This window comes from Aricia agestis, chromosome 16 (assembly GCF_905147365.1).
Source record: "Aricia agestis chromosome 16, ilAriAges1.1, whole genome shotgun sequence".
Classification (NCBI taxonomy): Eukaryota; Metazoa; Arthropoda; class Insecta; order Lepidoptera; family Lycaenidae; genus Aricia; species Aricia agestis.
The window spans coordinates 1,986,742-2,256,982 of record NC_056421.1 but is presented as its reverse complement, the minus strand read 5'-3'; the positions used below and the strand labels follow the sequence as shown (position 1 = coordinate 2,256,982).

At 36.6% G+C, this 270,241-nt stretch overlaps 17 protein-coding genes and 1 non-coding gene across 28 annotated transcripts; 10 read left to right on the top strand and 8 right to left on the bottom strand.

The window, feature by feature from the left end:
- Positions 1 to 7,646: 7,646 nt before the first annotated feature.
- Positions 7,647 to 23,409, bottom strand: LOC121734806. Its single transcript, XM_042125423.1, has 4 exons — positions 22,790 to 23,409; positions 20,961 to 21,137; positions 16,106 to 16,235; positions 7,647 to 7,844 (listed from the first exon to the last, which is right to left on the bottom strand). The coding sequence occupies exons 1-4, from the start codon at positions 22,868 to 22,870 to the stop codon at positions 7,732 to 7,734; spliced, it is 501 nt and encodes a 166-aa protein (XP_041981357.1). The 5' UTR covers positions 22,871 to 23,409; the 3' UTR covers positions 7,647 to 7,731.
- A 1,644-nt stretch (positions 23,410 to 25,053) lies between these two features.
- On the bottom strand, positions 25,054 to 35,695 carry LOC121734864. 3 transcript variants are annotated; one of them, XM_042125504.1, is made up of 4 exons: positions 35,310 to 35,516; positions 33,021 to 33,200; positions 25,654 to 25,804; positions 25,054 to 25,279 (listed from the first exon to the last, which is right to left on the bottom strand). In XM_042125504.1, the coding sequence occupies exons 1-4, from the start codon at positions 35,394 to 35,396 to the stop codon at positions 25,143 to 25,145; spliced, it is 555 nt and encodes a 184-aa protein (XP_041981438.1). In that variant the 5' UTR covers positions 35,397 to 35,516; the 3' UTR covers positions 25,054 to 25,142. The 3 variants fall into 3 exon arrangements, with proteins under 3 accessions (XP_041981438.1, XP_041981436.1, XP_041981437.1); XM_042125502.1 differs by lacking the exons at positions 33,021 to 33,200; positions 35,310 to 35,516 and adding exons at positions 27,922 to 28,104; positions 28,364 to 28,789; XM_042125503.1 differs by lacking the exons at positions 25,054 to 25,279; positions 25,654 to 25,804 and adding exons at positions 30,551 to 30,877; positions 31,352 to 31,514 and having other exon boundaries at positions 35,310 to 35,695.
- Positions 35,696 to 38,479: 2,784 nt separating this feature from the next.
- Positions 38,480 to 46,661, bottom strand: LOC121734900. Its single transcript, XM_042125533.1, has 4 exons — positions 46,470 to 46,661; positions 40,910 to 41,080; positions 39,954 to 40,092; positions 38,480 to 38,908 (listed from the first exon to the last, which is right to left on the bottom strand). Exons 1-4 carry the CDS (start codon positions 46,554 to 46,556, stop codon positions 38,739 to 38,741), a joined length of 567 nt encoding a protein of 188 aa, XP_041981467.1. The 5' UTR covers positions 46,557 to 46,661; the 3' UTR covers positions 38,480 to 38,738.
- A 12,116-nt stretch (positions 46,662 to 58,777) lies between these two features.
- LOC121734732 lies at positions 58,778 to 65,652 on the bottom strand. Its single transcript, XM_042125333.1, has 5 exons — positions 65,455 to 65,652; positions 61,135 to 61,234; positions 59,816 to 60,058; positions 59,457 to 59,586; positions 58,778 to 59,382 (listed from the first exon to the last, which is right to left on the bottom strand). Exons 1-5 carry the CDS (start codon positions 65,493 to 65,495, stop codon positions 58,802 to 58,804), a joined length of 1,095 nt encoding a protein of 364 aa, XP_041981267.1. The 5' UTR covers positions 65,496 to 65,652; the 3' UTR covers positions 58,778 to 58,801.
- A 2,448-nt stretch (positions 65,653 to 68,100) lies between these two features.
- On the top strand, positions 68,101 to 72,573 carry LOC121734697. Its single transcript, XM_042125296.1, has 4 exons — positions 68,101 to 68,315; positions 69,093 to 69,305; positions 70,547 to 70,676; positions 72,424 to 72,573. Exons 1-4 carry the CDS (start codon positions 68,229 to 68,231, stop codon positions 72,552 to 72,554), a joined length of 561 nt encoding a protein of 186 aa, XP_041981230.1. The 5' UTR covers positions 68,101 to 68,228; the 3' UTR covers positions 72,555 to 72,573.
- A 2,971-nt stretch (positions 72,574 to 75,544) lies between these two features.
- LOC121734696 (symplekin) lies at positions 75,545 to 87,766 on the top strand. 2 transcript variants are annotated; one of them, XM_042125294.1, is made up of 14 exons: positions 75,545 to 75,711; positions 75,850 to 76,043; positions 76,296 to 76,491; positions 77,356 to 77,537; positions 79,024 to 80,552; positions 80,932 to 81,165; positions 81,574 to 81,777; positions 82,303 to 82,409; positions 82,758 to 82,863; positions 83,274 to 83,288; positions 84,221 to 84,339; positions 85,277 to 85,420; positions 86,189 to 86,320; positions 87,647 to 87,766. In XM_042125294.1, the coding sequence occupies exons 1-14, from the start codon at positions 75,667 to 75,669 to the stop codon at positions 87,710 to 87,712; spliced, it is 3,273 nt and encodes a 1,090-aa protein (XP_041981228.1). In that variant the 5' UTR covers positions 75,545 to 75,666; the 3' UTR covers positions 87,713 to 87,766. The 2 variants fall into 2 exon arrangements, with proteins under 2 accessions (XP_041981228.1, XP_041981229.1); XM_042125295.1 differs by lacking the exon at positions 83,274 to 83,288 and having other exon boundaries at positions 75,546 to 75,711.
- Positions 87,767 to 89,000: 1,234 nt separating this feature from the next.
- On the bottom strand, positions 89,001 to 111,613 carry LOC121734826 (xanthine dehydrogenase 1-like). The gene is made up of 21 exons (XM_042125449.1): positions 111,510 to 111,613; positions 109,988 to 110,157; positions 106,405 to 106,556; positions 105,743 to 105,884; positions 100,182 to 100,340; positions 99,328 to 99,385; positions 97,834 to 98,057; positions 96,717 to 96,819; positions 96,509 to 96,636; positions 96,083 to 96,370; positions 95,642 to 95,797; positions 95,006 to 95,128; positions 94,449 to 94,724; positions 93,953 to 94,173; positions 93,255 to 93,438; positions 92,811 to 93,006; positions 92,063 to 92,647; positions 91,304 to 91,485; positions 89,795 to 89,984; positions 89,471 to 89,584; positions 89,001 to 89,087 (listed from the first exon to the last, which is right to left on the bottom strand). Exons 1-21 carry the CDS (start codon positions 111,553 to 111,555, stop codon positions 89,017 to 89,019), a joined length of 3,768 nt encoding a protein of 1,255 aa, XP_041981383.1. The 5' UTR covers positions 111,556 to 111,613; the 3' UTR covers positions 89,001 to 89,016.
- Positions 111,614 to 118,777: 7,164 nt separating this feature from the next.
- LOC121734805 lies at positions 118,778 to 122,074 on the top strand. The gene is made up of 4 exons (XM_042125422.1): positions 118,778 to 118,909; positions 119,501 to 119,683; positions 120,502 to 120,631; positions 121,248 to 122,074. Exons 1-4 carry the CDS (start codon positions 118,850 to 118,852, stop codon positions 121,361 to 121,363), a joined length of 489 nt encoding a protein of 162 aa, XP_041981356.1. The 5' UTR covers positions 118,778 to 118,849; the 3' UTR covers positions 121,364 to 122,074.
- A 2,069-nt stretch (positions 122,075 to 124,143) lies between these two features.
- Positions 124,144 to 129,611, bottom strand: LOC121734784. Of its 2 annotated transcripts, none has more exons than XM_042125399.1 (5): positions 129,538 to 129,611; positions 127,188 to 127,274; positions 125,419 to 125,616; positions 124,896 to 125,025; positions 124,144 to 124,498 (listed from the first exon to the last, which is right to left on the bottom strand). In XM_042125399.1, exons 2-5 carry the CDS (start codon positions 127,266 to 127,268, stop codon positions 124,428 to 124,430), a joined length of 480 nt encoding a protein of 159 aa, XP_041981333.1. In that variant the 5' UTR covers positions 127,269 to 127,274; positions 129,538 to 129,611; the 3' UTR covers positions 124,144 to 124,427. The 2 variants fall into 2 exon arrangements, with proteins under 2 accessions (XP_041981333.1, XP_041981334.1); XM_042125400.1 differs by lacking the exon at positions 129,538 to 129,611 and adding an exon at positions 128,824 to 128,840.
- Positions 129,612 to 140,148: 10,537 nt separating this feature from the next.
- LOC121734583 lies at positions 140,149 to 148,116 on the top strand. Of its 4 annotated transcripts, none has more exons than XM_042125162.1 (6): positions 140,149 to 140,675; positions 144,618 to 144,672; positions 145,032 to 145,116; positions 145,696 to 145,844; positions 147,078 to 147,243; positions 147,385 to 148,116. In XM_042125162.1, the coding sequence occupies exons 3-6, from the start codon at positions 145,059 to 145,061 to the stop codon at positions 147,465 to 147,467; spliced, it is 456 nt and encodes a 151-aa protein (XP_041981096.1). In that variant the 5' UTR covers positions 140,149 to 140,675; positions 144,618 to 144,672; positions 145,032 to 145,058; the 3' UTR covers positions 147,468 to 148,116. The 4 variants fall into 4 exon arrangements, with proteins under 4 accessions (XP_041981096.1, XP_041981094.1, XP_041981095.1 ...); XM_042125160.1 differs by having other exon boundaries at positions 145,692 to 145,844; XM_042125161.1 differs by lacking the exon at positions 144,618 to 144,672 and having other exon boundaries at positions 145,033 to 145,116; positions 145,692 to 145,844.
- A 2,681-nt stretch (positions 148,117 to 150,797) lies between these two features.
- On the top strand, positions 150,798 to 153,139 carry LOC121734999 (piggyBac transposable element-derived protein 4-like). Its single transcript, XM_042125667.1, has 2 exons — positions 150,798 to 150,983; positions 151,065 to 153,139. The coding sequence occupies exon 2, from the start codon at positions 151,070 to 151,072 to the stop codon at positions 153,137 to 153,139; it is 2,070 nt and encodes a 689-aa protein (XP_041981601.1). The 5' UTR covers positions 150,798 to 150,983; positions 151,065 to 151,069.
- Positions 153,140 to 155,897: 2,758 nt separating this feature from the next.
- LOC121734584 lies at positions 155,898 to 163,522 on the bottom strand. 2 transcript variants are annotated; one of them, XM_042125165.1, is made up of 7 exons: positions 163,464 to 163,520; positions 162,361 to 162,430; positions 161,601 to 161,687; positions 160,834 to 161,004; positions 159,913 to 160,042; positions 158,202 to 158,528; positions 155,898 to 156,240 (listed from the first exon to the last, which is right to left on the bottom strand). In XM_042125165.1, the coding sequence occupies exons 3-6, from the start codon at positions 161,679 to 161,681 to the stop codon at positions 158,458 to 158,460; spliced, it is 453 nt and encodes a 150-aa protein (XP_041981099.1). In that variant the 5' UTR covers positions 161,682 to 161,687; positions 162,361 to 162,430; positions 163,464 to 163,520; the 3' UTR covers positions 155,898 to 156,240; positions 158,202 to 158,457. The 2 variants fall into 2 exon arrangements, with proteins under 2 accessions (XP_041981099.1, XP_041981098.1); XM_042125164.1 differs by lacking the exon at positions 162,361 to 162,430 and having other exon boundaries at positions 163,464 to 163,522.
- A 2,175-nt stretch (positions 163,523 to 165,697) lies between these two features.
- LOC121734582 (alkaline phosphatase, tissue-nonspecific isozyme) lies at positions 165,698 to 172,900 on the top strand. 2 transcript variants are annotated; one of them, XM_042125157.1, is made up of 9 exons: positions 165,698 to 165,764; positions 166,833 to 167,035; positions 167,682 to 167,874; positions 168,264 to 168,424; positions 169,589 to 169,802; positions 170,377 to 170,510; positions 170,731 to 170,926; positions 171,483 to 171,701; positions 172,117 to 172,900. In XM_042125157.1, the coding sequence occupies exons 1-9, from the start codon at positions 165,698 to 165,700 to the stop codon at positions 172,275 to 172,277; spliced, it is 1,548 nt and encodes a 515-aa protein (XP_041981091.1). In that variant the 3' UTR covers positions 172,278 to 172,900. The 2 variants fall into 2 exon arrangements, with proteins under 2 accessions (XP_041981091.1, XP_041981092.1); XM_042125158.1 differs by lacking the exon at positions 166,833 to 167,035 and having other exon boundaries at positions 165,703 to 165,764.
- Positions 170,011 to 170,082, top strand: Trnae-cuc. Its single transcript has one exon. It is a non-coding gene; the product is annotated as a tRNA-Glu (tRNA).
- Positions 172,901 to 173,809: 909 nt separating the features above from the next.
- On the bottom strand, positions 173,810 to 192,674 carry LOC121734586 (cytochrome b5-like). The gene is made up of 4 exons (XM_042125166.1): positions 192,351 to 192,674; positions 191,772 to 191,860; positions 190,755 to 190,841; positions 173,810 to 174,081 (listed from the first exon to the last, which is right to left on the bottom strand). The coding sequence occupies exons 1-4, from the start codon at positions 192,456 to 192,458 to the stop codon at positions 173,988 to 173,990; spliced, it is 378 nt and encodes a 125-aa protein (XP_041981100.1). The 5' UTR covers positions 192,459 to 192,674; the 3' UTR covers positions 173,810 to 173,987.
- Positions 181,469 to 185,709, top strand: LOC121734581. Its single transcript, XM_042125156.1, has 2 exons — positions 181,469 to 185,265; positions 185,341 to 185,709. The coding sequence occupies exons 1-2, from the start codon at positions 181,833 to 181,835 to the stop codon at positions 185,415 to 185,417; spliced, it is 3,510 nt and encodes a 1,169-aa protein (XP_041981090.1). The 5' UTR covers positions 181,469 to 181,832; the 3' UTR covers positions 185,418 to 185,709.
- Positions 192,675 to 195,870: 3,196 nt separating the features above from the next.
- LOC121734770 (methyltransferase-like protein 25) lies at positions 195,871 to 205,362 on the top strand. Of its 2 annotated transcripts, none has more exons than XM_042125387.1 (8): positions 195,871 to 196,141; positions 197,218 to 197,445; positions 199,864 to 200,042; positions 201,609 to 201,797; positions 202,665 to 202,842; positions 203,077 to 203,277; positions 204,293 to 204,402; positions 204,917 to 205,362. In XM_042125387.1, exons 1-8 carry the CDS (start codon positions 195,973 to 195,975, stop codon positions 205,277 to 205,279), a joined length of 1,617 nt encoding a protein of 538 aa, XP_041981321.1. In that variant the 5' UTR covers positions 195,871 to 195,972; the 3' UTR covers positions 205,280 to 205,362. The 2 variants fall into 2 exon arrangements, with proteins under 2 accessions (XP_041981321.1, XP_041981322.1); XM_042125388.1 differs by lacking the exon at positions 195,871 to 196,141 and adding an exon at positions 196,892 to 197,043.
- Positions 205,363 to 215,297: 9,935 nt separating this feature from the next.
- LOC121734772 lies at positions 215,298 to 262,461 on the top strand. The gene is made up of 7 exons (XM_042125389.1): positions 215,298 to 215,313; positions 233,029 to 233,147; positions 253,823 to 253,982; positions 255,043 to 255,122; positions 256,783 to 256,914; positions 260,835 to 260,907; positions 262,026 to 262,461. The coding sequence occupies exons 2-7, from the start codon at positions 233,108 to 233,110 to the stop codon at positions 262,117 to 262,119; spliced, it is 579 nt and encodes a 192-aa protein (XP_041981323.1). The 5' UTR covers positions 215,298 to 215,313; positions 233,029 to 233,107; the 3' UTR covers positions 262,120 to 262,461.
- The last annotated feature ends 7,780 nt before the right edge of the window (positions 262,462 to 270,241 follow it).

The window sequence follows — 270,241 nt, the reverse complement described above, 5'->3', positions numbered from 1 at the left end:
TAATTGAGCAAAATGAAATTCAATAGAAAAGTAAGAACTAAGAAGGAATGACATTGAGGAATGACAGGATACTACGCAGAAAAATAAAAACGCCTGTTAAATAAAAATAGCAATCCTGCGGATTCTCGACGTCCTCAAATCCAGCTAGGCATAATAATTGTAGGCCTGAACATTTGTCATATACAGAAGTGATGGCAATCCCAGTTTGCGGCTATCGTGCAACTGGCAACCATGGATATTCATGTACAAATTGAGTAAAACTTTAATTTTGTACCAAAATTATTAAAAAAATCGATGCTTCAATTTTGATGAAGAACTAAGTCTGTTTACGGGCTGGCAACCATTTATACCTTATTTTGTCACGTCATTTTCTTTCAAATGATGTAAAATTTACTGAAAAAAAAGATACATGCAAATTTATGCATTTATCTCATGAACATTAAACTTAATTAAAGGTACTTGCGGCTACTTTTGACAAGGCAACCCAACATTAATCCATTCTATACGTTCTAAAGATTATTTTAAAATATATTTGATCGAAAAAAACGATTCCTGCAGGATTTTACGGTCGGATCCAATACTAGTAGGGACATTTTAAAATATAAAAAAATAAAGCTTCATATTTTCTTAACTAAGCTTCGCAGATATTTTATTTTGCTCTAAACTAAATGATTTAGTCCTCGTTGTCTAAATATATTTATAATTTACCTAAATAAGCAATTTCCTGAAGTAAGATATTGGACAAACGAAAAGTATTTGTCGCAGCAGCGTGGCTGTAAACGCGTCTTGCGTCGTTTTTTGTTAATTTTTCTTTTATAAGACCTTTGTGTTTACTAGTTTCATGATAGTTTCGTGAACATTCTTCACAATATAACAACCCCTTCCGTTATAAAAAATATTATCTATACTTATAATATTATAAAGCGGAAGAGTTTGTTAGTTTGTTTTGTTTGAACGCGCTAATCTCAGGAACTACTGGTCCGATTTGAAAAATTCTTTCAGCGTTAGCTAGCCCATTCATCGAGGAAGGCTGTTCAGCATTGAACATGTGAACTAGTTCGCGAAGTCGCACACTCATCACATTCTTAAACTACTGAAAGTGATGAATAGCATAATTGTACATATATGTGTTGTGTTTAGGAGACTTGTAAATATTTGTGTGCGTAAAAGTGAAGAAGTATTGTAAGAATTAGTTACAATAAATCAGATATCAACTTCTAGTTGTGTCTCACTCATCTCCCATTTCCTACCCTTAAACAATCGTCCAGGGCTACTCTCTGGAAGTGTTCCGACCGACTCCCAAATCCCATATATTATAGAATATATTTTATCATGCTGAGACTAATAGGAGCGAAGAAATAGAGGAATATGTGCGGGGGGAAATTATTTAGAAGGGCATATTAGAAAGCGCTAATCTCAGGAACTACCTAGGTCCGATTTGAAAAATATTTTCAGTGTTAGATAGTGCATTTATAGAGGAAGGCTATATATATATTATATTTTATCACGCTAAGACTAATAGGAGAATGTGGAAAAAACGAGGGGAAATCAGATATCAACTTCTAGTTGTGTCTCACTCATCTCCCATTTCCTACCCTTAAACACTCGTCCAGGGCTACTCTCTGGAAGTGTTCCGACCGACTCCCAAATCCCATATATTATAGAATATATTTTATCATGCTGAGACTAATAAAAGCGAAGAACTAGAGGAAAGTGTGGAGAAAACGGGGGAAATTATTTGAAAGGGCTTATTTGAACGCGCTAATCTCAGGAACTACTGGTCCGATTTGAAATACTCTTTCAGTATTAGATAAACCATTTATCTAGAAAGCAAATGGCAGCGAAGAAATAGTGGAAAATGTGGAAAAAATGGGGGAATTATTCGAAAGGGCTTATTTGAACGCGCTAATATCAGGAACTACTGGTCTGATTTGAAAAATTATTTCAGTGTTAGATAGCCCATTTATTGAGGAAGGCTATAGGCTATATTTTATCACGCTAAGACTAATAGGAGAATGTGGAAAAAACGAGGGGAAATTATTTGAAAGAGCTTATCTCGTCTACTGGAGTATTTTTTATGTTATTTGGCACAGATAAAAATTAGTAGACCACGTGAAGGATCATAGGCTATCGATTCTGATAATTTTTTTAGTGGCTATATATTTTATACCCGTGCGTTGCCGGGGCGGGTCGCTAATAAAACAATAATTAAAATGTACTTACGTGGTGGTTTATCTCCGAAACATAGTTATTTCTGGGAGCACTTACTATTTTCGTTATATTCTTCTTGTCACTGTAGTAAATACGCGTAATTGCTTCTAACTTCCGGCCTCCTACTGTTCCGCGGTATTGTTTCGATGGCAAAATGTACGTTTATAATTGGATAATTTAAAGTCTGTGAAGCCTAATATATGCCAATATGCGTTTCGAATCGACTGGCACAATATATTAATTTTGCGCATTTTGCTGTTACGACGTGGTGTTTACTATACTGTACTCGGCGAAACAGGCGGTAGCGTTCATTGACTCCCTGTCAAAAACTTGTCATTTTCTATACAATGTCGCGATTGACAACATCTGACAATTCACTGTCAATCGCGGTCTATATAAAAAATGACAAGTTTTTGACAGGGAGTCAATGACTGCTACCCCCATGTTTCGCCGTGTACAGTATAGTTGCGCTTACTCGGAATTGCACGCGCAGCGGATTAACCTGAATACCTAATTCACCTTCAATGAATCATTATCATTTATCACACTTCGGTATTTAGCGCCACTAGCCGCTGCACTCAGAGACATTATAATCCCACCAAAAACATTTTCATGTAAAAATGTTGCCAAGACTAGAACATATAGTTCGTGGTGTCAATAACAGAAAATTAAAACCGACTTCCAAGGTAAAAACAAAAGTAATATTCTTAAACATAATCTAAAAAGAATCAAATAATTCTTATTCCTTATTATAGTGCCGTCTTCAGACTTCGCCTAAGCCTCAACTATTTCTGTACTCAATCTTCATGCTTTTGAAGTCGGTACCAGCTTACCTCAGCGTAAGTTCTATGTCAAGGATCTCAGAACTTTTCCGGGCTGGTAGCGACTTCAAAAGTACGAAGATTGAGTACAGAAATAGTTGAGGTTTAGGCGAAGTCTGAAGACGGCACTATAATAAGGAATAAGAATTATTTGATTCTTTTTTGATTATTTTTAAGAATATTACTTTTGTTTTTACCTTGGAAGTCGGTTTTAATTTTTTGTTAAAAAATAATAATTTTACCCTTTTTAGTTACCTATGAGACCACAAGGCTATATTACTTATAGCTTGTTGTCTTAGAGTTGTACATAATATTATTACTAGCGGTCGCCCGCGGCTCCGCCCGCGTGGATGTCGATTACGGCTGCAAAAAGCCTACCCAGGAAAGACTCGGTCAGCAAAATGATTCCCAGGTCGATTCACAGACTCCAACACTGACATCGACGACGCGGACGCAGTCATTATCCGAAGGGATGCATATTGCATAGTGCACACTGCACAGAATATTGTCTTCCTCCCGCACGCGCACCCCCGCTTGGTGACGCCCACTATCGTTATATTTTAATTTCGCCATAATTTCAAAACTAAACGTCCAATTTTAATCATTCAAAGACCAAATGTTATCTACATAAACTGTACTTAGTGATGAAATAATTTATTTTCATAAGATTAACAGCATAAGTAAAATAAACGCGTTTAAATGTAGTCCAAAAAAATTCAAGATTTTTAAATAAAAAAATGGTTATTGTGCCTCACTCGACATAGATAAGTATAGTGTGTCGCGGACTTTTTTGTAGATATTTATAAGATCTACAATCACTTAGAACATTTTATGGTTCTATCTTTTATAGTTTCGGCAGCGTACGCAAAATAAGTAACTTTTCTGGTTGATTTTACACCTGGCGTCCGAAAAACCCAAATATCTTACGAAACACAATTTTTTCCAAGATAAAATTTAGCCTATGTTCAGCAGAAATATTGTAGAATTCGTTGGCTTTTGCTTGGATTAGTATAAATAAAGCCAAAATCCTCGAACTTGTATCTATAAGGAATCAAAAGTTCTGTTGGGTACCTTCGGAACCAGGGTACATCCTGGTGCAAAATCTTACTTTTTGGTAGTATGTGCCTGAAACACTTCAGAAAAAATTAAATCACTATATGTTTCCATATAAATTTTGAGGAGTTCCCTCGATTACTCATGGATCCCATCATCAAGTCACCACTTTTATGAACATGGTACCAAATTCGAATCAAACCGTATACAACACAAAAAAATTTTTGTAAATCGGACCACAAACGGCTGAGTGATCGTTGAACATACATAAAAAAACCGGCCAAGTGCGAGTCGGACTCGCGCACCGAGGGTTCCGTACAAACCTGCAAGGTTTACAAAGTTCGTTCATTACGACAATCGAGTCATAACTATGGTATTTTTATTGCAAAATGAAATTCATAACATTACAATGGGGAAAGATGGAGGAGCATAAATTTAAGACAAAGATCTCTTTATCGTTTAAGTAATCCTTTATTTTATATTAACACATATCATTTATCTATAATATAACTGAAACACTTATACTAGCCTTGCAGCAGACTTGCGAAAGTTCTTTTATTAAAGTTATTTATACAGCTACATTCACCAAAACATCGGGATTGAATGACGATGAGTGAGGTCGTCTTTGCCGTTTGAAAAATGTTGCCCTCCCCATACATACTCGTAGTATAATAACTCGCGGTCATTGCTGTAACTACAATTATGTTTACAATCACAATTTTTTGGTGGTATAACTACTTAAAATTTTAAGCTTTTCGGAATTTTTCTGTTACCTGTGCTGTAAGCTATTGCTTCTTACCAAATTTCGAGATTCTATGTCAACGGGAAGTGGTCTTTAGGTTTTAATTCCCTTGCGTGTAGTTGCGAGTTTCAAAATATGCGGTATCAATGGTTGTACTTTTGCGTTTTGCGTTTTTGCGTTGACTTAGAATTTTTTTTTTTTTTTTCACGGGTTAAAGGCAATTAGATCTAAGTATTTGATATGAATTTCAACTTGATAGCTCTACGCGTTCATGAGGAAAAAAGTAATAAGTTTATATTTATTAAAAAATATATATTTTGTAATGTAACTAAAAATTTAAGGTTTTCGGAATTTTTCCTTTATGTGTGCTATAAAACGTTGCTTCATGCCAAATTTCAAGATTCTAGGTCGACTGGAAGTACCCTTTAGGTTTTGATTCCCTTGCGAGTACTTGCGAGTTTCAAAATATGCAGCTTAAATTGCTGTTTCTTTTGATTGCGTTGACATAGAAGTTTGATTTTGTTACAGCTTAAAGGTATTATAGACCTGAGTATTTGGTATGAATTTCAATTTAATACCTCTACGCGTTTATGAGGAAATGGGTAGTAAGTTTAAAATTATTAAAAAAAAATATATTATGTGATGTAACTAAAAATTTATGGTTTTCGTAATTTTTCCTTTATCTATGCTATAAGACGTTGCTTCGTACCAAATTTCAAGATTCTGAGTTCACGGGAAGCACCCTGTAGGTTTTGATTCCCTTGCAAGTGTCGAAAATTTGCGGCATAAACGGCTGTATCTTTTGATTGCGTTGGCTTAGAAGTTTGATTTTTTCACAGCTTCAAGGGACAGTAGACCTGAGTAATTGATATAAATTTCAGCTTCATACCTCCACGCGTTCCTGAGAAAAAGGGTCTTGACAGACGGACGGACGGACAGACGGACAACAAAGTGATCCTATAAGGGTTCCGTTTTTTCCTTTTGAGGTACGGAACCCTAAAAATACATACAGCCGAACGTATTACCTCCTCCTTTTTGGAAGTCGGTCAAAAAGTAGTGAGATTTCATGTAGAGTCAAGTTTCTAACCTTACATACTCAGCCCTAAATCTCAAAACCTTATTTTTTCACATAAGTCGCGGCAAAATACTTGATATAATGTGTCAGCCGCACGAGAAGAATCTAAAAACTCTACACATTAGTCAAAATCGGTGGCCTTTCCATTTTGTTGCAGTTAATATGAAAGTTATTAAGAACAACGGAAAAGTAATTTATATTAAGTTCAAAGCCCATAGCATGACAAATAACAAAATGGCCAAGCCACCCATTTTGTTTAATGTGTAGAGTTTTTAGATTCTTCTCGTGCGGTTGACACATTATATCAAGTTTTTTGCCGCAACTTATATGAAAAATTAAGGTTTTTACTTTTTAGATTGAGGGCTGAGTATGTAAGGTTAGAAACTTGGCTCTACATGAGATCTCACTACTTTTTGACACCGCAACTATATGTTCTAGTCTTGGCAACATTTTTACATGAAAATGTTTTTCGTGAGATTTCATTTCTTTTTGTGAGTTTTACCACACACATTTTTATGAAATTAAGGGGCATACGAGCATGTGCACTCGCAATATTAAAAAAGTTGCAAGTGATTTGCCAGCCTTTAAGAGGGGATCGGTTATATAAAATTAGGTGATAAATGAGCAAACAGATCACCTAATAGAAAGTACTACCGTCGCCGAGTTGCCAGCCTATCAGAGAGAAAAGGCTTGATTGAGGGGATAGAAAACCCTGTTCTCTTTCCCTTTTTTATGAAATTAGGGGGCAAACAAGCAGACGGGTCACCTGACGGAAAGCAACTGCCATCGCCCATGGACTCTGTATAGTAACATCAGAAGAGTTGCAAGTATGTCCCAGCCTTTTTATGAACGAATAAGCAGAAGAGAATAGGGATAGGGAATCATGTATTGGTATAGAGTGCAGTTGGGCCTCCGCTAAACTCACTCACCAGATGAAACACAGCGCAGGCGCTGTTTCATCTGGTTTTCTGTGAGTCTGTGGTCTCTCAAGGATAACACGTATTTTTTAGGGTTCCGTAACCAAAGAGTAAAAGCGGGACCCTATTACTAAGACTTCGTTGTCTTTCCATCTGTCCGTCTGTCAGTCTGTCTGTCTGTCTTCAGGCTGTAACTCAAGAAGCGTAATATCTAGAGAATTGAAATTTTCACAGATTATGTATATATGTTGCCGCTATAACAACAAATACTAAAAACAAAATAAAATTTATATTAATTAAGAGGGGCTCCCATACAACAAACGTGATTTTTTTGGCCATTTTTGCTCTATATTAATAATGGCAACAGGTATGCCCTATATTGATTTTTTCTCAAAGTCCTTAGTTATATGTCTACTTTAATATTTAAAAATAATATTATAATAAAAAATTAAGGGGGGCTCCCATACAAAAACCACAATTTTGGCCTAATTTTGCTCTATAATGGTACGGATATAGGTTAGGTTGGGTTTGATATTTTTTTGTCGTTTCTGTACTAATAGTATGTTACATACCAAATTTCAGCTTTCTAAGACTTCATGATGATCGGTGAGTCAATGCCAAAATTGGGGGTTTTTGGACACCTATAAAATCTAAAGTATAATAGTAACAATATTCAAACTTTGCGCATTTAATTCTTTTAGTCATGTCGTTTCATCTTAACAATTTTGACTAGACTACTATTTTGCCAACAGAGGAAAGTGATTTAAGCTTCCAAATTTGTACATAAATTGGTTCAAGCATACACTTTAATTTGCCCATAGCTTATATGAAATATATTTATGGTTTTTAAATTACGCGACAAAAACCATTTTGTTAACGCGTCGTCACCTTAAGTACATTATAGGCTTACATCTAAACATATAGGTTGGTGTTTGGGGTGTGGTTGGTGAACTGCATCCCAGCTGCCGGCTCCTCAGCTGTGTATATCAGTTGGTATACAAGGAAGAGCAGATAGTAGTTTAAACCTGAAAAAAAAAGAGGTTTAGGTAAGGGTTTAATTATTATTTTTAACAAAAAATTAAAACGGACTCCCAAGGTAAAAACAATAATAACATCCTTATAATCCTCTTCTTTGTCCACCCCATGTTCCCAGTTCATCTGGGGTCGGGTCTCCCTGTAAGTTTGCGCCAGAATTTTCTGTTCTGGGTTGGCTCAGTAGTTAGGCTTTCCTGGTCCATCTCTCTCTTGATGTTGTTCCACCAGGTTGCGGGTGGTCTTCCTGGTCTCTTGTACACGTTTGGTATATTGAGGACTTTCTTTACGGCGTAGGCATCGTCTCTTCTTTGTATGTGACCGTACCATCTCAGCCTGGACTCTTTGACTTTTTCCACAACAGAAGCTACCCCGAACGAGCTCCTTATGTACTCATTGCGGACTTTATCTATGCAGGTTACACCAGCCGCCCATCTGAGCATCTTCATCTCATTCACGTGCAGTTGTTGTTCGTGAGCTTTTTTCATAGTCCAACCTTCCGCACCATAGGTAAGAGTGGGCCTTACCACGGACTTATAAACTTTACCCTTGATTTTGATGGGCATTCTAGGGTCACATAGAACACCAGTTAAAGACCTCCACTTGAGCCATGCTGAATTTATACGGTGTTGGACATCTTTGTCGGCGTTTGCATCTGATGTTAGGATGGATCCAAGATACTTAAAGCTCTCTACCTTCGGGAGTGCTATGCCGTCTATGAACACATTATTGCCTGCATTTTCCGTTCCTTCGTAATTACATTCCATGTATTCTGTCTTGCTGCGGCTGATGCGTAGTCCATATTTCTCTATTCTATCTACCCAACGATTAAACGTTTCTTGTAGGTCAGTGACTCAGTGACGGTTTTGCTTATGAGTGCTATGTCATCCGCATAGAGCATGCACCATGGTGTAGGTTGCTGTATGTCACGTGTTATGTAATCCATGCATAGGTTAAATAGAAGTGGGCTTAAGGTGGGGATTAATCTCAATCAAAAACGATAACCTTGCACACAACTAAAGAAGTTTTAATATAGATTTACTAACAATTTATTCAAATAAAATGTATAATTATCCTAGTTAATACTTATATTTCGATGAAATAGAGTTTTTTCGGAGGTGAGTTTGTAAATTAATTACAGCCAAAGAATTACGTTTTATTAAAATGTTTATGGTTTAAGGTATTTTAAATATTGTGCTTTATATCTCATATTTTTTAACACTTCGTTATTATATTGGAACTAAGTAAACCGGGAGTCACGGAATAACAAATTGGGGTTTATCCTCGCCTTAAGGCTGAGTCTTGGTGTACACCCACGTTCACCTGAAATGAACCACTAAGGCCAGCAGGGCTTTTAACGGTGGTTGTAGTATAAGTGTACATGTCCTGAACTATCAGTGAATATTGCTCCGGGATGCCATGTGCTCTTAAGGACTGCCAAACCAGATTTCGTGGTACCCTGTCAAAAGCCTTTTCAAGGCCTATGAAGAGGAGATGTAGGTTTTCTTTATTAGCGCGGTGCTTTTCCATTAAAATTCGAATTGTCTGTATTGTAACCTCTTACAATACAGACAATTCGAATATAAATAAGAGAGGTCGCTACTGTGCTCGAGTTAACTTCGGCTCCGTGTTATTCCTCAATTTAATAATATATAGTGTCTCTTAAAATCAAAAAGTGCGAAAAATTTAAACTTTGTCCCTTAAATCAAGTGATAAGTGATTAATTTCAAAATACCAGTGCATAAATTAAAAGAAATAGTGACTACAAAGTGCCAAAGAACAAAACAGTTTTTACCGTTCAATAAAAGCGAGAACTACAGTGTAAAATCAAAAACGTTATCCAAAAATAAAATCAGTGAAATAGCAGTGCAAATAAAAAGACAATAAACAGAAAAGTGTTAAAGTAAACAAACATAACCTCAAAGGATTTTTTTTGCCGATCATCTAGATAGTTAATTACATATTTAAAGAACTAGCGGCGCCATCTAGCGGTGTTGTGGAGAACTACTTCCTAAACCAGCGGCGCAAGAGTCGCAGTTCTATCAAACGTAAACAAGCAAACTAACCCACCAAGCAGTACCACCTTTTATCAACAGAGGGCAATACTAGTAAGATGGATAATGTGTTAAAAATTCTAAAACAAATCCAAAAGGATCTAATGACTCAAAAACACGAGATTAGAAATATGCAAGAAAATATTACTGAAACAATAATTAATAATATGAATTAAAATTTTACAAAATTAGAAAGAAAAACTGATATTTTAGAAACAGAAATTGGCCGACAACAGAACATAATAAATAATTTATCAAAACAGTTAAGGAAGAAAAACCTAATATTTTACGGAGTAGAAGAAACTGAACACGGATATCATGAACTTCAATCAAATTTCCTATGCTGCATTAACAATAACATGAATATTGAAATTCAACCAACGGAAATAGAATCGATCAGAAGACTTGGCAAAAAAACAGGGAGTATGTCTAGACCTATACTTGTAACCTTCACAACCATGGGACGAAAAATTGAGCTCTTGAAGAAAAAACGAACACTGGAAGGCTCCCCTATTAATATAAAAGAAGACTTCCCCCATGAAGTATTGGTAAAGCGTAAAGAATTACAAAAACAAGTAGAAGAAGAGCGCCAACTTGGAAGAAATGCTGTACTAAGATATGATAAACTAGTGATACTGCCAGGCGCCCCGAAAAACTGGAAACCATCTAACGACACGCAAAAAAAACGAAATCTGTCAATGTCTCTTATTGAAAAAAATATACCGTCAAATGAGAGCACTTCCAGTCAATTAAATAAAAGAAATAGAACAAACAATATAACATCTTATATATGCACGAAAACAAATAACAAAAAATCCGAGCACAAGTCTACTGAAAATATTACAACATCAAAAAACTAATTTCTACGCCTCTCTCCATACCTTCTCCAATACAGCTGGTCCCTGTGGAAGAAGTAGACCGCAACCCTCCATACACTACAAATACAGATAATATACTCTACATCTGCACTTACAATGCCAGATCTCTCTTATCGTATGAAAGATTATTGGATTTTAAACTAGCAATTTCAAAAATAAACTACGATATCGAAGAAGACGATGAACATATATTTTGCTACTATGGAGAGACCAAAGGGCAATATAGAGTTGGCTTCATTATTAAGAAAAAATTTAAGCAGAACATACAAATCTTTATTGCAATATCAGAACGAATATGCATTCTAAACCTACACTTTAGCAACAAGTCACTTTCATTAGTACAAGTCCATGCACCCACTGTAGAATCTAGCGAACAAGAAATATGTAGCTTCTATAATAATCTCCAAACAGCTCGGCACCAATGTTATCAACACCTTATTATAATGGGAGATTTCAACGCAAGAGTTGGATAACGCCTAGCGGGAGAAGAAAAATCCTTAGGAAACTATTGCTATGGAAAAAGAGATAATAGAGGTGAACTTCTTCTTCAATTCTGCTGGGAACATAAACTTTTCATCATAAATAGTATTTCAAAAAGAACCCAAAAAATTTGTGGACCTGGATGTCTCCGAAAAACAAGCGAAGCCAAATTGATTACATATTATCCAACCATAAAGAGAATATTGAAAATATAGAGATACTGAATAATTTTCAATTTCCAAGTGACCATAGATTTATCCGAAGCACAGTATATTTGTCGAAAATTAAAAAAAGCAGAGCAAGTTACAAACATGTAACAACTCAATTAATAACACTAACAAATCAAGAAAACTTCATAAAAACTTTAAAACAAAAAATTGGCACAGCTAACTTGTACGAATGCGAAGATGTAAAGTACTTAAATGATACATTGAAAAACTGTATCCTAGAAAGCTTACATTGCAACACATACATATCTGGGAAGAAACATGCTATTATTACAGAATATATAAAAAATCTTATACAAAGAAGGCATGAACTCAAGATCAAAAAAAAACTTAACAAAGAAGAAAAATTTGAACGCAGCTATTTATATAAAAATATACCTAAACTTATTAAAAAAGAACATAGAAAGTATAGAATAAAAACAATAGCTGTTGAATACAAAAAATGGATACCCTGTTTAAAAGAAAAGGACAGCAACACCAAGACTTTTTCAAGAGCGAACATAATAGAGACAGCAACATCTTTTTACACAAAACTCTACTCAGCACAAACCGATGAACAACAGGAAATCGAAACGGTCAACCGCAACTCTACCACCCTGGACAGGTTCTCATGTACTGAAATTATTAAAAAAATAGACAAGCTAAAATGTGACAAAAGTATTGGACCAGATGGCATCCCGAATCAAGCAATAAAAATTGGTAAAGTACTTTTAGCACCTTTAATAACCAACCAGTTCAATATGATTTTAAATGCAAAAATAATTCCTTCTGACTAAATCAGATATAATATTACTTTACAAGAAAGGAGATCCGGCAAATATAAATAACTACAGACCAATCAGCTTACAACCCAATATGTACAAACTCTTCGCAACCTGTCTGGCAGAACGTATACAAAAATATATTGATGAGCACCAACCACCAGAACAAGCAGGTTTTAGGAAAAATTTCTCCACAACTGATCATATTCACGTATTAGACCAAATAATTGAGAAATACGAAGAACACCAGCGTCCACTCTATCTGGCTTTTATTGATTACGCAAAAGCGTTCGATTCAATATCCCATAATAGTATGTGGACAGCTCTATATGAATGTGACATCCCAACAGAAACTGTAGATCTTATAAAAGATATTTATAGCAAAAGCACATCCCGAGTAAAAATGGAAACAAAAGGCTCACAGATAAAAATTTGCAGAGGAGCTCGTCAAGGTGCCCCCTCTCGCCTGGAATATTTATCAGTGTCCTGGAAAATATAATGAAAAAACTTAAGTGGGGCAAAAGGGGTATAAATATTAAAGGAGAATATCTGAGCAATTTGAGGTTTGCAGACGACATTATCATCTTCGCAGAATCTGCTGTCCAACTGGAAAAAATGATTTGCGAATTGCACACTGTAAGTCAGCAAATTGGGTTAGAGCTAAATACTATTAAAACTAAAATTATGACCAACTCTACCTTATTGCCGATAAGAGTAAATGATACCCCTCTGGACTACGTACAAGAATATGTCTATCTAGGAAAACAAATATCTTTCTCTAAGTCTCGACAGCTAGATGAAGTAACAAGAAGAATCAACATCACATGGAACAAGTTTTGGAGCTACAAAAAGGTACTAAAATCAAATATGCCTATATCTCAAGAAGAAAGTACTAGACTCCTGCTTACTTCCATGTCTCTCGTACGGTAGCCAAACCTGGATATATAATAATTCTATAAAAATAAAATACAAATTTGCCAAAGATCCATGGAACGCAGTATTTTAAATATAAAAAGAAGGGACAGAAAACGAAACTCAGATATTAGAGAAATAACAAACGTTATTGATGCTTTAGAACATTGTCAAAAACTAAAATGGAAATGGGCAGGACATATAGCGCGGATGAATAAACAGAAATGGACATACAAAGTAACTAACTGGACGGGACCACAATACAAACGAAAAAAAGGAAGACCAAGAACAAGATGGATGGACGATATAATAAAAATAGCCGGAAAAGACTGGATGATTAAGGCAAATGATAGAGATGCATGGCAAAGTATGGAGGAGGCCTATACTCGTAGAAAGGTCCTTAACAACTAATAATCTAATAATTTAATAATTGATAAAGGATAATATTAATAATGTTACTAAATTTTTTTTTGCTAATAATATTTGAATAGTTCATAAATACTTAATTAATAATTAGAAAATGTATTAAAACAAATAAAACACTGTAATTTTATAATATTATCATGTATGCATATTGTAATAATTAAGGAATAAACGAGGCTTAATAATAATAATTATCCGTTCCCAGATCTTAAGGGTGTGCGAAGTCAATTTTATACCTCTATAGGGAAGACATTAAAGACATTCCAAGGGAGACATTGCATTGTGCAATGTCTCCCTTGTTCTTAAAAATTGGCCACAGTGTGCTCTTACGCCACGAATCAGGTATAGTGCCTTCACTTAGGATGTTATTGAAGAGCTTTGTTAGCCACGGTACTGCGTCTCCAATTTTCTTCCAGATATCAGCTGGTACCTGGTCTGCGCCTACAGCCTTACGATATTTCATTTTGGCTATTGCAGTTTTGGTTTCATCTAGAGATATAGCATTAATAGGTCCTTCAGTTGGTGCTATATGAGGTAAAGGTTTGCTAGGAAATTCTTCGTTCATGAGATGTTCGTAGTACTCCTTCCACCTTTCTGTAATATCTTTGTTTGATGTTAGTAGTGCCCCTTGGACATCCTTAATGTATTTGTTACGTTTGACATCAAGAGTTTGCCTTTGTCGCTGACCTGCAACCTTATATATGGTGTTTGTATATTTTGCCTCTTCCAACCCTTCATAAAATTTCGCATTTGCCGCAGCTCGGGCCTGTGCCACTGCCGACTTCACGATATTCTTAAGTGTTGTATACGTGGTGCGGTCCTCATCCAGATTTGTTTTTTGCCAGATCTTGATAGCATTTTTCTTAGATTTTATTAATTCCTTAATACTATCATTCCACCAGGAGGGTTCTTTGGCATTTTGAAGGACTCCTTTGGAGACGCTAAGTATCTCTTTTTCTTTGCTCAGGCAGAATTGTTCGAAGTCGGACCACATTTTATTTGTAGTTTTGTTCATCTTTAGGTCTTCGTTAAGGTATTGGGCTAGTTGATCTAGAAGCAAGCGTCCCTTAGGGCCATGCAGTTCTCTCCATTTTATGTGCTCTGTCCTATATACGTTTGTTTTAAGAGGTTTGAGAGTTGGAGAATTGAAACCAGCAGTCTATGCTGTGATGTGAGAGCATTGCCTGGTATAACTTTGCAGTCTTTATATAGTTTAAGCATGTTGCTATTTGCCATTATGTAGTCCACTTGAGTAGTATGATTTGCACATTTGTAAGTAATCAGGTGTTCTATCTTTTTCTTAAAGTATGATGATCTTTAGATCAGCATTTATTGCAAAGTTTGTAATGCTTGTTCCTTGCTGGTTAATTTTTCCGTACCCATATCCACCATGGACCTTTGCGTGCTCTCCCGCCTTTTCGCCGATATGTCCGTTTAAATCTCCTCCCACGTGAACATATTCTCCATGGGGGATGGATTGTATTAGCTCTGCAAAGTCTTCCCAGAACTCAGATTTTTCTTGTTCTGTGCATCCAGATTGTGGTGCGTAAGATGAGATAATATTAAATGGCGGCTGGTCGTCGATGGCAAGCTTAACTGTCATGAGACGGTCACTCTTCCTTTCAACATTGATAATGCGCTGTTTCAGGTTTTTGTCCAGAACGAATCCTACTCCGTTTCACTTATTTGTGGTACCATAATATAAGAGTTGGTAATTTTTTCCAATGTCCCTTGATTTAGAGCCCTTCCACTTGGTTTCTTGGACGCAGCAGGCGTTTATCTTTCTTTTTTGTAGTATGTCGCTAAGCTCTTTACTGCGTCCCGTCATAGTGCCGATGTTCCAGGTCGCCAGTCTTAATTTATGATGACTTAAAATGGTAGATTGCGAACACAAGTTCTTGTCAAAATCGTCGCTTGGGGGGGACGCCCTAGCATGTTTCTTCTTTTTCGCATTCTGTGTCGCATCTACGTCGCTTCGGGGGTACGCCTTGGCATTAGACTCCCATATATTATTCTTACTTTTCATCATGTACAGGGAGGAGAGTTTTGGCTTTAATTTTACGGCCGGTTGCCACCTGACACCAAGTTTCTAACCTTACATACTCATTACTCAGCCCTAAATCTAAAAACCTTAATTTCACACTAAAGTGCGACAAAATACTTGATAATAATATGTGTCAGCCGCACGAGAAGAATCTAAAAACTCTACACATTAGTCAAAATCGGCCATTTTTTATTAGTTACGGTAAATACAAAAGTTAGAGAAAAGTAAGTTCAAAGCCCATAGCGTGACGAATAACAAAATGGCCAAGCTACCGATTTTGACTATTGTGTATAGTTTTTAGATTCTCTAAAGTCTAAACACACTATGGCGAAATTCCGCGGCGGAAGTTCGGCTTGATTCCACCTGCAATGTATTTTAAATTACCGATGACACACCATGCCGAAATTCCGTCGCGTTATATTGTATGCGTTTGACATTGCTGAACTTCGGCCTAGTGTGTTTGTTAGACACTTACCCATCGCAAAGAAGTATGCGAAATTCTCCAAAGCTGTGTTGGCCTCGAAGAAGATGACATCAATGAAGAACGGCAGAGTCTGTAGAACCAGCCCCGTGTAGAAGTATACCTTCAGTATATTCTTCTTTTTCTGCAAAAACATACACAAAGCGTACATTTTTTACTTGCCAGTTATTTAATTTTTATGTGTAAGTATCCGCACAAGACACCTAAATTATTTTAGCGATGATGTTTTTAAAATAATCGGCCAAGTGCGAGTCGGACTCGCACACGAAGGGTACCGTTATAGAGGAAAAATAGGCGAAAAATTGTGTTTTTGTATGGGAGCCCCCCTTAATTTTTTATTTTATTTTAATATTTTTCTTAAATATTGAAGTAGATACATATAATTAAGGCCTTTGTGAAAATATCAAGTGCCTACCTGTTGCCATTATTGATATCGAGCAAAAAAGGCCAAAAAATCATGTTTGTTGTATGGAAGCCCCCTTTAAATATTAATTTTATTTTGTTTTTAGTATTTGTTGTTATAGCGGCAACAGATATACACAATCTGTGAAAATTTCAGAATTCTAGCTATAGCAGTTTTTGAGATACAGGCTGGAGACAGACAGACGGACAGACAGATATCGAAGTCTCATGAATAGGGTCCCTTTTTCACCCTTTGGGTACGGAACCCTAAATATTAATACAATTTAATAAGCGACAGCTCCTTATACACTTTTTCTATGCTCGCCTGGAAGAAATGTCCAATAGTTTTCAATTCTTTCTTTGTATTTCGACGGTCCCTACGTATAAAGCGACATGTCAAAAGTAGTGGTTTTCAGGAGAGCGTTTTTAAGATTCAAACTGTTACTGTAGATCACCATAAAACATAAACACAATTATTTTTATTGATCTGTAAAGCTTAATGTAGGCCGTTTGTCATTATATAACACAATTTTAAATATTTACAATATTTTCGCCAAAATTGCAAGGTGACCGTTTTTACGGTAACAATTCAAGACTGCCCATAACGGTTAAGTCATACATGTCCGTTTTTACTTTGGAAGAATTAAAATATTATATTAGGTCCTAAATTCATTAAGCACTATATAAAATGGTTCGTATTGTCATAATTTATAAGTTTATCATGTATAATAATACAAATTCTGCCTCTTCAGTAAGAAAAACTAAAAAACACAGACATATCTTTTTATACGCTGCTAATTTAAGAAGTTTTTTCTATGTTATAATGAACGAACAAAAGGACATGTCATCAATAACTATAAGGTCCATAATGAAAAATTGTAATAAAATGTTATTATTTGATAAGTTAAACTGTTTAATTTTCCAAAGTCTAAAAATTTAAGTATAAATGTATTAACTAATTCTGTTTTCAGTAAACAAAAGCATCATAATGTTGAAGATGAAGATGATGAGAATGATGAACTGATTTTATTTACAAAATGCATCGGTGCTATGATTTAGATTTTTTTTATAATATTTTTGCAAATTTGTCAATGATACCTACTGTAAAAAAAATTAACATATTTACATCTTGAAGATAACAAATGCCCAGATCATTTGCCTTTTTCTTCTTCTTGGTCTTTTCGTATACTTGAGCAAGGTCAATACCTTTTCCAATTTTGAGACCTAGGTGACCAATATTGACGACCTCAGACTTTTATTGCATCTTAATATGAATAAATTCTTTGAGGCTTCATTATAACTTCTACGGTGGAGAAGTTTGGACTGTAAAATATAATTCTGAGTCTATTATTATATTCAGCTTTTTCTTGAGAATTTATGAAGGTCGTAATTTTCACCATTACTATTGAATACAGAGCTGCAGCATGATGCATCTTACATGTTCCTCGCAGGAACAAAATAGTATTTCATCCCAATTTGCGACTACCAAATTGACAGAACACCTTATCTTATTAAGCTGAAGAGTTTGTTTGTTTGAACGCCCTAATCTCAGGAACTGCTGGTCCGATTTAGAAAATTCTGTTAGTGTTTGATAGCTCATTTATTGAGAAAGGTTATAGGCTATAAATTATAACGCTAAGATAAATAGGAGAAAGGAAATAGGAAAATGGAAAAACGGGGAAGATTATTTGATAGGGTTTCTTTTCCCGTCGTAAGTCCATCTATCGAGCAAATAAGGAGTGTTCTTTATAGTTTTTAATTAATGTTACATTATTTATTAACTGTGTTGTATAAAATAAATAGCAGTTAATTAAACACATAGCCAGTTTAACGCCTTTTGTTCGCAAAACAAATATGCAGTCGAAACTCATACTCAATGTTCTTGCAAAGCCGCAAACATAAAAATATTTTATTTACTTTCTTTAAATAAAATAATACAATAGTATATTTTCAAGCATTTAGGTTTCCGTGCTTAATAATTGAAAACGGAAACCTATCAGACTTCGCTTTCTATATGTCGTCCGCCCGTCTATCACCAAGTTTCATCTCAAGAACCGCAATAGTAGAAATTTACACAAATTACGTTTTTTTGTTGGCGCTATAAGAAATTGATTAGAATAAAAATAAAATTTATTGATTATTGTGGACCTCAAACAACAAACGCGATTTTTTTGCTCTATATCCATAACAGTAAAGCACTGATGGTTGTTCATGATGAAAAGAAGCCTCAGCCTCCGTTACAGCAATTATTTCACATCGCTGATTATTTATAACACTTAAATACTCATATTGGTTTGAATTTGATTGAATGTGTGGCACTAGACCCAATAAAAACGAACAAAAATCTCATAATAGCTGAACGTAAATGATAACAAGTCTAAAAATAATTCGCTACCTTAGAGGTAGAAACGGACATGTACGACATGACGCGGGACAGCGCGTAATTTTCAACGCGGTACAAGACGGTAAGTATAGATGTCCGCATTTACCACACTAAAAGCTAATACAACCTCCGATTTGTCGTCATTTACGTCTTTTTATCTTTGGAATTACTTGTGAATTGTGATAGAAAAATCACGGACGTAAAAAAAATACGGACGTAACCTTCTCTAATCACGAGTGAAGCCTAGTTATGGCCGCCCGTGTAGGACGTGTGCGTGATATGAGGGTTGCCATATAAATCATAAATTTCCCTACTTTTTAAATTTTGTAAACTCAGACAAGTTAAATGTATTTTTTATATTTAAACATATTTTTATGTTTTTTTCGCTTCAGAAATGTAAGCGGTTGTAAATAATGGCTTGTTAAATCAGTTAACGGCCTGTTAGAGCTATCGAGAGTTCTACCATGCGCTAACGTCAAATCAAATCACCTAACATGGTGTTAAATTTATTCCTGGTCTAGAGGTCCATTCAATATTTTCATTCCTACTCTCAATGACGCTCGGGTGACTACACCAATAGCACCTTCCCTCCCCTACTACTGAAGGAAATCTAAGACAACAATTTTATCTATGGACGCTTCACACCACGTCAGTCTGACCCCGTGCTAAGTACCTGAAGTTTGTGTTACGGGTACCAGACAACGGAAATATATTTAATACTGTTATACTATACATATATTTAAGATTTTTATTATATGATACACATATTTAATACACACCCATGACCCAGGAACTTTGAAAACTTTTTGTTCCGTCGGCAGGATTCGAACCCGCGACCCCCGGCTTGAGCTACCGACAGCCCACCCACTGAGCCACAGAGGTCGTCAAACAACAATTATATCCACTTTTGTAAATTAAGAAATTAATAGGGGTGTAGACTATTTTTAGGAAATATATTTATTTTACAGATGTACCATCAAGAAGTTGATTCCTATGCAATTGACAGACCAACGTTATTTGGTCGAATACTTATGTCAATTCAATGTTAATTGTGATCTGTCGGCTGGGTTTGACGTAACGCAACCAAACTACTTATGTCCCCGATTTGCATAGGAATCAACTTCTCTGTTAGTACATAAGTATTTTGTTACACCTAAAAATATAAAAAATAAATACACTCTTATTTCAATTTAAAAAATCACTTATTAAATATAAAAAAATATTATAAAGTTATTAAGTAAAATATGTCCACAAACATACAAACTCTCAAAAAAACAATAATTTGTATTAGATTTCGTTTACTGTCTACACCCCTATTATTGTATTCCTGCCTAATTACTGGTCAATAGTATGCTAAATACTTACATGACACTAATAAAAGACAATAAAATTAATTATTTGATTATTAAAAAATAATTTAAAATTTTCCCCGGTTTGGGGAAAATTTCCCCACTTTGTTATGGACATTACTGACCTGTTGAAGTTGAATTAATATTTACATTATTTTATCAAAATACTTAAAAAATATGTTATCTTACCTATGAAAGGTTATTCCTTGATGTTTTTTGTGTAAGGTTGTATTGTTTTTGCACCATTTTACAACACAAGATGGCATATTTATTTTTATTTATGAATGACAAAGACGTGTCACCGCGATGCAGTCTAATTGCGTAATGGCGGTACGCTCGGCTTATTACAGTGCGAGTGTGTGTGAAAAGATGTGTACGTATGATCGCCTGGGCTTATTACTCATTTCTTAATGGCGATCCGTCCGTATTTTTTTTACGTCCGTGAGAAAAATAATAATAATATAGGAATATGCGTCTCATTATATGGAAGGGCATGATGCAATAAAAAAAAATTGCTATTTTGGACATGACCTTTTATACGTAGGGACCGTCGATTTTTTATGTGTTCAAATATTATTATTATCTATATATTTTATTATTATTATCTTAAGCTACAATACCAAGTATCTTTGGCGGTAGTGTGAAAAACATAACATCTTCATCTTCCAAATACTTTCATATATCAAATACTAGAAAGCTTAGCTTCAGCTTTTACCTTGTGTACACCAAACAACAGAATGCTGGTCATGAGGACGTCCAGTGCCGTGAAGGCGATGGTCAAGTTGAGGTGGACCTTGGCTCCCTCCTCATGCACCTTCTCAAAGATGTCATGTGTGGTAATCCCTTCTACCGTCATGAAGATCAGGATGGGGAGGCATAGCAGAGAGATTATCTGGAAAAGTATAGTAATACCATTAAGGAGTGAGTACACTCAGACGGGCCGTGCCGGGGCTCAGCGTGCCGGGGCGCATCGCAAAAATCCGCCTCCATATAATTTGTATGGAAGCGGATGCGCGTATCGCGCACTGTGCCGGGAGCCGGGGCGCATCGGCGCGGATTTTTGATCCGCGGATCTGTCAATGCGACACGGCCCGACAAGACCCGCTGCGCCCCGGCAACAGTGTGCTATAGCAAGCGGCCTGGCAAGCCTCGGCTCAAAATCCGCCAATGCATTGCGCGCCGACCCGCCCCGGCACGCCGGCACAGTGAGCGTTAAAATCCGTCAATGCGATGCGGCCCGACCCGGCTATAGTGTGCTATAGCGCATTTTGCGCTGCGCTGCGCCCTGAGCCCCTGACCCGCCCCGGGACGCCCCGGCACGCACCGACAAAGTGAGCGCGAAAGAGTACTAGATGATGCCTACAACTCCGTTGCGCCAAAATTCAGGATAAAAGTATCCTATGTCCTTTCCCGGGACACAAAGTATCTCCATACCAAAGATAGACAGACGGACAGACAGACACACTTTCGCATTTATAATATTACAAGCATGAATAATGAAAGTATGGTTGGTGTAATAACACTCTTACAAAACACAGCAGGCCTTACAGTATTGCATGGAAGATGCTATCATTGTTCTAGACATGGGCGTATCCAGGTTCTGGGCCAGGGGGGGGCAAATCAGATTTTTCATAAGCTAGGTGTTTATAAAGAATAAAAAATTAATAATTTTTAGTTGTAAAAATATTGTATTGCAAACAAATGGCAAAAATTCGTTCTTAATTTTTTATTTTTATAGATAAAAGTACTAGATAATATACTTAGTAGGGACGTCAACATGATCCAGGGGGGGGCAGCTGCCCCCCACTGCCCCCCCCTGCCCCCCTCGGTACGCCCATGGTTCTAGAGGTCTAGATTTCAAAATTTTAAGAACCAAGATTCAGACATTTAAGATCTTAGAAGAAACGTACCTCGTGTGAGCAATTAACATTTCGATAATGTTTTATGCATCTAGCAGTAATTTTATCTAATAGCTTTAAAACACAAATAAAACCTCTACTTTTCAAGTATAATATACTTTTTGGAAAGTGAAGCAAAACGAGCGTAATTTTGTAAGTATGTAACGTAGCAAGTCGTAGAACGGCTTGCTACGTTACATACATACATTTTTTTTTAATGAAATAAGGGGGCAAACGAGCAAACGGGTCACCTGATGGAAAGCAACTACCGTCGCCCATGGACACTCACAGCATTAGAAGAGCTGCAGGTGCGTTGCCGGCCTCTTAAGAGGGAATAGGGTAATAGGGAAGGGAATAGGGTAATAGGGAAGGGAATAGGGTAGGGGATTGGGCCTCCGGTAAACTCACTCACTCGGTTAAACACAGCGCAAGCGCTGTTTCACGCCGGTTTTCTGTGAGCCCGTGGTATTTCTCCGGTCGAGCCGGCCCATTCGTGCCGAAGCATGGCTCTCCCACGTTAGATTTCCATATTAATTACCTATAAGTAACTCACACATTAATTCTACCCTAATATTTAAATACCCTGATTTCAGAATTTATGCCGACACCACTTCTACATGACTTAAAAATTTAAGATGAACCTTACCAGGTTGATATAACCAAAAATCAGCACTCCTTTGCGCAGCGGCACGCAGAAGCAACACTTCGTAACCACGGGACACTTCATGACTCCTGACTGACTTCTCTTCTAACTAACTGCTCTCTCCTCTCTCCTGACTTGTTATTTCTCCTGACTAGCGTCTTCTCTCCTGACTAGCGACAGACTGGACGAAGGCGTCAAGTGACTGCTCACTAAACTAATGAGCCACTTCCTTATTTCGTAGCGCACATTTTGTTACATTATACATTGCTGGCAGGTTGAGCTTAATTTACCAGGCATGTTGAATTAAAACACGAAGAAGGTTTTGTTGATTTGAACTGAGATAGAGATATCCTGTGTTATTCTGACTCTAAACTACGACAAATAAACTAATGCATAATATTTGTAGAATTCGCTAATGTGTGGTACACACGAAAAGTGTTTGTCGCAGCAGAGTATGCAAGCGTGATTTGCAGGTTTTTTTTAGTTTATTTTTTTAGACACAAAATTCTTGACCAGTTTACTAGTTCCGGAGCTATTAAGTGCACATTCTTCACAAAATATAAAAACCCCTTTAGTAATAAAAGTATTTAGTTGAGTTTGAGTTTATTTACTAGATACGTTTTATCTTTGTCTGATACGTTGGAATGACGTTTAAACTAGGCAAAACATTATAAACATTTTTAACATTTTTACATTTAAAAATACTATTGACAGTGCATAAGTATAATATACTTAGAATACTTTTTTTGGTAAGTGGCCGATTATTATTCAGTAAATCAGTAACCATTAAGTTGTCTGCAGCATGCTGCATAGCTGATAATACAATATAGAGATCCGCAGCATGCTGCGGCATGTATATTGCGTGTGTGAACTCAGCCTAAAATCAGCAGTTATAGGTTAATTTCAATAAATTAATTATAATTATTATCATCCATCGATAACAAATATCATTGCGTCTCAAGTAAAATACGCAAGTGTATGTGCTATCAAGGAAATCTGTTCATAGACAGATGTCGGACCTACGCAACTCAGACGGGTTATGCCCAAACGGACCACGAATAATAATATTGAGTTGACTTAGCCCGAATAAATAACAAAGGTCTTTAATCTGCTTATAAATAAGTTTACCGCCAAGTACATAATATAATTTATTTATTTATTTGGGAACTTAAATTAAATGACATTATTAGGGGTTTAAATTCGTTTTTAACTGATGTTATTAAGAGCTCACCTGACTCTAAAAATCAAACATCGTCCTTCTCTCTTCACACTCACGCCCGTCTTTCATATGCCAGGTGAAAAAGGACGGCGCGGAATCATCGCCGAGTTGGTTTTACTTGAATAAAAGACGAACTATAATGATTATGAAAAAAGTGTTTTGAGCAAATTTAGGTTTTATCAATACCTTTTTAGATATTAAAAAATATTAAAGAAAAGACAGCAAACTTCGAAGATCCAAGCAAAAATGTGTCTAAAACAAGGTTTTTTGTAAAAACGAAACTATCGAGCATTTTTTGAGTAATCGTGTTTTCGTCTTGAGCATTTAATCTTTATGAACTGAAGTTACTTGTGTCAAAAAATCAGTTTTCTAGACCTTACAGATTTTGAGATCTAGGTTAAAGTATTTAGTCAAGTTAGGGTCATATGGGCTCTTAATTCTTTTTTTCCAAGCGCTTATAAGTAAAGCATAAGTAAGCTAAGTAAGGTAAGCTAAGTCTTGAGAAGGTTTGGAGAAGTTTTGACAAGGTTGTGATAAAAAAGAACGAACATACAATAAATAAAACAAAAAATAATTTATTTACTTACTTACATGAAACTTAATAATAATATTTTTTTACATGAAATGCATTTTTATTAAATTCACAAATAAAAATCCACTCTTCAAGTCCCTGTATACCTTTAACAACATAATATAAATTTACACTTTTGTCCTTGTTCGATATGTAAGAAAAGGGCCTTGACCGATTAAGACAAACATTGTATCATCAGAGAAATTGATTCAGACGCAGACGGACCTACTTAATTTAGAGGGGTTATGTCAACTCAAGATCTCTCGGCTGGGCTTGATGTAGCCCGACCAAATTACATAGGTCCACAATCGTCGTATGAATAAAATTGATTTCTGTAGTATATCTGCGGGGCTAAAATGGTCGCTTTGAAGAATCATGATATGAATCATCACATGATTCATTTTTCTAAAATCGCAAAATGCAATTACTCTGCTTGCAATTCATTTTTGTACTGATTTGACATTTGTCAGTTTGACAGTTTTGACAATTCATTTTCTGAATTGATTGAGAGGAATTGCTAAATGTGATCATTTTAGGCCCGCTGCTGTATACGTATAGCTGCTACTTTAGAACGGATTATGTCCGTTTCCTGTAGGAATATCTACACACACTTCAGCCGCGTGGTTGACGAAACGATGTCCAGTATTCTCCTTCAACTTCTTGATTTCACTTCTGACAAGCAGCAGAATAAATATTTGGAGACCTGCAACGAAAAAATACTGTTAATTTTGTGAATAAGAAGATCATATATTTTTATCCGACTCGGTGAAAAATAGTGATTTTGATAGTCTATGTTTGTGGATGTTTGTTTTCTTAACCCATCAATCTCCAAGCGGCACCCGGCTGTCGCATAACAATTGAAAATCTATTGTGTCTGCGATGTGGTCGGCCACTAGTTCGCTTGTGGTTGCGATGTGGTCGGTATCACACAAGTAGTCGACAACGACTGCAAAATGTTATAGTCCAGTTCATATATGTAATAGTCCAGTTCATTTACAACACGAAATATACGCCCGACCACGTGGTGTGGTTTTGGTACGTGTGGGCTAGCCCTTACCAGAATTTAAAAGAACTTACCAAAACAGAACACAGCGAAGAACATCTCCGCTATGTGTATGTATAGTAGAGACTCATGTACGTTGCCTCTCGTGATCAGAAACAGCAGGAAGCTAGCCGCCAGCGTGGTAACACTGTAGTAGAAGAATACGCGCATCAGACGGGTGTTTTTCTGAAAAAAGAAAATGGTTTTTTTTTTATTTATGAACAACCCCGATTCGAAATTCAAAGGAGTTAAGGCGAAGTTTAGGCGCCACAATTTAAAGGATGTTGTACTCTCATGAAATAGATAATCTCAAATTTTCTAGTATCGAGAGGGCTGATGATGACGATGATTGATGACTATTAATTAAGAACACTTAATTCTATTATGTCAAGTAAAAAGTTCAAAATCGTTTGCTAATTGCTATGATGGCACGGACAGACACAAACACACAGAAACTCGTAAGCAATCGCTCTAGTAGGGGAGGGGGAGGGGGCAGCTGCCCCCTCGCTACCCCCATGGCCCTCAGCAATAGTCCCTTTTTACCCCCTGGCGTTGTTATAAGATTGACATGTCTGTCTGTCGGTCTGACTGTGTGTTTGTGTCTGTCCGTGCCATCATAGCAATTAGGAGAGAGTTGTGGGGTGAGAGGGGAGGCATTCAATCCCAGTTCGCTCGCTCATATTTTGTTTTTAATCACCTTCAATATTATTGTGAGATATACTCATGTTAAAAATCACGAATTCGAAGTCTAGGATTTTCTTAATCCTTCCCCCCCTCCATAAGACCTATGCCCATGTAGAATCCTAGCTACGCCCAGCTGAGGGCTTAGCATGGTGTACCAAAACTAAGTGATAACACTATAAGGTGTGTATGTGTCCCTTGTATAGAATAATAAATATTATTATTATTCTATACAAGGGAAGGTCACCGAAACCGGTGTGGGAGCTATTGCTCCCACACCGGTTTCGGTGACGGTGGCCGGTTTCATTGAAACCAGGCCAACTACGCACGAGTAATTTCATAGTGCCCAAGTGTGTGCGCAGTATACTAAAGCACTCTCTATTCCTTTACTCTCATAACCCAGTGAGACGGAAGACCGACACGACCGGCGAGAGATCAGGCGCAGGACCGACTTTTTACATGCCCATCCGATGCATGGATCATCTTACTTGTCAGACAATCAGGTGATCAGCCTGCATTGTCCTAACCAAACTTGGAAATAACATGTTTCCAACGCAGGAATCGAACTCTTGTACTCTATACAATTTCTTTATTCTATATTCACTGTAAAAGTAGCAGCGCTGAAAGAGCAACTTCTTTTTAACTTTTGTATGGGAAAACTCATGACGCTGCTGCTCATGCTCATACAAACCACAAAAAATTAGCTCTTTTAGCTCTGCTACTTTCACAACGAACTCTACTTAATATAAGGGACACATACACACCGCAATAGTTGGGGAAGGGATGAGGGGATTTCGGGATAAGCTCGAGCGTGTCAGATTAAGCTTGTATAGGCTTCCACATGTGTCTAGTTATCATGGTATAGAAATCAGATTTCTCACATGGTGTCTTAAAAAAATCTGATAGGGGTTGATGATGTTTAGTGTACTTACCCCAAAAAAGCTTCTATATAAAGCACTGACGATTCAAAGGTTAGGTAAGCCTGTAGGGACATTTTAAAATATAAAAAAATAAAACTTCATATTTTCCTAACTAAGCTTCGCAGATATTTTATTTTGCACTAAACTATATAAATGATTTAGTCCTTGTTGTCTAAAATATATTTATAATTAACCTAAATAAGCAATTTTCTGGAAATATTTTATTTTTCAAAACTTTAAAATGGCTGCAGTTTCTGAACCCACCGCTAAAATAAAAAACGCTCTTATTTTTTTTATCAGTTTTACCTCATGTAAAAAACCTAATAGGTCTCCATGACGCTCGAGTGACAACAAAATTAGCACCTTCCCCTCCCCTACTATAAAAAATTAACACTTAGTTTTGTTATACTTACATTGTAGACTACAGTATGACCACTAACTATAAGCACAGTCAACGGTGATAGCAGAGCACATAGCATGAATCCATACTAATATTATAAATGAGAAAGTGTGTCTGTCTGTCTGTTACTTCTTCACGCACAAACCACTAAACCGATTTGCTTTTTGGCATGAAGATTCTTTGAGACCCGGGAAAGGACATAGGATACTTTTTGTCCCGGAAAAATATACAGTTCCCGCGCGATAAACGAGTTTTGGCCGTTGCGCCAATTGCGAGCATCATCTAGTATTATAATAATATACCTTATGAGCACCAACAATGAGAACCGTATAAAAGGCTATATCAGTGGCGTGGAGGACCAACGCGACCCACGTCTCCACCAGATAGCTGACTCCTTTGTGCAGCGTGATGGTGTAGTCCCGAAGATCCATCCCGGTGAAGTAGCACTGGACAGCCTCCACAAAAAACCAGAAGATGGAGAATAACTGGAGGAAAAGGATGGTTATTACATTACAAGTGATGATGATTTTGTCGAAACCGGTCGTGTAAAACATTAAAAGTGTATATAATACTGTGAACTCTCTACAAGGAACACAAACGCGCTCTAAACTATTACCTATCACTTAGTTTTGATACACCCTGTATAAAGCACAAACTGCAATGTCTGCGAGTTAGAAAGTGTTTCTACGCAATTTTTTAGAACCTAAATGGATTTTTTCCTTTTATTTAAATAAAAATGCTTACCAGGCTCAAATATCCGAAAATTAGAAGACCATACCGTAGTGGCACACACATACAACATCTTTTGAACTCCGGTATTTCTACGTACATTATAGCAACACTTAAAACTAGCACTTTTTAACAAAACTGCTATAATATCTTAAATTCAAAATTTATTTTGTTTTAAATTAAAGTTGCACTAGTTTTTACTGGCAAGTGCCAGTGTTTTAGAATTCTAAATTAAAAAAATAGGATTCTTATTTTTTTATTTATGGACAGTATTTTGTGACTTTAACAATGTTCGAATTTCGAAGCACTGTTCTTTATGCTCCTCACTCGATTTGATAACTGGTACTGAATGCTGCGGACCATTATCTCGTTTATAAGATGGCCACATTGTGTTTGTTTACGTCCAGGGTCACGGGTTCATAGCGAGTTTGCTCGGATAATCTGAATATGAAATGCGTTTGATAAATATGGAAAATACATAGGAATTGAAGATGAGCGTCATAAAAAATACATGCTTATGAATAATATTTTGATTTCATGGAATTTTTCTACTTTATCGGCAAAAAACTAGAACACTTACCTACATCATTCGAGGAAGAATAATGTTTATTTTATTTATGAATTTAAAGAATATTATGATCATTGATCAAACAATATTTATTTTTAGTTCTAACAAAATTAAATAATTATATTTTAACTTCATTTGTTATTTACAATTTGATTTAAAATTTTGATTTATAGCGTTTTCGGCATCTGCACTGCCCCGGGGCAGGGTGGGCTGACAAGATACGGAAACATCCGAAGCTTAAATTAAGAACATAAACTACGTCAATAGCCAGCTTCTTCGATACTTGGACGGCCAGGGATTGCTAAGCGACAAACAATACGGGTTCCGTAAGGGTCGCTCGGCTGGTGATCTCTTGGCATACCTGACTCATCGTTGGGCTCAGGCAATTGAGTCGAAGGGAGAGGCATTGGCTGTTTGTTTGGACATTGCGAAGGCCTTCGATCGGGTTTGGCATAAAGCGCTGCTATCAAAGCTTCCATCATACGGGCTGCCCGAGAAATTATGTAAGTGGGTCACTAGTTTCTTAGCAGACAGAAGCATAAAGGTCGTAGTTGACGGCGAATGCTCGGAAACTCAGTCTGTTAATGCTGGTGTCCCTCAGGGCTGTGTGCTATCGCCTACTCTATTCATACTGCATATCAATGACATGTTACAAACCAAAGGCATTCATTGCTATGCGGATGATAGTACAGGTGATGCTTTATATACCGGCTCCCCTAATATTTCTCGGCAAAATGTCACTGAGAGTCGAAACAAACTTGTGTCTAAGGTGGAGAATTCATTGGAGAAGGTCTCTGAATGGGGTAGACGTAACTTAGTCCAATTCAACCCCGCCAAGACACAAGTCTGCGCGTTCACCACTAAAAAGTCACCAATGGTCGTTTATCCTCGTTTCGAGGGCACATCTTTAACCATCTCCCCTAGCATTGAGATACTTGGCGTCAACATATCGAGCGAAGTTCAGTTCCGATATCATCTTGAGGGTAAGGCCAAATTAGCCTCGAAGAAGCTTGGCGTTCTTAACAGAGCGAGACAGTACTTCAGTCCGGACCAACGCCTACAACTCTACAAGGCGCAGGTTCGGCCTCATATGGAATATTGTTCTCATCTCTGGGCAGGGGCGCCAAAATACCTACTGCTCCCTCTGGATCGTATCCAACGAAGGGCTGCTCGAATTGTTGACTGCCATAGTGTTTCAAACAGCTTGGACCCCCTGGAATTACGCCGGGATGTTGCTTCACTCTGCATCCTCTATCGGTTGTATCACGGGGAGTGCTCTGAGGAATTGTTCGGAATCATACCACCTGCAACTTTTCGCTATCGTCCCACGCGAAAAACATACCATCCTCATCACCTTGATGAGTGGCAGTCTTCCACAGTGCGTTTTTCGCGTAACTTTCTGCCGCGCACTGTAAAACTCTGGAATGAACTGTCACCAGCAGTATTTCCGGACCGATACGACCTGCAAACCTTCAAGAAAAGAGCGTATACCCTCTTAAAAGGCCGGCAACGCACCTGCAGCTCTTCTGATGTTGCGAGTGTCCATGGGCGACGGTAGTTGCTTACCATCAGGTGACCCGTTTGCTCGTTTGCCCCCTTATTTAATAAAAAAAAAAAAAAAACGTATTGATTATCACTAGTGCAATACGTAGTTTATATTCTTAATTTAAATTTCGGCTGTTTCCGTATCCTGTCGGCCCACCCTGTCCCGGGGCAGTTCAGATGCCGTACATTACTAAAATTGTGTTTGTCACTAATTAACAATAAATTAAGCTTACTACTAAAGCTAACTAAATAAAGCTTGTAATTTTTATAACATTACTAGGGTTACTCTTTAAGGGTTAGTAGTCAAATTTAAAATGGGTTTCCTTCTTCTGTCTTCATAGAGAAGCGTAGCTCGCAGTTTTGCTCCAACTTCTTTATTTCACTTCGAATCAACAACAGTAAGTAGATTTTGATAACTGCAAAAAGAAATGACAATTACTGATTCATTTTTTTAATTCTAGGTCAGGGCTTCCCAAACTTATTTTACGCCTTTGGGACTTTGCCATTTCTTTACGACGCCCCTCAACCCAGCCTCCAAAAATACTTTCTAATTTTAGAACCAGCCTACATAGGTTATCATATAAACACTATTTGGATGTATTTTATATAATGACCAAATCAAAAAATAAAAATTAAAAGAGATATTTATGAAAGATATTAAAGCCAGCAAGGCTGGCTAATGTGAAGGCTGCGCTTGATTTTCTGAGCACAGCTTCTGGAACCGGGGATTTATAAGCTATGCTCAGAAAACCAATCGATATAATCCAGATAGAACTACACAAATAGCATCTTCCCCTCCCCTACTAATAAGACTCGTTGCTTCCATTATTTTGAAAAGTTTCCTTGGAATAATACAGTATTAACCCACGGGAACCTTAAGTGTAACTTACTTAGAGCTGCAGCGGCGAGGCTAGTTTCGGTGATCGTCGTATACACGATGAGATACGGCTCATCCTCCTCCATCTGACACCTCATGATGATGAAGAGGACCAAACTGGAGCAGCAGGTCGCGATAGCATAGTACGCGTACACCTTGAGAAGTTGGGTTCGTTTCTAAAATTGTAATTAAATGTTGTAAAAAAAAAAATAGGGATTGAAACTGTATAGTACTGTTTATGTTAACTGCTGAATTTATTTTATTGAGCTAAGGTGATAAATCAGATCTCATCGATTTATTAGGGTTCCGTACCCAAAGGGTAAAAACGGGGCCCTATTACTAAGACTTCGTTGTCTGTCCATCTGTCCATCTGTCTGTCTGTCTGTCTGTCCATCTGTATGTCTGTATGTCGCCAGGCTGTATCTCAAGAACCGCTATAGCTGGACTTCTGAAATTTTTATAGATTGTGTTATTTTTGTCGCTATAACAACAAATACTAAAAACAAAATAATATTAATATTTAAGGGGCTCACATATTAAAAAATACTATTTTTGGACGAAAAATAAATAGTTTTTATTATTCTTAGATTTTTGACCTATTTTTGCTCCATAACGGTACGGAACCCTCCGTGCGCGAGTCCGACTAGCACTTGGCCGATTATTAATCATGTTATTCATTGTATAATTTTAATGCAATTAACAAGATTATTACTAAAAATAACATCAGTCAAAAACTAACAATGGAAACTGTTCATTTTAAAATTCGTAGAGGCGCGTAGACGCTCTACGCGCTTCTACGAAAAATCAATAATTGCAAGAATATCTGTTATTTTTGCTATTTTTTATTTTAGAGATAAAAATTATTGAAGTCACAGTCTACTTTTTGAGCTCAATAGGAATTAAGCCTAGAAAAAGAGACTAATAAAGTAAAATGTTATTTACATAGAAAAGATTTTCATTACGAAACTTAACTAGCTACAGCATTTTTTGCAGTATACGTCTTAACTCTTAACATTCATACGCAGATTGTACTGCAACAAATCGCGCAGTACAATAGGCATCATGACTATTTTTTTTTCTTATAGGTAATTGAAAGACCCTTAAAAAGAAGAAACATCGCTGAAAGAATGACTCTGATAGCTTGAAATTCACCAAGATTATATGACAATTCAAACATCTCATAAAGTAGACCTACCCGAAACGATCCATACAAAGTGCTACGAAAGTATGACGTCACTCTTTCGTAGTTTGTACGCATCGGGAGACAACTTTGTTCGATAGGTATATTAAATATTGCGTTTATGAAAGTGGTTTCATAACAAAAGACGTTGCTTTTAATTGCATAAGTTATCGAATGGTATACAAATATTAAGAAATTTAATTGAAAAAAAAAATCGACTTGAATATCCAACTTTGAAGGCGCATAGCAAAAAAAATACAAATGCTATCAAGCTGAAATTTTGGGAACACTTATTTTTTACCGTGATTTCTTTATTTTATTAACAAAATTTGCTAATCTTTGACCTTGTCATCATCCCTATTGACGTGTGAATGGTTCTATATACATTGTATGCGCCACTATTTATTCGGTAAGACGTAAACTGCAAGAAAACGTGCAGGAAACGTGCAGGATTGGGCCGTGTGAACCTCGCCTTCAACAAGAAACCCTCGGCCCAACTTACCCTATGTGCCCCAACCAGCAGCACCACAGTGAAGACGATATCAACAGCATACAGCACGAACACCACCCACACCTGAACCATAAACCCAACTCCGTTGAAGACGGTCGGCGCTGGTTTCGAGGCGTCGTAACCTTTAGTGAGTAACCAGCTTTCTAGGGATATCATTAGACAGGCGATCACCTGGAAAAATAGGCTTTTAATGTTGTAAGTTCAGATAATAATAGACGAATAACTATTGTAAGCTCTTACATAGCTTTAAGCACAGCGACCGAATGAAAAAAATCCGTAACGAAAAACTCGACATTCCGGTCGGTGCGACGTTCCGGACTTCGGCACGGTGTTTGTGTGCGTGCGGTTAGACGTATGTTAATAATTACATAATAAGTTGATAAAAAATGCTATGCTTTGCAATAGCTTTACCGCGGCAGCCCCCGAGTGTACACGTATTTTTTACAATCGTGCAGGATTCGTACTTTTTTTCGGGAAAAAAAATGTCTCGAATGTTCTTCCTCGGGATTTAAAGTAATATATTAGTATCGAGATATTTTTTAATCCTAGAAAAGGTGTTTAGCTGTTTCAGCGTGAAGAGGTAACGGACATACAGACAGTTTGACAAACATATAGACAGAACCTTCATTCGGGTATTCCAATGGTATAAAGAGTGGTAAATAAGTTTTGAGTCTTCTGGTGTTCCAAACGAAATTCACTTACTATCTGCAGGCTTAGCATGTTCACCATAGAAGTGATTTCTTTCTACGGAAGAATATACAAAGTGACAGATTGACAAAGGTAATCTACCATTTTTACCACTAAAACCTGGTAGTATGTCCATATCTTTCCCGTTTCTAATGATGTTATGCTAAGCCTACAGGAAATTCGTCATTACTACTTACTAACAAGTAAGTCTTCAATAAAAAATGGTAGAGTCTAGACAATAATTACTTTCAATCAACAATAAGAGATGCACTTGATATCAATTATGCGGCCGACCCTCATAAGTATTAAATCCTGATCGTTACACAATAGGACTAAGGAGCAGACAATTTGTAAAATAAAATATGGAGATTGAAGAGTACATTCCAGATCACGACATGTTCAGGAATATCATTGAATCGGTTGCAAGAGTAAATTGGTTTATAATTATATTAGAAAGTTTCTATTATTTACCGGTCTTTTGAGTTTCTTGGAAACTTTTTGACGATATATGGTTTTGTTATTGTTACTGCCATGTTTGTTTTTATTCAAAATGGCGTCGTTTGTTTAATAACAATGGAAACAGATCGTGAGCATTCCGTTGCGCCAAAATTAGTTTGTCGCGCGAGAGCCACATGATCCCGGGAAATATCCTATGTCCTTTCCCAGGACTCAGAGCATCTCCATACCTAATTTCAGCAAGATCGGTTCAGTGGTTCGAGCGTGAAGAGGTAACAGACAGACAGACACACTTTCGCATTTATTATATATTAATACTAGCTAAAAGCCGAGCTTTGTGAGGGCTCGCGTCGTTTATCTACGTGGTAATAAATAATAATCTTTAAGGATTTTTTTAATATTTTAAAAGTAACCAAACCTTGACTTGATGATAACACGGCATCTACATATAAATAAAAATTACTATGGAGGATTCCACACCGCCATTTTTTCCATACAAACGTTGTCCCCTGTTTCCTCCTTGGATAATGCTAGTAGAGTTATAATTTTTTTCCTGAATATCTACGGCCACTAATACAATGTCCCTATGTTTTCTTTTTTTTTTCATAATTTAATTATTAAATAAGATATGATTGTTCAAAAACCTAAAAAAATGGCCAGATTTTCCGCTGTGTTCAAACGTCCAGAAAACAGATTTGGCTAGATTATACAAAAAAAGCAAAACATAGGAACACAGCTCAAGCCTTTTTTTAATCTTTAATGAAAAAAGTACTTAAATCGGTTAAGTTTTGGAGAAGGAATCAGGGGACAACGAATCGTTGATTTTCTGGATTTTCTGCAGTTGTCTCTATCGCGTTCTGCGGTATAGGCTTGAGGTAAGGGAGACAGCTATAGATATTACACGTACTTTTTTTTTATTTCTCTAGCCCCTGGTGTATCCTCTTAAAGCACAAATCAATAGGCGTGATAGTTTTTCCGTAAAGTGTACCACAAAAAAATATATCCACAGCCGAACATATAACCTCCTCGTTTTTTGGAAGTCGGTTAAAAATGTACAGGTTGTGGTATATTACTACGTTAATGATGATTATTACAATTACGATATATTAAGTCACCATTTATTCAAATATTCCTTACCATGTGAAAATAGCCGAATGCAATAATGCCATGTCGCACTGGCAAACAACAGCAGCAACGGCGGAATACTGGCAAATCTAAGTACATTTTTCTTTTTTTACTTATGTTGTATCTTATGTAAATTTGGAACTATTGTTTTGGAACTTTTATTAAAGTTTTTGAAGTTAAGGAACGAACACCAGACTTTGCGTATAAAATTTTATCTGTTATTGATGTTGTATGTTATATTATATTATATTTGTGATTATAATAATATTTATGTTTATATGACCTGTCGGCCAGCACTGGCGTTATACACTGAGTTCACAATTATCTCGTTTAGCTCACGGAAATGTGCACAACTGATAACTCGTCCTACGCGTTTGATGACAGTGAAGTCACCGGAAAAAATACATACTTGCTAGGAAACTGAAATTCGCTTCACGAAACCCGTCTGGAATACCCGAAGTTATATCCTACCATCCTACATGATTTTGCTAATGAACCAATTACAAGATTCATACGTTACAATTGTTTCATACAAAAAATTAAGGCGAAGCTTTTAATAAATATACTCGTAGCCACTTTCTACCAACGATATCAAAATACTGTGTGTTATACCGTAAGGCAGGGGTTCTCAATCTTTTTCAGCTTGCGGCGTACTTACAAGTCAATATTTTGTCAAGGCGCGGCGCCCTTCTCTACCTAGATATTACAAAAAGATACATAAATATAAATAAACACATTTAATGATTATAGTTAGGTGAAGCAAGTAAATAATAATAAACAAATATTTTATCATCTGCCTGTTTTGTATACTTAATTGATAATTATAATATTATAATTTTATTTTATAATATTTGTGGTTATGGATACTGATGGAAGATCGACTCGGCGGCAGAGTCGTCGGCGGCGGCGTCCCTTTTGCCTTTGCACGGCGCACCAGGGCACCGCGGCTCACAGTTTGGGAACCCCTGCCGTAAGGCGTAATCAAACAGCAAGGCGCAGACCTCATCCTAAGCTTCTGAGACCCCTGTCTTCACTTTTTTATGACACAAATTTAAAGGTATTAAAAGTGCAGCATACCTTCTGCATTTAACTAGAGCGAGCGGTTTCTTCGCGCAAGTCAAATGATCTCGCGCCGAAGCTAACGTGGTGCTTATTACATTCACGCTTGATGACTCTGCGACTAAAGTACTTTCCTTAGTCACCCGGAATCATTAATGTCGCTATGAAAGATATACTTAAATCATAGTATGACACAATGGTAGTTCCGTTCTGTGAATAACTAAAATTGGTTTCTTCGGAGCGGACTCAGGCAAAATTAAACTTTAAAAGATGAATCATAACTGCTATGGTCCTGTTCTGAGAGCAGTAATCCTTTGAATAATATGCTTACAATATAAACGGGTAATATTTAACGGTATAATACGGGTACAGAATAATATTTCTACAGCCCATATTCTGCATATTATTAACCAACTTTATTAGAGGAGAATTTATTATTTGTTTGTAAACCGATCTTAATGATTCATTTTTGTGGGAAAGAGGTGGTCCTATGATAAATACTGTTTGAAGTCGGTTTCTTTACAATAATTATCATTCTAAAATCTATGATCAACTTAAAAAGTTGTTTGCCCAAAAACTCCGCCTTAACATATTAGTTATCGAGACCAGCAAGAGTTAGGGCCTTTCCACACGACGTATTTTTTGCGCACTGACGGTGCGTTTCTGATGCGCTCGTCTCCTGCGCGTTTTGGCTGATAGTTATAAAGTTTTAAACTTTAGGCTTTCTTGCGTTTGCTGAACGTTCAACTTGCGTTTGTACGAGTATCGATAAAAACGAGCGTAAAAAATACTTCGTGTGGACGGGCCCTAAATTAAATTTTTGCATTTTTTTTGGATTTAAATTTACGGTAGGTATTTAGGAATAAAACTAAAAATTTAGTGTCATAAATGTACGAAATCACTATTTTCCTAGGGTGAATAAAAAAAATATTAAAGTAAGAATATTTTATTAAAATACGAAAATATACAAAGTCATAGTGCTTAGCTCTCCTATAAAATAGGACACAGCCATTCTCTATTGTACAGGGTGCAAAAAAAAAATAAGTGATAATACTTTAGGGTGTGTACATGTTCCTTGTAGAAAGTTCACTGTGAAAGTAGCAGCGCTGAAAGACCAAAATTTTTTTTCACTTTTGTATGGGGAAACTCGTGACGCTCGGGCCCTAGCCCATACAAAAATGAAAAAAATTTTTCGTCTTTCTTCTTTCAAGGAACACGTACACACCCTAAAGTATTATCACTTATTTTTGTTACACCCTGTATATTATATTAGTTACTTTACATAAGTACCTTACTTATAACTATAATAAATACATAATTAAATCCTAAATTCTAGGTTACAAAATTGTTGCGACTGTAACTTTGGTATTTTGTGAGATGTCTAATTTATAAAACGTTTATTATGCTTAAATAATAACTAGCTATTTGACCGAGCTTTGCTCGGTATTCGATAAAACACGAATAAAATGATATTTTCTAAAAATGATTCCTAGCTAGATCGATTTATCGCCCCCAAAACCCCCTATATACTAAATTTCATGAAAATCGTTGGAGCCGATTCCGAGATTCCAATTATATATATACAAGAATTGCTCGTTTAAAGATATAAGATAGAATACAGTGTAAACCCCGTTATCCTTGAAACCATCTAATGAGCCCGTCAAAATGAACAACTTTTTCTACGAGAACAATGCTGGGAGCTCAAAAAAATTCGTCTTCGTACCCATACAAATTGCCGATCCGAGCATCCGCATGGGTATGAAGACGGCATTTTTTTTTTTGGTTTCGAGGATAACGGTGTTTATACTAACATCACTAACACGTGTTTACATGTTTCTTAGAAACAATGTTTCAATATCATGAATAACAGACAATTTTTCAAAGACTGGTATGTACACTTTTTACAATAGGATTTCAAGCAAAGAAATGTCCAGGGCCCATAATTTCTATCGTTGTAAACTTTGATAAGAACCAAAAAAAAATAAGCTTTAAAATGCTAATAATTTATAAACAAAAATTACAAATGTGGGTAGTTACAAGATATTACAAGATAGTACACAATAGAGTATATTCATTCATTCATTCATTCATTCATTCATTCATTCATTCATTCATTCATTCATTCATTCATTCATTCATTCATTCATTCATATTATTGGAGGTCAACATTGTTGTTGCATACACCTGAGCCCCAGTTTTTTTGTTATTGGGTACACCGTTCATCTCAAACAAAGTATACACAACAAACGACATTATTAGGTACGACAAAGTTTTTATTGTTTGTTACAACTCAGACGAGGTTCTTTGTTGTTCTTAACACCTAAAACCAATTTTTTATGATGTTGGCTACAACTGAGACAAAATTTTGTTGTTGGGCACATCTCAAACGTCATTGTTAGGTACGACTGTTGTTGGGTACACCTCAGTACCCTCTGGTCTGACTGGTGTCTCTCCATTGATAAACTGATGTAGTTCGTTCTCAAATCTCATTCCAGAAGTCTCCATTTTCTTGATCAAACTGCCCACTAGGAAGATCAAGTATACGTGGATACCTGGAGACGAAATGCAATTATTAAAATCTGTAGTTTACCCAGGTTACAACATTAAAGGAGCTATAATTCCTAAATTAAGCACGTTGATATACATATTTTCGTATTATGCTTATGTAATTAGATGTTTGCACAACTTTATTGCAAAGCACTATATTGTTGAGGCATAAACCGTTGAGTTTTCGTAATAGTTTTATAACTATTCTCGGGACTAAGTACAGTCAGAGTAGACAGAATTATAGAGTATACCGACTTAGAACTGATGTTGAAATTTTTAAATTTGACGTATTATGACGAAAATCGTCGCTAGGGTTGTTAACTTGTTACCTACAAATTTAAAACTATGACATATTCGCTGGACGTGTTCCTCTTTGGCCGTATTGTTGTTTGTGTTTTGGCACATGCGATTAAAATTGTCAGAATCCAATTTTGAAATCTTTATTTTAAATATTTAAAAATAAATTATATCAGCCAGCCCGAGTCACATTCCGTTTATAATCCTAGTGAAACCCGACGAATTTGACAGATATTGAAACATGTCCATTGTCCGTCTCTTTGCAGTCGAACTACTGGTCGTTATGTCTATTGTGGTACAGTCTCTACAGTCTACACGCCATGATCTAAATCATTTTAGTGTAAAGACTCAATAGAAAGCCACACTTGTATTTATAATAACTAGCTTAAAGCCGAGCTTTGTGAGGGCTCGCGTCGTCACACCTTGACTGACTTATGATAACACATCTATATTCTACATAATATAAATAAAAATTACTATGTTAAAGCACAAGTCAATAGACGTGATAGTTTTTCCCTAAAGTGTACCACAAAATGTACAGGTTGTGGGATACAGAAGGGCTCGCTACGCTAACCCTGATTAGTGTATTTAGCAATTAATTACAACTGCATATCATCAGCCGATCCGTAGGCTCATTTCCTGCGTTTAGAATTTCCTCCGTAATTCTTCACAATATTCAGCTATTCGAAATGTTTGTTAGGAGAGCGCTTACAGCTCCTTGTAGTATGTGTATAAAGTTAAAAGTATACTCACACAATCCCACCATGAAGAGAGGGAACAGATCCAGGTCTCGTGCCCCATTACTGATGAGGCTCAGTATTTCCAGGAGCACCGTCGCCACACACGTGCATAGCGCATAGTAGTAGAACGTCTTCAGGTAGATTAGGTGTTTCTAAAAGAATATTTTTCGAATGAAAGAGGGAAACAAGAAGAAGAAAGTAATAATAAATAGCGATAAAAATGACAAAACATTCAAAACTCTAGTAAAGTTTTTGGCATCAGATTTCGAAATATGGAAAGGATCAAATCATTTACAGTAGCTAAGCACCTTTCATGATAAGCCGAATTTTCCAGCAATGAGCGAGCGAGCAAACTAGATCAAAGTTGCTCCACCACATAGACAGAGAGACAGGCACGTCAAACTTATAACACCCCTCTTTTTTAAACAAGAGTCAAAAGCCTTATTAAAGTCGGTAACTATATTAAACTAGATGATGCTCCGTTGCGACAAAATTAGTTAATCGCGTATATCACCTGTGTCCTTTCCCGGAACTCAAACTATCTCCATCATTGGCCTTTACGTCTGTGCCAGACGATTTACGGCGAATTAGTCTGTGTTACAGCTCTTTTCATGGCTGTGCAAGCTGATACGTGAGCGATATAGACGACCACAGTAACGAAAGGAGAAATTAGTGGTTGATGGTACAGAACACTGACTTTGACTTTTCCCTTTTTTGGCCTTAAGAGTTTGGAACCAGGCATCATCGCAAGCTACCCTCCATTAACCGTTTGCGCCAATCTGTTCTGTTTTCCGCGAGCCTCTCCCAGTTACGATGGTCAATTACGAAAGTCATCATGTCGCGCTTTGCTCCATACCAAACAGCAAAATCGGTTCAGCGGCTTAGGCGTAAAGAGGTAATAGACAGACAGACAGATACACTTTCGCATTTATAATATTAAAAAATATGGAAGTACTGAAGATCACTCACCATATGAGCACCATACAGCAGCACGATAGTGAAGAGTATCTCTATGACGTACATGGCAATGGAAAACTCGTCTTCAAACATGTATGACACTGCGCCATGGTAGAGCAAGCTGGTTCCGTACACGCGGTTTATCGAGTAGCTGTATATAGCCACCATTAGAGAGTCGATTAGCTGAAAGAGAGAAAATTCAATTGAAATAGGGATCTTCTATAACAATCTATATGAATTGCTTATGTAATAATTTGTCAGAATTTGGAAATTTGCTCCAAAAATATTCTCATATATTTGGAGCAAATTTCCAAATTCTGACAATTGATGGATGTTTTTTTTTTATGAAATAAGGGGGCAAACGAGGAAACGGGTCACCTGATGGAAAGCTACTTCCGTCGCCCATGGACACTCGCAGCATCAGAAGAGCTGCAAGTGCGTTGCCGGCCTTTTCAGAGGGAACAGGGTAAGTATAGGGGAGGGTAAGGAAGGAAAGGGAAGGGAATAGGGGAGGGTAGAGAAGGGAAGGGAATAGGGGAGGGTAGGGAAGGCAAAATAGGGTAGGGGATTGGGCCTCCGGTAAACTTACTCACTCGGCGAAACACTGCGCAAGCGCTGTTTCACGCCGGTTTTCTGTGAGAACGTGGTATTTCTCCGGTCGAGCCGGCCCATTCGTGCCGGAGCATGGCTCTCCAACGTAAAATGCCAATACGAGAATAAGGCTGCGTTTCCACCAGAGCTGAGCGGAGCTGTGTTGTGAGGAATGTGTTTTTGACAACCAATAGCATCGCCGCGCTGAGCGATGTCATGACAAAGTCGTGTCAATGGAGCGATTCTATTGGTTTTCAAGAACACATTCCACGCAACACAGCTCCGCTCAGCTCTGGTGGAAAGGCAGCCTAACTGCGACTAGAGAAATAAAGTACGATCTACGAGAATGCAGCATAACTCTTTTCTGCCTTTATAATTATGAATAGAATAGTTATTTATTTACAGGAAATTTACGTTCAAATGTATGGCGTTTATGTCAAATCTTCATTTAAATACAGTAATTAAGGCCATCTCCTGAGCAAACGACCTTGACCATAGATTTGCCGCGTTGCCGAGATCGCACCAAAATCCTATTTTGTTAACGAGTATCTTAGTTCAAAATTGACCTAAAAAATTCAAACGGCAAATATATAATATGTATTATAATTTATTTAAATTCAAGCATACATTCAGTATCTCCCTAGTATTTACAAATTACCTATATATATTTATACTAGCTGTTGCCCGCGACTTCGTCCGCGTGGACTTCAGTTTATAGCGCGCGATGTCAACAAAATTGGTGTCAAAAGCTTTTATAAAAAACCCTGATACCCCTTAAATCAATACAGCTGTGCAGTGTGCACACAATAAGTATTTCATTTTTTTATATTAAACTTTATATTTTATGCCAAATTTTAAAGCTTATTTAGCCCCCCAATTACACAACTTTACCCATAAACTATTTATCATTGATAGGTTTAAGGTTACGTCACTACACAGATAAAGTACTGAGTTATTTAATACCGTAGAATAGATATAACAATCGAAACTTATATGTAAGATGATACCACCTCTTATAGAAAGACTTTTGAGCAAGCGTCAGCGCGATGTAGAAGACGCACGGCGCCATCTATTATGAATTTTTGGAACTAAAATCCCACGTGCCTACCGCAATGGCTTCTACTCAAATCATATCAGCCTATAGTCGTCCACTGCTGGACATAGGCCTCTCTCAATGAACGCCAAGATGACCGATCTCCTGCTGCTCGCATCCAACATGGGCAAATGCCTCTACTCAAAACGAAGAATATTTTCGACTGGAACGCGAAGATCAAGGTGACAATATGGCGGGCCCCTCAACATCGGAGAACAAAGGAAATACGGTCCCTTCACCTGAAAACTGGGCGGTGTTCTTCCAAAATATGATGGCGGGCTTCCAAAACTCCAAATCGTCTCCAACAAGCGCCGTAGAATATAGAAAACTAAAAGCTAGCGAAATTTATCTACCCTCTTTTGATCCGGACGAGTGTCAATTTACTGCGGCACAATGGTGCGACGAGATCGAGAACCACAAACAGCGCAACTCGTGGACGGACTACGAAACCAGGAATGCGGCTTTTATTCGCCTGCAGGGCCGTGCCAAGAAATGGGCAGCACGTTCATACCCGCTGTGCAAGACTTGGGAAGAATTAAGGGAGCGGCTTACACAGCAGTTTATTTCGACAAGGAGATTCTACGACTTGTTCGGCGACATGGTGGAGTACACGAGCGACCAGGCGGCGACGTACATCGAGTATTCAACTAACAAAATGGCGCTAATAGACCGGTTGGATACCGGTTGGGGTGAGTCTAACAAAATTAAGGTGGTGATCTCCGGCATCACAGACGTTCAGGTACGCACTGATTTACTTAAAAACACGCCTACCAATTTTGTGGCATTTGATAGACATTTAAATACGTACCCTAAAATTAAAAATTTAAAGTGTGAATATGTTATGACGCGAACTGATAATGAAACTCCCAAGCGTCCCAGACTAGACGAGGCACTTACCGAGCGTCGTTGTCATTATCGTAATAAGACCGGCCATTTGAAGCGGCATTGTTTACAGTTGCATAGTAAAGATAAGCGTGAGGAACCCGATTCTTGCATTCCAGTCGATAAGTCTAGTAATAAGCAAAATGTTACTCAATGTTCTTATTGTCATAAGACTGGATATTCTGAATCTACTTGCTTTACTAAACAGCGCGATGAAAAATCGAAAAATTTTAAAGATTCTAAATTACAGACTAAATCGGTTAACATTTGTTCATCTTCCAATTAAATTACTCTTTCATTTAAATGGGCAGGTAGAGCGTCTAATGTCCGTTTTAACTAATTGTTTTACTGTTGCTGAGAATCATGAAAACAAACCATGGAAATCTTTTATCGGTGAAGTTCAACAAGCTTTACATAGTACTAAATATTTCTAAAAGCACTGTCAAGTTATTTGGATATAATAAATCGTAGAGTCCCATGATATAAACGAAAATTATTTATCTGGAATAAGACAAACGGCTTAGTGTAGGATGGACGAGCAAGCGTCTAAAGATAAAAAGCGTTATGACTCTAGTAAAGCTGTTATTTATCCTTTTGTTTTTGATGATCTAGTTTTAGTTAAGAGAAACCCCGAATAATTAATAAGCTAAGTGAAAAATTTAGCGCCCCATGTAAAATTACTAAGGTTTGTCCAAATGAGTGCTACACGGTTGAACCATTATCTGGAGGACGGGCACAATACGCGTGCCATGAACGATTGTCAGAATGTCTTGATCTCGTAGAACTCATAGCAGATTAGTTTTGTTTTTGTTATTGTATTTTAATCCTTTCTGTTTATTTAACATTATGAATTGTAACGGTGATCCCTTAATAAAAGACGTAAGTCCGTTGCTGATTTATAAAATGTTTTATTTAAACTGAAAGCGTAGTAGCTTTGCAGTGAAATTGATAGTTGGGGTTGAAAGCTACAACGCTTTACAGAAAAGTGGACTGAAAGCTCTTATCTGACGATTTGAGTAGAAGCCATTGCGGTAGGCACGTGGGATTAATTAAAAGTACAATTAAGGAACACGTACACACCATAAAGTATTATCACTTATTTTTGTTACACACTGTATATATATATATATATATATATATATATATATATATATATATATATATATATATATATATATATATATATATATATATATAGGTAATAAATATTTATTTAAGTAAATACTACTAACTGATTTTCTCAATGATAGCACACCTTGGGAAAAATAAGCTGACTGACCATAGGTCGCTTCTATATAATACTAAGTACTTGCATACTTAACGTAAATTAGTTTAAACTATCTTTGTTATTTTCCACCTTTTTGGTAAAAGGTGGCCCCGTGCGAGTTTCTTACGCCGGTTCTTCTCGTCGGGATAGGTGGTAGGCCTCATGTAGACACGACGTTCTAAAAGAGTTAACTTTGTTATGCATAGTTTTATCACTTTATACTTTACTAGATGACGCCCGCAACTCCGTTGCGCCAAAATGAGTTTATTTCGCGGGAACCGTACATTTTTCCATGTGATAAAAAGTATCCTATGTCCTTTCCCGGGACCCAAACTATCTACATACCAAATTTCAGCAAAATCGGTTGAGTGGTTTGCACGTGAGACACACTGTCGCATTTATAATATTAGTATGGATTTTTCATTCATAATTTTATAATATTTTGAAATAAAAAGTATCAATGCAAGTGATTTTGAAAAATTATGTACGGCCTACGTCTTGAAGACCGTTATTTGTGAGTTAGGGTTTAGTTAAAACGAAAGTGCTTTTATTGGCAAAATTGTAGGTATCAATCTTGGAAGATTAAATCTTCAAATATATTTTTACTAGTTTTTTAACCCCCGGCAAAAATGAGGGGTGTTATAAGTTTGACATGTCTGTCTGTCTGTCTGTCTGTGGCATCGTAGCATCCAAACGGGTGGACCGATTTTGATCTAGTTTTTTTTGTTTGAAAGCTGACATAATCGAGAGTGAGTTCTTAGCTATAATTCACCATCATCAGCCTGCTCAGTGCTGGAAAATCACGGTTCATCTGGTTCGTGAAGGGCCAATTAGCAATTGCAGTCGTTTGGTACTCTCCTTACCAACTTAGAAATGATTTCGTGTTTGGGCTCATTTTAATTGCGACAACCAGTAAGACGTTGGTAAACAGTAAATATTTGCATGCTGCTGCTGCAGCATCACCTGGATTCTATAGGAGGCCAGCTCCATACGAACCCAAAGTGGAGGTATTTATGTTTGGACTCATATTGACAACCACATCCAAGAGGACATTCTAGATGGTATTCATTGGGATATACTCCTGTTGATAGGAATTTTTCTGCACTATAACCAACACAAGCTTAAAAAGCATGAAATAAAATTAAATTAAGAAATTTAAAAAACTTTAAAAAGTAATGAAATCATATTATTTACTGACTTTTGGTGTTGGCGATACAAAATGCAAGTCGCTGTTGGCGGTCCCCCGACACACCGTGACAATTATGGATTAAAATACTACGAATAATAAAAACTAAGGAATCGTAACTCCCATACTATTTTATGTCTATTGTGCTATTACCGTTTTAAATTTGGTTCCTTTTGATCTGTCATGTAACGTCAGCCTAGTACCGCTCAAGGTCATCTCAATATTGCAAATGTATTGAAATGTGTACCTTAAAGGTACACTTTTTTGGCAAGTATTGTGGAGCATGTTTTTTGACGGAGTTACTTTTCCTTAGTTTTTATTATTCGTAGTTAAAATATCACTTTATACGGAATTATTTAAACTTATAATGTCAGTAAATATTATTTCATTACTTTTTAAAGTTGTTTTGGCGGGGGTTTTTTAAATTTCTTAATTTCGTACTACACGTAGGTGTTATATAAACAAATTATTTTCACTGTTGTATAGTTTAATGATCCCATCACGTTAAGCTATCTTAAATTGATTCAGAATGGCTTGAAAAGATCATACTCACAATATTCAAGTATCCGAACGTCAAAATCCCTTGCCGTAGAGGCAGGCAGAAGCAGCATCTTGCGAACTTCGGTATTTCACAGAACATGGTCACAACAGCAACAAAACAATGAAACAACAGATACGACGGAAAGAACAGACACAACAAATACGACAGACTCTGGCTAGCAGATAGCGGTCACTGATAGTTGTCGGCCCACCACTTATCTTATATAGTACAATAGCAACGACAGGGTTTTTTTCGGGAAGAGCTGTTGACGTAAATATATTTGTTGCAGTTGGACTTTTGCATGTTATCGGAAGATGTAATTGTTGCAGATTATGTGGATGGGAAAGCGCAGGCCTAAAGTTCATATGGAGGAATTACAATTTTGTAAGTAATAAAAGTTTGGGACTAAGTTCTATCTAAGGTCTATCAGGTTTAGGATAAAAATTGTTTATCAGCGGTGTCGAATTGTCTACGCTTGCTGTGTAAAAGTAGAGGTTGCATACTGCAGCTCCAAATTTTGTCGATATTGCAAGCCAAATAGGAAAGAGAGTAGATATTGTATACTAGATGTTGCTCGAAACTTTATTTGCGAAGCAATTAGTTTTAGAACCGTACATTTTGCTGCAATTAAGCTATTCTATGTCCTTATGCCGGACATTGTATTTACATACCAAATATCATCAAAATCAGACCAGCGAAAAGCGTGAGTTCTCAAACAAACAGACAAACACATTTCGCGTTTAAAGAATATAGTAGGGGAGGGGACAGTGCTGTTTGTGTAATCACTCGAGCGTCATGGAGACCTAGTAGGTTTTTTACATTAGGTAAAACTGATAAAAATAATAAGAGCGTTTTTTATTTTAGCGGTGCGTTCGGAATCTGTAGCCATTTTAAAGTTTTAAAAAGAAAATATATTCAGAAAATTGCTTATTTAGGAAAATTATAAATATATTTGAGACAACAAGGACTAAATCATTTAGTTTAGTGCAAAATAAAATATCTGCGTAGCTTATTTAGGAAAATAATATGAAGCTTTATTTTTTATATTTTTAACCGACTTCCAAAAAGGAGGAGGTTATATGTTCGGCTGTGGATTTTTTTTTAATTTGTGTATGTTCAACGATTACTCCGCCGTTTGTGAACCGATTTTCAAAATTTTTGTTTTGTTCTATTAGGTTTCACTCCAATTTGGTACCATGTTCACAAAAATGGTGACTAATCGAGGGAACTCCTCTAAATTTATCTGGAAACATATAGTGATTTTGGTTTTATAAGAAGCATCCTAAGCATATGCTACCAAAACGCAAGATTTTGCACCGAGGTATATTATGGTTCCGAAGATACTAAGAGAACTCCGGATTCCTTATAAATACAAGTTTGGGGGTTTAGGCGCTGGTTTAAGAACTGAAAGCATGCATGCTACTATGCAAACTACATTCATCATCATCATCATCATTACCACGTCAGGGTCTCCAATGTCACCAAAATTGAACATAACAAATTCAGCCTTAACTCCAGAGCGTAAGGCACACATTTGGTGTGTATTTCATCATCAGGTGTGTATTTTTTCGAAACCGGTCGTGTATTTAACAATTTTGTAATAAATATCTTAAAATAAAGTGGAATAAGTAGTATCTCTCAATTAAATAATTATACACTTTCTTTGCACTTATTCTTTAATAATTAATGTTACTTGTATTATTATTATTTAATTAATGTTACTTGTATTATCGAAGCAGCTTACTTCTCAGAAGTAATGTCAAATGTGTGCCTTACGCTCTTATTTTAGTTAATAATTATGATATTTTCGCGCGGTCTGGTCATCCAAGTACTAACCGCGCCCGACGTTGCTTAACTTCGGTGACGCGTCGTGCACGTTAACGCGGTGCCAGTTACAAAAGTTTCAAATATTCTGGCAGACTGAAGATTCAGCTATATCTGGTACCGACTTCAAAATGATGAAGATTGAGTACAGAAATAGTTGAGGTTTAGCTGAATTCGGAAAAAGGCACTATTAGATAGCAAAAATTATTTAATACTTTTTAGTTCATATTATAAGGATGTTATTATTGTTTTTACCTTGGAAGTCGGTTTTAATAAAATGTCCCTACAGGCTTACCTAACCTTTGAATCGTCAGTGCTTTATATGGAAGCTTCTTTGGGGTATACTAAACATCCAATAAATTATTAATCCACCACGTGAGAAATCTGATTTCTATACCATGATAACTAGACACAATATGTCGGAAAACTATACAAGCGCTCGAGCTTGTCCCGAAATCCCCTCTTCCCCTCCCCAACTAATAGTGATTAATGTATTATTCTATTAACTATTTGAAGAGTTTTTTTATAAATCTTCACTTACGAAAACCTAAATTATAGATGGAAGCTGGGTAAAAATAATAATATCATAATTGGGATACAAAAATACAAAAACAAGGGGCGTTTTTCGTAACTTGTTTATTTACGACACATTTTAGACTTTGGTCGGATGCAAATTCCCATGCGATAAGAGTAGTGCGTAATATAATTTAACTTCCCGTCTGCGCCCGCGCCGCCTACTAGTATCTATGGGTAGTTTTGATGACGTTGCGTTGTATTGATATAATTACATAAAAACAGTAAACATTGTCGTCTAAATAATGTGGACATATTTTGCACTTTGTCCTGATTAATTGTAGCTTTAATGAAAACAAAATTTATTTAAATATGGGTGACATTAAGAGGATACACCAGGGGCGAGAGAAATTGAAAATCACTCACCAATCTCAAGTCTCCCACCGCAGAGCGCGATAGAGACAACACGACAAAAGTTCTAATAAAAGAACAGAAAATCTTCGATTCTTTGTCCGCTGATTTCTTCTCCAAAACTTAACCGATTTAAGTACTTTTTTCATTAAGAATTAAAGCAAGGCTTGAGCTGTGTTCCTATGTTTTACTTTTTGGTATATTTTAGCCAGTTTTGTTTTCTGGGTGTTTGAACACAGAGGAAAATCTGGCCATTTTTTGGGTTTTTGGACGTTCTTATCTTTTTTAATAATAAAATTATGAAAAAAAAAAGAAATAGTGGCCATAGATATTCAGGAAAAAAATCATAACTCTACCAGCATTGTTCAGGGAGGAAACAGGGGACAACGTTTGTATGGAAAAACGGTGGTGTGGACTCCTCTTAATGTTATAAGTACCTAATACTTTGTTAAATTTTCTATTTAATCAGATTAGGTAGCGTAGGCATCTAGAACTGCCCCGGGGCAGGGCGTGCCGAATAACATTTCCATTTATAAGAAAAATAAGAAACGCTCTCTTTCTTCATACATTTTCGCCGTATTCAAGAACGCGGCGAGCGTCGTAACCGCCACTATAATACAAGGCGCGATGATATTAATGTTTTTTTAACGTCGATATTCGTACTGACAGACATCAACCAGCTAATTTTTGTGTAGCGTCAGCCTTTATACCGCTCAAGGCCACCTAAATATTGCAAATGTATTGAAATGTGTACCTAAGCACTGTGCTTAAGTACACATTTCAATACATTTACACTGTGTAAGCACAGAATATATATTAGTAGTACCAAACCTAAGGTACACTTTTTTGACAAGTTTTGTGGAGCATGTTTTTTGGCGGAGTTACTTTTCCTTAGTTTTTATTATTCGTAGGTAGCGTCCGTTAAAATGCTTAAGGAGAAGGAGAAGATTATTTTTTTCTGTTTAGAGATTTGAAATTAAATATTTTTTCAAAAAGTTTTTTGAATAATTATAATTTATTCTATTATAGGAGTTAACCTGTCAATTCTGAATTTTAAAATGTTTATTGGAGTACTTTTAAATAAACATTCGTATACCATGCTGTTCTGTCCTGTTCTGAGTTAGGAAATTTTCATGCTTTAGTTGTGATTCGTCAAATATTACAGTTTCTTCTATGAAATTTAATTTTTTAACTCCACAATCCTCGTTGGAGAGACTTGGCGATTCTGCAACTGCTGTGTTATTATATCGACATTCCTCTGCATCGTTTTCATATTGAAGTTGTGTTGCATCAAAAATTACAACTTCATCAGCAAAATTTAATTTTTTTGCTTCTTCCGATGGACTGGGAGATTCGACTACTGCTGTATTGTGATATATATTTTCTACTGAGCCATTTTCATGTAGTTGTGACTCGTCAAAAATCACAGTATTTTCTTGGAAATTTAACTTTTTTACTCGACCTTCATTATTATTTAAATTGTTTTCATTCGTGCTGTTACTTGCAATCATTACGTTTGTAGTTGCCTCATGTGTACCTGGTGTAGGTGGCACGGGTATTCTATTCTCTCCCTCATCATTTTCTTGAGCGAATGAACGCGTCTTAAAAGTTACGTTATTAACATTACTCGGGATATCTGTCTTGCCTATAAATTTTTTGTAGATACTGTATACTCCCAAAAGTCTATATCCCTCGGGCACTGAAATAAATATAAACAATATATATTTTTTTTATGAAATAAGGGGACAAACGAGCAAACGGGTCACCTGATGGAAAGCAACTCCCGTCGCCCATGGACACTCGCAACATCAGAAGAGCTGCAGGTGCGTTGCCGGCCTTTTAAGAGGGAATAGGTGAGGGTAAGGAAGGGAATAGGGAAGGGTAGGGAAGGGAATAGGGTAGGGGATTGGGCCTCCGGTAAACTCACTCACTCGACGAAACACAGCGCAAGCGCTGTTTCACGCCGTTTTCCTGTGAGCCCGTGGTATTTCTCCGGTCGAGCCGGCCCATTCGTGCCGAAGCATGGCTCTACCACGTAATATATAATAATTAATACATAATTAATTATGTATTAATAATTAATTTTGTGCAAAGATGTACTTATGAATAAATCTACTAATATTACAATTTATGAATTTAAATGATACAAAATACGTCCTCAGTTTTTAAAATAAAAACATTATTTAAAACCAAAAACAAATGTTCAATAATATTTAAAAAAATATATACTTACAAAACCATACATAAATGATTCCGAATATCCAATAATAAAATAAGAAGCTTCCAGTAAACGTCACCAGAAAGTCCAAAGTCAGGCAGATGACGTTGTATTTAAAAAGTGCTCTCGTAACATTCGAGATTTTTTCTGAAAATAATAATTTTCACCATTACTTTTGTAGGTAGGTTATTTCAGATTTTTCCTCATCATTTTGTCGTTTCTGTGCCGATTTAGATTTTTTTTTAATTAATTTAAGGGCTATAATTTGTATTTGATGCTATGGTTGTAAAGGTGGTGGTGGAGTAAATTTCTAAAGTACTTTTTATTCGTAATTAAGAAGTTGTAATTTTTCTATTCTTTTGATAATTTTTACATGTGTATCAATTAATTTCATTCTAAACATACCTACATCCTTTAATACATTTTGACGGTCCAGTCCTAAGCCCGTCAAAGTATGAAGGGAAAATTCGCAACTTATGATAATAACACTATTGTTATCAATGAAATACGTTGCGATAAGGCGGAACGGCGCATGGCGTATAGTATCACATAATAAAGTGTCGATATTTTGTAGGATAACTTTCGAAAGCCTCACCATTTTAGTACTGAGTGGTTATAAAAGGAACAAATACGTGTATTTTTATTTTTAAACAAGGATCAATATATTATCTAAAATTGGCCGGAAGGTTTAATTGCACCCTGTAATTAAAAAACCGGCCAAGTGCGTGTCGGGCCACGCACAATATAGGGTTCCGTAGTACCACTAGTTTTTGATAATTTTTGTATGGTCAATGAGTGTACATTTACATTTATAACGTATTTAACACTACTAACAACATCATCTCAGTTATGTTCAAAGGAATTTGAACAAAAAGTTCCTTTATACTTCGCCGAATACATTTTTTTTTGTGAATCGACTAAAACTCAAAAACCTATGAAGTCTTCCTAGCCGGGATATCCTTCCTTCCATGATTCCTTTTCCAAACTGACAGACGGACAAACAGACAGACAGACGGATGGACAAACCGAAACTATAAGGGTTCCTTGTTGACTACGGAACCTTAAAAAACAACCCTATTCTTTGGCTCAAACTTACCTTTACAATACTGTATGTAGTTAACATGATTATAGTGGCATATACAAAGTGAAAAATAATCCAGAGTTGGATCACAAATATGTGTGACGTGTCTTCGTCATCGTTTAAAGAATCTACTCCTCCAAAAAAATTCAAAAGAAGCAATCCGCTGAATACAGCTCTCACAAATATTACAACCTGGAATAATAACCTGCAATGTAAAGATAATATGTTTCAAGTAACTCAAATATTATATAAAGTTTAAAATATCAGTAGATAAATTTTAAGAAAACTACGATATTCAAGTTACTATCAATATTTTAAGGACGCTATCACATTTTTTCACAAATATCAGCGATTTTCAGGTACCATTTTAAAGAATTACCAGTCACACTGCGAGGATATTTTGGTTTCAAATGAAAGATAATATATTCATCTCCACGTCTATACTATAAAAATGTTATAGCCGCATACAAAATTTTCACATAAATACGTTTTAACCATCATAATAATCGCAAAAGATTAAAAAAAATGGGGTTTGATTAAGTACCGTTATAGCTAAATACACTGAATTAAGGAAAATAAATATACAAAAAAAAAGTTGCATAATTAGTCCCTATACGTACGAATAGCTAAATATTTTATATAAAAATAAATAACATTTCCATTTATAAAAAAAATAAGAAACGCTCTCAAATTTCTTCATACATTTTCGCCCTATCAAGAACGCGGCGAGCGTCGTAACCGCCACTGTACAAGGCGCGCTGATATTGAATGTTATTTTAATGTACTTAACGTCGATATTCGTACTGACCTGCTAATTTTTGTAATAATTTTTGTGATAGCGTCCTTAATATGTAACAAGTCTTTGCCAGATATTATCGATAACGTAGTAGATAAAATTTAATTTGTTTTAGCAATAAATGGAATAGCACCTATACGTGAATTCAAATTAACAGTAATAACAAGTTTGATAAATGATTTCAGGTTGCATGTTGCATTCGCGTGTAATGTAACATTATACAGGGTGTAATAAGACCACTTCCGATAACTTTGGGGTATGATTATACTACATTTTCTGATTACGAATATGTATTTTTTTTTTATTTTTTTTTATTTTTTTTTAATTTTTTATCTTTATTTTTTTATAATTAAAACCCTTTAAACATGATAATAAACCACATAGAAAAATATTTTAAAATATTTTTTTTAATTTTATTATTTTTACCCCAATAAGCATTTGCAAGCGCGCGGTAAACGTTCTCGTGTTCCGAGTACAAACCCGAGAACGTTGACCGCGTTAATCAGCTGTTAGCTCCGGCCTACGCACGCTAAGTCGAAAGGTCGTATGCGACGAATGACGATACACTACGAGTTACGACAGAACACACAGAAACCCTAATGTATGTGGTGTCTTTTCAATTTCAAACCCATGAAGGTCACCATGACGTGGAACTTAGAACTCTGACCTCTGAACTCTCATCTAAGCTACTTGCAGTGTTAAGAGTTTAATGGTAGCTCATGTAGAAAACTGTAAGTAACTGTCTGTGCATGTGTCACAACTTACGACAGTATGGCAAACTTCTAAGATTATTAGACTAGTTAAAAAGTTCATCGTAAGTAACGAAACCTATGCGGATGAACTGTTTATCCGCAATCGTCACTTATCAATCGAAATAACAGATGATACACGAAAAAACCTCATACATAAAACTGGCAATTAACTTACGTGAAAAATGTTGAGTTCAAGTGTTCTTACTTCTTTATGCATTTTGAAAATAGTCCTTAACACCAAGCAATAAGACCAGTCACCAACAAGAACGTCAAAAACACTTCTCGTTAACAAAATGTATCACACCACAAAGTATTTTATTACAACTGAAATAATAATCAATTATTAACACTTTACACAATACTACCACGTTTTGATACTTGAAGTAATTGTTAAAAAATCAAACTTATCTCCTAACAACTCTAACAACCTATTACCTCAATGTTCAAATGGCTACTAAATTAAAAAATCTATTTTAATTTTTGAAATAATGTTCGTCGTGTATCGACTTTCGGAAGTAGTCAAAAGACACCGAACGGCGGCGGCTTGCTTTGATCGCGGCGCCGACAAAGCGCGCCGCTCTGCACTGTGCACGACGCACGTGTCGCTAATCCATTTCAAGGACAATCTAAGTGTTGTACCGTATAAATTCAATACTATTTAGTCGATATTTAAATTACCATTAAATAATAAAAATTATAACTATTATTTAGTAGATCTCATCTCATTTTTTAAATTCGATACCTACATTACCGTGATAAAGTGATTGTTATACCGTGGTACGCGTTATGCGCGTCTACGTATGCGCGTATAAGCGTCTACGTACCAATGAAAATACTTTAATAATACTTACCTAATTAATTAAATAACTTTTAATTATTGTCGCTTTTCTTAATATTGAGTAGGTATTTGTTTATTTTTCGTTTGACAGTAATCAATACGTACTCGTATGTAAAACAATTAATACGATTTATCGATAAAAAAATTATCGATTACTCAAAATATTCACATTGCACAGGGATACATCCCTATTATTTTACAAAGTTTTTTCTTCAATTTTGTTCAGTCGGCTGTCTAACACGCGCCGTGCTGGTGTAGGTACTGTGACGTTTTTGTTTAAGTTTTGTAATTTTACGTTTAGATGTTGTCATATTGCTTGTTTTGTGTATTGTTAACTATTTTTTTTATGTTTGTAATTAATAACGGGCCGTGACAAGATACGTCCGATGAATGTGCGATGCTTTAAGGAACAGGTGAACATCGTCGTCGATAGACGATAGTGCGGTTTAAACAGTGCAATAAAAAGTGTTTAAAGAATTGGAATGTCTCCTGTAATTACTTTTGTTAAGTGTTGAATAACTCTGCAATCTACATCGAGTTAGATGGATCATGGAGCACAGTTCGAACTGCATTTCATAAAAGCAGACAGCTGATCACAGGTCAGTGAACATGTTATCACGTATGTTTTCCATTGATAGGTATTGATAGGTGCAGTAGGTAACTGTGTATGTATTTTTACAGATGTGTAAATCGGATGATGATCAGATGTGAATTATGATTTCTTTTCCTTTTTGGCCGGAAGTAAAAACTGAGTATTTTTTAGTAAAAACCTGAGAAACGGTAATTAATAAATTGTAACATTTTGTTAAATCGTGAAACTATTGTAATTTAATAATCATTACAATATGATGGTTTATTCACTACCTACGGGCTAGGGTATAGGGCACACCACGATCAGCTGTTTTGCCTTAACTCATGACTAGCGCAGAGCCGCGCGCGCGGTATTCCGCGCGGGCGGCGCGGGGGGGCCGGCGCGGGCGGCGCGGGGGGGCCGGCGCGGGCGGCGCGGGGGGGCCGGCTCGGCCCGGGGTTTCATTCATCGGCGGCGGGCGATATTATCGCGCATTAACTGCACGCATTATACATTGCGTGTTGAAAATTTTGACTATTTTAAAAACTGGCGATTACATGAAAATTTCTTGCACCAATGGATATATCTCATGCCCTATAATAACCCCACGAAGTTATCGGAAGCGGTCTTTTGACACCCTGTATATACGTGGGAGAGCCACACTTCAGCACGAATGGGCCGGCTCGACCGGATAAATACCACGTTCTCACAGAAAACCGGCGTGAAACAGCGCTTGCGCTGTGTTTCGCCGAGTGAGTGAGTTTACCGCAGGCCCAATCCCCTAACCCCTACCCTATTCCCTTCCCTACCCTCAACTATTCCCTTCCCTTCCCTTCCCTACCCTCCCCTATTACCCTATTCCCTCTTAAAAGGCCGGAAACGCACTTGCAGCTCTTCTGATGCTGCGAGTGTCCATGGGCGACGGAAGTTGCTTTCCATCAGGTGACCCGTTTGCTCGTTTGCCCCCTTATTTCATAAAAAAAAAATATATATATATATTCGAGTCCTGTTCATTACAAGGTGCGCATTGTAATGCTCGGTTCTCCTCCCTCACTGATATGTAATGCTCGACTCTGTAACATTACATTACAAGCGAATGCATTTAGCTATTTTAGGTATAATAACAAATCTGTATGATGGGTATGAGTACAGCAAACAACCATAAGAGCAGGTAATACTTACGGTTGATATAAGAGAACTTATGTATATTCCTTTTTCAAGATCACAGCAGCAATAGGAGCCAATCACGGGCCAAATACAGGTCCCCATCGCTGAAAATAGTACTATAATAATGTAAATATAGATTAAAACTTAAAAAAAAGAACGGGCAAAAAATGGCGCTGAAACTTTTAGTCATTTTAATAAATATTATCCTGATGACCTTATTGATAATAATGAAGCGTTTTAGAAAATATTAACCCATCAATCACCAAGCAGCACCCGGCTGTCGCATATAATAATAAAAGGTCCAATGGGACCAAAATAGAATAAGCGTCCCACAGGGATCCATTTTAGGTACATTTATTTTTCTCATCTACATAAATGACTTACCTTATCTTGTTAAGGATAATGAGATAGTACTTTTTGCTGATGACACTTCACTTATTTTTAAAGTGAAGCGACAACAGTCAATTACGACGAGGTAAATAGTGCTCTCTCAAAAATAGTACATTGGTTTAACGTTAATAACTTACTTCTAAATTCTAAGGGTGGCCATACACGGGACAATTATCGTAACGATTTATCTCCTCGATGTTAAAATCGAACGACAAATTGTACGTGTGTAGCAATATCGCAAACGATTTTACGTTTAAAAGATCGATTGGACGATTTTCTTGACGATCGATCGAAACGACCAATTGTCCCGTGTATGGGCACCTTTACGAAATGCATCTACGCGTCGTGTTGCGGTCTGAATTGACTCTTATTAAAAAAAACGTCAACGAAAATGTTAGAACTACCCACTTCATCTACTCACCTCTTCACTTATTGTTTGTGCGACCAAAAATAAACAGGTATGATAAAAATATTTAAATAAATTGCACACATTACAAGGGCAATACCCATGACTTAGGTACTAATAACTCCCACATTGGTTTGGGTGACGGTGGCCGGTTTCACTGAAACCTGGCCAGATACGCAGGAGTAATTTTATAGTGCCTAAGTGTGTGCGCAGTACACAAGAGCACTCTCTATTCCTTTTACTCTCATAACCCAGTGGGACGGAAGACTGACACGACTGGCGAGAGGTTTGGCGCAGGACCAAATTTTACATGCTCATCAGACGCATGGATCATCTTACTTGTCAGACAATCAGGTGATCAGCCTGCATTGTCCTAACCAAACTTGGAAATAACAGTTTCCAACGCGGGAATCGAACTCACGATCTCCGAGTCAAGAGCCATGCTCTGAACCATTGGACAACGGGCGACTACGACTTACTAAGTTAAATGACTGAATTATAATTACTAGCTGTTTGACCGAGCTTTGCTCGGTATTGGATAAAACACGAATAAAATAACATTTTCTAAAAATGATTCCTAGCTAGATCGATTTATCGCTCCCGAAACCCTCTATATACTAAATTTCATGAAAATCGTTGGAGCCGATTTCGAGATTCCAATTATATATATACAAGATATTATAACGCCTGCGTGGTCTAGTGGTTAGAGCGTCGCTCTCGACTCCGGAGGTCGTGGGTTCGAATCCCGCGTTGGAAACATGTTATTTACAAGTTTGGTTAGGACAATGCAGGCTGATCACCTGATTGTCTGACAAGTAAGATGATCCATGCGTCGGATGGGCATGTAAAAAGTCGGTCCTGCGCCTGATCTCTCGCCAGTCGTGTCGGTCTTCCGTCTTACTGGGTTATGAGAGTAAAGGAATAGAGAGTGCTCTTGTGTACTACGCACACACTTGGGCACTATAAAATTACTCCTGCGTACCTGGCCCGGTTTCAATGAAACCGGCTACCGTCACCGAAACCGGTGTGGGGAGTATTATTATTATTATATATACAAAAATTGCTCGTTTAAAGATATACGATAAACATTATTATCTGCCCTACACAAAACGATCACTTTTAGTAGATATTAGATAAGATACACTGAATAAACCAAATATTATAAATCGCTATCACTAATGGGCTTTCCAAATATTTGTTGCAAAAATGAGACGTCATTCTGTGTAAAAATGATAAAAAATGTTAGTGCTAAAAGAGATCCCTGTAGTACACCATATCTGTTTAATTATAACTGGATTTAGAAATAAAGAAAGTCTTCGAGCAACATAAACTTTATTAATATCATGTATAATGTATAAAGCATTTGATAAAATTAATTTACACTCTTTCAATAACTGAACTTGTTCCGACATTGAACTGTGTTTCATCGTATATAACGGGCGTATCACATAGGTCTGTCTTCTCTTCTTTGATGACTATTGGTCTTATAGCTAATGTGGTTGGTCTTTGAGGTCTATATTTATTTGTATCTCTTATATTATCTTCTTCGTTTGTTTGTGAAGTTGGTGTAGCCGTATGCACACCTTGAAGTATATCTTGATTAAAAATTATTGGATTATCTTTAAAATTTAAAGTTTCTTCGCTTTTGTTTTCTGTAGAACTTAATGCTTCAGGAGTAATAGGCAACATATTTTCAATAGTTTGAGCTGCAGCTACTGGCGTTGCTCCAACATTATTAACATAATTGTTTACATGCGGACAATCATTATCGTGTCTAACAAAGCATTTACAAGTGATGCAATGAGGCTCACTTCTTGTATCCACAGGAGTTTCTGGTGCACTTGTTATATGCGGCCTGATTATTTCAGGGGTTATACCAAAGTCTTTGACTATTCTAGATTTTCCAGAAATATCCTTGTATTTACTGTGTATTGCCAGAAGATTGTAGCCTTCGAACACTGGAAAAAAACATAAATAAGTAAGTACATATTTTTAGCATTTTTGTCAGATGACAGAGAATTGCAACACTTACTAAAGTTGATAAACAACATTCCTTTGGCTAGGTACCTCAAGAGTATGCCACCAATGATAGATAGACATCCGTCGAAAATCCAGCAGGGTACGCCTATGTACAGTAACAACTTCAATGAGCGACGCCTTTTCTAAAATGGAATAAATCACAATCAAAATCTTTCTTTTATTGTTCTTTTTGTATTTGGAGTGAAAGATTTTTCTTTCACTCCGAACACAAAAATTGAGCTTACTCAGGTGCACCGTCTAATATCAAGATCAACAACTAAGTAGTTTTAACTCATTGATGCCAGAAATTTCCATGACTATGACATAACACATGCTAAAGAGCAAAAAATCTTTTGAAATACTAATAATTACCTTATAAAGAGCGTAAATAGTCCACAGGTTTCGGACGATACAGAAGAGTTTGAAGTGACTCCAGATGATCAAGTAGGCTACCAAGCCGTCCAGTATCATGAAAACACTATTCAGGTCTGCTGGCTGCTCAGAGTCGAGGAATTCTTCCAAGGTGGCCATGTCAGCATTGCGAATCCTCTTCCTCGCGTCGATCACGGAGAGGAGTAGGAAACAGTTGAATATTATTGACGCTGCTGTTATCACCTAGAAATATTCTACAGTTTGAGCTAAAATTTGATATATATTAGTGGAGCGCCCAGAGGTTTTAACCTCCGAAAATTGTAATAGTGAATGGATTTTTGTTTTGGAGATGTCATTATCTTTTTTACACTATAACTTGCAAAGTTTACCAAAATTTTTTTTTGTGCTTTTATTTTTTTATTTACTTAAGTACTTAATTAAAAATTAATATTTCACCATATAAGACCGATTAAGAAATTTTTTTTCTTGTACCTGTTATTTAATGACTCTTATCCGATTGTTCACATTGAAAATTAACCAAAAACATAATTTTTGAAAAAGAAAGTTTGCTTTGCTAAGCTAAATACAACTTTTAGATTTTTGCAAAGTTTTTAGATATTAACGCTCGTCGTAACCAAGATAAAAGGGTTTGGGTAGATTTAAGGGTTGTATCAAAAAGTGTGTTACACGTTCTTATTGTGCGTATTTAATTTTTAGAAAAATGATAAGTTTTAAGTACTTAAAAACGTTTTAATATCTCAAAAAATTTGTTGAGCAATTATTTAAGTAAGAGCTAAAACATTAAATGCATCGACAAATAAAAGGCTTTTTCTAGCCTTTGAAATATATAAATTAAACTTCCTACTTAAAGAAAAAAAAAATTGGATGCTCCAAATCTCACGTACCTACATACTAAAGACGCATGATGCGACCTATGTTTGGAAAATGCTTACCTGAATACAAAAAATATCAGTTCTTAACCTAATTTGTATTGTTTCCTGTATGTTTTAGCGAATATAATTGATGAAAAAAGGAAATAAAATTTGTACTATCTTATAAATTGATTTATAGGCCGATTAATTGCGTTAATTATTTAGGCTATGTCAAGCCTTAACAATAAATCGCGAATAACACTAAATTAACATCACCCGATTAAATAAAATGGCTCGCCGCTTTCTACTGCGTCTGAAATCAATTTCTAAAATGTACCATCGAAGATTCAAAGGCAGGTGGCAGACCTCCATCATTTGGTCGAGTTATATCAATTCAATATGAATCGTTGCCGGCTGATCGTTGCATCTTTTTTCTCTGGTACTCACCACAGTAGCGACTGATCTGATGTAGATCCCGGTGGAGAGATCGCAGCATCCGCAGTACGAGGTGAGCTCCGGCCTGTTGCACCGAGTCCATGTTTTTAAACTGAAAAAAAAACTTCATAATTCAGACGCTCTCAAGCAGTAGCGGCGTTAGGTACAGCGACTCTCGGAGACGATTCGAGAACTCGACAGGGGGTGCCAAAGAAATCTCGCCCAGGGCATCAGGGCGCTGGTAGTACTTAAACCGGCACTACTTGCAAGGCTACGTATATAGTCCTTAACAAGTAGTTAAACTAACCCATCTAATGAGGCATCACTCTATATGCGTGGGAAAATTGAGAAACTTTAAAAATTTTGAAACTGAATACCTCAAAACAGACTAGTCCTATCAGTTTATAACTCGAATTAATAGTAAGGTGTAACAATAAGATCCAATGGAAAATATATGGTTATAACTTAGATCTTATACAACAGGTTACAATAATTCAAGACGTGAGTGGAAGAATAAGGTAAGTAACTTCCGTTTTTTTGCTTAAATAAAGGCTTTAGGGCCGGAATAACTATTTGAAATAGAAAAATTAAATTCCATTCTATTCGATTCTGCTTCCACACCGGTTTCGGTGACGGTGGCCGGTTTCATTGAAACCAGGCCAGCTACGCAGGAGTAATTTATAGTGCCCAAGTGTGTGCGCAGTACACAAGAGCACCCTCTGTTCCTTTGACATCTATTGGCGAATAATAATACTATTATGTGAGCAACTAATTGTTTCAACGACCAGCAGATGGCGTTATTAAGTAACACGAAGTCAATGAGTGTTTGCTATACCGAGCAAAGCTCGGTCATCCAGGTACTGAACATTGTAAGGAAAAAATGAGTTATTGTCTGTATGTTACGAAATGTTACTTGTTCGATTTTCCCACTAACGTCTTCATTATTATAGTGGTAATAAATAATAACTACCGTACTTGGTTAGTTATATAGTATTTCGTCTGTGTTGTCTAACGTTATTTACATTCACATTACTGATAATTGCTGTAAAATGACCGACTCATGAAGGCACTTACAAAAAAAAATTAGAGCTAAGCGCCAAAATTATTAAGAATAGCTGTTGCCCGCGACTTCGTCCGCGTTAGCATAGTATCACGTCCCCAATTATTGTTTATTGTACAAAAATATTCAATGTACAGAATTGACTTTCCTACGATTTTATTATATACTAGCTGTTGCCCGCGATTTCGTCCGCGTCAGCAAAATGCGATAAAAAAAGAAAATGAAATATCTACCTTAAAATTGAGTTCCAAAATTCCACCGTAACATACATACTTACATACATGCAGATCAAGTTAAATAAAAGCTTTTAAAAAGAGACAAAGTTTCCCCTTCCTTACCCAAATAGTAAAAACCGGCTAAGTGCGAGTTGGACTCGCCCATGAAGGGTTTCGCAGCAGCTATAAGGTTTATTTTGATTTATTTTTATATTTCAGTTGATTTAATGAAAGAAAAGTTTAGGTTTACCATTTACCAATTTATATTGACGTATAAAAAACTACCTGCTAGATCTCGTTCAAACAAATTTTCGTTGGTAGTTTCTATAGTAATGTACATCATATAGAAGTTAGAGGGGGGGGGGACACATTTACACATTTTACCACTTTGGAAGAATCTCCCTCGTAAACTATTCAGGTTAGAAAAAATTGATATTAAAAACCTCAATATTATGATTTTTTAAGACAGGGACACGCATATATTAGATGAAAAAAGTTTTTTTTCAGTTGTACCAATGGGCACCCCTAAAATGTTTTAATATTTTTTGCATTTTTGTATCAAAATCTTAATGCGGTTCACACATTACATCTACTTACCAAGTTTTAATAGTATAGCTATTATAGTTTCGGAGAAAAGTGGCTGTGACATACGGACGGACAGACAGACAGACAGACATGACGAATCTATAAGGGTTCCGTTTTTTGCCATTTGGCTACGGAACCCTAAAAATCAGTCAACAAACGGTGGAACAATAATATAATCAAAGGCAAGATTTTTACAATAATGTGATGATTCATGGCATTATTATAGTGATGATGATGATTAGTATTATTGACACATTGACATAATAATATGCTTTTAGTTGCTGAAACAACGGCAAAATTGCCGAGCATATTTTATCTATGAGGATTCAAGAGTTCTGTACAGCAAGTGTTCTTCGGAACCAGGGTGTACTTCAGCGCAAATTCTTATTTTTTGGTAGTTTAAGCTTAAAATCCTTCAGAAAAACGTAAAATCACTATTATGTTTCTACATAAATGTCCTTCTTGTCGATTTCTTATGGATTGTATCATCAGATCATCACTTTTGTGATCATGTTACTAAATTTGGGCTACATCTCATACAACAACAAAATTATGGAAATCGGTCTACAAACGACGGAGTTGTCCGCGAACCAATATAAAAAAAGTGAAATATGTCCTCCTCCTTTTCGGAATTCGGTTAAAAAGTAGCCTAAGTTATGCCTTACTACATCAGCTATGTGCCAAAAAAAGTCCCGTCAAAATCGCTCCAGCCATTTCAGAGATTATCCGGAACAAACAGACAGACAGACATACAGACAAAAATTGTAAAAAATGTTGTTTTGGTGTATATACCCTATATACATTCATATGCATCTAGTAAAAAACGGTTCTTTCAATATTACAAACAGACACTCCAATTTCATTTATATGCATGTATGTATGTATGTATGTATGGATGTATAGATATACATAGATGTACATAGTTCTTTATTTAGGAATTTCACGCAACCGTACATTTTTCCGCAAAAAATAGCCCTTGTCCCTTCAAGTGGTCTATTCTTCATGTTTGCCATAACATAAAAAGTGCTCCAGTAGTTCTTAAGATAATAAGCAATTTCAAATAATTTCCCTCCGTTTTTTCCACATTTTCCTCTATTTCTTTGCTCTTATTAGTCTTAGCGTGATAAAATATAGCCTTCCTCAATCAATGGGCTATCTAACACTGAAAGAATTTTTCAAATCGGACCAATAGTTCCTGAGATTAGCGCGTTCAAATAAGCCCTTTTATATAATTTTCCCCGTTTTTTCCACATTTTTCTCTATTTATTCGCTACTATCAGTCTTAGCGTGATAAAATATAGCCTATAGCCTTCCTCAATCAATGGGCTATCTAACACTGAAAGAATTTTTCAAATCGGACCAGTAGTTCCTGAGATTGGCGCGTTCAAACAAACAAACAAACAAACTCTGCAGAATTATAATTATATAATATAATAATATTTGTATAGAAAATAGATGCGTGATGATCTTAAGCTGGCTTCAGAGCTATCGACGGTACGTACGGTCTGGCAACAGGGCCCAATCTAAGGGGGGCCGAATCGGGCAATTGCCCAGAGCGGCGAAAATTCGGAGCAGCAAAGACTCATTAGTTATTTTTCAAGTTTCAACCTTCATGTTTGAGAACTTTACCTCCCAACCTACTTCATGTTGGATAGTGGAAATATTTTAGTAGTTTACTTAAATATTCCCTCATCTTGCTCATAACTTATGTTTTTCTGATAGGTTTTCTGCGTGTAAAGGTTGGTGAAAATGTTCTCTACCCGGAGTGGCTAAAAAGCTAGATCGGGCCCTGGCTGGCAATACTTGCGCCGGGAGCGGGTGCATATTTTTTTATGAAACTTATTATCCGCGCGCTCTCCGCCCTCTTTATCGGAAATGGTTCACCGTACATACGTACCGTACCATAAAAATTTTATTTGAACAGAAGTTGTAGAGAATTTTGTATTCTACATTATGGTAATAAATACAAATATCAAAAAAACCCATAGGAAATTAAATACATCATTATTTACAAAAAAAAGGGCAAAAACCGATTTTGTGACCTTTTGACCTTGAAATTTAATAGTTGCGCACACCCTACCATATGTAGGTTTTGAGACAACATTGAGGGAGCCAATATACAAGTATTTAAAGACTTACAGCTGGGTATCTCGAATTCCGAGGTTCCTACCTAATTTAAGCCTAATTTGACTGGACCACATCAGCTGCTCTAGTCGATCTAACACTTTGCTCGTCTTGTTTAATTTGTGAGTTTAATGCATAATAATTAACTTTTTTACTTCACAATTTTATGACTATAAAAAATAATATAACTTGATCTTTATTTTAAGATAAATAGGGATAAGCAAGTAGCATAAGTAGTATAAATTAGCTCTAATGATAGGTTTCTAATTGTTGTTTAAATTAATTTGGTTTGGACTGTGGAGAGATTTCACCTACATAATATGTTCAAACACTCTTTGAAAAACTTACCTTCCTTTCAGACTTTTCTTGAACTTCTCATATAATCCCATTTTTACGCATCACATTTATATCGAAAAACTGAGATTTGATCCATATGAAGCCTGATTGTAAATAAATATTATTTACTTTATGACTTAAGTTTGTGTATGTTTTGCAACATTTGCCAACGTAATGATTTTATCGGATAGATAACATATGCGTCCATTGCCTTGGGCATAAGATTATTATTTGCCGATTATGATGGTATTATCAGCTGTATCCATACTAATATTATAAATGCGAAAATGTGTCTGTCTGTCTGTCTATCTGTCTGTTACCTCTTCACGGTCAAACCGCTGAACCAATTATGCTGAAATTTGGTATGGAGGTACTTTGAGTCCCGGGAATGGACATAGGATACTTTTTATACCGAAAAATGTACGGTTCCCGCGCGATAAACGAAATTGTTGCGGGCGTCATCTAGTATTTACTTACATAAAACATCGATAAAAAAACTAAGCCAACAAGTAGCCTTTCTTTCATTTTACTCTTTCTTTAAGAAGAATTTTACAATTAATTATTAAACATTGTAAATCGCTGCTTATTATTTATAAACTTGAAACAAGCTAAGTCAGGCGGATTTTGAGTCTGAGACTCTAAAACATACCTAATTATATTATTATGTATTCAGTATTACATACTACTCTAACGTATCTGTCGTATGACGTATCGATTATACGGAGCCCCCGGGCCACAAGGGCCGAGTGCGTAATTAATTATTATATTTACTTATTTCAGAAATTACAAAAGAAGTTTTTTACTGTTTTTTTAATTTCAGTCAGGTCAGTTTCCTTGTGATAAATTAATATTTCATTTAGTTTTATTACTTTTTGTGATAAATCTATACCCTTCCTAAGTCCCCCACACTTAATTAACCCTTAATTGGTCGCATGGGGTCAGGTCACTTTCAAACCGAAAAAAAAATGTGTTCGAGTTCCAGTAATGCAACGACGCTTTTGTTAGTTTCCTAACTTCTATTGAGGTATCCTAATAAGTCGTAGCCTGTTACACAATACACAGATTAGTTATATGTACCTAGTAGCCGGTAATTAGCTAACGATGGTGCATGTGTGGCTACTCTCTTGAGCGCTGACCCCATGCGACCACTTACGTGACTCTTTTTGTCACAAGACAAGTTTCCATTTTTGTAATATTATGTTTAATTGTTAGATTATTTTTGATATAATTTAGAATGATTTATAAATATATGAGTATGTCATTCTATTGATAACCTTATTTTATATAATTGCTCTGTAAAAATTTCAATATAGATCAAGATAGTGAAATACACTGGCGGCTGGAAGGTTTCTGGAGACAAAAGAGATTTGGCGAGCCTATAGCCTGCGAACTTCAAAACTATGCACCGATTTGTGACGGACGGCATGACGATTCATGCCGTCCGTCACAAACAGACAAGATTTTAGAGCCTAGATATGCCTAAAATAATCCCTGACCTCTGGATGGTGATGATGTTGAGGATGAGGGGGTGATGACCAGAATTGCGTAACAAATCATACAAATGAGGAAAATATGTTTGTTAGTATTAGCTCAGGACCTACTTCCTTCGGTGCTGCAAAAAAAATCTGGTTATCAAAGTGAATAATAGATTTTTTAAATCTTGATCTTAACCATAGTGACATTTATGAGATTTCGAGACAGATCAGTAGTTGATTGATTTTTTTAGTTGTATAGAAGCAAATTAAGGCTTTTGCTTATTATGATTAATTATCATAATTCATAAAGCATTCTAACAATTCGCATAATTAATACTTCTTTTTATTCATTTCTTCAACTTAATTTTAATTTTTTTATTTGGGGTCAGTGGAGACCCAATGCGCAAAAGTCACACAAGTGTGACTTTTTTGATGCGCCTAATTAAGGGTTAATATTAATATACGGGGCTCCACCGAGGAATGCTACGCTTCCGGCTTCTTATTACTACATAATATTAAGAGGAATCCACACCGCCCTTTTTTCACGATGTCCCCTGTTTCCTCCCTGGATAATGCTAGCAGAGTTATAATTTTTTTCCTGAATATCTACGGCCACTAATACAATGTCCCTATGTTTTCTTTTTTTTCATCATTTAATTATTAAATAAGATATCAACGTTCAAAAACCCAAAAAAATGGCCAGATTTGCCGCTGTGTTCAAACATCCAGAAAACAGATTTGGCTAAATTATACAAAAAAAAATATAGGAACACAGTTCAAGCCTTTATTTAATATTTAATGAAAAAAATACATAAATCGGTTAAGTTTTGGAGAAGGAATCAGGGGACAACGAATCGTTGATTTTCTGCAGTTGTCTCTATCGCGTTCTGCGGTATAGGCTTGAGGTAAGGGAGACACCTATAGATATTACACGTATTTTTTATTCATTTCTCTAGCCCCTGGTGTACCTTCTTAATACATTCATTACCTATTTCTCAATTAAGTAGAGTCGCAGAGCTCCTAGAAATTTTAAATTTTCACTTATCTCTACGTGCTCTTACGCTGGCTAGGAAATATAATATTGCTATCACCCCTACCATATACCAGAGTAGACGAGATAGCAATACAGATAGGTCTTTATTAAAGCTTAAAAACACGACCTAAATGAGTAGAAAGGATCGGTCAGCGTTATCAGGCCCGGTAAATCTGATAAGCTGATAAACACTACGCCCATAATGCTAGCAGCGTTTCTAAATATACCTGTGCCGTCTATTTTTAAAATGTAAAAAAAATATAAGTTCCATTTTCAAAATGGTAGTGTTTATGCCGCGTTTCAAAAAGTGCTGTTGTTGTTTATCTCTAAGGACTGGTTCTCTTGTTATTGGATATGTTTCTATGGTAAGCATCGATTAATCTTGTGAAACATTAATTCTAAGTATCGAATGATAGTTTTGGAACCGTATGTTTTAGCGGCTAGAACCTATTCCGAGTTTAGAAAGTAATTTAATTTATTTTTTTTGACACCTCATTGAATTTTTTTAGAAAATTTCATCAAAAAAACATTTTTGTTAGAAAATTATTCTTACTAGATAGCGCCAAGATATCTCTATCTTCTTCAGAGTTAAATTATCGTTTAATAAAATTATTGTTTAATGATTAGTTTATTGAAGTGTTAGACAAACAATGTATCCAGGATGGGAGTTTAAGACAAAATATTCATTTGACTAAAGTTAAGTACGGTACTCATTAATCTATCCCTGAGCTGATGGTCTTCTTTACCTCTGTCCTCTACACTCCAGACAAAACATAGTTTTACTGCCGCACTTAGTGACGAATTATGTACTTACTTAAATGAAGAGTTTAACAAAAGCCCCATACATTATCTTACAAACACTTCATTAAATTAAAGTTTAATCGTCATTAAATATCTCTGATCGTAAAACACGTCTGTCTCACACAGCGTATATAAAATAAGGGGGCAAATGAGCAAACTAGTCACCTGATGGTACGCAACTACTGCAACGCAACTACTCAGAAGAGCTGCAGGTGCGTTGCCGGCCTTTTAAGAGGGAATACGCTCTCTTCTTGAAGGTTTGCAGGTCATATAGGTCCGGAAATACTGCTGAGGACAGTTCGTTCCCGAGTTTTACTGATTATGGTGGTTTTTTATTCCAGGTTCTGTCCTGCCTAGCACTAACCGGGACATCCCTTTCCTTATACAAAGTGGTCACGTTTGTGGACTCACACAAGGACGAGGGAGTAGCTGACCACACACCAGAGGAGTTTGAGCGTGTGGCCCTAAGTTTATACATCACACACGCGTACCTGTTGCTTGTGTTTGTGTATTACTTCGTTATAAGCCTCCTACTAGTCATTGGTGTGCATTTGGTAAGTAGTGTTGATATACGGCATAACGCACACAACTATAGATTGCTAGTCAAAAATGGAAGGCACGCTATTATAGGTGTATGAATGATCTCTGGTTATAGGCTACGAATAATAAAAATCGACAAAGTGCGAGTCGGACTTGCGCTCAAAGGGTTCCGTACCGATAGAGCAAAAATAGGCTAAAAATGGTGTTTATTATGGGAGCCCCCCTTAATTTTAATTTATTTTAATATTAAGTATTATTAAATATTAAAGTACACATATAACAAAAGAATATGTGAAAAATTCAAGTGCCCACGTTGCCATTATTGATAAAAAGCGAAAAATGCCGAAAAAATCACGTTTGTTGTATGGGAGCCCCCCTTAAATATATTAATTTTATTTTGTTTTCAGTACTTATTTGTTGTTATAGCGGCAACAGATATACATAATCTGTGAAAATTTCAGGAGTCTAGCTATAGCGGTTCTTGAGATACAGCCTGGAGACAGACAGACGGACAGACAACGAAGTCTTAGTAATAGGGTCCCGTCTTTACCCTGTAGATACGGAACCCTAAAAACTATATTATTCGTAGGTTATAGGTCTGTTTGCCGGGCCAAAAAATAAGAGGCGTTTCTCTTCAGGTGCGTGGTAACGCTATTGGTCGGTGTATCGTGATCAAAATGGTCGTAATAATTATTATTGGTCGTGAAACTCCTGATCACACGGTGACACGTTAAGGGGTTCCGAGACGAACAAGAAAGCAGCAGCTTGGCGGCAAGCACGTACCTATACTTCAAGCAAAACCAAAAAATATAAAATCACAACAAACCTGAGCAAGCACGTAAATTCTTGACAGTTGACTCAAGCATCAAGCCAGTAGCGGCGTAAGGGGGAGGGGGGGGGGGGGGCGACGCTGGGCGACGGATGTTTGCGCCGCCGCCTTTTTTTAGCATTAAGCAGCCTGGGCGCCGAGGAAATCTCGCCCAGGGCGCTGCCTGCTGGTAGTGCTAAAACCGTCCCTGCATCAAGCGAACATTGTAAACGGTCAATATGCTCGAAGCAAGCAAATCTATACGTGCTTGCCGCCAAGATGCTTGTTCGTCTCAAAACCCCATTATAACATCTTATTGCCCCCTCTACTTTCGAGCAATTTTATAGAGTCGATCTTAAAGTTGCGAGCGACCGTATATTACAAAAAAGACGGTCGTCGAGTACTATTGCAGCAAGCTCGGCCATCTTAAATATTTTTTTTTTTCAGAACAAATCGAGGATACTGCGATACTACTTCAACGCCGGACTTTTCTTGTTCTGCCTCGCGTTGGCCACTGTTGTGGTATCCACTGTGTTTTTACATTTTGTTGTGACGCTCTCCTTATTGAAATGGTGTCGTAAGTACATTTCTCTTCGCTTCTTTCTTTCTTTAAAAATAATAGTTTAAAAAACTAAAAAAAAACGCCTTCTTTATTTTAAAAATTTTAACAAATAATTGGTATTAGTTGGTAGATATGCAAAGTTTCGAATTAATTAGACTACTGGAGAATCTATCTCCAGTGAAGATAGATAAAAAGTCGACGACCTCTGTGGCTCAGTTGGTGGGCTGTATGTTGGTAGCTCAGGCCGGGGGCCGCGGGTTCGAATCCCGCCGACGCGACGGAACAAAAAGTTTTCGAAGTTCCTGGGTTATGGATGTGTATTAAATATTATGTTTATAATAAAAATCTTAAATTATAGGTAGGGTAGGTTGTCTCACATTGAATCAGGTAAATTTCAAAGTCTCGTAGAATGCTTGTTTTTAGATAAATTCCCCAATTTTTTTAAAATATAGTTTGAAAATTTATTTAACTACAATAAGACCAACAATTTTATTTAAAATTCTGTTTGGTTTTAGCAATAAAAAATAAATTATAAAAAATTAGATTTGGTTCAATGTGTCCATCGGGAGGTACACATTTAACCGGGGTATTTTCCACATTGAACCGCCTCAAAAATCATTTACATTTAGACTAATTTGTATTTAAATTGCCTTGTAATGTAATAAAAAGCTAAATATCGATAGAATTATATTTATTATTTTACTATAAAACTGAAGTTTACAACGTCAGTCTTCATTTGTACTTGAGCTGTGAGCAACATGATTTTTATCACAAAATAATTAATAATAGCTCTAAATCTTATAACCTAAACCTACTTTAAGCATAACAAAACATTTTTCTTCCACTTTGAGACCATTTTTTCTCGCTGCCAACTATATGGGATACTTAGTTATGTTATTTACCATCGCCATTTGGTACGCTAATTTACGACAGTCTTTAATTATAAATTTTAAAGCGCATTCTTGTACTCTTTATAAACATCTTCTTGTTCGCTGGTAAAAATGAGATGATTGTCATTATTCGGTAGCAATCTCTTCCTAGGTCCTCTACGTTGACGTGCAAGTATTTTTCTACGTAGCGTCGTAAAGTTGGGTTCGCAATGTCATAAGTTTTCGCTGCTTTTCTAATACTTTCGCCTGATCAATGCAATTATTGGCTGCCGAATGTCCACCTCTTTTTCTTACTAACACCTTATTACGCGCCATGCTGTAACAAAATAAATAATTATGGTGTTAGTACACATTTAACCACCGGGGTGGTACACATTGAGCCATGGTTCAATGTGTACCACCTACAAGTGGCTCATTGTGGGACAGACCACGTTTTGGCAACTAACTTCAAAATTTTTCCGGAAAATAATCTCGCACAGTAACGAATTAAGGTGCATCTACAAGCTGGATAACTACAGTATACAGTATTAATATAAAGAGACCAATATCATTTATTGTAAAAAAGTGAAAAAAGAAAGAAATTTGCAAAAAATACTTACTTTTTGAGTTAATTTTCGTAAAAATACTCCTCACACAACCTCTTCGCGCGCTGGCGCCACGCAAACTAGTGGGCAGACAGAGATAGTAAATACCTCTCTTTCAGTAATTTTTGCAGAAATTGGCAACGTCGCATTTCGGAAATAAAATGGTGGTTAAATGTAGCTGCCTGGTTCAATGTGAGACATCCGACCCTAAGTAGTATAATGTTTTTTTGTAATATAGGTAATTTAACTGTGTTCTTATAAATAATTATATATTTTGTTTGCTTTCAGTTATAATTTTCTACTGCCTTATTATGATTCGTAGTACCTATTTAGAAATGGAAGAACAGAGTAAACCCCGTGAATTTGAAATGCAGAACCTGTACAACCCGCTGAGGCCTCCACACACTTTATACGAGTGATTTAAGAAGATATAGTTCTATAAAGGAAATAAAACTTAAATATTTAATTATTGCACCTACCTTTAATTAAATTAAATAATACCTAGCATTAAAATTTCTAGAAACGTTGATTTTGTTCATATCTATTCTTCTTTTGCTTCATTTTCTTACGTAAAAAGGGACCTACCACATGTGCATGCTTGAACACAGTTTTGCTAGCGCATGCTTCTCGCATGAAAAGATGTAAGACTGACTTATCTACCACATGCATGCGCAAGCCACATTCTTGCCGAGATCGTCGGCGTATAAACAATGTTTCTCAATAAACTATTTCTTCTGCTTTAATTTTTCCAGTGTTTGCTAGTGACAAAATTGATAATGCATAATTTTTTTTTTCATATGCGTATTTTTTTATTCCTGTCAGAATTATCTTTCGATTTGATCTTCCACAGAGCGAGCAGAGATTTTTATAATTCAATGAATTCAGTTGCAAACTGACGTTTATAATATTATGTACGTAAATCTGCCATTTTATAGCAGCGTGCGCGTATTTTAACACCATATTTTCACTGACAAAGAGCGGCTTGAATACTGAACTTTCAACCACACGCGCAGACAAGTCTACACGAAGGCATGCCTGAATTTCAAGCAAATTTAAAAAACAACAAGACAAACTTTGGGGCTTGCGCGTACTACAGTTTTACCAACTACACGCACAATGTTCAGTGTTCAAGCCGGCATGCGCAAGCAAATCTGTAGTCAAGCATGCACGTCTGGTAGGCGCCTCAATTAATTCAACTTGACCATTGTGGACGTGTTTTATTCCTCTGCACCTTCCAAGTCAAAAGCAAGCTTAGCATCTCGCAACCGTCATGTCTCTCCGTCCGACGCATCGGACTCTGATATTAAGTATGAGGATGTCTCAGAGAATCTCTTACCTTCCGGCTCCGCCTTACACAGCTGCGCTCACCGGACTCAGATGTTTCGGCACGTACATGTACGTAATATTAACAATTCAGGAGAGCCTATGTCAGCCTGCCACGAATGTCTTGTTGCGGAGGACTTGTGGTGTGCGATGCAGCGCCATGACATTAGCTGTGAATCCGTAATTTCACAGAAAAGGACCGCAGAGTGGAACAGGGAGGAAGATCCACCCTCCATTTGGCTCAGGATACAGATTTCGGTAGAACAAAAGAGCAGAGACGTGGTTTTGGAAAGTTCTAAGACTTTTTCTAAAACGGTTTTGGGTGTAGATGGGAACCTTCTCAGCTGACCCAGTCCCGGTGCCGATGAAAATGCTTCAGTTGGCCTAAGTTCCCTTATTTTATTAGAAATCCTATCCCTTATGTGGTAGACCAGCCAGTCGAGGTGGGCTTCTTGTGTTAGATAGTTTCAGGAGACTCTCGTTATACGGCTGATGGCAAATGTTTTTAGTGGGTTGGCTGGTACTACTCGTCGGCCAGTCTACCATATCCGTATCCAATTATGAATTATAGAAAAAAATAATAAATTTGTTTCGTTTTCATGCTGTAAATTTTATAAGGATTACTGATTAAAATGTTGTTTTTATAAATAAACGAAAATTCTAACTTTTCACTAAGTGAGAATTTTTATTTAGTTGAAAATTAACTAAGCAGACTTATAACCCTTTTTATTTCTTCAGTTTTTATGCGAAAACTCACTAAATGCACTTAACAAGCAACAAAATTACACTAATGAAAGAAACGTTGAGGGCGAAAAGTAATTCTAAAGTAGTTTTTATTGAATATTTATTATAAAAATACATCTAAATTCATTAAAAATTATTGTTTAAGTAGCTTTGATATACCATCCAAGCAATAGCAAAAAGAAAAAGTTTTTATCTCTTATCAGAAATCTGCAGGATTTTTTTGAAAATTTTAAAACTTTAAATTTTAGCTCTACGGGGACGATATATTTTTTTTAGGTTTCCTCGAGATCCAGTTAGATGTGGAGATTGGATATCAGTTAAAGCACGGCAAAGATGCGAACAATTTTTTAAGCCAACTTTAGTGAGCGCTGTATGTTCTAAGCATTTATATTCAATGTTACATACACGTATATTTTAGTTAACTATAAAATTAAACATATTAGAACAACATAATATTACAAGTAAAAATAATTACTCCACACTTTATACATTAAACTTTGGAAAAATTAAAAAATGGACTATTAAAATTATTACAATCAACAAAAAAATGTTGAACAGTTCGACTCCACTCATACTTGACTTCACCTTGTTCCAGCGGCGAAGTGCGGCCGTAAAATTATTGAAGTGCTTTTTTGGAATTGTAATAATTTAAACTTTAAGACATATACGCGGATGGTTGAATTTAGTTTGAAGCGTGCGTCGTTCGTAAAAATTTATTGCTTTGTAAACACACATTGTACATTGTTTTATAAAAAGATCTTTAATAACTATTATTAAGGTTGATTTTAGATAAATGTATACTTTTTTAAACACTTTTACTCGGCGACAGATTTTCGAGAGGTTTTGTATGGGACTGTGTATCTTGGATATTAGTGATCGAAGCTACAATCACACCACGTGGTCGGGCCGCCGGGCGTTTATTTCGTATCGTAAATGAACTGAAACATTCACACGTACCACATTTTGCAGTCGTTGTCAACCACTTGTGTGATACCGACCACATCGCAACCACAACTTTGCGTCGATCCAATGACAGTGCGCGCGCGCCCCTCTTCTACTACAACTTCAAGAAACGTGCCATTTTGTGTTCCGTCCAAACTCCATCAAAAGTTTTAGTAAAGGGTCTACCATTTTACCACAACAACTGACTTGACTCGTTGACTTTACTGACTACTTTTTTTAGACTTTTACTAGACTTTCGACATTTTATAAACTTTTTTTCCCGCCATATTTTACTTGACACTGGCCATGGTTAAAGAGCCGAGCGCCATAATATTATGAAAAAAAAGTTTTGACAGTTTCTGATTTGACATTTGACGGTTATCAATATCAACTGTCATTTTCGGTTTTATTTTGTGCTTGCTGTTCTATTAGTGCGTTGTATATTAAATTATAATAAAATGAAATAATTAACAATAATCAGTTGTTTTTAAGTATACAAATAATAAGTATTATTATAGCACAATGTCCAAAAAACCCCAACCGAGTACCGTGACTGCACAAAATCAGGTTAGTTTGTGAAACTCATATCATCAAAATTTACAAGTTATTTTTATACATAAAACACTGTGTTTTACTTTTTTAAACGATGTGTGTATATATGTGTCCTAAATTACATAGTAAATACAAAATTATTCATCATTTCAGCTTGTAAAATGGATCAACGATGCTGGCATGTCAGATGGCCCGAAAAAAGCGAGCTTGCTGAGAAAGATAAATGAAGTGTTACTCCACCAGTTGCCAGATATGATACCGGTGTACATGGAAAACGTACTCAGTAATGTCACTGATAAATTTACTGACGTGAAGAAACAGGTCATTTCTTTCATTGAAGAGATAAGGTAGTGTATTATTATATTTGTGTAGATACCAAAATCTGTTACTGATATAAGTGATTAAGGAGTCTATACTCCTTAATCACTTAAGCATACTATTAGTAAGTTTTCTGAAAGCCTCCATCAAAAATAAATTTCCCCAATATTATTACTTCGGCAGCTTGATTGCTCAGTTGACACAGCTAATACTATATTAACTATGCATCTGCAACAAAATTTCTTTAGAAAACAGTAATAAAAACAACCTTTAATTTTCAGTAAATCACACCCAAAGTATTTACCGAAAGTGGTAAGTCACTTGCAGCTGTTGGTTATAGACAGCGTAGTGGCAGTGCAGAAGCGAGCTATACAGGCAGCTAGTATAGTGTACAAGAACATTCTGCTGTGGATGTGTGACCCCGACAATGAGTTTATTGAGATGCAGCACGTTTGGGAACATCTGACTAAACTCAAGGTAAATAGTATAGTCAGTTTCTGTTTATCTAATATATAAAAATCTCATGTCACGGGGTGCATGGTTGAACTCCTCTGAAACAGCTCGACGGATTCTCGTGAATCTGAGCAAGCATATCGGCTAGGGTTGAGAATCAGAGAACATCTACTTTTTATATTGATAAGTGCATTAGTTGAATAAATAATATAATTATTACGACTCGAGACTGATGGCGAGTGGAATTTGCCATGGTGACATACTTATTTAGTCACTTCAATAAAATAATATAGGCGAAATACTTTATATGGCAAAACAATGTTTGCCGTAACAACTAGTTTTAATCTAAAAGTAAACTCAATGTAAAGGGCATATTATAATGATGCTTATTTAAATGCCACCTATTTACTGCATACTACATCCATACTAAAATTATAAATCGAAAAGTGTCTCTGTGTCTGTCTGTTACCTCTTCACACCCTAACTGCTGAACCGATATTGCTGAAATTTAGTACAGAGCTGAAATTTAGTACAGGGAAAGGATATAGGATACTTTTTATCCTGGCAAAATGTTCGGTACCCGCGCGATAAACGAATTTTGGCACAACGAAGCTGCGGGCGTCATCTAGTAGTGAATAGATGACATTTTAATTATTAGTTATTACTTATGGAAGTACAGTGGCAACAGTACATTGCCAGTGCCACTTTAAGTAATGTCTGTCCATGTTGATTGTTCATTAATTAATCACATTACCACTCTTGTATTTATGAACAAAATTCCATATGTTTTAAAAATTTCCATTCCAAGGCGGTATAAATTGAGCCTAAAAGTACAGTTTTTCTGTGAGATACTGTGTTTACTTAAGCAATCATAATATTATGTTGCAGCTTCTGATTCTCAACATGATAGACAGTGAGAACGAAGGTATCCGAACACACTCTATAAAGTTCCTTGAAATAGTCGTTTTATTGCAAAGTACGGGAGAGGACAGCGGAGATGAATTTTCTTTGGACAACCTGCCTAAGGACTTCCCATTTCTGAAAAGGAAGAGCTTGGAGGAAGAAGCTGAGTGAGTGCTTTTATTATAATATTTTAAATATATCAAAGTGATGTAGGTTTTTACTTTTTGGTTAGATAAATTCGAAAAGCTTGTTTTTTTCTGAAAAGTGGTATGGAATCAATAACATTGTTTTCATTAAAAACACTAAAGTATAGTTAGTAATACTAAACACAAAAAAAAATACAATCTAAAATATACAAATACACATAGCTGGGCACCGTTAATCAAATAGTTAACTTTGTTAATTGTTAATCCGTTAAAAAAAATGTTAGCTTCGTTAAACGTTAAAGCGTTACATTTCGGACGAATTAACGCAAGTTAACGTTAATCGTTAATCCGTTAATATGTAATATGGCCTTGTTGTAACTTATATAATTGCGTTAGTGTACATACAAAACCTGTTGGTTTAAGGTTTTGGAAGTTAGGGACAAAACAAAATACTTCTAAATTGTTGTATTCTACCTAACTAAATTATACTGCACTCTTCTTTATCAACATGCAAATGATTTATAATAACAATTTTGTCACTCGCTCTATAAGCACCGGCGCTGAGTAATGAAATGATAAAACGAAACAAATCTCTTCTCACACGTACGCGCCTGAAAATGTATCTAGTATTTTTTTTGTTTTACTCGCTGCTGCCATGCCGCGGCGCCGCGCAGTCCGCTCGCCCGGCACTTGTCGTATCATACTAACTGTCTGAACCTGTTTAGCGCCGCGCCGCGGTGCCGTGCGGTACATAGGCATTGGATTAACGATTAACGGACTTCCGCATATTAACGGAAGTTAAGAGGATTCCACACCGCCGTTTTTCCATACAAACGCTGTCCCCTGTTTCCTCCCTGGATAATGCCGGTAGAGTTATGATTTTTTTCCCGAATATCTATGGCCACTATTAGCATGTCCCTATGTTTTCTTTTTTTCATAATTTAATTATTAAAAAAGATAAGAACGTCCAAAAACCCAAAAAAATGCCCAGATTTTCCTCTGTGTTCAAACACCCAGAAAACAAAACTGGCTAGAATATACAAAAAAAATAAAACATAGGAACACAGCTCAAGCCTTGCTTTAATTCTTAATGAAAAAAATACTTAAATCGGTTAAGTTTTGGAGAAGGAATCAGCGGACAACGAATCGAAGTTTTACTGTTCTTTTATTAGAACTTTTGTCGTTGTCTCTATCGCGCTCTGCGGTGGGAGACTTGAGATTGGTGAGACAGCAATACATTTTCAAATACCTATTTTCAATTTCTCTCGCCCCTGGTGTATCCTCTTAACAAGTCCGTTAATATTTTTAAAAGTTAACTTAAAAGTTAATCCGTTAATCAAAATGTTAACTTCGTTAATTAACGATTAACGGATTAACGAGTTAATGCCCAGCTATGCAAATACATGTGGTTGTGTGGTCGGTGAAATACATACAAACTTAAAGTAACTATAACATTACTAAAATAAAGACATTATGTTAAATCATAATTGAATTTTGTATATTCCAGGCACATTTTTTCTCTGCTACTCAAATTTCATAACTCCCAAATGATTTCGAGCGTCAATTTGATGGCTTGTATGACGACACTGTGCCTCATCGGAAAATTCAGACCAAAGTATTTGCCGCGAGTTGTGCAAGCGCTAGGAGATCTACACACGACGTTACCGCCGACTCTATCCCAGTCCCAGGTTAATTCTGTCCGAAAACACCTAAAGATGCAACTCCTAAATCTTGTGAAGAGACCGACATCATACGACATGATGCCGCAGCTTACACAGCTGCTGCTAGACATAGGAATGACGCCACAGGAGATAAACAAAGCCCTGCCGAAAGAGAGACGCAACAAAAGGTTGGGTGAAATCAAAAATGGCGACGCACCAGCTAAGAGAATCAGAGTAGACTCACCGATCGTTAATAGTGACAGCAACAGTAACAGTAGAAGTGACTTCAATCTATTTGACGATGAAAACAGCCAACAGGAAGCTACTTCGAAGTCGATACCGACAGAAGATTCAGTATTCGAGGGCCTCAATAATGTAGATCTCGTCACCAACCTCGTCATGGCTACACTACGTAATAATTTACCAGAGACCATGCCGGATAACTTCGCAGAAGTATACAAACCGATATCAAATGCAGGAACCGTTATGCAGAAGAGGAGCTTAGCTAAAATGATGATGACGCTTATCAAAGAAGATATTACTCCCGCTCAAACTAGCGCAAAATCGGCTGGTATACCTCTACTGAAAGATGATGATGAGAAAATAACACTCAAAAACGCCGTAGCCAAACTCCAGGAGTCGTCTAAAGCCGAGCGACAAGTGGAGAATGCGATATCCAAACTAATGGAAGAGACTAGACAAGCGCACTTGAAGGAGGACGAAAAGAAATCAAAGGAAAAAGAGAAGCCTCCACCGACTCCTACCATTCCTAAACTGAAGCAGAAGGTTAAACTGCTGAAGTTGCAAGAAATAACGAGACCGATACCAAAGGAGATAAAAGAGAAGTTAATGTTGCAATCTATAAACAGGATTCTAAAAGCAGAAAAAGATGCAGCCATTGGCGGCGCTGCGCAAATTCGTTCGAAGCTAATATCGATGTTCGCTTCGAGCTACACTCCGGAAATAAGAGAATTGGTACTTAATTATATTCTAGAAGATCCTCTCAATAGAATCGATCTAGCATTATCTTGGTTGTACGAGGAGTATGCTATAATGCAAGGATTCAATCGCTTGCCTGTCACTTTGCATCCGAAAGCCAACGAGAAACACTCTCAGAATTACAACCAACTATTCTGTGCATTGATTACTCAAATTTGTGAGAGTGGAGACCCTGTTATGGAGGCTAGCAAAGATATTCTGATACGTAGAGTGTATACTGAGGCGCCTGTAGTTACCGAGGAAGCCGTTGAGTATTTGAAACATTTGATCAATGAAGACAAGTCTCCAGTTGTTGCGTTGGAGTTGCTTGAAGAATTGTGTATAATGAGGCCGCCGCGTGCGCATAAATACGTATCGTCTTTGGCTTGTAATGTTTGTAAGTATTTTAAACTGTGTATTATTTTATATTACTTATTTTCATACTTTATACTGTATTAAAAAAAACGGATCAAAATCCGTTGCGTAGTTTTAAAGATTAAAGGGAACAAAGGGTCATGAAGACAGAAAAAGCGACTTTATTTTATACTATGTATGTAGTGAAGAAACATCTTAACTTTACCTAATGATTCGTTTCCCTCCCTTCTTCAGACACAAAATTTAATATTAAAATATTATATATACGAAAGATTCTAACTAGTATCATGGCTTGGATCATAACTCAGTTTATTTAGCATAGTTCTTACTTTACCATACATGAACCTTTTACATTATTTTTCACACAAAACACCTTTATAAATAATACATTATTATTTCAGTACATGAAAACGAGGAAATCCGTGATTTAGCTATAACACTAACGGTCAAAATATACAAGTGTAGCATGGATACCGTTAAGAAGGTTATAGAGAAGCATGCGCTGGTCTACCTCGGGTTCATAGCTCTGACCTCACCACCTTCTGAGGTCTGCACCAGACACTCCCGGCAGTGGACCAACGATATGTACAAGATCTGCTTGAATTTGGTCTTCGCTCTGTTGCCGGAAAACCCAGGTTAGTACTGATTTTCTTCTCCGCTTGGCATAGTGGTAAGCAATAGATACAACAAAATTGATGATGCCATAGTGGTGCCTGATGAACAAAAACTTGCCAATTTAGGATAAACTTTAAATACGTGGCTTACACTACATTAGAATTTACTGCCGCACTCAGAGTGGAACATTAATTACTTAAATGTAATTAATTCAAAGTTTTGACATAAGCCCCCATACATTATCTGTCAAACTCTTCATTAAATTGAAGCTTAATTATAATTAAATGTCTCTGAGTACAGTGGTTACACTGTTAATTGATTAAAAAAAAATGTTACATGGGAGATAAATACAGCAGACTTTAAATTATATTATAATATGCTGTGTAAAAATATTTATTAGTAAGAGATACTATCTCAAAATGTTACAGACCTCATCTGCGAAGTGGGCCGCGTGTACGGTCTCGCGGGGGCGGAGGCGAAGCGCTGCGTGCTGCGGGTAGCCGAGGCCCCGCTGCGGGGCCTCCTGCCGCCCGGGGCCCCGCTGCTCCCGGCCATAGAGACCCTGCTGGATATGTGCCCCCGCGGATCGGAGACGCTTCTGACGCGCATCATACATATACTGACGGAGAATGGTGAGTGTGGGGCCTCTATGCCCCCAAATTCGTGACCTAATATTATACCTATGTCTGAGACACCCTTGTGGGCCGTGATACCACCCGTGACCACGACCTAAAGGGGCCTACATTATTTCAATTAATAATAATCGATTGTTGAAAAATATTGATTTAGTAATGCGTAGGTGAGTGTGTGCGCGTGCGCTCATGCGTGCATGGTGGGTGGGTGCGTACATACATGTTCTGCGGGTATATCATAATATTATGAAGTATTATAATATAACATTTTAACCTACGAATAATAAAAAGTAAGGAAAAGTAACTTCGTCAAAAAACATGCTCTACAATACTTGTCAAAAAAGTGTACCTTAGGTACACATTTCAATACATTTGCAATATTTAGGTGACCTTGAGCGGTATTAGGCTGACGTTACATGACAGATCAAAAGGAACCAAATTTAAAACGGTAATAGTATGGGAGTTACGATTCCTTAGTTTTTATTATTCGTAGATTTTAACCTTTATAATAACTGTATGTTTCAGCGCCGGCGAGCCCGGAGTTGGTGGAGCGAGTCCGCGAGCTGTACTCCACATCGGTGTCCGACGTCCGCTTCCTCATACCGGTCATCAACAAACTGTCTAAAAGAGAGGCGAGTAACCGACTGGGAGACAGAGGGTTATGTTTTTTGTGGCGTATACTGTGAATAAAACAGTTTTCTTTGCTTTCTTCTATTGTTGAACATTGTGCAAATCGAGTTGGCAATGGATTACGTCACGAAATCACGTTTTTTATGGTTTTCATAGGAGTGAAAGAGATGGCAATGATTTTTCATGAAAATAGAGTGAGATAGTTGCAAGCATACTACTTTCAACTTTCGTTCGCTTCGCCCAATTACACTTTTTGTAACAGCTTACTTCCTAAGTGCGTAAAAGAAGTTTCACTTCATGAAATGCTAAGGAATTAGGATATTTATTATTTCAATATTTTAATATTTCAGATATTGGCTGCTCTGCCAAAACTAATAAAACTCAACCCGCAAGTTGTGAAGGAGGTGTTCAACAAACTGCTCGGCTTACACAACCCACACAACGAGGACTTGCCACGTAAGTTACAAATAAATATATACTTTCTTAACATATTCTTCCCGTCGCTGCTAAAGTATTATTACTTAGTTTTGTTACACCTTGTAATTTGTATACATAAATTATAAATACGAAAGTATGCCTGTCAGTCTGTCCTTAACAACATCCCTCTCAAACCTCTGGTACGGTTTTGATAGAATTTGGAAAAAAATATATTAGGATAGTTTTCATCCCGAAATAATAAAAATATTCATACGATCCCCGCACACTAAATCAGTTTTAACACAAAAAATATTGTGGACTACATATTTTAGTTCTGATAAAATGTAATAAAATAAGGTTTAGACTTAATAGGTATTAATATTATGAATTGAAAGATAATAATTAATATAAAGTTATTTAAATCTGTACTAAGATCGTATAATTTACAGTTTCAGATGCAATTTGTAAGTAGAATGAAATTACTATCATTTACTATCACCTCGTTTTTATTCCCTACTTTATAAAAACCTTCGGCTTCAAATAAACGGGCGAATATACGCGAGTTGGGTGCTAATGTCACTTTCAACATGTTTCATAATGCTGAGTTATGCTCGATTTACACGGGTGACTAACGGGTCGATTTTAGTCGCGCGGCAAATCACCAGTCGAATCGCCTGTCCAAGCCGAATCGCCACCATTTACACATTCTACAAAAATCGCCTGTGCTCCCGAGATCTCCGCTATGTATTGGCAGCAAGCGATCGCTTGCGACTGAGCGTTTGCACGGTCGATTTTAGTCACCAGCCGCATGCGGCCATTGACTGCACGACCTTGGGGCTTGCGGCTTTAGCCGCATGCGGCGTAGTCGAATTGCCATTTAGACGGTCGATTTTCGCCGTGCGGCGTAAGTCGTGCAACTTTAGTCACCCGTGTAAATCCACCATAACGCATTAATACGGCGCGCGCCGGCCGCTATGACAAACTACGTCAAACATATAAATTTCGAGATCCCTTCTGAGTTGACCTACTCGTTAGTTCTGTTTACTCTGTTAATAGTGTGTGGTTGAATTAATAAAAGGGCTTTTATAGCAGCTAATATGGTCACATTTTGCAATTCCTCTCAAATCAATCCAGAAAATGAATTATCTAAACTTTTAAACTGACGAATGTCAAATTAGTACGAGCTAGACATATGAATTGCTAGCAGAGTGACCATTTTGCGATTAAAAAAAAATTAATCATATTATGATTCATAATATGATTCTCCAAAGTGACCATTTTAGCCCCGCAGGTGTCTGCTAACACATCGAAGCCGTTGCTGTGTCTACTTCATTAGTGTGTATACAGCCTAACGAATTGAATATTACAATAATGAACATAAAAATCTGAATTACAGTTTCCCCTGAAGATCTACTAGTAGAGTTGCATCTTATAGACCCGAACAAGGCTGACCTGAAGTACATAATCAAGGCCACGGCCGTCTGCTTCGCCGAGAAGAGGATATACACACAGGACGTGAGTATACGCACAAGGACGTAAACGTGTACGTCAAGCACACATGTCACCCACATGACACATCTACCTACGTCCTGATAAATAGGTATGCACACGAAAAAAGACGCCCACTGATATACTTGCCAAAATGTATTAACGCCTCCGTGGGCTAGTGGTATAGAGCGCGGCTCTTGACTCGGAGGTCGTGGGTTCCATTCCAGCGTCGGAAACATGTTATTTCATAGTTTGGTTAGGACAATGCAGCAGGCCGATCACCTGATTGTCTGACAAGTAACATGATCCATGCGTCGGATGGACATGTAAAAAGTCGGTCCTGCGTCTGATCTCTCGCCGGTCATTTCGGTCTTCCGTCCCACTGGGTTATGAGAGTTAAGGAATAGAGAGTGCTCTTGTGTACTGCGCATACACTTGGCACTTGGGCACTATAAAATTACTACTGCGTAGCTGGCCTGGTTTCAATGAAACCGGCCACCGTCACCGAAACCGGTGTGGGAGCTATTATTTTTATTAAAATGTATGGATATGCAACACAAACACCTCGCATTCACGCGCACACATTCCAACAGACACATAGAACACGCACACAAACGAACGCACTCAATACACACAAAACACACCAAAAACACACAAATACTCTATTGTTTAAAACATCATTATATTCAAAGGAATAAAGTCGCAATTTTGCATTTACAAAATGATTTCGGACCTTCACGATTTGGCTGGGTTTTTCAAATCAATGCTGCTCGCAATTTTTCTGGCTAGTCTTGACATAAGTCGAGAAAATGATGTACGTCCATCATCAGCCCTTTTGATTTGATCTGTAATCTCATAACCAGTAACCTCAAATCCACAATTTGATCTATAATGCAAATGTTGTAAGTACTCCCCCCCCTTAACTCAATTTAATTTACAATATCATAATCAACCTCTCCCTTAGGTACTCTCGGCAGTGCTGCAGCGGCTGGCCTCCGAGCCGGAGATCCCGGTGCTGATGATGCGGTCGGTGCTGCAGGCGCTCACCCTGCACCCCGCGTTGGCGCCGCTCGCGTTGAACGTGTTACAACTGTTGGTGGATAAGGAGGTAGGAATACTTAGGGCCTGTATCACCACTTCATGATAAGTGCCGGATGGGCTATCCACAACTTATCTGACAGATACTCCATACTCTATCTGTCAGATAAGTTATGGATAGCCTAACCGGCACTGATCAGCAAGTGGTGAAACAGCCCCTAAATATTGTTTTTTTTTTAATGAAATAACGGGGGCAAACGAGCAAACGGGTCACCTGATGGAAAGCAACTTCCGTCGCCCATGGACACTCGCAGTATCAGAAGAGCTGCAGGTGTGTTGCTGGCCTTTTAAGAGGGAATAGGGGAAGGTAGGGAAGGAAATATGGGAAGGGCAGGGAAGGGAAAAAGTTAGGGGATTGGGCCTCCGGTAAACTCACTCATTAGGCGAAACACAGCGCAAGTGCTGTTTCACGCCCGTTTTCTGTGAGCCCATGGTATTTCTCCGGTCGAGCCGGCCCATTCGTAGCGAAGCATGGCTCTCCCACGTTTCAGTAAAGCTTGCTAGACAGCTACGTAGGATTTATTTTAATATGTTGCTTATATTCGTGCGCACACAAGAGTACTCGCTTGAGAGCTATCTTTGTTGTTTTGTTTAAACAAGGAAATGAACTATACTGTTTATCGTAGTGTATAATATTATTGTATTGGGAGACCATGTGAGTTCGTAATCTGCCTTTGAATTAATTATTCGGCTGACGTCTCGCAGTTGCAACAGTCTAAACTATTTATATCCAATCAACAAATTTTATACACAGCACTAACATTTTTGATGTCCTCAGGTGTGGACAAACAAAGTGGCGTGGGAGGGCTGGGTGAAGGTGTGCGAGCGTCTCGGGGCGCGCGCCGCCGCCGCGCTGGCAATGCTGCCGCCTCTCGCGCGGGACCTGCTGCCGACGCACCTCAGAGCGCAGGTACGTGTGATAACTGACACTTGTCACTATGTAGTGGCGTGGGAGGGCTGGGTGAAGGTGTGCGAGCGTCTCGGGGTGCGCGCCGCCGCCGCGCTGGCAATGCTGCCGCCGCTCGCGCGGGACCTGCTGCCGACGCACCTCAGAGCGCAGGTACGTGTGATAACTGACACTTGTCACTATGTAGTGGCGTGGGAGGGCTGGGTGAAGGTGTGCGAGCGTCTCGGGGTGCGCGCCGCCGCCGCGCTGGCAATGCTGCCGCCGCTCGCGCGGGACCTGCTGCCGACGCACCTCAGAGCGCAGGTACGTGTGATAACTGACACTTGTCACTATGTAGTGGCGTGGAAGGGCTGGGTGAAGGTGTGCGAGCGTCTCGGGGCGCGCGCCGCCGCCGCGCTGGCAATGCTGCCGCCGCTTGTCACTATGCGTGTTCCGAAATTTAACCCAGTATACCTGGCCAGTGCTCATGCGAGCTGCATAGTATGTCCTTTCCCGGGACTCAAAGTATCTCCATGCCTTTCAGCAAATTTGATTCAGCGGTTTTTTTTTTTTTTTTTTTATGAAATAAGGGGGCAAACGAGCAAACGGGTCACCTGATGGAAAGCAACTTCCGTCGCCCATGGACACTCGCAGCATCAGAAGAGCTGCATGTGCGTTGCCGGGATTGGGCCTCCGGTAAACTCACTCACTCGGCGAAACACAGCGCAAGCGCTGTTTCACGCCGGTTTTCTGTGAGAACGTGGTATTTATCCGGTCGAGCCGGCCCATTCGTGCCGAAGCATGGCTCTCCCACGTATATCCCACGTTTGGGCTTGAAGAGGTAACATACCGACAGACAGACACACTTTCGCATTTTTAATATTAGGATGTGTTTTAGCGGGCCCCTAGACCTACAATTTATTTGGCAATAAGATTGAAAGGCGGGCGCGTTCATTATTATGTTATAGTTTGACGACCTCTGTGGCTCAATTGGTTGAGTGTGTGGCAGCTCAAGCCGGGGGTCGCGGGTTCGAATCCCGCCGACGGAACAAAAAGTTTTTCAATGTTCCCGGGTCTAGATGTGTATTAAATTTGTGTATGATATAATAAAAATCTTAAATATATGTATGGTATAAAAGTATTAAATATATTTCCGTTGTCTGGTACCCGTAACACAAGTCCTTCAGGTACTTAGCACGGGGCCAGACTGACGTGGTGTGAAGCGTCCATAGATATTATTATTATTATTAACCTAATACGGTCAATAATATTGCTCAATATGCGTAATAAAATTGATCGTCTAGGGCCCGCTAATAAAGAATTTGATATAATATTGTAATTTTGTTTCAGGAATATCCACCAGTTCCACCGCCGGGCTCTACGCCGCACGAGCCGCTGCCGCCCGGCATGGACTGACTGTACATAGCTGCTTGTAATTAAATGTATTATTACAATAAATTATATTGAATACCTGATTTATTTGTTTGTAGTTAGGGGTGACCTAAATTATACAAGGTGTAACAAAACTAAGCGCTAATACTTTAGGGTGTGTACGTGTTTCTTGTAGAGAGTTCACTGTGAAAGTAGCAGCGCTGAAAGACCAATTTCTTTCACTTTTGTATGCGGACCCGTCGGAAGACCGCCGCGAGCGAGCGGGCACCCGTCGCGTGCGCCCATCTCATTTAGCGCTGCTAATAATATAATTTTGATCTCGAGCGTGTACAGAACTGTTGTGTCGAGTAGATTACCATGGATTATTTACTAATTTATTATTTGGCAAAAAGACGTCAACGGAAACAACGTCGATTGCGAAAAGCGTGCGCCCGCGCCGTGTGCCCGCCCGTCCTTCGAGCGTGTGACAGTCCGTCGCACGCGCCTACGCTGCCCATACTATTTTGCATCATACACACGCGAGCGTGCGCCTGCGCGAGTTTTAGCGTTGGTAATGATAATACTTTAGGGTGTGTAACTCATACACACCCTAAAGTATTATCAGTTAGTTTTGTTACACCCTGTACAGATACTATAGTCTGTTCGCGTTAAGAAGAGAATAACTAAAGTAACTTAGAAATATTTTATTTATTTTGCTGTTAACTTTCTGTCTTTTTGACGTGTATATAATATACGGGGTGCAATTAAACCTTCCTGCCAAATTTTGATATATTGATCCTTGTTAAAAATAAAAATACACGTATTTTTTCTTTTATAATCACTCATTACTTAAATGTTGAGAAATAGCTTCCGAAAGCTATCCTAAAAAACACTACAATTAATGGACACGACGCGTCGCCCGCGCGTGATGTGACCCCGCGCGCGCGCCTCCCCCCGCGTTCCCCTCTTATGCCCTCGCGCCGCGAGTGACCGTTCTGTAACGATTTAAAATGGGATAAAATATGTTAATAAATATAATATAACACCCAACTTTTTTTGGTTAAATGGACTCTCCTAATGATACCTAAGCCCTGGAAAAAATTTGGCAGGAAGGTTTAATTGCACTCTGTATATTATATACCACACAAGCAGGGATTAATTAAAACTTGTTATAATGATTTTTGTACGCAGTACGAATATATACCTAAATCGAATTTAAAAAACGAATAACAGTAGTTTTCAGTTACCGCAAAATGTTGTAAGCCGTTTAGTTATTATTAATGCATTTACGAATTATAGTACGAGTAGATATAGGTAGTCAAAAGATTTAGTTATATTTTGGTACTTATTTATTTTAGTTTGTAAGACTCGACGTTGGGAGAGATTGCCTTCATGATGTGTTCCACAGTGCACGGTGTATCTGAAAACAAACGCGACGTAATCGCTGTAATTATAATATCATAATACTAGCTGACCCGGCAAGCGTTGTTTTGCCATATAAATTCAGCCATATATGCCATAAAAAAGTAGATAAAAACCTATTCTCAGGCCTAACGAATGTACTTACATACAAAATTTCATTAAAATCGGTTAAGTCGTTTTGGAGAAGTTTGCGCACAAACACTCATAATATGAGAATTTTATACGTATACGGTGTACCTACATATTAGATGCAACTTTTTTGGTCAAATTTGCATCACGTAACTCGTAAGTTATAGTTTCATATCACGATATCATCAGAAAATTACTAAGTTTCTATCTGGTAGCACTACATAATAATATTATACTCTACTCGGTACTCACCTAGCGGAACCCAGTCAATGTCGTTGTATCCGAACTCCTTCCTAATTTCTGTTATAGCGCCGTGTATAGCAAACGCCACCACTACTGACAAAACTAGGGCTGGTTCTCCAGTCGCTGAAATACGAAGAAAGTTATTATTATGCAGCATCATTGTCGACAGAGCAGTGTTTTTTTTTTGTTTTTTATGGAGGTAAAGGCGGTTTTAAAATTAAAATTATTTTAAACTTCGTTCTAAGTAACTAGCCACTGTTTCTGCTTAGCAAAAAGACAAAGTTTAAGCAGTTTTGAAAAGCCATGATTAACAATCGTAATCAAATTGCTAACCTTTCGACCGCAACACTCCAACATTCGCAGACTCGTTTCTTCTAAAGTAGACCCTGAAGTCCACTGGAATATCGTTGGCCCCAGGTGGTTTGTAGGTCCAGGTGTTGTTAGTAAGGAGTTTTCCTGAGGGATCGTAAACAAGGCGCTCGCTGGTCCACAGTCCAAGACCCATGATAAAGGCACCTTCGATCTGAAATTGGAGATGTTAGGTTGGGTTGCACCAGAGGCGTGGTTATAGTCAAAGTTAAATATGGCGTCCAAACACCCCATATTCTCATACGACATCTGTCAATTTTTCCGGTTATAATTAAGGTTAAAGTCAAAGTTAGTTGGTGCAACCCAGTCTTAGGGTACTTCTTAAAGATCCATCTTTTGTATACGCGGATATCGTCAAAATCGTTAAAAATACGTATATATACGTTCAAAATCTTTCCGTTAATAAATTTAAAAAAGTAGTCAAAGAGCGTTTGTGTGCCAAAGCTTATTATAAGGTCAATGATTTCATAGAAGATGGCACATCTTGGGAGTAGGATGGCTTCTTGCAAGGCTACTTCTACATTATTATATTATGACTTACAATTATGTATGTTGACATTGTATATAATATTAAGTTACAAAATTGTAAACTTTATTTTAAAAGAATAATTTTTCTCTCACTTTTTTGGTAAAAAGTGGAACCCGTGCGAGTTTCTTACGCCGATTCTTCTCGCCGGGGTAGTTCCCGAACCGGTGGTAGGCATCAGGTAGACATTCTGAAAAAATTTGATTCAAATTTACTCAGAAATAAAACATTTTTTATTTATTTTTATTTTTTATCAGTTTCATTGCAAGTTGCAACGATACGAGTAGACTATTCAAGGAATTTCAAAGAAATCCATCCGGCTTCCAGAATAATAATTTCATATTGCAAATTGAGGAACGTGGAAATCGTGGGTGAGATTATATGCGGTATGCCTTGCCATAAATGTGTCTTCTTCATTAAACTTTTCAATCCAAAGTACTAAAATAGCAGTTGCTGGCGTGATTACCTGGCTTTTACTCTTTGCTTACTTTGCTTTGTTTACAATAATCACCGCACATCAGATTCTTAAGTGTGTGCCGCTTGCAACATTTCTCAAATGGTTTCGTTATGGCAATAAAACAAAAATTAAGTGCAGAAAATAGCTGTTTCTGAAGGGAACAACCATTTCTGATGTGGTTTTGTCAGGGCAGTTTATCAGAAATCAGACTACGGCTATTTCTACGGTAATAACATGGGCGTACCGAGGGGGGAGGGGCCCCCCCCCCCCCCCCCCCCTGGATCATGCAGTTGACGTCCCTACTAAGTATCTTATCTAGTACTTTTATCGAAAATCTAGTGCTTTCATAAAAAACTTATAAAAGATATGAGCGATTCTTTCACAGAAGACGTAATAAATCGATTTGCCGAAGACCCTCGAAAATTACTTTTAAAATGTACCTGGTTAAAGAAATTATATAACCTGGGTACGTCCATGGGCAATAACATACCTGACCAACATCCAACGCTGGGCTCATGCTTCTCCCTGTATCCTGGACTAAATCGACCCTCAACAGCTGAGTGGTCCCCTCCAGCGCATGGAGCTCAACCTCAGCGACGCACGCGCCGTATATAGAGTAGCCGACGAGGTGGTCTAGTGATGACGTCATCGCGTTCACTTGCAAGTTGATGCCTGGTGGTGATAAGCTCGTTAGTGACTATCAAGTGTTGGTGATAGTAATGTTAATGGGTCGTGTTAGGCACGACCCACATAACATATTAATAATATATTTCTTGCTCAAAATTCAACAAAATACAATACTCGTATTACCAACACAACAACAATATTACAATATTAACAACAAATATTACCATCAGAGAAATTATTGATTCATAGGTAGATGACGGATCTTCGCTATTAGCATAGACGAATATTTACTCAATGCTATTAGCACAGTATAGCAATATGATAGGGACTAGGATTATTACTATACTGTGCTATTAGGCTACGTTTCCACTGAAGCGGAGCGGAGCTTAGCGGTGCCCGAATTGACCAATCGTGCTATTCCAGCGGAATGACAGCGAAGATTTCGAGCATGGTGATTGGCCAATTCGGCACCGCTAAGCTCCGCTCCGCTTCAGTAGAAACGCAGCCGCAACTGTTGGTTAGGTATGTCAGGTCTATGTTTGTCGGGAACTGGGTTTGACACTACTCGGCTCAATTTCGTAGGCTCACCATCTGCGTATCAATAAATTTCCCTGATACTTACCTTTGTCATACGCCTTCTTGATCACATCGATCCATTTCGGTTCGTACAGTTCAGCTTTGGCAGGTTCTAGTCTCTCTAGCAGTTCCTTGCAAGCCTTCACCGTCGCGAAAGCAACTGATTCACTCGTAATACTGCCGTTACTTGCCATTGCGTTGGGGGAAGTGAAACTATCAGAACCTCTCACAGTTATCATCTCTAGAGGTACATTCAATATGTAGGCACACACTTGGGCCACTTTGGTGTTAATTCCTTGTCCCATTTCTATCCCACCATGGGACATCAGGATTGTCCCATCAGCGTGATATACAGATATGGTGACAGCAAAGTTCCCTGAATACGAAATCGGGAAGGACATGAGGGACATTTTCAACGATCTCTTCACCCAAGCGTTTTCGGAATTGAATTTCTCAATTTGTGCCTTCCTCTCATCGAATTTAGAGTCAATTTTCAACGTATCAATGATGTCCTTTATGGCGTTATTCTCCGGAGCTATATTTGATATTCTTACGTCGATGGAATCTTTTTTGGTTGCGTGCGCTATTCTTTCCATTATGTGTTCTACTATTGCAGTAGCTTCAGTTGTTGCTGAAATGAATTAACATTACATCTGTAAATATATTTCTTAAACAATCAACATAACCATTTTTAGTATTTTTATCTTCTTTAGACACATTCTCATCATCTATCCCTATTTCTACTAGTACTTCTCTTTTAGCTCTTGCTTTGCTTACGACTTAATTATTCTTACCTGGTGCTCGACACCACGTATTACTAGCTTTGTCAGTCAGCACACTATAGCCTTTAATAGTCCATCGTTTACTGGAGTAGAGGTTGGTCATGACACCAGCTATGTCCAGACCTGCTGTATCATTGTAGGAGCATCCGCAGTCAGAGTAGTATACCACTTCTAAATACTGTATTACACCATCGTCGTTGACTCCAACCTTTAGGAATTTAAAATGAATGTTAATCTCTTTATCCTTATATTTTAACTTGGTTACGGCAAAGCCGAAAATAACGGTGGAACTGGCAGTCTATATATGTATGTAGAGGCTAACAACTAATTTCAACAAGTTAGGTGTCAATAGAATAGTAATGGCTATAGGTACTTATTTTTTCAAAATTGTTTACTTTTTACGTTGTTAAGTTATATTTTTTAAGTAATTCCTTAAATAAAACGTTTAAAGGTTACCTCAAACTCCGTATAACAAGCCTGTCTCTTCCCCACGATCTCCATGTTGTCAGACAGGGGCAGTACGAGAACTGCATCTCGCTTCAGAGTATGCGCCGCGACTGCGCACGCGCACGCTATCTGCGCGGATCGCGACGCTTTGCCGCCGTAACCGCCGCCAACGCGGGGGACTTCTACTTCTAGACTGTAAACGATAGAATTGCGTAAGGTTATTTATAATATGCGACGAATTTGATGAAGCAAAAATTTAGATTAAATAATTAAGGAAGGAAAGACAAGTGCCCCTTGCCCAGCAGTAAAATAAATAAATAAAATAAAATATCTTTTTATTCAAAATGGGTATCATGATACACTTTTTGAAAGTCGAACGAAGAAACTACGTTGCCTACCACCGGTTCGGGAACTACCCCGCCGAGAAGAACCGGCGTAAGAAACTCGCACGGGGCCATCTTTTGCAAAAAAAAAGTAGGACATCAATGTCAAGAAATAATAAATCATAGTAGTGTTATAGACAGAAAAGCAAGGTAAGTCAAAACCGTCGTCTATATGGAATCTCGAAGCACATCACACCCCACGTTGGATGACCAGGAAAATTCCCCAGCTCACTTATTGGACAAATGATGAGATGAGATGAGACGTTGTCATACTGGTTAATGGTTTTACCACCATTCCGACCCATTCCAAAGTTTACGACTCACCGATGGAGCGGCAACCCAGTCGCATGCGCAGCCGCAACATGAACCAAGTCCATCCACTGCGTAGCTGATCTCAGCTTCAAGCCACGTGTTGTATGCGTGGCCATGCAGCTCTGAGTCTCCATGGTGTAGTGGTACTGATCACCCATGGAGAAAGTGCCTTTGATTACATGGGTTGTATCGGAACCTCGTTCTGTTGCTTTGACGTTCGCGTCTTCGCGTATCTGAAAAGTTTAACCAGCAATTTTTACATGCACCTTAGAAACTTGGATCTGCGTCTGTTATTATCATAATGTTTTCTAAAAGGAAGGTTGAAATTATGGAACAGAAGTACTCAATTCTGATACATTCACCACTTGTGAATGTGGTGTTAGTGGATTACTGTTTACTACCTACTTGGTTATTAAATTTGTGGTACACACCACAAATTTAACAACTAAGTAGGTAGTAAATAGTAATCCACTTTTTGACCTTTAATTAATTAACACAACAGTCTTACTCGTTTTTCCTTATCTGGGGCATTCAGCGCCGATTTTACGTCCAGCACAGGTTTTTTGTCGGATTTCTTGTATTTAACTTTCACCAGACCAGCCGCTTTCAGGGCGAGTTTATGGGTCACGGCTGCTATCACGCCAACTGGTTGACCGTAGTAGGATATAGTCTTCGAAGCGAGAATCTCCTCATTATAATTCTGCCAGGGTACGTCTTTAGGAGTGAAATTGTTCCCTCCAGGAATGTCCTTGGCCGTCAAAAATGCGACTACTCCTGATAGTTTCTAAAAATGAAAAAAAAAATATGATTTATTTTTGTAAGCTGTTGTCTAGCTGAAGAAGAATTAAAGCTTTAACAGAGATGGTCCAAAATGAACTAGGCAGGGCAAGTCAAGACACAGGACGTATTTTTTGTAACTACAACATAGTAAGGCGTACCATCGCTTCTGGCGCATCGAAATAGCGAAAAGAAGAATTTAAGCTACAGCAGAGTAGGTCAAAAATAAACAAGCCTGGGTAAGTTCAGTTCATGTATTCTTTGGTAACTATTTCTTGTACGACGTACCATCGCTTCTGATGCGTCGAAGTCTACAATTTCCCCCAAGCAGACGGAGGATGTGACGAAAGCCAGGTGAACTTGTCTCGGCGATGGCACACGATCGCAGGCGTAGTTGGCTTCTCCAGAACACTATGAGAAAGTGATGAGATTAAAAACTTATAGGATCTTGCAGTTTACTCTATTTATTTGGAATTGTCAGAGAAATTAATTTATAGGCAAGTGGCGGACGGTCTACGTAATTTAGGCAGGATACGTCAGGCCTAGCTGAAACAGAATAGATCGCAACCCAAATAGAGACTTGACATCAAATAACGTAAGTCCGCTATTTTACTGATAGTACTTTTAACTGAGTTAAATATTGCAACAGTACTTAGTTTTATTTGTATATATAATATATTTTTCTAGTATAGTTGATATAATAATCAATAGCCCAAATGAGCTGTCAATAGATCGTTAAAGTGATTAATGATGAGACGAAACATCACGTACGAGAAATCAATAGCAAATAGTTTTTCGTTGAGTCATTGCATACAATATTATAATACATACCTACAAGGTTTTTGGCAACGATATTTCTTTTTGTGCCTATAAGTACATTTTTAAATTCTTCAAGCAAAATTCAAACTGCTGGTATCTAGTTACCTGAGCTAAAGCCTCCAATTTCGGTACTGGTTGGTTGAGAGGCCATACAGACTTGTCAGTATCGTACACCTGTGTGCCTCTCGATATCTCTCTTACTATGTCTTCTCCACCAGATCTGTAGCGGGGGTTGACTGTTGGACTCAAAGAGAGAATTGCCTGAAAATCGCAAAAGGACAAAATTATCTTTATTCTTATTGGAATATACTAATACTTTTGGCTTCTCCTTTCTCTTTAGGACTTTAATTTGTTTCTTAACATCTTAAAATTCTAATCATCAAGGCGTTTGACTTCGCAAAGCTTATTCAGTGCATAGCATAAGTGATAATACTTTAGGGTGTATGTATCCCTTGTATAAAGTTCACTGTGTGAAAGAGTTATTTTTGGCTTCTGTGTTTTTATGAGAAATTTACTAACTTGCGTAAAAAAGATTTCTTTGTTTACCTTATAAAACAAGCCTAAAGCAATAGACTTTCTGCAGGCAGGCGATTGCTCCGGTGGTCGATCATCTGGTTTCAATTCTTCCTGTAATGTCTTCATAGCTATCTGTAGAGTCTCATCAGAAAATAGCTTCTTCCCTTTCAGAATGTTCTCTGTCTCTTTCGCTCGGATGAAGTGCTCATTGATAGAGCCGAATACTAAAACGGCGGAAGACACTTCCTTTTTCGAATCCAGAACGAAATGGAATCCCGCGTTTACTATGGCATGTGCGTTTTGTGCTCGTGGCATTATCTGAAATGTTTTTATTGCTTTTTAACGAAATATCATTAAAAACAAATTTATCTTCATCATCTACATAATTATAATCATCATCATCACGTCATCATCATCATTATCATCATCATCATCATCATATAATTTAAAACTAACCTTGTATGTCCTTATTAGGTGGCTCATTGACAATGGGGGTAGTTTCACATTCACTATGAGCTTGTTTTTAATGTCGGTCTTGGGGAAATCCTGCATCTTCACTTCAGCAAACTTTAGGGCGCTGTCAACTAAAGCATAACATTTATAATGCATTAGGAATTTTATTGGTAAGTCTTGTTTTTTAGCTAGTTAAAGTAACTTAACTTACCTATTGTCACAGTTGCTTCTACAGTTGCTAACAGTACGAAAATATCTGACGGAAACTCTTGGTGTGAATTCTTCAGTGCCAAATTACCTCCAATGGTGCCGATCTGAAGAATAAAATTGTAAAGGAAATGACATTTTTTTTTAAATGAAATAACAAACGAGCAAACGGGTCACCTGATGGAAAGCAACTTCCATCGCACATGGACGCTCGCAGCATCAGAAGAGCTGCAGGTGCGTTGCCGGCCTTTTAAGAGGGAATAGGGTAACAGGGGAGGGTAGGGAAGGGAATAGGGTAGGGGATCGTGCCTCCGGTAAACTCACTTACTCGGCGAAACACAGCGCAAGCGCTGTTTCACGCCGGTTTTCTGTGAGAACGTGCTATTTATCCGGTCGAACCGGCCCATTTGTGCCGAAGCATGGCTCTCCCACGTTAGTTAATATTTTAGTACTTTTAACGTTTCAACCGTTTAGTTCCAGGCACTAACCATGTCCTATAGGTATTTTTGATAAGTCACAAACTAAACAGAAAAAGACAACACCCTGTGTAGGCATTATGTTTGGCGTATGTTATAATATTATATTATTGTCTGTAACATGGTCAAACCTTCATTATTAACTTCTTTTACGAAACATTGTACTTGTATTCCAAACACGCCTTAAGGGGGCGACTAACCCAAAATTTTCGATTTTATAATTCATTTTTATACTTAAAAATAAGCACCGAATTGTTTCATTTTCTAAAATTAGATACTACATTATATTTCTAAGAATTCGACCTGAGCAAAAACACGATATCTTAAAATTTTCTCGATACAAAAAAATCACAACGATGCATCTAATCTAATTTTCACGAATTTTTCATTTATTGCCATAACCGTGCATTGAACTAAGTTATTAATTTAACACATTGTATAAAATTCTATCATTGAGAAACTGACCTAGCGGATTTTTAAAATGTTGTATATTTATCGACTTATTGAGAAAAAACTAATTTGGCGACGAATCCGCGTCGTCCTTTTTCACCTGGCATATGAAAGACGGGCGTGAGTGTGAAGAGAAAAGACGATGTTTGATTTTTTGGGTTAGTCGCCCTTTTAAATAAAAGCAGTCAAACTCACATTCCTCACAGGCACCGTAGCGACTAACTCCAGATGCTTATAGAACTGCTCCAAGTAGTGGAAGTCGTAATTATTCTTCCTGATCTTCTGGAAGGTGGCCATCACCTCGCTGATGGTCATCCCGGCTCCCAACACCAGGTTCTCGTCAGTATACGTGTCTCGCAATATGGTCACTGATGATATGTCAATGTTCACCCGTGCCTCGGTCTTGTAGGGGTATACTCCTGAAAATATTTTTACAATTTCGAGGATATGCGCACAGAAAGTACCATCAGAGAAATTAATTAACAGGCAGATTGCGGTTCTACTTTGTTTAGTCGGATCCACAGACATAGATCAAGATAGATACCGCATGTGTATGTACTATCAGAGAAGTTGATTCCTATGCAAATCGGGGACCTAAGTAGTTTGGTTGCGTTACGTCAAACCCAGCTGACAGATCACAATTAACATTGAATTGACATATTCGACCAAATAACGTTGGTCTGTCAATTGCATAGGAATCAACTTCCTCGATGGTACTTCGCGTGCCATATCGCGTTCCCAAACGACGAGCAATGCTCGTCTTTCGAAAGTCTGTTCTTTAGTCTACTATCGGAATCGGACGTCAATCAGAATTAAAAAAAATGCCTAAATGCCTAATTGTGCCGTATTGAGCGCTAAAAATTCGAATATTAACGTTGGCCTAGATAATGGACACGTTTCTTATCATCGGTACGTCACAGTAGGTAGCGAAAAGTGGCACGCTCGTTTTCATACAAATGGAGCGACATGCGGTATCTATCTTGATCTATGTCTGTGGTAGGATCATAATATGAAATCGAACTCAGTTATGATCTGTTAACTGGGCTTGATGTAGCCCGACCAAATTACGTAGATCATCCGACATATTCTGCCTATGAATAAATTCTGATACTACCTAAAGAATGTCGGACCATTAAAGCAAGAGTTTGTAGCTCTTCTGAAAGCCCTTCTCTACGTTGGATGGATAATTAGGTATAGGTCTACCAGAATCTGATGGCAAAAAGTGAGAAAATAATTAATTAACTCTAGCAATACCGGGGTAATTGGAATAAAACATTTTGATCCTTTATTTTCCTCATAGCGGCTGATTCTGTGTGTGAAACATGCAAATATAAAAAAATTATCCAATAATCAAGGATATTTTTTGAAAATCTGCCGTCCAAATTGGCCATATCCTGGTAGACCTAGGTATACTATGAATGTCATCATGATTACGGCACTATCCAGATAATTATGCACAATCGACGTCGTTCCTGGGATATCATATTTAAATGGTCCCCCTAATAAATATATCTCCTAATAAAGATATTTGTATTGGTCCATTATGGACCAAGGCAGTATAAAACAGGATTTTTGTGCTCTACCAGTACTATGAAGTAAGTTCTAGACTCTAGAGTAATCATTTTCGTCCAAGGCTGCTATTTGTTATTACATCTAATTGCATTCTACTCATCCATCCATTAAATTTACCTTTTCCAGTGTTGCCAGCAATAAATCTATAACTATCCATTCCTTCCCTGGACAGTATCTGTAAAGTATCAGAAAATGTTTTTATACGGTTTCAACAATGGCCTTAGGTACCTTTAAGATAAAAACAGTCTTGCTTAATTTTTACCAGCGATAGACCAATCATTAATGCTTTAATAATCATAGATGATTGATATATCGCGAATAACAAAAAAAATCCATAAGTACATAGAATTATATTATATGCGAAAGTATATATGTTTGTCTGTCTGTTACCTCTTCACACCTAAGCCACTGAACCGATTTAGTTGACATTTAAGATGGAGATACTTTAAAGCCTGGAAAGAAATTTAGGATAGTTTTTATCGCGGCATAAGCATATTATGGCGCGATAAAAACTTTCCGCCCGATTATCGAATTTGTGGAACAACAGAGTTGCGAGAGTCATCTAGAACAGGGGTCACCAAATGGCGGACCGCGGTCCGCATCCGGACCACCGACCCATTGTGTGCGGACCAAGCATGTTCGATGATGAACTTCGTTAAAAATAAATGTCGGTCTCGACTTACTGATAAACTGATTTGCACCAATTTCAATCCAAACTTCAGATAGATCATCAAAAATTGACACGTAAATTAATACATTTGTGATTTCCGTAATACCTTTGTTTAATTTTTTTTATATTTGCGGACCGCGAAAGTCATTTTATTTCTTAAAACGGACCCCGAGCGAAACTAATTGGTGAACCCTAATCTAGAATAATATAATAATAATAATTAAACTACAGGTTGTTACTATAGACTATACTATAGATTATAGCTTTTTAATTGTTGGTTGATATTGAGTTTAAAGCATACCTTATATACATCCTGAACAGTATACGCTTTGTACCATCTACTAGCACTGAGATGGAGGGACAGTAGAGATTCGCTGGTATTGTCTATAACACACCAGTCGTCTTCTTCTTTATCTTTCACCTTCTTTAAGCATTTCATTTTGTGTAAGTCTTCAACGTCCTGAAAGAAAAAAGCTTTATAAACTTCTTCTACAATTCATTTTAGGTTTCCGTACCCAAAGGGTAAAAACGGGACTCTATTACTGACACTTCAATGTATGTCCGTCTGTCTGTCTGTCTCCAGGCTGTAACTCAAGAACGGTAACAGCTAGAGAGATGAAATTTTCACAGATTATGTATATCTGTTGCCGCTATAACAACAAATACTAAAAACAAAATAAAATTAATATTGAAGGGGGGCTCCCATACAACAAACGTGATTTTTTTGGCCTTTCTTGCTCGATATCAATAATAGCAACAGGTAGGTACTTGAATTTTTCTCAAAGTCCTTAGTTATATGTGTACTTTAATGTTTAATAATAATATTGAAATAAAATAAAAATTTAAGGGCGCCCTTCGTGCGCGAGTCCGACTCGCACTCGGCCGATTTTTTATGTTCAACGATTAATCCGCCGTAAAATCAAATTTTTTTCATTTTACGTTGATGTACGTAAAATGAAAAAATTTTGATTTTACGGCGGAAGATTTTCAAAATTTTTCTTTTGGTTATCATCCCAATTTGGTATCATATTCATAAAATTGGTGACCTGATGAAGGGATCCATAAGTAATCGAGGGAACTCCTAAAAATTTATATGGAAATATGTAGTGACTTCGGTTTCGTAAGTAGTACTATTCTAAGCATATAATGCTACCAACAATTAAGATTTTGCACCAAGGTGTATCATGGTTCGGAAGGTGCTGAGAGAACTCCTGAGTCCTGAGTCCTGACTCTTAGTATATCACTTAAATTGCGGGGAACACCGCGGGGCACAGCTAGTATATTATATATTTTTATTAGATGCGATTGTATTATTATGCCATTTTTCACGCAGGACTCAGGAGGCAATTGGGAAAAAAAATCGATCTAGTTTGTCTCATCTCTAGGAAACCGCGCATTTTTGAGTTGATTGTGACTTCGTCCAACGCTCTCTTTCCACTGAAACGTACTTTTAGTGGGCAATGGGCATTCGATTTTAGTAAGACTTTTAAGATTTATAAATCTAATACGTTTATTGACTGATCATGACTGTTCAATTTAAACCACAAAATATTATCGTTTACCTACTGCACAATAAATAATGTTGTATTTATTAAACGGATCAGTATAAGTCACTGACCCTGCCAATTGTAAGGGCACGCACGCCGCGCCGGACAAACTTGATCCGCCACTTCTATTTGTGATCCCCGCACTAACAAAAACATTGGCTGCTTTGCACATACCTTATTCATCATCATCATTATCATAATCATTGTTAATCGTTGTCATTGATTAATGTGTTTAACTTGTGATCACTACTTTAGAACTCCTAGAAGACTCTTTGACGGTTGCTAGTCTTCTTAGACAGGAGTTTTTTTACTGTGTTTTCGGTATACTTACTAGAGAAATGAAAAGTCTACAGTTCGAACCTAGAGAGCTCAAACGATATGTAGTCAAGATATAGTGCTAATTATACAATCATAAAATATACCGATGCTGATTAGATTATGCACAAGTGATGTGATTATACATGCACAACATTCCATAATAATTAAGTCAGTAGTTAATAATTATGCACATTAGTGATAGATAGATAGAAAATGCTATATTTGTACAAACCTAAACTAAATTACAATTTAAAATAAAATAACATAAGAATCAAACCTGGCGGTCTTACCGCTGACAGCGGTTTCTTCCAGACAACCAGTTACATACTATCATTTATTATCACTACTTCCTTTATCCTACTAATATTATAAAGGCGAAAGTTTGTTTGGATGTATGGATGTAGGGATGTGTGGATGTATGGATGTTTGTTACTCTTTCACGCAAAAACTACTGAACGGATTTTAATGAAACTTTACAATAATATAGCTTATACATCAGAATAACACATAGGCTACAATTTTAACCGACTTTCAAAATGGGGGAGGTGTTATGTTCGTTTTCTTATGTTCAACGATTACTCCGCCGTTTGTTAACCGATTTTCAAAATTTTTCTTTTGGTGTATAGGGTATCATCCCAATTTGGTATTATATGCACAAAAGTGGTGATCTGATGAAGAATGCATAAGTAATCGAGGGAACTCCTCAAAATTTATATGGAAACATGTGGTGACTTCGAAGTATTCTAAGCATATGCTACCAACAAGTAAGATTTTGCACCGAAGTATACCTGGTATACCGTGGTTCGGAAGGTGCTGAGAGAACTCCTGATTCTTTATAGATACAAGTTTGGGAGTTTCGGTTGTTTTAAGAACGGAAAGCATATGCTACTATGCAAATTACATTCATCATCATCATCACTACCATATTATTATACCATACATCGTCCCATGGTTATGACTTATGAGCCTATAATGACCCTGTCATTGGTACTTTTCATAGTCTTTTAGATCGAGACTCGAGTTTGTCAAGCGATAATTGAAAAAAATCTTTACTTAAAATTATAAACCTGAAGAGTATGTTTGCTTGAACGCACTTATCTCAGGAACTACTGGTCCGATTTAGAAACTTATTTCAGTGTTAAAAAAAAATCAAAAAAAATCAAAAAATCTTTATTTTCATTAAATTTACATTTTTGCAATGTGGTGGAGTTCTCCTTTTAAGTAGAACTTGTATTAGGAGAGACCCGCTCTATCGGTCTAACATGAATTACATTATGACATTACAGTGATTTATGCTTGTTCCATAATAATTGATTTTTTATCTAAGATATAAAGGCCTAGTATAAATTAAATAATATTTCTATATTTTAGTTTCAATGTGTGTGTGTGTGTGTGTGTATGTGTGTATGTGTGTGTGTGTGTGTGTGTGTGTGTGTGTGTGTGTGTGTGTGTGTGTGTGTGTGTGTGTGTGTGTGTGTGTGTGTGTGTGTGTGTGTGTGTGCATTTTAGTGCTCTATTTATTTGTGTTACAGGTGTTGTAATAATAAAGGTATACTTATATATTTTATTTTTCAATATTATGTATTCTTTGTAAATATAAATTATTGAGTACAAACATGTATATACATATACTCACTATATGTGTTTAAAATATTATTGTAATAAATAATATATATTACATAATAAAAATGAATATTTGAACGGTTATTGCAGTAGTTGTTCAATCTCCCCATAGGTTAATTGTTTAAGCCAATTCATTAATGTTTTTTTGCACTTACTGTATGGAATTGAGTAAATCTGTTTAAGTCTGTTTATTTTATTATAAAGTATAATAGAACATATGCAAAATTGTTGTTTTGCAAATGATGTACGCACTGTTGGTAGGGTGATAACACAACGAGGGTTTCTTTTATTCAGTACACTTGATTCTATTTTTGTATTTTTATGTGTCTTAAGTATAGTTTGAAGTATATATAGTTTTCTTACAGATAGCACATTACAATCTTTATAGAGTTGTTCTGTGTTGTAGATAATTTTCTTTTTTATCATGATTTTAAGTAGCCCTCTCTGTGCACGTTCTAGGTTTATTATATGTGTCTTTGATGAGCCTCCCCAGACCGTTATGGAATAAAGAATTACAGATTGTACTAAGGAGGTATATATATTTGTTATAAGTTTTTTATCCATAATGTTACGTAAGTATCGAAATATCCAGGTTAATTTTCTGATGCGGGTTGAGACAGCTGTTAGTTGCGGGATCCATGACAATTTACTATCAAGAATTACACCCAAATATTTAGTTGAGTACACCCTGTCTATTTTTTGACAAGAACAGTTATTATTTGGTCTTAAGTTACATTGATGAGCGGTTATATTAAGATTACTAGGGGGCAGGGTTGACGCATTGATAGCAAATGGGATATAGTTAGTTTTACTTGTGTTTAATGTAAGTGAGTTTAAGTTTAGCCATTCAATTACCTTATATAGTCCGGTTTCCGCACATTTATATACTGTAGACCAGCTTACGTCTTCAAATAGCAATGCTGTGTCATCTGCATACGATATTATAGTACAGTTATGTAATTTTAAGTCTGTTAAGTCGTTTATAAACATCAAAAATAGGGTTGGGCCGAGCCCACTACCTTGAGGGACAGAATATTCAGAAGTTAACATTTCATCACTAGTGATGTTTGAGTCTAGCTTTACTTGCTGTGTTCTATTAGTCAGATAGCTGGTCATAAGTTCCATAAATGGACCTCTGATTCCCATTTTCTCCATTTTTCGAAGAAGAAGTGGTATATGAACCGTATCGAATGCCTTTTTTAGGTCTAGAAAGATACATAGTGTTTTATTTTTATTATCAATGCTTTTTGTAATACGCTTTACCAGATCATGTATGGCATCTTCAGTACTAAGTCCTTGCCGAAAGCCGTATTGGGATGTAGATAAAAGATTATTTTTATTAAGATAATTTATTAGGCGTATGTTAATTAATTTTTCAAGAATTTTTGCTATTACTGTCAATACCGATATCGGTCTATAGTTATTAATATCTTGCCTATTACCGTTCTTAAAGATTGGGTGTATTATTGACCGCTTTAATATTTTTGGAAATGTTCTATTTCTGAAGCTAATAACACTCAAGTGTGTAATTATGGGAGTTAGTGTGGATTTAGCCATTTTTATGAATTTGGTCGGTATTTTATCCCAACCTGCTGCGGATTCGGACTTAAGGTTAGTAATTATTTTACTTACTTCCAATGCGTCGGGTTCAACCATGCCTATTGTGTGTAAACATGATGGTAATAAGTTTATGTATTGATTGATTGTATTTTGATTATTTTTTATGTTTTCAGCTAATCTTTTGCCAATATTATTAAAATGATGATTGACAAAGTTCGCGGAGTCTGTTGGATTGTTTTTTAGTGTTAGATAGCTAATTTATCGAGTAAGACTATAGGCTATATATTATCACGCTAAGACTAATGCGACCGAAGAAACTCAGGAAAATGCGGGAAAAACGTGGGAAATATTAGAAATTACGAACTACTGGAGCAATTTTTATGGCAATATTTGGCACAGATATAAAGTAGACCAAGTGAGTAGGGACATAAGAGCAATTTTTTATAGGAAAATGTACGGTTTCCGTAAAATTCCTAATTTAGGCGGGCGAAGCCGCGCGGGACATCTAGTCTATGATAAAGAGACAATAATTCGGATTAACCGAGGTATAATGCAGATTTTATTTTGATTTTCGTGTCGTCGTTTTTTCATGCAACTAAAACTATCAGCAGGGTTTTACTGGTTTTACTATTATTACATTAAGGCTTTCTTAGAGCTACTTGAAGAATGGTTCTTACTTTTCAAGCTTGTTGGGGAATGATACTTACATATAAGGCTAGTTGAGGGATTAGACTCACTTTTATAACTTTTTTACTATTATCCTTGAAGAACTGCAGCTGCAAAACACAGGGCAACAAATACAGTTACCTCTTACCTGTATAGATGACACAACGTCCACAGCGAAGGACTTAAAAGCGTCGAGGATGGGTCTATAGCCGGTGCAGCGGCACATGTTGCCACCAAACGCCCGCTCCACCTGCCGCTCTGTCAGCTTGGCTTCTGAACCCTCGTATAGGCTGAGAATGTGGAGTTTAATGATTAAGACAAGCATAGATATACATAGAAGGATAGAGACGGGAAGATAAACATCAGGATGTCTGACACATTCTTGGTATTGCCAAGAAACAATAGAAAGAAAAGTCCAGGACAAAGTTATGGTGCAGGTAGATAAACGCTCGCTTACAGGTCCGCAGATGATCCAACAAACTCTCTCAGACTTAGGTGTAAGACGCGAATGAGAACATCCATTTAAAACTCAACTACACTTTACTAATTTTTATTGGATACTTTGGCCTTTGTATGTCTGCACCCAGCCACCAGAGGTGACATTTTGTGGGAAAATGTGGGAAGTCCTAAAAGAAAATCTTATGACTGAGCGAGATGTTATACCCAGTCAGACCAAAGTCACTATACACAGATGTGGTATCTGTTGCGTCGGTTAACGGTTTACTTCAATCCGGGAATGCTATGTATGGCCCTCTATCGGTGTATTGATCTACCGGTAAACGTTTGTTTAAGCACCAAGCCATCATTTACCTGTGCATACTCATCACCCATCCCGGTGTGCAGTACCCACACTGGGTGCCGTTGAACTCGGCCAGGCGTTTCTGGATGTCGCGGTGACTGGCACCAACACCCTCGACGGTGGTGATGTCCCATTGGTGACAGGACAACACGTGGACTAGGCACTGAAATAGTTGAGGTGACGTTAACGTTGTGGATACTAAAGGGCTGGGTATTTAAGGACCAGGGACCTTACTATGGGGTTCTTAATATTATTACTATTAAAACTATTGAAATCTGAAAGTATCCATAGTAATATCATAAGTGCAAAATGTGTCTTTGTCTTTTTGTCCGTCTGATGCTTCGTCACGCTCAAAGAGCGGAGCCGATTTTTTTTTAATTTGGTATGGAGCTACTTTGAATCCCAAGATAGGACATAAGATTCTTTTCATCCCGAAAAAAATATGAACGAATTTTGGCGTACGTCATCTACTTTAAACAAACATGATATCTGTATTCAGGTGATAAAAACATATTTTTATTTGTGCAAAATCTGAACGTATGTCATTATAAAGCATATAAAACCCAATTCTGCAATAAGAATATATTGTCGTGGGAGTAACACAACAACAACAGGATCCAGCTGACATCCGTGAAAAACCACCTGCGATTTACGTATGGTAAATCGCAGGTGGTTTTTGTGGGTGTGGGTGGCCTCTCGCCGACCAGTTATCCACATACCCCAAGGGTGCTTCAGCTTAACTGAAGCACCCCACCCGGTGGTACGCAAGCGTTTCCCTTGCGTCATTAAAAAGGGGGAACATATTGTATTATACCCAAAGAATTGCACGTTCGTTCGGTCTTAAAACTTGGTATTTGGAGCACCAGAGGATCTACATTCTACAACTTTCCTGACTCCCTGGTCATTTACGTCAAAGATGTAACAAGAGTATCTTCTATGACTTCCTAGGTAATAGAGCTTAAAAACTTGAGGAAAATGTATTTGTGGCTAGGCATATTCAAAACTTATAGGAAATACAACGCCAGTAACCAATGACGAGCAATATAACCATATTGCTTGATAAGTTCAAAGGTTCCAAATTGATCGTGCTGAACTAATTGGTCTAAGATACATCTTACACCAATTAGTTTGCTCTTTCCTGGTTTTATTCCATAAGTATATGCAATTTAGTTCTTATGTAACTGTAAACAATACAGTATGATAACATAAAAATACTATACGTATAATAAATATTAAATTTCCATGTTTTTGTCTCAAAGTCGTAAGATGATACGTTCAACGCATTTTGACAATATCTTAATGCTTCGCTGAACACAAAATGAGTAAATAAGTACATAACAGATTATAAGTAAATAGCTGCCCAAGTTACCAATTTTTTCAAGTAAATTGTTCAAGTTCAATCTAGGCCTGTTCAAAATCTTGTTTGCTATCTATCCGTCTATCTATATAATGAAAATTTAATGTTCAATATTGTTAGGTTGGGTTGTACCAGAGGCGTGGTTAAAGTTAAAGTTATGGCCAAAGTTATGGTTATAGTTAAAGCTAACTTTAACTTTAACCTTAACTTTGACCACAGAATTTGACAGATGACAGCTGGTCCGACAAGGCTTGAAATGAAACGTGGGCGGGGGCGCTGCTGGTAAAGGAGAACTGTCAAAAATGACGTTTTTGTATGATGACAGCGTTAGTTCCTCTTTTCGCCACGTGCATTTAAAACCTTGTCGAGCTCTATGGTTATGGTTAAATATGGCGTCTTGATGTCGTCCATTTTTAACTTTAACCAAAGATTTGACATTTTGCGTTGTAGTTAAAGTTATAGTTAAAGTTACAGTTATAGTTAAAGTTAGTTGGTGCAACCCAACCCAAGTCTAAAATTCGATAACAAGTCTTAGATTATTCGTGGCGGTCCAGGGAAGGATGGTTTGTAAGGAGGTTTATACGGAGAATGTGAAACGAATTTCACGGGTCATCTTACAAATGAATTATTAGTAGGTACTATCAGAGAAGTTGATTCCTATGCTACGTTCCTATGCAAATCGGGGACCTAAGTAGTTTGGTTGCGTTACGTCAAACCCAGCCGACAGATCACAATTAACATTGAATTGACATATTCGACCAAATAACGTTGGTCTGTCAATTGCAAAGGAATCAACTTCCTCGATGGTACAAACATGTACAAAAGATGAATTAAACTAATAACGCTTAAGACAGAGGCTACACAGCAAAGAACTATATACTTAGTAATAAACCAGAACATGAATACAATAGAATATGGAATTCACGCCTCACTTGTATGTCGCTGATAATAATAAGCGGACAGAATGTGAAATATTTGGAGATTCTGATTATTCAAATTTAATAAATGAAGATTATGAGTTATGACTTATGACATACACAACTGCAATTAATGTAACATAATATTCTTATTTTTTCCTCTAACTCTTTCTTAAATTAAAGTAGTCATTAATAATCGGGAGTTCACACACAGAGCAGGTAATGTATATTAATATACATCACATCCCGGGATATATAGCTTTATATAATATATTATATTAATGTATCACACACTCCTGACGATTTCTATAGATATATGTATCGAGATGTGTCGTGCTTATAATATACATCTTTACATTACCTGCTCTGTCTGTGACAGCCTTGCAGAGTGATCATTATTTGGCCACACACTAATTATTATTGATACTCAAGTGACATCGACAGATGTGGACGTCTTTCTTTACTCTGAACCACTTACTTACTTATCCGATTTCGAATAAATTCGCTACGAATATACTCCGCGAGTCCCGAGAAAAACCAAATCTTAAATATAATTATGTATATTGTATAGTATCAAGTATTAAATACATTTCCGTTGTCTGGTACTCGCAACACAAGTCCTTTAGGTACATAGCACGGGGCCAGACTGACGTGGTGTGAACTGTGAAGCGTATTATTATTATCATATTTTTATCCAGGTCAAATGTAGCGTACATAACTTGACAGATAGAGTCTGGAGATTCTCGGCCTGTTTCACCACTAATCCAGATAAGTGCCGGATAGGTTATCCACAACTTAACTTGACAGATAGAGTATGGAGTATCTGTCAAATACGTTGTGGATAGCTCATAAAGTTAATATACCTAGCGGAATAGAGAAACAAAGGCCTGAGCAAGAGAGATGTCACTGTACTGAGTACTGCGTGGTAAAAAGAGACGTGTGATACATGACAGCAGCACTCTTTTTTTGACGTCCAGTCGGCACGTGCTAATTATCTCATAGAAATCATGCTCAATCATGCTTGTGTAAGTGTATACGTACACATATTTTTACACACAGATGAAACCAATTTCGGTTTCGTTTGACAGCTCGAGATTGTTGCTCTATTCCGCTAGGTATAATAACTTTATGGGATAGGCTATCCCATAAAGTTATATATCCGACACCTTATCAGGAAGTGGTGAAACAGGCCCTCTGTCAAATAAGTTGTGGATAGCCTATCCGGCAATTTATCAGGAAATGGTGAAATAGGCCGTAAATGTAATAATAATAAGTAATAATATATTAACTTTATAGAGCCTTTTCCAAGTCCAAACTCACCGAGTTAACAGCCACCACTCTCCGCTCCTTCGTGTTAGGGTGTACCTGGGACACGGTGACCGTGCAGGCCCCGCAGCCCCCCTCGTGACACATCGCTTTGGTACCGAACAACCCAGCATAGTTTCTGATGTAGTCGTTGAGGGACGTGGAAGAGGAGACTTCGGTACCGGCTGAGGAGTACAACTTCGATAAAGCTGGTTTCAGACTACGCTATAACATATAGAACGGTGCTATGAGCTATATACGTATATAGCTCATAGCACACTCTGCACAAGAATATCGCGCACCATACAATAGCGAATAGCAAGCCAATATTAATATACAACAGTCTACAACTGTAGACTCTACAGTACAGTGTATGGTGCGCTTATAACAAATTAAAGCATGAAGTTGTATGATTATATCTTCAAGCTTTAATTACGTACTTAATCCAGGGTTTCCCAACCTTTTACGGCCTGCGACTCAGTTTTACAGCCTATACAGGTCGCAATAATATATTTTTTTCACGGCGCGGCGCCCTATTCTACCTAGCTATTTCAAAAAGATACATAAGATAAACACCTATAATGATTATTATACGTTAAGTAAGTAATTAGTAAATAATAATAAACAAATATTTTAATCATCTGCTTTACATAATTATAATTTCATTTTATAATTTTTGTGGTTTCGTTTCGGATAATGATGGAGGATCGACTCACGACACCCTCTTGCCTTTCCACGGCTTGGGAACCCCTGACTTAATCGATTTTGATAAAACATGATTATAATATACTTTAATGGCCGCCTGATGCTTTTTACGGCGGAAAAATCGCTCGAACGAAATTCAGTTCAACTGAATTGCGAGCAACATTTAATTATTTCATATTAATAATATATTATATGTATTAAATAATGCAATAATCGGCCAAGTGCGAGTCGGACTCGCGTACGAAGGGTTCCGTACCATTAGGTATAGAGCAAAATTAGGCCATTATAGAGCAAAAATTGTGTTTTTGTATGGGAGCCCCCTTAATTTTTTTTTTATTTTAAAATTATTATTAAATATTAAATTACATATATAACTAAGGATTTTGTGAAAAAGTCAAGTACCTACCTGTTGCCATTATTGATATAGAGTAAAAAAGAAAAAACAAATCACGTTTGTTGTATGGGAGCCCCCCTTAAATATTAATTTTATTTTGTTTTTAGTATTTGTTGTTATAGCGGCAACAGATTACAGACATACACAATCTGTGAAAATTTCAACTCTCTAGCTATTACCGTTCTTGGAGACATACAGACGGACAGACGGACCGACGACGAAGTCTTAGTAATAGGGTCCCGTTTTTACCCTTTGGGTACGGAACCCTAATAAAAAATATTGAGATTTGACAAAACGAAACACTATTACTACCACTGATTCTCTGAAAATTAGATTACTATTTCCTTTAAATTAGATATCGAGTCATTAACGAATAGCTGTTAATTTAAGTGACTTCAATTAAAACAACATTCCAATGCGAATTAAGAAATTACTTACACAGTGAGTGTCTCTCTCCGTTTATAGTAAAACTTATTTTATCCATATTTTTAAAATTGAAAGCCTCAGATAGACAAAAAAAACTTCTTTTCGATATTTAAAAACACTGACACATAAAAAAACACTTTAAAGCTGTCACTTTAAAAAAAAGTCGTAAACTATTTCTGTTAAAATGTAGAGTTCTCACACTTTTTGCGTCTACATCACTTCTTTTTTCTCACTTATTTTTTAAAGTTAACTTAAACGAGTTCTCAGATCAGCGGCTGTACGTGCACTAAACTAATTGAGTATCAAGACGATAAAATTCAAGTACTTATATTACCTGATAGGAACAATATTGTCTACCGAGTAATGTTTGTATGCGTTAAGTTCATCCGGGACAAACTATTTGCATTTTGCAGGGCTTCGTGAAGTCATAGTGACAGAAAGGAGAATGAAGTAAAGTGGTCCTCCACCACTAACGAGACCAATATTGACTTATTGTCCATTAAATATAGAGTAACATTTATTACAAGACAAATTAAAAATAAGCTTTCAGTAAAAAGTTATGACCATATGAAAAATTATTATTTGGAGTGAAAATATTGATACTGATATTCGTCTATTTCAGTGTAAACCTAATAGGAAATGCCAAGAGGCATGACATAACATAGATTGAGTAGTTAAAAAGTGCAATGGATCATAATATGAAGCCGAGACAAAGGCTGTCAAGCTTGCCTTGTCGCCGTATTGCACCGTCTACCAAGCCGAACTTCTAGCGCTCCAAAGAGCAGTAAGTATGGCCTGCAAGAGTGAAATGGCAAAGATCGGTGTCCTTAGTGATTCATCCCCTGGCAGTGCAAACAAGGGCGGCCCTCTGAAAAGCTGCATTGCAGAGGCGGGAGGTCTCCTTGTTTTGGATTAAGGAATCGGAGGAACTACAGGTCCGATTTAAAAACTTATTTTAGTGTTAGATAGCTCATTTATCGAGTAAGACTATAGGCTGAGACTAATACGACCGAAGAAACTCAGGAAAATGTGGGAAAAACGGGGGAAATATTAGAAATTACGAACTACTGGAGCAATTTTTTAACCGACTTCCAAAAAACGAGGAGGTTATATGTTCGGCTTTGGATATTTTTTTTATGGCAATATTTGGCGCAGATAGTGAGTAGTAGACCAGTGAAGGGAGTGGGGACACAAGAGCTATTTTTTATGGGAAAATGTACGGTTTCCGTAAAATTCCTTATTTACGCAAGCGAAGCCACGCGGGACATCTAGTACGTAATAAAATATAATTTATTATTATAAGTAACTATGATATTTTAAATGTAGAGAACTAGAGGTACGAGCGTCGAGCTGATATAATAAAGTAAGAGTTTTTGAGTTATAATTTCGGAAACCGAGACCAAATACGTATCCGAATCAGTATCAGAATCATCCGTATTCGCAATGTAACCTTAGCCCGCAGAGAAGTACCTTAATCGTAGCAAACTCACATGGACCTGTATTTTGGTATATAGACGGAATATTTTGAGTTAATCGACCATCTTGTTTAATCTCAATTTACCGACGCAGTTGTAAATCGATTATTGTTATCGTCAAAAGTAAATTGATTATTAAATCAATCTGACCGTTAAATATTTAATAACGATATTGTATATACCGTTAACTATTCAATAACGATAATTCGACGACAGTACAAATAACGACACAGTTTCTATGGGGCTATATTATGCTGAACTCCAGTCTCTCCGAGCGATAATTCTTAAGTTGTGTGTGGCATAATAATGTGTTTATGGTCAACAAGTTTCAACACTGCGACGCGATGCTCAAACTGCTTACAGATGATCGAACTTGGTTCGGTAATTTAGCTAATTTTAATAATAACTAGCTATTTGACCGAGCTTTGCTCGGTATTCGATAAAACACGAATAAAATGACATTTTCTAAAAATGATCCCTAGCTAGATCGATTTATCGCCCCCGAAACCCCCTATATACTAAATTTCATGAAAATCGTTGGAGCCGATTCCGAGATTCCATTTATATATTTATATATATACAAGAATTGCTCGTTTAAAGATATAAGATACTGTCTGGCGGACATGGTGCGCTCCGAACCGAGTTCGTGTCCAGGCACAAACCAAGTTCAAATTCAAATTCTTTATTAAGCATACAAGTTCGATATTCACTTTGCTATTTAAATAACAGTCTGCGCATCCGTATCCGTATCCGAAACCATACCCTTAATGTAATATTCTGTATTTAAACTAAGTAGTTACTAGTTAGTAACAATAGAACTTTGAAAGTGCTCCAGATAACTCGCGGTCAGTGACGCAAGACATTTGGTTACCTTGATACACCATCATCAGTAGTCTGTAGATTGTTATAACTTATAATCCATACTAATAATCCATACGTGATAAACGAAATTCAAAAACGAACTTGTAAGCTTAGATTAAATCAAAAAGAGATGGTGCCTACAAGCTTAGATTGGTACTACGAGGGCTGCTATTTATGTATCCGGAACTGGCCACTTACAAGAACAATATTTAAAAAGTAATTACAACATTTGAAAATAGAACTCTTTGGTTGAAGAATACATTTTGTTTCATGTGACTGTCAATTATTTTTCCATTGTGGCGTCATTTTGAAAATTGCGTGTCTTCATTTGCCATGGATTTAACGCGTGAACATTTTCGTGCAATGATTTACTACGATTTTCGGCGTGGGCTAAATCAACAACAGTGCTTTATTCAACTCACCGCAACTTTTGGAGATGAAGCACCATCAAAAAACACTGTTTATCACTGGTACAGTGAGTTTAATCATGGGCGGTCTATGCTCACGGATGAAAATAAAGAAGGTCGCCCAAAAACAGCTGTTGTCCCACAAAATATAGATGCTGTGCGGGAACTAATAATGCGTGATCGTCATGTTACATATCGCGAGATAGAGGCGTCCTTAGGCATAAGTATGACGAGCATACATAAGATATTACACGAACATTTGGCTGTAAAAAAATATGTTCGCGTTGGATTCCGCACAACTTGACAATCGATCAAAAACGGGCTCGTGTCGATTGGTGCAAAAAAATGATAAAAAAATACAACCGTGGTACGTCAAAAGCCGTTTATAATATCTACACAGGTGATGAATCTTGGATCTATGCATATGACCCCGAAACTAAACAACAGTCAACGGTGTGGGTGTTCCAAGATGAGCCGAAACCAACAAAAGTTACTCGTGCAAAAAGTACTTTGAAGCAAATGGTCGCCTGTTTTTTTGGAATTAATGGACATGTGGCTACAGTGCCATTAGAGAATCGTAAAACGGTTAATTCTGAATGGTATACGACCATTTGTTTACCAGAAGTCTTTGAAGAAATAAGAAAGGACAACCGACAACGCAGAATCATATTACATCACGACAATGCTAGCTGTCACACCTCAGCTGAAACAACTCAGTTTTTGGAGGGTCAAAAGATCGAATTGACTGGTCATCCGCCGTACAGCCCTGATTTGGCACCTAACGATTTCTTTTTATTTCCATACGCGAAGAACAAATTACGTGGTCAACGTTTTTCGAGCCGCGAAGAGGCTGTTGATGCGTTCAAAATGCACGTTTTGGAGATACCTCAATCAGAATGGAAAAAGTGCTATGAAAATTGGTTCTAGCGTATGCAAAAGTGTGTCGATCATCGCGGCGAATATTTTGAAAAGCAATAAAACCATATTTAATGATATACGAGTATGTTTGTTTCTTTTTTTAATTCCGGATACATAAATAGCAGCCCTCGTACCAATATATTATTTTCTGTGGCTTAGATTAAATTAAATCCTCTTTTTCTTCGATCAATTATATCTGATCAAATATATTTGATCGAAGCTCTTTCTGATTCACCAAACTTCCTGATAAAGTGCCGGATGGGCTATGCACATCTTATTTGACAGATTCTCCATACTTTATTTGTCAAGTTTAGTTGTTGATAGCCTATCCGGGACTTATCTGCAGGAAGTGGTGAAACTGGCCCTTAATCTAGAAATTAAACTAAGTAAACTTTTAATAATCTTTTAAGAAGTAACTTTTAATAATCGGAAACTCCGAATCTGTGCAGCTTTAGTTTCTCAAAGGGTCCTTAATTATTTACATAACCAGGAAAGAAAGACACATAGATACGTATGTGAAGCCGCCACCTCTTTACGTTGAGCCACGGTGGATTAACCATGATTACCACAATGATTCCGTAAAGGTATGCGCACAGTTTGTCGGCGCGTGCCGGGGCGTGCCGGAGCGGATCGGGGCTCAGCGCAGCGCAAAATGCGCACATGCGCAATAGCACATGTGCGCATTTTGCGCTGCGCATGCGCAATAGCACACTATTACCGGGTCGGGTTGCATCGCGGTCGGACGGATTTTAACGCTCACTGTGCCGGGGAGTGCCGAGGCGGGTCGGCGCGCATGCATTGACGGATTTTGAGCCGAGGCTTGCCGGGCCGCATCGCATCACATCCGCGCGCCCCTTGCTACAGCACACTGTTGCCGGGGCGCAGCGGGTCTTGCCAGGGCGCAGTGGGTCTTATCGGGCCGTGTCGCATTGACGGAAATCCGCTAAGCAAAAATCCGCGCCGATGCGCCCCGGCACAGTGTGCGATACGCGCATCCGCTTCCATACAAATTAAATGGAGGCGGATTTTTGCGTTGCGCCCCGGCTCGTCTCAGTGTGCTCACTCCTTTACTGCACTGCACAATCGACGTTGATTATGGACAATTATCTAGACCAGCATTTCCCAAAGTGGGCGATAACGTCCCTTGTGGGCGCTGGGGGTAATGGGGCTGTGTGGGACCCAGAAAAAATGGGGGCGTTGTGTAGATGCTTGGGGGGTGATTTATTTCATCTAGATGCATTTTAAATTGAAACCATGGGGTGCGCTAAAACATAATTTGTTCTCAAAGTGGGCGGTAGACAAAATAAGTTTGGGAACCTCTGATCTAGACGAATATCTCTACATGTTTGTAATCGCCTAAGTTTGTCCATTATGGACCAAAGTGTTGCTCTTTACGCTTTTACCCAACTTAACTAGCTCATTGTTTTTTACCTTTCTTAATAACCAATAACTTATTCGTATGACATCCGTTGTTTACACATACCGATAACATATTAAGTATCGCGCCAACACTTAGGCTATTATTTAAGAGTTCCACGAAATGTATTTCCAATTAATCGTTTGTAATTTAGACCTTACACCTTTGCAATTAAAGTTGAAAATAAGAACTAGTTATGAATTTAAAAGTGACGATTAGGCGAAGCACTTAAAAGACAGGGCCGAATTCTAAAGTGAAATCTTCATGTCGCATTATTTGACAAAAAAAAAAAAAAAAGATGAAGTATTCATACTTACTAATATTTTAAAACATTTGAAAGTGTGTGAAAGATACTTTGAGAGAAGAAAGAACATTGGGATAGTTTTTATTTCGGAAAAATGTATGGTTCCTTTTATTAGCGTCATCTAGTTTTTATTATGATATATTTGTAATTTCGAATATTTAAAAATTGGGTGTTAAATAGTATTAATGTCAATCCCAGCCAACAATTGATATTCATGATTATCCTTGACCGAGCATAAACGCACCAAATAAAGTAGGTCAGCCGTAAGTATATGAATAATTCTCTCTGAAATATAGCACCAAACCTACACATAATAATATTATTAATTTTCATAAATGGTAAGTATAATAAAACAAAGTTCAATAATACTTTAGGGTGTATATGTCCCTTAAAGAATACTTCAATTTTCATCAAAATCGGTTCAGAAGTTTTTAAGAAAGGGAATTTTAAGTACAATCTTGAAGTCGGTTTTATTTTTCGTAATATTTATTATGACGTGAAGCATTTGTCATAGAAAAATAAAAGTTAAATATATCACTTTCAGCGCTGCTACTTTCACAGTGAACTCTACCTAAGGACTACTAATTATATTCTGTGCTAAGGGAAAGTATTATTACTTCTATAAGCGAAGCCATGTATTAATAGTTGTTTTGATACACATTTTTTATTAAAACCTGTTGGTCGTAAATCGGACGGACCGAGAATTTGCAATGATTACTAAGGAAAACCGTATTGAATTCTTATCGCTGTAGCTCCAATATGGTAATAATATCCACAGCCAAGCCACTCTTTTTGACTACGTATTATGTATTTAGTAGGATGTTATACTTAGTTTATTAAAATAAATTATTTAATGATTAAAAAAATAATGATTTTCTTGCAGGTAGAGTACTAGCGCCAGTCCTTAAGAGTCTATATTACAGAGTTGTAAGTCCGTCTCTGCGTCTCATAGCTCAGTGAGTTTATAACAAACTGTTTGTAAGTGAATTTTTTCATACCATATACTAACCTACTGAAATCTACGAATGTGGTCAGGTATAAATCCTACAGGGATTTGGTAGAAATTTGTATAAAATTTGGTGTTGTTTATTATTATATTGAGAGAAACTGAGATATTTTTATATTGATCTTAAAATGGATATTATAGTAGTTAATTTTCGTAAATAGAAAAATTAAATTTTCATGACGTAGCTTTTAAAAGGATTGAAATGTATTTATTTTCGCTAGGCGGTATCAAATAAGTATGCAGCAAATTATAGCAAGAATAATAAGGTGCCTAATTGGAATTGCTCGAATCAGCGACTGTAAATGTTGACTAATTGATTGCTTAAAAGGTGTCTACTTACTACTATTTACTATTACTAATATTATAAATGCGAAAGTGTGTCTGTGATCTGTCTGCCTGTCTGTCTGTCTGTTACCTACCTCTTCACGCCCTAACCGCTGAACCGATTTTGCTAAATTTTGGTATGGAGATATTTTGAGTCTCGGGAAAGCTGGAAAAATGTACGGTTCCCGCGCGATAATCGATTTTTGGTGCAACGGAGTTGCGGACGTCATCTAGATATAATATGGAATGTACGGAAACCGTACATTGACATTCACATCTACTTTTGGGAAGATATATTATGCCAAATAACGTAAAAATCGCTTCAGTAGTTCATTATATTAGCTCTCATTCTTCGCTTCTATAGCTCTTTTTCTTTAACAGTAATACCTAAGTGTTGGATAAAAATGAACTATCCAACACTTAATAGTAAGTTGGTAGAAAAAAATTCTAAATGGCAACACAGACTGCAGTTTGTGACTCCACCGTACTTATGATTTGTGCTCCACATTTGAATAAAGGCAATACTCTACAGTCTACACCGCTCTTACAGGAAGGAAGTTATGTTAAATCTATTTTCAATTTAGTTAGTAACTACAAAATTAACTAAATTGTGACCTAAGCAGTGTTTAAGGTGTTGAAAATGGCGCTGTTTTGGAAAAATTCTAATTTATGGATGTACCTTATATCTGTTACAACACTTGTAAGTATTTTTCAATAATCTTAATAAGAGCAATTATTATAAACATTAGAGAATTTGCAATAGGCGTTCTTAGACCTCGATATCCATTAATTTGGTAAAGTCCTGTTATAGGTAATCTCACTTTTTAACACATTACATGAGTTATTACTTATTTCACACTGGTTTTCTGTCAGACCGTGGTCGGCCCATAAAGTTAATATACCTAGTGGAATATACCTATTCCACTAGGTATATTAACTTTATGGGTCGGCCTATGTATTTGTTATATGACAGTTTGCGGTGTTTTTAATGGTCGTTTACGCGTGAAGAGGTAAAAGAGAGACCGATTGTGACATTTTTGCATTTATAATATTATTATAGATGTGTGTGCATATAATAAGGATTAAGTGTCTAAACACACTATGCCGAAGTTACGCGTCGTAATTTCCGCATGGTTCCGCCTGCAATGTACCTATTTTAAATTACCGATAGACTACGTCGCGTTCCGTCCGTATTTTGTATGCGTTTGACATTGCGGGCATAATCATGCGGAAATTGCGCCGCGTAACTTCGGCCTAGTGTGTTTAGACACTAAGACTATTTTTTTTTCAGGTTGTATTTTCAGCGCTATCAATTCTGGCGTATCTACTGATGATGGAGTACGTATCCTCAGAGGATCTTCTTATATTATCTCCAAGGGTGGTACACGCCGGCAAGCCTTTTGCTGCAGTCTTAATGATCTTCACAGCTTTGAAGGCATTTTTCTCGATTTTATCGATAATTGGGATAAAAAAGGTATTTGGATATTTATTTAGGTACTGTTCTAGGGTTATCCATACTAATAATATTAGATATAAATGCAAATGTGTGTAATTTATATACAACGTTCGTCACGTCACATACAATTCGATTTTCAGGAACTGCACACAGTCAGTTGCCTTCAGGTGATCCTGTGCCTAAACGAAATTCATATCCATACTAATATTCTGTACTTACTAATATTAGATACTAGGCGTTCCACGCGGCTTCGCCCGCGTAAATTAGATATTTCACAGACAAATTAGTCCACAAAAAATAGCCTATAATCCTTCACGTAGTTTACTTCTTATCTGCGCCAAATAACAGAAAAATTGCTCCAGTAGTTCGTGAGATAAGTAAGCCCTTTCAAATAATTTTCCCCGGTTTTTCCACATTTTCCTCTATTTCTTCGCTCCTACTAGTCTTAGCGTGATAAAATATAGCCTTCTCCGATAAATGGGCTATCTAACACTGAAATATTTTTTTTTATGACGAAAAAATGTATGAAACTTTGGTGCAACGGAGTTGCAGGCGTCATCCATACTAATATTGTAAAAGTGAAAGTTTGTCTGTCTGTCTGTTACCTCTTCACGCCCGATTCCCGAACCGCTGAGCCGATTTTGCTGAAATTTGCTATGGGGATACCTTAAATCCCGGGAAAGGACAAAATATACTTTTTAGACAAAATATACTAGATGACGCCCGCAATTCCATTGCGCTAAAATTCGTTTATCGCGCGGGAACCGTACATTTTTTCGGGATTAAAAGTAAACTATATCCTTTTCCGGGATTTAAAGTTCTGTTCTTCATTTCAGTCCCGCCCCGTGCTGATCGCGGTGTACCTGGGCTACGGAGCCTTCATGGTGATCACCATATTCGTGATGGCACTGCTGCTGCTCCTCTGGCTGTTTTGGGCTGATGCTCTCGCCGCGGTCGTGTTTGATGGTACGTTACTTACGGTCCTACGGTCGAATTAAGAAACATCATTTTTTGGAAGTTATAGTGAACTAATACATTGCGATGCGAATGGCGAGGCGAATGGCGAAGCGAATAACGATCATGATTATGTATAAACCAGTATGTTAGCTAATTTTTCTAATAAAATTAGTCACCTGATGGAAAGCAACTACCATCGCCCATGGACACTCGCAACATCAGAAGAGTTTCAGATGCGTTGCTATTCTATTATTCACCTGGCGAACGGCGAACATGATATGGCTCAGCTCTCACTGGCGCAGTCGAAGCCCCAGTGTGAGTAGAGCCTAAATCAGATAAGAACAGCTGTAGTTCGTGATGGTACTCTTATACGAGTATGTTTCGTCGAATTTTCGTCGAGTGTCGAAGCGAATGACGAACGTCGAACATGCGTGATGTTAAATATGCGGTATTATAGTTATATATGTATAGCGGTTATAGTGGTTTCACACGCTAGCAAATATTTAAAGCCTCCGTAATCCAATGAAATCCAAAAACTTTAGAGCGTGGATTTGACTCGGTAGTCGTGGGCTCAAGTTCCGCGATGGAAATAATCTAATAAAAAAATTGTTTACATCTTTTTTAGGGATCTACGTGTATTCTCTGGTCAAGATGCACGATGGATATGAAAGCATCTTGAGAGGCAAGTGCTCTGACAACATGGAGCACAATCTACTGCAAGAGGAGGAAGTCCCGGCATAGTGTCATTTATGCGACATATACACGCTAGGCAAGCAACTTGACAAGCAAAGAAAATGCACAATATCAAGTTGATTGTCAAACGTGTGCGAGACTTCTCTATCTCACCTATGTTGTTACAAAATAAGAGTACTTGACAATTGCATGGTTTATGAGGGTTTTAGGCAGATGTTAAGATCTTTTCTATAGCGTTTTTGAGCGCTTAAAGTTTTTTACGTTGGCTACTAAAAAATTAAAGCTCTTACCAAAATCTTGCGAAATAACCGCAAAAACCATGCAGTCACAAAGTTAACTCTGATATTTATAAGTAAACAGAAGGTTGTTACAAAGAGATTAACTATGTTATAATTAACGTGTAGTTTTCTTATTTTAATATTCATATAATTTTAATGCTTATTGAAAGTATTCAAGGTCCCTCTTCACGTTAGACTACGATAGTATCCATGATTGCCATCATGACTGCAAAGCTGTCTTTACTTGAATGCACAATTAATGTCAATCATGGCCAACAACGACATGTTCGTAACCGCTTGTATTAGTAATTACTTAATTAGTATACGATGCGCCAACATGGAGAGGCTATATTATTAGATATTGATAATTAGCTTTTAAGTGGGAATCTACTTCAAGTAGATTAGTTGTGTTTAAATGTAATATTAAATATTTGCCTCTATGCAATAATGATACTCTGAATAGTCGTAGTAGATAATATTATATTAAAACGTTGCGATATTATATTGTTAATACAAAAATATGACATATTTTGTACCTGCGTCATAGGATAACACAAAGACTAGAGACCGAAAATATAACCAAATTACATTGATCAATTTAGACAGTATAATATATGTAAGGAAATATTTTATTTTTGATACTATACTTTAAATATATTAATCAATTTTATGATAGTTTTACAGTAACAATAAATTTTATCGTGAACTATTTTTTTAATTTCGAAATAAAAGAAAATTAATTACAATTATTGACTTTATTCATTTCTATGTAACCATTTCACAATAACATGTACATAATATTATATTTTTATTCACTACAATATAAACATTCCTTAATAACAATCCCAACAATATCGCCGTCAGCTTTAATTATATTTTATCTGAGGTAATAAGGTTAAAATAGTTAAATATATTATGTTTATTAATGTACTTATAAAATAATTGAATAATAATTTATAACTTAACTATAAATTGCTGAAATAAAACAAAATATTTTAATGTAATAGATTGATATCATTTTATCTTAAAAACACATTAAATAATTGAATAATTGACAACTTAACTAGAAATTGCTTAAATGTAACTAAATATTTAATGCATTAAAGTGAGATCATTTTATAATAAAAATAAAATCAATAATGAAATAAAATATTATTGTTGAAAAAAAATAATTATTATTATATTATAATATTCTTGAGCACAAAATGCTCTACTTGACTCTAGCCCATCAAAGCTAGAATAATTAAATAATTAATTGACAACTAAACTATAATAGAGTAAGACCCCGCGAGGGCTAGACCTTTCTTCGTTTCGTAAAGCTGAAAGTTCACCTGTTGTTTACCTGTGATGTAAGTTTACCTGTGACCCTTCTAGAGGTAAGAACGAACAGCAACTATGGAGTTTCATTCGCGGTTACTTTAGGATGTATCCAGTTCTGAAGCTCTACCTGACCTTCGAGAAAGAGTAAAGTTTAGGCCAAACCTACGCGACCAGGCGACTGCGAAGCGGAGCGTCAAGTTGTCGAATGTGTTTTTGTATACAAAACTTCAAAGCTTACTATATATTTATTTATTATTTTTATATATTTATTTCATTTAACCTTATAATATACATAACAGTTATACACTTCCTGCAAAACTGCTTACGCAGTTTGACTGCAAGTAGAGAGACTGTCTCTTTAAATATCTAAATTATATAAAATGTAAAAAAATTGTTTCTGCTAGTACTTCAGTATCGTAACACAAAACTAAAGCGTCCCCAACAAAAACTCTCTCAACATTATTTTCAATTTACACAAATTAGGTTCCAGTCTTGTGTTTTCAGGTAAGCTATTTAGTGAGTATGGCAAGCGGTTTTTTAATGTTAGTGTTTTCAATTTAATTATTTACAATGGGGAGCAACTGCCAAAAATGTCTGGCAATGAAAGACGAGATCCCTCCACTTACTATAAGCTTTAAAATTGAGCTTTACTCCTTCTCGAAGGTCAGGTAGAGCTACAGAACTGGATACCTCCTAAAGTAACCGCGACCGAAACTCCATAGTTGCTGGTCGTTCTTACCTCTATAATGGTCACAAACAGGTAAACTTTCAGCTTTACGAAACGAAGGAAGGTCTGGCCCTCACGGGCTCTTGCTCCATAAATTGCGTTACAGCAAAATATTTAAATGTAATAAATTGAGATCAATTTATCTGGAAAATGTTTGACCTCTCTTATTAAAAATACATTTAAAACAAATTATTGCTGATGAACAATATTAATATATTCTTGATCACTAAACGCTATACTTGACTCCAACCCCTTTAGCATGGCCACAGTAGAAATGCGAAAGTATAGAAACACTGTGGAGATAAACTGAAGGTACCGTTCCGATATTTATAACAGTTAGCCGCGACCGACAAAAAATCAAATATAATACAACTTTATGACATAGACTTTAGTCTAAAAATTCAAATAAAATCCTACCTTAAGACAAACCATAGTCTATGTCATAAAGTAGCATTTTATTTAAATTTTTTTCGGTCGCGGTTAGCCGCGGGAAAGATCGGAACGAAACTTTAGTTTATCTCCACAGTGTTTCTATTTTTTCTCATTTCTACTATGGCCATGCTAAAGGAGTCCATCATAGCCAGACGCGACGAGTCGTGTCAAACATTATTCGCGAGCAAGCAAATCTCACCAAGAAGGAGATTTCTACTGCCCAAGCTGCTTGTCAACGTGTACCTTATAATTTTTGGTCAGCGACCATTAAATGCTGACTAAATTGTATAGAATTTATATTACCTATATAATATTCCAATCTCACCTAAAATAAAATAATATATTTTTAACAAGTCTAGACTTCTTCTCTAGTATTGAGGAGCTTGTAGAAGCTGTGGCTGAGTAGAATAGCGTAAATGTTGAGACCTGAAAGTAAAACAAAATAATTAAGATATATTAAGAATGACAATAAATAATAATAATTATAATTATGTTTTTTTGAGCCTATGCAGTTCCAATGCTGGGTAAAGGCATACCCCAAGTTTTTCCATTCATCTCGTTCTAACACCACCGTAGGACAACCTTAATTAAATTTTTCTAAGTGCAAATTATTGAATACGCATAATACTATATTTTAAATGAATTGTAATTTTAATGTAATGACTTAGCTATAATGATAATGTAACGAAATTTTCAAAAATTTTAATTGTAATGTTATGGGTCGCAGAAACCTGAAATAAATGATTTTATTTATTATTAATACACGTTCGTAATCGTATTTGTCCATCATTGACCATTATGAATATGGTGACAATACACTCACCGATATAGAAGAGCTCCATGCAGATGGTGCCGGCGCTGTAGTGGGACGCGTTGAGGAAGAACGTGAACATCGACAGCAGGAAGAACACCAACCACATCACGAAGTACGCCTTGATGATGCCCGCGCGCTCCTAGTGGTGGTGATGATGATGAACAATAGGGAAAAACTCTACATACAGCGCTGTTACAAGTTACAACTGATGACACGCAGCTGATTGTAAAACATAAAATTAAAAAACGTTTTAAAATGAGCTAGGATTGTGAAGCGAATGACTTCTGTGTTGTAAGTTCATTGCTTTTATTGACAATATTTAACAATTACTGGACTGAAATCTTGACCTAGCACATTCTTACGTCCAAAGATAAGTACGTTATAAGATTTGGTATACACAACAAAGAATAGCATTATGATTTATGGCTAACAGACCATAAAAATAAATACTAATTATCCAGGCCATTATCAGAAATCAGCTGTGTCAGTGTCTTGACGAACCTCCACCGTATTTTCTTATACTGAAACTTACCGATATAACCCCATATATGAAAAACACGTCGAAGAAGAATTTAGTGAGGAACATGAGGACGAGGATGATGGACATGGCGTACAGCCCCGTCATCTCCGCCTCTAGGCTGGGGTCGTGGGTCTCCTTGGCCTCCTCCTCGAACGGCTCCAGGGTGCACGCCACCACGATCATTATCACGAATAACACGAATGAGAGGAACTGGAAAAATCATATAATAGGGTAATATAGTAAGTTTGACGAGTGCACCATATAGCTATAATTTCATACTGCTTACTTAAGATTTCCAATCAGTATGAAATTATAGCTATATGGCGCACTTGCCAGGATGGCGCGCTTTGCCACACTCGCTATATTTAATTTTTTTATTGCCTCACTAGAGCGCATTATGTGGTATAGGGTTCAAGTTACCTTAAATGTTAAAATATACGTTCAATGCTACTTCAACCATCTTATTTTTATTTCTATTTATAACAACAACAACAACAAATACACTTTATTGTGCACAAAAATACTTAAATATAGACAAAAATTATTGGTAAATCAGACAGGTACACAAAGGCGGCCTTATTACTTTGAAGCAATTTCTTCCAGGCAACCTTTTAACATTCATAACAGTGATACATCCAGGAAAACGGTGATGTGCAAAAGTATATATTTTATTTAAATTAAAAATCTAACAAAAGCACTAAAATAAACAAAATACATAAACAATACATTTGATTTTAATACAGTATTAATATTATATAATAAAATGTATGTGTTATAACTTATAAATAGACTGAAAAGTAATGAAACTACCTATAATATGATCCAAAATTTATTTTAACTATGAAACAGAATTCTTTACTGTACAGGTATTATGTAATTTTGCAAAGGTTTTTTTAGGCTTTGTCATGAGAAATAATCATGATTGCATGATCATTTGTATTTGTCCATCATAGGTCAACGTGTAGAAGCGGCATAACACTATAGTTGTCAATAACGAGAATAGAGAAAATAATGACGTAATGTTCAGCTGTAATTGCTCGTCTCAAATTAAATTATTTTATTTTGCAAATTAATTTTAGCATCTTTAGAAAATAGAGATGAACTTGAATAATGATTAATAACATTAATTGAACTTTTTGCTAATGTAGAGTAGGCTCCACTTGCAATAATAATACTTTAAATGTATTTTTTTTGTTTCTCAAAATAACTAGATACTGAATAGATGCTGTTAAATAAAAATATATCTCTAGATATGACCAAAACGGCTTTTTATATAAAATTAGGGGGCAAACGAGCAAGCAGGCCACCTGATGAAAAGCAACTACCGTCGCACGTCGCCCATAATTACTAGTAACATCAGAAGAATTGCAGGTGCGTTGTCACTTGTCGGTCTTTAAAAAAATATTTTAATACAGTAGCTTAGATGTATAATATTATGTGATTATCTAAGCTGGCTCTTTCGCCAAGACGTTGTCTTTATGGCTTCTTTAGAGAATCGCCGATCAAATGTATGGATTTGACGTAAGCGATCGATATGACGTTGACGTTCGACTCGTCCAATGTTAATTTCATACATATTGATCAGCGATTCTATAAAGAAGCGATAAAGAAAACGTCTTGGCTAAAGGCTCTGTTCTAAGCTGTAACATCACAAAACAATGCATAAAATATGTAAAAAATTAAAAAACAAAGCAAATAATTATTGTCCTTTCCTAAGGAAAGGGGAACAAGAGGTCCCAAATGAGGGGCCGAAAAAAAAGCTGTTGTAACGAATACAATACCGCATTGATGCATCCCATGACAATATTGCCTGTCTTGAGGTCCAGCACGAAGCAGCATGTCTGTAGCTCTGGCAGTCCCATGGTGACCTAGCATGATAGGCTATACTATAAGCTCATTGTGGACAACTTAATTCGATGAAAGATATAGAAGGGTAAGAGGCTGTTTCACCACTTACTGATAAGTGCTGGATAGGCTATCCACAACTTATATGACGGATAGTGTATGGGTATCTGTCAGATAAGTTGTGGATAGCCTATCCAGAACTAGAAAGTGGTGAAACAGGTCCTAAATCTTCAATTTGAAAGCTATGACTAAAATCCATATTAATAGTAACCTAATATTAATATTACGAAAGTCTGTCGGTTTGTAACTTCTTCAGGCTTCAAGCGCTAAAACGATATTCATGGGTATGGCAATACGTTTCTCGCAAAAGAATATAGGATCATTTTTATCACGAAAAAGTTATAAATCTACACATAATTATTATAAAACAAAGTCGCTTTTTTCCAACATTTCCTTTTGTTGCCTTTAATATTTAAAACTACGCAACGGATTTTGATGATTCTTTCAGTGTTAGATAGCCCATTTATCAAGGAAGGCTATAGGCTATATTTTATCACGCTAAGACTAATAGGGGAATGTGGAAATAAAACCGGCCAAGTGCGAGTCGGACTCGCGCACCGAGGGTTCCGTACAAAGATCTAAGTATTTGATATGAATTTCAACTTGATAGCTCTACGCGTTCATGAGGAAAAAAGTAATAAGTTTATATTTATTAAAAAATATATATTTTGTAATGTAACTAAAAATTTAAGGTTTTCGGAATTTTTCCTTTATGTGTGCTATAAAACGTTGCTTCATGCCAAATTTCAAGATTCTAGGTCGACTGGAAGTACCCTTTAGGTTTTGATTCCCTTGCGAGTACTTGCGAGTTTCAAAATATGCAGCTTAAATTGCTGTTTCTTTTGATTGCGTTGACATAGAAGTTTGATTTTGTTACAGCTTAAAGGTATTATAGACCTGAGTATTTGGTATGAATTTCAATTTAATACCTCTACGCGTTTATGAGGAAATGGGTAGTAAGTTTAAAATTATTAAAAAAAATATATTATGTGATGTAACTAAAAATTTATGGTTTTCGTAATTTTTCCTTTATCTATGCTATAAGACGTTGCTTCGTACCAAATTTCAAGATTCTGAGTTCACGGGAAGCACCCTGTAGGTTTTGATTCCCTTGCAAGTGTCGAAAATTTGCGGCATAAACGGCTGTATCTTTTGATTGCGTTGGCTTAGAAGTTTGATTTTTTCACAGCTTCAAGGGACAGTAGACCTGAGTAATTGATATAAATTTCAGCTTCATACCTCCACGCGTTCCTGAGAAAAAGGGTCTTGACAGACGGACGGACGGACAGACGGACAACAAAGTGATCCTATAAGGGTTCCGTTTTTTTCCTTTTGAGGTACGGAACCCTAAAAATGAGGGAAATTATTTGAAAGGGCTTATCTCGCGAACTACTGGAGCAATTTTTATGTTATTTAGCACAGATAAGAAGTAGACCACGTGAAGGATCATAGCCCATATATACGCTATCGATTTTAATCATATTTTCAGTGGCTATATATTTTATACTATACCCGTTCGACTCCGGGGCGGGTCGCTAGTAAAAAATAAATAACAATAATAAAAATATAATTACTGTTAGTGGTATAGATAAAGTATTCGTCGTATATCGTAAGCTGTAATCGTTATAGCTTATTTAGGTAAACGCCTTATCAACCTTTGAGAGCAAAAACTCATAATGGATGAGTGAATCATTATTATCCATACTTCCATACTAATAATATGATTATAAATGAGAAAGTGTGTGTGTCTGTCTGCCTGTCACCTCTTCACGAATCACGCCTTAACCTCTGAACCGATTTTTTTAAAAGGTATGGAGATACTTTGAGTCCCAGGAAAGAACATAGGTTACTTTTTATTCGGGTAATGTACGGTTCCCACACGATAAACGAATTTTGGCGAAACGTAGTCGTCATCTACTTAGAACATAAATGAAAAAATGTATTATAGCTATAAATATAACAGCTGTTAGGACTAAAAAAGGTGATTTGAAATAAAAAAAATCATTTGAAGTGGTCGAGTTACATAAGTCCAAGTCAGAACTTATATCTTCTCATACAAATCTTGTGTCTAGCTTTTAATGAAAAAATTTAGTCACGATCAAATGTGATACTACAAAACATATTAAATTCCTTGGTTTAGTAGAATATAACATTCTTCTTTACCAATATAATATTATTATTTATTACTTATTATAATACATTCTTCATATATCATAAGGTACTTACTTCGTCTGTTCACGCACAAAATTCCTCTCAATGGGATGAAGAAGCTACGCAAACTGGAAAATGTGACTGAAAACACCGAGATATTACCAATGATGAGTTACTGTACAGAAGGTCTAGTAATTCAGTACCTATGTTTTTAGTTATTCAGTTTTTAGACTTCTACTTTGCTCGTTTTAGTTAAAAATATATCTATTAAAACTTTTAGTTTTCATTAAAATATATACTAAATTATTGTGTTAAGTTTCTGAATAAAAATTATATTTTCGTATATTTTGATTTAAATACCCGTTTAAAATTTTAATTTTAATAAAAATACACTACTGTATATTTTATTTATTATTTATTTATTTAATTCAGGCATCCATATTATGAATACCTAACTTTTTTTTTAACGCAGTGAAATTAACCTAACCTAACCTTTTTTTTTTTTTTTTTTGATGCGCAGCTAACCTAACCTAACCTAACCTAACTAGAAAGACTAACATACATACATATTTTATACTAAAACTAATAATAAACACTAATATTTTTATTTAAACTTCAAGGTTTTTTTACTTAGCTCGTAATTATTGTTTTTCATATCAGCTTATCTTATATCTTTAAATGAGCAATTCTTGTATAAATATATAATTGGAATCTCGGAATTCGCTCCAACAATTTTTATGAAATTTAGTATATAGATTATAGGGGGTTTCGGGGGCGATAAATCGATCTAGCTAGGAATAATTTTTAGAAAATGTCATTTTATTCGTGTTTTATCGAATACCGAGCAAAGTTCGGTCAAATAGCTAGTTATATTAAATTATTCAATCTTAATAATATGACGCGATGTTACGTGACTTATCGGAATCGTTCACGAAAAATCATTCACCAAAACCTACTTGTAGGTACAATAACTAACATATTTGCGGTTTACTGCAGTGTATATCAATGTATATTTTTAATAAGGTAAATATTTCTAATATTAGCTCTTGACTAGTTGGAAACCAGTTTTAAATCAGTGGACTGCTCGTTTTGGTTTACCTGTACACTGTTTAGCACTGATTTTATAGTAAAATGTATGCACAATTCCTTAATGTGTAAAAGTAGGCAGAATCATAACGTTATCGACGTTTGTGTCGCGTCTCCCTATCTGCTCTATGTAAGACTCCGGCGCCTGTATGTCTGGACGTGGGATCGATTCCGTACGTCATCAGCCTCACAAGATCAACACAGTCGCCCGTTATTCTAGCGTGTTGCTACCGGAGAGAAGAAATCGAATGGAAGAAGAGGCGATAAAGGAGTGTAAAAAATAAGAGACAATCAGAGAGACATAGAGACCAAGCATGATACCTAAGATAAAAGGTTAAAAATCTAGACTAGAGTCGAAAAGAGGCCATATTTAAAAAGTTTAAAAACTTAGAGACACAGGTACGTTTAGAAAGGATATCAAAAACTAGAGTTATGGTAGAGCTAAGAAAAAAAGAGTCGAACCAAAGAAGAAAAACGCCAAATGAAAAGAAAAATCGATGAAGAGCCTATAAGTATAGCAAAAGATACTTGAGAAGAGGTCACGTGCATGCCAGTAAAGAAAAATGAAGCTTGAATGATGTTTCTAATTTGATGATTTTGGCACAGCAATATTTGTGGTAAGCCAAAAATTCCTTGATTCTAATTACCCACATAATGCTGGATGATCATTATCATAGTTATTGAATACATCTCTCAATTTTATTACAGAGTTTTGTTTATACTTAGTACTGCCGCTACTCAGAGACGAATATATACAGTGTGTAACAAAACTTAAGTGATAATACGTGTTTCTTGTAGAGAGTTCACTGTGAAAGCAGCAGCGCTGAAAGACCAAATTTTTTTTTCACTTTTGTATGGGCAAGAGTCCGAGCGTCACGAGTTTCCCCATACAAAAGTGAAAAAAAATTTTGGTCTTTCAGCGCTGCTACTTTCACAGTGAACTCTCTACAAAGAACACGTACACACCCTAAAGTATTATCACTTATTTTTGTTACACTCTGTATAATTACTTTACTATTATAGATATGAAGATTTTGACAGATAATGTACGGAGCTTACCTCAAAATCTTAATTTAATTACAGCTAAATATAGGTCTACCAGAATCTGATGGCAAAAAGTGAGAAAATAAATTGACTCTAGCAATAGGTATCGGGGTGATTGGAATAAAACATTTTGATCCCTTTTTTCCATAGAGCGGCTGATTCTGTGTGTGAAATATCCTACTAATGTTGTTTTTTTTTTAATTTTGGATGTATGAATGTTTGTTACTCTTTCACGCAAAAACTACTGATCGGATTTTAATGAAACTTTACAATAATATAGCATATACATCAAAATAACACATAGGCTACATTTCAACCGACTTTAAAATGTGGGAGGTGTTATGTTCGTTTTTTTATGTTCAACGATTACTCCGCCGTTTAAGAGGATACACCAGGGGCTAGAGAAATGAAAAAAAAAAGTACGTGTAATATCTAAAGCAGCTGTCTCCCTTACATCAAGCCTATACCGCAGAACGCGATAGAGACAACTGCAGAAAATCAACGATTCGTTGTCCCCTGATTCCTTCTCCAAAACTTAACCGATTTGAGTACTTTTTTCATTAAAGATTAAAGAAAGGCTTGAGCTGTGTCCCTGTGTTTTTTTTTTTTTTTTTGTATAATCTAGCCAAATCTGTTTTCACACAGCGTTTGAACACAGCGGAAAATCTGGCCATTTTTTTGGGTTTTTGAACGTTCATATCTTATTTACTAATTAAATTGTGAAAAAAAAAGAAAACATAGGGACATTGTATTAGTGGCCGTAGATATTCAGGAAAAAAATTATAACTCTACTAGCATTATCCAGGGAGGAAATAAGGGACAACGTTTGTATGGAGAAAAGGGCGGTGTGGACTCCTCAACCGATTTTTAAAAAAATTCTTTTGGTTTATAGGGTATCATCCTAATTTGGTATTATATTCTTAAAAGTGGTGATCTGATGAAGATCCATAAGTAATCGAGGCAACTCCTCAAAATTAATATGGAAACAGGTGGTGACTTCGGTTTCGTGAGAAGTATTTTAATTTCTAAGCATATTATGCTACCAACACGTAAGATTTTGCACCGAGGTAAATCATGGTTCGGAAGGTGCTGAGAGAACTCCTGTTTCTTTATAGATACAAGTTTGGGAGTTTCGGCGTTGTTTTAGGAACGGAAAGCATATGCTACTATGCAAATTACATTTATCGTCATCATTATTATCACTACCATATTATACCATGCATCATCCCATGATTATGAGACTATTATGACCTTATTATTGGTACTTTTTATAGTATTTTAGATTGTAACTCGAGTTTGTAAAGCGATAATTTTAAAAAATCTATACTTAATATTATACACCTGAAAAGTTTGTTTGCTTGAATGCACTAATCTCAGGAATTACTGGTCCGATTTAAAAACTTATTTCAGTGTTAGATGGCTCAATTATCAAGTAAGGCTTATAGGCAGGGCCTCCGATACCATATGTGCAATGTGTGCAATGCACACGGGCGCCATCCTCTAAGGGCGCCAAATCGTCATCTTTACGGGCGCCAAAACTAAGGACCCAAAAAATTTGCCTAAAGAGGCGCCAAAATCCTTTTTTTGCACACAGGCGCCAGTAGACCTTACGGGGGGACCTGCTTATAGGCATATATACCATCACGCTAATACTAATACGACCGAAGAAGCTCAGGGAAATGTGAAAAAACGGGGGAAAATATTAGAAAGGGTTTATCTCACGAACTACTGGAGCACATTTTATGGCAATATTAGCCACAGATATAGAGTAGATCACGTGAAGGGACATAAGCTATTTTTCGTGGGAAAATGTACGGTTTTTCGTTAAATTCCTAATTAACGCGGGCGAAGCCGCGCGGGACATCTAGTGCAAATATAAAAATTTATCCAATGATCAATAATATTTTTTGAAAATCTGCCATCAGATCCTGGTAGACCTATAAAATTTTATATTAGTCTCTGGGTGCGGCAGTAAAAAAACGAATTGAATTGTTCAGTATTAAGCGCGAAAAGCAGTTTACAATAGCACAATATTCATTTGATAAAGTTTATGTTTACATTTAGATAAAAATGAATTAAAATACAAGTGAGGTATTAGTTAATGACCCCTAACATTACGTATTATTTTCGACAATAATAATTATATTTTGTATATCACTCTTATTATCATAGCAATAAGGAACAAAGTCTTGTTGTCAGAATAAGAATGTAAGATTTGTTTTGGCACCGCAACAATGTTTTTAATTCAAACTTTGTTATTGGTAACAACTGTTAAAAATAGTTACCAACTGTCAGATCATACTACCGGGTTTTCTTTCTTACTTCTAAAGCTAAAGAGTTACAAATTCATCCGTAATCCATATTATGTGTATGTTTGTTTGTCTATTGTTTTTTTCATTCAGATCAGTAATGATTTTAAAAACATTTGGGAAAGATATAGTTTGATGATCTAGGAATGTTGAATACTTTTTTTCTATTCGAATCCGCGACCTTCGTCTACGCGCTACTGAGCCACAGAGGCCATATTCTAATCACTTGGCGGGATGATAATAAATTATATTAATGGCCATTGATCCCCCTGTCCGGGAAAACCCAAAATTTTATCCTGAATCATTAAACGTACGGCGTGCAGCGACGAAACACGTGTGGTTTTTCAATGAAAGTTAATATTAAAAAAAGTGCAACAAATATCGTGATAAAAAAAGTGATTCAGTCGAACCATACGTACGCGTAACAACTAACAACAACACAGGTTAACAAGAATACACTCATTTGTTTTTTTATTTTATAGAGATACTAGGCAGATCGTAGAAGTTCCAGGAAGATTGTAGAGATCTCAGAAGATCGTAAACATCCCAGGCAGATCGTATAAATACTAGGTAGATTGTAAAGACCCTAGCCCCAAATCGTGTATTCTATAGTACTAAATACAGTGGACGAATTATAGTTGTTTGTTGTATTTGAGAGACAAGCCCATTCTGACATTCAATGCATTTCCTGTGCAATGAACTGACTATGACATTTTCCAATGTTGAAAAGACGTGGGATCACGATCATTTATAACTTCAAATTCCCACCTATTTAAAAGAAAAACAATATTTAAGATTACGTATAATTTTTGAGATTGTTGTCCAGTTCACGCATAAAAAGGGTTTTCTTAAATTCTTTACCAATATATGCGACGTCATATTATACATTTTTTCTTAAAATAATAATTTACCTTCATACATTATATTACAGATCATCATCACTGCAGTTGGCGTGGCTTCAAGGATCTTAAAAAATCCGCGTTTTGCTAATTAATACAACTGACCAAGAACCAAAAACTTCCAGTAGAACTTCCAGAAGTATTCCAGTCGCTTAACAAACTTTTAAAGGAGAAAGGACTCGAATCTGGGCCCTGAGGTACTCCTGAAAAATTACGCTCAAAATAAATGATACTACACGTTTTAGCACTATCTCTGGATAATTAAATTAATTTCACATGACAATAAACATACATCAGGATGTCACAACACCAGATGTAAAATAATGTTTCACTTACTGATTGTGTATCTACGACTAAAATATTTATAACGCCGTTCAATGCTCGCTTAAATTACAATATATATTCATGACACTCAATTTAACGAGGCAACGGACAGCGGATAGATTAATTGCACGATATCCCCGCACAGTATCAGCTAAGTAATTGTTGCGGCGACAAACGCATTGGATCAATAGACCAGAGAACATATGGAAAGCCAGAAAATGAATACGACAACTGCAACGGAACTACAGAAAGAGAGGATAGACGATATATTGAAAATAATAACAATGTGCGGAATATTCTTATCGATAGTGGGTGTTACGGTGCAAGTGTATCTGATAACTTTGAACCGGCAGTTGCGAAAGTTGGACGAGATAATACTCTGCGAGATGACTGTCGCGAGGACTATTATTAGTATCTGTGAGCTTTACGTTATATACTACCTGCAGAGTATGGGACGGTGTGCGCTCAGTTATATAGTGGTGGCAGTGTATGTGCATTCTGACGTCGTGCTACTGATCTTAATGTTTTTATTCACGAGAAATCTCTTCTCGAAAATTGTGAATGTGTTTTCTGTAAGATCCTACAACTTAGTAACTTTGTCTCTTTACGTGTGGCTGGCCCCGGCTCCATTTTCAATCATTGGCCCGATATTATGGTCGATAAAGTTTGAATACTTCGCGACGTACTACAATGTTTACGCCCACCTAAAGTTCGGGGTTCTCGCGATAAACATGGTGTGTTTTTTCATGATACTACACGTGACGTTGAAAAGGCGGCACGACAGGGACAGGAATTTGACGAAATACTTGAAGACTACAGTGATAGTGCTGCTGTTGATAACTATGATGAGTCTGCAAGTGTTTGTGACGGATCTACTCGCGTACTACTACGAGAACATTAAGAGTGATGTGCTAGTGTACTCCTTTACCGCCGTCAACTCGTACCAAGTCATCGCCATCATGGCATACTTTGTGCTGATGGTCAGAAACAAAATGAATAACCCCGCCTGCGTCAACGCGAGTGTCAGATTGAGTGAGATGACCACCACTGTGTCTGTATGACGTCCGTAATTGAAGACGTACGTGGACAAAGTAGGTAACTAAGATTTTTTTTTCTTTTTGCATAAATGGAGGCTTTCAGGGAAAATGATTTTGAATTAAAAAAATGTGCATTTGTAGCATTAAATTTTCCCATTAGCTGTACTTTACGTTTAGAATCTAGATCAAAATTAATTAAAAGATAATAAAAACTGAAAATCTTCTTTTTAGGCCAATGAAACAATTTTCGAAATAATAATAAATGTCACAAACTTTTGTATTTATCTTCTACTCAATGCTTGTAGCTAATATTTGCTATCGTCACTTTAAAAATAGTCTTTATTACTATTTAAAAATACCTTAGCAAATAAATAAATAAATTATGGTAAGTATTAACTATTAAGTTATATCATACAAAAATCAATTTAGCTAAAAAGGAGAATAGACTGGTGTATAGTTATTTATAAGCAATTTACTTACTGATTATTAATATTTGATAACCACACCCATATTATTACCATGTCCATATTTTTTAATAAATATATGATTGAAAATGCGTGCCATTATCCTTAAGATTAGATATAAAGCATTAGGTATTATGTATAAATTTTTGAACTTGTGTTTGTAAAATAATTATAAGCTTTAGACTCTAGACTCCAGAGTCTAGAGTCTTGAGTGGGTACCTAGTGTCGGAGTACTATTATAATATTCTGTGCTAGTGTTAAAATGTGCTGAGACTGGGTTTCACAAAAAACTGAACTATTAAATTCATACCTTTTTCTTAAAATGTAGAAAAAAATTCAATATCGAAATGATATAAGTAGTTAAGAACGTTACTGAAAGGGCACAATTAAAGACACGTCTTCAGCAGGCTGTTAGTATTATGTCGTTACTCGTTTATAATTTTATATTTTGTTATATAATATTTTTTAATATTTATTAATAGTAAGAATTAAATTTAGTTTTAGGTTACTTAAAATCCAATAAAAAATTTATATATGAATTTGAATTTCCAAGCAATTAATTGAAAGTATCGAATAAGTTTGCCATTGTATTTTTATAATGCGTGGTTTGTGTAATGAACCTGGATGTCAGTCATCTGGTTAAATCTGCTATTTGATTGAAGGACTAGCGAATTTGTTAAATCAAACCATTTTATTTACTGTCAAAGATTTGACCAGGCCTTTAGTCATTCAATTAAATAGTTTCATTCAATAAACGCTTTAGCCATTTAGTCAAATAAAGGATTTAAACAGACATTAAAATTGCGTAAAAATCAATACTGATTACTGAGTTAAGTTTTCATTGAGATGAAATTGAATTTACAGAGATTATAGTTTTAAATTATGAATTTGTGTGATATAAATATTGTTATTATGTAATATTGATTGTTATTATAATATAATGTAAGAATACTCATTGGATGATTGTGTAAAGAGTGATGCGTAAACCAAGTTTAATAAATGAAATCAGTCTATTCAAATGTTACATACCAACAAGTTTTTAATTATTATATCCTTTATTCCTTTATAATCTGGTTTTGACGCCATGATAAAACTATCCTATAAGATCCCCCCTACAAGAGCGATCGGTCGCTAATGCTCACGAGTTTAAAAAATGTTAAAAATGACGAATTCGAAGTCTAGGATTTTTTATATCTCCACCCCCCCCCCCCCCCCCCCCCCACCGCCCAAAATACCTATGCCCCCCCTATATAGAATGCTGGCTACGCCCATGACAAAAGCTCCTTTTAATTCCGGAAAAGTATGGTTTTTGCGGTATTTTTGTACGCAGTAGCGAAAAACGTCAGTCATATAAGATAAATAATATTAAAAACCTTGGAACAATAGATAACCCGGTTATCACAAAACTATTTTTATCCTAGTTATATTTTTACTAGATGACGGCAACTCCATTTATCGCGCGGAAACCGTACATTTTCCGGGATTTAAAGCATCCTATATCCTTTCCCGGGACTCAAAGTACCTCTATAGCGAATTTCAGCAAAATCGGTTTAGTGGTTGGGGTGAAAAGTGGTAACATAGAGACAGGTAGACAGACAAACATTTTCAAATTAATTGTAACTAGAGATCGCCCAATGGTCGAAATTCGACCTTACTTGCAAAGCATTAGGACTACTACCTATATTTTGTAAAAAATATTGACTTCATCATAGTTTTTTTCTATTCTTGTCTCTGGGACTCAGCTGATCTCAGACTGGCTGTTTAAGCATTGTCTAATAGTATCTAAAATTAATTAAAAAAAACAATAATCCATTTTCAATTTGTCAACTTGTTGTCAACAGACTTCAACCATAAATAAAAGAGTTTAAGAGCTCACCTGACTCTAAAAATCAAACATCGTCCTTCTCTCTTCACACTCAGGCCCGTCTTTCATATGCCAGGTGAAAAAGGACGGCGCGGAATCAGCGCCGAGTTAGTTTTACTTGAATAAAAGACGAACTATAATGATTATGAAAAAAGTGTTTTGAGCAAATTTAGGTTTTATCAATACCTTTTTAGATATTAAAAAATATTAAAGAAAAGACAGCAAACTTCGAAGATCCAAGCAAAAACGTGTCTAAAACAAGGTTTTTTGTAAAAAAGAAACTATCGAGCATTTTTTGAGTAATCGTGTTTTCGTCTTGAGCATTTAATCTTTATGAACTGAAGTTACTTGTGTCAAAAAATCAGTTTTCTAGACCTTACAGATTTTGAGATCTAGGTTAAAGTATGTAGTCAAGTTAGGGTCACATGGGCTCTTAATTCGTATGTATAGGCTTGTCACTCAAAAATCTGTCATTTCTCCTAGTAGTAGTGTCGTAGTGTGTGTAACGTTTTATTTGTTAAAAATATATATTATGATAAAAGCATAATTTAAAAATAATATTAGCTCGATGCACTCCTTCACCATATAACTGTGCGAAATTTCATGCACCTTCGTTTCCCCATTTTTCGTAAAAAGGGTTACAAAGTTTTTCTCTCACGTATTAATATATAGATATTTGTATGGATATGGAATACATGATGCATTGTGGTAATAATTGAAGACATGGATGAGCCAGGTAACTAACATTTTACAACATAAGAGGTTAACTCATTTTTTCCAATATAATTATTTTTTTAAAGAACAAACCTAGTAATTAACCTCCTTCATCATCTGACTAATATATTTTAGCCGTACATAGAGTAAAAACATTTTTTTTATTTCAAATCATGTTCCCGGTCATAAGCCTCCATTTATGCAAAAATGTTAGTTTTCAAATTGTTATCTACTAACCGTATCATCCACTCATGTCTTCAATTTTTATGTAAGCATGTTCAATATAAGGGCGAGACCCTTCTTTCTTAGATTGATTTGAAAGGGATGACACTACGAAGTTGCCACTTTTTAATTCCTTGATTTTCTTGACAGACTGTAAGTTATAAAATATAAATGTACGGTTCCACTGAAAGTTTTGCTTGCACGAACACGGGCTTGGCGAATTTAGATTAAACATAGATACTTACTTACTTAATATTTAATTTTATATAACCAACTTAAATATCCAAAAAGCGATTTATCTCTAATAATATCCTCCCGTTTGACGTGTCTCTATTTTGCCTAATTATAATTAATTATTATCTACAGGAGCTTTTACCTTATCATACTCTAATCTACACCACGTCTACCTGTTGCTATTTAGTAGATTTAGAAATAAGTAGCTTCTTTATAATTTTTTATACTAGCTAAGTACGAACAATCACAAAAACAAAATAAACAATCTTAATTATACTTACTAGATAAAAATTAAAATAAATTAAGTCTTTCTATAGTCACAAATTGTAATGTTAGCATGACCTTAACTCTATAAATGATGTCAGTAAATAATATTTCAATAGCATTCCTACCAAATACGCTTTAGATTTCAGACAAAAGATTAACCGAACAGCTGTAATAAATTCTTCTAAAACAATCAACCGCTCATTTTATTAATGACGACTTTGTGAGCAAGGACAGACGTGGCGGAAGATAGCGCTAGTCTTTAGCCGAGCGTCACACAAAATACGCCATCTCCGCTAATCCAGCTGTAAAAAATAAATAAAAAGTGAGCGCCAAAATCCGCATTCTATTTTTAATATTTCAAATTCCTGGAGTTTCCCTCGTGTTTATTTGTGAAGAGTTTTGGTGAAATTTTAGTGCAACTTTAAGCGACTTCAGTTTTTTAAATAATTACTAAGTATATAAACATATTAAAACTTTTGCAATTTCATGTCTTCGAGTGATTTAAATAATAAACATTGTTCAGTGAGCGCGGAAGCCGAAAATAGACTTACATAATCCCTGTTTGTAAATAGAACTTAGAAGTGAATCAACGCTACAGAATAATTTTAGTGTACACTTCAACGTATCGAAAATACAACGAAAATGCATATCATACGTGGCCACAGTGTTAAAAGAAAATTTTGCCATTTCTGGACGTATGGTAAATAAAATATAAAGTGTGCAAGACTTAAGAAGGATCTTCTTACGAGGTAAATATATTTTAACTTTAGCTTAACTTTACCGAGTATAATACTCATATGTGAAAAAGACTAATAGTTATTTGGAGTCCGTAAGACCAAGAAAGCTAGTGTTTTTACCTACTAAAATAATCTCTCTATTAGTGATAATTAGAACTCTACATTAACAGTACCTATGTATGTGGAGTTAAAACAATTGTGTCAATTAAATGATACACATCCAAGGACAGCTGTAGCAATATATCTTCTATTCCTTTGGGATAAAGGTTAATTAGAATTTAAAACTAGGCATAAAATAATATTAAAAATACATTTGTATTTTTCAAATTTGGAAAATACAAAATAATAAGTATGTACTTATCACGTTATCCCGTGATTAAAAACACCTTGGTATCAGGCCTTTACAAAAATGTACTCTCTATCCTATATTAAAGTTCTTTATATTTTGTGAAAGTTGTATCCAAATCATTAGAGGTTTTGGAGCTTGTTTAGTATACTATATTATGTAAATATATATATTTTTTCCATTTTTAGGGTTCTGTACCCGAAGGGTTAAAACAGGACCCTATTACTAAGACTTCGTTGTCTGTCCGTCTGTCTGTCTGTCTGTCTCCAGGCTCAAGAACGGTAATAACTGGAGAGTTGAAATTTTCACAGGTTATGTATATCTGTTGCCGCTATAACAACAAATACTAAAAACAAATAAAATTAATATTTAAGGGGGGCTCCCATACAACAAACGTGATTTTTTTTGGCCTTTTTTGCTCGTAATCAATAATGGTAGCAGGTTGGGACTTGAAATACTCACAATATTCTTACTTATATATGTACTTTTATAATTAATAATAAAATCAAAATAAAATAAATAATTAAGGGGGGCTCCCATACAAAAAAACACATTTTTTACCTATTTTGCTCTGTAATGTAAACCCTTCGTGCGCGAATCCAACTCGCACTTGTCCGATTATTTATGAATAATTCTAAATCTGAAATAGTCAATCAATACTTTAAACGTGGAGGCAAAATAAGTTGATAATATTAAATTTATGGTCGAATTTCGACCATTGGGCGATCTCTAGTAGTACGTTATAATAAGTGCAATATTTTATGTGCCGAAGAAGGATAAAGGATATTATATGAACATATTCGGTTTCCGTGTTAAATGCTATTTTCTGCGAACGAATTTGACTACAACATCTTGTTTAAGAAGCAATAAGAATTAAGACTTAAGAGCTCTACGTAGAAGAGCCTATAGTGTCCCTGAGGTCTATCCGTACTAAAATAATTAATATATGTATTAGGTAAGTGCAAAAGAATACGTTTGCCTGTGTGTTAACAACACGTTAACGTGGGATACCATGTGGAGAGCCATGCTTCGGCTTGAATGGGCCGGCTCGACCGGAGAAATACCAAGTTATCCCAGAAAACCGGCGTGACACAGCGCTTGCGCTGTGTTTCGCCGAGCGAGTGAGTTTACCGGAGGCCCAATTTCCTTCCCTATCCTCCCCTATTCCCTTCCCTACCCATCCCTACCCTTCCCTATTACCCTACTCCCTCTTAAAAGGCCGGCAACGCACCTGCACCTCTTCTGATGCTGTGAGTGTCCATGGGCGACGCAAGTTGCTTTCCATCAGGTGACCCGTTTGCTCGTTTGCCCCCTTATTTCATTTAAAAAAAAACTAAGTAAGTAAATAAAGGTTCGATCATGACTCTCTGAATCACGATCTCATCACAGAAGGTTTCACAAGTAACGTCATTACTTAATTTACCAAGAATCGTTGGAAAATTCCACTTGCTACAAAAAAATCCCCTCATTTAAAAGGTACTTCGCCAGAGTGACGGCCCGCAGTTCCGTTGCGCCAAAGTTCGTTTGTCGCGCGAGAACCGTACAATTTTCTTGTATTAAAAGTATCCTATGTCCTTTCTCGGGACTCAAATTATCTCCATATAAAAATTCTGCATAATCGGTTCAGCGGTTTGAGCGTGAATCTATGCCGAAAGATCCTAATTCCTAAATAGTTCTACGTGGTATAATATGTATAGGTATATAGCGGACTTACATTATACCAAATACCAATCATGTGATCCAATCGTGAATATGAATAATGTAAACGGGCACAGCTGGGCTAAAATGGTCACATTATCAATTCAGCAAATGTATTGTCAAAACTGTCAAACTGACAAATGTCAAATCAGTACAAAAATACAGAAATGAATTGCAAGCAGAGTTGCATTTTGCGATTTTAGAAAAATGAATCATAATATGATTCATATCATGATTCTTCAAAGCGACCATTTTAGCCCCGCTGGAATGCACTGAAGTAAACTGAATTGCATTCCTTCATTCCTTTGACGACCTCTGTGGCTCAGTGGTGAGCGCGTTGGTAGCTCAAGCCGGGGGTCGCGGGTTCGAATCCCGCCGACGGAACAAAAAGTTTTCAATGTTCCCGGGTCTGGATGTGTATTAAATATGTGTATGATGTAATAAAAATCTTAAATATATGTATAGTATAAAAGTATTAAATATATTTCCGTTGTCTGGTACCTGTAACACAAGTCCTTCAGGTACTTAGCACGGGGCCAGACTGACGTGGTGTGAAGCGTCCATAGATATTATATTATATTCCTGTGCGTTCCAGTGCTCGTTTACATTATCCTAGTAGCAATCCAGCTCTGGATTGGATCACTGGACTGGAATACTGTAAGCCGGCCATTATAAGGTCACACTTAATGGATTGTCGGGAATTTCCGTCTAGACGTAGACAATACGGCAGTATGCTGATATTAAACAACTTAATGGCATATTCTTATTATTTACAGCCACTTAAAACTAGTCACGTAGATAATAATATTTAAGTTATGGCTGCTTCGGATGATTAATTATATTATTTATTAGATTAGTAAGCAATGAACATAGTGTGGCCTCTCCATATATTATAATGTAGAGAGGAAAAGTTTGTTTGTATCGAAGTGGCAAACAACGTGGCCGATTTTGATAAAGGCATACTTATAGACAATAGACATGGAGTAGACCATGGGGAAGTAGATAATATACTACTTTATATCTCAGTAAAATGTACGATTATCATGATTTTAATAGGATAAGGCTAGGGAATGCAATACTCCCGGTATTGCATTCCCTAGCCTTATCCTATTAAAATCATGATAATCGTAATATTAAAGTAATACTGCTATAAGAGCTAATGGTATGGAAGGCCAGTTACGTAGGAGTAATTTTATAGTGCCCAAGTGTGTGCGCAATATACAAGAGCACTCTGGTTTCAATGAAACCAAGCCAGTTACGCAGGACTGATACGGCATTATAGCCGCGCACAACTTCTAGTGATGGCTAAAACAGTCGATTACGAATTTAAAGGTGCATATAGGTATCAAAGTAGGTATCAAAGAATCCTTTTATTTATTAATATGTAGATGTTTTCGGTTAAATCAAGTTATGGTACAATGATTTTTGGAATAATGTGAATGTTTTTTTATGAAATAAGGCGGCAAACGAGCAAACGGGTCACCTGATGGAAAGCAACTTCCGTCGCCCATGGACACTCGCAGCATCAGAAGAGCTGCAGGTGCGTTGCCGTCCTTTTAAGAGGGTATTCCCTCTTAATAATATAGGGTAATAGGGGAGAGTAGGGAAGGGAATAGGGTAGGGGATTGGGCCTCCGGTAAACTCACTCACTTTTCGGCGTTTCACGCCGGTTTTCTGTGAGAACGTGGTATTTCTCCGGTCGAGCCGGCCCATTCGTGCCGAAGCATGGCTCTCCCATGTATGTGGTATTTATTGTGCTAAAAGCGCCCTCTGCTCTGGCCTTTACGTAATATTCCCTATTGTCTATGTTCCACGTCGATTGTGCATACTATAAACAGCTGTGCAATAATAGTTATCTATCAGAGCCAACGTGAGGAGGAATATTATGTCTGGCAAATTTTTTGTTATAGGTTGAAGACGCACAATTTTCAAATGACGTCAATGATTCAAATTCACCTTTGATGTGTGATTATTTTTAGGATCAGAAAACGAGCAGACAATTATCGCCTTCGGTGATAATGCCCACGAAATTCAAGGCAAGCGTTTTTTATGAGGCCGTGGTCGATATTCTCAACCCAATTTTAAATAGCCCACGTGACACGTCAAAATGTGACCTATGTGTACGACACTCCACCTGCCTGTCTGTAACCTTTTACGCTGCCGTTGGTTGTACTGATTTTATTAAAATTGTATTAAACTTACATTGGGTCTTATAGTCAGCATATTTTTTATCCCGGAACGTACGGTTCAATAAACCAATTCCAAGGCTAGGAAATTGCAGGCTACATCTAGTTCTTCAAACGTTAAATAAAAGTTGTTTACAGCAACATGGGATTGCCGATGCTGCGTCGATGCTGCGGCTGCCTATCCCTGGAGATAGGCTGCTTCGTGCTATGCATACTATCCACAGTAAGTAGCCTGTCACATAAGGTCTAATTCCTGTTCAACCTATTGCATTGGATGGATTTCAGCCTTGTCAGAGATACCAAAATTCTACTTTCTGGCTGTCCCTGAATGGCTTGAAAGATGTCTGAAAAGACAAAGGTCTACACTTTAATGCAAATAAAATCTGAGATATCCTATTTCATATGTAATCTATGGTAACGGAAACGGCATCAATGAAGTTCTTTTTTTATGAAATAAGAGGGCAAACGAGCAAACGGGTCACCTGATGGAAAGCAACTTCCATCGCCCATGGACACTCGCAGCATCAGAAGAGCTGCAAGTGCGTTGCCGGCCTTTTAAGAGGGAATAGGGTAATAGGGAAAGGTAGGGAAGGGAAGGGAAGGGAAAATGTTCTTTGACATTATACTTGGAAGCAGACCTGACTTTCACAAAGCGTCGTCTGGGACCAATTTGATAATTTTGTTTTTACAAACCGCTTAACAATCATCCACTTTCCACCTAGCAGCTACCAAAGCTCTATTTTATCTGTCAGATGACCCTCAACAACCCTCTTCTTAAAGCCTCTGATTGGTTTCTAGCTAGCATGCGTCGGCTACATCATAGCCGGGTCCTGGAACCTGCCGCGGCACCGGCAGCGCGAGCTGGAGGACAACCTCATCTCCATGACGGCGGTGATGTTCTCCGCGCTGTCCGCCGTCAGCAACGCCGTGGCGCTGGCCGGCGTCACCGCGGTGAGTGGTGACTTTTTGGATCCTTACCATTCTATTACGTAGTCCATTCGTGTAAAAAACCTAGCGATTGCGTCACTCTCTGCGCAAAAATGATGATGTTATATGTTCGACTGTGTATTTTTTGTCAGAACGATCAGCAAAAAAAAGTTTTTTTTAATGAGCTACACAACAAGAGACACAGTTGGCTGGTTAAAATTATTCCAATCCTGCGCTGGATTGCTACTGGAATAATTTAAACGGGCACTTGGAATGCACTGGTATATCATTCAGTGCATTCCAGTACACATAGTTCCAGTAGCAATCTAGTGCTAGATTAGAATTATATTGGACAACTGTGTCTCTTGTTGCGTAGCGTGCTTAAATAAATCTATTATTTGCTGATCACTCTGACATAAAAGCAGCCTCAATGATGCTCTCAACTCAATTTTGAAATTACTATTTCCGGTATTAAAATCCATAAAGACTGGCTCATGATTCATAAAGAGTGGCTCCTAATTTTTAATGTATCGTAAATAACGATTTCCTGCAGACTGTGGACACAGTTCTGCATTTTTTGCAGAATCTGCTGGTCATAAAAATCTAGCGAATGTCCAAAAAATATTACGTTTATTGAGGATAATAACACCAACTTTTTTAACATAATGAATACGTTACGTCAGCCGTCCTAAATTGATGTTCTTATCACATGTAAATTTAGCAGTATAATTTGCAAGTAAGTATATAATTATTACTGATTAAAGTCCTTTTTTCACCAACCGCCTCTAGCGTTAAGTCTTCAAGCGGTCATTCAGGGTACCTATTTCATTAACATTTTTATTTAAAATGTTAATGAAATAGGTAAAAACTTAGGGACTTTGGTAACAAAAATTGGTATATCGATTTTCCCGGAGTCCGGAGATACATGACGATAAAAGACATCTAGCCACACTTAGAGCTTAGTGGCTATATTCACTAAACTCCTCTCAATTTTGGTGAAAATGGGCACTGACCTGAACATTTTTATTTAAAAACTTAGGAACTTTGGCAACAAAAATTGGTAAATCGATTTTCCAAGAAATACATGACAATAAAAGACATCTAGTCACACTTAGAGCCGAGTGGCTATTTTCACCAACCTCCCCTTAAGTTTGGTGAACATAGGCACTAACCTCAATTTACTTTCGTTAATCACTAGAAGAAATTTTATCATGAGCATCACAACAGCCACATTCTTAACTCATATCTTCTTCGCAGAGGCGTCCAGGCTGTCTCCAACTAGCCCTGGTGTTCAACTCGGTGTTCATCCTGTGCATATTCCTGGTGGCGATCGTCACGTGTCTGTTCAGCCCCGAGCTGGCGCCGTATATGAAGGAGCCAGGGAATATAGCGTTGGTGGTGCTACTCCTGATTGGTGGAGCGGGTAAGTGATGACTGATGATTAAAAATTATTCGTACAGTACCCGGACGAATAGATGCAGCCATAATTATTCCAATGTGTCTAATGTTGCAATGCATACAATAAAATCCGTAATCGTATGTAATCTTCTTACTATTCTTTCAGTGTTCTCCATGTACTACTTAATGGTGATCAACAGCCTCTACCGTAAGATGAAGATGTCATATAGCGAGACGCTGCCCATGTAGCTGCATATACAGCACTACCATAATATCTTGAATCTTTAAGGATGGAAAAATCAGGTCAACGGGCTCTAACGCCACAAGAAGATGCCCTAGAGCGAAGATCCACTGTTGCTGCATCCAGTGCTAACAGATGCACAGGATCTTCTGGGACCAAAATCACACTAACAAGTGATAAAGACCCTGTAGCTACATATACAGTGAAGATCCACTGCCTATATTGTTGCTGCATGCAGAGCTACAGCATCTTCAGGCGCGGGACCAAAATCTTATCAACAGTTGATAAAGACCCCGTAGCTGCATTTCTAGCTAAAAGGATCATTTTAATAGCCTGTAGAGTAACATTAAGATGTCTTACTACCACACTGTATTGCTAGTGTCGCAGCTGCATGCAGTGCTGCAAGGTTTTTCTGCCCGAGACCACCGCCATCTTGAAAAGTGTCTTCTTAGCGGCTGCGCAAGTAACAGTTGTACAATAATATTATGTGTGTGTGCCTGTGTGTATGATACAACGGTGCTGTTAAGCGATTTTTTATTTCTGGCTGGTCGGGCCGAAACTTCGTCAAAACATTTTATAAAATATAGGCTGTGCTTAATTTAAAACTTTAAGAATCTTTATTGCGTACTCTTAGAGAATTTGGTACATAAGTATTGAGTAAGTATAATAATAATAACTATAAGTAGTATTATTATTTTATTTTAATATTATTATAATATTAACTTATGTAAGTAACTTAAGTTTTATCTTTTTGTAAAAAATAATATTTTTATTATAACTACTCACTTGTATTTTTATGTTTTATTTTATATGCCGTTTTTGCATAAGTTTTTTTAGTCGTTTCAAGCGAAATAAAACATTTAATTGGTTTATTTTTAATGATGTAAGTAATATTATTTTAATAATTTATTCCACAAAAATAATATTTCGTTTCATCCTTTGAAAAGTAAAGCTTGTACTTGCTTTACTTTTCAAAGGATTTGTGTGAAAATAAACACTACTTATATATAAAGTTTAATATGCTGCCACTTTCTATAGGAAGAAGACTAAATTATAGAGTTGTTAGTATTTTTATTCTTCTCTAGAAAACGATACTGAGCGAGACAGCCTGACAATTGATTTTTTGTCTCTTATACACTTCGCCTTAGGGATTATATTTAACTTGTTCTTGAAATCACTTACGGAGCCAGAAGTCACTTACAGAGAGTAACTGAAATTAAATGTCCTCGAATTAGACTCCAAATAAAAAAAAAACAAATGTTCATATTATTTATACGAATTTAATCGTAAATATTACTCATTCATATTCATAGACATAACTGGGACATTAAACCTAGCACCTACACAAATTATAACTATAATTGTTTATGTAAGTAATAAAATATAACTTACAAAACTTAATTTAAACATTAATAAACCTATAGTAAAACTAGAAAACTGCTACACATGTGTAGTAAAATATAATATTTCTAGCGTTATTTTATGTTATACATAAAAAAACTATGTTCTGCGCCTGATCAGTGTATTCTTGTCCTGGATTGTAAATGGAAGCACTGTGTACTGCGCACACACTGGGGCACCGCTAGTTTAACGGAACCACCGAAATAATAATAATAATAGCTCCCACACCGGTTTCGGTGACGGTAGCTACCTAGGAGTAATTTTATAGTGCCCAAGTGTGTGCGCAGTACACAACAGCACTCTTTATTCCTTTACTCTCATAACCCAGTGGGATGAAAGACCGACACGACCGGCGAGAGATCAGGTGCAGGACCGACTTTTTACATGCCCATCTGACGCATGGATCATCTCACTTGTCAATCAGGTGATCAGCCTGCATTGTCCTAACTCCTAACCAAACTTGGGAATAACATGTTTCCAACGCGGGAATCGAACCCACGACCTCCGAATCAAGAGCCGCGCTCTATACCACTAGACCACGGAGGCGTTCATCACCGAAATAGTAGTAGTTATTATTAACTGTGAAGCGCGCTAATTCTATTGACCTAGACCGTGGCGTCTTCCGCACGTATTTATAGCTGGCTACAGCCGTGCCCTTCTATAGCCCTAATACTAAGAATACTGTCATCGTTTTGGCTATACAATGTGTAACATAACATCTGTACTTAAATGCGACAGTGTCTCTGTCTGTCTGTTACCTCTTCACGCCCAAACCGCTGCACCGATTTTGCTGATTTTTTTATGGAGATACTTTAAGTCCCGGGAAAGAACATAGTTATACATACTTTTATCCCGGAAAATGTACGGTTCCCGCGCGATAAACGGAGTTGCGGGCGTCATCTAGTAGTGGTAACACTTTAGGGCGTGTATTTTTAACTTATTACACCCCCTAACTAATAAACACTTATTAACAATACTTTAGCTAAGATAAGTCTTTAGATAAAGATAAAAAAATATGGAGTGTAACTAAACAAAATTATATTAATACTTCAGTGTGTGTTCGTTTTTCTTTTGTGAGGCCGCTTTTCTGATTTGGCATCAGCAAAAATTGGCGGCCTCACCCATACAGAATGCAGTGTGAAAGTAGCAGCGCTGAAAGAGTACATTTTTTGTATGTATATTGTATAGGCAATAACATGACATTGAAGCATTTCTCATAGAAATTAGAAACTTAGAAGTTAAAAAGCCTTTCAGCGCTGCTAGTTTCATAGCTCTAGGGAGACTTTACGTGGGAGAACCATACTTCGGCACGAATGGGCCGGCTCGACCGGAGAAATACCACGTTCTCACTGAAAACCGGCGTGAAACAGCGCTTGCAATGTGTTTCGCCGAGTGAATGAGTTTACCGGAGGCCCAATCCCCTACCCTATTCCCTTCCCTACCCTCCCCTTTGCCCTTTCCATCCCTTCCCTACCCTCCCCTATTACCCTATTCCCTCTTAAAAGGCCGGCAACGCACCTGCAGCTCTTCTGATGCTGCGAGTGTCCATGGGTGACGGAAGTTGCTTTCCATCAGGTGCCCCGTTTGCTCGTTTGCTCCCTTATTTCATAAAAAAATATATATAAACTAAGAAGTCAAAAGCCTTTCAGCGCTGCTACATTCATAGCTCAAGGGACACATACGCCTTAAAGTATTATCATTTTGTTTTGTGACACTCTGCATTATTCATATTTATGGTAAGACTTTAATTACTCAGTTAAAATTATTTTCGGTGGTATTTCGTCGCAAAAGCCAAATAATACAAGTCATAATTTAATATCTTTATTACCCAATGCAAACGAAGCATTGTACAACAGTCAGACGTTCTATACAATAGATCTAAGTACTTAATAAAACGACATTTAACCTTCCGCATACGAGGTGGGGTATCACAGACCCCAGCTTAAAATAATCAGCGATAACTTTTTAAATAATTGCGCTCGAAAGTTATAACCTTTAGTAGCTGCGTTTGCGACGTTGCCACGTTTACCACCGACTTCGCTCAGTTCTGCGCGCGCGCGTTTGGGAGATAGACGTGTGCCAGGCGTCTCAGACCCCACGTTGTACGGGACGTCGTCAAAAACGTAAGTACTCTTAACTTGATTTTTGATCGTTTTTGTAAGTTTTTTTACAACAATTGTAATGAAAAAAAATATTATTTTTAGTGGAAATGCCGCGCTTTCTCCAGGACTCAGAAATTGAGAGGTGTTTATTGGAAAATGATTTTGATTCGGAGGACGAAGCGATTTCTGCTGAGAATGATTGCGAATCGGACCATTGTAGTATAGCGTCTGAATGTCTTACGGAAGTAGATGCAGAAGAAGATGAAGAATATCTATTTCTCACAACAAGAGGTACTTCTAGGAGTCGTTCTCAAACCATCAGGGGCGCTTCTAGAGGTCGTTCTCGAACTAACAGAGGTGGTACTACTGGTCGTTCTCGAAGCAACCGAGGTACTTCTAGGGGGAGTTTCCGAACGAACAGAGGTGCTTCTAGAGGTCTTCAACCGAGAAATCAATGCACTTCTCAAGGTCATCAGTCGCCTGCGTCACTTGAAATTTTACGTCGCGTAACATCTCACCAAGCAGATAGCCGCCAAAACAGCTTGTCACCATCAGCTCAATATAATCTTGATTCTCCTACATGTTCTACTGCATTGGATGATCAAGGCCTTTCCAATGATGTTTTTATAGCAAAAGATGGCACAAACTGGCAAAAACTACCTCCTCGATCTAATGTCCGGACTAGAGATGAAAACATTGTAAGAGGTGCTCCCGGAGTAAAGTCACAATTTCAACAAAAGAAATCTCATTTAGAGTGTTTTGAGGTGTTTATTTCAGAACCCATAATGGATGTAATATGGCTTCATACCAACGAAAAAATTTCTACTTCAAATTTATTGGAGAACAGAACGGGAGATAAATTAGACTCAACGCGGGCTGGAGTGACAAGAGCTGAATTAAAAGCATTATTTGGGCTGTTATTACTGGCAGGTTTATATAGATCAGGAAGGCAGAATACGGAAGATCTATGGGCAACGGACGGAACTGGCATAGAGGTGTTTCGATTAACAATGTCTCGAAACAGATTTATGTTCTTACTGGAGAAACTTCGATTTGACGATATGTATTCAAGAGCAGAGCGAGCTAAATATGATAAACTTGCACCCATTCGTGAAGTGTTCGAGTATTTTGTTACCAATTGCCAAAACTCTTTCTCACCATATGAGTATCTAACCTTGGATGAGGAGCTAGTGGCTTTCAGAGGCAGGTGCCCTTTTAGACAGTACATACCCTCTAAGCCAGCAAAATATGGAATAAAAATATACGCCCTTGTAGACAACAAGACCTATTTTAGCTGCAACTTAGAGGTGTATTGTGGAAAGCAACCTGAAGGTAGTCCATATGCCGTAAGTAACAAACCCCACGATCTCGTGAAACGAATGATAAATTGTGTGTCAGGAACTGCGCGTAACATCACAATGAATAACTACTTCACCAGCTATGAGACTACGATGGAGTTACTACAGGATCACAAACTTACTGTGGTGGGAACATTGCGGGCCAATAAGACATATATCCCTCAAGAGTTCAAGAAAGCACGTGAAAAATATACATCTTTATTTGGTTTTCAAGATAAAGTCACAATCGTCTCATATGTGCCAAAGCCAAGAAAAATGGTCTACCTGATGTCTTCTATGCACCATGATTGTGTAATAGACCCCGAAACTGGAGTACAACAGAAGCCAGAAATGATAACATTCTATAATGCGACGAAGTCGGGCGTTGATGTGGTGGATAAGCTGGCTAGAACGTATGATGTTTCTAGAAATTCACAACGCTGGCCACTTACAATATTTTTCAGCCTATTGAATCATGCAGGTATAAATGCAATGGTGATGTATATGCTGAATAATGGAACAAATAAAGGAAAAACAAACCAAAGAAGAGAGTTCATAAAGAAGTTAGGATTGTCGTTGATAGAAGAGCAACAAAAGATAAGAAAAGAAAATGAAAGATTACCGAGAGAATTGCGTAAGAGAGTTGCGGAGCATTTAGGTGAACCACTTAGTCCTCCAAAAAAAACAAAAAAACCAAATTCACGCCAAAGATGCTCTAGATGCCCAAGATCCAAAGATCGAAAATCAACGCGCGCTTGCGCGAAATGCGATGCACCGTTGTGTTTGGAACATAGTATTTATATATGCAAAGATTGTGCTGATTTACTTGAAAATGCTTAAATTTGATTTTATTTTTTATTATTCCTATTTTTAATTGTTGTTATAAATATGTCGGATCTCATCAAAATACGTGATTCTTATGTTTAAGTGATTTTTTAATTGCCAGAGAAGGGCAAGTTTTGTTGTATGATTACAAATAATAAATATAAATACCTTATCTAATTTTTTTTTGTATACGTAGTCTATATCCTCTAAATTACAAAAAATAAGTAATAAATGCAAAAATATCAAAAATAACCTTAAAATATTAAATTAAATATTGGCAATTTTGACCCCACCTTGTATGGGACGTTTGAATTTTTCACCTGGTATGCGGAGGGTTAAAGCATCCAAATTGAACAGGTTTGTGCAGAAGATATGTAGAGTTCTATCCCAAATATATCAGAGAGCTTAGCCAACACGTTTTCTTTATCTGTTCTTTATAGAATCGCCGATCAAAGTTAGCAATTATTGACATGACATGAATGGTGAGTTCATATTATGGTACGCTTATGTCAATTCCTTACAATTGGGGCGCAAATACACAGGGGGCGTTCTGACCGCGTTATAATTTCTTCTGTGTGACTGACCGCTCAAACGCAGAACGCTTGAACGCGTGACCGCTCTCTATCTAATAGGTCCCTAATCCAGTACATTTTTCTCTGTTGAAACTAGTAAATGTTAGATTATTTATAACATAATGTTTTTTATTTGTAAACTTAATAAAGATATAACATATAAAATAACATTAACGATAGTGGCAAACATCATAGGTGCTACGTAGCTTAATACTTCTATGGCACATATACCTACATACTATCTAACATTAATCTTACAATAGTATATTTTTATCAACATCTATACTAGATATGTCGAATAAGTTCTTTCGAGTTTTTTTAATTATTTGATGGCACATCCTCACTAACAATATTCGTCTGTTTGTTTGTGAATATTACTTCAAACACAATAGTTGAAATATTGAACACATTTTAACAAAAAGCATAATTTCTCGTTCCTTTTCGTTTCCTTCTTACACAGTTTTTATTTTAGACTTTACCGTCATTAGCAAATTATGCAATTATTTAGACGATTGTAATGGCCGTTTTCACCAACCGCTATGCCTATATTAAGATTTCACCAATTTTTATGTTACTTAAATTAAAAACGAAAAATCGTTGGTTAAGACGTATTTTATGTTTTTACCAACATACTAAACGTAAGAAAAGCATGAACCTAAAAGACCCTAGCGTTAGGGAGCAGTTGGTGGGAATGACCATTAGTCCATTCCGTATTAATGCTGACGCTGATATATTTATTCCTTGGACTTCCAAACCTTAAACGTTTAATATCGGCCTTAGAAAAAATTGCCCTTTAAACGTCGAAGAATTTGGGCATAAGCCTCATTGTTTTACGTATAATATCTTATACATATTTTAATAATAAATAACCATGAACTAAGTTGTAATAGGAACTTATATTTAATGGACACTAACGGCCATTCCCAATATTTGATCTATCTCTGGTTTTGCCCTACTAGAGATAGGAATAGCTCACAATTGACATAAAATATATGTCTCTAATGTCTAATGTGAGCTATTCCTATCTCTAGTAGGGCAAAACCAGAGATAGATCAAATATTGGGAACGGCCGTTAATGTACAGTAGCCGACAGATCCAATGTGCCACTTTGCGTATAAAAGTAGTACATCCGTTTACTGGCCACTATGTAATATATTGTACAAATAACAATTCGTAAAGTATTAATTTGAACTGTATATTAATAATTTCAAACCTATATGATTAAATTTGTTTAAAACATTCACAAGATAATTTACAAAAACATTTCTGTACTTATAGAAATATTATATTCAAAATTAAGCATTACCTATTAAAATATTATTTTCTTATTACGTAACTTTACTTTCGGTAGAAAAACAAAATAATTGTTCGAACATGAAATTGAGAAAATAGGTTTTCCCACCACACTTAAAATCTTTTCCTTAAAAATATCATATAATCCTTCGCTATTATATTTTCTCAACCAAAAAAATGTTTCAAAATTGGGCGGATGGTAAAGTTTTCATTGTTTTATTTCTTTTTTTTCTTCAAAGTTATCGTCGCTCTCTTACCTAGAGCATTTGCATGAGAGGAGAAAGAAGGATAAACTACGAGGTATGTATCTTTCTGGTTTAAATTTTGAATCATACAGCAGGGCATGTAAAAGTTTTCCCAACGATAAATAGGAAAGAAATAACTAGAAATGACAATAATATTATATTTGGGCAGGCAGATCACTGGAACAAGGGCTAGGGCTTTGGGGAAACTGGAACTGATTCACGCTAAACGAAAATTTTAATGTCTATATTTTGAAAATACACAATGCATAAAAAACATTACTGACAGCTTAATTGAGTTTTAAGCACTTATATAATATCATTTTTGAGGTTTTTTTTTTATAGGCGAATGCTCCAGGTGAGATAGGTCCTTAAGTAGCAGACGACATACATATTGATTATAATTTTGCTTGTACGTCAGCTAAACAACTCACAAGGTAATTAATAATATGTAGGTTAGACTAATTCGTCGAATAAATAATTATAATGTTATCTTTCTTGTTTTTTACTCCATTTTTTTTCTTTATATTTGTACAAAAACTAAATGGTGAATTCAACCAATAAATGGTGAAACTGGCTCTAACTATTGCACTCATAGATAATTAATAATATTTACTTTATTGTAAAGGAAGATTTCGACAAATCCCCATATAATATCTGTCAAATTCTTCATTAAATTGAAGATTAATCATCATTAAACGTCTCTGAGTGCTGCAGTTAATGTCAAATCCACCTAAACTATTCTGTGCGTTGGTGACATCACCACAAACTTTGTCTATCATCTGCACTTTATTTGAGTCACACAATATTCTCACAAAACTATAACTAATTAAAGCAAAGGACGTTTTATTGTCGATTCAGTTGATTAATACAAGCTATAGGACTACGATATAGGTCCCATCGCTAGTGCTAACTGCTAGATGCTAGAGTAAATAGACATTTAATACTGCGTGTAACGTTAGGTAGGTAAGTATATTCAGAGAAGTTGGTTCCTAGGCAAATAGCGGACCTACATAATTTGGTTGGTTACGACTTACGTCAAACCTAGTCACTCTATAATCACGACTCTTATTGAATTGAAATTAAACCCAACCAACTGACGTAGGTCCGTCAACTGCCTAGGAATCAATTTATTCGACAGTACATAATATGATTATAATACCAATGAGCACAAAAACCAGAGGAGAGAAAGAAAAAGAAGATAGAAAACTTAGCGCGGTTTTGCGCTACCAAAGTATTAAAAGCGATGACGGAGAAAGAAGAAATAGTACATTTATTTACCACTTTTTCTTTCTACTTCGTCGCTTTGGTAACGAATACACATTTTCTTTGTACAACTTAAATCAGCAAAGGATACTGCTGGAATCCAGGTTCATAGTATGATAGACTCTGACCAGAATGTAATATAGAGTTCTGTAAAGAATTGCATGAGATTTGAGTCCGGCAAACTACGCCTCGTCGTGTACACTGTACACACAGCAATAGGTACACATACATGTACATTGTACACACATACACACGCGCACACATGTAATAAAACTATGTGTAATAATTATGTGTGTGTGACGAACTCTTTAGTCTGTGATATTAGTTCAGTTGCTATAGGTTTTATATTTTCTTCTGAGTGCATATATTTGGTGACCAAGTTGTATATCTCCAAAGGTGGTCATGCTCATAAGCCATAAGTCATAACTGATATATAAAATTTAAAAAATAAAGCAAAAGAACTCCGAACACATTGTGTATGGCGTGTTTTTTAATATTATAATATTATGCTCGTAGTAATTTTAGTTATTTTAGTAAATTTTGCTTTTAATACAAATATTTCAAAATAGATTTCAGTAGGATAGACTGTATTTGTAAAACATTAATATTATAAAATACAAGTAGGTAAGTATCTAAAACTTGTTAAAAAGGTTGAATGATAAATCTATATAAAATAACAACTTTTATAGTTGTAACTTTTAGGTTTGTAGTAGAAAAATAAGGTCCACTGACTAGAAATTTCGAAGATAGAGTCGAAATGTTTCTTATTCTGTTCGGCACAAGAGAGAAACAATGCACGATTGGATAGTTCTTACAACAAGGTGATTCAATATTAAATACTTTCAATCAATTAAATATTTAAAAAAAACTTAAGAATTTCGGATCCTAGCAATTTTAATACATTTAATATTAACAGTTCAGTACAATTTACGTTTAAATGTGTACAGTTCGGATATACACTGCATCACGGTTCGTATTTTGTAGAATCAAGGAAATTAATTTTTAGCAGATTGGATTTCTTCTTGAAAGCTTTTTTCTGACAATGTACTGTCAGAAAAAATGCAGTTTTATTAAAGCATAACAAAATGTAAAATAGACTTCTGAGAAATATAATTTATAATTATTTGCGAGATTTTGCAAATACAGAAAATAAGTATTTATAAAATAAAATAAGTTATAAATAATTTTGCATTCTAAATACTTAAAAAAAAAATTTTTATGTTTTAGATCGAGTCTGATAAAGAGGCTTTTCTATCGTATTCATCATATGTATTTATGGTCCACAAAATTGTTAATAATTCGATACCTATTTAAAGTTATTTTCGATAAGGTAAATATATTTTTTTGATTATGTAATTTGATATAAGGATTATGATAAAATATGATAGATCAACCCCTTTGTCTTTTATAATACAATCAGAAAAAATATGATTTATTATCAAAACAACACTTAGATTACACTGGTTAGTAAAATATCAGGTTACAATATTGTTCACTGTTAAAGTTATTTAAGCAATAGTTAATATTTATAAATGTAATATTACAATAACAATTTAAACTTCTTTACAAATCGAAATAAATACGTATAAAAATAATCACAGTTTACTCTGTTTCGATTCATTTTGATTTAAATGTAAACAACAAAAATAATTCAACAACTTGTGTATATTCAGAGAAGTTGATTCCTATAGGCAGGTGGTGGACCTACGTAATTTGGTCGCATTACGTCAAATATAGCCGTCAGATCACGTCTAATATGAAATTGACATAACCCGACCAAATGACGTAGGTCCGTCAACTGCCTAGGAATCAATTTCTTCCACAGCACCTACCAGTGAATTTCTTCATGGCACCGATAATAGGCGATATTCAATTTGGTAGCACAAAAGCCGGTCATGCATATTATTATTGTTTACATATTTATCAAAATGAGTTAAAACGGAGTAGATGTAATAGTTACCTACAGGACTCCGTCTTCGTTGATCGACATCAAGTAACTCCTAATTATTATTATATTGTACACGTTCTCGGCTGAAAAAAATAATAAAAGAAAATTATATTTACTTAGAATAAAAATTCGTATTTACTTTGGCATAATAAAATATATTATGCAAACTTTTAATTTCATAAAATATTAAGATAGCTTAGATAATCCCTTGTCTCCTTCCTTCACGTTATATCCCTATTAAATTGGTATTCGTAGCATCAGCGTAGCGCATCGTAGCATGTCGTAGCCCATCGTAGAGAACCGTAGCACGTCGTAGCGTAACGTAGCGTGACGTGGTGCGTCGTAGAGTCAGCCTCCAGTTGTAAAAATCCAGTGGTAAAAAAAATCTACCAATTTGTAAATTACAATAGTTTTCCTTTTTATTTTCATTGTTCAGGGGAAAGTTTTATCACTAAGTGGTCGCGCTACGATGCGCTACGCCGCTGCTACGAGTGTCACTATTATCTGCATCTATCTTATCTTTTGTTGATGATGATTTTATTGATATTGTGCATAATTATAGCCGCGATCGATCGCGATGCACGGAATTGTACCTTATTCAAGACACGGCCGCGCGCGGTCGACGACAGTCGTAGGCCGCGCGCGGCCGCGATCGATCGCGATGCACGGAATTGTACCTTCTTCAAGACACGGCCGCGCGCGGCCGCGATCAATCGCGATGCACGGAATTGTACCTTTATAGCTATACGTTTTGTAATGATTTTTCAAGCTACTTTTGTAACTTGTCAGACAAGGAAAATACGTTGTCATATTATAAATTATGTAGATATAGTGCAGGAAAAGCATAGCAGCAAAATATTATGACAAGTATATAATATAGCACTTTTAGGTTTAGACACTAGGAAGCTCTCAAGCTCCACTTTCTTTTTATAAGGGAACTTGCTAAAACTAACCCTTAGTTTGCTAGTTAGCAGCATGTGTCAAGACTCAAGCACACGTTTCGGATTAGCAACATCAATTTGCTGCAGTTTCGTTACGCCATTTCCTATTGGCCAAGGATGGCGGACCAATGGTATGCGTGCCACCAGTGGCACGTGAGTCGTGACTCGTGTCATCACAAAATTAGTATCGAAATAACTATTTTACCAACAACGAAGGCTAACCATCTCTTCAGTCTGCAATAGTGAGCACCAAATTAGGAAAATTTTTAAATACGCGCTGAATCAAAAAGCAAAAATATCGAATGGCACGTTTATAACTTCTTCAGAAAAGGACACGTTGATACGAAAAGGTTCACCATCCCTGTATAGGCTATACACACCCCGCGTTCCACTTGACGTTAAAAACGATCAAATTTCAAAATGCCTCCTATTTTGAGCGTTTTGATCGTTTTTAACGTCAAGTGGAACGTGGGGACAGTGTCGATCTTTTTAAAAGGGAGAAGTAGTAAGCACGGTAGGCACTGACCAATGAACACGATCTGCGCTATGACGTGTCCGGCGCTCATGTGGGACATGGTCTTGAGGAAGCCGATCACGAACAGCACCAGCAGGATCACCCAGAAGATGCAGTACTTCTTCATTATAGCTGTCTTGTCCTGGAAATTGAAAATGTAGTGATTAATAAACTTATTTATAATTTAACATTGTTTTTTGTTATTCCCTTCTTCTTTTTTTGTTATTAACTTCTGTGCCTCAAAAATTTGATGAAATCTTTATTTTCTTATACAATTTTTTTTTTGTGAATTGTATGGGCAAGCCTACCAGCGTCAAGAGTTTGCTAATACAAAAGTTAAAAAAAGTTACTACGAGTATTTCAGCGCTGACAGTGAACTCAGAGGCACATACACACCCTAAAGTATTATCACTTAGGGTCAATTTATACTAGCGCAGAGTCGAAGCGCATCGAAGCGAATTTCCAATAACTGAACACAGAAAATTCAACCTTTACTCCAGAGCGTAACGCACACATAACCATGTGAGGCCAATCAGCGTTGGGCGGGCGCGGCGCATCCACGGGAATTCGCGCGGATGCGCACGCCTTCTTAACCGACTTCCAAAAAGGAGGAGGTTATTAAATTCTCAGAAGTAGTAAAGTGCGTTCATGCTTTGGAGTTAGGGTTGAATTTGTTATGTTCAGTTTTAATAATTCGCTTCGATGCGCTTCCACTCTGCGCTAGTATAAATTGACCCATGATAGTTTTGTTACACACTGTATAGAGTTCACTGTAAAAGTAGCAACGTTGACAGAGTTACTTTTGACTTTTATGTTTCTATAAGAAAAGCCCCAACCTCTTGAATTTGCCCACATAAAAAAAGTAATTCTGTGGCCAGACCAATATGTCATATTACCTTGTGCACGGACTTCGTGAATGCCATGGCATATTACCTTGTGCACGGCGTACACGAAGACGAGGTTCAGCAGGAACTTGAGGCACAGGAGCACAACCACCATGACGGCGATGGTGTACACCACCGACACACCCTCCCCCTCCCGCTCCGCCGCCTTCAGCTCCGACGCGAACGTGATCACCACCAGCGCCAATACCAGCGTGATTATCTGGAACGATAATTAGGATATGATGATAAGTCTCTAAAGACCGTGTTTCGGAGGTTTTCTAACAGAGGCCAATAAATATGGCCAGGCTAGATGCTTTTACGAGTCTAGAATCTAGATTTGGAACATGAGGGTAGCCCAAAATGGAGATCTCCGACTAAGTAAGGTGATATGCTTGATTTATTTTTAAGCACTCCACAGTTGTCCCGTAAAGTATAAATCAGGATTTTAGTTAAAGCAAATCCAAAGGGAAATATATGCTATACAGTATTGGCTATTACTAAGAATAATAGCCGGTTCTTCTTGCCGGGTTAGTTCCCGAACCGGTGGTAGGCCGTAGACCTTAGACGATTCTAAGGTGCCTGCCACCGGTTCGGTTTTTGTAAAAGAAATACTCTGTATAAATATTATTTTGATTTCATTCTGATATAAGCATTATATCGATAAGCTTCATTTGAGTTAACCCAGAGCCTAAATAAAGTCAACCAATCAGAGTCAAAATTCCCTCGGCAATTTTTGCGTGAAAGATAAACAAACATGACTTATCACAATTCCCTATATCTCTGTCTACTCGTATTCATGCTGAATCTATCACTCACCGAGTGCACAATCCCCATGACCATGCATCCTGTCCGCAGGTCGAAGATGAAGCAGAACTTCTCCAGCACCGGGAGCTCCATCCTCGCCTGGAATATCAATCAATCATTGACATAATATAGATAACAGGCAATAGGCTAAATGTGGTAAGCGAACATAAAGTTTTGAAAAACTTATTGCGCTAAAATAAAACAGTAGTTGCGCTGACACAAAATTGGACTCAAACAGAGAAGAAATCAACTAGAACCGAAATCAAATCAGATGAAATAGGCATTAACATTACAAGACGAGACTCCAAGTAGGTTTCTCAGGCAGACAGATAGACGCATTTTTTAATATACTAAATTAAATGTATAATATTATATATAAATAAGAAAGAATGGCGTCTGAGCACATATCGCCCGTGGTATATTAGGAAAGATTTTTAAGTGGTTACAATATTTAAAGCAGGTATTAGACAGATAAAATAATGACCTACCTTTTTACCTTTATCAACACCATAGACTGGTATGGTAATACTTACCTACAATAAATGACTTCAAAATGATTTAATATAATATAAATTATAAGCTCTGACGATTTTCAAGCCGTTAAGCCGTTAAAATTGTGACATCAAAATATAAAGCCGGTGATACGTAATTCCACGTAAAAAGACTACTTACAATAAAGTAAGATTTGGTGCTCTTTGCAAGCGAAAGCTTATTTTCTCATTTGGTGCAAGAAAAGTTTTCATGCTGGTGCATTTAAATGGCATTTGCTTACCGATTTAATGCTATTTTATTCCAAAACTGTGTCTTCGGCCGGGGGCTTATAAACCCACCATGTCAATGACCTGATGAACGACACTATTGGTAGATATAGAAGACTCTTTCAAAATGTTGCAAATAGGAGAATGACACTAAATTATTAATTAATACATAGTGCATAGGTATAACTAGATGACCAGTAAAGTTCGTATCACTTAAGAGTCCGGGTGCCATCGCAATTCTAATACAAACGTAATACAAAGATCATCACCCATACGAGAATATTTACCACATTTGAGTTATTATTCAGATTAAGACAGTAATTACCTAGGTTCGTATACAATGATTCACTGCAAAATATTTACATACCAAAAAATATGAACGATTACAATTTAGTATGTAAATATTATAATCGTTCATATTTTTACCTAGTTAATTACTATCTTAAGCTAAATAATAACTCATATACTTATGGTAAATATTCTGGTATGGGAAATTATCTTGGTATTACGTTTGTATGAGAACTGCGATGGCACCAGGACTCTTAACTCTTAAATATTGAATTTCCTACCATATAAACCATGGACTTCCACGAATTTTTCCAGACTAAATAATTCGCAAAATCAGTTCAGCCGTTCTCGATTTGGGAATACTAACAAGATTTATAATTAATTTTTATGTAATCGATCATGGGAATCGCAGACACAATAAATTTTTAAACTGTTATGCTACAGCCGGGTGCCGCTTGGTGATTGATGGATTAACCATATTATAGATTATTGGCAACGGAAACTGTGCAAAACCAAATATGTTGTCTTATTACTTATAGTAGTTTAGCTAGATAACCTTACACTTTAATATTTAAGTCAATAATTATTTTTAGTAAATCAATACTTATTACTTCACATTACCAACCTTACTTACTTGTAATATTGACCTAAACTAGCAAAAGAAACAAAATATTTTTTGCAGTTTTTTTTTTATTAGTAATTTTCGTGTCAAATCTAAGCTTATTAATATATTAATAACTATTTTTGTCGCACCATTTTCGGAGAAAAAATACTTAACACTTCAACCTACTACCACTTTAACACTAAAACACTGGACACTTTCGCTTACCATTTTAACCCCCAAACGCCGAGGGGTGCAAAAGCACACGAGTCATGTGACCCCCTGGCGACGGCGCGAATGATCTCCCGGATCCGCTGAACTTACCCTTAAGGGTACATAATATTGGACATACAATCCGATTTTCAGGAACTGCACGCAGGTGGCTTCAGGCGATCATTGTGCCTAATTGTTGCCTGTATGAAATTTAGTATAGGGACAGTAATTTGCATAGTTGGTTAACGTAAAAAATTAATACACTGGTTGCCAGTTGGATTAATAGTTATGTAATTAAATCAGTTAACATCTTAGTACGTGTAACTATTTTTATAGCTTTTCTTATATTTACTTTTTGTTTATTCGTTGTTCGTGGTAATAAAAAAGAAGGCATAAGGTGATGTTAAAATAAATTAACCCAACTGTATCCACGAACTTCTATTTTATTTATTGAATAACAGCAGAATATCGTCTTTGTACCATAAACTGTATTTCGCATCTTGGACCAAATGAACAAACATCGGTCTAATATCTTACGAATCCTAGTAGAGCAAAGACAGTACAAAATCACTCTGACATTGGTAACTCACTGAGGCCACCATAATAAAAAGAAGAAGGCGAAGAATCTTACGAATCAGTCCAACAGAATTAGGGCACCGTCCTAGCTCCCTTCCTGCAATTTCAAGGTGCTTCGGCTTCGCCTTAATGGAAGCTGCGCACGCCGGCGATCGATGCCGCCAGTGACTCCATCAACAAACAATGCAGCGGCCTGTCACGTCGCCACTCTCACTGTCGATTGTCAATGAGCTGGCGCACCTGATGGTAAGCGATTAACGGCAAGGAATTTTTCTCATAGGATTTTTTTTGTAATAAAATAAGGTAACTAACGAGCAAACGGGTCACCTGATGGAAAGCAACATCCGTCGCCCATGGACACTCGTAACATCGAAAAAGCTGCAGGATGCCTTGCCGGCCTTAGGCGAGAAGGAGGGGAGGGTAGGGAAGGGATTAGGGTAGGGGACTGGGCCTCCGGTAAGCTCACTCATTTGGCGAAACACAGCGCAAGCGCTGTTTCACGCCGGTTTTCTGTGAGCCCGTAGTATTTCTTCGGTCGAGCCGGCCCATTGGTCATTTAATATGTCTATAAATTATGAGATCTAAGTTTGCACCTTGGATCTCAATTTATCCGAAATCGTATTCAATACAAGCTATAATTTACACCGGTTTTTCTGTGATTAAATGCTATTAGAGCCGACCCATTCATGCGCTATTTAAGGTTAAACACACAATTTTACCATAACTACTAGATCCCTTTGCTAACCACATGATAAATAGATAGATTATTAATTATTATTTATCATTGATTTATTTCAAACCAAATATTATCCGTGCCATTTCCTAGACCTAGATTATCGAGCAACCTGACCTCAATAATCGTTCCTGTGACCCCGTGACCTCAGACCTATATCGAGTGACAATAGGTCAGTTACCTGACCCCATGACATTTCAAACTGACGTACTACGTTTGCATAATTTTGGTAGTAATATCTGTGGCGTAGATGCGTTATAGACTAGTTTGTAAAACGTGACGATGCAGTCGGACTCTCCATGGATGTTCATTAATCTTTCACTTAAAGAATTACCGAACGATGATTTTTGATTGATATTGTAGTAGTTCAGGTTCTGGAATCTGGATTAAGACATAAGAGTATATTGTTTGTAAATTGTAGGTAGGTACCTGTTATATTTTATACTTAATTAGTTAAATGTTGTTAAACTGTATGCTATCCATATTTTCATAATCAATATCCTTATAAATGCAAAAGTGTGTCTGTCTGTCTGTCTCTCTGTCTATTTCATGCTCAAACCACTGAACAGATTTTGCTGTTTGGCATGAAGATACTTTGAGTCCCGGGAAAGGAAATAGGATAGTTTTTATCTCGGAAAAATGTACGGTTCGCGCGCGATAAACACAACAACACATCTAGTTAATAATAAAATGAAATTAAAATTAATGGGGGGGGTCCCGTAGATGTCCCGCTCTGACCAAAAAATAAATGATCACGTTAGGTATACGTAATAATAATTATTATTATTTGTTGCAAGGAAATTACGTGAATAACATTATGATTATCAGTTAACACCAAAGATAAGATAACGCTGATGCATAAAAAGAAACATACAACTTTCGCGCCACATCTTGACAGGTGTTTGACAGTTCAAATCAAACGTCAAATTCAGTTGTCAACATGCGCGTGAGCGGGGTGTTCGTGTTGCTTGCTTGTGTTTTAACGGTGCGATGTTCTTTACGAAAAGGTTAGTTTTTAGTTTACATTTTGTTTATTCTGCATTCATTTATTCTGCATTTTACTAAACCATGTGTTTAGAGTAAATTGTTTTGTGTTTTTGTAGTCAATTTGTTGTGTTAGAAATTAAGGATTAATTTAACCTCAACTGTAAAAAGGCTATTGAAATGTAAAACACTTTCATTAGGCAATATCTAGGAGTAATATCTAGGCCTAATGAAAGCCGTTTGAGATTATACGTCTTGTTAAATGGGAAATTAAATGTTTAATTACGATTATAAAGTGTTGTTTTGTCTATATTATAATTACGCATTCATAATATTTTAACTATTACCTATAATCCAACTCTTAGTTTGTACCTACCTCTGTTTATTAGGCAATAAGTATCCTTATAAAATAATAGTTCTAAGTTCTAACTGAACGAATTGACCACACACTTTGTTAGTCAATTGTTATAATAATGATTACGTGTTTACCTAATCTACTTGTAAGGTTTGTTTATGGAAATAGACCGGCACCGAGCGCATGCATTGCTGATGAGCGATGAGTGCCGTCCATAAATGTTATTTCAAAGTTCTATGAATAGGTTTACCTGAATTCCCTATTACCGGAAGCTCGAACAAAATCAATGTCAGCCGGAAGAGAGCTCTTCCTAGTAACTAGTTCTTATTCCTATTGATGTTCTGTTTTTAAGTATAGTAGCGATATTTCACGCCGGTTTTCTGAGAATTGTCTTGACCCTAGGCTTGTTTTATCCCTATCCTTATTCGCTGATTGACCTTACAAGTTACAACCCAACATCACGTAGATAATGAAACTAGAAATAGGGTCCTGTTTTACCCTGTACAGTCTACGTACGGACCCTCAAAATGTAAAGCAGGCCATAAACGCAAGGGTGTACCTGACAGGTTTGCCTGCGCAGTTACGCCTGTCAGGCAAAGCTGAGGCAAAACCTGCACAGATCTGTTACATAATCAGCTCCAGTTTAGCTGAACAGTTGACCTTGCGTTTATGGCCTGCATATGATATTACGATCATTTTGGAGGAAATCCTTCAAGCCACAAACATTTCAACACAGACGCAGAATACTGGAAGACCCTAGCCCTGGATGAGCTAAACGAAGCCCTGGGGGTGCACCTCAATACGGGAGTCGCCAAGAACGTGATCCTCTTCATAGGAGACGGCATGGGACCCAACACGGTCACCGCTACAAGGATACATAAGGGAGGGGAGGGTCATCGGTTGAGTTACGAGAAGTTTCCGCATGTTGGCTTACTGAAGGTCGGTCCAAAGTTCTTGGGCGATTTTACTGGTTTTGATTATTGTTAATTACTTATACTAGTATAAATATTATTGGAAAGTTAATTACGGCAACACGTTGTAACGAGACGCGTGTTTTTTTAATGAGCCATTTAAAACTGACTATTATTTAGGTACTCATCAAGAGGATACACATTAAATTGACAGACTTTCCGCCCGCAATTTTGGCTGACTGTTGAAATGTTGCATGAGTCTTAAAACCTCATCGACGCGTCATGTTGCAATGTGAACTGACCCTTAGTTTAGTAATGATGGTTATAACTGAATTAACAATGTTATCATAACGTAAAACTTCGTAAAATAAAACCACTTGCTTAATTAGCTACATACTGTTTATCAAACAAAAGTTATATTATTTCCTGTCACTTTTTAGATAATTGTCGCAACAACCGAATTATAACTAGCCAACCACATACAAATTTATTTAACAGCAGTGCCTGATTTATACTTTTAAAAGTGTAGGCCACTTTATTTCCGCAGCCCCGTGTACGAAATCTGCCGGCCCTCCATAGGCCGTATATGGCCTATTTATAAAACCAGGGCTGGCTAACAGGCACACTATCTACCAGCGAAAAAAAGTCAACATAAAAAACCACCACCATTTCAGACTTACTCCGCGAATAAGATGGTACCCGACTCCGCCTGTACCTCCACAGCACTGCTCTGCGGAGTCAAGACCAACCAGCACACTGTTGGTGTTGATGCAACGGTCGATCACTACGACTGTGACGCCTCACTCGAGGATAAAGCTAAGCTGGACTCGCTGGCTGCATTGGCTTTGAGAGCTGGAAAGAGTGCAGGTATTCCCCGTATATGTTTGGTGTGGACCCACAAAGTATGTGTAGTTAGTCTTTACTCTTTACGTGTCTCACCCATTATTGCTTCTTGTCTATTTAGGTACATGTATCTTATGTCGCAGTCCACAGGCATTTGAATGGAACGCCATAGCGATAGGGAAACAGCATACACCGCTTCGCTTTAGAATGTTCAAGTATGTTATCCGAACATTCGTAATTAATCTGTGACGCTAGCTGTCGAAACTGAACTCATTTTAGTGCCTTAAACTAACATACCGATTGGCAGTCCAAACCACATGTACATTCCATAATTTACGGCAGTCTGATGCGCTTCACGTGTTCCTATCTTGAATTGAGCGCTAAAATATGTATTTCGAGACCACGTCGTCCAGGTTTCGTGACCACGATGCGCGTAACGCACGCGACGCCGGCGCCCATGTACGCGCACAGTGCGGCGCGGCAGTGGGAGTGCGACGCCGCCATGCCGCGCGACACCAAGTGCAAGGACCACGCGCGACAGCTGGTGGAGGACTGGCCTGGGAGAGACTTGCAGGTGAGTGACAGTGTCCACGTCAACTCGCGCCCATGTACGCGCACAGCGCGGCGCGGCAGTCGGAGTGCGACCACGCGCGACAGGCTGGTGGAGGACTGGCCTGGAAGTGACCTGCAGGTTAGTAGCACTGGATTCCTAATACACCTATCTTTCTTCTGATTAATTGCGTCACGAGTCCCAAGACAGTTTAGCGCGTTCCTCGGGACGGGAGTCCGTGAGACTATAGAAAATAGTTTTTCGTGTTTGTGCAGCTGTTGATCCTGGCTTATAGGAAGTAGCCCGATTAAAAAACTGTAAGTGACACTGACCACGTCGGGTGGCGCACGCCCACGTCAACAGCATTTTTTTATTTCACGTTGAGATTACTAGAACGTGAGTTTCTTTCAACTTCGAGTATGACATTTTAGTAGACTCTAAGCATTAAATCGTAGGTATACCCAAAATAATCTGCAGTTAATTTTACCACACTTATAATAAGAAATGAATGACTGCCCTTATACTTGGAATATTTATCCAGTTTATCCACCAATAAACGACAGTAAGCATACTGTCTAGACAACATAATACAGTGACGTAAGATATTAATACATTTTAAGATTACATTCTTATAAAAAGTACCTACTCCGATTAACGATTCGTCAACATTATAATTATCTTTGATATCGTCTGATCTGATTGTCTAAATTCCAAAAACCTTTGGTTTGTTGTATAGGTATTTAACATACAACGTAGGTCCGTCAATTGCCTAGGAATAAATTTCCTCGATGGTACATGGATTGATAGGTACACTAAGATAGTATGGATGGTTACACAATATGTCATAAGTAGTGCTCTGAATATAGCTCCTAGACCAAAAACGTCAATGACCGCTACCGCCTCCATTCGCCGATATATTATAGGGTAAATTACTAGTGATTGGACAGTACCAGTCATTGGACAAAGCACATTAAGCACAATATTTATATTAAGGTTGCTTTAAAAACTGCCTGTTAAGTTAGTAATATGTAGAACGCCTGATTTTAAAGAAAACCGTAGTTTTTAAAGCAATCTTAATAAATATAGTGTTTTTGTGCTCAGTCCAATGAATAGAACCTACTGTCCAATCACTAGTCATGTAACATGTTCATTGTTTACCCTAGTAATTATTAAGATTTAAAAAAACAGGTAATCTTGGGTGGTGGTCGTCAAGGCTTCGTCCCCAACGCCACCGGGACCCCATCCGACCCTATCAGCTCATGGGGCTGCTCCAGACAAGACGGCAGGGACCTCATACAGAAGTACAAATATGATAAGCAGGCAAGAGGACAGAAATATAAGGTGGTCGAGAACTATGGCGAACTTAGCAGTGTTGATTATGACGAAACTGACTACTTGCTTGGTGAGTTTCCACCTTAGAACTAGGTGCATAAGAATCAAATTTAAATATTTGGAATATCAATGAAACTTGTTTTGCGATTTTAGATTTTATTTTAAATGGCATAAAGACTATAGCTACGATTTTCTACTTTGCACGTGGGTGAAATCGATTTTAGGATGTATTTATTTGTAATTTATTTACGTACGGTAATTTGGTAAAATTTAATAACTCCGATATGGTCTAGTGGCTAGGATACCTGGCTCTCACCCAGGAGGCTCGGGTTCGATTCCCGGTATCGGAAATCTCCTTTTTTTTAAATTTTATTGTGCCTTTTTTCGCTACGTTTTTTTATTACAATTTGTAATTATAGTTAATTTTACTTTTTACCTTATATTAAAATATATAGGACGTATTGTTGATAAGATAAACCTTCATCAATATTTTATGTATTCCTTCTTAATTATTCTTTCTTTTTCGCAATTTTAAATAATTAAGTTTCGTGATCTAATATTATGATTGTCACATTTTCCAAATCCTTACTCCCGAATCCCGATTGAGCTAAAATTTTTGGCGCTTGAACTCTAATCGATTTCAGGTATATTCTCAAACGCGCACCTCCAGTACGAGCACGAGAAATCTCTGTCAGCTGACGGCATGCCCACCATCGTCAACATGACGGAGGCAGCCATCAGGGTGCTGAGGAAAAACCCCAATGGGTTCTTCTTGATGGTATTAACACGTATCCATATTACTTATTACTTACTAATATTGTAATGCGAAAGTGTGTCTGTACGTCTGTCTGTCTATCTGTCTATCTGTTACCTCTTCACGCCCAAACCGCTGAACCGATTTTGCTGAAAGATACTTTGAGATAGATACTATTCATAGTTCATTGGTTTAGGTTTTAATCTGGTACTTACTAAATACCCACAATGTGAATATTTCTCAGGTGGAAGGCGGCAACATCGACATGGCGCACCATCGTGGCCGCGCGCGCACCGCGGTCTCCGAGGCCGGGGCGATGGACGACGCGGTCGCCGCCGCCCTGCGCCTGGTAGACCATCACACGCTGGTGGTGGTCACCGCCGACCATACTCACACGCTCACCATTAATGGCTATCCGGACCGCGGGGCGGATGTCTTCGGTAAGTCACGAAGGTAAAGTCAATTGGGAGTTGGAACTGCTGCGACCGCGAGTTACGGAATACCACGCGCATATTGTTCATCAATTATTCTATTTCAGATTCACAACACATCCAATATCCATACTAATATTATAAAATTAAATGCGAAAGTGTGTCTGTCTATCTGTTTGTTACCTCTCCACGCCCCAACCCCTAAACCAATTATGCTGAAATTTGATATGCAGATACTTGGCGTCTCGGGAAAGGACATAGGATACTTTTTATACGAAATTCGCGCAACGGAGTTGCGGTTGTCATTTGCTCTTAAATATTTTCTGTAGATACTTACAGTATGTACCACTTTTTACATACCTAGTGTAAATTAGCTTAAGCTATTATTGTTATTTTCCACTTTTTTGGTAAAAGGTGGCCCCGTAAGTTTCTTACGCCGGTTCTTCTCGCCGGGTTAGTTCCCGAACCGGTGGTAGACACCATTACATGTAGACTTTCTGAGAACATTTGTTTCAAATTAATTTTTATGTTATTATTATTTATTTTTATGCACTATGTCTTTCAGGAGTAATCGGCCCTTCGCCCTACGACCACAAAAACTACACGACTCTCGCGTACGGCACGGGCGGGCCGGGGTCCGTACACTATGCCGTCGACAACGGCACCGCGGTCCGCACGGACCCCAGCGGGCAGGACACTGCTAGCTACACTTACGAGCAGATAGCGGCCGTGCCGTTGGATGAGAACAGCCATGGCGGCGGTGACGTCGTTATTTATGCTAAAGGTAAGATAGGTTTTTAAACCTAAACTTTACTGGGTTCTAGGGACCATTCATTATGTTGCAACGGTCTGCGACCACAATATTGGTCCGGGAAGACCGCTGTATTGATTAATTATGCCAAAGGTAACATCAGCAGCAGCAGAAACGTAAGTTCACCGAACTTTCTTGAATATGAACCTTCACTGTTTCCCCTGTGATCAATCCGCTCTGGGACCGCGCATGATAATATTGAATTTAAATTTACTTGGCGACATAATATTATGTATGTAACAATAATAATAATTTGGAGAAAGTAACTTTTAACGCCCTCAAAAATAAACGTACAATATATTGTACGTTTTACATACAATGATATTTCAATAATGATACAAATATGAAAATGTCATTCAACACGCCAAAACTTAATTTCCCATTCCAGGTCCCTTCGCCCATCTCTTCCACAGTGTCCACGAGCAGCACTACGTCCATCACGCCATTAAGTACGCCGCGCGGATGGGCGAGCACGCACACTCGCACGCTGGCTACGTGCAACCCAGTGTCGCCATGCTATTAGCAATACTGGCTGTATCATACTTGTAATATTATTGGCCGTATTATACCAGTGTTGTCTTATAAGTAATTTTAAGATCGTAAAAATTACCACCACGCTATAAATTATTACGCCGCGCGGATGGGCGCGCACGCACACTCGCACGCTGGCAACGTGCAACCCAGTATTGCCGTGTTAGTGGCGATTTTAGCGCTTTCGTACCTATAAAGTCATAGTATTGTCTCAAAATAGAAAAAGATAACGGCATTTTACGTACGACCCAGTGTTGCCATGATGATGGCACTATTGTACTGTAAAGTTGCCAGTGTACTCTAGTATAATGCCAGTATTTCACGAACTACTGGCCGTATTAAACCAGTGTTGCCAAAAAACCATTTTAATATTAAGATAATCATTAAAATCGAAGCTGCTTACATACGACCAAGTGTTGATAATATTATTTTCCTGGCGATGCTAAAATCAGAGCCTATGTTATGATTTATTATTGATTCAGAGAAATAAGTATTTGCAGTAACATTGGAAAAATTTACACATAGGCAGAGGCCCTACGTTTTTTGGCCGGGTTAAGTCAAGTCAGTGTTGATAGTATCGCCAACTTACTTATGAATTAATTTCTCTGATAGTACTATCATGTTTGTAAGATAAGACTAAAATATAAATTTTATTTACTTCACTGTATAGTAAGGACTTTTAATATTTTACATACAGCTAGTTGTATTGTACCAAAATAATAGTCAAAACATGTATTTATTTTTAAATTATTATGCTAAGCTATAAACTTTTTGAGATGCTTTTGTTTAAAATATATTTTTACCTTCTTTTATACCAGTTTGATTCATTGAATTAAAACCTAAATCAACACTCGATGGATATTATATTGTTTATTATTATTAGGCATATAACAATAAAATGAAACATTTAAAATATGCTTATATTTATTTTATCACAATATATCATAGAATAACTTAACAAAAATACTTTCACTTATTCAATAAAATTAAAAGGTCATTTGACATATAAAATATTTACACTGGTAACACATACAGTATATTTGCATGAAGTAAGGTGTCAAACATACATAAAAATATTATGTAGGAGGTCTAGTTTTGTTCATTACCAGTTTAGGAATTTTCTGACATATTTATATTTTACTCAAAAAAAATAAGTATCAATAATAATTATTGTCTCCCTAAGATCCTACATTTTTATTGATCAATTATTATTGCTTAGATAATGTATTATAATTTTATATATTATGTTTTATAACCTAAATGCAGTAGTTGATATATTTTTCACATCCTATATTTGTGATGATCGGGTATTAAACATACCTACAAGGATCTTGTGGCACTCTGATGACACTGTCATAGGGGCGTGGATAAACAGCTATCTATCAAAATGACACTTGCGCTACTTTTCCACATTGAAGGTGATCAGTGATCACTCATTTATCAGCACGCACGCGCCGAACGCGCCGCATTTTAGAATTCGTTGTATCATTGTATGATATGATGTGAAACCTCGCACATTCGTCCGCAGTCCGCACCGTACGCGCCGCATATCGTGTACTATGCGGTGCATTCGACGCTATGGGCGCGTACGGTGCTGACAATGACTGCTGTAAAGAGAGTGTGCGAAACCGTAGTCTCTTTTAACATCATGGCAGTTTTAGTTCTCATTCTGACCAGAATATCCTTGCAGGTCTGTTTTTAATGACAGGTACACAAGGTTTATTACCATTAATTCGAAGCGAGGTACTTCCTTAGTACAATTGCCACCAGTATGGCTCCCGCTACCACAGAGCTAACCATCACAATTTGCTTGACTTTCTCACTGAAAATGTAAAAAAAGAAAAATTAGTAATGAAAAAATATGTTTTGTAGTAGTATTAGCCACATGCGTGGTTTGAATTGCAATGAAACTTATCTTAATGTGTCTTTTTTTTTTTTTGATGCGCAGGGGAAACCCATCATGGGTGCCCCGAGTTGGGGATGTTCATTAGTTAGCTGAAGCACCCCGGGGGCACAGTATAGCAATATGACATATCCCTACAGTAGTGAAACGAATGTACTTGCGCAGAGCAACGAAGGGGTACCCGCGGGGAAGCGGGCGGCGCGGGCCCGCGTACACAAACTCGCGGAGTTTGTATACCTGCGCCCACAGGGGTGACGTTGGCGCGTTGTCTACGAATTTTGTGTTGTAAACGATAACTTATCTTATAAACAATGGGATATTATAATAAATGATCAGTGTACGGATGTAAATCTGATTCAAAAAACAAAAAGGATTTAAATTTTCATAAATATCGGCTCACAGTTTACACTAATATTGTGTTGGCCTTGGCGGCATTTATTTGCATCTCTGTTTTATTGTTTACGTTGTAAGAAGTGTAAAAAGGAGAGAAACAATATAGAATAAATTAAAATCTGTCAAATACCCTGTTACATACTAATTAGTACCTACCTAGCTAGGTACACACACCAAGTGTAACATTTTGTCCTTTGGACCGCCCTTACCGCGCACGTAATAAGAGTTTTGAACAGGGATGTTAGACGGCCACTTGGAAATCCTTGTATCGAGCTGGCTGAAAACTGGTATCGGTGACAGAAAACTGGTACGCCTGTGCTCCGCTCCGGCGCTGTGAACACTGATGACAAACTGTGTCGGAAGTCGCATCCCAGTGAAAAAAATAATAATTTAATTTCGTATACTGTTAAAAGAGGGCAGTAATCATCGAACGCACGGAAGAAATATCATTTTGAACTGCATTGTCTTTTTGATATTTTACTGCATAATTCGGGTATAAAATGTAAAATTTATTGAAAAAAATAGATAAATGATTCATAAGTCATAATCAAAGATTTTTATAAGAAACGAGGGTTCGTTTGCTTAACCAAACAATGGAAAAGAAGTCCGAAGTAAACAAATTGAGATTTCGAAAAAACATTTTTACACAAAACACAATTGTTTATCGAGACTGCTTGCTATAAAAAAGTTTTATATTTTAAAGGAAATCTGTTTGGAATGTTTTTTACATGCATCTTTGAAATTTGCCGGTTATTCTATATGGTCAGTGTATTTTGGTCGATCAAGGGCCAATCTTGGTATTTTTGCGTACAAGGACCGAGTAGTATTGGTACATGGTACGTGGAACCAAAACCTGGTATGTGTACCAAGAAATTTATACGTCTGACATCCCTGGTTTTGAATTGCTTCTCTTACACCTGACATGTGATTAATTATTGTTATTGGATATTTTATATATTCGAAATTTCGAATGCGTATTCATTATTAATCATTCGATCGTAATTCATGGATCCTTGGAAATCTATTGTTATTCTATTGTTTCTCGCTAACCGGTGAGCTTATGGGGCTTGATGGGTTAAATAAAATTTTAAATAGAGAAACTAAAATCATCTAAAAATAAAGTTTCACGTAAATATCTGGCAGTACGACAATATATGTAAATATAACACGCTGATTAAATAGTTTAAATGATAACATTTGCATTACAAGCACAATATTTTATTTTTATTTTATTTCCCGTTTCGTGGCAACCCTGGCATATCTGTTCGGTACCTGTCATCGGTGGCGGCATCGTGCGACATCAAAGGCGTTTCGTTACTGTAGGGACTAATATTGCTATACTGTGCCGGGGGTATGTGAGACTCTTACTCACTAAAACCACCTGCGGTTCGCCTTCAGCCGTATAAAGGATTGATGTCCCGGATCAAACAAACACAGGACTCCCTCCACGACCGGCCAGTCTACCTCAGAAGGGACCGGACTTCCACCAAAGTTAGGGAACGCTTCGGCAAACTGAAGCGTTCCCCTCGGCGCCGGAACTGGCTAAGCCGGGGAGGTTCCCATCCTCTCCCGGAGCCCCGTTAGACGAGACTTAGGAGGCACGCATAGCGTCGCCTCCGTACTCCCGTCCTACGCCGGCGGAGCGCCAGAGAGGTAGGATCGTCCTCTCTGTCCCGCTCCGCGGCCTCTTTCTGCGACATAACAATTTCGCAGAAAGAGACCGCATCTTAATGTGTCCTAAATCAATCCTTACTAATATCATCTAATATTATAAATATTTAAAAAGTTTGGTATGGAAATACTTTTAGATGGGAAAATCGCGAAATACTAATTTCGGCGGAACGGAGTGGCAGGCTTATTATTATTAACACCTCCATCGTGGGTATCGCAGACACAATAGATTTTCAATTGTTATGCGGCAGCCGGCTGCCGCTTGGAGATTGTTGGGTTAATATTAATGATGTCATCATCTATAATAATAATAGCAGCGTTTTACCCTGAAATAAAACGCTTATTAAATACTTACCTTATTTGAAGCATAATAATTGAGATAGGCACTTCCATTTCCGCAGATTTTACCTCCTTTCTTTCCTGAATGTTGGTAGCTCTGTCAACCTTGGCGCCATCATCGAGCAGGTAGAGGGAGAATTCCCGCTCGACTATGATCATTGAGTCGAAATTACACCAGGCAGAAATAAAGTTATGCTTCAAATAAGGTAAGTATTTAATAAGCGTTTTATTTCAGGGTAAAACGCTGCTATTAAACACTTGACCGTTATTTGAAGCATAATAATTGAGACGTGTTTGTTATCGCCTGGTGATGATGTACGCCAATGTGACAAAATAAAAGTAAGACGCCAATGTGAAAAGAAAATATAACAATATAAAATAAAAATAGTAATTCCTTGTGGGAATACTTCTAAAACTTTATAAATGAATATATAGGTGATATAAGAGTGATGGAATAGAAAATCCAGTGTTCAAACACTTTTTTACACAATTATTACACCAAAAACTGATTGACAAACCAAAAATACAACTTGTAAAAGCTTTGATATGGACATAATGAAATCAACTAAAGGAACAAAATAATTTCTTAAATCGTTAGAATTAGATTAAAGTACTAGTTTTTTGTACCGATTTTCAATAACGGCCCCAAAAGTATTTCATGAATGGATACATTGTCTAATGTCTCTCCAACTTTCAGCCATAGCTGAGCGGACGTTACCTGGTGGTGCAGTTGTCTCAGACAAGTTAGTTTTGATACCGCCAGCTAAAGGCGGCAGATGGTTTTCCTCGCAAACTCGTAAATAAATTGCACATTTAGCTTCGCTAATCGCTACGCCTGCGATGAAAAAAGTGATTACAGCATTTAAGCCAGTAAACAGCAAGGTTGGTTATTACTGGGATTTCTTAAAATCTTCCAGCTAGATTGCCTAGAATCAGAACTGTTCGTTTTAGTTATGACTAAATAAATTAATCACGTTAAGAATTTTAAACCACTGTATTCTTACAGTGTGTAAGATCATGTACACGTCTGCCCAACGAAAACAAAAGCAAAATATCTGTATGTCTAGAAAATACAAATAAATTACTTGCGTCAACTGGCGTCAACAGTATAAGACTTAAATAAGTTTTTAATTTATGTTCTACAAGCTTTTTCAATGCAATAGATTTTAACATGTTTTACCAAACCGTAAGAACTTAAAGGGCCAGAAATCTCTGTATCAGACAGGAAGATATCTACTTATGTAAGAAAATAGTGTTATAAGAGAGCTTAATCTATTAAAAATAGATAAGCTAAGAATTTTGCAAGGACTGTGGCCGTCGGCTTGTGAGCATCATAGCATCACATCTGTGAAACTTACACCAGGATAACCATCTATACCAGGCAACTTTATAAGTTTTGAGAGTAGAAGGTCGCCATGATAATAACAATAATTTTATATGGTTATCATCTCAGCCTCAGAAATTTTACAATTTTACAACCACCCCCACATTTCTATACTTCCAGGGTCATTTCCTGATTTTTGGAAGAGGGACCGCTGAAATGTCGATTTTGTATTTCTCCAGATCGCGAATCGTATACGGTGCTGCTATTGCACTCGACTTGAGATCTGCCCGCCAAAATACTCGATTCCAGCGTGGAACCACTAGGAGATAAATTCCTTGAGCCTGATTTAGGTGAGCCAGGACTTTGGGTATTAATTAAACACCTAGGCTAGGGGGTACTCCTGAGAAAAGGCATCGTGATATAAACCTGCTTGATCGGTCAAGTCGAGAGTTACATAATTAGTCACTACATGAGCTTCGGCGGAAGCAAATAGATCGTTCACACAAGTAAGCCGCATTTTGTGATCTTCTCCGTGCAAGAAGTTAACAGATTTGGGAATGATCCAATAACTCGAAAAATCTGAATGGTTATGTCCATCAGGGCGTCTGACCTGGTGCGACCTTCGTCCCAAATGTAGTAGTACGAGAGCCCACGACCAAAACCATGTCTCATAGCAATACGGCAAAAACCCTATAAAATCGTTAGATTGTATGATTCTGAACCCGACTAGGTGTGTAGTAACGGTCGAAAGTGTAGCAACTGCGTGGGAGGCAATTTCTGCTGTGTCAAAAAAAAAAGACAGTCGGTATTATAGCAATACGTCTGATAGTGAAAATGTACATAGATTTTATAATTGTATTACGAAAAAGTTTGTTTTCAGACATTTTGCGCGTAGCATATAGCCTGAGCGCATTTTTGAAAATGTCAACAAATTTAGCCGACCTGTATCATAGCAATACGGATAATTTTTTTTTTCAACTTTTCGTATTGTTGCCATGATTACCAATAACCTGTTTTCAGACACTTTAAGTGTAGCATATACTCCCAAAAACGAAAATAACGTTTCGAAGTCGCCTGGCCGACGCCTCTGTTAAATGTTTTTTTAAATTTACAGCCTTCATAGATATTCAAGAATCTCCCTTGTCTATTATATGTACTTTGACAGATGACAGATGTCATTACTTATTTTTTTTGTAAAAGTTACTCAAGTGTGCTTTAAATAAAACCAAAACTATCAAATCAATCAGTATTTAATTTCAACAGCCTCAGCGCTTGTTACGCTCCTGCCCCTTTCTTACTATTATACAGCTCACTCGCCAGCTGCTCTGAACGTTGGAACGACGCTCACTTAGTTGTCATACGTTGTGCGGTTGTGGTGGTGTAAAATGTCGGACCTGAGTTGTGTATTTTGTAAAGAAACAACGATTGAGAAAGTGAAAAAATTTACCGAAGAGACGCTGAAAAAGTGCAAAGAAGTTTCCGAATATAGGAGTAAAAAACAGAGAGTAAGCAGGAAATCGATTTACTCGGAAATCGAGTTGCCACGTGGTATCGACACGGACATAGGATACCATTCGGCGTGCTACAAAAATTTCACGGCTGTGAGGATTCCGAAAGATTCAAATATTTCTCACGACAATGTCGTCAGTAATGTTTTTGATGACAGTGCATCGACATCCAGAGCGAGGTAAGAATGAAATATATATGCAATATATCTTTGAAGAGCGTTGGTATAAAGTGCGTCGTACACCACGTGGTCGCTGTATCGGTGAGCCTCGCACATTTGTGTGCCCGCATCGTACACAAGCCAACAATCGCCAAGAAATTGCATCTTATTTGTTATTTTAAATTAAGTTGATTTTATTTTCACGATAATATTTATTTTGGGGCATATTTAATATTCCGTATACTCGAAAAAGTCTCCCGCTTCTATTCTGTAACAGTACTTTATCAATTCTCATTTTCTCTGGTAGTAATAACAACTGGGGGGGGGGGGGGTAAAGGCTATGTCGTTATGAAAAGAAGCATGTTTACGATATTTTTTTGACGACACAGTTTAATATATATTTATTTATGTAAAAAGTATGTAGTAAAAGGACATTTTAATCACATTTTATAATATTTTTATGAAGAAATATCCAGAAAATGAGCCACTTACTGTACATCTTTGCAGACACCTCAAAGAAATTGCGGTGTACAGCATAACTATCACCGGATCATCCGAAAAAAAATTGCAAGAAGATTCTATTACTTTATAAGTTTCTCGAGGTAATGCTGTCGATTTTTTAAAATTATTTTTTATTATTTTAATTCATTTTACAATAATGAAGGTTCCAATTTTCGAAATAAAAAATTTGAACTGAACTGCGAATAAAAATAGACTAACAATTGTGACTAAAAGTTTAAATAATTCAAAAAAAATAAAAACTTGACAGCGTTATCTCAATAAACTTATTGACTAATACAAACTTTTAGAATTTTTTTTCCCAGATCATCCAGTAATGAGTGACACAGTTCACCGCAATGTAACTTTTTTTGCGGCGTCTGAGAGATTGGCTGTCATTGAATCATTTCTGCACAATTGTTAATGAAAATTTCACACAATAGTCTTTAAATGTCCTTTTATTTTATACTAATCATTCAAAAAAATATATATGAACTGTGTCGTCAACAAAAAGTATTGAAAATATGCTTCTTTTATAGTGCATTACCCTTATCCCCTCCCCCTTCTTAAATTTTGTTTATCCAAATGCTCACAAATTCAAACGAACGAACCAATTATCAGAATGGATATTCAAAAAATTGTATACGTACACTCAATATTTATTTTCTAAATTTTTCTGTACTTCTGGACTTTTGTATATAATTTCTTCTTGTTCTTTATAGAATTTTTTTTCCTTGCGTGTCTAAATAAATGGGAATTAAAATATAATTGTAAGAACGAAATCCGATAATTAAATTAAACATCCCAATTTCGAATTTGTCACATTACAGTGAAGAACCTGAAGGTGATCGAGGAGCGGACGAGAGTACGACAGCGGACGACAGTGCGTTAGCGGACGACAGTACGGTAGCGGACGACAGTACGGTACCTGATGACAATGCGGTAACTGATGTTGCTGACAATACGGCAATTGATGATTCGACTGCCGATGAAAATACACACAGCTGTATTATTTGCGGAAAAAACAGGATATACGTGAAAAGACGCGCGGTATGTTTGATAAAAGCGACCAACACTTTCATCGAATTTATTAAGGCCGTGTCCACAGAGTACAACAACATCGAGATGCTGCGTAAAATCGAAACTCTCAAAGATGACAACTGCTTCTATCACAAACATTGCAAAACAAAGTTTGAATGGCACTGTAAGAATGATCTCGAGAAAAAAAACGAAAAAACTTGGCACAAAAAACGACAATGTCATACTGACGCGTACGACAAAATTTGCATACTTATTCGCGAACGCGTTGTTGAGAACAATGAATGTCTCTTTTATAATTTCATCTCAGAAAAGTACATCGAGTTCCTACACGAACAGTTTGACAACGTCTCCAACGTCGAAAAACCGGATTTTTTTTCGTCGCGTCATTTGGAAAAGAAGTTATTGGTAACGTTCAACAGTGAAATAAAAATCATTTTCTCGGACAACAAAAAGTATATCGCTCCATACGCTGGTCACATCGTCAGCAATCAAGAATTTTTCAAAAACATCGAAACGAGACAAGCGATATACAACATCGGGCAGATAATCAGACGAGAGATAATTAACGCGGACAAGACAAAATTACCGGAGGATATAACGGTGCAAGATCTCATTCGAGCTGAATGCGATTCTGTGCCACCGTTGCTATCGTATCTCTTGCAGTGTATCATTTGCGGTGATAGTAAAGGCGTAAGTCAATCTCGTCATGAATTAAAGAAATTCTCGCGCGACTTAAAAATGTTTTCCCTCGGTCAGGACATTATTTATGCAGCTACGAACGGCAATATTAAAACCTCGAAACATGTCACTCTGGGAATGGCGTTAAAGAGTCTCTCGAGCAGCAGGAAAATTGTCGACCTTGTCAACAAATACGGTCACTGCTGTAGCTACAATGTCATCGAAGAGCTAGAGACTGAGCTGACATTCACATCAACGCAACAGAACAAATTATGTCCCGAAGACATAATTCTCGCCGATAATTTGTGTACTGGAGTCGCGTTCGATAACTTCGATCGGTTCGTCGATACTCTCACTGGTAAAGACACTCTCCACGACACTGTCGGGATAATTTACCAAAATATACCTAGTGACGCAAATTTTACCGCTCCAACCGACGCTTCTGTACAAAGTGATGATACTGCAGCCGCTTCTACAGATGAAACGCCGCGACGTCGAAAAAGAAGAAGATGTTTCGACGCTATCGTTAACGATATCGTGCCTTACACGAAAAAACCAAAAATCGATTCCTACTTCTCAACTCCCAGTATCGGTCAAATCTCAATCAAACCTGAAGTTTTTCAGACGTGGAGGAACCTTGATCTTGCTTGGCTTTTTTCACACACACTGGACATTCCCGATACCCCTATGTGGACTGGGTTTAATAGCCTCATAACTGAAGACACCTCTGCTTTGCAGAAAGTATCGTATTTGACGCCTATCAATGCATCTCCTACAAATAATTCCGTAGTACACCTCACTTTGAAAATGGCTCAACAAATAGCTGAAGAATGCAGTTCGAAATACATGCAAGTAACGTACGATTTAGCTATTGCAAGAATTGCATTCGGAATTCAGTTCCAGGAAGCGCCGAAATTCGACAACGTTTTCATACATCTCGGCGGATTTCATATAATGATGTCATACTTCAAAGTTATCGGCTCTTTCATTGAGGATTGCGGTATTACCCATATTCTGGTGGACAGTGAAATTTTGGCGAATGGTTCATTGAAGGGTTTCATTTCAGGTACAAATTTCAATCGATGCAAAAGACTACATCCCCTTGTATCGCTCGCGTTTCAAAAACTGCATTTCAATACCTTCGTCGACCGTGAAAAAATTGTCATCGAGAAATCAATTGAAGATTATTTGTTTCAATTACAAAAGCAACGTTTAACGACGCCTACAATAGAACACGAAGCAACTCTCGAATTGCTCGAGAAGTATGACAACTTTACCGAACAAACATTGCGAGGAAAGCATGGACTAACTGCTCAGTTTTACACCGTTTACATCCGATTAGTGTCCTATTATGACATGCTGAACAAGAGTATCAGAACCGGAGATCTGAAAATGTATGTTTACATTCTTGCAAAAATCACAAACTTTTTCTTCGCGTTCAATCACCAAAATTATTCTCGTTGGCTGGTATATTATGTCAGCAAGCTGTGCAGGATCGATGAAACCCATCCAGGACTGCGTTTCTCATTAGAACAAGGATCATTCGGAGTACGAAGAACGGAGAAATCTTTTTCCAGAATACCTGTTGACCTGACTTTGGAACAAACGATTAACGGCGAAGCAGCTCGGAAGCTAATCGGAATAATTCACATGACAAATTCGGTGGCTGCAAGGCAACGTTGGGCAATAAATCACAGTGCTCGAGCTCGAATAATATCACATGTGCTGAAAACCGCTGGACTCGCCAAGAATCAGGATATCACCTCGGAACTGAAGAGTTCTCGCATTCGAAAGAGTCACCAACAAGTTGAGAAATTCACAAGGACTTTACAACAATACATGAATCCTTTCGACAATTCGTTAGACGCTGATAAGTTGTACAACATCACAACTGGAGAAGCTGCTGCACAAAATATCACTGACTTTCTGCTCAACGTCGAATCTCGAGGAGAAACTTTGCGCAATAATTTCATAACCGAGGTAGAAGAGAGACATGCACGTTTTAACGAACCAATAAAAAAGAATCCAGTCTTCACATTCAGCACGGTAAAGAAAAAGAAAAAAGTTGTACTCGGTGGCAAGGTTCAAGAATTGAGGCTACAAAGAGACTTATTTGGGCGGCTTTTAGCTTTGTCCTTAGAAAAAAAAATAAGTATCGAAAAAGTGTTGTGTTACCCGATAACCCCAATGCCGCTATCACTTTGTCACATGGACGGTACAATAAATAAAACCGACAAATCAGCATTGATGCGAGACCTTGAAAAAAAAATCGAGAGCACGGAGCCAGAGTCTACAGATGTTTTGATTATCGATGGGTTCTTTTTACTGCACACCTTAAAAGACATACCACGAACATTTGGAGATATCTCGAAAAAAATTTTGCACATTTTGTGCAAACATAATGTTGAGAGGATCGATCTGATATTCGACAGGTATTTCTGCCCGTCGATCAAGGACACGGAGCATGGATTGCGAAAAAACGTAAAATCGACCGATTTTCGAATCTCAGGACCGCAACAAGTTCGACCTTCCGATTTCGCTAAAGAATTGAAAAACATCAAATTCAAAGATGCTCTGGTCAAATTTATTATCAACAATTGGTCAGAACAAGACATGGCGCACATAATCGCAAACAAAATCATCAACATCAATCACGACATGTGTTATGAATATTCGGTGAAAGATGGTTTTGTTATCCAAACAATCAACGAAGATTTAACTTGCCAAGAACACGAAGAGGCAGATACGAAGATCGTTTACCATGTCTGCCAAATGAAACAACGGGGTAAAGTAACGATTCGATGTTCAGACACCGATATATTAATAATAATGCTCGGAAATATGGAATTTGTAGAAAGTGACGTCCAAATTTCTATGGATGTTGGTGTTGGCAATTCCCGGCGTTACATTGATGTTTCACGTTTATACGAGACATTGGGATCCACTCTGGCAAAATCTTTACCTGCTTTCCATGCAATGACCGGCTGCGATTATAATCCCGCGTTATATCACAAGGGTAAAAAAAGACCATTGACGATGCTGAAAAATTCGAAACGCTATCAAGAAGCTTTCGGTGATTTGGGCAGCTATACTTCTGATAGTGACAAGATATTCCCCGTTTTGGAAGAATTCACGTGCAGATTGTACAACGAAAAAAAAATTAATAACGTCGATTTAGCTCGACTCAACATTTTTTCGAAGACATATAAAATTAAAAACGACGAGGCTTCGACAACTCTGAATCTCCAGTTATCCAATTACGACGCCTGCAATCTGCCACCATGCAAAACGGAATTGGAGAAACATTTATTACGAACAAAATATATTGCACAAGTCTGGAGCAACGCTCATACCAAAACGCCAACCGAACTGAACCCTGCAGATTGCGGATGGTATGAAGACGAGGGACGATTTCAGTTTTCGTGGTTCTCTGGCAACCAACTACCTGAGTTGAGCGACGTTATTTTGGACGACAAACCATCATCCACAACAGGTACAGTTTACATGGCTTTTGCTGTTAATTTCATAAATAAGTTCGTGATTTTCACTAACGATGTTTATTTTACAGAAGAGGACGTTGAAGATCTCCCGAGCGACGTCGAGAGTGATTTCGAAGACGACGATTCCGAATCCGACAGCGATTGAATACAAGAATATTTTGTAACTTTCAATAAACCGTTTTTTTTTCAACTTCATCCCAGTTTCCTTTTGTGCGATTTATTTCAGTCCTTCAACTTCAATGTTAAGGTTTCGGGTAAATTCTTTGTTAATTATCATCTAATAAATTCAGGGTCGCAACGTATTCATTGGTTTGTAACAGAAAATTCAAGATGCCTCAATACGATTTTTAAATGATATCTGAGTATCGAAAAGTTGTCTGATAGAGAAGGTGCTACACTTAATTTGTCTGATATAAATTTTTTGCACATGTGGACAACTTATTTTATCATGTCCAACAATTTTCAGACATATTGCTATGATACCGATCGGTAAAATTTGTTAACATTTTCAAAACGGTCTCAAAATTTAATGCGTTCACATTTCCGTCTGAAAATTTTTTTGTTCGCATCAAATAACCAAAATTTACTAATAAAAAAGATTTTCAGACGTATTGCTATGAGACATTTTTTTTGTCTCATTTTTAATTTTTTTAAGTGATTTTACGGGTTTGCGCTACACCACTAACGTCTGAAAAATATGTTTTCGGTATCTCAGAACTATCATTCAACTACAGTCTGCAAATCAGACATATTGCTATGATGCAGTTCGGTAAAATTCTTTGACAATTTTGAAAATTCGGTCAGATCAAACGCTACGCGGAAAATGTCTGATATTGGTATTTTCGAGTTCAGGATAATCGTATCTATCGATTTGATGCAGTTTTGGCCGTATTGCTATGAGACAAAAATTTTGGTCGTGGGCTCTCGTACTATAGGTTATAGCTGTTCGATTGTCGCTCTGCCAAAGAACTGTCGAGCGAGGGAGAGTCTGGTGCTGACTGCTGACCTCGGAGAAGCAGAGCGCTAGAAGCTCTTTCTGATTGGGGCCCCAATGAATGGAAGTTGATAGATGATGACTTTGCAACCACCACCGAAGATCGTCGCTAAGCGTAACGCTTGTCTCGGTAGAGAGCAGCGATTCGGAAATGCGGACTTATCCAAGTCTATGAGAACAGACAAGAGAGCTCGGTAATGTAGCCTTCTGTACTATGAAACTGGCGAAGTTCAGGAGACCGAGGATGCTCTGCAAGGTCTTTAGATCTACCAGACTCTTTGTCAGGACTCAGGACTGGTAAAATCTTTTGATGAATTTTAGACATTTTCTCGCCTGGAAGTAGCTTTTCGTTTTGTAAACGTGTTCCAACGAACACCTAGAAATACCAGGTCTTGTTGAGGCGTAAGTAAATCCTTTGAAGCAAAATGTGGACATGCTTCTGTAGGATGATTTTGTTTTAATAAGCAATAAGATAATCGTCCTAATAAACGATTATACGCAGAACTTGCTCTCTGAGGTTTTTTGCTTAACCCAATTGGTCAGGGAAGCAGGTGACCGGACAATAAGCAAGTAATTTGCAGCAACTGTCCCTTGTATACAGACGTAGGAGCCGTCAGTGCGATGGAGCGACTGCCAGGTAAAATAAGCTTGGGACAGGTATATTTTGCAAAGCCAATCGTCGGGTTGCAAAACGAAACTGTCATTAGTTGAACATTTATGAGCCCGAATGGCTGAGTCAAAACATAACCGAATAGAGTGGAAAGATTGAAAATAGGACGGCAGGACCCGTCGACCTTAGGGACCAGAAACATTGTCGAAATAAAACTTGGCAAGGGGCTGGCAACTTCTAATACACCCTGGAATATCATTTGTCGAATTTGGAGATACATATCTTCCGACTCTGTGGTAGAAAAATGATTTTGGTTTAATTTTGGAATGAACCGAGGTGGTTTCTCTATGAATGGTATGCGGTACCCTTTTAGAATCTTTATAATAATATCCTGGAGCATCTAGGCGCTGCGAACGAGAAACGGCGGTAAAACTTCAAAGTTTGACCCGCTCTGAATTTTTGATTGTCAGTACTTACGTTTTTTTGGCATTCCCGAGATCCCCGAGATTCCCGAGATCCGAAAGAGAAGCGGCATATTCACGGGTACTTTTGCCGTGGAAGTTCCCTCAGTTGTCCAATCGAGCTCCTCTCGAGTGAAAGGAACTTCGTGCATTGCCAGGCATTGACAGTGGTTCAAAATTATTTCTTTGTCCCCGTGGGGTACGATTGTATGAACAGCCTTGCGCAGGCTGGTGATCATGGGAAATGTGCGAGCTAGCACAACATCCATGAGACATACACTGCGCGGGTATATAATTCTTAGTCTGCCTCTGCGGGGGTAGGCTAAGCTCTCGAGTGAAAAGAACTTCGTGCATTGCTAGGCATTGACCGTGGTTCAAAATTTATTGTTTGTCCCTGCGGGGGACGATTGTAAGAACAGCCTTGCGCAGACTGGTGAGCATGGGAAATGTGCGAGCTAGCACAACATCCATGAGACATACCCTGCGCGGATATATAACTCTTAGCCTGCCCCTGCGGGGGGCGGCGAGTCAATCTGTTGCTCTAGAACCCGCTTGCGCAGCGGCAGCAACATTATTCTGACTATTCGCAACAAAGGTTTTGCGAGCTCCCTCAGTCTTTTCGAGTAGTGACACCAGCAACTCGGAATTAACTTAGATAAAATTATTGCCAGAACTGGGTCATGAACAAAATTGATAATTGCATTGCGTCTCATTTGAAAACTTCATAGATCTCAAAGCCCAGCTCAGACCACAAATTAATTGAAGTAATTCTGACGTTGTGATACAAATCCTTAACGGTTTCATTTAACCTTCAGGGGTCAAGCTTGAAGCGTGTGACCATTGTAACAATTTCTTAAGAGCAGATTTCAATGCTCCGCGCTGCATAAGTACGCAATATAATAATGCCGCGTATGATTTGTGCACGTGAGGTTTTTTTTTTTTTTTTAATTTAAATATTTAAGCTCATCATTGACCTCTAAATCAACAAAAACTAGTATATGATTATAAAATTCTTGAACTTCAGAATAATGAACTTCTGACTATTCATTATTATGTTGAATATTTATTTAATATAGCCAAAACCTCCAAAAGAGAAGTTTTCGTAACGGACGTTTCTTTAAGTTTTGTTTCAATTCAAGATTCGGTTATAAAGAATTGCTAACGGTCGTTTCATTTTCATTTGATTTGCTATACAATTCCCGACTGACATTATCGTCGATAGAATTACATGACCTTGAAAAATAGATCGGTTTTCGTAAAAATAATTAACCTTTTTGTTAAGTTCATTAACCTCTTGAGTTAATTTAGCTAAAGGGTGGTTATAGCGCTGTCTGTATTTGCTCCCCCCCTTTTTGTGGCGGCGGCGCCTCGATTTACGTTTGCTGTGTGAAGTAGAAGTCGATGACGAGCTCGAATCATTTGTTCAACTACTACTACTAGATGACCTTGCACGAGAACAAGGCCTTTTTTATTAACCACATTAGTGGGTAGTTTCAAATCTAACGTTAGCTGGTGTCACTACCGAATCATGAACAAATTCACATTCGTTATTCATTATTAATAGCTACCTTAACCTAGGAAAGAACACAAACACAAGAACTTAACTAGAAAATTAATATTTAAAAATTTAAATGTAGTATTTAAATTTATATTCGTTATTAAAGTAACGATACGAACGATAAAATCGTTATTAATATGAAATGTTCATCTTTTCTAAAGAAAAAATGTATAAAAATATAACTTACGTGAATTACCAAAACCTTGAAAAACGGTAAAAACACAACACTGAAATTATTTCACTTTATACTTAAATTATATAACTGGGAGTTATATAATAAGGAGGTATAATACGTAATGACTTCTGAGCACGACTGTGCGGTGCGGAAAACAAAACGCCAATGATCATAGTCGAGCGGGAATTCTCCCTCTACCTGCTCGATGATGGCGCCAAGGTTGACAGAGCTACCAACATTCAGGAAAGAAAGGAGGTAAAATCTGCGGAAATGGAAGTGCCTATCTCAATTATTATGCTTCAAATAACGGTCAAGTGTTTAATAATAATAATAATATCTATGGACGCTTCACACCACGTCAGTCTGGTCCTGTGGTAAGTACCTGAAGGACTTGTGTTACAGGTACCAGACAACGGAAATATATTTAATACTTTTATACTATACATATATTTAAGATTTTAATTATATGATACACATATTTAATACACATCCATGACCCACGGAACTTTGAAAACTTTTTGTTCCGTCGGCGGGACTCGAACCCGCGACCCCCGGCTTGAGCTACCAACGCGCTCACCACTGAGCCACAGAGGTCGTCTATATTTTAAATGTGCTTGTGTGTCTGTCTGTTATTTCTTAATGTTTATATTACTATTGAGGATACTTTAAGACCTGGGACAGGGCATAAGTTATTATCTCAGAATGTACGAACCCTGCGCAATAAATTAATTTCAGTGTTAGGCAACATTCAGTTAGGACTGCAGACGCGAGTCTAACTTCTGTGTGAACTAACGCTAAGTATTTTTTATTATAAAATATTTTAATTTATTATAATTAACACCTATTACACAGCAACAAAATGCCAGACATGACACTTCATTAAGGTTACATAAGTTAAGGAAAAAAAGGTTTATCATGAGTTTTATCATTAGATATTATACATAGATATGAATAATACATATTGTCATAACTCATATAGATAGAATAAGACATAGTGATAAATTTAATGCAGACTTAATAATGTCTATTAAACAATGACAGACAATAATGGATAAGGAAATTTGTTTTCCCACATTTTTTTAGAAACTTTGAGCTGTTTCATTTATCAACAGTGTACCTGTATGGAGTTATCAACAGTGTACCCACAATGGAGTAACACCTCCATTGTGGGTATCACAGATACAATAGATTTTCAAATATTATGATGCAGCCGGCTGCCACTTGGGGATTGATGGGTTAACTGTTAAAATTACTGGAACATTTTTGTAGGACACATCAGATTTTTTTCAAGTAGGAAAGTTGACTGTACAATTAAAGTATGTAATACACTCTTATGCTAAGTACTCACATACGGTTTTGCTCGATAGTTTTACTCGAAATCGAGCAAAAACCACCATGTGGACTGCAAAACTCACAGCTCGAAGGCTCGCAACAAATATTTTTTTTGACACTAGTTTTTATTATTCGTAGCTAATTTCCTTCGAACAGGAGTAAAACTATCGAGCAATACTGAACATGTGTACGAAAGCCCGAGCCGTGGTTTTTACTGTACATGATTGCTTGATCGAGCAAAACCTTATGTACTTACACTTACAAGTATGTGTTCTATTATGCACTCTGAAAAACGACCTGTATTTAATATACAGTACAGTGTAAAATTATCACAAAAGTTTTTAATACTTACCAACAATTAGGTTTCTGTTGTGGCACAACATTGGGCATGGTCTCTCCAGGAGGCAAGGAACCTATTTTATATTTCTTGAGCAGCTCCCTATAAAAAAAAAGAGGCTTTATTTTCTACAGAACATAATTCCTATTAAAAATATGATGCCAGTAGTAGTATTTTAATAAGTACTACTGTACTACAAGTTACAATTACTTGCATAATATTTTTCTATTCTTCTTTTTTTTTAAAGGCTAACTCAGTGAGTTACCAATGTCAGAGTGGTTTAGAAAGACTTTGCTCTATATTGTAGGTCTGGTAAAGCAACAAGGGTACAGTTACGAGAATTTTATTATGTATATTCACAAATTGATTTACCTACAACAAAAACAAGTGTTAGTAAAGACATCACAATCTAATATTGTTATCACGAATATATGTAAACAAAATCTCGATAAAAGGAGTATTTACATAACTTAAAACCGATTTAAAGATGATAGGGCGAGGAATGGATTTGGGAAGATAATCATATCGGACGATTGGTGTCTAGGACAACAAAAGAAAATGTGATCTAAGTGATCTAAGGTCGCAGGGAAAAATTAAAAAGTACAAAAATTTCAATCGTGAGGACGGATTCAAATTGTCGCCCACCTGGAATCCAGTGATTAATAAGTGCAAACCGCGTGTGTCACCTATGTCTATAAGTGTAAACCCGGTTCAGTTAGTGTTGTGTGTCGCAGTGAACCTACTGACTTTCGGTGTATTGGAACACAAATATTGGACAATTCGAGGGTAGTCGTAGAACAGACCGCCCGGTGCAAACAAAGACGTCACGCTCCTGCAGTCCCCTCGTGACCACGGCTACACTACCCTGAATATCAAAGTAGTGTTTACCTTTGGTGGTACTTGATTCTTTTTTATTATTCATAGTAGTCATCAAGCTACCCTCAATAAGATAGACCTATTTTATACTTAAAAATTATATTTAAAACAGGTTTAAAATAAAGAAATATCAAAAATTTAAATGACTACACTTACTTAGCATCCTCACTGTGTCCGACGTCATCAAATGCTTGTGTTGCATCTTGTCCTGCCACCTCTAGGAGTGTTTCTTCCCCACCAGGATGCTGTAAGCAATGTGTAATAATCAGGGCTCAGAACCAGTATTTAATTAACCAGGTCATAATGCTCTTTCACCAGGTTTTTGGATAAGTGTTAGCTCAAGGAATCAAAGTGAAAACACTCTTTTGGAAATGTATTGTTTTTAACAAATGGGATCGCAATGTTTAAACCAGGTTTCCGAGCCCTGGTAATAATATGTATGTTTAAAATCTCAAAACTCAACTAAATGGGTAATCTAAAGCATTTTAGTAGGTATAAGCCCAACAAAATCGCAACACAAACAAGACGAATCTGGCAAAACTTTTTGAATTGTAAAAAAATAGCATTTGTTCCTATAAAATTCTTAATACAACTTCCCAATCAGTTTACTCATAGTCTTATTTAGTCTTATGAAGAAAATTATGCCCTATGTAATGAGTAATACATAGTATTTGTTTATTATATCAGATTCTAAGGTCAAGTAGAAATACTTGTTATAAAGGAAAACCTTCTTACCTCTTCCAAAAAACTTGTAACATCGTATACATCGTTTCGTATGACCATCCATACGCTGTCATTGCTGTTGTGCTTAATTACTTCTTCACTTGTAATTACTTTAGACATTGTTCACGTAGCAATATTGGTCTAAGCGGTGATTTGTGAATAAAAACTTTCGCACAAGTTACAAAATTGTAATCAAAATACCGGTATTGGTTCTTTTGTAAGTACTTACTCGATAATTCTAAAATAATTTCGGTGCCTTTAAGTTTTATTGAAGCCAAATTACTCTAAATAGTTAATAGCCATAATAAATTACGAAATTAATTATTATTCAGATTCCCAATACATATTATAACCATGAAAAACGGAAAACCCTTCACCCACTTTGTCAACTGTCAACTTAACGTCAAAAGTCAAAACCATATGATTAGTCCTTCTTCACCTCCAGTCCAGGATATATTACTAAGAAATTAGCCAGCTGGTTTATATTTACTTTTTATGTGAAAGGCGGCAGCAAAATATTTGAAAAGGCAAGGAATTTATTGACTTCTGTCGAGTTACTCCCAGGACTTCATAACGTTATCGAATACCCGAAAAAATATCGTTACGTACCGGTATTTTCATAATGGTAGCCAGATAACGGTATTACTCTGATCCGACGGGCTACGCCGTCGGATCAGAGGCGCTTTGCACACGTTGGGGCGGGGCGGACCGGTCAATTTCGCCGCGAACGATAGCACAAAGGGAATCCTACCATATGTATTACCAACGCACACCAAGAGCAAAAAGACCGCTTCGCAGGTCCCCGGCGGGCTCTGGCGGCGCGGCATGTACGCGGTTGCCGGCTACCCACCGTGGATCACACAAACCAGTTTACATGCAGTAACGCAGACAGCACGGCGGCGCGAGGCGTCAGCTAGCTCTATTCTCTCTATCTCCACTAGAACGAACATCCTGAACTGACTGCCTCCACTCGTCGTGTGCTTTGTGTACCACCTCGCCCCGTCGTCTGCAAAACAACAGAGTCCGTCCGGCAGCCAGCGCACGGCGCACGTGCTGACAATACAATAATTTACTATACAAACCATAAATTAGTAATATTTGAACAAAGATACTGAGCACTGAACTACTGAGTACTGACCATGTCATTCTCATTAGATGTCATTTTTCCTATAATATATACCTACTGGTCACCAGACACGTCTAATTTAATTTGTGCATACTGCATACTGAATTGACTGATTAAATTAAGTACTTATTTTACAAAAGGTAACGTTATCAAAGAACATATATTTACCGTTATAAAATTTATTTATTTATTTATTTATTAAAAACTTTATGCACATACAGGACGTACAAAGGTGGACTTAATGCCTTAAGGCATTATCTGCCAGTCAACCTTTGGGCGATACAGAAACAAAATTGTATAGGTGCCAGTCAAGCTACAAAAATAAGAAAAAAGAACTAACTTACTAAAAATACAACATTACATTACATTAATTATACTAATAGAATATAATATATTAAACTATACTAATATCATAGATACACTGATATTATTTAAGATAATATATATAAATAATAAGACTATAAATATATTGAGTATATACTTAAATATAATATACTATATTATATACTTACATCAATAAATATAGTAAAAATATTTGCCAAGATATTATGGGTATTAGATAAAAATAATGAAATATACTTACTGTAGAATATCAAAACTAAGAGTCCGCCAACTGCTTCAAGTAGAAGTCACGTACTCTGCGCTTAAAAGTGTCTCTGGTTTTTGACATCCTGATTTCCGGAGGAAGAGCGTTCCAGAGGAGAATAGCCTGAATATTAAAAGAAGAGTGGACGAAACTTGACTTATGGGAAGGACAACTTAAAAGCTGATTTGAAGTTTTTTTGAAGTTAATTTACCGGTATTAATTCAAATTTTTACCGTTATTTCTAGTATCGGGTAAATTTTCATACCGTTATCTATGCCCTTGAATTAATAACGTTATGAAAAAATACCAGTATTTGAAGCCCTGGTCCTCAGAATACCTATATGAAACTAATAAATATTATAATTTATAATAACCTATTATAGTCTGGCATAAAAGTGAAGAAATAGCCAAAGTGCCTTAAGAAAGAAAAAAAATATTCTCTAGTTGAGGGGGATATTAGATTATCATATATATTGGATCCGAGATCATTGAGTCAATGATATTGCATAATGTAATATAGACATATGATCACAAACCTATAGTGCTAATATATTAAGTCTATGCATATGATTCATTTCTTCCTTGATCATAGATTTTTGACATTTGCTGAGAGATTGGATCCAATACGGTCATAGAAATAGGTGTTGCCAGTTATCTATAATATAAAAATGAGTCGCTGAATGTGTGAAAAATTTAAAAAAAAATCCTGAAAAAGTCTAAAAACAACACTTTTCTATACTCATACAAAAATCGACTGTTAAAGAATCGACTGTTAGGCGATACGAAGTTCGCCGGGTCAGCTAGTTTAATATAAAAAGAGTTTTTAATTTCTTGTTCGTTAATATGTTTCAAATAATGTAATGTAATTATTTTTCTAATTATATATTTGGATAATCTTGCTGAAATAACAAAAAACAAGCCATATTAAAAATGACGATGTCTTTTGACAAATCGAATTCTCTGAGATCTAGTAACCCTGACGTCAATACCTGTCAGCGTTAACGCTCTCCATTGGCTATTGAAACCACATATGACGTAAAATAGGATCAATGAAATATGATAGTGTAATATGCAGATATGATCAAATGATCATATATATTGGATCCTATATATGATCATAGAAATGATCATAAATGATAATGTAATACCCCCCTTAGTGATGTGCCGACTCGGGAAAAACAAAACTCGATTTAACCCGAGTTAAAATACACGTAACTCGGGTTGAATTCTAGTTACATAACTCGAGTTAACTGGATGGACAAGTGAATGTTTTTTTTTAATTTTTACCAGTTTATTCCCTCAGCTTCGCAATAGTAATTTAAAAAATTGGAACCGACAAATGATATTTTTACTTAGGGTAAATGACTAGTAGATTGGACAGTACCAGTCATTAGAAAAAGCACAAAAACATAATATTTATTAATGTTGCTTTAAAAGTTGCCTATTTTTAAAGTAAAAGAATGAATGATTTTAAAGAAAAACAGGTAGTTTTTAAAGCAACCTTAGTAAATATAGTGTTTTTGTGCTCTGTCCAATGACTAGAGCTGTCCAATCTTTAGTCATGTTCACCCTTTATTATATGTTTCAATTCTTTCATTTTTTTAGTAAAAAACTTGTAAGTAAACAAGAAAATTATTGTTTGAAATAGAATCATTTATTTATGTATTTTTGGCGGTTTTCGAACTCGAGTGAGAGAGAATTCAACTCGAGTAGGTTCGAGTTACACCCAACTCGAATTAGCTATTCGAGTTGCCCATCGCTACTCTAGTTGACGTTTGCGGTTTGACAGATGTAAACAAAAACATGTGATTTTTGGAATTTAATAATTTCTATTAAAAAGTGATCATTTTTAATTTTATTATTCCTAGGATCCTATAAACTGAATCTCATTAAAAACTACGCCAAACAATTGAGGAAGATAAATGGCAGATGACATAGATTTTAACGACGCCCTAGATAACATTGTACTAAGAGAGGAAGCCGAAAGGAAAGAAAGCCACCAACGTGGTGTTAAAGATGGTATAGAGGGTGGGAATCCAGAAGGTTATCATTTGGGATATCACAGGGGAGCAGAGTTGGGCCGGGAACTAGGTAACAACAAAAAAAATAGTTGACGCCCGCAACTTTCCCAAAATTCGTTTATCGCGCGGGAACCGTACGTTTTTCAGGAATAAAAATTATCCTATGTCCTTATCCGGCACTCCAAGTATCTCCGTACCAAATTTCAGCAAAATTGGTTCAGCAGTTTGGGTGTGAAGAGCTATCAGACTGATAGACACACTTTCGCATTTGTAATAAGTATTAGTATGGATGGTTTTACCTTGTCAACATAATGTTATCATCATCAGCTTGATAGTGTTTGTTATTTTAAGGTTAACAGATGTAACATACATGGCATGTATTAGTCTCTTCAAATATCCTGATATAAACTCTCCGTCTTATTTTTTATATTATTTTTCTCCCTAACATTGTGTTCAGTTAATGGTTTCTTAAGTTTATTATAGTATCACTCATGATATTGAAACACGGATTTTTGTCACGGAACACTTTCATTAAGCCCGTCATTCAATTGGACGCCTGTCACCTCACTCCACCTGTGACCACAGCCGCTGCAAAGCAGCCGAAACGTTGGGATTAATAAAAGTGCTCTGCAACAAAAATTTGTAAGGTTTCAATATCATTGTGTTTGGTTTTCCAGAAAGTTAAATGCAAGAATTTTAGCAACTAATTTATGTTTTGTATATTCCAGGGTACTACTTAGGTATAGTTACTCACCATTTAGACCATAAAACAGAAGAAAATCATTCAGATAAGATAGTTAAGCAATTGGAGAAAGTGAAAGAACTCATTGGTCAGTTTCCGAGGACAAATAATGATGAAGATATTCTGGGAATGGCTGACAATATAAGAGCCAATTATAAGAAAGCATGTGCACTGCTGAAGATATCATCAAATAATCCATTTGATACTAATGTTTCTTTCTAAAACTTTTGGTAACAATTTTTTTATTTACTTACACACCATAGTCTTGGCACTACAGTGTTTTATGTTATTCAATTCCCATTTTTATTATTTTTTATTCGTTGTACATTTTGTAATATTCTCTTCAATTAAAGTAGAAGTAGCAAAAGCAATGACCCCTTATGATATAAAATCATTGTTTTCAGCAATATTTAAAATGGACACAAAGATATCAAGAGTAATAGATCAGTTAGATGCTATAACATCATACTTAAAACCATTCCTTCCGCTTGTCAACTGTCACATGGTAGAGTTTATTACTGAGAATCACTGGGAGACCTATCTACCTAAAAGTTTGAGAGACTATTTAGATAGCTGTGACTTGGATGTAGCTGTACAACAGTTTTGGAATGTATATTCAAACCCTAAAAGTGGTGAGTAATGGACAAAAACTTTTTTGATCTGTATGTCAGTTTCGACAAGACCTATTATGCCTCTAGTCCACCGACGCTGCAAACTGCGAAACAGCGGGGAACCGATTTACTGTCTCATCCGCCACACGCAACAATGCGTTATATTGCATCTCGCTCTATTCCTGTTTCTCAGATATTTCGCAGTTTGCAGTGTCGGTGGACTAGAGGCGTTAAAGTTGATACTACCTAAAAATCCAATAATTATGTCATTATCTCTTTTGCTCTTTGTATCATTCAAGGATGTGGCAACTGGCAATGTTTTGACATCTATTTATACTAACAGTTGATGTTAATGATGATGTTGGGGCTGAGGGCAAAGTTTTTTGAACATAAATCTGCTTTTTATATGGATAAACTATTGACAAATTATAACTTACATAATAGTAATAGTAAAAGATTAGTGTCCGACCGAAACTGATTTTTCAGCCGAAACCGAAACCGAAACCGAACTTTCGGCCTTACTCGCAGTTTCGGCCGAAACCGAAACCGAAACTTGGTAAAACATTCAAAATTACGATTATTTACTGAAATTTATTGATTTTTAACATAAAGTACATTTTTTTAAACTAAAATAAAAGTACCACATTGAATTTTTTACTTTTTGCGACATTTCTTAAAATAAGTACATATTATATACACATATTAATCTTAAACTCGAGCATTATGTTCCCTAAAAACTTTTTTATTCTATGTTCCGTTTTTTATACGGTTCCAAGTAGGTGCGATTTGAGCAACAAAGAAATTGAACGCGCTTAGCGCACACTGAACCGGTTCTAAACGTATAAACATTAAACACGTTTATAACACTCAATTGCATTTCACCAACATAAACTAACTCGCGTTCCCAGCAAATCCGATTTTTATCTTCAAAACGCCCAATATTCGAGTTTTAACTTCATAAAACACATTTAACCCATCAAGCCCCATAAGAGCAACGGTGATCGCGACAACAATAGAAAGGCTATTGTGTCTCGATTTTCCACAATTGAAGTATGTTCTGTCAGTGTAGTGTGATGTCAGTATTTTTTGATCTGTCATGACTAATGACAGATCAAAAAATACTGACGAAAAAATTGTTAAGATGACAATTTTCACAGATGCGTTTGGTTAACTTATATTTTATGGTTTCTTGCTATTATGTTACTAAAACAACGTCACAAGGTTCCAAGATTATAAAAACGTATAAAATCATCGCGTGACGTAACGTAAACTTAGATTCATTAATCGCAAATCGCGATTAAAAGAAGAATGTAAATTATCTATTTGAAATAAAATGAGATTTACGTCGCTGTATAAACGCGTTCATTGTTCAATGAGAACTTAGTTTAATATAACGAAATTTAAGTGTGATTGGTGAAATTCCCCTTAATGTATTATAACGAAGGGTTACCGTAAGAAACAAGAGCAGAAGTTATTTCAAGTCATTTTATTTAGGTACGATAAGAAATAGACCTAAGAAATAGAACGCGCTTAGTGTACACTAAATCGGTTCTAATTGGTGAAATCCTCAATTAGACATTAACGACGTACCACTGAAAACACAATCAATTACAGTATATTATTTTTATGGGAAACATGGACACGACCGCGGTCGAAGTTCAAAACGAAATTACTAAGCAAACTTGCAGTTGACGTCACACTTTTTTGCTCCAGAAAGCGTTTTGCCACCTGAAAAATATACTGAGGGCCGCAAGAGTGAAGCTTACGGGGAAGTGGTTTAGATAAGATTCTAGCAGGTTAGGAATGGTCTAAGAGATTGCGAGTCCACAGTTAAAAGTTAATTTTAAATATTTAATTAAAAAAAAACTGTAATCTCACAATCAAACAAAATTCTTAAGTAAATAAAGTTCACACACAATATTATGGAATCAATTTATCATAGCATTTACTAATCGTTTTTTTGGGAAACACTATTAAAATAGCACGTTATTTGCCAATAGTTATGTATATTAAATAAGCCTGTGTTTGTCATAGAAAGAAAATTCAATAATATTATAATTTCGATAAAAAAAGTTAAGACAATTTAATGAAAATAAAACGAAGTGCTAATTTTTGATTTATGACTAATCTGGAACACAATATAATCTCAAAACACGATTAAATAGATGGTGGCGAACTGATCTGGGGCCTCGCTGGCAAGCAAGCACGAGTTAACTGCGAATTTTACCGAACGACGCATGAGTTTCGGCGGGGCCGAAAGTTTCGGCTATATTTTGGCCGAAACCGAAACTAAGGCCGAAACTAGATTTTTTGGCCGAAACTGGCCGAAACCGAAAGTTAGGTCGGTCACTATAAAAGATTAACATAAAATTGTCCTTTGTCTCAATTTTTTAAGTTAAGTACATGAGTTATAACTTTAAGGTTTCTTCAATATTTCAGTTACAGAGACAACAGAGCTAATCAAATGGGTGAACAAAGCTCGGTCCCATTGTTTGTCTGCAAACAACGACTACTGCCTCACTGTACCACAGCTCGAAGATCGCATAACCTCTATAGGTGGTGTATTGAAGCCAGAAATAAAAGTGTCCCAGTTTATGACAAGCAAGAAAAGCTATGAGGTTAGATGATTATTGTTAAACTAGCTGTTGCCCGCAACTTCGTCCGCGTGAATGTATGTTATTAAAATCGAGATTTAGAAAATTTAACACATTCTACGACTATTTTATTTGGATCTATATTTCACACGAAATTGTTTATTTACATCGAAGACCCAGTAAACTTGAACTTCAGATACTTATCGTTTTGAAAAATCCTTTCTTCGAAGACCGCTTGGCGTGGACAGGAGATGGGGGCCACAGGACAGGGGAAAGGAACATGTGACGGAGATAGAGGATAGACTTCAGAAGACGGGATTTAATGTAGGCATCTATCCCTCTTTAACCTACCTCTTATTCTCAGATTCATAATCTATAATTAAACCACAATTTCGAGGAGTTTCTTCAATTCCATTACTCATCAAGTCACCATTTTTAGGGTTCCGTACCCAAAGGGTAAAAACGACCGGGACCCTATTACTAAGACTTCGTTGTATGTCCGTCTGTCTGTCTCCAGGCTGAATCTCAAGAACCGTTATAGCTAGAGTTCTGAATTTTTTACAGATTATGTATATCTGTTGCCGCTATAACAACAAATACTGAAAACAAAATAAAATCAATATTTATTACCATAAAACAAACATGATTTTTTTTGGCCTTTTTTGCTCGATATCAATAATGACAACAGGCAGGCAGTTGAAATTTTCACAGGATACTTAATTATATGTGTACTTTAATAATTTAATAATTAAGGGGGGTTGCCATACAAAAACACAACTTTTGGGCCTATTTTTTCTCTATAACGGTACGGAACCCTTCGTGCGCGAGTCCAACTCGCACTTGGCCGATTTTATTGTAAACATGGTATCAAATTCGGGCAATATATGTAACAAAAAAAGAATTTTGAAAATCTGACCACAAACAGCAAAGTAAACATTAACTCCACCTTTTTTTAAAGTCGGTTGAAAAAAAGTATCTAAGATGTTGACCAGGGATGTAAGGTATCAGCATACCAAATTTCATTGAAATCGGTCCAGCGGATTCAGAGATTAGCCTGTACAAACAGACAAACAACCAGAGAAACAAAAATTTCAAAAACAGTTAAAATGTGTTCTACTACTCTTCCAACATGCACCTGACTCGTTTTTTCAAGTTTATTTTCAATGTATAAAAATTTTACCTCTACGATTTTATTAAGTATAATATAAAGATATTGCTATACAATATAATAATGCACAAATACTATTAATAGTTAATACATAATAACATAATAATAATAATTTCACATGTTATATTTCCTAAAGGCAGTTTAATTGTTCTAAGCACAAAGGTTACAGAAACAAGCTTCCTTTTTTAAAGAAAGTTTTTCTTCGTATGCTAGTGGGCTGTCCAATTTTATTACGACACGAAAAATTCAACCCCTAATAACATATTACTATGTATAATCACAACTCCTAAGGTTCGTGCTTAAACATGTATGCGATGAAAGCTGGATAGCAATATTCGTGATGGATTTAACTCATGTAGCAATGAATCAATGTAGCATTTCTTCTAGACTTCCAAGTTATTAATAAATGAAAACCTCAACAGGTGCAAGTTATGTCTCGCCTAGTAGCCGGCTTATCGTCGGCTGCCGGGTGCTCCCATTGCGTCGAGGTGGGCGGCGGTAGGGCTCCGCTGCCGGCTGCGCTAGCCCTGGGCTACAACCAACCTGTGCTGACGGTAGACTGTAATGAGGCTACTATTAATACGGCCAAAGGGAGGATTAAAGTTATACAGGTATGTTGGGGTTATAATGGGTATATACGAATGTCTAATTGTATTAAGGTGCACCCACACAGCAGCTATATCACGTTATAAAACATCGTGTGTAACACGATAACATTTTATAATAGCGTGTAACATACGCTACAACATGTCAAGAAATAAATGTGTCTTTTGTTATAATTTAAAAAAAGTTAGGGGGGTATTACATTATCATTTATATTGAATCATTTCTATGATCATATATAGGATCCAATATATATGATCATTTGATCATATCTGCGTATTACATTATCATATTTCATTGTCCTATTTTACGTCATATGTGGTTTCAATAGCCAATGGAGAGCGCTAACGCTGACAGGTATTGACGCCAGGGTTACTAGATCTCAGAGAATTCGATCTGTCAAAAGACATCGTCATTTTTAATATGGCTTGTTTTTTGTTATTTCAGCAAGATTATCCAAATATATAATTAGAAAAATTACATTAGATTATTTGAAACATATTAACGAACAAGAAATTAAAAACTCTTTTTTATATTAAATAACTGGCAACACCTATTTCTATGACCGTATTGGATCCAATCTCTCAGCAAATGTCAAAAATCTATGATCAAGGAAGAAATGAATCATATGTCTATATTACATTATCCAATATCATTGGCTCAATGATCTCGGATCCAATATATATGATAATCTAATATCCCCCTAGGGGGATCTTAGATTATCATATATATTGATATATATTGATCCCCTAGGGATATCAATCAACTCATAACATAAAGTTAATATACCATTAACTTTATGTTATGAGTTGATTGATTGACATTGGGAAGAAAGATCTCATTTCACATTTGAGAATATTTTTATTATTTTTCAGAAACAATGGCACGCTATAGCGAAAAGAATAGGCAATGATACTCAAGATAGTCCCAAAACCATAGACAATAACCTCAATAGCTTTGTGTCCGCGTTTGTGACTCAAGACACAGATTTATTGGGTTTGGTCAGACAGAATTTTCCAGAGAGCCGAGAAGATACTAAACTGCTACTGACTGGTGGGTAGTTGTTTTATAAGGTTACTGGAAATTTGTTTTTTATTTTGTTTTTGTACATAGAGTGCCATAGACACAATATTTCTGACTTCTTTCTGACTCATTGTGAGTGGGGCGAACTACAGAGCTACATTTTTCATTCCTTCCAAATTACCTTAGTTTGTCTAACGTCTAAAGTGACAGTTTAGTTTGACAAGTTATTCTCCTTCTTCTTCATAAATATGATTTTTTTTCTAGGACTCCACACCTGTGGTAACCTCGGGCCAGACTCCCTCCGTCTCTTCACAGCACATCCGTACATTGGGGCGATTTTCAACACGCCCTGCTGCTACCATCTCCTGTCAGAAGACACGGACGTGGGGTGCTTCGATGTGTTCCAGAAGGCTTATGGAAGCCATAGAAAAGACCATGGGTTCCCTATGTCGGAGCACATGAGAGGTAGGTTTTTTTGCTTGTGATTTTGGGCCTGAAATTAGTTGGAGAGCGTAGATATTATGCGAGAAGTAGTCTTAGTTTACTATTGATATATTTCTGTGTAATTTTGTCGAGCCGGCCCTCTATCACGTATCTTGCGAGAGCAATGCGATAGCAATTATTGCGCGATAATTGCTCCAAAACCGCAATTTCGTGTCACGTATCAGCCAAAAAAATACGATTGCAATCGATCACTATACATAACACCATTGTTTGTGACATTCATGACACCCAGCAATCGCTGGCGCGATTATTGCTAGTGGATTGTTGATCGCTATTTTTACGTGATAGCCCTGCCGATGGATACAAACAATGGGCATTGTCCAAAAAAAATCACATGTACTTTTTATATTTTTTTTCGTTAAAATAGGGTATTTTAAGAATATAAATTAAATAATTTTGAAATTCATTGGCTAGTTTTTTCTCAATAAATTTTTAAAGTTTCGCTCTGACGTCATCATCGGCGGACAATTGACCTCTGAGTATATTTTAAATTTCCTTTCAATCTTATTTATAATGGCTGGTTCGTCAAATGCAAGTTCTCATTATGTGAAAGCTGATACGAGAAGCTTACCAAAAGTTCGAAACGTAATGTTGGTCGAATTTATTGCTAATTTAACGCCATTGAAAGTCAAACAAAGGTTAAACATATTTGTTCAAAAATATAAGTAACTAATGGGTATCTTTTTCGTTAATATACAGAAAAACGATCACTGACCTTATTCCTCGAAATGTTTTTGTAATGAGCAAAATTAAAAAAAAATGGACAATGCCCATTAAAAACTAAAATGTGACGTACCAATAATACCGTCTAGAATAGCGCTTTTGAAATTTATGTAGACAAATACATCGCGTATTACTATGCAATAGCGTGATTGTAGTATTATATTCGGTAAAGGCTTAGATGGATCAGTGTACGGTTTTGTAAGCAGACATTTCAAGTTACATAGGAATTTTGATCAATATACCCTTATTTTAGGTTACAATCTGGGCCGTAACGCTCGCATGTTAGCGGCGCAGTCCATAGACCGTGTGGTCGACCACAGAGAACTGCCCTGCAGAAGCTTACTGTACCGCGCCATGCTACAGGTAACCAAAGACAAAATGTTACACCAACACTTTATAAGTGCGCGGCGTCAAGAAAGTCATGACAGGCGGGAAAATTTTCTAAACGTAATCACTAATCACGCTTAAAATGTGTATTTTTTTCTTTGTATTTTCACAGAGAACGCTTATTACATTTTAAATATTGTCAACTTGCACATTTTTATCTCGAATTAATAAAGTTCTCTTCTTTTTTATTTCATTAAAAAAAATTCCCTCTTGTCATGACTTTCTTGACAGACTATAGATGGATATTTTCAGAAAATCATATTGCTTGCATTAATTAATGTGACTTTAATTTTATAGAAAAAAAAACAGATTCCAGGCTAGGTCTTGGTTTTGTAAAATGTTCTTGTACCAACATTATATAGATATTTGTTTAAAGTACCAAAATAATCTAAAAATATAGCTCGAAATTTCGGATCTTTGTAAGAGTGATCCCTGATCACTGTTCAATAATAATGAGAACAATTGTATGTATTCAGTTTTACATTTTTAGATGGTGATCAAAGAGAAGCCCTCGCAGAAAAACATAACAGAAGGCAAGCTAAAAGGATTAGGCGGGAAATGCCAAGATTTCAGAGAGTATTTTAAGATGGCGGACGCTTTGTTGAAACTTGACGTTTTTGACAGTTTGCCTGACAGCTACTTTGCACAGATACAACAAACCGAGAGTTGCCAGTGGAAAAAAATTGTTTTATTTTATTTAATGAGATTATGTTTGGCACAAGTTGTCGAAAGTGTTATACTGTTAGATAGATTATTGTATTTGCATGAAAATGGATTTAATAATGTGTATTTAGTTAAGTTGTTTGACCCGGTGATGTCTCCAAGATGTCATAGTATCGTTGCTATAAGATAGCGTACAGTGTTTTTATCCAAGAAAAATTAATTGTAGGTAATTTAATAGGTTCTACAATATTTTTATGTTAAACGGTTACTTGATTTATTAAAATAAAACATATATTTCTTATCTCCACCCATTTCATTATTTTTTTAGGATTAAGGACCCTTTAAATTTGCATACATCTGTATAAGTAATATTATTATGATCGTAAGATTATGATATTATGATCGTTAGACGTGCGTTGGTTGGTTTTACCTAAGTAGAACAGTAAACTTTAAAATCTAAATAATATTATCTAAGCAATCACTACTTTTCGTATTGAAATAATTAGGCCCAAGATGCTGTACAAATGTCAAATACAATATGAGTTCCAAACCCAAAACTAATTCGAACTTGTGTAATTATATAATCTACATGAAGACCTATAAAGTAGACAAACACTGATTGAAAACTGTGCGTGGGTTCTCGTTTGTTCGTTTTGTATTGTAATTTGTTATGTAATTATCCAAATGCGAAGATAAAAGTTGTAAGGATAGAAAGGGGTATCTGGCAGTAAGGGCCAACCCACACGTACCAAAACCACACGACAACCACACCACGTGGTCGGGCGTATATTTCGTATTGTAAATGAACTGGACTATTCACACGTACCACATTTTGCAGTCGTTGTCGACCACTTGTGTGATACAGACCACATCGCAACCACAAGCGAACTAGAGGCCGACCACGTCGCAAGTCGCAACCACAACGTTGCGTCGATGCAAAATATAACCAATACAGACCACAGCAGCAGTGCCGTAAATAGAGCAGTGCCACCGGTGCCCAGGCACAGGGCGTAGACTCTGGGGGCGCAAGAATGACCAGACCAGGCAGGACATAATATATATTTTTCTGGTTTCTCCCGATAAGTTCCCGCTCCTAGCCCCCCAATTATAATAGGTGCACCAAGTTTTGTTTTATCACCCAGAATGGAAGAAAATAGCCTAGGCCTAATATATACGTTACTCTCGGTACCTATAATGTAATATCTAAAAAAAAAACCAGGGGCGTTGTGCTCGCACAGGGTGCAGTTATGGAAGCTCTATAACTGCACCCTGTGGGATTAAACTAAAGTATTTATATAGTTATAGAAATACTTTAGTTTAATCCAAAATCTTACTGAAATTCGGTACGCAAATACATACTTACTTTGAATCCTGGAAAAGGACATTGTTTTGATGTTGCGTAGTAGCGGACAACATTAAGAGGATACACCAGGGGCGAGAGAAATTGAAAATAGGTATTTGAAAATGTATTGCTGTCTCACCAATCTCAAGTCTCCCACCGCAGAGCGCGATAAAGACAACACGACAAAAGTTCTAATAAAAGAACAGAAAATCTTCGATTCGTTGTCCGCTGATTCCTTCTTTAAAGCAAGGCTTGAGCTGTCTTCTTATGTTTTATTTTTTTGTATATTTTAGCCAGTTTTGTTTTCTGGGTGTTTGAACACAGAGGAAAATCTGGCCATTTTTTTGGGTTTTTGGACGTTCTTATCTTTTTTATTATGAAAATTATGAAAAAAAGAAAACATGCCAATAGTGGCCATTGATATTCAGGAAAAAAATCATAACTCAACCGGCATTATCCAGGGGGGAAACAGGGGACAACGTTTGTATGGAAAAACGGCGGTGTGGCATCCTCTTAAAAGAATCATAGATAATAGTCTGGTCCATAAGTCCCATTTTCCTCAAAACCTGATCTCATGCACCGAAAATTATGATTTTGGTATCATTCGATTCGAAATACCATCTAGAACAGCGGTCGGCAACACGCGGCCCGCGAACGTCTTACACTTAGAAACACTAGAAATAGGCACAAGCTGGAAATGCCAGTGATCAGACTTAGCAAAATAAGTAAATCTTTTAAAGGTCAATGTATACGCCTTTACAATAAAATCCCGGAAAACGTTAAAAATCTATCAATTAATAAATTTTAAAAAGTAATTAAAGAACGTTTGTGTGCCAAAGCCAAAGCCAAAAATACGGTCAAAGATTTCCTAAACGATAGCACATCTTGGGAGTAGGATGGCTGCTTGCAAGGCTGCTTCTACATTTATTATAATATGTGACTTACAATTGTGTATTCATATTGTATAGATTAAGTTATTTACATCGTAAATTTTATTTTTTTAAAAGACAAATTTTCCACTTTTTTACTAAAAAGTAAGAAACTCACACGGGGCCACCGTGTGAGTTTCTTACGCCGGTTCTTCTCGCCGGGTTAGTTCCCGAACCGGTGGTAGGCAACATGTAGTTCAACATTCTGAAAATATTTGATTCAAATTTATTCAGAAATAAAACAATTTTTTATTTTTATTTATTTTATTTATCAAAAACAATGTTTTCTAATATTGCCAGTAGTAATTGACACTTATTTCTCTTCATTATGTGTAGGTATACTGAGCTTATAGGGTTATTACGAGTATGAGGTCCGCGGCCCGCCTTTAGTTTATTTTGCCACCTTGTGGCCCTTGCCTGCCAAAACGCTGATCTAGAACATTCTATCAAAATTCCTAGAACATTTTCGGTGCATGAGATCAGGTTTTGAGGAAAATGTTAAATGGCACTTGTGAACCAGAGTACGTATAACAGTATTTAGTGTTTCTAAATTGTTACTGTTATTTAAATTAAAAGTTATTGAACTTGTCTATTTCTAGACTGCTATTTGCTATTTGATATCTGAGATTCATTCATAGGCTTCGTTATAAGTTTAAAGTGTAATAGGAAACTAAATTGTTCAGTTTACATAGTTATGCGAAAACTGTGAATACCACACGACTTTTAGTTATTAATTAAAGGCTGGTGAATGTTTTAATTAATAACATAGCCTTTATGACGCTATGGCCTACAGGGCTGTAGCTAGAGTCAGATTTGAGGTAGGGCAGCATTGGTTACAGGTAGGGCAGAAGTAAAAAAAATATCATAATTATTTGATTTTCTTAGGTTTTGGTATTTTTAAGGTAGGGCATTGCGATTTTAAGGTAGGGCATTGCCCCCCAATGCCCCCCTCTAGCTACGGCCGTGATGGCCTACGATGACAACTTTCTAACATAATATGAGCTAACTCAGCTACTTAACTCGACAATTTCTGATCGAACCTTTATAGGCTTACTACCGCACTCAGAGACGAATAACTTAATTGTACCTAATTAACACAGATTATGTGATGATTTTGACACAAGCCCCCTACATTAGATAACTGTCAAGCACTTCATTTAATTACAGATACGTAATTAATATTAGGTATGCGATTCTTTCGACAGTTAGAATAATAGTCCGCACAGTGGCGACCTTAGGGGGTGGCGAACAGGTCCATCGCCTGGGGCCTCGCGTCAAGCAAAATGTCATAAAGTGGCATTTTATTTGAACTTTTGCGGTGAGGTCCCGGTGTCAGCGGCGCGGTGGACAGATGGCCAAAGGGCCTCGCAAAGACCTGCCGCCCGGGGCCTCGCAATGGGTAAGGCCGCCACTGAGTCCGCAACTTCATTACGACGAAATTCGGTTTTAAAAGCCCGGGAACCGTAAATCCTTTGTCGTAAAGCCTTTACTTTCCCGGGATACAAAGTATCTTAACAACTATAAAAAACCCTAACATGATGCAATAAAAAATGTAAAAAATTGTCTCTTCCCTTCGGAAGGGGGAACTAGGGGTCCTGTTTATGGGGCCATTAAAAAAAATAAAAATGTTAAAGCTCATAAAGAATAGACAGTCATACAAAGTCCTGGTACTAGCCTCTAAATCTAGAATCTAAAGTCTGAATAATTTAGATGAACGACGTGCTTAAGGTTTTAAAGGACACTCATACCTGACTGAACCAAGAACTACCAAAAACACTATAACAGCTATCGACTGAGTACCTAGGTTAGGTTAGATTACCCTAGTGCAGGGGTCACCAATTAGTTTCGCTCGCGGTCCGTTTTAAGACATGAAATGACCTTCACGGTCCATACATTTTATATAAAAAAATATATTATTAAACAAAGGTAGGTAATTATGGAAATTACATAGGTATTTATTTAGATTAGTTATCATTGAGAAAAGTAACCATTTTTGTAGCTAATTATCTCACTGAAGTTTGGAGTGAAATATTGGTGCAAGCTATAGATATTGACATTAAATCCTGGAGATGTTGAAGTCCTAAGACGAACGAAAATCATCTTCGAATATGCTTGGTCCGCACACAATGGGTCGGCCGCGGCGCGCGGCGCGGCGGTCCGGATGCGGACCGCGGTCCGCCATTTGGTGATCCCTGCCCTAGTGTATCTAACAGTAAAATACTTACCTGAGGTTTCTGGGGTTTTGACAGCTGTAGTTTATCTATTCAACAGGGTTCTGGATTGGTTAATTTTTGGCCGTGGCCAATCAAAAAACTCTAGTGAATATTTTAAGGCATTGGGCAGCAGGAAATTTGGAGTAATATTTCAGAAGGGCCAGTGCCTCAAATTATTTTTTTCTTTTTTCTGTCCCATCCAACTCTGCGGAAAAGTTTTGATTACTAAGAAACATTTGGCGGGCGAAAAATATTCAAGAGAAAATTATTTTTCCTTCATTAGTAGCCAATTGGACATTTGACCAAAAAGGGGATAAAAAAGAATGATCTTCTTTTATTATTGTACGTAGGAATTAAGAACCTTAACTCAGAAATAGGCAGGGCTTAGGAGTACATTATTATCTATGTAGGTATTTATTATTTACTAAAAAACTACCAAAACTAAACTTTATTGCAAAAGCGATTCTAAATTCTAATTCCCTTCCTATACGTAGTAAATATAGGTCACTAAGTTCTTAGTTATTTACTGTGTACTAAAAAAATTGACTTGGTATTTCACAAGACTTTTTAACAGTGTTTAGTCCTTGTCCGATACGTCAGAAAGTCTCTTGTGGATCTTTTGATGTTACTGAGTAAGATGTTTAGGCTACAATCCCTGCCAACACAGTAAGTGTAAGGAGTAAGGATTAAACACTGTTTAAGCACAGAATAGATACTTAGTCAGAATTTTTTGTACACAGTAAATAACTAAGAACCTACTTAAGAAAAACCTAAAATAGTTATCTATTCTGTATAAAAATATCATAATTAAATTTCTTAGAAATGAAATAACGAGGTGAAAAGCGTGGGAAAATGATATTCAAATGAAAATTTCCCGGACACTGATAGGGTTGCCAGGTGAGTCACGAAAAAATACCAGCCCCAAAAAAAATCAAAATCACCTAAAACTAGGTACAGGCAACACCGACGTTCCTCAAAATACCGGCCATTGTTTTGTCCGGTATGACCGTTTATTTTTTACCGGACAGGCCTCGAAAATACTGGACTGTACGTTTAAATACCGGACATCTGGCAACCCTAGACACTGCTAACATAATCCCCGCGCTGATAGCCTCGACAGTCGACACTGTCACACTGTGATGTAATTTTTCCAAGATGGTAGAAATACTTTTTTATTGGTCTGGGATTGTAATACTTGGGTATAATGTAAACTATTAGGTGTAGGGGAATGTGAGGTAAAACGATCCCTACGGGTCAAATGATCTCTCCCCTCAAATCAAATTAAACCAGAGGCATCTTTCCAAATGCACGTGAAACAGGTTGCCCATAACCCTGCCAGTTGCCACTTATAGTATTATGGCGATCAAAGCGTTTGGCGTAATTTTATTTAATTTTTTTTAAAGTGTCGCTCTGATCTAAATTAAGCCTGTTTTTGGACTTTCATAACTTTTTACGAATTAGTGTTTATTTAAATGTTATTTTGTTATAGGGTATTAATAGCAGTTACCTAATATTTAAACAGTTTTAGATCACCCCACGTGGTATTTGATGGTTGTTTTGATCGATTTCTTGGAATTTGGTATATGGGGTGAAATGATCCCTATTTGTGTGTATAAAATGATCCCTGGATATAAAGTTAAAATTGGTAAGTCATTTTTTTTTTTTGATGAGATTGTTATTTTATTTTAATTTTATTATTAGAGAACAAATATATTATCAAATATATTGATTTCAGAAGTCACAACTATCGTGTTTTGCCTTGAGACGGACCGATAAACCGACAGACAGCAAGATCTTAATAAATTTGCTCCCCTTTTTATCCTTTGGCTACCGAAGTCTAAAAAACTTTCTAATAAACTAAAAGATGCGTGTTTCTTACTTATATGCTTAAATTGGTTATCAATAATAAATATTATCTCTGGGATTATTTTACCCCAACTCAAGGGATCATTTTATACATAGAGGGGTGTATAAAATGATCCTTTAGTTAAACTTTTACAAAAACCTCTAGTACAAAAAAAGTACGTACATATGATATCACGAATTTTGATAAGTATGAGGGCTGCTATTTATGTATTCGGAACTGGCCACTTACAAGAACAATATTTAAAAAGTAATTACAACATTTGAAAATAGAACTCTTTGGTTGAAGAATACATTTTGTTTCATGTGACTGTCAATTATTATTTTTCCATTGTGGCGTCATTTTGAAAATTGCGTGTCTTCATTTGCCATGGATTTAACGCGTGAACATTTTCGTGCAATGATTTACTACGATTTTCGGCGTGGGCTAAATCATCAACAGTGCTTTATTCAACTCACCGCAAATTTTATAGATGAAGCACCATCAAAAACCACTGTTTATCACTGGTACAGTGAGTTTAATCGTGGGCGGTCTATGCTCACGGATGAAAATAAAGAAGGTCGCCCAAAAACAGCTGTTGTCCCACAAAATATAGATGCTGTGCGGGAACTAATAATGCGTGATCGTCATGTTACATATCGCGAGATAGAGGCGTCCTTAGGCATAAGTATGACGAGCATACATAAGATATTACACGAACATTTGGCTGTAAAAAAAATATGTTCGCGTTGGATTCCGCACAACTTGACAATCGATCAAAAACGGGCTCGTGTCGATTGGTGCAAAAAAATGATAAAAAAATACAACCGTGGTACGTCAAAAGCCATTTATAATATCTACACAGGTGATGAATCTTGGATCTATGCATATGACCCCGAAACTAAACAACAGTCAACGGTGTGGGTGTTCCAAGATGAGCCGAAACCAACAAAAGTTACTCGTGCAAAAAGTACTTTGAAGCAAATGGTCGCCTGTTTTTTTGGAATTAATGGACATGTGGCTACAGTGCCATTAGAGAATCGTAAAACGGTTAATTCTGAATGGTATACGACCATTTGTTTACCAGAAGTCTTTGAAGAAATAAGAAAGGACAACCGACAACGCAGAATCATATTACATCACGACAATGCTAGCTGTCACACCTCAGCTGAAACAACTCAGTTTTTGGAGGGTCAAAAGATCGAATTGACTGGTCATCCGCCGTACAGCCCTGATTTGGCACCTAACGATTTCTTTTTATTTCCATACGCGAAGAACAAATTACGTGGTCAACGTTTTTCGAGCCGCGAAGAGGCTGTTGATGCGTTCAAAATGCACGTTTTGAACGTTTTCGTGCTATGAAAATTGGTTCCAGCGGATGCAAAAGTGTGTCGATCATCGCGGCGAATATTTTGAAAAGCAATAAAACCATATTAAATGATATATGTTTGTTTCTTTTTTTAATTCCGGATACATAAATAGCAGCCCTCGTATGCTATCACGAATTTTGGTAAATTCACTACATCCAGCTATATAAATATTGCGATTTTTCCTTCAACTATATAGCCAATAGCCATACCTACTTAAGATTTTTCCCTTAAGGGGATCATTTTACCTCACCTTCCCCTAGGTATATATGTAAATTGTACTTAAGTATTCATGGGCGTACCGAGGGGGGGGGAGCAGGGGGGGGGGGGGCAATGTTTGCAATACAATATTTTTACAACTAAAAATTATTAATTTTTTATTCTTTATAAACACCTTATGAAAAATCTGATTTGCCCCCCCCCTGGCCCAGAACCTGGGTAATTTGCCCCCCCCCTGGCACCAGAACCTGGGTAATTTGCCCCCCCCCTGGCCCAGAACCTGGGTACGCCCATGTAAGTATTTATTCTGGGTGATATTTGCCTTACTTCATACGTTCTACAGAGCCGGATGTATATTTCTTATGACTCTATAGGCCACTTTAATGTTGCCGCCCCTATGTACGAATTCTGCCGTCATCCTAGGACGCCGCCCATAGGCCATGGCCTATACTGCCTTTACATAAATCCAGAGCTGTAGAAGCCTGTCGATGTGTCTTTAGCCTTTTGTATTTGTCACAGGTTTTTTGTAGTCTATCTATCTATACTTATAAAATTACATGTCCTGACTGACTGACTGACTGATTCATCATCGCTGAGCAAAAACTGTTAAAGTTACAGCCACGAAATTTGGTGAGTAGGGTTGTTTTATTAAGTAGACACCCACTAAGGAAGGGAAGACACCCACTAAAATTTTGACAATTTTACCCCGAAGGGGGTGAAATAGGGGTTGAAAGTTTGAATGAAAGTCCGTCATTTCTTGAGTTAGAAACATGAAACTTTATTTTTAGGTTACTGATTAAAAATGAATGGATACTTATTTAAGCGTTTTTGGAAATTCTACCTCCAAGGGGGTGAAATTGGGGTTGAAAGTTTGAATGAAAGTCCGTCATTTCTTGAGTTAGAAACATGAAACTTTATTTTTGTGCTACTGATTAAAAATGAATGGATACAGCGTTTCTGGTAATTCTACCCCCAAGGGGTGAAATTGGCGTAGAAAATTTCAATGAAAGTTCGTCATTTCTGGAGTTAGAAACATGAAAGTTTATTGACGTTTGCGTTTGACGTTTGCTTAAATAGGGTCCCGTTTTAACCTTTGTATAAGGAACCACAAAAAGGGGAAAATTATCGAACTTTGTTATTATATTATAGTTAAGGCGAACGAAGTTGCGGGCAACAGCTAGTAAAATATAAACCAGAAAACAATCAAACGGATACCCTGATGGTAAACGGTAGCTGCCGCCTATGGACATTTGAAACGCGTGACGTCCTTAAAATTACGCCACTACAACCCAACCCAACTAGAAACTATTAATATTATGTATATTGTATAATGTTTTGTCATTCACGAAATCTTGTGTAACTACTTACTACCTATAATAATCTGTAACGTTTATAATAATATGTAACACAATATACAAAGGGCAGTAGGTACTATACATAATTATATGTAGGTTTCAAAGGTAGGTAAGAATATTATGTTGTAGCTGAATGGCCAAATATAAGTCATCCCAGTAACTTAAGTGGTTCAGGGATTTTGTAATCACGTGGGCGTTTGAAAAGTGTCCATGATGATGAATTGTGACGTCTGTTTTAATAAACACAGCCTCGTTAATCCTACACACAGTTTCTGCAAGTCACAATGTCAACGTAGTGGGAGTCTGTGGGAGGCACGCCAAAATACCCTTATGACAAAGCATTTAGCTAGTTACTGATAAGTGATAGCTGTGATAATTGTTTCCGGATATCCATATAAATAATGAATCCGTCACGGACAATGATATTCTATGTTACTAATATTTTAGAAACTCATTGGTCACGGACGTAAAAAAAGAATCCGTATTGTTTTTTCACATTCAAATTCAAATTGTTTATTTCAGACAGCGCATAATTATAGTCCATATTAAAAATTATATAAATCCCAATAAATGCACAACATAAAATACCTAATTACAAATTACGTGCATGCATTTGTGTCCATTTCTTCATGAATGGACACTCAGTGTCCATTCGACTGCAATGAGTTGCAGGTAACTGTTGGAGCTGCCGCATACTCTTCTCATCAGGGATGCGGATCTTTTTCGCATTGTTGCAGCAAAGCCGTCCACTGCGGCGTCCGCGAACATCCCTGACGCGCTACAGAATCGCGGCAGCCCCATCAGTGCCCGAAACCCATTATTATATTGGACCCGCAGGGCACTATAAGCCGTTAGCGTATGTTTGACCCATATACTGCACGTATAGAATGACAAAGTTTTATAAGCAAGAAATTGTTTTATTTAATACCAGAAAATAAAGGAAAGAAGAAAGTATGGTAAGGTAAACGGGAGTAAAAGTGACAAATAGCGGAAGGCCCTTGAAATAAAGAAAACAATTGGCTCATTTTTGTAGTTTGCACTGCGTGGTTAATATAGTTAATATTATTAAATTAAATATTGTATGAATTGAAGTAGAATATATGACATACCAATTATGATGCACATAAAACTCCAATGTACCATCGAAGAAATTGAGTCATAGACATTTGATGGACCTATAATATGTCATTTGGTCGGATTATGTCAATCGAGATGTCTCTATAGTAACACTGCGTGGTAAAAAGAGACGTGTGATACATGACAGCACAACGCTTTTTTCGACGTCCAGTCGGCTTTTATCGGCACGTTGACTATTTAATCTCATACTCATAGCAATCATGCTTGTCTACAAGTGTATACGTACATATATTTTTACACACAGACGTAAATCAATTTCGGTTTCGTTTGACAGCTCGAGATTGTTGCTCTATTCCGCTAGGTATAACTTTATGGTATAACGTGTAGGTCCGCCCGCGCTATTTGCCTATGGATCAATTTCTTCCATGGTATTTTATATTATTTTGAACTACACAATAATTAAAATATATTGCAAAGTAATACTGGCAGTACTGCTCTACCATTTTGTCCCAAAGGTAATTTTACCGCAAATGAGTGGAGGTTACGACTTGCTATAACATTTCGCCCTGAAATGATTGATTATTATCGGGATATTAAGTGGACACTTTACTACATAATATGTATTATGTGATACTTGCAGTCATGAAATAATAGCAGATAATCAATATTTTAGAGTGAAACGAAAAGATTTTAATTCCAAATTGCTTAAAAGGTAACTTAGTGTGGGTTACACCATCGGCGTGGTTAAAGTTATGGTTATAGTTAAGGCTAAATTTAGCTTTAACTTTAACTTTAACCTTAACTTTGACCGGAGAAATTGACAGATGAAGGGTCCTACAAGGTTATGAATGAACGTGGGCGGGGGCGCTGCTGGTAAAGGAGAGCTGTCAAAAATGGCGTTTTTGTATGATGACAGCGTTAGTTCCTTTTTTCGCCACGTGCATTTAAAACCTTGTCGAGCTCTATGGTTATGGTTAAATATGGCGTCTTGATGGCGTCCATTTTTAACTTTAACCAAAGATTTGACATTTTGCATTGTAGTTAAAGTTATAGTTAAAGTTACAGTTATAGTTAAAGTTAGTTGGTGCAACCCAACCTTAGAAAATCTACGTGAGGCCTAACCTGTTCGGAAAATAACCTGGCGTAAGAAACTACTAAATTACTTAGAGCCTGTTTCACCACTTCCTGAAAAGTGCCGGATAGGCTATCCACCACTTAACTTGACAAACAAGAGTATGGAGAATCTGTCAACAAGTTGTGGATCCTATCCGTAATCCGGCACTTTATCAGGAAGTGGTGAAACAGGCCCTTAATAAATTAATTGGTCCAGTAGATAGTATATAGTTCTAGCATGAAGAACACTCACACACAGACAGAAATACGCACGGAGAGAAAATTACAGATATAAAATGAAATTAAAAACATCTTTCCGCTTTCCATAAAAATATTTCTCATCATCTTAGAAAACTACTTTTAAAACTACCTTGACCTAGACTTTCCTATACTTTAAAGGCTTCCATGGACCGTGACTCTCTTCCCAGTATCCATGTAATGCGGCTAAATTGAAACGTCACTTTAAAACTACTTACCGCCCCCTCTACAATTTACATTTTGTATTGTGATCGTAATACGACGTTTCCATAGGAAGATTTCTATGAATTTTATGAAAAGCATCACTTCTCAATATCATATTTATTGATTTTTAAGGTGTTGCTCAATTCATGTCAATATTATGTAATGTAGATTGTTTTTAGGTAGAGTTAGGGGTATCAGGTTGGTCCTTAAATTTTAAAAAACAAAGAATTACTTAAATGGGGACAATCTTCTTATTGTAAAAATAGTAAGTACTAAGTACATCCTTATCAATAATAATTGTAAAACGTCTCGTTATAATTATCATTAAAAGTACTATCAGAGAAGTTGATTCCTATGCAAATCGGGGACCTAAGTAGTTTGGTTGCGTTACGTCAAACCCAGCTGGCAGATCACAATTAACATTAAATTGACATATTCGACCAAATAACGTTGGTCTGTCAATTGCATAGGAATCAACTTCCTCGATGGTACATAAAAGAGTTTAAAAAACTATAACCCGACTCGGTAAAAATACAATAAGTTGAAAAAATAGCCGACATCACAAGCGGCATCATAACAGCAATCTATTGAAACCTTGTTATCAGACCAGTCGTTTCCTCATCATTACTCTTCCTTAATGGCTTCATCGTAGACGGTATAAAAGAGGAGGATTTAAGCAGTTTAGCCGCTACGAGCCAAAATCATAACCGCTCTTTTGGCTTCGCTAGTCGGGTGACAAGAGGAAGATTTACGAAGGAGATTAGTAAGGCGGCCCGCGGCACCGTCACTGAAAGATAAAAAAAAAAAACAATGTCACATAAGCGAGAGGTATAAAATTACTTTTACCCTATTTACGTTGAAAAAGGAAGGGTTTCTTTGTATAATTTACTTATGTACTTAATTAAAATTTTCATAATGAGTAGAATGTAATTTAAACCTTTTGTAATGAAATCACTGAAATACGTGACACCCTGTATACCGTCGCACTGACATACCATGCTAATAGATATCACATTCTAAGCCCGGCCGCACATTGTCCGCATTCTGATCAGAAACAGTTGAATATCGCCGGACCGCCACCCCGCACACTATCCGAAATATCCTTCCGGCGAGTTCGAGCTCACTCGGCTCAGTACAAAATGTAAGAGACAGCGCGGACGTTCAACTGTTTCTGATCAGAAATTTCGGACAATGTGCGGCCGGGCTTAATAACCGCCCACGGCCCAACAATCCGATTGGCGTGTTCGAAGTTCAAAAAGTTTTTGGTAAAGCCCTGTTCTTCCGCCGGTTCTTCTCGCCGGGCTAGTTCTCGAACCGATTGTCCGTGGTAGGCACCATAGTTCCATAAGTCTTCCAATGTTCAGAAAAATATTGTAAAAAATTAACTCTGAGATCTGATTAAAAATCATTTGATTGATTTGATTTGAAAATTGTTTAGTGAATCATTTAATATTCAGTACTTACTTCTAGAGTGAGACTTTTTACTTCACTCCAAAATAAGCTCCTCCACCATATTATTTCGACTAGCACGTGTTATGGCAAAAAGCTCAAGCTTTATACCGTTTTTTATTGCTAAAAAATAAAATTAAAAAATTAAAATTTCTTCATTTCAAAGAATTACCTACAATCCATATCTATACTAATATTATAATTCTGCAGAGTTTGTTAGTTTGTTTGTTTGAACGCGCTAATCTCAGGAACTACTGGTCCGATTTGAAAAATTCTTTCAGTGTTAGATAGCCCATTTATCGAGGAAGGCTATAGACTATACTTTATCACGCTAAGACTAAAAGAAACGAAGAAATAAAGGAAAATGTGGAAAAAACGGGGGGAAATTATTTGAAAGGGCTTATTTGAACGCGCTAATCTCAGGAATTACTGGTCCGATTTGAAAAATTCTTTCAGTGTTAGATAGCCCATTAATCGAGGAAGGTTATAGGCTATATTTTATCACGCTAAGACTAATAGGAGCGAAGAAATAGTGGAAAATGTGGAAAAAACGGGGGAAATTATATAAAAGGGCTTATTTAAACGCGCTTATCTCAGGAACTACTGATCCGATTTAAAAAAAAACCTGTCAGTGTTAGATAGCCCATTTGTTGAGGAAGGTTATAGGCTATATTTTATCACGCTAAGACTAATAAGAGCGAAGAAATAGAGGAAAGTGTGGAAGAAATGGGGGGAAATTATTTGAAAGGGGTTATTTGAACGCGCTAACCTCAGGAACTACTGGTCTGATTTGAAAAAATCTTTCGGTGTTAGATATCGAGGAAGGCCATAGGCTATATCTATACTAATATTATAATTCTGCAGAGTTTGTTCGTTTGTTTGTTTGTTTGAACGCGCTAATCTCAGGAACTACTGGTCCGATTTGAAAAATTATTTCAGTGTTAGATAGCCCATTTATCGAGAAAGGCATTAGGCTATATTTTATCACGCTAAGACTAATAGGAGCAAAGAAATAGTGGAAAATGTGGAAAAAACGGGGGAAATTATATGAAAGGGCTTATTTGAACGCGCTTATCTCAGGAACTACTAGTCCGATTTAAAAAATTCTTTCAGTATTAGATAGCCTATTTATCGAGGAAGGCCATTGACTATATTTTATTATTTTACGACTAATAGGAGCGAATAAATAGAGGAAAATGTGGAAAAAACGGGGGAAATTATATTTTTATGTTATTTGGCAAACATGAAGAATAGACCACGTTAAGGGACATAGGCTATTTTTTGCGGAAAAATGTATGGTCGCGTGAAATTGTTAAATTACGCAAGCCAAGCCGCGCGGAACATCTATATACAGGGTGTAACAAAAATAAGTGATAATACTTTAGGGTGTGTACGTGTTCCTTGTAGAGAGTTCACTGTGAAAGTAGCAGCACTGAAAAACCAATTTATTTTTTCACTTTTGTATGGGGAAACTCGTGACGCTCGGGCCCTTGCCCATACAAAAGTGAAAAAAAAATTTCGTCTTTAAGCGCTGCTACTTTCACAGTGAACTCTCTACAAGGAACACGTACACACCCTAAAGTATTATCACTTATTTTTGTTGCACACTGTATAATAAAATCGTAGGAAAGTCAATGCTGTACACTGAATATTTTTGTACAATAAATAATACTTGGAACGTGATATACTATACTAACGCGGACGAAGTCGCGGGCAACAGCTAGTTAGGTATATTTGTTAGTAGCCTGTAACATAAATCTTTTAACGTTAAACCTCAAGCTATGATGCTGAAGCATGGTTATTCCGCGCTTAACCTATAAGTATACATAATAATATCTTAATATAGTATATCTACGTGTAATTAAAACTAAACCAAGTTATTCTCTGGTATAAGTGCACTATCTTAAATGCATTTAATACAACCTCAAAGAGTCGTTTGAAACGTTATTAAAACATTATTTCATATTACACCAGTAAAATACTTTTTTTATTTTTATCTCTTTAGATGTACTTTTTAATTAAAAAGTTTATATTTAAAAAGAGCAGTAAAAGTTGTATGAATACTGAATGCATATAAACGTAAAAGGTACGCTAGATGAGATGTGATGATTTTTTGCGTCATTATTCATTAGATACTACTTATAATATAATATTGTTTATTACTTACTTAAAGTTATTATCTAGCTAGGTCTTATCTTAGATCATAGTTAGGTATCTATAAAAATAAGTAAATATAATATGATATAATATACAGATTTTTGTAGTGGAACTTTTTCTTCCGTCAAAAGGACTTCGTACATACACTGATCGCCAAAAGTTAAATTTCCTTTTGGCTTAATTTTCACTGTCTTCTTTACACTTTAAAATATAACGGCTCACACAAACAACTAACGTAATTATTATTGTTGTTTTAATAGTAGTCTGTACTCTGTAGCTGTATACCACAGAGTTAGTTTTACCTTTTAAATCAAAATTAAGTAGGCGTCGTTGTAACAAACGACCTTTTTGTGGACTTTACAAGTAAAAGCTAATGTAATATTCGTAATTAAATCGCTATTCCCTAGGCCGTGATATATGGTGTGGTAGTTTTTGCCGAGCAGAGTAAAAATGAGTATTATTAGCCATAAATAAAGGTTAGTGCCTTCCGGTGCAATGTATTGGGTAGAGATAGCAAAAGAAGCAAGTGTGTTAAAAAACGATTTTTTGAAAACGGTCTCCGATCACGTCAGTCGATCTCAGTGGTACTCAACCTTTATTTATACGGACAACAAACACAAAAAATTGTTAAAAAATGACGTTATTCAAAATTAGCGGCTGGTTTAACTATCTACATATATTAAAGACATATATTATGTTATCGGATCGTTATAGATCACGTAACCGATTTTTATATGACACGGGTAAACTCTCACGCCCGTGTGTGTCATCATTTCCTCGAGATTTCCTTAACTCGACTCAACCTCAATCCTCAAAAATTATAATCAACTGAACTTTATTAACCTAAGAACTTTTCTTATCCAAAGCGAAGAACGATGACGATAACGATAACGATGACGTTTTCTTAAAAATAATGATAAATGATATAATTATTGATGAATGAGGTTGAGTCGAGTGAAGGAAATCTCGAGAAAACGACTATGACACGGGTTTTAGTCCCCGAGACTCTAGAACTAGCCTATACGAATAGAACCTATCAGTATAAGGCTATAAGCAGCTACTTCCAGACAAAATTAGTCACAACTTTCGGAGATACTAGTCAATGAGGGTGTTTGAAATTCTATTTGCCACCAGATACCGCTATGTAGCCTTAGAGTCTATCGTGATAAATAGGCATAAAAAATTTAGGTTGTTATTATTTTTAGCAATATTCCGCGAAAACAACTTCCACCTTTAAGTAAATGAGTGAATGTACGCATAGGCATGCGTACAGCACCTCCCTCCTCCCACACTGCCTTGCAAACACCACCACCACACAAGCAATAATGTTGGCAAATCCGTGCAAGGCCCCTCACCACCATGCAGGTTGAAAACCTCGACGCGCGTTTCGCCCCAACACCGAAGCATCCTCAGAATGTGGACTCTACGAACAACGTTCGTACCTTGCACGGGGCCTTGCACGGATTTGCCAACATTATTGCTTGTGTGGTGGTGGTGTTTGCAGGTTCTTGCATGCGAGTGCACGCATAGGCAGTGTGGGAGGTGGGAGGTGCTGTACGCATGCCTATGCGTACACTCACTCATTTACTTAAAGGTGGAAGTTGTTATCGCGGAATATTGCTAAAAATAATAACAAACTAAATTTAAACTATGGATTTCCGCAAAGTAACGCCTGATTACATTAACTACAAATAGGCATATTATCGTGACACATGAAAGCTATATCGTGACATATGACAGCAGTTTGACCCTAAGGCTATTTAGGGGCAGCTGGTGGCAAATAGAATTTCAAACACCCTCATTCCGCGATTGAAAAAAGTCAATAAACATAATATACATTGCTGCAGACTTCTCTATTTTCCCAATTTCCTGTATTAATAAGCTTAGAATCTGTAAGCAGCTTACGAGATTACTGTACAACAAATGGAATGACAAATTTTCACTCATTATACCCAATTTATTAATTAGCGATTAGGTTGTGTTTGATTTCATACAATTTTTTTTTATGAAATAAGGGGGCAAACGAGCAAACGGGTCACCTGATGGAAAGCAACATCCGTCGCCCATGGACACTCGCAGCATCAGAAGAGCTGCAAGTGCGTTGCCGGCCTTTTAAGAGGGAATAGGGTAATAGGAGAGGGAAGGGAAGGGAATAGGGGAGGACAGGGAAGGGAATAGGGTAGGGGATTGGGCCACCGGTAAACTCACTCACTCGGCGAAACACAGCGCAAGCGCTGTTTCACGCCGGTTTTCTGTGAGAACGTGGTATTTCTCCGGTCGAGCCGGCCCATTCGTGCCGAAGCATGGCTCTCCCACGTTTTAATTTATATCAAAGTTCCTATACATTAAACAGAAATCTATTTAGAGGTAATAAGCATTGTAGAATACCTGAGATCTTAGATATCCTTTGTATAACAGGTTTCTTAAACTTTGTACGTATACGATAGTAGAATTTGTAAAGACGAAATAAATCTTTTCTCGAAAAATTATGAAAAGATGAAGACGCTATTTATTTAGATTAAATTTGTGTAAATTGACTGAAATTGGGCGTACTGAGCTGCATACGTCGAGTTCAGATTAACTTTTTTATACAAATCAAATGATTCATGTACAGATGAGAACTGAATAAAATCAATATTATTGTTACGGGTATGTCCTTGAATTTATAGAAGCAATAATTTTAATATTATAGATTTTAAAGACCTCTTAATTTTTGGGAAAGATACCTATAGTCTGTCAAAAAAGTGAAGAAATTAAAAAGTGGCAACATCGTAGTCATCTCTTTTTTCTTAGATTGATTTGAAAGGGATGACACTACGTTGTTGCCCCTTTTTAATATCTTCACTTTTTTGACAGACTATAATATCTTTGCTTAGTGTTCCTACCTGATTATTACCACTTTAAAAAATATATTTTTACATTTGCAATGTTTTTAATACTCCTATTTGATCCTCGCCTCTGATAAAATTAAATTATAGTTAAAACTTAAAAGTTTTGCTGACACTACAATCGAACGCATTCGCAGCGCAAGTTTAATAGAAAATGTTATTACTGATGGCGAATACGCAAAAAATGGCGACCATTCCATATTAGTTCCCAACAAACTATCGTATAAAGATCCATGCACTAATAATATTATAAATGCGAAAGTGTGTCTGTCTGTCTATCTGTCTGTTTGTCTGTTACTTCTTCACGTCCAAACCACTCAACCGATTTTGCTGAAAATTTGTATGGAAATACTTTGAATCCCGGTAAAGACGACCTCTGTGGCTCAGTGGTGAGCGCGTTGGTAGCTCAAGCCGGGGGTCTCGGGTTCGAATCCCGCCGACGGAACAAAAAGTTTTCAATGTTCCCGGGTCTGGATGTGTATGGTATAATAAAAATCTTAAATATATGTATAGTATAAAAGTATTAAATATATTTCCGTTGTCTGGTACCTGTAACACAAGTCCTTTAGGTACTTAGCACGGGGCCAGACTGACGTGGTGTGAAGCATCCGTAGATATTATTATTATTATAAAGGTCATAGGATACTTTTCGTGCCACAAAAATGTACAGTTCCGGCGCGATAAATGAAATTCAGCGCAACAGAGATGCGTGCGTCATCTAGTAATATGATAAGAAAAAAATTTAAAAACGAACCATATTTAAACTAGAGATATACAAGGAATATACGAGTATAAGGAATTAATAATGTCACATCGGTTTAGGCCTACATCAGGGACTTAGACGCTTAACCGGCATATCGAATTGACTTACAATAACTTAAACTAATCTTAGATTAAGAGCCAGCTTTGAATGTAGCGTAGATATTTGACATTTACTTAAAGATAAAAGTTAAGGTTATCTTACTTATCTGCGTTGGCATTAATTAGAAAAAAATACAAATCTCTTGATAAAACAAAATAAAATTTATATTAAACTTTCAATTTGCAAGCAGTGAGTAAGCTAACTGTAATAATCATTATTATTCAGCGTTTTCTTAATTTTTAGTTTTTATATAAATTATAATAATTATTATTTTTTTATTAAATTAAGTAAAGGTGGTAGGCACCAGAAGTGTCAACGTTCTGAAGGATTTGTGACAAATCTATTCAGAAATAAAACAACTTTTATTTTATTTTCATTTATTATAGCTTAAAACTTTCTCCATGGCTGAAGTTATGATAAATATCAAAATTCCTTTTTATTTTTTCATAAACTTTTAGTGTTAGTATTATAATATTATTTAAAACTACTTTCGAGAATCAAGATTCAAGACCCTGATGATAACTTACATATTATTAAGTCCTCTTGTAACCTGAAAAATATAAAATGACAACCGTCATAAAATTGTGAAACGGATTTCAGAAACACAATTTTGAAATACAAATGTATTTTCAATTATTTAATTCAAAGGATATTTAACGTGTCTGTCAGGATTTCGGTCTCGCCTCGCCTCGGGCATTTTGTACGTTGCCGTATGAACAAGACTCGGAATATCATCTACAGTTTGCAAATCGAATGTGGAAAATACAGAGTACTGAACAATAAACATCCATCCATACCTAATCCATAATGTATACGTGGGAGAGCCATGCTTCGGCACGAATGGGCCGGCTCAACCGGATAAGTACCACGTTCTCACAGAAAACCGGCGTGAAACAGCGCTTGCGCTGTGTTTCGCCGAGTGAGTGAGTTTACCGGAGGCCCAATCCCCTACCCTATTCCCTTCCCATCTTATCCCTACCCTATTACCCTATTCCCTCTAAAAGGCTGGCAACGCACCTGCAGCTCTTCTGATGCTGCGAGTGTCCATGTGCGACGGAAGTTGCTTTCCATCAGGTGACCCGTTTGCTCGTTTGCCCCCTTATTTCATTAAAAAAAAAACATAATTCCATAATGCATAATGCAAAAGTTTGTCTCTCTGTCTGTTACCTCTTCACGCCCAAACTGTTGAACGCTGTAGATACTTTGAGTCAATAATTAAGAAAAATAAATTGGTTGGTTCCGTAGGTACCGTTATAGAGCGAAAGTAGGGAAAAAGTGTTATTTTGTATAGGAGCCCCCCTTATTGTTTATTTTGTTTTAATGTTATTATTAAGTATTAAAATACACATATACTTAATTGAGGATTTTGGGAAAATTTCAAGTGTCTGTCATGTTGCCATTATGGATTGCGAGCCAAAAAATACCAAAAAAATCATGTTTGTCGTAAGCCCACCTTAAATATTAACTTTATTTTATTTTTAGTATTTGTTGTTAAAGCGGCGTTATACCAGAAATACACAATAAGTATGTGAAAATTTCAGAAGTCTAGCTATAATGTTATTGAGATACAGCCTGGAGACAGCCAGAAAAACGGACAGACAGACGGACAGACATCGAAGTCTCAGTAACAGGGTCCCGTTTTTACCCTTTGGGTACGGAACCCTAAAAACGAAAAAAAAATCCTAGACAAACTACATTTTTCAGCACAGAGCAGGTTGGTGAACAATATAATAATTACAAGGTGTAACAAAACTAAGTGATATATTTTTTTTCACTTTTGTATGGGGAAACTCGTGACGCTGGGGAGCTAGCCCATACAAAAGTGAAAAAAATTTGGTCTTTCAGCGCTGCTACTTTCACAGTGAACTCTCTACATTCTACAAGGAACACGTACACACTCTGAAGTATTATCACTTAGTTTTGTTACACTCTGTATAGCTAGGAACACTTTCGATTATGCCAGATTTCAAACAAGAAACTTGATGAAAATCTCACCCGTTGGGATTTTACGATGCCACGGACAGACACTCACATACAGACATACATTTCAAACTTACGCCTTTTTTCTGTCGGAGACTAAAAAAACTGCTACTTATTGACTGACTGCACCCGAGGCATCCGTTAATAGATTAATTTCCGTAATCCGCCCCCTAAAGCGACGGACAGGGGTAAAAAGTGTTCGAAACTATACGGCGCCAAGTTGAACCGAAAAACCGGTTAAAAAACGTTGAAAAATAGACCAGTAACCACGCAAGTTATGTTTTTAATGTCTGGCACAGTTAGGGTTGCCACCCGTACTTTATAATAAAGTGTTGTACGTTATTTAAGGTAATTGTACTCTGTACTTTATATTAATAATAAAGTACGCGAAAATATTTTATTTCTCATTATTTTATTTTCTGTTGAAGTCGTAAGTATTTTTCGTTAAACGAAATTTATCGATTATAAATAAACCTGAAAAAAAAATTGTACTTTATTTTTATACTGTGTTCTTTATTTTTCTTACTTAGAGTAACCAATGTACTTTAAATGCAAAAAAAAAAAGGTGGCAACCCTAGGCACAGTGTGTTGTCATGAAAAAAAAAATTAAAATGTAATCAATATACTTATGTATATTATATAAATAAAATATTACACATACTTATATCAAAATCCTTTTGTTTAACTTTGCCGTAGTCATGCAGTAGGTAGTAGGGTTGCTGAGGATTCCTCTTCCGCTTCCTCATAATGAGGAAGTTCCGCAATATTTTGGGTTCCTCAACCGTTACCGCATTCCTCATAAATAAAAATAAAAATTCCTCTTCCGCTATCGCTTCCTCAAAATTTAAGAGGAATTTATGAGGAATTACACTGCGCATACGCGTCGCGTATCCAATCACACTCTGGCGCGGCGGCGCGGCGCCGGAGCGGTGCCGCACCGCACCCGTGTGGTTTCTCCCTGAGGGCAAATATGAGTATTGCAGCGGCGCCGCTGCGGCGTGTGTCTAAACAGCCTAAGGGCCGCGACACACCAGAATGGCAGCGGCGACGCGAGCACTTTCAGTGTCATAAGATTTTAAACTTTATCTTCATTTTTGTAATACATAGTACAGCGGCCACGGGCGGCCGTAGACTTCTCAAGCGGTACTATGTATTACAATAATGAAGATAAAGTTTAAAATCTTATACTTATAAAATTACATGTCCTGACTGACTGACTGACTGATTCATCATCGCTGAGCAAAAACTGTAAAAGTTACAGCCACGAAATTTGGTGAGTAGGGTTGTTTTATTAAGTAGACACCCACTAAGGAAGGAATTTTGAAAATTTTACCCCGAAGGGGGTGAAATAAGGGTTGAAAGTTTTAATGAAAGTCCGTAATTTCTTGAGTTAGAAACATGAAACTTTATTTTTGGGTTACTGATTAAAAATGAATGGATACGTATTTAAGCGTTTTTGGAAATTTTACCCCCAACGGGGTGAAATTGGGGTTGAAAGTTTGAATGAAACTCCGTTATTTCTTGAGTTAGAAACATGAAATTTTATGTTTGGGTTACTGATAAAAAATGATTGGATACGTGTTTAAGCGTTTTTGAAAATTCTACCCCCAAGGGGGTGAAATAGGGGTGGAAAGTTGCAATGAAAGTCCGTCATTTCTTGAGTTAGAAACATGAAAGTTTATTGACGTTTGCGTTTAACGTTTACTTAAATATATTATAATTATACTATGTTAACGCGGATGAAGTCGCGGGCAACAGCTAGTCATATATATGACACTGAAAGCGCTCCGAGGGATGTAAAGCGGTAATATTACTTTCGTAAAATTAGGTTTTTTACCATATTTTACGTAAAATATAAATAAATTACGTAAATTACGGTAAAATTGGGTAAAATTCAATTTAACAAGAGTTAAATCGTATTTTACCTTTTTAGTTAGTAATAATTGCAGTCTTCTTTAAAAAAGAAATAGTCAAAATGTATATGTCCAGACAAATATTACTGAAGTTGGTGAAAACATAAGACTTAATAATCTTATGTTCTGTAAATTCATTTCTCATGAACTGGATAACTACCAAGGCATTGAACGTATGACTATTATGCAAAAATAACTAATAAATAATAATTTAACATCATTAGGACACTTTTTACACTTCTCAAAATGTTCTGTCATCCGAGTAGCATTAGCATTTTTGTACTCCGTATTACAAAATATACACATCACATGTTTCCTTTTGTCATGTTCACTTAGCACTTGGAAATAATCCCACACTTTTGCTTGATTTCGTGGCATAATTTACTAAATGCACGTATAGTGCAGTCAGTCAAAACAATTGCAAGCAGAGTTGCATTTTGCGATTTTAGAAAAATGAATCATATTATGATTCATATCATGATTCTTCAAATTTTAGCCCCGCCGAACGTAAGTATGTTGCAAGTTGCAACTTGCAACTACACGCTCTTCTCACCCCCCGCTATACTTTTGGCATACATACGTAGCCGGTAATTTTACCGTAATATATATAAATTACCGTAAAATACGCGTATTTTACCAGCGTTTTCGGTAAAATTACGTAATTTTGCAACCCTCGGCTCGCCTCGCCGCTGTCATTCCGATGTAGCGCGGCCCTTATTGCTAGACTGATTTTGATGATTCTTTATTGTGTGTGTTTTGAGAATGGTTTAGAATTTAGATTCATAGTTTGGTTCACTGGAAAATGCCCTTTTAATTATTTTTTGTGTAATGTATGTACCTAGTACGTTATGTACAAAGTACAGACAGGACAAAAGTTTGGGTTGGGTCCGCTAGTATTTATAATTTTCTATCTTCCTCTTCCTCATCCGCTTCCTCTTCCGCTTCCTCATCCGCATCCTCAAAATTTGCGCGTGACAATTCCTCTTCCTCCTCCTCTTCCTCATAATCACTTCCTCAACAACCCTAGTAGGTAGGTATACCTACCTAAATAAATAAATAAACATTTTCACTGTCTTAGCGCGATGTTTTGCCGCCCGATGTTGTATGGCACCTGCAGCTTGTTTGGTGTTTAGAATAGACGGACTTATATATTCGAAGATATAAGAAACGACGTTAGATATATCATATACCAAATCCGGTGTTTGTTGAATAATCCTCCTATTAGAGCTTCTTTGAGTGCTGGAAAAGAATATAACTTTTACTGAAGAAAATGTACGGTGTGTAATACATTTTATCGTTTCAGACGGCAAATCCGAACTCAAAGGGATTTACAACTGCGACATATAATATCCGTAGTTCCTGAAACCAGTATCAAAACATAGAGTTGTCCACTAAACTTTATAATTGTGAAAGTTTAGACAACGGCGAATCTATCAGTTGCTGCGATGAATGCATCATGTCTCTTAGGGCCGCGCTACACCGGAATGGCAGCGGCGAGGCGAGCACTTTCAGTGTCATAAGATTTTAAACTTTATATTCATTATTGTAATACATAGTATCGCTTGAAAAATCTACGGCCGCCCGTAGCCGCTCGTGGTCGCTGGCGGCCGCGATTTCTCAAGCGATACTATGTATTACTATAATGGTGATAAAGTTTAAAATCATACGACGCTGAAAGTGCTCGCCTCGCCGCTGCCATTCCGGTGTAGCGCGGCCCTTACGGCACCACGAGACAAAACATCGCATTTATCATAGTAGGGGAGGTAGTGCTATTGTTTGCTAAGTCATTTCATGCCGACCAAATTTTTGTCCAGCGGTAGCTTAATATTTATCAATCAATATAATCAACGTCAGTCGCCGCACCCGTGGTGAGATGTTAACTGAAAGTATTTCAAAGTTGTAAAAAAAATAATTGCGAAAAGTGATTTTATACCGAATGAAAATTTTATGGATGATTATTGAGGTCATGCTTAACCAAAAATGCACCGTCAGCCATATCGCAGACGGGGGATTCAACGTCAGTCGCGTTACTGAACTATGTAAAAAAAAAAAAAAAGTCATTTCATACCGTACAAAATGTATACAGGTTAATGTTGATACCTTTTTAATAATAAAGACCACCGTCAGTCTTTAATATGCGGGTGGAAAGCCCGTCAGCCAGCGATATAAGCTATAACCATGCTATAACCAATATAGCCCTACTTCGCGCTCAATGTATCCTAGGGCGTCGCGTAGACGACATTTCCACCTGCAAATATTTAGCTGACGGCGATTTTCGTTTGAATTAAACATAAAATTGTCTCACATAGCAATTTTAAGTAATTAATTCGATAGTCAATATTTGTAAAGAAGAATTATATACATTTTACTTTAAAAGCGCCATCTGTTGTTATATACTAAAACTAAAATAGCAACTACCGAACCTAAACGTGTATAATCTAGATATGAACATTTATTGGGTGCGAATTGGGATCTTTTTAATGTCAATTCAATACGATTCCCAACAACAACTTTGAGATACTCTCAATTTTTATTCCACCCATACTGGAGTAGCTGACGACATGGGCGTACCGAGGGGGGGCGCAGGGGCAGCTGCCCCCCCCCCCCCCCTGAATCATGTTGACGTCCCTACTAAGTACATATCTAGTACTTTCGTCTATGAAAATTAAAAATTATAAAACGAATTATTGCCATTTGTTTGCAATACAATATTTTTACAATTAAAATTATAAATTTTTTATTCTTTATGCACACCTAGCTTCTAAAAAATCTGAGGCGCCTCGAGGGGTCGCGTGGTGCCGCGAGCACTTTCCGCCGACGGACGCGCGGTGCACAGTGGATCGAAAATCGAGTATTATAGACATAAGAACTTGAATTTCCAGATGTCATTTTTTGGGCTGAAATATGGTCTCCTAGTTGTTATTACATAATAAAATGTAAAAAGACGCAGCTACGCGTAATAATAAGGGAGTAATAATTTTTTTTAAGAAATTTTAGTATGGAGCCGACATGAAAAATGAGCATAATATCTCTGGAGAGCCGCCTCTGCCGGCCTCGCCGCGCCTCGCCGCGCCTCTTCGCGCCGCTGCCGGCCGCTGCTGATCCGGTGTGAATTGGCCCTTAAACTCGCTTGAAAATGGCACTGAAATATTATTTGAATATCGATTTTATAAGAGGTAGGAAAGACGTTATAAATATTATAAGTATTCGATATGACACCACCACCACTACGTTGCGTCAAAAATGTTGGCTCAAAATTCATTTATCGCAATGGAACCGTACATTTTTGGGGATAAAAAGTTTCAACAAAATCGGTTCAGTGGTTTGGGCCTGAAGAGGTGTCAGACAGACAGATAGACCCATTTTCGCATTTATGACATAAATAGTAAGCATGGATGACACTGGGATTATTGTCACCTGCCCTACCTGCCCCTACAGAGTTTCTTACAACGTGGTGCCTCTTTAATTTCCGCATTAGTTATTGTTATAAAATATTTTCAGCCTCTTCGTACGTGTAAAATCCCTACATTTCCCACAGCTAAAAGTAGCCCTTTGACGTGGGAGAGCCATGCTTCGGCACGAATGGGCCGGCTCGACCGGAGAAATACCACGGGCTCACAGAAAACCGGCGTGCCTTTTCCCTCCCCTACCCTCCCCTATTTCCTTCCCTACCCTTCCCTATTACCCTATTCCCTGCGAGTGTCCATGGGCGACGGAAGTTGCTTTCCATCAGGTGACCCGTTTGATCGTTTTGCTCCCTTATTTCATTAAAAAAAAGCCTATGTCATTCCTTATTGTAGTATACCCACCTACACAATTATAAGCTTAACACAATAATGCCGAATATAAAAATAAGATAGATCAATAATTCAGTTCACCCGTTTTCTTTTTAGGGTTTCATACCCAAAGGGTAAAAACGGGACCCTATTACTGAGACTTCAATGTCTGTCCGTCTGTCTGTCTGTCTGCCTGTCTGTCTGTCTGTCTGTCTGTCTGTCTGTCTGTCTGTCTGTCTGTCTGTCTGTCTGTCTTCTGTCTGTCTTCAGGCTGTAACTCAATAACCGCTACATCTTAGACTTCTGAAATTTTCACAGATTGTGTATTTTTGTTGCCGCTATAACAACAAATACTAAAAACCAAATAAAATTAATATTTAAGGGGGGCTCCCATACAACAAACCTTTCTTGGCCTTTTTTTGCTCATAATCAATAATGGAAACTCTTGAAATTTTTATGAAGTCCTTAGTTATATGTCTTGTTTAATAATTAATAATAATATTTATTAAATAAAAAATTAAGGGTGGCTATCCCATACGAAAACACAATTTTTGGCGTATTTTGCCTCTATAACGGTACGGAACCCTTCGTGCACGAGTCCGACTCGCACTTGGCCGATATTTTCTCAATGAATTCTATTCTGTGTGTTGGGCGAACTTTTTAGTGCCGCTATTAAAAGTAACGACAACTTTTTATTCAACAATGTAATTTACGCAGTACGACTGTTGTTAAAACAAATGAACTCAGGGAAATCTCTTTTATATTAATTCTCATTTCAAAAATATAGACTTCTTTCGACATTTAAAAAAAATTCAAAAGTTTTTAAAATTTATTCTCGACTAGACCATGGATACAAGTCCTCCAGCCGTATTACAACTTTCAAGTATCTTTTTAGTGATCATTAATCTTTGTACCTAACCTTTGTACCCTTAAATTCGATGAACCTGCATAATTACTGAAAAAACCACCTGTTCGCATCAATCATGTACCTCAGATACGCGCTGCGCGAGGGCGGTTTTGTTCCACGCTATAAGGAGGGACGGAACACGACGCGCGGCACTTTGGACCGAGCCATGGCGGGTGCAGCGATCCTGGCTGTCGTCATACTCGCGGGTAAGTGTTTTTAAGAATTCAAAATATTAATTTTTGAAAAAAGTGGAACGTTTAAAAAGTTTGTGTAACTTTTTTATTTTGTTTTATTGCGGTTGAAAACATTATTCATTTAAATAAATAAAGTTTTCTGATTTTTTTAAGATGCGATAAGTATAAAAATTTCGGGTCACTCCAATTACTAAAACTATTCATATTTTAACAAGTTATTCAGACGAAATTTGAAGGCTTTGTTGGGAGATAAGACATAGCGTAAACAAAATAAGTATATAAGCAAAAGTTGTACAAACTTTTTCCCAAGTACGAAAGTATATTATAGCCCTTTTAACTCAGGCAGAGACTAGCCATACAACTCAGGCCATTAAAGCGTAACATCTAAATTGACATCAATTACTTACTAACAAACACGTCATACTTTATCTGTATATTTTGAAATCATAACCCTCATTTTAGTATCGTTACAAAAACGATAAAATTCTAAATATGTACTTAATTTGTATTAATTTACAAATTTAAAGTTGCATATATCCATCTGCCTCTTAACCCTTAATTAAAATATTATGATTAATAGTTGAAAGGTAAGAACAAAATTTGAGTCCCGAGAAAGGACGCGGAGAATTAAGGTTTTATAGCAAAAAAGTACGGTTCTTACGTGATAAACTAAACTACTCGATAACATAGCAAGTAATCTAATCAAATCGGTTTAATTCATAGTTCATTTTTTACAAAATTCTTTCATAACGACAAAACTATGGTGTCTATCGGTTCGTGAACCAACCCCGTCGAGAAGAACCGGCGCGGTGGTAAGAAATTCGCACGGGGCCATTTTTTGCCAAAAATATTGAAAAATTCTCTTTAATAAAAATACACCCTGTGTAACAAAACTTAGTGATAACACTTTAGTGTCTGTATATTTTGTTCACTGTGATAGTAGCAGCGCTGAAAGAGTATTTTTTTGTAATTTGTATCGCAAGCTCAGCGTCGTAAATTTTCCCGTACAAATCACAAAAAAAAATGCTCTTTCAGAGCTGCTACTTTTACAGTGAACTCTACATAGGAAACACATACGTAACTCTATAGTCTATAATGACTATAATATATATCACTTAATTTTTGTACACTCTGTATATCAAAAGGTTAATATTAAACGAAATAAGTTTTTTTTTATGAAATAAGGGGGCAAACGAGCAAACGGGTCACCTGATGGAAAGCAACTTCCGTCGCCCATGGACACTCGCACCATCAGAAGAGCTGCAAGTGCGTTGCCGGCCTTTTAAGAGGGAATAGGGTAATAGGGGAGGGTAGGGAAGGGAAGGGAATAGTTGAGGGTAGGGAAGGGAATAGGGTAGGGGTTAGGGGATTGGGCCTCCGGTAAACTCACTCACTCGGCGAAACACAGCGCAAGCGCTGTTTCACGCCGGTTTTCTGTGAGAACGTGGTATTTATCCGGTCGAGCCGGCCCATTCGTGCCGAAGCATGGCTCTCCCACTTTCAAAAAAGTTTGTTTAAACTTCAATAATTTAATCGGTTGTCTTAAGCCATGCTTAGTCATGTCCATCAGCAAGTTTGGCCTTACGAGGCCCAAATAATTCATTTACTGATTTCCAAAGGACCGCTGAGTCGAACTTCTAAAGTTTGCAAAGCTAAGGGAACTCGACCAAAACAAATAAAATTTAACCCGCTTTTTGATGTTTATTAACTTTTAATAATGTTTTCTTCTATTGAGAAAGAAGAAACAGACTATTTAAAATCTATATATATAAAAGTCAAAGGTGACTGACTGACTGATTGACATAGTGATCTATCAACGCACAGCCCAAACCACTGGACGGATCGGGCTAAAATTTGGCATGTAGGTAGATGTTATGACGTAGGCATCCGCTAAGAAAGGATTTCGATAAATTCCAACCCCAAGGGGTTCAAATAGGGGATGAAAGTTTGTATATAATAATACCTCTTAACGCGAGCGAAGCCACGGGCAAAAGCTCGTTATATAATAAAGAGAAAATGTTTTCAGTTTTTCAAGAGCACGATTGTTTTATAATTTATAAGTATTTGCCATAGGTATATCATGAGGAAGAAAATAAGCTTTTTTTTTAGCCCAAAGTGTAGGTACTAGGTTTTCTGAAGGGATAGCTTTCTTTGCACAAAAAATAACTGGTAGCGTCTTATTTTAATTTGTGATAAGACAAAATAAAATAATTAATAATCGTAGTTCCGAAACGGTACAGGATGCCTGGTAGACATAAAGAGAACCATTGCTCTAAACCATAGTTTCTCAACCTTATTTTGCTCACCGCCCACTTTGAGAATATGTTTTTTTCTAGAGCCCCCCATCTTAATTTTACTTAGGTACCATTTGTCGCGGATTTAAAACAGCTATTGCCACGATTATATTTAAACGTAAGATATTATATTATAGTCGTAAGATAGGAATATGACCCCTATCTTATTTTCAGAAATAAACTCAGGTTTAAAATGAAGAATTAAAGAAGAATGTTTCAATGGTAGCAATTAAAACGCATGCTTAGTTATATCAGAGAAGACAGAATTATGTCTATTGTGGTTATATTGAGGAATATTTTTTTGACATTTTTGATAAAAATTATTACAATACCTACAATAACGAAAATAAAACGATATTATTTTTTATTTTACTTTAGTGCGTGATTAGCGTGTATTTTTTTGCCTTTTTAGACTATATTTTTAAGTAGACCCACGTTCCATCTGCGCCATCTCAATGCCCCCTAATTTTCTCTGGGTCTTCTACTGCCCCCTCGAAAGTCTCAAACGCCCACAAGGTGGCGTTATCGCCCACGTTGAGAACCTATTCTCTAAAACATTACAGAACCCTAAAAATATATATTTTATCTGTTTTACGAAGTGGGCTGCAATGTACTTATAATTTTTAATGAACAAAAAACTACTTATAGCCTGGGAACGCAAGCGCAAAGAATTTTCTTTTTTTTTTTCGTTTCGATCTCAGATACCATTGCATTGTGTAAAAAAAATATGTTAAGTAGGTATATAATACTGTGCTTTTGTGTAAAAAAAGGTATATAACACACATCGATTCCATGTGTATTATAAACATTTTCGGGTTTATAAGTGAAAATTAGATGGTTTTTTTCTCGAAAACGGTAATTTCTGGACTGACCAGGATCTCAACTCTTAAACTAGATATACGTCTTCTGGTGTAGCGCAATTGTTAGCGCTTACCATCGGAAGATCCTTCTGCTCGTTTCTGTCGGTCGGTTTTAGGCCCATATTGACATTTACCACCTGATAATGAGGAAGATATTGGTTTTATTGCGGCTGACATTTGCGACGCGTAATGAGGGAGGAATCGTGGGATGACGGACGGACGGACGGATGGATAATTAGGACGAGCTGGAACCTGTGACTGTGCCTATCAAATCGTACATAGTCAATTATATAATAGTGTTCATTGTTATAGTGACTAACGAGTAACGATCATAAGATATTAAAGAGAAAAAAAAATATGCGTGGCACTCGGGCACTGCCGCGGTAAAGCATTGCACAGCATTTGTTATCAACATATGTATGTAATTATAATTCGCATACGTCTAATCGCACGCAAATAAACACCGTGCCGAAGTTTTTCAACGTTGCAATCGGTGCGGTGAGCACTATACCGTCTGCCGAAGTCTGCGGAACTGAAATGACGTTGGACGAATGTTAGGTGTTTTTCGTTACGGAATATTTTGATTCGGTCGCCGTGCTCAAAGCCCGACATAAAAGCCATGCAATAGCTTAACAAGGCATCTCAAAAGGAGATGCGAAGGCCTTGATTTTCAGAGAAAAGTACTGTAGACTCTAGTGCCTGGGAGAAGATTTTAAGAGGGCGACTAACCCAAAAAATCAAACATCGTCCTACTCTCTTCACACTCACGCCCGTCTTTCATATGCCACGTGAAAAAGGACGACGCGAATTCATCGCCAAATTAGTTCTTTTTCAATAACTCGATAAATATACAACATTTTAAAAATCCGCTAGGTCGATCTCTCAATGATAGAATTTTATACAATGTGTTAAAATATTAAGTTAGTTGAATGCACGGTTATGGCAATAAATGAAAATTTCGTGAAAATTAGATGCACCTTTGTGATTTTTTTCTATAGAGAAAATTTTAAGATATCGTGTTTTTGCTCAGAATATAATTTAGTATCTAATTTTAGAAACTATTCGGGGCTTATTTGTAAGTATAAAAATGAATTATAAAATCGACACTTTAGGGTTAGTCGCCCTCTTAAGTGACCGTATAGTTGCTCAATCTCACAAGTCATAGAGAACTAGCACCATGATTCTGCATCGCACTATCGAAGTTTTAAAAAGTGCTGGGTGGCTGCAAGGCTGTTTTTCCAAGTATCAGTTATCCATTTTTTGGTGGAAAAGAGAACATACAGATTGCAATAGTGCATCGCAGACGGCATAGACGCAGTATTATAAAATTTTAACATGTCATAAATTGTACGATGTGGGCGGGTACTCTAAAAAAACTAGTAAAAAACGTGTATTTATTGTGCAAAAAATTAATTGTTTTAATTACCGAAAATATTGTAACATTTTTATGCTTTTCTAAACAATAGCTAACCAATTTAAATACTTCTTACTCCTCAATATGTTTGGCGAATTTTTACTAATTATTATTATATTATCAAATTAATGGAAAGAGTTATATTGACAAGAATGGGGACATTGGGTCAGCATTTGTGATTAATTCGGATTAGACCCACCCACAACCATGACACAACTAGCTCTATTATACCCATTTATTATGATAATTGGCAGTTATGAGTGTTATAATATTATAACAAGCAAGTAAAACAGTGCAACGACCACGAAATTTTCTCTATGACAGTCTACGAATAATAAAAACTAAGGAATCGTAACTCCCATACTATTACCGTTTTTTTTTGGTTCCTTTTGATCTGTCATGTAACGTCAGCCTAGTACCGCTCAAGGTCACCTAAATATAGCAAATGTATTGAAATGTGTACCTAAGGTACACTTTTTTGACAAGTATTGTGGAGCGTGTTTTTGACGGAGTTACTTTTCCTTAGTTTTTATTATTCGTAGATGACAGTATATAATTTTTAGAGAAAACTAAAAATGATGATAATTGAGGAAAAACTAAAAAGGTGATTCAATTTATCAACAAGGCTTCTCAAAAACGCTTTGACTCCAAACCGTGAAGTCACTTCAGATTAATTCAAATTCCAAAGCGATAAGTTAATCGCTTCAGGGTAAGGTTTGAAATATAATATTAATTACCAAAAAATGTCCTTTGAATATATGTTGTAAATCTTTTATACAATATTTTTTTATAATGCGACTTTTCCAAGTTGCCCAATGATAGAACAAGCGAAAAGCTACGTGTCAAGGAGCATAATATTATTATTTGTGTATGTTCGGCCATGATCGATGATGTATGTGCATGTTATTGACAGTTTCTCATTTATGATGGCAATCATGTTTGTCCATCTTGAACGTAGAGAGGACCTTATGATACGCCTGTACTATACTATGTAACTATATAATTATTATGTTGCCCTATATTTGGCACAGAAATTCGATTATTGAGCAGAGAACCGCACATTTTTTTCGTGAAGATAATATAAACTTTTTCATTTCGAATATAATATCATGGTTTCGTGTTAAGTTTGAAAAAAAATACTTATATTTTTTTTTCACCTGTGGGTCACCTGATGGAAAGCAACTGCCGTCGCCTATGGACACTCCCAAAATCAGAAGAGCTGCAGGTGCGTTGCCGGCCTTTTAAGGAGTACGCTCTCTTCTTGAAGGTTTGTAGGTCGTATAGGTCCGTAGATACTACTGGTGACAGTTCGTTCCAGAGTTTTACAGTTCCCTAATTATTAGATTCGAACAATGCAATTTATTCTCATGCTTACCAAAATAAATAAGCTTTAATACAATATTTATTTGCCTTTAATTTCATAAGGTTGCCACTTCTAAGCTCGTTTGCCTCTAAAAGTCATGTTGGACAACCAGGCTAAAAATAGGCATTTCTTAAATTGACAATAAAATTAATGAATTATTTATTTTATTTATTTATTTACTTTAATAAGGTTCACCAACAGTACATACATTGATACACATATAAAATAATTAAGCGAAGTAAAGATCTGATGTATGTACCAATTATAGGCGTACACATTACAAATTGAGTGACAAATTATTACACTTAAATAAATGATATTAGACAAAGATAACAAAGATAAAGTTATTAACAGAGATAACAATATGAATAATATTTGAGTTACAGGAGAGAGTGCTAAGTGGTTTGAAGGGCATTCATCAAAGAGTTTTTAAATTTATTTATGTTATGGATAAATATGTCTTTACTGTCAGCTTTTAAGAGCTCGTTATAATGACGAGTCATTCTAGTAAAGGGGTTAAAATATGAAATATTGTTTTTATAAACTTGTAACAGAAATAGATTAGTTTTATTCGCTCTGCGTGCACTGTACTTAAGAGCCCATATGACCCTAACTTGACTACATACTTTAACCTAGATCTCAAAATCTGTTAGGTCTAGAAAACTGATTTTTTGACACAAGTAACTTCAGTTCATAAAGATTAAATGCTCAAGACGAAAACACGATTACTCAAAAAATGCTCGATAGTTTCTTTTTTACAAAAAACCTTGTTTTAGACACATTTTTGCTTGGATCTTCGAAGTTTGCTGTCTTTTCTTTAATATTTTTTAATATCTAAAAAGGTATTGATAAAACCTAAATTTGCTCAAAATACTTTTTTCATAATCATTATAGTTCGTCTTTTATTCAAGTAAAACTAACTCGGCGATGATTCCGCGCCGTCCTTTTTCACCTGGCATATGAAAGACGGGCGTGAGTGTAAAGAGAGAAGGACGATGTTTGATTTTTAGAGTCAGGTGAGCTCTTAATATTAAAGTTTAGACAAGAAAGAAGTTGAGGACAATCTATTAGAGAATGTACAATTTTGTAGAGGTAAATGCAATCAAAGTATTTACGACGTGTTTCTAAGGTTTGAATGTTATAAATACGCAGCCTGTCTGCATATTTCAAAGTCAAGAGTCAAGAATTAAAAGACATTGAATGAGTACAGAAGATTAAGCCAATGACGTGTTTTCTTCGTCTTTTGGAAATGTTCGGTTTTATGTTGTAAAGGCATCAAAAACATTCGTCTTACAATCGTAGGATATTTATAGAATTTAGTGCGAAGGGCGGCCTTGGTTTTCATAGGGAATGCCAAAGAATCTTATGTACGCCACATTAGTGCAATAAGAAATTAGGTTTCGTACGAAAAATTACGATAAACATTTAATATGCAAGGTTTTGTCATTATTGGAGTGGTTAGTTGAAGACAACTAGGTATACCGATTTGTAATAACAGTATTTAAAGGTTTTTGTAACTTGTGTAAATTGATCTGTTTTGTTTGTTTGAATACAGAGTTTTTTATTTATTTTATTTATTTATTTACCACAAAATATAGTAAAAAAATATAGTAAAGCAGGCTGCTTTGTTCCCGTAGAAATCCGGGTACCTATCGTATAGACATCGTATATTTTATGGATAACTATACAAATCTCTGAAAGCCGATAGTTAATGGTAAATTATAGTTATAAACACTTCCGATCACGTCAGCCTTAAATTATAAATACCTTATCAAAATCAATTCATCCTACGTGTATTCAACTATACGTGGGAGAGCTATGCTTCGGCACAAATGGGCCGGCTCGACCGGAGAAATACCACGTTCTCACAGAAAACCGGCGTGAAACAGCGCTTGCGTTGTGTTTCGCCGAGTGAGTGAGTTCACCGGAGGCCCAATCCCCTACCTCATTCCCTTCCCTACCCTCCCCTATTCCTTTCCCTTCCCTACCCTCCCCTACCCTATTCCCTCTTAAAAGGCCGGCAAGCGGCAACGCACTTGCAACTCTTCTGATGCTGCGAGTGTCCATGGGCGACGGAAGCTGCTTTCCATCAGGTGACCCGTTTGCTCGTTTGCCCCCTTATTTCATTAAAAAAAAAATCCCTTTGGAAGCTACATAACAACATACCTACAAGCACACCGCACAAACAATCAATATCAAGACTTCAATATTTACTAATATTATAAATGCGAAAGAGTGCCTGTCTGTCTATAGCCTCTTCAAGCCCAAATCGCTGAACCGATTTTTTAGAAATTTGGTATGGAATATGGATATACTTTTAGTATTACTTATCCCGGAAAATTGTACGGTTCTCGCGTGATTGGCGCAACGGATCGTTGCGTGCGATCTAGTATACAATAAACCTACACAATATAAAGTCAAATGCAACCAGTGTCCCATTACATTTTATTCGCCTGCAGCTTTGTGAAATAAAAGCGTTTATGATTGACATAAACACCAGCAAACCTACAGCCGCATAATAGAAAGTAACAGAGCCATATCGCAGCTAGTCATGAGTCTAAAAACTATTAAAATGTACAGGTATGTCCAGTTACTCCTTTTAGTTATCCTGCTGTTATAAAGCCAGCCTTATATGACGCATTTTATGGTTCAAGATACTTTGAGTCTCGGGAAAGGACAAGGGATACTTTTTGTCCCGGAAAATGTACGGTTCCCGCACAATAAACTTTTATGATTTTCACTTAAACTATTCTAGATGATGAAATGGGCGAAATACTTTATATGGCAAAACAACGTTTGTCGGGACAGCTAGTATAATATATTATCTGTGACGTCACTCTCCAAGAATCGCATACCCACCCGTGACTCGTCTAATAATCAAAGCGTAATTATATGGAAATGACACCACGGCGTCAAGTTTGTGTCAATTACTTGAATGTAATTACCAATTGTTATACTTAGCTGATTGGCCGGATAATGTGACATGCTGCGAAATTAATTGTATGTTGGTACTTAATTGTTTTAAGTAATCACACGTCTGCCAACTTTACAATAAAGCGCGGATAGGCAAAACATAGAATCCGAGAAGTTACGCTGCTATTTTTGTCACAAAACATCAAAGAAGCAATTTTATGTGGAAGATTCAATTCAAATTCAGTTCAAAATTGGAATCCTTTTCCATATATCCGAAGATATATTATGCACAATCTGGGGGGGGGGGGGGGGGGGGGAGCGAGCATACCTGTTTCGAGAAGATGGTCGGTCTGGTTACATATTGAAACAAAAAATCATAAAAATTTACTTTTAATAATCTGACTGAAAACATATTATTTTGTTTCTAACACTTCATTTTGCGTAGAGTAGGTAATACGTTTTTAATTCCCACTTGCCAGGAAAATAGTAAAAGTCCCAATAAAACCATTCAAAAACAAAATATGGGTTCTAAAATGGATAAGAAGCTAGTTATTCCGTAATGAAATAAAAAAACGGCTTTAACTAAAATACACTTCCCAATATGTATGTAATATGTACTGCTTGTTTAAGGATAAGAAAATATGGTAGTACTCCTTTATATTTTCTTATCCTTAAACAAGCATTATCTTATTATAAAAATATTATATTTAGTCTTATGACTTTGCTTCGTTTGAAATAATATACCTTTGTATCTCAAATTACAGTTTACCTTAAAGACAGTTCTAATAATATTTTATGTAAAAGTTATTTCATATTTTTGTAACGGGAAAATTATTTAAAAAACACATGCATTTCTCGTTGAAGAAAAACTGTTATATTGTTTAAAAATTGCATGCCAGCCGCACACTTTCATATGACGGGCTAAAAATCAATTAAGTATTATTCAATAATTGAATTTATTGTAGAACAAAAGTTTGGTATAAAAGTATGGATATTCTGTGAGTCCAAAGAAAGGACATGCGATACTTTTTATCCCGGCAAAATGTAGGGTTACTGTGCGATAAACGATTTTTGGCGCAGCGGAGTTGCGGGTGTCATCTAGCCTAATAATTTCTTAGTAAATATTCATTTTCTGTGCAACTTTTTGAAACATATAACATTATGTAATATGTACTGAACATAATTATATGTAGCGAACCCGGTTTTCTGCATACATTCGTTTAACCGGACTATTAAATACCCGCTACCTTATCACGTAAAAATAGCGATCCAGCAGCAATAATCGCGCGACCGATTGCTGGGTGTCATGAATGTCACAAACAATGGTGTCATGTATAGTGATCGATTGCAATCGTATTGTTTTGGTGGATACGTGATACGAAATTGCGATTTTGGAGCAATTATCCCGCGATAATTGCTATCGCATTGCTCTCGCGAGATACGTGATACTGGGCCGAACGCCTAACGACAACAAGCCCAGTAAATCGAATTCCTACTGTAATTAACCGACTTCCAAAAAGGGGGATGTTATATGTTCGTCTGTTTATGTTATTAGACGTATAATACAGTCAGGAATAAAGTTTATCAATTTGATCGTCTTTGACATTTAACGTTAATTTTTATTCAACTACATTAGTATAGTAAGTAATCCTTAAATTACTCAAAGTGGGGCCGTTAATATTATATACTACAGTTATTAACTACACTACACTACTAGTATAGTTATATTAGTAGTAACATTAAACATAAGTCGACAAAATAACGAAAGTATATAATTATATACGTCCGTCATCTGCCTAATAAATATTATACTGGCTAAAAGTAGAGCTTTGTGAGGGCTTGCGTCGTTTTTCTGCGTGGTAATAATCTTTAAGGCAGTTTTTTTATAGTTTAATAGTAACCAGACCTTGACTGACCGATAATAATTAAACATCTACATATAAATAAAAATTACATTGTTAAAGCACAAATCAATAGGCGCGATAGTTTTTCCGTAAATTATACCACGTAGGGATTGCAATCCGGAAAACCGGATCCGAAAATTCACCGGATCCGGTATTATTTTACGGTTACCGGATCCGGTCCCAATATACCGGATCCGGAGACCGGATCCGGTGCTAGTAATTGGTAGCAAACTGATCTGCGTTGCATGAAAAAAGTGCTTCAAATACGTTACGCGTAGTGTCTTGCTTTATCTTGTTTTTTATGATAATATTTTGCTGACAATAAAGCGAATTAGTACACTAGTGTCTTAATAGGAGCGGTAAGGGCCTTTCAGCCATAAGCAGCTTTATTAGAAGTAGTTTAGCAGGTGACGCTTTGGTGGTCACACTTTGGTTGGTTCCTCCTCCTCGCGTTGCTGAGGGTCGTGATTCCCCTTTATGAGTTTAGAGGTGACCACATTACGCCATCTGTGGCGATCCTTGGCAGAATGGAGGGCGTCATGAAGGCCATGTTATGTTCATATTTTGATGTAGGATATTTATAAATTTAGGCGCGAAAAAGCGATTCCTGAGAACTGTTATGAATTGAAATATTGTCCTTGTTATGTTCATAAGAAATTTCATTATTGTCTGCTGTCTCAAAACATGTTTGTGTACTCTTATTTAATAATTGTTTTTTAGATCTCGACTCAGCATTGTTTCTATATAATACATCTCTAAGCACAGTGCGACACGTGTTCAGACTTACAATTCTAGAGCGTTGATATTTTAAGTTGTTAAACATATTAATAAAAGTAGCACAATCATAGTAACTACAAATAAATTTAAGTACATAATTTAGTTTTGATTTATTAAGATATTTGTTATATGGGACTCTACAAAACAAAATATTTGTGTTAGCCAGAGATCGTACAAACACTAGAGCTTTCAAATTCAAAAGGGTTGCGGTCATTTATACCAGTTAGAACAATAATAAAATCATGTTTAGTCATATTAAAATAATTTTCTTGCAGTTTTAAAATTTCACCCGTGGTTGCGCCTGAGTAATCGTCTGGCACACTGGTTTGCATTTTAGTTCTGACTGATACACATAGATGGCGTTAAATATAGATTTGTTGTTCGTTGTAATCGTTTAAATAGAATTTCAAATAATTCTTAGAGTACCTACCGACATAGCATCGATAATACACCGTCACAGTACCGACTCGAAAAGTAAATTTAATAATCCTATTTAATAATGAACAATTTTAGTCCTGTTTCCACTTGAGGTATGAAGAAATCACTAGTTAGTTTTTCTTTAGGTCAATATAACTCAAAGTTTTTGTTTTATTTGTTTTTAGTCAGATATCACTTTTGTACATAACTTTGTTCACAGCTTTTGGATGATTAAGATAACAGTTTCACATGCACTTTGATTGTTTCTTAGTCACTTCATACACTTTTCACTTATTAACACAAACTTTTACTATTTTTAAATATAAATTAACGCAGAGCCAATGTTTATACTCTTAGCGCCACCTAGCGAATCTAAGGCTCAATAAGTACGTACATAAGTCAAATTACCGAAAAAGGTGAAATAGGTCAGGCAATTTATATTGTCACGTAAGAAACGCGGATCAGATTCAAATTGGTCGTGTAATTCGGGCTTAGTATTGTGTTGCTCGTTTGCCGACATCCGACACGTCGCGTCGTTAATAAAAATTTATTGATTTAAGACAATAAAGTCTACCTTTATATGAAGCTGGGATCATAATTTTATCACTTACGATGATGATACAAATTTTTAGGTACCTACGTACTTTTATATTATACAATTTGTATATAAAACACTTCATAATAGTGGAGAAGTTAGTAAAAACTTATTTTTTCTTGATAATGTGATAAAAAATACTCTTTATCAGTTCAATGGAAAAATGTTCGTAATTCAAAAGTATAATTTCGTAGCACAAAAATGGACGTAGCACAAAAGTGTTTGTAAATAGCAAAAACGTGTAGCATGAAAATGGTCGTAGCACAAAAATGTGCGTAGCATGAAAATTTCCGTAGCTTCGTAGCACATTCGTAGCCCCGCTACGCGCGCGTAGTTGATGTAAAATGACAGCCTTCGGAAGTACTATTTACTACCTTTCTTTTGTAAGGGCCTGTTGCACCGCTTCCTCATAAGGCTATCCACCACTTAATTTGACAGATGGAGTATGGAAAATCTGTCAAATAACCCTATCGGGCACCTTATCAGGAAGCGGTGAAACAGGCCATAAATATCTAAAAATGCTATTAATTATTCAGAAAATGAATATTATTTCTTTGACCTTATCAGTAACTATGTTCCCTTTTTAATCCCTTAACGGCCGCTTCCAGAGACATTTAATGGTTACATATTATATAACTTAAATTTTATGAAGAATTTTACATAAACTGTACGAAGTTTACAACAAAATCTTCTTTGAATTAAGTTAAGTTATCGTAAAGCCTATACGTGGGAGAGCCATGCTTCGGCACGAATGGGCCGGCTCGACCGGAGAAATACCACGTTCTCACAGAAAACCGGCGTGAAACAGCGCTTGCGCTGTGTTTCGCCGAGTGAGTGAGTTTACCGGAGGCCCAATTCCCTTCCCTATCCTCCCCTATTCCCTTCCATTCCCATCCCTACCCTCCCCTATTGGCTATTACCCTATTCCCTCTTAAAAGGCCGGCAACGCACCTGCAGCTCTTCTGATGCTGCGAGTGTCCATGGGCGACGGAAGTTGCTTTCCATCAGGTGACCCGTTTGCTCCTTTTTTCATTTAAAAAAAAAGTTGTTACTAAATCTAATAAATACTTTAGTAACTGAAAACACATAGACACTAAAATCGCTTCTTCTCGTGTTCTTTTTGTCTTACACAAATAAAAGTAAGTATGTAGGCAAAAAAAGAATAAATACAGAGTGATTGCATCCACAATAATTTATCTTCTGTCCACGAGCATTGTACACGGCGACCACAAAACAAAAACATTTCATTGTGTTTGTAAAGTGTACATTTGTTGCAGTTCATAGCTTTAAAATATTCAGAAAAAAAATTGATTGACGGATGAGTCTTTTTTTATATATTTAAAGTTCGAATTTCGAATTTTTGCAACTGTATCTTTAGGTGGACCGCGGGATAAATACCTCTAAGGGCCTGTTTCACCACTTCATGATAAGTGCCGGATAGGCTATCCACCACTTGACTTGATAGATAATGTATGGAGAATAAGTTGTGGACAGCCTATCATGCACTTTATCAGGAAGTGGTGCAACAGGCTTTAAGTACTTAATTAATTTTAAATAACATTACACGATAACAAAAATAAATTCGTTAAAAAACACGATAACAAAAATAAATTCGTTAAAAAAACAATTTGGTCAATTATTAGCTATACTGGAAGAAGGAAAACAAAACATAGATGTCATAATCTTAACCGAAATTAATATTAAGCAGGAAGAAATTTCTCTATACGGAATATATGGATATAACACTTTTGAATTTACGAGGAAAAATAGAAGGGGTGGCGGAATTTTAATATATGTTAAAAGTTCTCAAAATTATATGGAAGAAAATTACACCCAAAACTCTGAGTTGGAAATAAAGTATGGAAAATTAACAATATTTAAGAATACACTGCACTTAGTTGCTATCTATAGACCTCCAAATAAAAACAAAATAGAATTTATCAACTACTTAGGACAGATGCTGGAGCAAATTCCAAAACAAGATTATGTCATCATAATAGGAGATATGAACATAGACCTCATGTCGGAAAAACAGAATGGCACAACAAACATGTACAAAACCACCCTGTGTAGTCACGGCCTTCAGTGTGTCATCCCGACTACAGCGATAACAAGAGAAGCCATCGTGGAAGGACAGAGACAGGTGTCCTGCATCGATCACGTGTGGGTACGAGACAGCGGATACTGCTCACGCGCGGGGCGCGGGGCGGCGTGGCCCATCAGCTGTGAGACGACATTCACCTTGGAATGCAACTTATCGGACCACCATATGATCGGTATTAGACTGGTGTGTAAACAAAGTGCAATGCAATCTAGTAAAAGTTACTCAAAGCGGACAGTTCTTAATAATAAACTGGTTACAGAAAAGCTTAAAAACATTACGTGGGAGGATTATTTAAGGATTGATTGTCCATTGGTATTGTATAGTGAGTTGTGTTATGTTTTTCGCAGTGTTTATGCTGATTGTTTGTTTACAGAAAAAAATAAGAATAAAAGGATAAAGCAACCGTGGGTAAGTAAGCAAATATTAATTAAGATAGATAAAAAAAACGAGTTATTTAGAATATGGAAAATGGAACCGTCTAACATGTCCAAGAGGTTGGATTATACAAGGTTTCGAAACAAACTAAATAAAATCATAAACACTGCGAGAAACAAGCATAGAAAGGCCCAGTTAAATAAATGTAAGGGTGATTATAAAAAAATATGGTCCTATATTAATGAATGGATAGGTAAAAGTAATAATAGCATTGACAGCATAATTAAAAAGTACTTAGGGAAGACAGACAGTTTGATTAATATTTGCACTAACTTTTCCAAAACTTTTACACAGGAAATAGAAAAAATTAAGCATAATTGTAATGAAAATTTTTTGGATAGAAATAGTTATGTTAGGCCAAATTATAGTTCATTTCGATATAGGAAGGTAAATGCCATAGAGGTTGCTAAAATCATTAAAAACTTAAGTTGTAATAAGGCACCCGGTAGTGATCAAATACGGGTAACGGATTTAAAATGTATAATCAATGATATAAGTAAAATTATTGCAAAATTTGTTAACATGTGTGTATCGCAAGGTATTTATCCTGATGAGCTCAAACGAGCAATTATAAGACCGATTTATAAACAAGGAAGTCATTTGGACTATACAAATTACAGGCCAGTAGCTATTTTATCCGTAGTAAATAAAATTGTAGAAAAAATTGTAGTTAAACAAATAAGTAATTATTTAGAAAAAAATAATATTATTACCAACTGCCAACATGGATTTAGACCAGGAAGGAGTACAGATACCATACTAATTGAGTTTACGGATTTTATTAATGAGCAGCTAAATGATAAAAATCAGATTTTAGCATTATTTATTGATTTTAAAAAGGCGTTTGATACTCTGGATCACAAACAGCTTTTAAAGGCAATGGAGGAATGCGGAATCAGTGGGCCCACCAATAAGTTCTTCAAGAGCTACTTGAAGAACAGGACGCTCTGCACCGTTGTCGATGATACAACGGGCGCAGATGCGGACATAACGTTGGGGGTGCCCACTGGTTCTGTATATGGTCCTTCTGGGTATACAATGCATGTAAATAGCATGCCTAATGTAGTAGAATATAGTAGGTTATACATGTATGCTGATGATACATGCTTGGTAGTAGTAGGTAAAAACTTGCAACTGATGGAAAGTCAATTGCAAAGTGATTTTGATAAAGTAACAAAATGGGCCCACGACAATGGGATAATACTTAACGCCAGTAAAACTAAAGTTATGCATATATGCTCACCCTACAATCGATCAGCAGGAGCAAAGGTACGTATAGTGGGACACGTATATAACTGTTTACATCAAAAAAATAACTGTCATTGTAACGAATTGGAAGTGGTAAATAATATAAAATATTTGGGTCTGATTATAGATAAAAACTTTACTTGGAAGCCGCATATTGAATTAGTATGTAACAGATTGAGATCAGTACTCAGTAAATTTTATCTTTTAAAAAGAATATTAGATAAACGTACTCTGCTTATGGTTTACTATGCTCTGGTGGAGTCTGTCATTAATTATGGATTAAATTGCTATGGGTTAACGTTTAAAACGTATATAGAGCAAATTAAAAATATACAAATAAGGTTTTTAAAAATAATGGTAGATAAAAGAACAAAAAATAAATACAAAGACGACTATTGTAAGCTATTCCAGGAATGTGAAATTATACCAGTAAGTGAAAAAGTGAAATATTTAATTGCGATAGAAACATATTATAGTGATCAATTTAAAATAAAGATAAAGCATAAATATAGTGTTAGAGAGTCGAAAAAAGGAAAATTAGAGCAAATAAAAGTAAATAATTATTATGGGGAAAGAACTAGGAAGTATATAGTGCCTAAGTTATGTAATAAGTTTAAGTTATTAAGAGAGGAAAAGAAAATAAAGTGTAAAAAGAAATTAAAACAAAAACTCAAAGAAATGCTTGGATATACTAAGAAAATGTAATAAAAAAAATGTAGTCTCATTCTCACACACAAATACCGACACACACACGCAATCACACACACACACACACACACAGACACACGCACACACACGCACAAACACACACACACAAACACACACTTTTTAGTTAGTTCATAATTAAGTTACTTGTTAGTATTATATTTTGTGTAATTATTGTATTACAATTGCATGTAATTTTTTGTGTTTGAGCGGAACGCCTACAAACTGCTTGTTCAGTTTGGCGTATTAATGTATACTGTAAAACAATTGTAATAAAGTGAATAAAGTATTTAAAAAAAAAAATTAATATTTCCAAAACCACGAGGATACGTAAAACTGCCTTGTAGGCATAAGAAATTAAGACGCTCCCCCTACGGAGATGCCTTAGTTTACCGTTTTTAGAGTAACTCATAATTTGAAAGCTACAAAATTATAATAAAATACAGCAATAATCTTCAGTATAATAATGAACGTTCCTTTCAAAGTTATTAATTCCCTATTTTTGTTTTTATACTTATGATATCAGCCCCCCAAGTAATACCAATTTATTAAAATTCAAGCATACATACAGTATCTCCCTAGTATTTACAAATCACGGTTATTTGAAACACACGCCAATAGATCGACAATTTCATTAACTACATATAACATACTGGACGTTTCAATTTGTTTAAGGTCAATTTTGAACTAAGATAAAGTAAAAAAATAGAATTTTGGTACGATCTCGTGGTCAAGGTTGTTTGCTCAGGAGATGGCCTTAAAAATCTTTGCTAATGTTAATAGAACATGCAAAAGGCTGTCCATCCGTCTGTTACCTTAACACTTGATACCATAGAATATAAGTAAATGAATTTTTGTATGTATAAGTAAGTATGTAATATATTACTATTATTAAATGATGGAGGATTTCTGCGCGATGCAGTTATAAGGCTAGTTAAAATTACAACGCAGGTTTTAAGTATCTGGTACTAGAACTTGACAACTATAAAACTTAATATTTCCCACAAACTGTGGTACAAATACTAATAACAATAACATTTTACTACAAAGTATACCCAAAAACGTGCTTCTGCAAGAAAAACTCTTTTCTAGATTTTCTCTGCCAACAGTGTAATGGCGTGAAAATTTAGATTAAATAATAATTGCTTTTACATTTTTAACAAGTTCAATTATATTGTAACTAGATGACGCCCACAACTCCATTGCGCCAAAAATCGTTTGTCGCGCGGGAACCGTACATATTTCCGGTAAAAAAGTATACCTATGTCCTGTCATGGGACTCAAAGTATCTCCATAGGTACCAAAATTCAGCAAAATTGGATCTGCGGTTTGGGCGTGAAGAGGTAAGAGACAGACAGACACACTTTCGCATTTATAATATTAGTGTGAATCGTCGCTTCTAAGAGACACTTCTCAGGGTACAACTACCTCTAAGTTTGTTGTCTCGAATGATCGAATACAAGCTGTCTAAGTACCGAATAGCTAATAATGTTCCATCAGGCGATTCTATTATTTTTTCCCCTATATTGTTGTATATTGGACAGGCGCGTAGCCCATGGAATGCAATAAACACGGAATCCTAAAATATCTTATAGATTATAGAATATAGTGTATTTACATGGAAGTGAGGCCGTGTATATTTTTACTCAACAATTGTAATTTAAATACGTGTGATAAAACTAACTAAAAATACGTGTGACTGCCGCGGTAAAGCATTGCATACTATTTTTTATCAACTTATGCAATTATAATTCGCATACGTCTAGTCGCACGCACACAAACATCGAGCGGAATTCTGCCGAACTGAAACGACGTTAGACCGGTGTGCCGGTCGGAATAATACGACAGTATATATTAAGTCTATGGAATAAGGGGTGTTAGGTTTATTTTCGTTACGGAATTTCTTGATTCCATCGCCGCGCTCAAAGCCCGCGACAATGATGAAAAACTCAAAGCAGATATGTTACTACCCCGCGCGTTGTGAAGATTTAAATACGGCCCAATTAGGCCGTCTGTTGTTTAGTCTGCATCGAGCGCAGTCACGAATGTGCTGCGTCTTGTCTTACCTAAATAAATTGAAAATGACGTCGTGCGTGTATCGAAAATGTACCAATTATGACTCGAAAGTAAACAAAACACATGGAATCTCTTACCACATGTCTTGATTGCAATAAATACCTCGATTATTTACATTTTCAATAATTTTTTCGAACAATCTGGAAAAAATCTAATTTTCGTCATAACCCATAGCTCAGGCGAAGAAAGAGACAGCGATACGATTCGACGTTTAAAAATAGAACTATCTCTTTTATCGACTTAAATGGTTTTTCGTATCTTTTGTTTCGCTTATCTGTCAAATTTGTTAATGTTTGCAATTTTGAATTTGAAAATTGTTCGGAAGAGATTTAAGCCGGAAAATAGTTTAGACGTAACATATCTGTATAAGTACAATATCATTGGCCGCAATAAAAGCTATGGAATTGTTTAAAAGATTCACGCTCATTATACCCTGTACAGATCTTTTTTTCTCTATTCCGCAAGGTATATTAACTTCATGATCAGGTGCCTTACTCCCGAAACTGATATCGATTTCGATTTTCGATTTCAACGGTTTTTGTCCGACTTCCAAAAATGAGGAGGTAATACGTTCGGCTGTATGTATTTTTTTATTGTTTGACACTTTAGACATCTAAGTAAGGCGCCTGTACATACTACACAGTGTAAATATTTTTATTAGTAAAGAGATTGGTGAAATATATACAATTAACTTTTAAAAAATGCACTTGTACCTATTGTGTAGTAAGTAGTGTATTCCTATTAAACTCTGTATCCATATTGTGTGAAGTAAAATTTAACGCTCTACCCATATTCCCACAAATTAATCATCGACCTTCTATTTTTAACCGACTTCCAAAAAATGAGGAGGTTATATATTCGGCTGTGGATATTATTTTTTTTCGATGTTGTTGTATAATAATTTTTCCAATCTAATAGTGCCTTTTTCCGAATTCGGCTAAACCTCAACTATTTCTGTACTCAATCTTCATAATTTTGAAGTCGGTGCCAGTTCCAAAAGTTTCAAATATTCTGTCAGGAACTAAAGATTCAGCTATCTGGTACCGACTTCAAAATGATGAAGATTGAGTACAGAAATAGTTGAGGTTTAGCCGAATTCGGATTAGATAGGAAAAACATTTTTTCAATGGATTTTTTTAGATTTAAAAATCTATAGAATTTGCGATAATGGATTGAATTTGAGCGGTTTGCTCGCATTATATTCTTGTCTGTATTGTATTGTTTTTATTTCTGTCGGCACTCCTCACCAAAACTTTGCAGAAGAAATCATAGGGATGTAAATTAATATTATGTAGGTATCGAGTACAACGTCAAAAAGACAATATTAAATATTCAATATTCATAGATTTATATATCTTATAGGGTAGAGTTGGGTTGAAAGATATACTTATGTAATATGTATATTGTATATCTTTCAACCCAACTCTACCCTATCTCAGAAATATGTCGCTGTAGTAGTGTGTAAAGAGGAAAAAGTGCACTTTTCATGCACTTTTTCCACTTTATTAATAAATTTTGTTACAATTTTAATAAGAAGTTATAGTACATGCAATATCATATTATATAACCAACTATCCCCCAGGCGCTACCGTCTCCAGCGCCCAGCTGCGCGACTATAGGCTGCAGAACCTGGACCTCATTAGGATCCTCACGCAGAAGCCCTGGCACCGCTATGACGAGGAGCTTCATCCACGGTACACGGAAGATGAGGATTCGAGGATCTACTCCGATGACTTCGTTAAGTAAGTACTACTTTAAAGCTTCTTACAATATTAGGAATTGCAAAAAAAAATTGCACTTACATTTATGTACCTGGTTGTACCTGTTGGCTATAATCCATGAGTGATTGCAATGGGCGTGTAAGATGTTTCAATCTAGTCATGTACCCGCTAAGTACTACATGTCAGTTAAAATATTTAATCACCTCCCAGATGCAATTAAAAATGAAACAAAACTATTATCATTTACGAGAAAATTAAAAAGCTACCTAAGTGAAAAATGTTTCTACTCGCTTGAAGAATTCTTTTCTAAAGAAGATTAATTATGGTCTAAAGAATAATGTTCATAAAATATATTAAGTACTTTCATTCATGTACTATTGTAATTGTTTATATTATATGAAATTAAGAAACGAACAATACATAATATTATGTTACTTATGTAAGTAGTTAACAAATTACAATCCAAAATATATCTTGTTAAGTACTATTTTATAAGCAACCGCCTGTACAAGGTGCTGAGTTTGTATATTGTATACTATACTTGGATGCTAATAAAGTCTTTGAATCTTTGAATCTTTGAGTATTGCGCCAATGTAAAGTTCAGTTTATTTGGATACGAGAGCGACCATAGTGGCTATGGTTTATGGTATTGACTCACTCATAAAAGCGTTATTTAGCACAAATACCAAAACCCCTTGATTGTAAAAACTTCCTAATTAGCACTGATAACTGTATTTTTAAAGGGAAAATTATTAGCTATGCGACACAAGACGTCAGAACTATGGGATCTAAAGTGTTGAGTCTCGCCGCTGCAGCGTAGTGTCGTCTCACCAGATTGATGGACTGAACTGATGCCAAATTGTCCGTGTAACCGTTTGATAACCGAAAAGCACACAATAAAAAAATGATCAGTCCATCAATCCGTGGGCTAGACGTTCAGTTCCGCGTCAATCTCGATCATCAACTGAACTGATGAGAAACTGAGCGTGTGACCTATATGACGTCATAAGATACAAGATGACAGACAGAAAGACCCTTTAGAAATAGAGATTTCATCGCTGATTTGGGTCTGTTCTTGCAGAGCCGGTTCGGACAAGAGGTCGGCAGTGGCGACGGCGCTGAACGGCGGGCGGCGGCGGCGGCAACCCGCGCCCGCGCTCGGTAAGGCCGTCACGCCATATGTCGGCGTCGGTAAGGACCGCGACGACACTACTATAATAAAGCCTTAATTTACTGACTACAATTTGAGCCTAAGGTCTCGATGATACCTTTTTTTTTTTTTTTTTGCCGAGTAGAATGGCGAGACAGTGCCCTCGGTATGTATAACCGAGTGATAGGATATAATATAGGTACATACAGAGTGCTCGGCCTAAATTTAATGATGGTATTAATAGTTTACCCAGCACACCGGTTTCAGTGACTGTAGCCGATGTGTCATTGAAACCACGCCTAGGCCAATATTTTTAATTACTTCTGACTAAGGGCCTGTTTCACCACTTTCTCATAAAGTGCCTAATAGGCTATTCACAACTTTTTTTGACAGATTCTCCATACTTGATCAGTCAAGTTAATTAGTGGATAGCCTTATCAGGAAGTGGTGAAACAGGCCCTAAGAGTAATAAAGATAGGTCGCTAAGGTATGCAGTATGTTTTTTTCCTCTATACACTTTCTATATTGCACTATTTACCCAGAGGAACGGATGACCGACACGACTGATGAGGATGATCCTACTTAGTCGATCAGCTTGAAATATCTTAACTCTTAACTGGAAAATTACGTTTTTCCAATGTAGAATCGAACCTTCGAATCGAGAGTCAATCTCTGACCTACAAGACTAGAAGGCCTTAAAATAACACTTAATACCTTTCGACCTTCATTACAGCTGCAAAATATGATTGAAACTTACACAAGTTACTAACAGCCAATCTCTGACCTACAAGACTAGAAGGCCTTAAAATAACACTTAATACCTTTCGACCTTCATTACAGCTGCAAAATATGATTGAAACTTACACAAGTTACTAATGTTAGTTTAGCTCCGTTGGAGGTCTGTAGCCGTTTAACTTATAATTTAAATGTACGGATACTTGGAATGTCGCGAGTAGTCGCACTATACGGTTTTCTTACAGCTTTATTCATTTCTAGGAAACACAACAGGGGAACCTAATTAATTATTACTTTCGAGAAATAAGTGGAAATATTGACAAGTTTTCCGTAATTCATTCATTTTCCATTTACTGCCTAGGTAATTAGTTTTTAAAAATAACCTTGCAAGGTGTATTACAATCTTTATTTATATTTATAGAAATGGAAATAAATAGATTTCAGCAGAAGGCTATCTTACTTGCCTCTTTTTACTACCAGAATTATTGTTAGCATAAAATGTATTTATTTAAGAAAGCTATTGTTACTATGTCTGCTTATAATATACGAACCTATCTTGATACGTCTTGACTCTTGATAGTCCCGCGTAGTCGCATATTGTGGTCACTGGGCAGAAAGAATAGACCTTTGCACCTTTCGACGGGCCAATTCCCTAACATTTAGATTTTTAGATTTTGTTTTTGATTTGCCTTCAAAGCACGAAGCTGGTAGAAGGATCAACATACTATTATGCTACAATAGATATCAACGACCTGCTTGCAGGCCTACACTATTTTTGGTGCACAGTTTCAAATAGACGTTATTGCGCGAAGCACCTAATGCTCGAAGCACCCAATCCAACGTCGAGTTACCTGTGTTAAGCCTGTATGTCCTAGACATGTCCTAGCCCTGCTTGCATCATATTTTGGTGCACCAATTCAGAGCCAGGTATTGCAGGTGTGCTGAACGACGTGGGGACATTCTTCGACTCTCTGCGCGACAACCTGGAGACCCTGGCGTCCCTGTCGCCGCAGCAGCGCTCCACGCTGTTCCAGGACCCACCCTCTGTAGTGCAGACTACTTATACTGGTCAGTATTCACGGGGATCTATTCTTGACACATGCTATGATGATATTATATGAACCTGTATTATTGCATCAATTTATACTATAAATACTATAAATTAATACAGGGTGTTTTTTGTGATTTTTTCTTACCTTCTTCGTTCGTTCGTTCGTTAACTTTTTTCTCTCATTGTTTACATTTTATTGTATGACGTTAAATCTTTAACGTCATATAATAAAATGTAGCTTTTAAAGTCCGTTAATTTGATAATATGTGTGGATGTGCTACAGCTTGGGTACGGGTTCCATACAAAAATGCCCCTTGTTCTTTTATGAAAATTGTCGAATTATGTTTAGACTCAATTGTATAACGATATAATAAAATTCACCCACATCCTACATGAAAACATTTTTAGAGCACAAAAAGTCCTTAAATTTAGGAAATACAGAAACAACCCACAGTAACTTAAGTTTTATAGGTCATGCAATCATTCTATAATGCGGGGTTTCCACGGGTGACTATAGCTGCACGATTTACGCCGCACGGCGAAAATCGACTGTCTTCAGCTATGCCGCATACAGTCACAGAATATATTAGCAGTACCAAATACAGTCCCAAAAGTAGACTGTCAAGTGTCAACCGACTTTTGCCGCCCGACTTGCTAGTTGCTGCACGACTAATCGACCCGTGTAAATCTACCATTAGCCAATTATTCGCCAATCACAAGTACTTATATTTACATTAGTGATCCATCACACAGTAGCTAAATATAACCTAATGCAAAAATCAATTTCGGATATTTTGGGTACAATATTACGATCTGCCTTTCTAGGGATGTTAATGCTAAAAGTAATCATTTTATTAGTGTCGCAAGCAGTTTTGAATAACTCTAGAAAGCTATTAGCTTATTACTTATTAGTTATGAGATAAAAATCGCAGCTTTTTGAATAAGTGCTTTAGAGAAGTGAAAACCTTTTTATCGGCGATTTGCACTTGTTTGTACTTGGTTAAAAAATGACTATAGACTATAGTGGAAATAATTTAAGGTAGCACCAGCGGTCATTGACCTTTCTAGTCTAGGAGATATTGTGTGAAAAATACTCTTATTACTCGCACAGGTCGCACTGCATACTGTAAACTTAAGAAAAAAAATTGAACTCTTATAAAGGCACAGACTATTATAGATTCATCGGAAAACCTCTTAGTAACTCTATGATAATCTCTAACTATTTATGAGTTCGAAGGGATACTGAGTTCACATCGAGTAAGCAAAATATATCGCCCTTTGACTAGACTTTATTGTCAGTCACGGTTTGTATAGAAAAATATAAAATTTGACAGGTATTTTGACAGGGTGTCAATGACCGCTGCGGACAGAATTCAGCGATTTGATAATAGCGCTGACACTTTCACAGTAAGCTCTATAAGATACACATCCATACTTCCATTCTTATGCTATCCATTCTTATACTATAAATGCGAAAGTGTGTCTGTCTGTTACCTCTTCACGCCCAAACCACAGCACCGATTTTGCTGAAATTTGGTATGAAGATACTTTGAGTGCCGGGAAAGGACATATGATACTTTTATCCCGTAAAAATGCTCGATTCCCGATAAATGAATTTAGGCGCAACGGAGTTGCGGGCGTCATTTAGTGCATAATATGTTAAGTGTTATCACTTTGTACTGTTACACCGTGTGGAGTGTGTTTTGTTTGCCAGAATAAGGTTACTACTAGAATAATATCAAAACGCCTCCGTGGTCTAGTGGTTAGAGCGTCGCTCTCGACTCCGGAGGTCGTGGGTTCGAATCCCGCGTTGGAAACATGTTATTTCCAAGTTTGGTTAGGACAATGCAGGCTGATCACCTGATTGTCTGACAAGTAAGATGATCCATGCGTCGGATGGGCATGTGGAAAGTCGGTCCTGCACCTGATCTCTCGCCAGTCGTGTCGGTCTTCCGTCCCACTGGGTTATGAGAGTAAAAGGAATAGAGAGTGCTCTTGTGTACTGCGCACACACTTGGGCACTATAAAATGACTCCTGCGTACCTGGCCTGGTTTCAATGAAACCGGCCACCGTCACCGAAACCGGTGTGGGGAGTATTATTATTAATATCAAAAACCCAAGAATTCCATTTCACACAGGACCGGCTTCACGTTTCCGCATACTTCACTAAAACGAAATCCGTCCCTGGGTCCACTTCCTAATTACAGTTAGGGTGACCTCACATGGTCGTTGGTACGCGCACGACGTCGTAGGTCGTCCGCACACATCCTCGAATATATTTCCTTATGTGACTATGACGGGTGCATTATGATTTGTTTATGGGGAAAAAGCGTATAACTATAGGTACTCGCTAGTAGTTTTGCCAGAAAAAGACAACTTTTTTCACAGTGAAAAATTATGTCTGTATAATTTTTCGTTGTGAAAAAGTAATGTAATAAGGGAGCAATTATTACATTTATTGTTTGCAGCCTTATGTAAAATATTTTGCCTATATTTAAACCCACGTTTGGCTTTGGTAGATAACCATGATTGCTAAAAGACACATTCTTCTATAATTATAGAACTCTATGAGTTCGTAATTGCCTATAAGTATTAAAGTTCATCGTAAGATTATGCTGACGTCTCCACTCAGCACGCCATTCTTTAATAAAAAATATGATAAGCCCACTAAAGCACAAAAATAAAAAATTGTTTTCTTTTTAGTTTCAGATTATTGAGAAGATAGATCTCACAATCGTCAAACTTTTAATAGATTGTCTATCACGTGATCGGATTATCCTCGTGTCCGTCCCTTTCAGTTTCAATTCAATATCAAATTACAATATTATGTTGATTTGTGTTCGATAGAATTGCTTGTGCCCCAAGTTTTATTGGGTTTTCAAACATAAGTTTTTTCGGGTATTCTTTCTCTCTCTCTTTCTTTCTCTAATATTTTTATGGGAGTTTAGTTTGTGTTTATACGCGTGTTCTTAGGTGTGTTGTTAGGTACGTATTAAAGATTAGTTTTTTGAAGTGAAAAATTCTTGCGTGGCGTTATGCATTTTTTTGGGATGGTTAAAACGTACTACAAACGACGAATCACGAATTGAACCATCGTGGAGAGCCTTGTAAGCTTGAGATTTGTCATTTCATTTTCACGCATTTTTAACCGACTTCCAAAAAGGAGGAGGTTATATTATGTTCGGCTGTGTATATATTTTTTTTGTGAAGTAATGTTTTACTGCACGTAATATGGAAGAGACGAGTCTTAGCGATTTTCTCTCGACGCGACGACCCAACTTTAGATGGACTCTGCTGTCAGCTGATGATGATTAATATTTCGGAAGTTGTCCCCAATACAGATGATACACCCGCGAGATCGAAGTTAGTCGATACACAAGTTTAATTTGTTCCAGTCCAGTTCAATCTAGTTCTGTCCAGTTATATCCAGTTGTTAGATACAACTGGATATAACTGGTTATATCAAGTTGTGTCCGGCTTGATCAGACTTCTGACACCACATATCATAAATAACTTCTATAACTACAAGCTCGATATAAGCTTGGCGCTTGCTAATGATAGTGGAAAACTTTGACCGTAGGAAAGACATTAATAGTGTACGCGATTTTGTTCACTATTATCTGATTTATTTGAGAACAAAATCGTGTAATCGTGATACAATCTAATATTTTTATTGCCGGAATAAAAATTGTTTTGCCTGTTATTATAACCAGACAGATATATTATTATAGAAGAGTTACTAATAATAATTTTAGGGTATAAATTTGAGTTGGAAGTCGAGTTTGTTAATAACGGGTTTAAAGCGGACTTGCACGCTTTTTTACAAAATGGGCCAGGAAATTGTCATGTGAACATTGATCCAGTGCCGGAATCCAATGATTTAATGATACAGCCTCCAATTAGTGTACCCATTTAAACCAACACTTTGTCACGCAGGTGGCAGCGGCGGTGGCAGCGGCATCAGGAAACTCCACGCACTCAGACCACTCCGACCTACGGGAAACATTAGGTATTTCCTTCCAATCTTTTACTGTATAAATATACTGTGACGGCCGTCACTGACTGTGACTCAGAGTTTAATAATCACTTAATTTTTATTTAATGAAGTTTTTGAAATATAACCTACATTCATTTTCTGTCAAACTCTTCATTAAATAAAAGTTAATTGAATGTTTCTGAGTGCGGCCGTAAGGTACGAGCGCGTTAAGGGGGCGACTAACCCTAAAGTGTCGATTCTATAATTCATTTTTATACTTGAAAATGAGCCCCGAATTGTTTCATTTTCTAAAATAAGATAAGTACATTATATTTCCGAGAATTCGATCTGAGCAAAAACTTAAAAATTTCTCGATAGAAAAAAATCACAAAGATGCATCTAATTTTTACGAATTTTTCATTTATTGCCATAACCATGCATTGAACTAAGTTAATATTTTAACACATTGTATAAAATTCAATCATTGAGAGATCGACTTAGCGGATTTTTAAAATGTTGTATATTTATCGAGTTATCGAGAAAAAACTAATTTGGTGATGAATCCGCGTCGTCCTTTTTCACCTGGCATATGAAAGACGGGCGTGAGTGTGAAGAGTGAAGGACGATGTTTGATTTTTTGGGTTAGTCGCCCTCTTAAGCCGTGCGGCGTGCGGAACGGGCTGCGTTTTGAATTTTCCAAATATGACATACAACAGTTGAGCGTAATAAAAATAAATGAAAATGCGGCCTGACCTGCGTGTGCGTTACTTTCTGAAGCATGATGGGAAGGTTATTCTTCAGCATCACTTCTACTTCATCATTTTCGCACTGCTTTTGTCTAAATATATGCCTTCTCTTTTACTAACTAAGAACAAGAGATAACAAAATATTTAATTAATTAACTTTGACACTTTTTCTTAGTAACAATTTTAGTAACCACAAAATTTTTTCCACTTTGGTAAAGTTTTCATAATAACAGAACAAAGAAACGACAAAGCATGAATGCACTACATTCGCTTTTGCAACTCCGAAAGATTGCTACTTACTGCTTAATGCTATCACTACTTTTACCTGATTTCTAAAAGCCTTGATCCTTGATCCTTTTAAAATCATTCCACCAATCATATTTCTCAAAAACTATTTGTACGTAGATCTTACAACCGCAGATCGGATGTGGAGGCGTATGGCTACCCGGGGGCAAACCACCATGACCCGGGGCTGCTGTGGACCGGCCTGGGCCGGTAGACCGGAGGGCCAGAAGGACCAGAAAGACCAGAAAGACCGAGAAGACCGGAGACGCGTAGCGTGTCCCGACCAACTCTCGATTTCGGAAATAGAATTGCTCTTTTTAATCTGCACCCAATCTAACATAGATTATCATAAATGTATAGACAATTTTCACAAGCTAAATCAATTGTATAACTTAAATGTAGAGCGACACAAAACTAAACATCCAACAAGATTGTTCGGCTATTACTGATGTTATCGATGTATTTTTGAATTTTTTAAAATCTGAATTGAAAATGTAAAACAGTAAACTGTAACACTTCGGCATTAAAATGATTAGAATGAGAGATGTAGCTAAACATTTTTTTTACTACATACATTTTTTATTTTAGATAATATTACCCTATTAAATTATTACAAGCAGTCTGGTTGTATGTTTTTCATTGCCTTCACTGAATTACGAAAATACTATAAAATTATAAAAAGTTTTTGTTTTTTCATAAATTTTCAACCCCTTTCATAAAGCATTTTTAATCAACACATTTGTATTTCTTGTCTTAATGTCTTTTAAATAAATGTTTGTGCTAAAATAAATTAATTTGGTATGTAAACTGTAACATAAGTGTTATCAAATTATACCTATGCCAAATGTTATAGAAAATTATATTATTATATTTTACTTAGTGATTTTATCTAAAAAGCCAAAATAAACAGTTTTTACTAATGAGCTTATTTTTTTTCATAAATTTTAAACGCATAGTAATATTGCATTATTATATCTACACACATTTATTTTTAATTATTTAATGAAATTTTGTTCCTAGATGTTTAATTTAAGATGCTAAAGATCTCGTTTTATCTTGAAACTTAAAAGCCTATTAGGCTTTTAAGTTTCAAGATAAAACGAGAACATTATGTGGCCTAAACTCAGGTTTTGATTTAAAAAATATCAAAAGCATTTATACAATGAACTGTCAATATTTTAAAGACAAATCAATTTTGTGACTTTTGTTAGCAATTTTTAAAATAAAGTAACTGACAATTTTAGATAATTATTGTGTATTATACATATATATTTAAATTCATTAATTATAAGGGCTCATATCAACTAGTGTATAGATTTGGCAAGAACATTTGACGTGCATGTTAACTATTATAAATTATTAATTCTAATTGTTAATATCGTGAATAAACAATGTGTAAAGGCTGAAATTTGTTTATATTTCACTTATGGCAAGTCATGAAAAACGTACCTACAGAAAATGCAGCCCTTTCCGCTGCGACCAGTCTTATTGTGTGCGTGAGGTAGAAACTTGGTGGACTTACATTAGACTTACATCCTATTTTTTTCATAGCTGCGGGGCTAAAATGGTCGCTTTGGAGAATCATAATATGAATCATGATATGATTAAATTTTTTTTAATCGCAAAACGCAATTCTGCTTGCAATTGATGTCTAGTAATTTGACATTTGTCAGTTTGACAGTTTTGACAATACCTTTGCTTAATTGATTGAGAGGAATTGCTATGTGACCATTTTAGCCCCGCTGATCCGCCATTCTCTTCTTATTTTTTTTTTCATATAATGGCACTTCGGCTATAACCATGGCCAGTGTCGAGTATAATATTATGGCGGGAAAACAATATTCTTTAATACAATTTTTTATTTAATATCGTCAGGTCAGTCAGGTCCAAAGTCTAGTCAAAGTCTAAGTATAAAGTCAATACAGTCAAGAAGTCAAGTCGGTCGATTCAGTAAAGTGGTAGGACAAGCGTCCTGTAACTTTTGATGGATTTTTGGAGGGAACACAAAAGAGCACGTTTCTGGTTACTACATCTCTTTCCCACACTTGTGCACGATAACGAATATTTAATGGTTAATATCCTACCAATATTACACATTAAAAACCCAGATAACACAATTTTAGGAAAATAATATAAAAACACAACATCACTCTTTCACATTCTCCCAAAAAAACTATTCTCTTCTTATTATATTTAGGCCCGATTCGACCAAACTTGAAGTTACACGAGTATAACTATCATGAGAATAATTTTACTCCTTTAATTTACTCTAGGGTATTATCGTTTGCATTTTACCAACTTACTCAAAGAGTATGAAATAAAATGTCAATTATAGTTCACAATGACACCGACCGTGACAGTTGAACCCTGTTGTGCAACTATTCTCAGTTTAATATTTACTCCACCAAAATAGCCCGTGTAAATATTTACTCCCGTGTAATTACCTCATTCTTGGATTAAAAGTTGGGAAAACGCAAAAACAGCTTACTCTTAGATAAGGAGACAGTTATACTCGAGTAAAATTTTACTCCAGTTTGGTCGAATCCGCCCTAAAAGGCTTTATAAGTATAAACAATATTTTGAGCGAAATCACATAATAGTAGCCACATAAAAAATTTCTTTTTCCAACATAGTAGTATGTTCCGTATCTATCCGTATTTGAGACTACAAATTACAATAATTCGATATTTGAATCTCTATACTAAAATATATAAAAAATAGACAGTAATATGTACCTAAATCTAGACAACATTTCAAATCTTTTCAAAAATCCTCTAATCATAATTTTAAACGGTTACCTAATGAACATAACATAACGTAGTCTATACAAAATGTCTTTTAGATACAATTACAGAAAAAAACAGACCAATTACATTGTTTATTTTCCGTGTACCCGAAATTATACTATATTATATTCGTTTTGCAGGATTATTATGATATAGTTGGAAATAACAATGGTATATTATATAGCGATTAACTTCTCGTTAGCTGGCTAACAATTGGGTGGTGACTGGTGCGTAATTATTTTTATACAATTTACTATTTGCACTGATAACCTTCATAGCTATTAGAAACATAGAGTCATCGGAGACCCTAAATATAAAGGGTGTAACAAAACTAAGGGCCTGTTCACCACTTTCTTATAAAGTGCCGAATAGGCTATTCACAACTTTTTTGACAGATTTTCCATACTTGATCTGTCAAGTTATTTGGTGGATAGCCTATTCGTCACTTATCAGGAAGTGGTGAAACAGGCCCTAAGTGATAATACTTTAGGGTGTGTATATACACACCTAACATATGTTCTTATGTAGAGTTCACTGTGAAAGTAGCAGCGCTGAACGAGCTTTTTTGTGATTTGTATGAGCAAACGTCCCCCGCGTCGTCAATTTTTCCATATAAAGGTGAAAAAAAAAACCATTTCAGCGCTGCTACTTTTACAGCGAACTGTATATAATGTTATAGAGAACCCATACTCACCCCATAGTTTTGTAACTTGTTACACCTAGTATATTACACATGTTTACTGAAAGTGTAATTTGTGAAATCTATAAGTAGTAATGTTATAAAGCTGGACCGATTTTCATGTAATTTTAACAGATATAGAGTAAGCCATAATATAGAAAGACTTTGACCATATATTTTTTTGCGAAAAGGTGTAGGTTCAGGAACAGGAAATCAGGAAATCAGGAATACAACAGTTCCTGTTGTGTTCCTGATTTAGGCAAGCAAAACCGTGCGGAACTTTTAATGTAAAATATAAAATTCTCTGTCACAGTGTTTGGGTGCGAACTCCTCCGAACGGCTCAACTGATTGTAACCCATCAATCCCGATTACAACATAAAAATGGCTATAAAAGACAGGAACGATAAAGTCCTAAGCCACATGGCGGATAGATTCGACACAGAACGATATCTCCACCCAGCTTGAGTGACCCAAGCCAATGTCACAACATCTAAAGGCAAAGGGTGGAGCAGCATAGAATCTAAGGAAATCGGAAAATGTCGGATCTACTGGCCGCCACACCGACTGACCGACTGGGACCTCACCGTTCAAAGCCCATCAATCCCCAAACGGCACCCTGCTGTCGCATAACAATTTAAAATCTATTGTGTCTGCCATTCCCACGATCGAGGTATTAATGAGATTTTGTATGTACATTCGTTAGGTCTGAGAATAGGTTTTTTTATCTACTTATTATATTGATACTAGAAATAATTTATAATATGGAAAAACAACGTTACCGAGTCAGCATACTGCTATAGAATAATTGTTTTTACCACAAACTTTAGATTATTGTTACTACTACCATGCTACTAGAATACTTTAGAATTTGGCCTCCCGTTCATGTTCCATAACAATATTATACAATTTATTTGTTTAGGCCTCCATTACCTCAAATGTTTTGGAACCCCCTCGGTCTAAATAGGCTTTTAATCTATTAAACTACGCAACGTACTAAAACAATTTCCTTCAATCGATAGGGAGAGCCCTCTTATCAAAACAACTCCTCTGTAGCTGGCTTGAGCTTCAGCGAAATCGGATACAATAATCGGTGGAAAGCTGTAATTTTAATGAATTTTTAAGTAAAATCTAGACACCCAACGCAACTTTTCCCGCAAAAATAAAGAAATACGTCGGAATCGAACACCTTTCAGCAAAAATGGTCCATGGCCTCCGCCGTGGCCCATGATCTACTCTATGTCTGTGCCAAATTACATAAAAACCCGATGCTTTCTGCCCCCGTAGACAAGTGGCAAAACGCTAACGCTAACGCTAGCGCTACAATATGTATAGATTTGACATTAGTATTCGCTAGCGAAGCGATGGATTATGATTTATGTCAAATAGCATACATTTTGTAGCGCTAGCGTTAGCGCTTTGCCACTTGTCTACAGGCCCTGATGGAACAAACTCTTGAACATTTAAATGGTCGCTGTTAAGCATTTAAGGACGTCACACATGGTGAATATAATATAAAATATATATTATCTTAGAGTATATTTTAGAATATCGCTCACCTAGAAATTCTATGAACCATCACACACGACGAAGTTAATTTATATTTCATCTTCAGTATCTTAAGGTACCGAGCGAATACGCAAATATATGTAAATATATTATTTATTATTTCGTGTCTTCATAAGGAAATGAACAGATTTTTAATAATACCGTATCTTAGCTGTGTGTGATAGCCTAAGATACTATATAACATTTTATATTTGGACATCTTAAGATAAAATAATATAGTATTTTCACCGTGTAGTTATTTTGAATGCAGTCTTGTTTTAAATGATCTATTTAAAACATATAATGGCATTCTTAACTCAATACATAATTTTTTGTGAGATAGTACTCAAATGCATAACAGCGTCCAAATATCAGTAAAGACATTCAAAAGGTCAAATGGTCTATGGCGTTCCATCGATCACCAGCACATAATGAGGGTCAGTAATGAGGAAGTGATGGTCATTTGCCAGTTAGTGGAATTGGAGCAATTGGTGTTTCATCGGTATTGGGACACGCCTTGTGGGACGCCGAATGTGGATTGCTCAAGGATTCTGCTTGAAGAGTTCTTTAACAGTACGAGTATATCGGCTGCTTTAAGCATTTGTTAAGGTGGCTTTCGGAGCCTTTGCCGCGAGCGACCGCGACCGGTAAAAATTCAAATAAAATGCTACTTTATGACATAGAATATAGGTATCATTTTATACTGACATTTGCGTGGCGACCCATGCTGCCGCCGGCGGCGGCGTAAAAGCTAGTGATAGAGTAAAATGAAACCTATAGTCTATGTCATAAAGATTAGTGGCATTTCGTTTGAATTTTCGTCGGTCGCAGTCGCTCACGGCAAAGATCCCGAAAGCCACATTTAGGATATTCATTGGAATCCAACACAGCTCTAATGATTATACAACTCACCGTAATTCAACGTTGAGACTTGAGATGTATCCTTTGAAAGGTACCTAAAGATACAGATTAAAGACAGGACCAAAACAGAGTCTAGGCTAGTTGCCATTGTTTATTACTGTACAGTATGTACATTGGCTGGGATAGTAAATTAAACACAGATTACTGTATAACTGAACACTCTACTTGGTACTACTAATATATATTCTGTGACTCTACTCTCGGCGACGGCTGGTGAAGACTGAAGAAGTGAGCGACAGCTCTCACGTGTGGCGACCATCTTTTCCCAGCCCTACCATTAGTAGGCGGCTATCTTTATTTATCAATACACTACAATTATTACGAAGTGTAAAAGATAGCATAGTAATCAAAGGTTTATAATTTTTACAACGTAAGGTGAACCATGTTCTTAATTTAATTTACCCGCTTTAAATATATTTAGGACGGTGGAGGGTTTGTTTGTTCCCGATCCCGGCAATTATATCCCGTTCAAAAATTCTACACGATAGAAAATACGTTTTTAATTGGAGAATTTAAATTAACAAAACATGTTGACTTTTATCCATGTAATTTTAAGGAACCAGTCGTTTTTATTAAATTATAATACATTCTATTTACGTAGGTTGATTAGTTTGAAAACAAAAGTGCTCAGATACACAAAACTAAGTGCAATAATACTTGGTCTTTCAGCGCTGCTACTTTCACAGTGAACTCTCTACGAGGAACACGTACACACCCTAAAGTATTATCACTTAGTTTTGTATATCTGAGCACTTTTGTGCCCTAAAGCAGCGGTTGGCAACACGAAGCATGCGGCCCGCGGGCTTCGTGATCGATATGACGTATCAAAAACAGTGTTTTCTAATATTGCCAGTAGTAATTGCCTCTTAAGAACGTAGCTGTTTGTGTCATTTTATAACAAACACTAAACTTATTTCCCTTCATTATGTGGGTTTTCTCCAACTTTAAAAAAAAAATCTGTGGCTTCATACTAATCTGACCTATACTTCATAGGAAAATCGTTATAACTTCTAAACTATCTGACTTAGAGCATTGAAATAAAGAATTTATTTAAGATAAAACCTTTCTCTATATTTTTTAAATAAAAAAAACAGTTTAGTGTGCTAGATTTTTCACAAAAAGCCATTAATTAAAAAATACACATTATTTTTTCTTAAACTTTGTTTTTTTTATGTTTAATTCCACGAAATTTTTAACATATTGCCTGTGTAAACATAGTCCACAAGTTTAGCTATCAAATGAGACCTTTTTTACTTTATAGGATATTTACATGAGAAGTACTGGTCAGATTAGTGTGAAAGCCCGAGAAAAACTAAAATAGAGAGATAAAATTTGAGGGCCAATTTGTCGATAAATTATGCCATAGATCATGACATTAAAGGATCGGACACCGGTGTCCGGACACAGTGTCGGAGTTTTTAATGTTATGATGTATATTTTATCGACAAATTGGCTCTCAAATTTTATCTCTCTCTCACAGTTGTAAAACGGCAGCTATTTTTTTTTCTCTAGCTCTTATACTAATTTGACCAACACGTGTTATGTAAATTATCCTTTAAGCAAAGTTTAAAATTCACCCAAAACAAGGAGTTCCAGATTTAAACATTTCTATTTACTCACAAAATTTCATTCACAAACTGAGAGATTTGTGAATGAGTGAACTAACTGTATAGTAATCCGTAAGTTAAACACTACCTTAACCTTGTATAACATGGCGAAAGTTGTACCAAAGTAAATAGTTACTAGTACATAATACCGCCGTTACCGCCGTTACCGCCGTTACCGCCGTACCGTACAAATTTCCCTTAATTCAAGATTTTACCTTTGCGTATAAAATATGCATGAAAATTAAAAAATGGGATGCCAGGGTAGCACCTTGGGGTACACTTATTTGCAAATTATAATTTTTTACCTCGGGTTTTTTAGCATTATAAATAATAAATATATTATGAAAACTTGAATTAGTCTGACAATTTATTTAGTACTACTAAGTACATAATAAAGCAACATTACTTAAACTTTGCGCGTAACCGCTAAAAATATATACGAGTAAGTTTTTTATAGTTAGAACTGTTATATTGGCACTTGAGATCATGAATTCGTCCCAATTTAAGAAAGAAAATAAAAAAAAATAAAAAATTCAAATTCAAGAAGGAATTTTCAAACACGATGCTACGTGCGCTACGAACCCGCTACGGCCTACGCCTCGTAGCGCGCAGTTTTCAAAAATATTCTATCGCTTGACATTTCCGGTTCTGAGGTTCCTTGACTGGAGTTTGACTTATCAATACATACTAATTAGTCGAAAGTGTGTCTGTCTGTCTGTTACCCCTTCACGCCCACACCGCTAAACTGATTTTGATGAAATTTGGTATGGAGATACTTTCGAGTCCCAGAGCACGGC

What these genes read in the sequence shown, in the direction of transcription:
- LOC121734826 (XM_042125449.1), bottom strand. Translation starts at nt 111,555, where the DNA reads ATGGATAAAATAAGTTTTACTATAAACGGAGAGAGACACTCACTGT. An exon ending in TGGGTGATGAGTATGCACAG is followed by an intron (nt 105,885 to 106,404) that starts GTAAATGATGGC and finishes CCACATTCTCAG; the next exon opens with CCTATACGAGGGTTCAGAAG. An exon ending in CTTGTTATACGGAGTTTGAG is followed by an intron (nt 93,007 to 93,254) that starts GTAACCTTTAAA and finishes AAATTCCTAAAG; the next exon opens with GTTGGAGTCAACGACGATGG.
- LOC121734584 (XM_042125164.1), bottom strand. An exon ending in TCATGGGGATTGTGCACTCG is followed by an intron (nt 161,005 to 161,600) that starts GTGAGTGATAGA and finishes TTATCGTTCCAG; the next exon opens with ATAATCACGCTGGTATTGGC. An exon ending in TCGTGTACGCCGTGCACAAG is followed by an intron (nt 160,043 to 160,833) that starts GTAATATGCCAT and finishes TTCAATTTCCAG; the next exon opens with GACAAGACAGCTATAATGAA.
- LOC121734732 (XM_042125333.1), bottom strand. Translation starts at nt 65,495, where the DNA reads ATGGGATTATATGAGAAGTTCAAGAAAAGTCTGAAAGGAAG. An exon ending in CTATTTACGCTCTTTATAAG is followed by an intron (nt 59,587 to 59,815) that starts GTAATTATTAGT and finishes ATTCCATTTTAG; the next exon opens with AAAAGGCGTCGCTCATTGAA. An exon ending in AATGTTGTTTATCAACTTTA is followed by an intron (nt 59,383 to 59,456) that starts GTAAGTGTTGCA and finishes GTTTTTTTCCAG; the next exon opens with TGTTCGAAGGCTACAATCTT.
- LOC121734999 (XM_042125667.1), top strand. Translation starts at nt 151,070, where the DNA reads ATGCCGCGCTTTCTCCAGGACTCAGAAATTGAGAGGTGTTTATTGGAA.
- LOC121734770 (XM_042125387.1), top strand. Translation starts at nt 195,973, where the DNA reads ATGGCAGATGACATAGATTTTAACGACGCCCTAGATAACATTGTACTA. An exon ending in AGAGTTGGGCCGGGAACTAG is followed by an intron (nt 196,142 to 197,217) that starts GTAACAACAAAA and finishes CATTGTTTTCAG; the next exon opens with CAATATTTAAAATGGACACA. An exon ending in CAAGCAAGAAAAGCTATGAG is followed by an intron (nt 200,043 to 201,608) that starts GTTAGATGATTA and finishes AAACCTCAACAG; the next exon opens with GTGCAAGTTATGTCTCGCCT.
- LOC121734806 (XM_042125423.1), bottom strand. Translation starts at nt 22,870, where the DNA reads ATGAAGTGTCCCGTGGTTACGAAGTGTTGCTTCTGCGTGCCGCTGCGC. An exon ending in TTTTTGGTTATATCAACCTG is followed by an intron (nt 21,138 to 22,789) that starts GTAAGGTTCATC and finishes ATACTTTTCCAG; the next exon opens with ATAATCTCTCTGCTATGCCT. An exon ending in CGCATACTTCTTTGCGATGG is followed by an intron (nt 7,845 to 16,105) that starts GTAAGTGTCTAA and finishes TTTTTTTTTCAG; the next exon opens with GTTTAAACTACTATCTGCTC.
- LOC121734864 (XM_042125502.1), bottom strand. Translation starts at nt 28,450, where the DNA reads ATGTACGTAGAAATACCGGAGTTCAAAAGATGTTGTATGTGTGTGCCA. An exon ending in TTTTCGGATATTTGAGCCTG is followed by an intron (nt 28,105 to 28,363) that starts GTAAGCATTTTT and finishes CTTTTCCTCCAG; the next exon opens with TTATTCTCCATCTTCTGGTT. An exon ending in CTTCGCTGTGTTCTGTTTTG is followed by an intron (nt 25,280 to 25,653) that starts GTAAGTTCTTTT and finishes TTTTCGTTGCAG; the next exon opens with GTCTCCAAATATTTATTCTG.
- LOC121734697 (XM_042125296.1), top strand. Translation starts at nt 68,229, where the DNA reads ATGGTAGTGTTTATGCCGCGTTTCAAAAAGTGCTGTTGTTGTTTATCT. An exon ending in TAGTCATTGGTGTGCATTTG is followed by an intron (nt 69,306 to 70,546) that starts GTAAGTAGTGTT and finishes TTTTTTTTTCAG; the next exon opens with AACAAATCGAGGATACTGCG. An exon ending in CTCCTTATTGAAATGGTGTC is followed by an intron (nt 70,677 to 72,423) that starts GTAAGTACATTT and finishes GTTTGCTTTCAG; the next exon opens with TTATAATTTTCTACTGCCTT.
- LOC121734900 (XM_042125533.1), bottom strand. Translation starts at nt 46,556, where the DNA reads ATGTTCTGTGAAATACCGAAGTTCGCAAGATGCTGCTTCTGCCTGCCT. An exon ending in CGTTCGGATACTTGAATATT is followed by an intron (nt 41,081 to 46,469) that starts GTGAGTATGATC and finishes TCTCTCTTTCAG; the next exon opens with CTAATCGACTCTCTAATGGT. An exon ending in TCTCTTCATGGTGGGATTGT is followed by an intron (nt 38,909 to 39,953) that starts GTGAGTATACTT and finishes TTTCGTCTCCAG; the next exon opens with GTATCCACGTATACTTGATC.
- LOC121734586 (XM_042125166.1), bottom strand. Translation starts at nt 192,458, where the DNA reads ATGTCTAAAGTAATTACAAGTGAAGAAGTAATTAAGCACAACAGCAAT. An exon ending in GGACACAGTGAGGATGCTAA is followed by an intron (nt 190,842 to 191,771) that starts GTAAGTGTAGTC and finishes TTTTTTTTATAG; the next exon opens with GGAGCTGCTCAAGAAATATA. An exon ending in CAACAGAAACCTAATTGTTG is followed by an intron (nt 174,082 to 190,754) that starts GTAAGTATTAAA and finishes TTACATTTTCAG; the next exon opens with TGAGAAAGTCAAGCAAATTG.
- LOC121734784 (XM_042125399.1), bottom strand. Translation starts at nt 127,268, where the DNA reads ATGGGACTGCCAGAGCTACAGACATGCTGCTTCGTGCTGGACCTCAAG. An exon ending in TCATATATGGGGTTATATCG is followed by an intron (nt 125,026 to 125,418) that starts GTAAGTTTCAGT and finishes CACCACCACTAG; the next exon opens with GAGCGCGCGGGCATCATCAA. An exon ending in CATGGAGCTCTTCTATATCG is followed by an intron (nt 124,499 to 124,895) that starts GTGAGTGTATTG and finishes TTTTACTTTCAG; the next exon opens with GTCTCAACATTTACGCTATT.
- LOC121734696 (XM_042125294.1), top strand. Translation starts at nt 75,667, where the DNA reads ATGTCCAAAAAACCCCAACCGAGTACCGTGACTGCACAAAATCAG. An exon ending in TCTGTTGCCGGAAAACCCAG is followed by an intron (nt 81,166 to 81,573) that starts GTTAGTACTGAT and finishes AAAATGTTACAG; the next exon opens with ACCTCATCTGCGAAGTGGGC. An exon ending in AACTGTTGGTGGATAAGGAG is followed by an intron (nt 85,421 to 86,188) that starts GTAGGAATACTT and finishes TGATGTCCTCAG; the next exon opens with GTGTGGACAAACAAAGTGGC.
- LOC121734581 (XM_042125156.1), top strand. Translation starts at nt 181,833, where the DNA reads ATGTTTTCCCTCGGTCAGGACATTATTTATGCAGCTACGAACGGCAAT. An exon ending in CAAACCATCATCCACAACAG is followed by an intron (nt 185,266 to 185,340) that starts GTACAGTTTACA and finishes TTTATTTTACAG; the next exon opens with AAGAGGACGTTGAAGATCTC.
- LOC121734772 (XM_042125389.1), top strand. Translation starts at nt 233,108, where the DNA reads ATGGCGGGTGCAGCGATCCTGGCTGTCGTCATACTCGCGG. An exon ending in TACTCCGATGACTTCGTTAA is followed by an intron (nt 253,983 to 255,042) that starts GTAAGTACTACT and finishes CTGTTCTTGCAG; the next exon opens with AGCCGGTTCGGACAAGAGGT. An exon ending in GCAACCCGCGCCCGCGCTCG is followed by an intron (nt 255,123 to 256,782) that starts GTAAGGCCGTCA and finishes CAGGTATTGCAG; the next exon opens with GTGTGCTGAACGACGTGGGG.
- LOC121734582 (XM_042125157.1), top strand. Translation starts at nt 165,698, where the DNA reads ATGCGCGTGAGCGGGGTGTTCGTGTTGCTTGCTTGTGTTTTAACGGTG. An exon ending in GAGAGCTGGAAAGAGTGCAG is followed by an intron (nt 167,875 to 168,263) that starts GTATTCCCCGTA and finishes CACGTCGTCCAG; the next exon opens with GTTTCGTGACCACGATGCGC. An exon ending in CCAATGGGTTCTTCTTGATG is followed by an intron (nt 170,511 to 170,730) that starts GTATTAACACGT and finishes AATATTTCTCAG; the next exon opens with GTGGAAGGCGGCAACATCGA.
- LOC121734805 (XM_042125422.1), top strand. Translation starts at nt 118,850, where the DNA reads ATGGCGCTGTTTTGGAAAAATTCTAATTTATGGATGTACCTTATATCT. An exon ending in CGATAATTGGGATAAAAAAG is followed by an intron (nt 119,684 to 120,501) that starts GTATTTGGATAT and finishes TCTTCATTTCAG; the next exon opens with TCCCGCCCCGTGCTGATCGC. An exon ending in CGCCGCGGTCGTGTTTGATG is followed by an intron (nt 120,632 to 121,247) that starts GTACGTTACTTA and finishes CATCTTTTTTAG; the next exon opens with GGATCTACGTGTATTCTCTG.
- LOC121734583 (XM_042125161.1), top strand. Translation starts at nt 145,036, where the DNA reads ATGGGATTGCCGATGCTGCGTCGATGCTGCGGCTGCCTATCCCTGGAG. An exon ending in TGCTATGCATACTATCCACA is followed by an intron (nt 145,117 to 145,691) that starts GTAAGTAGCCTG and finishes ATTGGTTTCTAG; the next exon opens with CTAGCATGCGTCGGCTACAT. An exon ending in ACTCCTGATTGGTGGAGCGG is followed by an intron (nt 147,244 to 147,384) that starts GTAAGTGATGAC and finishes CTATTCTTTCAG; the next exon opens with TGTTCTCCATGTACTACTTA.